Here is a 284087-nt window from a genome sequence, read left to right on the forward strand (position 1 = left end):
TCTATGTTAATGCCTTTCCTTCAGGTGTGCGGGGAATCTCGGGCACAAATCTCCCTGCTCAATAAAACCATCGGGCAAAGAGGAATCCCCGGCTCCCGAGCCCTGCGCATCGCGGAACCCCCTTGTCACCCGCAGCCGCCCCCAAATGAGCGCATCTTTGCTCGCCTCTGCGGGGAAAAGGGGGGTTCTGCGAGGCCGGGGGGCCTGCCGAGGGGCTGGCTCCATGGCCGGATGGAGGCAACGCGCTCTGCCTCCATCCCCGAGGACCCCCAGGGACGCGGGGATCCCCGCCGCAGCGGGCATCCCCGGCGGGGGGGGAGTCCCCGGGCAGGGAAACACCTTTCCGGGGGGGTGCGGGGGTCAGCATCCCGGGGGCAGGGGCAGCTGAGGGAGCATCCCGCCTCCTCCCCGCGCCGCGCCGCGCCGCGCCAGTGCCTGTGCCGGTGCCGCGGCCGCGCCGCGCCAGGCCGTGCCGGTGGCGTGCCCTGCCGTGCCGCTCCGTGCCGGTGCCGTGCCGTGCCGTGCCGTGCCGTGCCGTGCCGTGCCGCCCCGCGTCGCGCCGCTCCGCTCCGCCCCGCCGCGCCCGCCGCGCCGCAGCCCCGCAGCCCGGCCCCGCAGCCCGGCCGCCGCCGCAGGGCCGGCGGGCAGCGAGCGGCAGCCGGCGGCATGAGGCGCGACCCGGCGCCCGGCTTCTCCATGCTGCTCTTCGGCGTCTCCCTCGCCTGCTACTCGCCCAACCTCAAGTCGGTGCAGGACCAGGCGTACACGGCGGCTGTGGTGGTGGAGGGCAAGGTGCAGTCCGTGGGCCCCCCCGCCGGCGGCAATGACAGCCGCGGCGCCGGGCCCGCCGGGGGTGTCCTGGTCAAGGTGCTCGACCTGTGGCCCCTCAACAGCGGGGGGCTGAAGAAGGAGCAGCTCATCAGCGTGGGCTCCAAGGCGCCCTGCTTCAAAGTGAAGCGCAACCACCGCTACATCTTCTTCCTCGAGCCCACCGAGGAGCCGCTCGTCTTCCACACCGCCTTCGCTCCGCTCGACACCAGCGGCAAGAACCACAAGCGGGACGTGGCGCGGATCCTCTGCACCGACTGCGGTACGGGCCGCGCCGCGGCGGCGGGGGGCGGCGGGGGGCGATGGCGGAGCGGCGGCGGGGGGCGATGGCGGAGAGGCGGCGGGGAGCGCTGGCCCGCGTCCCGGGCAGCCGCGGGGCGACAGGTCCGTACCGCTCGGACCTAGGTAGGGGGACAGGTGCCCGGCGATCTTCCCCCCACTTCACTCCCGGTCAGCCCCGGGAGCCGCGCCTGCACCGGGGGAGATGCGATGCGATGCGATGCGATGCGATGCGATGCGAAGCGATGCGATGCGATGCGATGCGATGCGATGCGATGCGATGCGATGCGGTGCGATGAGACAGATACGATGCGCTCCGCGCGGCCCGGCCGCCGCAGCCGCGCTCCCCCCATCCCCCGGCCCCGGGGCTCCCTCGCTCTCCCCGGCTCAAGGTCCCGCAGCCCCGGCCCGGCGCCGCGCCAGCAGCGCAGCCCCGAGCCCGGTGCGGGGAGTGCCCGCAGCCCGCGGCCGCCCGGCCCTCGGCGGTGCCGCGCGGGAGCTCCCGGGCTGAGTGCGGTCCCAGCGCCCCGGAGCCGCTCCCCTCGGGGCCCTCGGCCGTGGCAGCCCCGGCCCGGAGAGCTGGGGCAGCTCCGGTGACTCCGGCCGCGACCCCCGCCCCGGGCGCGTTCGCTGCTGCGGAGGGGGCCGGGCCCTGGATGCGGGGCTGGGACAGGGGCAGCACTCCAGGTGTGCCCTAAGAGCCGGGAAGTTTTGCGTCTTCCAAAATAACGGCCTCGCGGGGGGAAGTTGGTTTTTCTTTTGTTCGTTCCGCGCATTTCGGTGTCTCCCATCACGGCTCTCGTGCGGTGGCTTGTGCTGTTCTTCCAGCACCTCTGGAAACGCGGTTATGAAATGACTTCAGCGGGAAGCGCCCGCCGGAGCGTCCCTGGTTTTGTTCCTGGATTTTCCTTGCTGTCCTCTGGCAGGTGAACACCTGCGAAAGGCTGGGCGGTGGGGACCGGGCGAGGACAATGCCTGCATTTTCCCAGGTTTTGGATCTGAGCTGACAAAAATGCACGGCTGGCCCTTCACCCAGCTGGATACTGTGTCACAAAATCTGAGGAAGGTTGGTGTTAACCTGGAGAGCTCTGAGTGCCACGCCGTGCCCTCAGAAACGCTTTGAACCCCTCACGTTTGGTGTGTTACGAGGATATACAGGCTGTATCTCCAGCGAATCCAGGCTCCCCACTCAATGTCAGTACACTGCATCCTCATCAGGTTAATTGGCCTTTTGCCTCTTTAAAAGCAAGGTACTTTGTCAAGTTATACTTAGCTCTGTAATGACCATATGTGTGCTGCTCTGTGGTGGCTGTTGTGGTATTCACTGGGTGTTTCTGGGACAAATACTCTGCCATTCGGGACTGCTGACCCCACACTGTGAAAGCTGGACCTGTCTCTTTTTTTAGTTATCCAAAAGATAAATTTAGAAGCTCGAGTTTCCTGGGAGAAAGGTGGAACCTTGCATATCATAATATGTTGTTGAGGAAAATGGGCTAGGGCTGCGTGCGAGAAAACTAATTTGGGAGACACTAATTTCATGCGCATCTGTATGTGGGCCACGGTGGACAGAGAGGATTTAGTGAAAGAGCTGTGGGAGAGACTAGAGGAAAGTAAATGGGGGAATTTCTCAGGACTCTGGTCTCATTGTCAGGGGAAAACACAGCAGAAGGTACGTGGCTTTTATAATTTTTTTTTAAATCAAAAAGGATTCTGAACTTGTGCATCTCTGAGCAGCAGGGTTTGACTTTAAGGGGAATGGAGGCTGCTCTGTGGCATCTTGGCTCAGGCCCAAAACGTTAATGTGTGGGCTGATGTAACAACAAGTTAAGGGTTGTCATTCTGTCGTGACACCTCCTCGGAGCTGATGCTTTTGTTTCCGTGTGGCTGTGACGGGCTGACTCGGCTCCCTGGCTGAGGGACGCTGCAGGTTGGTGGGAGCCTCGTCTCAGCAGAGCTCGATGGCAGATTCCAAAGGAGAAATAAAATCTGGTGGTTGGGAAATGTCATAGCTGTGGTTTGGTTTGGTGATGAAGATGAAATGGGGGGCTCAGCTTGCTGAACTGGTGGTTCCCTGAGCACTTCATGCTCTTGGTTCAGCTGGGAGGTTACTTCTGAAGGTGACTTTCCTGGCAGGATCTTCTGATGTGTAGGACCTGAACTGCTGGAAAGGCCACGGTTTGCCTTCCTGCTCTGTGGTTTGTGCTGGGAGGGAAGATCCCAACGGGTGCAGGGGTATTTCCCACTCTTTCTGCTCATGGGCGTGGTGAGAGCTCCAGAGCTGGCAGGGGCTGAATGTCCCAGGCACGATGTGCACTCGGGGGGACAGCAGGGCTGCAGCTGTGTGAGGGATGTTACAGAGCTGGGGGACAGATGCTAGGGTCACTTTTGAGCGGGTACGGAGGACCCTGTGGCTCTGATCACTCCAATGCCCCCACTCCCAAAGATGGAGGCCTCACAGGACCATCTTCTGCCTGCTCTGGCTCTGTGCCTGGCTCTGTTTTCCAGTGATTCATCCCCTTCTCACTGGCTGAGATGCTGTGTGCCTCCTGCTCTCGCTGCTTGCTGAGGCCCGGGATGCAATTCAGGGCTAGACCTGTGATGGGAGCATCCATGTCTCTCTCCAAGGAGCAGTCTCTGCTGTTTGCACATTTCACTTAGAGGAGAGAAAGAGGGTGCTGAGACTCTGCAAGGGACCCAGACCCCTCTGAGCAGAGCCAGGAGGACTGAGGTGAGAGAAGGACAGCCTGGGCTGTGGGGGACAGAGCAGGAATGCCAGTTTGTGCACCTGGTGTGTGTGCGTGTGGGGTCTGAGCTGGGCTGCTCTGTGTGTGCCCCTGAAGAGAGATCCAGGGAGGGGATTCTCACTTTGCCCATCTCACTGCTGGGCAGGCTCTGAAGGCTGGAACTTCCCCACCTGCAAACCTCAGAGGGGTGCAGCCTCTGCAGCTCTGCCCAGCCGTGGTTTTCATCCCCCGGCACACAGGGTCCTGGGGCCTGCCATCCTGCAGGTCTCACCACCCACTTGTCCATCTTGAAACCTCTTCTGCTCTGAGAGTATTATTGTTTTGGTTTCTTTTTTTTTTTATACTGTTATATAACGATTCCTGTTTTTGCTTCTGCTCCTGCCTCTTTTCTCCTTAATTTTGGATGGTCTCATATCTCCTTTGTGCCTACACGCACAGATCAAGGAGGAGGAAATAGGTGCAGGGCATGATGCTGGCTCTCACTGGTGAAGGAGCTGGTGGCATTATCCCCACTGAACAACTCCTGATCTGAATCCAGAAAGGGTTTGTGGTCCTCATCCTCCTGGTCCTTAGGGGTAGCTTCTGTCAGCATCTCCTTCCCACTCTGTATGAGTCCCCTCTTTCTGTGTGAAAGATTAATGTACAGATATTTTGCACACATGAGAGTGGGGATTTAACCTGTCCAGACTCTCATTTCTGCTTTCACAGATGAACAAATGTCTTCCTGCCTCCATATGCAGTGAGTTGCAAAGTAGCTTTAATTAGAGCTTGTACATCTCCTGAAGCACCTCACCGAAAATGCTGCTGAGCTCCAGGACGAGGTCTGCGACTCGCCTGTAGGATTAACTAGCTTAGCCTGGGCAGGTAATCTGGGGGTGGCAGATCTCTGGGAGGATTTGCAGGCAGAGGACCTGTTGTTGTAGCAGGTACTTCTTGTGAGATGAGGTATTTATTTTATTTCCAGTCCGAGGGTGACTTGGTCCCAGTGGCAATCAGGGATGTGCCGGGCTGTGGCATTGGCTGCATCACGGTGGGAGCTGTTTATACTGGAGCCAGGTTGGTTAGAGCTGGCCTGTGAGGGGAGGAGGGAGGCTGGATTTTGAAGTGCCCGCTGGAAAATACAGCCCTCTGGATTACAGTGTAGGTGTTGCTGCCTGAAATAGCACTGGCAACTTTGGACCAGCAGCTCATGCAAAAATATCCCTCCTCACTATCCTGCAGATCATTGGACTCACTGCAAGCCAGGCAGGCACAGGGGAGGGGCGTGGGTGGGCTCCAGCCACTGCTGATGGTCCTCTCCCTTCATCCCAGGACAGCTGTGGAGCACAGAGCAGTAAAGCTGGATTTTCTCACACACCACCTTGCTAATTAGAGCTGTCTGAAACTATTTCTCACCACCTTCAGAAAATCACACTTCCTTGGGTTTGCAGGAGAGCAAAGATTTGCTTCCTTCTTGCCTTGAGTTTCTGCAGATGGGGAATGGTCAGTGTGCTGCAGACAGCTTTGACCTCTCACAAGGGTGGCACAAGGGTGCTCTCTTAAATCCTCTCATACAGGATTTGGTCTGGAGTGGACCTGGGATGGCTGGGTCCTCGTGGCCGGGTCAGCTCCTTGTCTCCCAGACAAGCCATCCAGGAACTGGCAAGTGGAACTTTGCTTGGCTGAAGCTGCAGGTCCAAATGACTTCAGTGGTGCCTGACATAACAGAATTTTTCCCCTCCCAGGCATGTGCCATGCGTGGAGCAAAGCCTGGCTAGTTTCTCAGTCCCTCTTTCAGAAATATTTCACTAAATAAAGCATCTCCCCAAGGACCTCCATGAGTAAGATGAGACTAAAACAGCTCCTGAGTGATCCCAGCAGTGCTGATTTCTCTACCTGGGGCGGCTCCATGCCCAGCCCCTGCCCCAGCTGCTGCTTGGTGGCACTTTGTGCCAGCTGACAGCCCTTAGAGATGGGCCCTGAGGCAGAACGCCCTTTCTAAATCACAGGTGACACCTTGACTTGGGTTTGGATCTGGATCAGAAGCTGGTGCATGCTTGGGAGCACAGAGGCAATAAACTGCATCACCAGGCAAAGAAGGAGCCGTGCTCTGCCGCAGCCGAGCTCCCCGCTTCGTTTGGGCTGTGCAACATGCACCGTGGGCACCAGGGCCTGGAGCCTTCAGGCACTTGGCACACCTCAAAATCTGCTGCAAAGTGCTGCAAGGGATGGGTTTTGGTGCCGTTCTGCTGGGCTGAGGGTGCCTCTCCAGCAGGCTGCTCCCTGCTCGTGTGCCACAGCTCCCACGCAGAGCGGCTGCTGCTCTGCCACGTTTGGGGCGCTGGATGCTGCTGCTGAAGTCGCCTCATCTCCATTCCCCTCCTGAGCCAACGTGTGATGCTGCTGGGTAAATGAGAGCTGTGCTGGCCCTGGCATGGCACCTGGGCTTGCCCAGGTCAGCTGTGCTGGCCCAGGGCAGGTGAGGGTGCAGATGCAGGGAGGAACACAGAGCTGAGTGACGCACTCGGAGCTGCAGGAGACTGATCCGTGGGGGGCAGCTGGTTTGGGAGCCTGCGAGCCCGTGGGCGACTCTGGTCGTCTGAGGAATTCTCACTGCAGAGGAGCCTGAGCGACAAAGTGCTGGGAGGTGAGGAAGTGCCTCCGCTGAGCCGGAGCTGTCTGGCAGCTGCTGGCGGTGCCCGCTCCGTGCCCTGCGCGCAGCCCGGCCAGCACTGCTGGGAGCTGGGCTGGGCGCAGCAGAGCTGTCGGTACATCCTGCTCCTCTCTGCTGCTCAGAGGAGGCTGCCAGGATGCCAGGCCACCCCCTCCCCACGCCCTGTCGTGCCCGAACGGTGCTGCTGGAAGGCGAGGGCTGCGCCCCGCTCCCTGGTGCGGTGTTCTCTGCGCTCTGAGCTGCTGTGTCCGGTGCAGATGGCACAGGACGCCTGTCCTCGGCGGGGGCTCGGGGATGCGTGCGGCGAGGGGAGGCTCTGGAGGAAGCTCATCTCCCTAGAAACTTTGGCAGCCAGGTGTCTGCTTGCCTACTGGATTGGGTGTGAGGCAATCGACCCCCTGACTTGATATCTCCGCCCTGGGGGGAGGTGGAGAGGTCTGCCAACCGCCCAAAATTTTGGGGATGGAGTATCGAGCCTTCAAGGGTAGGCTAGAGATCAAAAGGAAGATGAATCACCGTGCTGCTCTTTCTCTGCTGAATGACCATGCTCCCAGAGCTTGGCTGCTGCAGTTTGGGGCTGGGCTGTGTGCTGTGGCCAGTAAAAACTGCTCTTGTTGAATCCCCATGTTTCAGCTCCACCCCTGACCAGTCTGGAGGATGGAATATATAAAGTACCCCAGAAGGCTGGTCCTAGAGGGGAACACATGATTTGCATCTTGAATGTTGAAGCTCAGGGACAAGGTTTTTCTGCCCACAGCAACTCTCCGTGGCCTGGCCAGTCCTTGAATTCTCTTTGTTGCAGTCGGTGGCCACAGTGGCTCTCTCTGGTCCCCATTGCCTGCAGCAGGGCAGTGCCTTCCTTTCCTGTATTCCTGTCGCTGTTTGCTGGCCCATGGAGGGCAACTGAGTTCATCCCTGCAGGCTGTAGCATGTGTTCTGGTTTTGCAGGAATAATACTTCATTTTTGGTGACCTCCTGGAGCAGAGCTGGCTGCTGTTGTCTCTGGGCACAGCATCTCTCTGGGATGGGACACACATGCCTGATGAGTGGGGATGTGTTACACTTGTGACAGAGCACTCAGCTCCCTCCCTGCTGCCCCCCTCTCTCTCCCTGCCCTGACATGAAGGAGCTGTCCTTTGCCCTCTTGATGAAGGTGAGAACTCTGGGAAAGCCTTCCCAGTGGGCTCAGGAGCTGGAAATGAGCCTGTAGGATCTGCGGGTGAGAGCAGAGCCCCAGGGCTGATGGAAAGCACATCTTGGATGTGATGCTTTTCTAGGGCAGGTCTAGATGGGCAGTGCTGTGCCTGATGGCTTGTGGAAAGGCTGAGGAGGATGGGAATGCTTTGCAGAGCCCGTGGAAGGACACACTGTACTACTTAGTGGGAGAGCTATCAGGTCCTGCCAATTTGGGGTCGGAAGGCAGGTATTTGCATTCATTATAATCAATCACTGCTCATCCACTTTCTGTAATGGCTCGGTAATGAAGAAACGCTGCTCAGGAGCCTCTCGGTGGTCTCAGGGCAGGCAGATGGCTTGGCAGGAGGGTAGGGACTGGAATTAGGTCTCCTCTCTGGGCTGCCTCAAAGCTGGCAGCGATGCACGAGCCCTGGCTGCTGCCCTGGCCGGAGCCTGTCCCCGCTGGACCCTGCTGCACTGCTGCTCTGGCCACTCCTGCTGCTCGGGGTGGGCAGCCTTGGGACAAGGCAAGGGCAGATCAGCATCAGGGACAGCCTTTACTGCCTGTGCCAGTGGGATGTGGCCTTTGCCATCATGCAGAGGTGTGTGGGTGGGTGATTAGCAAAACACTCATTAGCCCTGGGAGTGTGACAGGGAGTGTGAGCCACAGGTCAGGATGCCTTGCTTGGGGATTGGATCTTCCACAGGGGTCTGTGGGATGGTAGGAACAGCAAGAGGAGGAGTGAATGCTCCTGGCCCTTGTCTGGACCTGCTGCTTGAGGTGTTCTCCTCCCACTCCTCCAGTCTTCCTCAGCTGTCCTTCTGTGTGTCTTGGTGCAGAGGAGAAAGGGAGTGTGGACGTGTTTGTCTGGATCTCCCCAGGGCTGCTCTCAGCCCTCAGCCAGGCTGGCACGTGCTGGGAGTCCAGCTGAAGTCACCAGCATCCCTGGGCAGATCCTCTGCCATGTGGGGTCCCAGCCACCTTCTCCCTGTATCTCTGCTGAGAGAAGAATCTGTTTTCCCATCCTGGCTGCCAGGCTGGCTCAGCCCCAGCCCTGAACTCCATGGGGAGCTGGTGGGATCTGGGGAACATCAGGGACTCCTCTCATGGGGTGATGGGACACTCACTGCCTGCCTGGGCTGGAACAAAGCAGAAATTTCTGTCCTTGGGGGACTTGGCATGGACAGCTTTGAGAAGACCTGGGAAACCCTTTCTTACAGCACTGGGGAGCCCAAATCCCACAGATACATCCCCAAATATGCAGAGCTGAGGCAGCAAGGAGCTGGAGGAGTTTCCCTGCCAGGTCCTTCCTGCAGCTCCTGGCTTGTCTTGGCTCTCTCTGTGTGCACACAGGAGGAGCCCATTCCAACAGCCCTGATGAGTGTTCCATCACCCATCAAGTGAGTGTTCCATCACCCAGTGATGCCCTGACCTTGAGCATTCCCAGAAGATTCCTTGGCATCAGTAAATGGGGCTGCAGCTGGGATGAAGGTTGGGGCACACCAGGATTGCTCTCCTCTGGCACTTTCTGCCTAGGTTGGTCATTTAAGCTGGTCCTCCTGGAGTGCAGGACACAAGAGGCTGGATGGCTGTTGGTTTGTAGGATGTCTGTCATTCCTGCTTGGACCTTCAGGCACAAGAGCAACTGCAAGTTCTGGCAAATGCTGCACAACCCACAGGCCAGATGATGCCCAAGCATGATTACAGGGAAGGAGGGGAAAGCCTAGTAGGGGTTCTCTATGCAGTTGGGGGCATCTGAGTTGGTGTTTGGGGTTAGAGGCCACCTGCCTTGCTCCTGAAAGAGCTGTGCAAGAGACCTGCAAAGTATCAGCCAGCAGAGCATTGCCTCTCCTTGCCAAGTGGCCACCTTGTTCCGAGTGTTTGCCAGCCAAGCTCAGCTCCCAGCAGAGGTGTTAGATCCACAAGGACAGAACCTCACGGTGCCCAGCCCTGCCTCTGATCCGCAGCAGCACACTCCATCTGTGTGGGGGAGCTGTGACGTGTGAGGAGACGATTTCTGCCAGTCCATTCCTGGTGACATGCAGGCTGCTGGCATCCAGGCTGTTTTCCCGGTGCTCAGCACTAGCTGGGAGTAGTGGCGGCAAGCACGGATCCCCGAGGGCACTTGATGCTCTGTGATGGTGTGGAGAGAGGATTTCCCAAGCTGTTGGAGGGCTGAACAGCTCTGTGGTGCTCGCTGTGATGAAGGATGCTCGGGTGAGGCAGGCGGAGCAGCTCTGCTGATGCCTGAGAACTTGTGTAGCTGCTGAGAAATTAGGGGTGTGTTTTGGGGCTTGAGATGACCTTTGAGCTGCCACCAGGACCCCATCCCATCAACCACGTGTCAGTTTGTTGCCTGGAAAGGCTGAGCTGGAGCAGGGAGCAGACACAGCAAAAGGAATAAAATCTGTATTTATTGAAAGGATCCACCTTGGGCAGTGCCTGGCCGGGGCTGCACCCAAATCAAATCCCAGATGGATCCTGGGCACGAGTTTTACACTTTTATAAGTTTTGGTTCATGTACACAGTGAGGTCAATTATCCAGCCACAGCCCCAGGCTATGAAGTCTCAGCCCCTGGCTTTGCCCCCTTTCCCTCGCTGTTGTTTCTGATTTTTGGGTACCAGTTGTCCTTGGTTCTCCAGCCAGAAAGGAATTGTTTTGTCACTACCCTGTGAAGAAAACTCACTAACACCTAATATGAAGTTTCAGAGTTACACACTAAGCAGAAGAGATTCTGAAAAATATAAAAGCTAAAACCCAAGGCATCAAGTAATTGTCTCTGGCAGGTGATCCAAACCCATCCAGGCAGGGGTTTTCTTCAGCAGGCTCTTCCCAGTGAGAGGACAGACAACTGCACTGTCTGCCTGTGCTGAGCCAGCGAATCCAGGAGCCCTCCTGCCTTGGGCTGCAGACGGCTCCAGGCCTCTCCTTCCTTCCCAGCACTGCAGGCTGGATCACCTTCTGCTCTGTGTCATCAGGGCAGGGGCAGGGAGTCCAGAGCTGTCCCACCAGGACAGCACAGGTGCGAGGAAGTGGAGGGAATCCTGCCTGTGGTGTGTGCACCTGTAGAGAAAACAGCAGAATTTGCCAAGAACACAAATGACGTCACTGGAACCAGACAGGTACCAGGAATAAAATCACTGCTCCTGCAGAAGGAGGCTCTGGATGTCTCTTTGAGCAAGGAGAGGAAATGCCTTCCTGTGCTGAAGTTTGACACTGGCTGATGGGTGATGAGACCAGATATTAAAGCATCCAGGAGAGGAGCTGGTAACTCCCAAACCATAAATACATGAAGAAGGTTCTGGCTTTAGAAGGGCAGGTGGGCACACTGGAAGGTGCATTGGGAAGCTGTGACCTTTTGAAACCTTCCTGCTGGGATAATGGCTGTGATTTTCCCTCGCTGGCTGATGCTGGCAGTTGCCTGTTGTCCATGTTGGATGTTGGCTGGCTGCAAGGAGCTGGAGGTGGCTGCTCAAGCCATGGTGACTCCTTAAGCTCTGAGCTGGGGAGAGGGGGCTTGTGCTCTCCTCTGCTCTGGATGCCCAGGAGGTGTGTGCTGTGTGTGCTCACATGTAGGGTGGCACCTCTGGGAGAGGTCACTCAGTCCCTGCCCCTGCACAGATGCCTGGTGTCTGGGAAGAAGGATGCTCAGCCCTTGTGGGTAGAGCTGTTCTCCAGCTGGGATGTTTCCTTAAGTTGCACAAGATTTACTGAAAGCCTCGTGTGAACCTGCTGGGAGTGGGTGCATTGAGGAGTTCCTTTTCCCATCATCTCTGCTGCAATTCAGTGCCCTTTCCTGTCATTTGGCCTTCAGGGAATTTCCCACCCCTCAGGCTGTGTCCCAGAGCCAGGAGAGCAGTGCTAGCCCCTTCCTCCACTGGGCAGGCAATCCAATCCCTGCTGCTTCACTTCCTGCACTTCTGGGGTGCAGATTAGAGCTGACCTGGAGCACAGCATGGCTGAGCTCTGCCAAGGCTCTGATTCTGGCCCAAAGAGGCTGCAGAGCCCAAGGTGTCTCACTCCAGGATGAAGTGATCTTTCCAGAGATCCCAGCATGGTCAGAGCCTGGAGCTGCTGCCTGTGTCTCCTCTGGGCTGGGGCAGCAATGTCCCACTCTGCCAGCTCTGCCTGCTGTCACCAGAGGCAAACCCTGGTGCTGTCACAGCTCCAGGCATGGCACAGCTGCAGCCAGGCTGGAGGAGGGACAGTGGTCACAGGGGTGGGCAGTGCCTGAGTGGGGACCACGCACTGGGCATCTGCTAAAACCTGAGCTGTACCAGCTGTGTGCTGCTCCCAGGAGGGTTATCAGATCTCTGGAGGACACATCCGTGTCCCTGGGGCAGAAGCCTGCCCAGCAGTGGGGTTGGAGGTTTGGAGGTGTTTGCTGTAGCAGACACACATCTGCCAGCAAGGTAGATTTTATCTGGAACAGTTTTATGCTGGGCTGAACTCATCTTCTCTTGGAGAGTGGGGCAACAGCAGAAAGGGGTGAGGGGGGGTCATCTTCTGGCTGCTGCACCTGGGGGAACACTCCTCCTTGAATTCTTATTTTCATGGATGATATTTTTCTAAATAATGGGTTTTTACCTCCTTCTCTCTGTAACGGATGACACGGGAAACCCTTCTGCAAGGAAGTAAATTCTGCCTGTCACGGTGGCTTTCATTTGGCAGTGTTGAATTTCCTTCCATGCTGCTGTTGTCTTTCTCTTTTCCCCCTTCTCTCCCGCCCACACACTCTTTTCCATCGTACATCCTCAGCTTTCAGAATGATAATTGCAGCTGAGTGAAGAAAACCCTAACATGTTTTGAAGGATGGCTTCAGTGCCTTTTTCTGCAGTGTGCTCTGAGTCTGTACCCCGTTTGAAAATGTGAAGGTGTTTCAATGACCTTTTTTTCCATTTAGACCTATTTTTTTGAGGATATTTCCTGCAAGTTCCTGGAAAGCTCCTCCTTTCCTTTTCCAAAAGCAAATGAGTGAGCTGTGGGGGGCTCAGCCAAGAGAAAAGGAGGTTCAGGGAGGTCCTTCCTGCTCTCTGCAAATCCCTGACAGGAGAGTGGAGCTGGGGGGGTTTTGTTTTTTCTCTCAGGTAACCAGTGGCCTCAAGGTGTGCCATGGGAGGTTTAAATTGGATATTGGGGAAAATTTCTTCGCTGGGAGGACGGTCAGGCATTGAAACAGGCTGCTCAGGACAGTGGAAGTGTTTAAAAATGTGTAGATGTGGCACCTGGGGACATGGTTTGGTGGTGAACCCAGTGGTGCTGGGTTAGGGGTTGAACATGATGATCTTGGAGCTCTTTTCCAACCTCAGCAATTCTGTGATTCTACTCATGGTGGGACTGACAGCACAGGGATGCTCCTGCCCATGCACCATGTCCTGGGACAAGCAGGACACAGGAGTCCACCAGCCCTGCCTGGGGCTCCTGGCCCAGCCTAAAGCTGCTGCTCAGGCCTCTGTGAGCAGCTGCTGGACCAAGGAGCTTTGTGCAGAGGGGCCCTGCTGGTCACTATTGCCTCCCTGTGAGCTGTTTTGCCAGATGTTCCTTTAGCCCGAGCCCTGGGCCATGAGCTGTGCTTGCCCCAGGCTGTGCTGTGGCCAGAGCAGTCCTGCCCAGCCCAACATGCTGGATGTGCTTTGGAGAGCTGCCAGACCAGCAAACCCGCGCTGGCCACGGCCATCCCGCACTCAGCAGCTGAGTCTGGCCTGGCAAGAGGTGCAGGATGGTTCAGAGAGGAGCTGGAGAGGGAGAACTGGGAGGGGAGAGGCCGTGCCAGGCAGGTGGCTGTGGTGTCTCAGTACCTGAGGGCTGTCCTCCCCTGCCCCTGACCCTTCTGTGCCTCAGCTGCTGCAGTGTGAGCTTCCTGGGGGTGCTGGCAGAACACTGTGCCTGCTGCTTTGGCTTTGCATCCCTCTCAGTGGAGATCAGAGTCCTTGGAGAAGCCTTCAGAGCCTCATCAGTGTCACTCTCCTGGTGGCTGAGACAGCTCTGTGCTTCAGGGTGAGACGCACTCAAAGGAAAAAATACCCTGGGGCAACCTGGGGAACAGAAGCCACCATCAGCTGGAGCTGTACAGGGTCGGGTGACCTTTTTTTCTCCCTTGAGCAGTGTTGCTCTGAGGGAAGTGGAGGACCCTTGATGCTGAGATGCTGCTCTGAGGCACCCAGCAGCGTGTTCTGTGTGTCAGGAGCTGCCTGCAGCGTGCGCGGGTGTTCATGGCCGGGAAATGAGGCAGCTCTGCCACAACCTGTTCCCAAACCATCTCCAGTTCCACCTGGCTGCTTACCCAGCCAGCAGAGGCAAGGGAACCGAGCCTCCTGCCCGTGGATGCAGGGATGTTTCCCTCCCCTCCCCCTGCAATCAGATGCTTGCAGAGCAGAGCTTGCACTCCATCAGACGTGGGTGTCTATAAAAAGCCTCCCTGGGGTTGCGATTGGGTGGGTTGGCTGTGCCACGTGGCTTCTCGTAAGGCCCGTGTTGCTGAGCAAGTGGCATTCCACTTATTTTTGGCATTAATAGTCTTTAGTTAATACATAAATTCAGCTTAAATTCTGGATGGAAAATAAATCCCAAGTGGAGGCTCTGCTAATAAGACGACAGACGCTTCGGGGAGCCTGGGACGCCTGTCAGCGGAGCGGCCGTGCTGCTCACATCCGAGAGCAGCAACAACGCAGGCACCAGGTCCTGAAAAGTTCCCACCAGTTGTCCCTGAATCACAGCAGGTGGCTGAGGTGAGCTCTAGCTTGAACTGCTGGAGCTGAAATCATTACAGCAAATGCCCCAGTGAGATCCCCTGGCATGTGGAGGAAAGGGAGTCCAAGCCTCAGTTCAGGTCTGACCACTGCAGAACTCCCTCGTCTCTGGCAGTCTCCTGACAGCCTGAGGTTCTCTGCTCTGCTTCACTCTTGCTCCCCTCTGTCAGTCCTCCCAGGCCTCCCCACATCCTGCTGCATGCCAGGGGACCCTCACCCCACACCTGGGTGTGTTGAGGGCTGCATCCCAAAGGCTGTGTGCTTCCACAGTCATACATGCCTGTGAGGACCTGCAGGGAAAACTGGCCAAGCCATGGTTTGTGGGACCTCGGAGCTCTGACCTTGGGCTTTGCTCCATGCCTTGCTGCTGTCACTGGAGCAGGGCCTGGAGATCCCAGCAGGCTGTCCCAGGGTTTTGTGGCATTGTGCTCCCCAGGGCTGTGCCACAGGGCTCTGCAAGGGTGGCAGAATGGAGGGTCCCAAGCCTGAATTCACCATGTCCATGATGGTTTTGAGGGTCGAGGTTAGAGCTGACTCGTGTCCCTGCCCCAGCAGGCCCCTCTGAGCAGCACCAGTTCTGGGTGCCTTGCTCACCCTTGTGCTGCCCAGCACACCTACACAGGGGGCTGCTGATGGCTCTGCAGGGGAACAAACCCCTCCTGATGTCCTTCACATGACCATGCTGGAGCTGCTTGTGCCCGTGTGCCAGACTGACAGGCCAAGAGGGATGTGCTCACTCCCATCTCCAGCTGCCTCCTGAGCTCCTCCCCACTTTATCTGACTGCTGTGAGATGAAATCCAGAATATGTTGGATGCTTTTTGAGAAATGCCTTTGGGAAGAAGCAGCTTTCCAGGAAGCTTTCCAGTGGGGTGCTGCACTGATGGTCTGCCAGCCTGACCCACTCCTGCCCTTCCCTGTCCTGTCCTTTCCCTCAGAGCTGGGGTGCAGAGTGTATGCCACTCCTAAGGGGAGGTGTGCAGGTGACTGGGCAGCAAACCCCATGGCTTAGGGGTGGCTTGCCAGCTCCTGACAGGGTCCTCATTGTGTTTTCATGAATTTCCACTATTACCAGAGTTAAAAAGGGAGGTTAGCCAGGGTTTAGATAAACACCAGTTCATCCCAGTCTCTCCTGTCTCACCTTGTGCATGAGGTCAGCCTCCACATGCTCAACACTTTAACCCTTGCAAGGAAGAAAAGAGTCTAAATAAATTTTCAAGCCTCAGGTTTCAGTTGCAGCAAGGACTGATGTTCCAGCACTGGCCTCATAAAGTGGAGAGAGTCTGAGGGAATTCCTTTCCCCATGTTCCTTCCTGTGGATTTCCATCTCACTCTGCTTGTTTCCATCTGAAGGAGTGACAAGGGAAACCTCAGTTGTTTTGTTTTTGTGGATGAGGGCTTGCAGCCACATTGTTTTCCCATATTTTTGGTGCAGGGGAGGTGGGGCTCATTCCAAAGCCTGTGTGTTGCAGCTGGGAAAGCCCTGGCTGCTGGGGCTGGAAACAACACAAGGGAATGAAGTCCCAGCTACAGCCTCTGGGTGAGGTGTAACAACTGGGAGGCTCTGTGCAGAGCTGTGGGTGGATGCAGCTATTCCTCTCCTCTCTTCCCCCACATCTGTGTTCCCATCTGGGACCTGCCTTGGGGACGCATCACGCTGCAGTAGAAGCTGCAGCATGAGATGATGCGGGGGCGGCCCTGGGATGCTCCTCTCCTGGAGCAGGGGCCTCAGGGAAGTAAGAGAGAGTGTGTGTCCCTGTGCTTGTGCCAGAGGCTTCCTTTGGAGCCAGAAATGATCAATGCTGGAGGCTGGGGGGAGGTGGGAGGGAGGAATCCCAGCATCTTCCTACCCAGTAGCCAGCAAATAGACTCTTGGGATTGGCCGTTGCTAGGCAGAGGGACGGCCAATGAGTGCTGAGTGGTCCAGGCACGGCCGGGACATCCTGGCTGGGACTGGTGCCTGTGTCCTGAGAGGACAAACCATGGCAAGGGACAGCAATGCACAGGATGGAGCACTTGGTGTGTGGGGTGAGTCCAGGATGAGTAGAGCTGCGGGGTTTTGTGCTTGGTTTCTTGCCCCTCAGCTGTTCCCCTCCCTGCTGCCCTTCTGGCTCCTTTTAATCCAAATTGCTCCATCACCACCCCATGTATCCTGAGCCCTTGGGAAGGTGAGTGTCCTCCCTGCCCCTCTGTTCTGTCCCAGACAGGGCTGACAGCACGGTGGTTCTCACCTGGAAAAGCCCAACAGAAACTCTCTCAATAAACCAGCACTGAATGAGGCAGAATAAAGAGAGTACCTAGTGAGTAAACAAAACATCCCTCCAGATGCTGGGCACCCACATTTGTGCAGCATCAGTCAGACTCTGGGCAATTTCTCCCATGTCTCAGAGCAGATCCAAGCCAGGGAGGGAAGCTCTCCCTTTTGGTCATTCATTACATAATTTCCTTCCAAGAAAACAACTCTCAAGGATGTTCTCACAAGGACTCCTTGCTGCACTGTTAGAAACAGCCAAGGCCACACAGGTGGTACAACTGCTGTGCTTGAGTGGGAGCTGCCATGGGCTGTGATATCCTGCTGAGCTTTTCCCATGGGCAAGGGATGTGTGTGGCACAGCCCAGCCTGGAATGTGCTCAGTACATCCAGCATAGCCCAGGCATGGGTGTAATCATAACTCCTCAGGGCACAGTGGTCTCCTGCTCAGGATCAATACACTCTGCTGCTGAAATGTGAGATCCCTTCTGACAAATGCTGGAGAGAAACCTTGGACAAGGGCATGGAGTAACAGGATAAAGGGGAATGGCAGTTGGGATGGGGTAGAAAACAAGCAAAGGATGGGAAAACAGCTGATGGCTTTGGGAGAGAGCAGCCTCTGTGGCAGCCCCACTCCCAGCTTGTGATGGGTTTTGGATTAGCTGTGGAATCAGGGCAGGGGATGTGGGGAGACGCCTGTGCACAAGCAGGGCCAGCCAGTGCTGCTCTGCCTTGGCTCTGTCACTGTCCCTGCTCCATGGGGTTGCACTAATCCCCGCCAGGAAAAGCAGGGAGGGAGCTGTGCTTTGATGGAGACAAGGAACGGTTTAGAGGGAATTAGAAGGGATTTATGTTGGTGGAAGAAAACACAGTAAGCGTGGCTGGCCTGGCCTGGGTCAGGGCACTGGGCTGTGCAGGGGGCTGGCTCGCCTGGGCAGGGATCTGAAGAGTTGCTGTGATGGCAAGGGGGGCTGCTCACCAGTTTTCCTTAAAGCCACTGTTCCCAGAGGTGTACGACTGCACATGAATATTAATTATCTTGTAGAAGTTTTATGGTGATGGGAAGACACTTGAGAGAATGAACAAGCAAAACTCATCTCATCTGGAGATGAGTGAAAGTGCCCCGGCATTTATTTAGTGTGCTTGAAATTCACCTGCCAGCTTTAGGTTGCCTATCTCTCAGTTCTGCACTGTTTTGAGCTAGCTACGAGAACTCAAAAATATCTGTTTGCAGGTTTCTCCCAGTTAAAGCTTGGTTCCAGTGAGGCCATGCCATGGTTGCTTTGGGTACCAGCATCCATTGGCAGCTCACAGTCTGCTGTCCCAAGGCTCCCCCGTGCAGCCTTGTCCCTCCTGGCTGGCAGCTGCCTCTGCTGCGTGACAGGAGGCAGGATGTGGGATGGACAGGCTGCAATCCACCGTTCTGGGAGCCTCACAGACATCATCAGTTCCTCTTGACTTGCCTGGACAGGAGGCAGAGGTGGTGCTGATCCCGACCGCTCCGGTTGCTAATGGTTATGGAAAACATCCCGCTGGCCTGGCAGGTCCTGGCTGTCAGCCCCAGCTGGGTCTCTGCACCAGCAGCTGGGCTCAGTTGTTGGAGCAGTTTCGCTTCACAGCTCCGAGAATGCCAGGACGTGGCAGGGTGTGGAAAAACACAGGCAGGCTTCTCCAAAGGATCCAGGGACCTGGCAGGTGGGCAGGAGGCTGACAGCATCTCACTGCCCTCTGCCCATCTCTGCTGCAGAGAGCACTGGCACCTTCCAGGGCACAGAACTCCCAGCCTGTCAGTGAGACGTGTCTGAGCTCCCCGTGGTGTCTGGCAGGACTCTGTCACTCAGGAACCACAGGGCTTGTTGGTGCTGGCAGGCAGGGATTTGGGATGCAGCTGGAGCGTCCTCTGGGCTTGCACCCCGGTTTTGAGGTGCAGGGGCAGAGTCTGGGGGGTGCCCCATGTCCCAGCTGATGGGCAGGGCTGCACTGCAGAGTTTTCCTCATGCATTGTAAAGGATAGAGAGGGGAAGGGCAGGAACCTGCCCCATCAGGGGCAAGATCTGCTGTCCCCAGGGAGGAGTGCAGTGAAAGCTCTGACAAGGTGCTTGGAGCCCTGTGCTCTGCCCTGAGCTCGGGGAGTGTCCCTGCTCTGCTCCCTTGCTGCTCTTCAGGCAGCATCTTTGGGAAGAGATGGCAGGACAGCAAGGAAGAGGATAAGGGACAGCACATGTGAGGAGGCAGCAGAGAGAGGGGTGCAGGAAAGCTGGAGATGTGGTGGGGTAACACATGGGAACCCATTATTATTTTGGTCATGAAAATGATTTCCCCTGATTCCACAGAAGGGTCAGCCAGGCAGTCAGAATCTCAGAATCCCAGAGTGGCTCTCCTCAAGGTCATGAAGCCAAAGCTCCTTTGGAGGAAGTGCAGTCCTGGGACGGTGCTGGGCATAATATTTGGCTGAGCCCAATGCAGAGAGGCCTCTGCTTCCCTGTGCAGCCTCCTGCAAACATTTGTGTCCAGCACAGAGCCTCTGACAGAGCTCCAAGGTGACAGAGCAATTTGTCAGTGGCCATGTCAGATGCTGAGGAAGGATTTTAGGCTGTGACATGCACTCAGATACCCATTTAGCTGCCAGCTCCAGCTGCCTGTTGTTTTCCTGCTGTTGGAGAGTAGGGTGAGGGATGGACTGACCTGTGTTTTATTGGATCTACCTAATTTTTTAATGATTTATTTGCTGGAGAGAAAACAAACTGGGGCAGGAATTAGGCTGCTCAGATAAACACTTCTTGTTTTTATTGCAGACTGAGCCTGCTGGGGTTCCCCATGCCTCAGGATGATGGGGAAAACTGTGGAATGATGGGGAAAACCTGGCTCTCCTGTCCCACTGGGTACTGGGCATGTCTTGCCGTGCCTTATCTCAAAATTGCGCAGCTGCATTGCTGTGGGATTGCTCTCTGGCACAGACACCAACACACGGCTGTGGAACAGAACCACTGAAACAGGGCTACCTGCAGAGAAGGGTTCTCAGTCCTGTCAGCTCTTGAACTGTGACCAGGAGTTTTTTCAGCCCAGATAAAACAGTGTCAAGGCATCTGCAACACTGTGAGAATGCAGATGCTCTTATTCCCATGCAGTTTAATTTCCTGGTGTGCCTTGGTGTCTGGCTTTCAGAGATCACAGCTAAGAGCAGCAGCAAGACTGGCCTGGGAGATGATGGGCACTGGGAAGGAGCAGCACAGTCTCCTGGGCTTCCCTTCTGTGGGAAGTCTGTGAAAACCCCAGGCTGGATCTTCTCTTGCCCTCACAGGGCTGCAGGAGGGTGGGAAGCTGTGGCAGACCAAGGTGCATGGAAGGGTTTTCATAGAATGGCTTCTCCATGGTGAGGACTTCAGAGCCCTTCCCTTCCACAGGGTCTGATGGAGGAAAAACACCCCTGGGAGGGATTCTGCCAACAGGAGTGGTTTGCTGTGGCCAAGACAGAGCAGGAGCTTAAAGCTGACTTTGGGGGTGCTCCAAGCTGTGCCCAAGGAGGAGCTGGATCTCCATCACGTTCAGGATGCTCTGAGGAGCTCACAGCTGGAACACGCTGTCCTAGAAAACAGCACACGTTAGTCCCAGAGTCTCCAAGGCTTCACTCCCGTGTAGTGACATCCAGCCACAGTAAAGTGGGACAGGAGAGACCTGGTGACAGCTCTGACGTGGTGCCAGCTCGGCTGGGAGGAAATGATGGCTCTGCCAGCTCCTGTTGTCTTGCTGGTCTGAGCCTGACGTGGGCTTTCCCCACGGACTTGGAAAAACAAGGAGGGGAAACCAAGGTAGAGAGAATGAAGGCCAGGCTCTCAAGCTTGGCCACACAGTTTATTTTTCTATGCTTAAAAGTTTTTCAGATCCTAATTAAGGACCAATTAAGTGATTAGTGTCACTGTGTCTTAATTAAGGTTAAATAGCTGTGACCGTTGCTAGTGCTGGGCCTTCTACAGTGACCTGCACCTCCTCTCACCTGCCTGGGTGCTGTGGAGGAATAATCTGCCTGAGATGGGATGTTCAGCTGTCACACAACTGCCACTTGGTGTGGGAGGGGACTCTTGGATTAAAAGCATACCTGGCAGTAATGACACATTGCTTTGCACTTGGTTCAAAGATCTCAGGGGCTGGAGTGAAGATGGGGCTTCCCCTGTCCTTGCTCTTATCCCACCCCATGGTGCTCCCTGCTCCCTTGGGAGTCCCTAGGGAACAAATCTCCCAGGTTTGCTCTCTGACATATCCTGCTCTTGTTCTGCAAACCAAACCCACCAGGATGCCTTTCAGTTGGGGTAAAACTATGCACCCCTAACACTTTTTGTCATTAAAGCACTGTTTGAGTTTTACAAATGTGTGGGAAATTGAAGCAGCCCTTCTGCTATTTCAGGAGTTTGTGCACAGCACAGTTCATTCCATCACTGTTAGCCCAGCTCTGCTTTGGCAGCGCTGACACCAAGAATCTAATGCTGGATTTTTGGTTTGCCACAGGAAAGGGCTGGACACAGGACACACAGCTACCTGCTCTGTGGTCATGCCAGTGCAGACCCCATAAATCTGTGTATTTTAATTATCATAAACAATACCTTCAGGGAATGCTGCTGACACTTTTCCTTCTAAAACTACATTTTTTGCTCCCTGCGTGGTTCCAAGGAATTTCCCATGGGTTTGTTTTCCAGGAGAGGGAAAGCCAATGATGGGCAGCTAATGTGTTCTCAAGAGCTTGCTGCAGTGTCCAGCTGATTTCCCATTCCCCTGCTGTACAAAGTGGCCTTTGCTTGTCTTGATCTTCAGAGATATCCCATGCAGGGATGCTGAGGAGTGTCTTGGAAGAAAACAGTGCTCAAATCAGTTATACCAGAGGGTCTGGAGGCCTGAGCAGAGCAGGGCTGCAGCCCTCCTGATCCCCACTTTCACCCGGATCCATGGAGGCTCCTTAGGCTGTAAGCTGCTACAAGATGAGGAACCCAGCTCAAAGCCAGCTGTATCCTCTTACACAAACACCAGTGCTGGCAATTGCAAGGGATCTTGGAGGATTGGGAGTGGCCATTGAGGGGAGCAGTGAGCTGGGACAGGGACTTGTAGGGACAAGGGGCTGGGGGCTGGGAAGGCAGCATGTGCTGCAAGGGACCTCCCTGGATGCAGTGCTGGGAGATTTGGGATGGAATTCCAGAACAGCATGTGTGGAAGTGTTGAAAAGGCATGTGGATGTGGCACTTGGAGATGTGGTTTAGTAATGAACAGAGTGGTGCTGGGTTAGCAGTTGGACTTGATGATCTTAGAGGCATTTTCCTTTAATGGTTCTAGGATTCTATCTCCTAGCAGGCAAGACACATTTCTCCTAAATTCAAATTCAGTGGGAAATAATCTGCAAAACAGGTGTCAAAAGGGACCTGGAGGGCTCCAACCCAGCCTCCCATCCATAGGTGACAGTGCAAGGTGCAGCATCAGATGTATCCCAGGAGAAGTTAGTGTGAAAACATTAGTTCACATTGCCAGCCACAGCTGTAGGGTTTGTGCAAAGCCATTTTTACAGCCTGAGGATTTGGTCTGATAAGTCAGGGGAGACTTTGGGCATGGAGAACAGCAACTTCTGACCTGGGTGAAGCATTTTCCTGACCTCTGGCATCAGGGGGAAGGTGCCAGGTAGGCTGGAAATGTCTTGAAGTGTGGGGAGGTGATGATGCTGTTGCCTTGAACATCCTTCTCTTCTGTGCTGGGGTGGAAGAAGGTTTGGAGCTAGGATTGTTGGGGCCCACATGCCTCATTTCTGCCCATCACAGCAGCTTTAACACCCAAGCTGGGGAAGGCTGCAGGACCCCTGCACAGTCTGTGTGGGAAGGCAAACTGCTCAGCTCCAACACCCTGATGTGAGGTAAATCCAGAGCCTTAAACTTCCACCCTTTGGAGGCACAATCCCTCACCAGTGCCTCTTGTGGAGCATCTGCTGAGTCTTTCAGAGGTCTTGAAGAAGTTGGATCAAAAGGTTTCAGCTCTCTGGAGCTGCTTGGGCTGATCCTGGTGCCGTGTTCCAGCCCTGTCCTGGCACTTGGGCTCCATCCACCCTCCCTGCTGGCAGTGCCCCTGGCCAGCGCTGCCCTGCTCTGGCTGCTCTCAGGCTGGCCATGGCAGCCAGCCCTGCCCTTTGCCTGCCTGGAGCTGCCAGACACGGAGCAGATGGTTCCATCCACACCCAGACAAGGCTCTGTCTCCGGGGCTGACATGGGAGACAGGAGGGATGTGTGAACAGCTCCACATTCCCTCTGCTGCTGCTGCATTCCCACTGTGCTGTGCCCAGGTAGGACTCTGAGGGATGAAGGGAGAGGATGGCTGAGCAGCAGAGCCCTTTGGGAGCAGTCCAGGCTCGTGGAGAGGAGCACTCAGAGGTTGTGTTTAGCAGGGGCTCTGTTTGCAGGGGTTGCTGGTGCACACTGGCCAGCTCCCGAGGGAGGGAGCAATCTGTGTCATCTCGCAGCGGGCTCCCTTAAATCTCAGCCTGATTAAGCAGTGGCAATATGGGCCTGATATGAAAGAGCCTTCCCTGAAAAGGGCCGATTGTGTGGGCAGAAATAGCCTGTTTAATTGTTCACAGGGCCCTGCAGTTGGAGGCACACAAAATCCCTGGATCCTGCCTCCAGCTGAGCAGGAATCTGGAGATGAATAGTGTCCATCAGTGGCTGGTGCTGTTTTGGGTACACACCGACCCTGTTGGCCATTCACCTGAGAAAGCTGTGTTTGAACACTCAGGGTTTTGTTTTCCACCTCAAGATGTCTGAGGGATTTGGGGAATATCCACTCAGCTTTTGACCTTCTGTTTGTCCTTGAAAAGGCAGTGTGTGGCTTTCCACAGGGAGGCTATGGACCAAAACTTCTGTGGGGCACAGGAGCCTGCAGGCTGGCACTGCTGTGGGAAGAGCAGGTGGTGTTGATTGGTCTTGGGAACAGCTCCTCCTGGATTCCTGTGCTAGATTTTAGACCCACTTGTGAACGTGGCCAGTGGTTTTCCATCGACACATTTGCTGAGAGCTGTGTCAGAGCAGGTCTGGAAGGAGTTTGGTACTGAGACGTCTGATGAAAAACTGCTGTGTGTAGTTACGTCAGAGTTATTTATTCATTGCATAGAGATAAAAGCTTTTTTGATGGAGTGCAGTCATCTTAGCTTGTGGCTGTTGTTTTTCTTAGTTTCTTGTGTATTTTAGGAATCTAATTAATTATAGGGAGTGATTGATGCTCAGAAAAAATACACTTCAAGCTGAGCTGCGGTTTTCTTCATGATTTCTTTGACTTGATACTCAGAAAGCAATGAGGCAGGACCTACCTTGGCAGCAGGTCTTCAGTATTCAACAGGCAAGAATAAAACATTGCAAGTAGAGCAAGAGAGGGAGCAAAGCCGTTGGGTAGTGCAAGCATACCCAGAGAGAGCTCAGCAATGCCTCAGAACATGTCAGGGGGGTTGTCTGAGCCCCTCTTAGCTCATACTCCTGCCTCCCTGAGGAGCATTGCCCTGGACTGCTGGGGCATGTAGGTCTGAGGAGCCCCCAGTGTCCGTGGAGGAGTCTGGTTTGAGATCCCAAATTTATTTTGGTGCAGGGACAAGGATCTGTTGTCTGCAGGGGGGAAGCTCCTTCCTCCTTTTGAGTTCTGTTGGCCTCACCTGCTTCATTCCCCAAGACCCTTAAAGCCTCTCTGGATGCAGATGGACAATTCTGATACCTTTTTGGGATTTAGGTGGTGATGTGCCACGCTAATGGACCCCTGCATTCTGTGCAGATGCCGGCTGTCACATGCCTGGAGGTCCTGCAAAGCCACTCTGGCCTCACAGATTTCTCTTGATTCCCTCTGCCCTGCAGAGAGGCTGTGCACCAGCAGGGTGTGATTGCTGCGGCCATTTGGGCTGCTCAGCATCTGGTGGGTCTCACAATCCCTGGGTGTTTCTCGGACCTGGTAATCCCACCCCAAACACACTTTTCTGTTGTGGTCACATCTTCCCAGTCTCCTCTGTTCTTCCCCACATATCCTGACCACCCTCACCTGCACTGAGCCTACCTGCCCAAATCTCTCTGCAGCTCATCCCAACCAGCACCTCCTGACAGGCTGGCAAAATCTGCAAAAGGAAAATATCTTCTACCACACTTTTCAGTTTGGCCACCAAATTTTGACAGAGCCAAGAGCCTGGAGCTGCTTCTGCTGCCCCGTGTGTGCTTGGTGACCTGGAGGGGACCTAGCCAAGTGTCTCCTTGGCAGCTCCCAAGCTGTTCATTCTCTCGTGTAAGTGCTCTCACAAAAATGACCTGGTCCTGAGCAGCTGGAGGAGCTCAGCTCTGAGATTGGTGTCTGCCCCCATCTCTCTCCTTCCTTTCAGACTGTGCTGCTCTGGGAGGAGAGGGCAGCTCTTGGAGCACACTAGTCCTGAGGAAGCCTGGATAACCACAGCTCATTGGACAGCCCCAATCCCAAATCCTCCTGTTTGTAAAACAGGCAGCAGGCTGGCAGCTGTGTGAGAGGGAGGAGGACAGCCAGCAGCTCGAGGGCCTGGGAACCAGCTGGTGTTTCCTTTTTCCTGTGGGGTTTTGCCCCAGGGAGCAGGGGTTCAGGGTGCTGTGACTCCATAAATCTGTGGGATTATCATTTGCATATCTGGACTATACCTGAGCTGCTCATCTGGTGTCTCAGCTTTGCACTGGGCTCATGTTTGGAGGGATGTACCAATGACAAGAGGTTTTGGTAGCCCCTTCCCGTTTCTCTAAACTCAGTGCCTATCACTTTGTGCATTTATTTCCTCTCCCCATTTCTAGACTTATCTCATGTATGACTGCCTAGCTGAGATCACCACCATGATGGGCCTTTGCCTTGATTTCAGAGTGGATAATAGAGCATCCAGTATTTGATTTAATTTTTGCAGGGATTTGAGTTTCCTGGGAAAACTCCCTGGAGAGATGCTCAGCTTAATCATGATTAAGGCCAACAAAAATCTGGTGGCTGATCCTCTGAGAAAAGAGGGGCTGTGCTTGATCAATAGGTGAACCTGGGGCATCAGCTGGAAACTAATAAGTTTTGGGAGCCTTACTTGGTCTGCTTCCACCAGCTGGGCTGTCCTACACTGGGATACCTGCTGGAAATGCTGGTGTTCATGAGAGAGCATCGATCTGCAGAAGGCTCCATCTATTCCACAAGGTGTCATGGTTTTCTCTTTAATATCCTAGGGATTGTTTTCAGGCTGGGATGTGTGTGGAAGGAAGAGCCTGAGGATGCAGATGGAATGGAAGAAAATCTAAGTGATTAAACGGCTGTAGATGAGTGGAGATATGGCTTAAGAGATTGATGGCCGCCCGCTGGGTGGAGAGATGGAAGGAAAGATTGGATTCACGTGCAGCAGGATTGCAAATCTGCCCCTCCTTCCCATGTTAAATTGCATTTGTTACTGGCTTTTAGCCTTCCCCTGGGTAAACTTCCACAGGCTCTGTACCACACCTTTATGGCCACATCTGCTGTTTCCACCTCCCAGACTCTCTGCTCTGTTCTGGGGGGAAAAGCCTATAAAAGAAACCTCGTGCAGCCACACAAGCTGTTTGCTGTGCTGGTGTTTTCTTTGGCTGACGTGAGTGCAGTGTGTTCTGGTACGTGCATGGCTCCCTGTGTCAGCCAATGTGCACAGAGGAGGGAAAGTTGCAGGTAAAAAATGCACCGAGCATCGGCGTGCACCCCAGCAGATGCGACACTTCTGACTTTCTTCAGTGGATTTGGAGGCTGCAGCTCACGGCAGAGCCGCGGCTCTCTGACCAGCTCTCACCCTGCACAGGGTGAACACCCAGTGACTCGACAGGACTGGACTTGATGTGATTAACGAGCTGTACCTGGGGTAAATTCCTCCGTCCCTGCCTTGGTGGTGCTTTACACAATCTCCAGGGATGAGCGAGCGTGGGAGGGGAGCTGGCAGGAGGAGCCGGGCTGCTGCAGGGATCGGTGGGGAAGGGGATGGAGGGAGGGCTGGCCAGGCTGGGGAGGTTTGGGGGACGAGCGGCCCCCGAGCGCTGGTTGTCCCCCACTAGGTGGCACTGGGAGCCCTGCGATGGTGTCCCTGTCCCCTGGCTGCCCCTGCCCCTCTCCGGGAGCGGAGCACAGACAGAGACCCGTGCATCCATCCCGCTCCCACTGGGAGCTGGGTGTCCTCTGGGTGACACGGTGCTTGTCATCCCAGGAACGAGTGATTCCCACGTGTCCTGAGCTTCACAGGCAGACCTGGCCACTCCAGGAGTTATCTCAGGGCGTGTGTCTCCCGTGGAATTGGTGCTTTCAAAATCCTGGTGGCAGCCACAGCTTGGCATGTGCAGGAGCCAGGGCATCACTGGTAGCTGGTGAGTGCCACACGGGGAGCCACTGCTGGGTGTCACTGCATTCCTGTGTCCTGCTGGGGTTTGGAGTGCCACGTGTACTGCACTGGGTGTCACTGCACCCCCAGTGCCATGTGCACTGCCCTGGGTGTCACTGCATCCCCGTGTCCTGCTGGGAGCTGGGATGTCACTGGCAGGTCCTGTTCTTCTGGGAGCTGGTGTGTCCTGATGGGACACCACGCACCCTCTGCTCTGCCTTGCTGGGGTCAGTGCCTTTTGCACGTGTTCTGCTGGCATGTGGGATGTCACACACTGGTCCTGCCCTGCTAGGAGTGGTTGGGTGGGAGCTGGGGTGTCACTGAGAGCATTGACACTGAGTGTATTCTGCTGGGAATCAGTTGGTGCCTTGTGTTTTACTGAGTGCATCCTGTTGGCAGTCAGGGCATCAGCTGGGAGCTGTTCCATGCCACATCAGCCCTGGCTGGCTGGGAGTCAGCATGGCACATGCTGGCCATGTTCACATGCTGGCCATGTCACATTGTCCCCTGCTGTCCCTGCCAGGCTGTCACACAGAGCCCGTTCCACCCAGCCCAGCCCTCCTGCTCCTGGGATAAGGATCAGGGACATCCAGCCACAGCTTGCTCTGCTGAAGGTCCCTGTCTGCAGCAGGCATTGGGATCGTGGCAGTGTGATTATTTTAATTAATGTATTTTAAATGTCTGTAGTGCTGAGAATGAAATGGCATTAAACGAGCACATCCCACATCCCCACATCCTCTGCTGCAGTTCCCAGGGGCAGCACCAGCACTGCAGCTCTCTCCCCTCCTGACCCAGTGCCCGTGTCTGTCTGTCCCTCTGCCACCCACCCAGCATGTCCTGTCTCTGGATGCTGCCCTGACAGCTTTGCTGTGGCCGGGGCTCCCCCAGCCTTAGGGGATCCTCTTTGTCTCACTCCCTGCAGTGTGGGTGGGAGGGGAGGCTGAGCTTGTCACTGCTTCTCACACAGGGAAGGTTGAGTGCTCCACGTTGGTGTTTGCAAGGACGTGGCCTGGGGCTGATGAGAGGGGCTGGCAGGACGTGCAGGCAGCTCTGTGAGATGCATGTGTGAGCTCCAGACAGCTCTGGAAGGGGCTGCCAGGCGTTGCTCTTCCACACATGGCTGAGCTCTGGGCCAGCAGAGTCTGGTACCTTGGCAGGTTAATTGTTTGCAGTGGGAGAGACAGGAAAAACAGGGAGAGACAGGGATCTGGGTCCTCAGTACTGACAGCTGCTGGATGACTCCCCACAGTGGAATGGGGGGAGAATTGAAGGTAAAAGTGTGATAACTTGAGAGCTGAGATAAAGGCTGCAGTAACCACATGTGAGCAAAGTAAAGTGAGGAATTCATTCACTGCTCCCCATTGCTGGCAGGTGTTCAGCCATGCCCAGGAGAGCAGGGCTCCATCACACCTGACGGTGCCTTAGCAAAACAAACGCTGTAACTGTGAACATCACCCTCTCCCTTCTTCTTCACCCTGCTCCATATGCTGAGCATGGTGCTCTGTGGTCTGGGATATTCCTTGTGCCAGTTGGGATTGCCTGTCCTGGCTGTGTCCTCTCCCAAACTCCTGTGCACCCTCATCTGCTCACTGGATGAGAAATGCCTGCACACTGTGCCAGCACTGCTCAGCAGTACCCAAACCAGCCCAGCACAGAACTGTTCCCAGCACAAATCCAAAGCACAGCCCTATACCAGCTACTGTGAAGAAAATTAAAGCTACCCCAGCCAAGACTGGGGAATATCAAGAAATAAATGACCTCCCTCATCCTCAGCCATCTCTTATGTTTCTTCTTCATTGGCAAACAGTCATGAAGCCCTGTGCAGAGCTGTCATGCACCAGGGTCTGTAAGATGTGAGGTGGTTGGAGTCTTTCTGCTCAGCTGGAGCCCTGGGTAACCTGTGCCACCTGATGGTCTAGAGTGAATAGAAAAGGGATGGTTATGCTAACTTTGCCCAGTGAATCTGCTTTTTTCCCCATGAAGCTGTACTATCCATTTTTGTTTCTGGCTCATGCTGGCTAGACCTGAGTGTAACAATCTTCTGCCATCCCTGGAATGAATGCTGGAGCTGGAATGCTGGTTTGAGCTCAGTTTTCTGTTGCATAGCTGCTTTCAATTCTCCAATGTGCTTTTATTTGCTAAACGAGCACCAGTTGCAGGGTGCACACGTGATGACCCCGCTCAGGTGACCGCAGTGCTTTTACCTTGAGGTCACTCTCAGCTCAGACTAGATTTTCAGTGGTGACTGGTGAAGCTCTGCAGATCCTATTAGCAGCCTCCTGAGCTTGGAGAGACCTGTGTGTGCAGAGCAGCAGCCTCTGAGACAGCAGCTCAGGTAGGTTCTGGTGTGCCCGAGGCATAAGAGGAAGATTTAGGTGATACAGAGTGGGTCCTGTGAAAATGCTGCCTGTTGTGCCCAAAACCAGCTCTTGCAGTGATGTTGCAAGTCACTGCCGGGCTGCTCAAACGTGCTCAGGCTGTCACTAGAGGGAGCAGCGTGTGATTTTTTTTTTTCTTCCCTAAATCTTGAAAAAGTGACAGGATGCAGAGACTCAGCTGGTGGAGCGGTGTGGTAGGAGGGATGTGGGAGAGACGCTGCAGCACCTTTGGCTTAATAAACATATGTGTTTCTGTAATGCAAGGGGATCTCCTGTGCCACTCAGCCAGAGGGGTCTGGGGGAGAGGAAGGAGTGAAGCATTTCATAAAGCTCAGTTTGCTGAGTGGGAATGACTTCTTGACCCTTTTTTTGGCTCTTGGAAGTGCCAAGTCTTGAAGGTGGGCAGGGCCATGCCAAGTGCAGGCACTGTGTGCCCTGCAGGGGAGAGGGCTGGAGTGGCAGGGCTGTGAGATTTAGCTGGGTTTGCTGTATTTGTGAGGAGCCTGGTCTGATGCATGCAGCTGCTGGAGATCTCCTTCAGGAGCTCTCAGTTCCCAGATCCTGGTGCCACTGCATGGCAGAGCAGGGCTGAGCTGTGTCTGTGCCCATCAGAGGTACCCCCCAGGCCCAGGGTCTAAATACAAGATGAGGAGCGAGGGATTAAGAGACAAAGCAAGGAAACAAAGAGCCCATAATGGTATCCTGCCTTGCCTTGAATTGGACAATTCCCTTATGACTAGTTGGTGGGCAGTGGATTACTCAGTGGGTGGAAAGGGGTCTGGAGTCAGTCCTGTGGACTTCATTCCCTCATTTGTAAAATGATGTTGTGAACATCTGGCTCACACATGGAGCGTGACACTTGGCTCACAGAGGCATATAAATGTTTTCAGATCCTTGAATGGCTGTTGCTGAAATGCGAAGGATCATCGCTAATGAAGTCTGCAATAACACTGACGGAGCGTTTGTGTTTGCTGCAATTTGTAACCATGTTCTAACACTTGTTAACGAATGCTATTGTGGGCTAGGAACACTTGAGGATAAACATGACCAAGTGGTTGTTCCTGGTTTGTGCCACTATTTGTCACTGCAGGTGTTGAAACATGTCATGTTGTGCAGCAGGGCTTTAAATGGGTGAGCACGGTGAGAGGGGACGCTCAGCTACCGTGACTTCCTCCGTGGTTTTTCCATCTGCTCCACTCACCCAGGCAAATGCCCCCATTGCCTGGTGCAAGTGGAGTGGTGAGGAGCTGAATGTCCACATGGCATCAGGAAAACCCAGCTGGTGGACTGGAGGTCTGTTTTAGATAACATAGCTTGGAGTAGTGACACCCTCAGGGATGTGCTGTGATTGTTGGGCTTGCCCTGTGCAGGACCAGGAGAGCTTGGTGATCCTTGTGGCTCCCTTCCAATGCAGGATATTCCATAATTGTGTGCATGCAGTCTCTCCATCAAGACACCTCCCCTAGGTGAGGACATGAAGAAGCAGCAAATGTGCAAAGTCAAAGGCATAGAACTGAGATTAATCAAAGGCCTGCATGGCTGAGCAGTTTGTAGCTGAACTGAACGTATAAAGGCAGCACACAAGAGGTGGAAGCAGAGGCAGATGGTCTAGGAGGAGTACAGGGCTGCTGTCTGATTTTGCAGGGATAAGATGACCTGGACTTGAATCTGGTGAGGAGTGTGAAGGGTGGCAGAAATGGTTCTGCAAGGACCTAAACAGCAAAGGGCAGAGCAGGCTCAGTGTGAGGTGGCTGCTGCACATTGCCAGGGAGGTGACAACAGATGTGGAAAAGCTCAGGGATTTAGTCCCTTCTTTGCTTTTGTTAAGATCAGACTTCAATCACAAACCCCTGAGTCCAGGGGAAATCTCTGGAGCAAGGACTAACCCTCAGGCTCAGACCACTTAGGAAAACTGCTCCTAAGTGTTTAGATTGAAGCACCTCCCCTATGGACAAAAGCTGAGAAGCTGGGACTGGAGGAGAGAAGGCTCAGGGGTATCTTATCCCTGCTGTAAGTACCTGATGGGAGGCAATGAAGAGGAAGGAGCTGGACTCTTCTCAGCAATGCCCAGTGACAAGACCAGAGGCAATGGGCACACAGGAGGCTCCATCTGAACAGAATAAAAACCTTTTCTGTTGTGAGAGTGATCAAACTCTGGCATCACTTCCCTGGAGAGAATGTGGAGTCTCCATCTGTGGAGTTATTTAAAACCCATGGGGACTCCTGCCCCTCCTCCCCTGTGTCCATCAGAGGATCCTGTGCAGGCTGTGACCCACAATTTCCTCCAGACCCTTTTTGTCCCTTCTCTGCCCATGGGCATGACTGCCCTGACTTTATTTCTTATTTCTTATTTTCTTATTTCTTATTTTCTTATTTCTTATTTTCTTGTTTCTTATTTCTTATTTATTTCTTATTATTTCTTATTTTTTTTCCTGACTGCATCTCCCAAGTCCTTGAGATTGGTCTGAATCCAGCACCTGTCCTGTGATATTCTGGTAGTTTCTTCTGTGCTGCCATCATCTGTGTGGTGAATCAACCTGCCTCCTTGTCTGTTATGTGGCTGGGAGGAGAAAGGCTACTTAGGATTGACCCAAACATCATCCTGTGATCTCTCCCTTGATTCATCTTCCATCAGACAGCAAGCCCTTTATGTCTGCTCTTTGAACATGTCTTTTCTAGATGTCTTCCCATCATATGGACATTGAAGCTCCCTTAAATACCCTAGGAGACTGTCACCAGCTAAATGTCATAAGTCTTACTAACATCAAAAAGTGATAAACATGTTTTTTTCTTCATCTACAAAATTGTTTACCCTGGCTGTCCAGAGCACTGGGTTGTCTGAAGGAGTTGTGTTTGTTCCTGCATCATTCCTTGTCTGCATCTCATGCTTATGGGAATGAAAGCTAATCTAATGGGTCTGTATTTTATTTTCTTTAATTTTCTTCCTATTTTCTACCTGATTTTCCCTCTCTGTGACCTTCTAAGCCTACTTGGTTTTCTGTGGAGCCCAAACCCCAGAAATCTGCATCAGTGCCTTGAGACAGGCTTGCCATGCACATCTCACTGGAAACCCTTCCTACAGAAGGGTGCTCCTTACTCTACTCTTGCTGTGGCTGAGGTTGAATCTCATCTTCTCGTAGGCACTAATCAATAACTGTGCTGCCCCAGCTGTGGCTGTTGTCTCACAATGATGTTTGTGATATTCTTCATGTGTCCAGCACAGCTGACCTGAGCTTTCCAGCTCTGACAGGTGGACATGTCACATCTCTCTCTCTCAACTGATGGACTAAGAACAGTTTCCCACCCTCACTGTTCCTCCAGAGCTCAGTGTTTTGCCCTTTCAGTTTTGTCCTTTTGTGCTGGTGAGATTGCTTTTAGCTCTTGGTGGATTCAGTCCAGCCTGGTGTTGATTCCTCCTTCTGCACTCCACAAGGATCTCATGGTTCAGATTATTGGTCCCTTGCTTTTCTTCCTGCCTTGCCCTGGCAGCCAGAGAGCTTCTTCAAGGCCAAGCTTTGTTCTTTACCAAACTAGCAGATCTGTTGCTGCTCTTTGTTCCTGTAGTTCAGCCTTCCAAGACACTCATAACAAAGCTCAGGTTGTTTGTCTTTCTGAAATCAGCATTTTTACCTTCCTGGTGCCCCTCTGCAGGCTCCCCAATCCTTTTGGCTCAGTCACCCTCACTCATGTTACTTCTCATGTTTGTGTTCTCCCCAGCCCTCCACACTGATCACTGCAGTGTTCCTGTCCCAGCAGATCCTCCTCAGCGTGTTCCAGATTGTCCTTTAGTCCCCAGAGCTGCCTCTTTGCACTGCTGGGACTTTCTGTAGGTCTGAGTTTTCTGTTCTCCCTGCAGCCCGTGCCTGTGTCCTCACAGCAGACAAACAGCATCTCCTCCTTCTCCCAGAACAGGCTGATCCTTTCCTGGGTTCAGTTTGAGTTCTCCCAGACAATCTGTTGCCCCTAGTAAATCATAATTCTGATCACTTCTAAAGCTCTCCTGTTTATTTTTAGCTGGCATCTCCAGGGCATTTGGCAAAGTGATGCAAGGTTCCTTCTGCTCCTTCTGTGGCATGTGGGACTCCTCCATCAGCCTTTTCCTGTTGTCTGGACCTGTTGTACTACTGCCACAGCCACCCTGCAAAATTCCCAGGCTGTTTTTTAGCAAGAAAACTCTTCTTTTAAATCCTACTGTCCTTTGTATTATGAATACTTGAAAGTTCTCCCTTCCTGGTTTACCCTGTGGAATGCAGTGACTGCTGCAGAGCTGACACAATCACTCCACCAAACCAGGGCCCTCCCACTGTGCTGGCCAGATGACCTGCAGGATATTCAGGCTCCTTGTAGACATCTTCTCAGTGCTCAAGAGGATGCTGACATCAGGCTTGTGGCACTGAATGATCCATGGACCCTGGCTGGCATGGGAGGGCTGTGGTGAAACCTTTTATCCAATAAACCCATAAAAGACAACTGGAGGGGTTTTTTCCTTGCATTGGTGCTCCTGTTTTTAGTTCAGTATAGTGGATAAGAGGCTGGAATGAAGGGGTGTTCAGCTCTGTGGGATTAGCAAAGATGTGAGCTGCTGTGCTGGTGTTAGGGGATCAGAAATGCTGCTCCATTGGATGTGGAGGGAGTAGAGATAATAAAAATCCTTCTTTTTTTCCTGTCTGCACTTTGTCTTTGGAAACCTGCTGGGCCAGGCTGTGAGAGGACATCCAGACCAGTGTCCTAGAGAGTGGTGATTACCTTGGATACAGTGGGGACCCTTGTGCTGCCAGGATGCTCCTATGTGCAGTTCTTGTGTGCCAGTAGCTGGGTTTAGAAGTCCAATCTGTGTCACCATAGCAAAAGACTCACAGGAGATGGAGCTGCCTGTCCCAGGGATGTCCATCTTCGTGCCACTGCCTTGCTTTTGCCAGAAGGATTTCCTTCCTTTGAAGTCATTCATCTCTTGAAGCAGAACTTGTCTACTTGCTTTGAGTTTCCTCTTATTTCATGAGCACTTAATACATTCTCCTTCCAGGATGCCAAACAAATTTAAAGAATGCCCATTTGGCTTGCTAGGATGACTCTATCCAATAGATTTTCTCTTATTCCATTAGACCATTTCACCCTCTGCCTTTTTCCTTTTCCTTGATTGAAAACTTCTGAACCCTTCTTGCAGTTTTCAGTCCATCACTTTCTTTGTCTCTGTGTGACATGCTGTTCTCTGTGAAGCTGTAAGCACTGGGAATGCCATCCCTCAGATCCATGGACTCCAGGCTGGTGAATCTGACCCTGACCTGACTCCCCATAAAGAGAATTTCTGCCCTTGTGTTGGTTGCTCTCCCTCTAAGGGACCCAGTTGCTTTCAGCACCATTTTGGCTGCACACATCACTAAGCTCCTGGGTAGGAGATCATCTAATGATGACAATAAATGTGTAAAAGAGGATTGGTATTTTAATGTAGGTGGAAGTGATGAACTTTTGTTTGGCTCTTCAGGTGGTTGGAGATGTGGCTCATGTTCCACCACAAACCATGGAAGTCCAGAGAAACCTGCCCAGGCCAGGGAGGAGGATGAAGCTGCAGAGGAGATTCTGTGATGAAGAGAGACCCCTGGGCTGTAACTCCCAGGCTGGGGTGGTGACAGAACAGGCCCTTCCCAGCATCTCCACAGCTCCTCACTGCACACTGCAGGGCTGATCTCTTTGCAGTGTGAGCTGGAGGGGTTAACACAATACCCTGAGCTACTCAAAGCACTGTGAGTGATAATGCAGTTCTCCTGACATCCTTAACCATAGACCTGAGATCAGGGCACCTTCCCTTCAGTCAGACCTGGGGATTGCTGGTACCAGCCACAGGTTATAAACTAATTCTGGCAGTTGGCCATAAAACTGCTCCTTCCCGTGAGACACGGAGGCGTCTGGTGTCAGCCTGACACAAACCATTTGACCAGGGAAAGGCCTCTCTCCTGGTGGGATTGCAGAAGGGCTGATGCTCTTAGTGAAGCCAGAAGTGGAGAGAGAGGGGCTCATAACCCCGTGCTAATAAATATTAAATGCCTGTTATCAGGCCTGGCATTTGCTTTGTGGCTCCAGCCTTTTTGCCTGCTTTGGAGGTTATCCACTGAAGGCAACAGGTTTATCTGCAAGTTCAAGCATGTTTGGACTGCAAGGTCTCCCCTGGTGTCTGGCACGTGAAATTATCCTAATCTGCCTTTAATATCCCAGCCTGTACTCTGGGTGCCATGACACACAATCTGCACCTCTGGTTTGGATTACTGCTGCTCACAGAGGGCTTTAATCCTCTCTCCATCTCTGTAAACACTGCAGTGTGCTCAGTTTCCCCCATCAGAGCAGGGTGCCCCAGCCTGGGGCTCACATGGCAGCAGAGACTGGGGAGCAGTGGGGGCTGTGCCTGCAGGGTGAATGGCAGCCCAGAAATGAATGTGGTGGTGTTTCACCCCTGTGCTGGTGGCACAGAGCTGTGGAGTTGTGTCCTTGCAGCCTGAAGGCTCCTTCTTCCCCAGGAGGGTGGGATGGGGGTCAGCAAGGGCTCCAGGGATGTGGGGATCTCCATCTCTGGGGTGCAGGAATGCAGGAACATGATGAATCTGAAATTCAATGAGCAGTTGTTGTAGAATCCTCTCTGGAACGCCCCTCCTGGGCCCTGAATCACCCTGTGCTCGTGGATAACAACAGGAGCTTTGCCAGAATAGAAAGTGAAGGATCAGCCTCCTTCTGACCTCTTGGCTCTGAGATGTTGAGCAGCACCCTGCTCAGGCAGTTCCCTTACCTGCCTGCTCCCAGGGAATGCAGCTTCACCTCTCATCTCCAAACCAGGGACTGAGACCAGTGTGGTGGCTGCTGTTGGTCCCCCTTGTTTCAGCAGCTTTAAAAAAGGAAACCAGGGGGGAAAGATCATATTTTGATAAGATTTTCTTATTTGGGTTTGGGGTTTCTTTTCCCCCTGGCTTACTGGCACAAGAAGGCAAAACAAAGCAGGCAGGAGAGTGGCAAGGTGACTTAGGAAAACCCAAACAAAGTCACAGAACCCCACCAAGGCTAACAGGTCACCAGTGCAGCTTCCTGTCTGAACGTGACTGTGCCTGTCTGTGGCAGGGCACCTGGAAAGGATTTTCATTGTTTTTGCTTCTATCTGCTGTCAAGGAAGATGGTGTTCTTGTTTCTCTCCAGTTCAGGGTGAAGCTCTAGGAATGCTTGGGAGAGCTCTCCCCTCACTGCCAAGGCAGCACTGGTGGTTCCCATCTCAGCCCAGAGCTGCTGGATGCTCTGTTGAGAAGATCAGTGGCTCCTAGGACACCCCACCAGCAGAAAATGCTCCCAGATAGGGCCAGTAGCCCACTGGGAACAGACAGAGCCAGTTCAGAAATGACTCTGTCTCTGCCAGAGGAGTTCAGTTGGGATAATTGCACCAGGTCATTAGCGAACAATAGGAGTGGAAGGTACAGATTAAACCACCACTACTTCTACTGTGTGTGTTATGCACAGGAGGGAGATAACAGGGTCAGAGGGACTCTCCTAGAAATGCTTTCCAGACTGGCTGTGGGCAGCAGAATATTTGGACAGAACTGCTCAGAGATGCAGACTGGTTTGAGCCCCTCAAGGGGCTGTTTGGAGCTGGGGAGGTGGGGAGGGGCTTCATCCTTTTCTCCCAAGACTGACACTTGGCTGTTTATTCCAGGAGGAGAACAACTCAAACTTGAGTTGTTTGAAGCACTCAGGATCTGGTTTCTTGTTTGTTTGCCAGATGTCCCCTCCCTGGTAGAACAGAGTGAGCTGTCTCCAGCTGTTTGTCAAGGTGCTCTCAGAATTTGCTTTAGTCCCTCCCCATGAGCTCCTCCTCCCCAGCACGGTCAGGGACCTACACTGTGAGTGTGAGGATGTGAGGAAGGACTTTGGGTCCTGTGTCCCTCATTAGGGAAGAACCTTCACTCTGTGGAACAAAGGAGGATCTTTGAAAATGCAGGACCTGCATTAAGCACTTTACAGTCCTGCAAGGAAGCCTGGATGGATCTCAAGCTCAAGCACAGCTCATTGCATTACAAACCAGAACCAGGAGAGGCCTGAAGAACACATTTATGTGTGCTTTGGTTGGAGGGACATGGCACCTAGGGTGACACCTGTGTTTCACCCCTACAGCTCCCCTTATTCCCATGCACCTGCAATGGTGAAAAACACTTTGGCTGTCCTCAGTCCCTGTTTGCAGCCTGTCTCTGCTCCTGGCTTCTCCCCATACCCAGGAGCAGCAGCTTAGAGCAGAACACATCTCTGCTTGGTGTGCTTGGAGAGCTCAGGTTCCTGCCTGCTCCCTGGGGCTCCTGCAACATTCACAGCCCAGCCACCATCTCCTTGCAAAGCCTTTTCAGCCTTCTCTGCTGCCCAGGACTTCCTGAGCCCTGGTGGCACCTCCTGGGCATTGCTGGCAGACCACAGTGCTCAGATTTCCTCTTCCCATCAGATTTCCTGGGCATTCTGCATAAACCTGTGCACAGGATGGGTCTCAGTCCATTCCCAGGGATACAAAGAAAATCCTGTGCACATCCTGCTGAGCTGGGAGATGTCTCAGGGCTCTGTGTGCTGAGCTGTGTCTACTCATTGGGTACAGTGCAAGGGAGACAGTGACAAGTTTTACTGTGGGATGTGTCCCTTCAGGCCACTCTGAAGGGCACTAGGAGTTCCAGAAGCCCCCAGGGAATCTGTACTCCTGAGGGCTGGATAAATAATTTCTGCTTCAGCTCAGCTGAGAATTTTTTTGCTCAAACCCAAAGAAGATGTTGTGTCCCATACAAATAGGCCTTGACCAATCTCTTATTTCAAGGCAAAGCTGGGAATATCTGGTGATCTGGAATTCAGTATGGCATGGGCCATGAGGCCTGGCTAGCCAGGAAGAAGCAGCAGAGGGAAAACCAGCCCCAGCTTTCCAGGGCCAAATGCAATGGAGTGACAGTGTGACAGCAGAGAGGACACAAACTCTTCCCCATTGACTCCTTGCTCCATGTGCTCCTGAGATTTTTAGCTACATTCAGTTGGCCTGTGAGCACAAAAATTATGTCATGGTAAAGGAATTGCTAGAGCAGAACTGCCGCCTCATGTGAAGTTATTTAAGCGTATCTTATGATATATTTTTATGCGCTGGTAATTATCATCTATACCCAGATTGCCCTACTTATGCTTTCCTCTTGTGTCCTTACTTGTTCATGCAGGAGTGTTTTCCCTGGGGGGTGTCATCAAATACATTATAAAAGCAGAAAACACTGAATTGTCTTATAGAGAACATTTTGCTTTTTTTTTTTAATAACTCGCTTGTATGCAATTAGCGTAAAGTACTTTATAATCAGAGGTTTCCTGGTGGAAGAGATCAAGTGGATTTGAACAGGCAGAAGTTCCACCAGGGGAGATCACACCAAACAGCCCCATTCTGACAAACCTGGCATGATACAAGTGCCAGGCTCTGGAAAGTGCTCCCTGAACTGGGTAGAAGATGCAGAAGGTGTCAGAAGAGATAATCCCATTGGGAATGGAACCAGAAGGAAGCAGAAGACACCACGGGGCAGGAGATGGCCTGCTCTGGGGACTGCAGGTCCCTTAGGATCAAGGAGAGGCTGTTCCCTGTCTGGCAGCCCCACAGAGGCTCTCAGCAGACAGATGTGCTTTGTACAGAGGTGTTGTTATTCTGTAGGTTCAGGATGCAGGTCTGAAAACCCATTCCCCAGGCACCAGCCTGGCTGGAGAGGGTGTGGAGCATCTGAGGACTCTGCAGAGGCCAGTCCTGAGGCAAACAACACAGCTGGGAGCTGTCCCAGGAGTGGCAGAGTGGACAACCTCATTTTGTGGCATTTCTGGGCTGACAGGGTTGGCAACACATTAATGTCTCTGTCACCCAAGATCTCCGTGGCATCCTCTCTGTTCCTGGCCTCAGCATCCCCCTCCCCATGTCTGCAGGTCTGTCCATGGGAGAGAGACTTTTCACAAGGGCTTGGAGTGACAGGACAAGGGGGAACGGCTTCACAGTGACAGAGGGCTGGTTTGGATTAGAGATTGGGAAGAAATTCTTCCCTGTGAGGGTGAGGAGGACCTGCCACAGGTTGCCCAGAGAAGCTGTGGCTGCCCCATCCTTGGAAGCGTCCAAGGCCAGGTTGGACAGGGCTTGGAGTTACCTGGGATAGTGGAAGGTGTCCCTGCCCATGACTGGGGGTGGGACTGCATGAGTTTTAAGGTCTCTTCCAATCCAAACCACTCTGGGACCCTGTGACCTCCCAGATGGCTGCAAAGGGCTGCAATGGGTACACCAGCAGCTGAGAAATTGTTCTGTAGGGCTGGGCACAAGGCCCTCTTTCAGAGGCACTATTGACTTTGGTGTGTTGTGTGGGTGCTGGGTGTGGGAAGAAAGTCACTTAGAAATCTGTCCTAGAAGAAAGCCTGGCTTGCTTCAGGCAGGTCTCATCTGGGGTGAGACTGCAATTGGTCCTCAAGGAAGTTTCCCCATTAGGTGGAGAGTTTATTGGCCTTACTGGACAGTGGTGTCACAGTGAACCCCTGCAGCACCCTCTATGTCTCCCTTGCTCTTCTCCAGAATGCTCTATAAGCTCCTTTTGGATCAGTGAATTCCATGGGCTGGGTGCAGGTTTTTGGCTGAAGTGGGGTCAGGAAGCTGGAGATGAGCATGGATGAGGGTGTGGCACCTCTGGGTGCTCATCACTGACAGCAGACCCTGCAGTGAACACCACTGGAAGAGCTGGAAAATCTCCTCTGATTGTTTTTTCTTGGTCCAGTTCAGGTGTTAACTAGGAGCCCCCAGAGATGGGAGCAGGGTGTTCACCACTGGCTCTCCTGTAATGGTTTTTTACTCCACTTTGGGAGTTCTTTGTACCTGTGGGAGGCACAGAGGGAAGAGAACAGCACTCCTTGGCTTCCTACACCAGCTTAGGAGGGCAAGGCTGGCAGGAAGGCACTTGCTCAGCTTTCTGACTGGGTGGGATCATTCAAGTTGCCCTAACCCATGTGGGCTGGTGAATGCCAGACCCCCACCCCACAGCACTGGGACTGTTTGGGGAGGCTCTGAAGAGCTGCAGAGGGTGGTGGGACCACAGGCTGCTCCTCTGAATGGGATTGGCTTGTTTGACAGCCCTGTGGGTGACCTCTGAGGGCCCTCAGAGGGGGAAGGCACGAGTGGAAAAGACAGGAGAGGTGCCAGAAGAGATTCTGGAGTGAACTGGCTGGCACAGAGGGAAGATCATGATGTGTAGAAAGGGATGTGACTGCACTTTTCTCGGGTTTATGGACAGCAAATGGAGTGAACTGAAGGGAGAAAGCTTAGAGCTTGACTGCACAGTGTAAAGAGAAATCAAAGTCCTGGGTGGAGAAGGGTCTTGGGAAAGAGCCTTCTAGGAGGAGGGGGAGAAACTTCTCACAGGGTCAGCTGTATAGTGGATGAGAGCCAAGGTTTTGAGCAGATGTTTAACTTGTTTCCCATTTGATAATTCAAAATATTTTTCTCCAAATTTAAAATTTTAGATTGTTCACGTTTAAGTATCCAAGCCTTGGATAATCTCTTTCCTTAGTTTTTGCAAGTACCACGGCCTGTGTTGTTTTGATCAAATCTCCCTTTCAGGCTACCACCTGGAAACTTTCCTTCCCAAATCCCTTGCTGGAGACTCCTCCAAAGAGTCTAAATGTGTAACCATGGCTCTCCTCAGAGCAGACCCACATCTTGGGGCTCTGGGGTCTCAGCTCAGGTGGGTTTTGGGCTCACATTTAAGGATGCCAAGCAGAGCTGAGATCTGATGCAGGGCCATGAGATGTCATCCTGCCATGCAGGAACAGGACCTCATCCCTACAGCTGCTGACCTGAAGGAAAAAGATTTGCTGCTGCCTGCAGTTAGCACTGACAAGGCTTTTTAAGGCACCTGTTAAACAGGGGCTCTAATGCTTTATGAATCCCTTTAGTTCATAAATCTCTTCTAAAAGAACCCATGAGAAAAAGGGAAAAACTCCATGAAAAAAAGGGAAAAACTACCAACAGGTACTTAGTGCTGAGGAGAGAGCTGTAAAACAGGGAAAAGTCTAAGCTAAAAGGCATATTCTCTTCTTACCATAACAGAATTTTCTGCCACCAGCCTCTGAAAGTCTAGTACAAACTTCTATAGGTCCCAAAGCTCTGCAGGAGCATCTTAATGGATATAAGTACACAGGAATGCATTGAGCTATTTTTATTGGATGATTGGGAAAATCCAGTCCTGAGCCATTTGAGGGCTAGGAAGGGATCTTGCTTCTGTGGTCTGTGAGTGGGTAACTGGGGTGGAAGCAGTGGGACAAAATCCAGTGGGAACCTGGCAGAGCAAAGTGAGGTCTCGATGACCAGTGGGTGCATCACAGTGCTAAGGGTTGTGTCTGATGTCTCTGCACACCTGGACCGTGTTCAGCAGCATATTTGGAGAGCAGAAAATGTATCCTGGCAACTTGCTTTATTTAGCTGCAGTGTGCAAACGTGAGGCTGCTCCTGCCTTTCACTCCTCGTGTGTCAGTGTGACTTTGAAGTGACAGATCTCTCCAAGATATGGAAGTGTGCCACAAGCAGCAGCCCAGAGCTCAGATGAAGCTGTGGGTGGTGTTTTTTCTCAGCATGGATTTATCTCACTGCAGGGAAACATTTCTTACCCTGCTCAACACATGCTTTTTGAAACAAGAGGCTGAGCATGATGTTGTGGGAAATCCCCTCACAGACCTCTCCAATGCAGGTAATACTCTCTTCTCCTTTGTTTTTAAATCTCCCGTGCCAGATGTTTTTTTTTCTGTCTTCCAGTGTCTCCTAACACCACTGAACACTCAAAGGTTGCAAATTCTGTGCTTGGGGGTCCTTGCTATCCGAGTTTACAAATTCTGTGCTTGGGGGTCCTTGCTATCCGAGTTTACAAATTCTGTGCTTGGGGGTCCTTGCTGATGGAGACAAAAAGATTTTTAGAACTTTTAGCTTCGCTGCTTCAGCCAGAGGTGGCAAAGAGCCAGACCTCCCCGAGGTGCAGCTTCGGGGAGGCTTCTCCCCCAGGGCAGGATGTGATGCTCACCCATCCCTTGGATTCTGCTGCTGTGTGAGAGCCCCAGGCGCTGCTCTCAAGGCAGGCTGGACGGGACACGCGCTTCCAGGCACAAGCTCCTGCTTGCTTCGAGGCACGGGAATGTTGCTCTGCGTGGCAATGGCCCTTCTTTGATTCGCCAGCCCTCCCCTGGCGCTGTCACAGTGGTTGCCAGCCCGGAGGAGGCAGCCCGGGCAGCCTGGCTGGCACTCGCTGTGCCAAGAAGCGCTTTTGTCTCCATGGCTCGGGGAGGTGCTGTGATTTGTGCTCTCGGTCACTGACAGGTCTCAGCTGACAGCTCCCTCCTCCTTTTGTAAAAATTACTTGCAGAGCAGCTAGTTGAGACATGACAAAGTTTTGAAAGAGGGAATTTCGTTTCCCATACGGTTCCATGGGAAAGGTCACTGTTCCACCCCCAGTGCCACTCTGGGTGAGCTAAACACACACAGCTGTGCTCGCTGCACAGGGCAGGGGATGCAGGGCTGGGACACAGGACAGGGGACACAGGGTGCAGGGATTGGGCTGGGGACACAGGGCAGGGGACACAGGACAGGGGACACAGGGTGCAGGGATTGGGCTGGGGACACAGGACAGGGGGCACAGGATCCAGGGAGGGAGCTGGGGACACAGGACAGGGGGCACAGGGTCGAGGGACTGGGCTGGGGACACAGGGCAGGGGACACAGGACAGGGGACACAGGGTCCAGGGCAGGGGGTTCAGGGCTGGGACACAGGGTCCAGGGATTGGGCTGGGGACACAGGACAGGGGACACAGGGTCCAGGGCAGGGGATTCAGGGCTGGGGACACAGAACAGGGGACACAGGGTCCAGGGATGGAGCTGGGGGAACAACTGGGCTGAGGCTGCTGCATGTCAGGGTATGGCAGCCCTGGGCAGGGCTCCAGCAGCACATCAGCCCTGTATGGCATTGTGCACCTCTGGAAAGGCTCTGGGCTGAATGGCACCAGATCCTTGTGGTGCCCTGGCTGTGTGCAATGAAGAATTTACCTGTACAGTATCTGAGTACCAACAAAGAGCCTCGAAGCTTCTCTCATCTGGCTCAGCATCCCCATAAAAGCATGGCTGCTTTGAATTGTAACCAGAGAGGGGAAATGGTCTCTGATGGCTTTTGTCCCCTGTACCTGGCTTGTTCCCTGAGGCTGTACCTGAGCAGAAGTCTGTCAGTGTAAATCACAAAGAGATTTATACTCGTAAGAGGTTCCTCTTCTGGGGCAGCTGGTCCTGCTGTCACCACTGTGTCTCACAGAGAGCAGATCCTCGCCTTTCATGGCTGAACTGGCTCCCAGAGATAGGTTGGACATCAGGAGTTGTTAGCACAAGGACTCAGTCTGGCATGGAGTGAGCGATGGCTGCAGCCCTGGGCTCAGTGGGAGGATTCCCCTCCTCCAGCAGAGGTGGTCCCAGCAGCTCTCCAGACACATCTCTGGATGCAACAAGGGCATCCTCCCAAGGCAGCAGAGAGGCTTTGAGCCAAGGGGCTTTCTGGCCACAAGGCCATTGCTTGAAACCCTGCTTGAGCAGGGAGCTTGGACCTGATGGCCACTGTGGTCCCTTACAACCTTCCCCATTGTGTGATGGCAGAATCTGTGATGGTGTCACCCTTGAGTCTGGGGAAAGCTTGCTTGCTTTGCTGGCCTGCTAGGGGGAGGACAGCTTTTTTTATAGTTGCTGCCTCCATGGAAAACCTACAGTGGCCACAGTGGCTCTTGCTGGTTTTAAACTTGCTTTTTTTTCTGGTGGTGGCACCAAGAAAACCACATTAACTCCAAAATGTGTCTGTCTGCCAAGCCCCATCCTCTAATACTCTGCTACAAGCCTGTAGTCTCAGGGATGGTGTGGTTTGGGCCCTGTGGTGCCTCTGTGCTCATTGTACTCAGAAGCCTTTAGATTCTGTTTGGCTGGAACATGGGGGATAACATCAGAGACTCTGCTTGCAATTTTGGTTCAAATGGTTCTCAGATGCTCATGTGCTCACCACTGCCAGCTGTCTCTTGCTTCCAGTTGCTTTAGTTGCCCTCAAAGGCAGCAGAAAATCCTCAGTGCTTTCCCAATGGCACATTTTCCAGGTAAAGTGTGACTGGAGAGCTATTAGCCTCCTGTCAATGGAAGCAAAGGGACCTGCTCCAATAGGAAGCAGATGTTCTGGGAAGCCCCACTGATTCAGGGGAGGCTGATGTGAGACCCAGCCCCTGCTGTGTTTGTGCATGTGTGTGCCCTTTGCATGGCTCACTCTGTCCTCAAGGAGCAGAAGCTGAGATGGGCACCAAGGCTTCAGCACACCGAGCCTTGGCCATGCTCCACAGCAGAATGTGAGGAGAAATCCCTTCCTCTTGTGTGCCTTGAGGATGCACAGCCAAGTGAAGACAGCTGTGTCCTGTTGGCTGATCCCAGCCCAGGTCACCCCAGGTGATTTCTGCCTTTTGGTGTGGAGCAGCTCAGCTTTCCTTCTGGGGGAATTCTTGCAAGGAGGTGAAATGTGAACGGAGCTCCTTCAGCGAGACTGGAGCAAAGGGATCGCGGCGCTTGGAGAGTGCAAAGGGGATGTGGGTGAATCAGAGAGCTCTGCCCCGGATGTCAGGATTAGAAGTGACTTTTATGCAAAGGAGAGGATGACTCAGATATATTTGAATGATCAGTTAAAAATTGTTTTTTTTCTTCCTGATCGAGTACTGATGTTAAAAGATAGCAGGGCTTTGATGCTGTCACTCCTTTGTGAGCTGTTCAAGTATGCAACCCATTAGAGTGTTTTTTGTCCTTCTCACTGGAAAAACCTCTCAGTTTATTGGTCTTAGGGCCCAGGGTTGTTAGAATTCAAAAGAAACCAGGTCTGAGACTGACATTGGCTTCCTCCAGGAGAAAAAGGCTTTGTTAAGGCTTCTGAGCCAGAGAGGTGCAACTGTGGTGTCCTGGTTTGGAGGGACAACTCCCAGTGTGGAGAGGCTGCCCAGCAGCATCTCTGGGCATCCTGGGCTGTGAAAATGCTCTTGTCATCGTTAGGCCTGGACAAATGAGATCAAAACATGGGTATGTGACTCCAAGCATCCTCTCTCATTGAAACTTAGCACTGCTGAGTAAAGGATGTCTGCTTTGGACAGTGAAGAGAGGTAGAACCACAGAATCATGGAGTCATATAATCACAGGCTGGTTGGGCTGGGAGGGACCTCAAAGCTCATCTCATCTCATCTCATTCCAATCCCCCTGCCCAGGCAGGGACACCTTCCACAGTCCCAACTGGCCCTGAACATTTCCAGGGATGGGACAGCCACAGCTTTTCTGGGCAACCTGTGTCAGAGCCTCAGCACCTCACAGGGAAGAATTTCTTCTCGATGTTTAATCCAGATGCCCTTGTTCATCCGGCTGGAATGATCCAGCTGAGCTCTGCAGTGCTGGGGGAGCTGGAGGAGCCATGCCCACTGGACTGGAGCAGGGCTTGGGGCTCTGAGCTGCTTTGCCCCTGGTCACCCCTGCCCACACAAAGCTGGGAGCAGAGGCAATGGTCCATGCTCCACTGCCAGCCAAGCGGGAGCAGGATGGGAGGCGGCTGAGCAGAGCTGTGGGGATTGTCACTCAGGTGTAACGTTCAAAGAATTGTGTGGGCATCCTCACATCCCGCTGGGCATGTTTAGGCAGATGGAAAATTCATCCAAAGACAAATGAAATTCCAAAAGAACGTGTAAATTGCAGCATGATCCTCATAAAATGAGCTCAGCAGCGCTCGTCAGAAATGCCCCAAACCCAGCTGCACACGGCTGGTTACGTTTGGGTTTTGTGTTTGGTTTTGTGTTGGGTTTGTTTGCAGAGGACGTTGTGGTGGAGGAGTCAGTGATTTTGAACGTGCCATGAGTGCTCTACTGGGAAACCTGTATGTTATTAACATAATCTGTAACTTATCATTCCTTTGGACAGGAAAACTGCCTGTGGATCAAGGGGTGAATGCAGTGATCCTGATCCAGTGTGGAGTCAGTGATCCACGACAGAGTGACCCGTGCTGGGCTCTGTGGGGTGGCCAGCACGGCCCTGGGCTGGGCTGGGCTGGGCTGAGCCACACTGACCCTGTGGGTGCAGGACAGCCCCCTCCCCGTGGGCAGCTCCCATGGGGAACCTGTGATCACAGCCTGTGTGGTAGTGAACATCCCTTCTGTTTGGCAATACACGTGGTGAATGGTTTTATTGTAAGAAAATGTAGCTCAGATGGCCGAAAAGGAGATTTCCTCCAGGGACAGGATCTGTGCAGCCTTGTAGGAACATCTTCCTGGGTTCTGTTGGATGATGCAGGGATGAAGGGATGTCAGATTTACCCACTATCAATATTTCTGTTTAATTTTATCTTATTAAAGCAGCTGTTTAATTAAGGGATTTACTGTTGGGCTTCTCTTATTGAGTCCTGCATCAGCTCTCCTTCTCCCACCTCACCTGGTGCAGAACAGGTTTTATAAGCCCCAAACGCAGCTTTGCTATCAAGCCTAGAGGGTCAGCATGCACTGAGGGCTTGGGGGTGGCTCAGCTCTGGCCCTGCAAAGTTTGTGTTTCAGAGGATTTGGCCATGAAAAGAGTGGAAAGGAAAATGAGACAAGTTTGAGTGAACTTGGGCCTGGCTTTGAAGTTTGCATAAAGTGAAGGTCAGCTGGCTGGGGGAGACATAGGATTGAGAGTGTTTGTCAGCCCAGGTGAGGGAGGGCCAAGTTATGATCCCTGCAGAATGGAGAAGGAATGCTCTCCTGGTTGTCTGCTGAAGTGAGTGGGAGTTTCCAAACCCGATGGCAGGACAGATGGGACCCTTGCTAGCTTAGGAAGTCCTCAGTGGCACGAGGAAGGTGCTCAGAAAGGGGCTGTTCTCAGGATCTGTTCACTGCTTGTAGCCCATGGTCCTGTCTGGACCACACAGCCTGCCCACCCTCGTGTCTGTGCAAATCCCTTGGGCTCCTGTGGTACCCAGCAATTCCTCTGCCACTTCAGCTGGGCCCTGCTTCAGTGAGCTGGGGTTTCACACTCAGTTCCTGAAACAGCTGAGAGCCTGTAACCAGCAGAGAGATGGAGTGAGGGTTCTGGGAGAGGTCTGGTCACCAAACTGCAGCCTCTCCTCGCTCTGTCACTCACACACTCCCCTCTGTGTGCCTGGGGCAGTGACACAGCTGCTGAGAAGCAATTTAAAGCAACCCCTAGACAACCAACCAACCAACCAACCAGCCAACCAACCAACCAACCAACCAACCAACCCCCAGGTGCCCCAGACTTGTGAGGGTCACACCTGCAGCTCACAGCATGAATGAGAGTGTCTGGAACAGGCACCCAGGTCCTTTCAGGCTTTAGAGGAATCAGCCAACAGAACCACTTGAGCCAGCACTGCCAACTCAGCCCATACTTAGCTGGGAAATGTGAATCCTGCTAGAGAAAGGCTTTGGTCATACCCCAGTTGCCTGGGTAATGTGCTCTCAGTGTTGAGCTGAGGCTGAAAACGTCCTGGGACTCCTGGTGTGAGCATCCATCCAGTGCTGCTGGTGCTTGTTAATTAGAGTTTGACTGGCTGGCTGCTCTCAGGGTGACTCTCCTGTTCTTTAGTAATTCCTTCTCTGTGGTGGTTGGGCTTCTTTTTGTGCTTGTGGGCTGCCCTACTGAGAGAAGATGCTGGCAGCACTGTAAGTGAAGCTTGAGATGATTTACAAAATGTTCCATGAGGATTGAAAACGGATTGTACTTCTGTGCTAAACACAGTCTCTCTCAGCCAGACTTCCTAATTCTTCCCTTGACTGCCCTTGGGCACTGTCTGCCTGTCCACCTCTGAGTGTGGGGTGTGGACACAACTCCCAGCAGAGCCCTTGCACTGCCAGGCCAGCACACCCTGCTTCCCCTCCTGCCCTCCAGAGCTCAGGCTGAGCTCTTTGCAGAATCCCAGAGTGGTTTGGATTGCAATGGACTTTAGAGTTCACCTCATGCCACCCCCTGCCATGGCAGGGACACCTTCCACTAGCCCAGGTTGCTCCAAGCCCTGTCCAACCTGGCCTTGGACACTTCCAGGGATGGGGCAGCCACAGCTTCTCTGGGCACCCTGTGCCAGGGCCTCACCACCTTCCCAGGGAAGAATTTCCAATCTAAAAGTCCTTCTTTAACCTGCCTTATCTGTGCTGTAAACACACTGGATCTGCACAGCCTCACTGGAAATCAGAGCTCCCTTGGAGCTCTGAGATATTCCCAGAATAAACCTGTACCCTGGTAACAGCACAGTTCTCCCCAGAAATTATTGCTGTTTCTCCAAGCTCTTTCCAGAGGGTGTATCTCCAACCCCAATGACTGACTGATTTAAAGCTTTTTTTTAAGTCCAGGTTCTGGAGTTCATCTTGTGCTGGAGTCAGAAGGAAGTCCAGGAGAGTCCTTTACTCATTCCTGAGGTGCTTTGGGGTGTGTGCAGCTCTGAGACCTGCACAGGTCATGAACCAGTGTGTGAATAGACCCAGGGCAGATAAAAGGGTTTTTGACTCTTGTGCTCTCAGTGGATGCAGCTCTCAAAATCTTACCCCCTCTGCCATGTCCTCTTCCAGAATGTGTTATCAACATCACCCATTGTCATAACACAGGGTTTGATAAGGGGGAACTTTGCAATGACTTGTAGGATCTGAGATTCATTAGAAAATCTCACTTGTTTGGGTAATGAAGTAACTTTGATAGGAAAGTGCTACAAAATCCTGAAGACTTCTGAACATCGTAGATTCCTTCATTGCCAGTGTTTTCAGGGAGCTGCAAACCCTGCAGGACAAAGGAAGGAGCTGGCAAATTCCCAGTGCCACTCAAAAATCAGCTGTTCAAACATTCCTTCTGCCCTTTGCCTGCCAGTGCTGAGCAATCCAGGGGCTCTGCAGCCCTTTGGCTTCACAGAGGGTGGTGAGAGGGTGGCAGAAAGGCTGCCTCCTTTTTAGTTGGGATTTAGGTCATAACTGAATTGGGTTTCCCACCTTTTGCCCAAGGAAGTTCATACTCAGAGAACAAGTGTGAACGTGCATAACCTCTAGGAAGATGCTTTGGAAGACTTCACACTCTTATAGGGTTGCCTGCATTGGGGAGCAATTAGATATCCTCTTTATCGGTCTTTATTTCATAACCTCCCCTGACTGGTTCTGCAGTCTTGTCCTTTTTGCATCCTCCAGCTGCTGTTGCAGCAAAGAATTGTGGTGTGACTGGCAAGTAGCACTTTTTCTCATGGTTTTTCCCTGCTCCTGGGGTTGATGAGTTTGTGGAAAGATTGAGCTTAGATCCTCATCCTCAGTGAATTCCCAGAGTGCTGGTTGAAAGGTGAAACCAAGTTGCATGAATTTTCCTGGCAGAAACCTGGGTAGAGTTTGTTCCTAACCTTGGTCAGAGCTGATCTTCGGCTTTGTAGGCTCAAAGCAGGAGCTCAGCTTTCCAAAAGTGTTTCTAAAGTACAAAATGAGTCCCTGTGGGCTTTGCCCTGCACCAGCCTTCCAGAATTACCTCTGCCTCCTCATAGGGATTAATGGAGATGATTCAGTGACACTCTCAGTAATGGTTCCAGCAGGACAATCTGGCTTAGCACCATCTGTGAAGATGCAAAGATGAAACTTTGTGGATGCTTTTGCTAAAAGACAAATAAATCAGCCTCTTGAAGCCAGCATATGCACTTGCTGTCTTGGTTTTGTAATGCTCTGTGCTTCTTTCTGTCCCCTGTTTGCTGTCACCAAGAGTCTAACTCAGCTTTCAGCTTGGAAAACTGTCTTGTTCTCTTTCCCAGTGACTAAACACAGAATGTTTGTTGTCAATATTTTAAAATATTTATCTACACAAATTGAAGTGGCCTGGCTGCTGAAGGCTGGCAGTGCTGGTTACAGCTGCTGTAGCTCAACACCTTTGAAATCTGGGCTGTGCTGACTTGTGTTAAAGTGACATTGGCTTTGGGTGCTCGTTCTGATGGCCACCAAATCCCACTGTGAAGTTGTTTGGGAAGGTCTGGCAGAACTGGGAGGTGAGTGCAATGGCTCTGGTCCTCTCCTGAGGCTCTGCTGTGCATTGCAGCACTGGGGACAAGAGGCAATGTTTACCCACGTTTGTATCTGCAGAACCCGTACAATTTTACGTAAGAATAAAATAAATATTGCTTGTTTGAACAACGCAGAATGTCTGTTATTCTGAGAATTTGGGGGGGGGAGAGGGTGGGCAGTGAAAAGTGCTGTGGTCAGTTTAAGTGGCTGGAGCTGTGTCTGGTCTATTTATTGTTGGATTGAATCTCCTGGATACATTTTGGGATTATTTGTTTACCTGAGTGAATTCCTGTAATTTGATTGTACTTTCTGATAGGGGCAGATTTGCAGGTCCTCATCCTATCAGATCCTGTGGCGTGTTTTAGTGCTGGGCTGCTCATCTCAGCCTTATCTCAGCCTCTGGCCAGATGAAAGCCTTGAGAAAGCAGCTGATCAGTTCATCCTTTGAGATCCATTTGTCACTGCTTCCCTTTGTTTTGTGTGAGGGGGAATTTCCAATACATTTTCCTCATAAAAGAAGATGAGGGAGATATAAACCAGCAATGATCAAAATCTTCCCCATAAAATGAAACAGCAAGGAAAGCCAAATTGGCTGGGAGAAAATATGAAGTAGCTGGGCTGTGCAAGAGTCAAGACACAAGGAGCAATTTTCACTGTGCCACTTCACATGGCATTTTCTCAAGTCCAGGTTTTCTTACTGGGATTCTTTCAGGATTTGCATTTTTTATTGGAAATGGGTTTGGGTTTGTGGCCGTTTCTGGTTTTGCAAAGATTTCTAAGGTAATGTGCAATGACAAAGGTATTGAAAAGGGGCTAGTGGGCTTTGGGTTGTCTTTCTCCTGCTTCTACAGGAATCCAGTTTTTCTCTATGCTGGTGGGCTTGGAGCAGATCTCCTCCCAGAGCAGAGTGGCAGGATGATGCATCTCTTTGGAAACCCCAGCTCCAACACAGAGCACAGCAAGGATGTCACTTGGACAAACACCTCCTCTTCTCATCCTGGAGCTGGCAGAAGTGCTTGGGATGATGAGAAAACATCCCTCGCCCGTCTGGTGGACGATCTCTGCCAGAGAGATCTCTGCACATGGTCTGCAGTGGATCTCATCCCACGGGCAGAGCAGCTGCTCAGCAAGGGGCTGAGGGATGCAGGGTGTGGAAGGGACAGATGAGAGGGTGCCACTGGCAGCACACTCTGGCTCACCTGCAGCTGCAAAGGCAGAGGTAAAGTGTGGGCAGAGAGGCAGAGAAGGGAGATGGCTCTGGTTTTGTTCTGAGCTCGCTGCAGGGAAAGGGAACCAGCAGTGCTTGCACACACGAGTGTCTGCTCTCTATGGAACCACTGGGGAGCCCAGCAGGGCTGGGAGGCCAGAGACAAGTGCTTTACCCAGCACATGGATCTGCAGAGCTCCTGTTGTGTGGGTAGCTCTGAGGAGCAATCAGGAGACAGCATTTGGCCATCAACATTGTGTTCAGTCTCCGTGGGCTCCTCCTTTGCTGATCAGTTTAGTGGCCCATGGGGTAAATGCCTCATTTCATGCTGTTGAAAGACTTTTTGCCTCCACAAATGGCTCCCCAGGCCAAACTCTTCTCCTTGCTCTTCTGCTGCTGCTGCACCATGGCAGTGACAGCTGTTTTCAGGCTTACAGAGAGGAAGCCAGTGCACATGGAGTGCATCCTAGCATTCATCTCTGCCCAAGGCACAGCTGCAAGCAATGGCAGAGAAGGGCCAGGTGCATTTGTGGAGAAGTGGGGCAAGAATTAGAACTGCTTCAGTCAAGAGACCAGACCAGAAGGCAAACTTTAATTGACAGGCCTACTGAAAAGAGATGTGAGCCCAGTCTTTCAATTCAGGCATGGGTGGATTGGGAATTCTGATATGTGGAGGAGCCAGAGAGCTCTAAACCCAAGAGATGAAAGCCATTGCAGAGATGCCAACAAAGATCCAAGCCTTGTCTTGGTGTAAACTTGAGTGAATGCTAATTGGGTTAGGGAGTAAATTTGATTTAGAGGCTGGGATAGTGGGATGGAAAGGGGCCCACTCGTCTCAGGAAAGACAGATTTTATGCAGACACCAGCTTTTTCCTTCAGTGCCCTCCCACACACTGAAGGACGGGGTGTCCTGAAGAGCTTGGTGCAGCAGCAGGGTGGGAGGGTGCTGCCCAGGAGGGCACTGGGGCATAGGAAATGCCCATTTTGCCTCAGGGGCTGGGCTGTTTACAAGCTGCCGGTGCTGGTGGATTGTTTCTTTAGGTCATGGCGTGCCAAGTATTGTTTAGTTTAATAGCCCTGTTAATAGGATTATATTTGCCTGCACTATTACGTGAAGGAAAATGATTCCTACTTTGAAAGGAAAAGACACTTCAGTAGCGATGTTGCAAGACACACATCTGTCGTCAGATGCTGCTACTGAGCTCAGATGTCTCTGGGCTACAGCCGAGGCTCCTTCTCATGCCGCAGTGCCTGGCTGGGGTGGGACACACGCACAGCACGGACCAGCCTGGGGCTCTGCACGCAGGGCTGGAGCTCTGCGCTCCCCATGGAGTGTCTGCCAGGGATGGCAGCTGCCCAAGGAGGGCACACAGCTGGGCTGGCACTGGTTGCCCAGGTGAAGCTGAGCCATTCCATACTGGTGACTTTGTGGTTGGTGCAGCTCCTCCAGGGCACGGATTTGGTTGTTCTGGAGCACAGCTGGGACCTTGGTGCAGCGCACAGCTCTCTGCCCGAAGGCTGCCAGTCTTGTGCTCTCTGCCCGAGTCTGCCACGAGCATCCCTGCTCATTTAAACCCTTGGCTCCACGTTTCTGCTGCTTTACTCCTGCCACCACCCAGGCAGGGTCAGGCAGCTGCTGGCAAGTGAGAACTGTGACAACTTGACATATGGGGTAGAAAGTGCAGCGAGCAGAATAAGAGCCTGGGAGAAGTGGTTTTCATTTGTGGAGCTCTAGAAATGTTTTCCCAGTAGACTCCTGAGCAGCTCAGCTGCTCATTGATGGATTCTGGCTTTCTGGGCTATCTGCAGCAGGAATCAAACATGGACAATTCCCCAGGCAGCAGCTAGAGGAACAATGCACGCTGGGGTTTAGTCATTGATTTATGTCTGACCTTTGGAGCCGGGGAATGTGCACAAGTCATTGCCAGGTCTTCAGCAGAGGTGAGCCACTGAGCAGCGTGTCTTCTCAGCATGAGGTTGACCTGTTACTGCCTTTGTCCAGGAAGGCAAGAACCCCAGCTAGGAGCTACAAAAAACCCCCAACCAACAAATCCCACTGTGTGTCACACCAGCCAGCCTGACCCCATAAAAAGGAACTAACAAGCAGCACCCTGAGGGCTGGCAAGCAGCTGGTATTTCTAGATGGGTGAGGGTCTGCCAGTTCCCAGAGAAGGGAAGGGCATGCAATTAAAGAGTGGAAAAAATATCCATGCCACTTTTTTCAAAGGGTTTTTCTTCCTGGGAGTTGGAGAAGGGCAACAGGCAGAGATGCTTTTAAACCCAAGCCCCTTTATCCTTCACAGATACCCTGAACAGCCTCAGATGGGATCTTCACTGGGGCAAGTGGTCAAACAGCAGTGGTGGAAGGGCACCAGGTCCCTGGGTGTGGCCACTCAGAATTGGCCTCCACTTTTGAAAACACTGAAACTGGGCTGTAGGCAAATTCAGATCTGTGCATAAATCTTCCATCTAGGCTAATGTGTGTGATTTTAATCTCTTCCCCACTGTCTTCTACCCAGTACCCGAGTTTTTCTCAGCCCAGAAGTCCCTGTGGTTCCTTCTGTCCCTTCCAGTTACTCTGCTTGAGCCAGGAATCATAAGTGCTACATGGCTTGTGTTCCTTGTGCCTTCCAAGGAGTTCTCCTTCCCTTCCTGGCCCTTCACCTGCTAAACTTGGTGTGGGAGAACGTCATCTTTGTCATTTTTCTCCTGGTGTTGCCTCGTTTCCCTTTCCCTGGACTGTGAAATGGATGGCTTTGATAAAAAGCTGGGTGAGCACTGCCTGCAAAGTGTCACAAGCAGAGTGACACCATGCCTTGTGTCACAGACACCGTGCCTTGTGTCACAGACACCATGCCTAGCACTTCATTTCACTTCATCCAAGCAGCCTGTGCCCTGGCCCCTTCCTGCAGGAAGGGACAAGCGTGGCTGGAGGATGATGTGAACCTAGAGTGGGCTCACCAGCCCTTTGGTGTATCCAGCATGGACTTTGCATCACCTGGGCTGTCTGGGATGACTCAGGGCTCAGTGCTCCTGAGGACACCCATCATGCTGGTCCCCAGCTGGCAGGCTGTGTCTGGTGGCTTTGTGTGGCACTGGCTGCTGTGGCTCAAGGTGCAGAGTGACTGCCACACAGACATCCTGTGAGAAGAATTCAGCCAGGGAGTCCTGGACGTGGCAGATGTTGTGAGGGGGCTTTGAGGTCTGTCCCCAGTGGCCCTGCCACTCTGTCCCAGATGCTGGGACAAGGATATGAGAGGCAGGAAGGGCTGCTGAGGAGGGAGATGGATTGGAGGAGCACCAAAGGTCTGGGAGAGGCAGGGAGCAGGGAATGGTCTGTCTGGCTCCATCTCTGCCCTGTTCTGTTTGACTGAAAAACCAAGAAGGACAGAGACTGCTCTGAGCTGTGTCCTGTCCCCCTGTGCCTCTGAGCTGTGGGAATCATGGATTGGGACACTGAGGGGACATGTGGGAGTCTGTGTTTCTCTGTGCTACGTGTGATGTCTCAGAGCAGGACGGGTTATTTACATTGCCAGCTTAGTAATCTGAATTTGCCTTTAAAACTGCCAGTGTACCTTTGGGGAACTCAGAGGACAGGGCTGGCTGGTGGGATCACTCCAAGTTTTATGCCTTAGCCAAGGAGAGAAGCAAAACACCTTGGCCATGCTCTAAACAGAGGCAGATGGGACAGGCATCTCCACTGCTCATGGACCAAATTGTTCAGGGTCAAATGATGGCCAGAGAAGGTTGTAACTGTTTTGTGATGGTGCAAGAGGCAGAAAAAAACACTCAATGGTGTTAGACTAAAGAATTGCAGAGTCTTAAAACAGACTCTGACTGGGAATGGTGGAGAGGGGAAAGCAGAGAATTTTTTGCCATTTGTGCTTGTGTGCTTTACAGAGGAGAGTACTAATTCCTGTGTCCACTCACCTAACAGAAATATCTGAGATGAAGCAGAGCCTCTTGCATCAGGACAGTGGGTATTTAACACCACAGAAAGGTGCAAACACTGCCCTGTACCCTCTGAATCCCTGGTGTGGCAGTCTATTCATCACTAGTCCTTTTGCAATATTTTTTCACTACATGGGCACTTGAATCACGAATTTGGTGCATCATAGGCTTTCACTTGAGACCCTGGTCTTCTCCCTAGGGTTCCCTCCTGCTTCCTCCAGTTTTATTTATGCTCAAGGAGGTGTCCTGCAAAGGGCTGCATCATGAAACTGCCCTTGGGGCTGACTGAGGCCACTAGGGATGGGACAGCCTCACCAACCAGCTTGTTTTTCGTCAGTGCTACCAAAGGCAGCTCGTCAGCAAGGGCTGAACGAGGTTGGCCAGCCTTTTTGGTGCCTCCTACAATTTCGAATTCTGCCTTTGCCAGATCTGTAGGCTGTCATTAACGGGGCTGTTTGGTGCTTAGGGAACTGCTGGGACTTGTGACCTTGCCTTGCCCAGCGCACGGGCACCTGGAGCAGGAGGGATGCCAAAGTGCTCTGTTATATAATGCCAGTTTATATCTATATAAAAATGATAGCTGCAGGGAGCTGCTGCGAGTCTCCTGGTGGGAGTGCAAGAGCAGACACATGATGTGTGCTCAGGTTTCTGTCTCCTCACCAGTGGCCTCACCTGTGCTGTTCTGGCCAGCCCCGTGTGCGTGAGCGTGGCCATCGCATCTGGGATTGCCGTGGGACAGAATCTGATCCTAACGCATGACCTGCGTCAGAGCCTGACCTTTCCTCCTGTAAACTCTTCAGCAGATGTTTATAAATGTATTTGTAATCTTTAGCTGGTAAGATCAGTTAAGGAAAATGTCACAAACAGGAAGGGATATCTGGATCTTCAGTGTATTTATTTGCACCGTATGGTTTGTCCAGGTGTATCTGTGAATGGTCTCCTGGCCCGAGAGCCCCAGGACAGGTCTGCCTGCAGATGAGTCCTGAGAAGTTAATTGACACAGCATTCCAGAAGAAATCTCCTTTCTTTTTTGTGGTTTGCTATGAGAAGGATTTTTCTCAGCTTTAATATCTGCAGGGGGTAGTTACAAAAGCAGCTGTTCTGTCATTAAAGGAGGAGGAAGGAGTCCTGTCTGACTGAGCAGCTTCTCATTCTCCTCCATTAACTCTCTGCTGAGATCTGCAGCTGGGCTGACCAAATGGTGTCCAAGTGGGGTGGTTTTGGGTGTATTCTCCTCTTCCCTTTTTGCAAAGTCTTATCAGGTCTTGGCTTCCAATGAAGAGGACAGAATACTAAAAGAGGAGACTGCTTTATGAAATGTCTAGACTTAATGAAAGCAGAGAGCACCAGGCCTCTCGTGGGAGAACCCCTTTCAGAAATATCTAGAGAAAGATGGTTAGAATTAAATTTTATGGGGACATTTAAATTCTCTTGTGGAATACTAGGCCAGAGATAAACCCATGTGAAGCTAAATAACACATTTGGTCTATTACCATGCTCAACAGTTGTAACAGCCCTTATTGCACTGTCTGTGGCCCAAGTCAACCCAGCCAAAAGCTGTACTGGAAATTCAAAATGGAAATTAAGCCTGACACAAGCTTCCTCTGGAGATCACCATTGGTCAGGCTGCCCATAGCATCCAGCTTTAAACTCCAGTGTATTCTTGCAGGCCTTTGGGGATCTCACAGCTTCCTTTGAGGGATGAGCTATTTCAGGGATATGCTGGCACAAAGTGCTGCTGCTCAGCAGTGCTGTTTCCAGTCCCATCCAGAAAACAGCAGCTGGCTCTGGGGCTCTCCCCCCTTCCTGTGGTGCTCCTGACAAAGCAAGGCTCTGAGTTTTGAAGAAGTCATATGGTGGCTGCCCTGGTGTTCCTCTAATTGCTCCTGTCTGCAGAGAGGGAAATTCCCTGAAATCCCACTTCTCAGGCCAGGGAGATCTCCTGCCATGTGCCTTGGGCAAAGCTGCCTCCAGCCCCGTTTCTGAGTCACACCAGAGTGGCCTGGCCTTCCACAGCCATCACCCACCTCCAGCACAGCCCTGGAGGAGCCACCAGCCCAGGGACCTTTGTGGTGGGTCCAGACCCTCCCCAGCCTGCCCCAAATCCCCATGCAGCAGTGCCTCACGTCAGCTGTGCCACCTTGAACCATCTGGCCAGCAAGTTTGTGACCCATTAGCCTTTCTCTAGCTCAGAGGGTCCAGACTGGGGAGGTCTGGTGCTGACCCTGGGCACTGCAGTGTGAGGAAGATATTAAACTCTTGGATGTAAAGGCAGTATTATCACCACTTAATTAGTGGCTTGTTTGCAGTTTTTTTTTTGTTGGTTTATTTTGTTTTTGTTTTTACTCAGAGTTAGGATTAAAAACATGCAGGAGATGAATTTTCTCATGTTTGGGCTTGGTTGTTTATTAAATTTTATTTAAAGTACAGAGAGTTTAGCAACACTTTTAGCCACCAGCTAAAAGTGAGCAAAATGGGGGTGAACTTAGTTAGTTACAATATTTCTTAAAGCTAAACAATCCAATAGAGAATTAACACCTGTATTATTTATACTTTCAACCCAATAACCAAACTCCTGTGACCCTCACTGCAGCACTAACTGTGCAACCAAAAGCTACCTGAAATCATGAAGAAGGAAGAAGACAGAAAGGAGACAACAGCCAAAATCTTCCATCTTGTCCCATACCTATTACTGTATCATAAAAACCTCAAATTTAAAACCCTTCCCCATGTGAAATCACACGCTTCTATTTAACTACACACCCGTGATTCTAACTTCATCATTCAAATTTGGAGCCTTCTCCAAGGCTCAGGTCCAAAGCAGTGTTCTCCTGGGGGTCAGTGCCAGAAAGCACAGAAAGCTCAAAATTCCCAGGTTTGGGGGGATCCAACAATTGGAGAGCGTCCAAAGGAGGGTGGTGAGGATGGGGAAGGGTTTGGAGCTGTTTGAGATGTGGCTGAGCAGGGCACTTGATCTGTTCAGCCTGGGAAGGAGGAGACTGAGGGGACCCCTTGTTGCAGTCTACAATTTCCTTGTGAGGGGAAGAGGAGAAACCTTTGGACACTCTCCAATTGTTGGATCCCACAAACCCGGGAGTTTTGAGCTTTCTGTGCTTTCTGGCACTGACCCCCAGGAGAACACTGCTTGTGACCTGAGGCCTTGGAGAAGGCTCCAAAATTGAGTGATGGAGTTAAAATCACGGGTGTGTAGTTAAATAGAAGTGTGTGCTTTCACATGGGGAAGGGTTTGGAATTTGGGGTTTTTATAATACAGTAATAGGTATGGTGACCAGTGACAGGACCCGAGGCTGGAGCTGTGTCAGGACAGTTTTATGTTGGATATCAGGGAAAAGTTCTTCCCCAGGGGATTGCTGAGCAGGCTCCCCAGGGAATGGTCACAGCCCCAAGGCTGCCAGGCAGCACTCCCAGGCACAGGGTGGGATTGTTGAGGAGTCCTGTGCAGGGCCAGGAGTTGAATTTATTGACCCTTGTGGGCCCCTTCCAACCCAGGATGTTCCAGAACCGCGTGGATGTCGCTCCCCACAGCAGGCAGGGCGTGGTGGGGGCACCCATGGTGCAGGCTCCTTTTCTCTGGAGGGGGCTGCTCTGAGTCCAGACCCATGGCATGCCTGTGGCAGGAAGCTGAGCCTGAAGCACAGGCTGTAGCTGGTGTGTAATTGCTCAGCCAGCTGAGCCTGGCACCCGGCAGAGCTCGGGATGAGCACAGAGCCCGCCTGGCTCCTTGCGGGATGGGCAGAGCCAGCACGTCCCCATGGCACAGGGTGAGGTGTGTGACCCCCAGGCACCCAGCCTGGCACAGCTCCCTGCCCTCTGCTCCCTTCCTGGGCTCCCCACAGCCCCAGCTGGCCATGGGCACAGGGCAGGGACAGGCTCTGGAGCAAAGGCACCTTCCCTGACCTGAGCCAGCCCGGAGACACAGCTCGATCTGCTCCTGGCCAGAAAGGAGGGAGCAGTTGAGAAAATGAATTCAGTATTTGCAAGGACTTCAGGAATTGTTCCCTTGTTAATAGAACTGCAATTTGTGGAAATATGATGGAGGGTGAAGGTCTGCAAATACTTAGAGGAATAATGAGCATTGTAAGCAACAAGCACCACAGGGGACTATGAGAAATAGATTGTACCAGACAGGCCATTTCTGCATAATTACACAATTAGTGGACTGGGGAAGACAGCGGATAACCCTTCGCAGTGTGCTGTGGTGCGGCGCAGACCGTGCTGGAGACTGGAGCACCAATTAGCTGGGATAGCTCACAAAATGTGGAAAGGCTTGATGGAGGGAGGAGCAGCCGTGCAGAGCGCTCGGAGCGAGGGGAGAGCTGCCTGGGAACGGGCACTGCCCCCGCTGGGGAATGGGGTGGTGATAACAGGAGAGGTGTGGAATCCCCCACGCTGGGCTCTCAAAAGGTGTGATGGAAACAGGAGGAGAGAGCTGGGAATAAAGGTTGGCAGGGAGGGGTTTGACAGCGAGCAGGAAGGGATGATTTTGGTAATAGTCTGCAAGAAACACAGCTCATACCTTTGGGCAACAACAATTATAGGCAGAATTATGTAATGAGAAGGCGCTGTTTGGGAAGCAGTAATTTGGAGAGAGCCATGGCTGTGTGAGCACATCTCAAGAGCTCCGTGGTGCTGAGATCTCCACTCCAGGCACCCCTGGCCAGCATCTCCCTGGGCCAGCATGTCCCTGGGCCAGCTGTGGCCGTGGCTGTGCCACAGTGAACAAGGCAGAGGTGAACTGGCAGCACCCCACAAAGACAATGGTGAGGGGGGGAGGCCTCCCTTCAGCCTGGAGGAGACAAATCCATGGGGTGGCAGTGAGAAGAGGGAGGGAATCAAAGCCTGGAGATGGCTCCTCTTGTGCTCCGTGCCCTCACACCTGCACAAGAGGCAGCATGTTGGGGAGGACAATAATGATGATAATAATAATAATAATGATAATGATGAAGATGCAGATTTGGTGCTGCTTCTTCTCTGCTGCAAAGTCAGAATCATTCCCCTGGGCTCTTCTGTCCCTGGATTAGAAGAGTTATGCAAAGAAAGTGCTCTCTGCACTGCCCTGATCCCAAGGCAGCCTGGAGCATGACACAGGTTTGTCCCCACTCCTGGTGGGACAGGGGGCTGCTGGGATCCATGCAGAGTGATCTCACCTGCCTGAGGAGCTGGTGCTGTCAACTCAGGCTTTTTCATACTGAATTATTTCTGGGAATCACCAGGGACTCCCCTGTCCACGTCCTTCCCCACACATCCTGGAGGAATTCCCTGTGCAGTTTGTTTTCTGTGCTGACATCACCTGGCTTCCCTGGTTCCTGCCCAGGGAGAGAATGTCGCTGTTCTCACGGCTGCCTGAGCTCCCCCTTTCCCTTCTCCCACGGGCAGAGACAGCAGCAGAGGATTTTCCCTGCCCATCACTCTCCCTGGAGCACGAGGAGCAGAGCTGGCAGCTGTGGCCCTGCTCTGTGGCTGTCCCCTGGCCACCCAAATACAGAATGTCACAGACATCTGGGGTGTCAGTGCCAGCAGAGCCTGCCCAGGGGGAGCACAGTCCCCAGTGCTGGATGGGGAGGGGATGGGAACACCTTCCCTGAACAGAGCCTTGGGTGTCTGGGTCTGGGCCTGGAAAGGATAAAGTTAATTTTCTTCACAAAGAAAATTGCCATGTTTCAATCAAAACAACACCAGTAACACACTAAGACTCTAACTTTTGTTAGAGTAGATTTGGGGCCATGCAGATGACCTGGCCACAGAGATACTCCTCACGATTCAAATCCTGCTTGGCAGTAAATGGGTTAACCATCTGCTGGGAGCTGGCTGGGCATCCTGTGCTCATGGAAGGGGATGAGTGATTGCCTTTGCATCACTTTTTTGTTTTGTTTTGTTTTCTTCTCTTCTAGTCATCCTTCATTTATAAAACTGTTGTTATTATTGTTATTTTTATCCTGACCCCCAATTTTCTTGCTTTTATTCTTCCTTTTCTCTTAGCTCATCCCACTGGGGGTGGGAAGGAGTGAGCCAGCATCTCTGTGATGCTTAGCTGCCCACCGGGGTTAACCCACAGCATCTCCTCCATGGACTCAAATGCAGCACATCCAATTTCTCTGCTGCTTCAGGCACATTTTCACCAGGCAAATACAACACAGAGCAACACGTGCCCTGCATAATGTACTTGTCCATCTGATCGTGCTCTCCACCCACCACATTGCAGTGAGTGATGCTGTATCTGCTTTTCTTGGCCTTTTAAGGTCCTGGAAGAGGTTTCTGGGAAAGAACCTTCATGTGGGGAGAGATACAATCTCTAATTGTTTTTTTAAGCATTTCTCTGAGGCAGAGCTCAGGTGTTCTGGTTGATATCCTTGCAGAGGCTTCCCAGGATGCTGGTGTGTCACTGGTAGGACCTTGCAGCTGCACTCTCTGGGCTTGCACAGAACCAGGAGCAAGCTGGACCCATGATGAGGTGAGCCCTTCTTTATGGACCCTCATGAGCTCTTACACATCTGGGATCCCCTACATGCAGCCTCTTGCCCAAGTTCAGATCTCTGGACACTCCAAGAACAGCTTCTGAACATTTTTGCTCTGTGTGGTCTCAGTTCCTCCTGTCCAACCTTTTTCCTGTCCAAATTATTTTCTGAACAGGGAAGCTAACACAAAAGATGTGTCTTTTCTGTCCTTGGCCTTGTGGCTGTGGTTTTGGGTGCATTTTGTCTTGCAGACATCCTGTGGGGCTGGGCAGCAGCCTGTGGGCGTGAGGAACTGATGGATGTGTGGGGCAGGGAGGGGTGATGCTGACTCAGAGTGGATGCAGGGAAGCAGAATCTCCACAGACCTCTCCAGGCTGTGCATGGATCTGGCACAGTGCTCAGCCAGGGATCACTCCTTGGTGCACTCAGACAAGCGCTGAGGTGTCACAGTGCCCCTCACACGGGCTCAGCCTCCACTTCCACTCCTCCAGCTCCAGACTGACGCTGTGAGCAGGCAAAGGGCTGAGCTGGAGAGGCTCCATGCTATCCCTGAAATATAAACATTCCTAAAAGCAGCTTTCCCATTTCTTTGTGGGAGGCTATAACCTGCTGGGGCCTTCAGCATTTTAGCAGAGTTGCCTCTGAAGAAGAAGAGAACGTAAGAATTCATGGAATTTCCCACAAAACTTCCTAGTCTTTTCTGGCCAGACCTAGCTGAGGGGCTTACGATGGAGGTGTGAATGGAGGATGCCCTGTTCATTGATTTCATGTGGAAATTGCTGTTGTTTGCAGGGGCAGCAGGAGGAAATAAAGAGGAATTGTTAAAGGAAATGGCAGGGATGATAAACACCCAGGAGGATTTCAGAGGTGCTGAAAGCTGTGGTGGAGGGGTCAGCAAGGAGCTGAATTCTGCTTCTGAGGTGTCTGGGCTGGCTCATGGGCACAGACACACTAACTGAACTGGAGCTGTCCCAGAGTGATGAGTGAGTTTGTGCCACTTCACAGCAGGGCTCTTCTCAGCAGCCTCAGAAGCTGAGTTTGTGAGGTGGAAAGGGCAGACCTGTGATGTAAAGCCCATCAGCTGAGCCTGCTCACACACAAGCCCTACCAAAGCAAGGATGGAGCTCAGCATGGACTGTGTGTCACAGCTGTGATGGGCCAGGAGCACCCACGGCCACGAGGAGTCCCTGACCTGGCAGCTGTGGGAGGGCACCCAGCCATCAAAGGGCACCTGTGGGACAAAAGGGCACCCACAGAGATACCCCACAGTGCCCACCTTCTCCAGCAGTGGTGTAGCCCCAGTTTCAAACCAGGGGTTCAAACTGAGATTTCTCTAAGCTGACATCAGAGTGCAAGAGATGGGCTTGCCAAATGTGTCAGCAGTGGGTTGAGGACACCTTCAGGAGGTGCTTCCCTGTCTCTCTGCCTGCTTTCAGAATTAAATTCAGCTGCACTTCAATAAGATTTGGTAAAAGATGTTTACTTTTGTGAGCAAAACTGTGTATGGTTGTAAGACATAACTGCTGTGTGATAAATCCTGTCAGGATGAGGATTTGATTCCTTAAGGATGAAAAGGAAAGGGAGATGCTGTGTGAAATATCCTACTTGGGCTGGCTGTGTCAGGTCTCTCTCAAGCATCCACAAGATTTGTCCCCTTTCAGAGCTGTGTGTGCACGTGCAGTGGGTGTGAGACTGGATTTGGGAAAATGTAGATGGGAAACTGAGAGCGGCAAAAATGCTGTTTGTGCAAGGCAGGGATATCAGGTGATGCTCGAGTGGAGCTTAATTGTTCTTCTTGGACAGATAAATAGCTGTACTTGCTAAGTGTTTTTTCTCTTTTCCTTCATGGCAATAAAAGATGTGGCAGCAAGAGCTGCAAAAAGAAGGATGGTATTTTTAGCTTAGAAATACCTTTCCCAGCTTGTCAGTGCCAGCAGACAAAGCTGCTGCACAGCTTGTGCTGAGCTGGTGGTCCAGCAAGTGCCAGCATCTCGTCTTCTGGCAGGAGATACTTGTGAGGGGATAACCCCCAGGGTCTCAAGCAATGGAAGAGAGCTTTGCAATGGGTTTGCTTCACAAAACTGCAGGTGGGACTCTGCTTGTCAGGAGCCTCAGCTTTGCTGCTTTCACGATGCCTTTTGGCCAAGCTGTGCCTTGTAGGAGCAGGGTCATAGAGAAATGGTGTCCAGCAGACTGCATTGATAAGCCAAAGGCATGCTGACAGGTACAGTCCTGCTGTGCCTTCCTTTATTCCACATCTCCAGAAATAATGTGCAAGCATTTCTGGCCACCTCCAATTCTGGGTGGACTCCATTCAGCAGGAGCTGGCAGTTCCAGAACAGCCCATGGAATGTGACACAGAGGTTGCCCAGAAGCTGATGGCCACCTCCTGGTGATGCCAGTGAAGGCAGAGTTAAGCCAACAGTGGGAGATTGTGAGAATGCCACGATTTGAAGCGGGTCATTGTGCTCCAAGATTGCTGCTGTGGTGCAGCCTCAGACGTGTGTGGAGCGTGCGCGCCCGACTTCGCTCCGGAAATTCGGAGTCTGCAGGAGCTGCAGCGGGCTTGCTATCTGCCTTTCAGCCAACATCGAGGAGCAGTGATGGCTCAGAGTTTTTTATTGATCCCCATCAGGCCGGGAGGTGTTGCATTAATTTCTTTCCAGATGCAAAGCTCGCTGTTTTTCCCTGGAGAGCACACTGCTGCTCTGCACGGGAGCAGCGCCTTTTCCTCCCAGAAATGAAACCAAAGCGCAGAGCAGCACTTCTCCACGGACTCCATTCTCCACTGAGCTGAGCTGGGATCTTTGTTTGAAGAAGCAATTCCATGTGGCAATGGATACTCTGTAGGGAATGAGGTAGGGAGGTTCTCTTTTGCCTGATCTCTGCTCTGATTTCCAGGGGATTATAAAGGATCCCAACTTGTTGGGTTTGCATATAGGCAAATCCTAACGAGGGTAAGGATTCTGTGCCTCGTAAACTCGCCCTGCTGCTCACAATGCTGGATTTGGTGCAAGAATTATCTGTGCTTAAGGTATGGCTCAGCCTCTTACATAATTACATCCCTCCTCTCCTTCAAGCCTAAAGCTGTACAGGAATTGTAAGGACTGAAAAACCCATGTGTTGATGGTGGTTTAGGTTATAACTCTCCACGAGGCTGTTTAAAGCCATAAACATTAAAAGCTGTTTTAGAATGAAATATTAAGTGACTTGTGAGAGCACAGCCGTTAAAACACGCTCCAACCACCAGATGAGACACCTGGGACACCAAGCTGGAACCCACTTGCCATTGGAAGGTTTAATTGTGTCAGTGCAGCCAAGGAGGACTGAAGTGCTGAATGTGGCTCCTGTGAGTGGGTGGGTGTTGGGACTGTTCAGGAGAGAGCCTATTCCATACAATCCATGATAAATCTGGATCTGGAGGGGTGGGTCCCTGCTCTGGGACAGGGGCCAGCCCTCCGGGTAAGGTATCAAGATGTACAAGATGTACACCTGCCAAGGTAACAATTAATCTGCATGTAATATTCCTCACCTGTCACAGGTGAGACTGGGATTGAGCCAAGGTACAAAAATAGCTGCTGTGGGTGTTACTGGTGCTGTTTCTTCCCATCACAAATCCCATGCTGCTCAGGATGGTGGGGCCAAGCCACACATTGCCACTTCTTCTTAGACTTTGAATTTAATTTTCTGATGCTGCACCCTCTGAGCACTGTTCAGCAGTAGGAAATCTTTGATTTTTCATTCATTTGGAAAAAAGGGGGGAAGAAAAGGTAGAGCATCATATTAGATGCACTTGTTACTTTTAAAAACCTCTGCTAAACACAAGGACTTTGGAAGTGTGATCCCAAGAACACACAGACTTTGTGTCTTTAACAGGAATGGAGGCAAATTTGTTGGAGTGGAGGAAGAGCTATAGTTTATCTTCAGAAATGGTGGGGAGCAGCTTAAAAATACGGTCCTGTGAAGAAATGTGTGGGAAAAGCTATTTCAGAAGAAAATATATTTGCAAAAAAAAAATAGAAATGAAGGAGGAAAATGTGGTTTTTATGACACATATCCATTCAGGACACACATACTGGCAAGGCAGATATCCCTAGGAGTAAAACAAACAAGTGCCTCAAAACTCAGCAGATTTAACACCAAAACCAAGAGTACTGGGTTTGCCAAGAGTACTGGGTTTGGGGCTCGTTATGCCTGGTAAATGCTGTTCTATGGATTTAGGTGGCTCTGTTAATCCCTCATGGCTGGCCTGGGGACAGTGCCATGGTGGGTTTCCATTCATACAAGATATGAGATGGGAGCTCTGGTCATACAGGTATAAAACACTCCTGAGGATTCTAAGGAACTGTTTTCCCAAGGCTGAGGAAAAATGGGTGGAATTGTTTGGGTGTTAAAACATTCTCAAGGAAATGAGTAAAACTTGGAGCTCTTTGAGGAGAGGCCAAGGAAGCTGAGATTTCAGAGTCACAAATATGGACAAGGTTTAGCCATAGATTCCTATTTTGGTAGCACTGAAAGCCAAAACTGGAAGCAGTTAGAAGAGCAACAAATTTAGTAAAGAGAAAAATAGATAGCAATCCATGTACATCTGGAATTATGATGTGTAGACAACAAGCTTCAAGACATCTGGAGCGAAATCGCCAATCAAGTAGTGCTCAAGTCCAGAATTACAGGACTTTACAAACATAGTAGCTAAGAGAAATATGGTAATGAGCCAAAGAGTGGAGTAATCATGTGGGAATCACCATTCAAAATGACCCAGAAGACTCCAACTGGTCAGTAACCACTATTACCTTGTTTTGGAAAAGAAACAGTATAATGAACTACTGCTGTCCTGTGCCAAGGAAAGATGGAGGCTCTGGAGAAGAGGAGGCTTTAGAGAGATCTTATAGCAGCTTTCAGGCATCTAAAGGTGTTTACAGGAGACTGGAGTGGGACTTTTCACAAGGGAATAGAGTGAGAGGATAAGGGGAATGGCCTTAAGCTGAAACAGGGTTGGTTTAGATTAGACATTAGGAGGAAATTCTTCCCTGTGAGGGTGGGGAGGCACAAGTTTCCCAGAGAAGCTGTGGCTGCCCCATCCCTGGAAGTGTTCAAGACCAGGTTGGAGCAACCTGGAATAGTGGACGATCCCTGCCATGGCAGGGGTGGAGTGACAAGAGCTTCAAGGTCCTTTCCATCCACAACCATTCCATGGTTAAAACCGTGTGCATCAGGCTCCAACTCCAAATGAGCCAACCTGGGAGCTTTTATGGCACAGTGCAGAGCAGTTTGCTCAGGGGCTGCCTGGTGTCCACATCTCAGCTCCTCATTAGGCTGTGCCCCAGTGCTCAGTGCGATGATGTCCTCTGCTCTAACTGCAAGGGCAGCGTGGCAAGGTCTCCTTTGTCCCTCACATGCAGGTGAAGGAGAGTTTGACTGACACACACCAGAGAGGCAGTGCTGGCAGGAGGTCACTGCTCCATGAGGTTTTTCTGTGAGATCATCATCAGCAGCAACCTGGAGGTGAAAATGCTCATAAAATCAGCAAGAGACAGAGACTGGTGGGGTTTCAAGGGTCACTGGGAAGAAGCTGGAGAGGGTACTCAGTGTGGCTTGGCACACTGGCCCCTTGAAAACAAAATGAAGCTTCACCACAGAGACTGAGGCTGTGAAAAAGCAAAATAATTCCTCTTGGTGACTCCATCTGGCAGAGCAGGGACTTGATAGGATCTGCAGTAGAAACACAGAGGGACAGATTTTCCATGTGAAGCCCAGTGCCTGGGAGAGCACTTGGGAGTTAAAAGGCTGGGAATGGGTGGCAGTAGGGATTTTGCCTCTGTATTTTCCTCTGTCCACAAGAGACAATGGAATAGCGCCTGGTTTTTGTGTTCTTAGCTTAAGTAGGATATTGCAAAATGGGATAGCCACAGATATGATCCTGAGCTGGAGAAAATGCCATACAGCAAGGAATGGAGAAAAAAACACAAAAACAAAACAACAAAACTTGATCTGTTTAGCTTATCAAAAAACAAAATTGAGGGATAACTTGATTACAGAGTGTAAGTACTTCCATGGGAGAAAATACCAGTTGCTGAAGGGCTTTTTAATCTAGAGGAGAAAACAAGAGTACGAAACAATGGCTGGACAGTGAAGGCAGATATTTCACTTCAGAGCAGGCAGACATTGTTAACAATGAGGGTGATTAACCACTGGGAGAGGATCCCAAGGGGGCTGATACCTCCTTCGTTTCTTGATGTCCACACACCCGGCGGGAGCGCGTCTCTGGAGGACACGCTTTGCTCACCAGTGCGGAGCTGGGCTGGATTCATGGATAACTGCATCAAATGTGCTACCCAGTGCCCTACAGCTTCTGGCCCCTTTGGCCCTTTGAAGCCCTTAGCTGCTGCTGGGAGTGATTTGGCAGTTCTCTGGGGCTTTCCAGCTGGGGATCCTGATGGATTTGTGAGGCGGTGTCAGCCCTGCAGAAGGGGGCTGGGCTGAGTCACTCATCACATGTTGGATGTGGAAAGGGCTTGATAACCCCCAGGCACGTGACGTGGGCTTGACCAAGCACCTAGAGATGGAGGACTGAGACAAGAAGTGCAGGTAAGGGCTCCAGCTATTCCTAACTTTTGGTAAGACTTCCTGGGACAGCAAAGAGCAAGTGGAAGAGCAGGTGAAGTCACTCTATCAGAGAAAGGCCAACTGAAACCCTCTGCAGGATCAAAGCAATTGCTTTTCTCTTTAGACTTCATTGCCTCTCTCATATAGCTGTCTGAACCTCAGCAACTCCCCCAACACTCCTTTCTGTGATGCCCCAGGAGCTGTTCAGAACTTGCTTTCACTCAGAGACAGAAGTGGAAAAGCACCTCTGGACTTCATGTGTCCAAGACTCCCGGTGAGCTTCTGTCCTGCAGCCCTGCTTCCCTCCCACTGTAACCCAGGGCATCTCCAACCAACTCAGGGAGCAAACGGTTAAGTTTGCTTCTCCACCCAGTGGTGGGTGTTGTCTGTCAGAAACAATATAAGAACAGTCGGAAGTTGCAGCTGGCAAGTAACATTTGGAGTAGCAGTCGTGGGGCATATAGATCTGGTGTGGACTGTCTTTTCCTGAGACTGTAAACACTTGTGCAGAATGTCCGAGAGCAAGAAAAAAGGGAAAGGAAAGAGCAAAAAGAACAAAGAAGGGAAAAAAGGGGAAAGAGAACCTGACCCAGGAAAAGGTACTTCCCATTTTTAACAAATTTTACTTAAAGGAAGAAGAGACAAGCCAGCAGGAAAGTACTTGTGGGTTGCATGAGGGTGCAAATGCCAGGGACTGTTTGCCAGGCGAGTGTGCAAATCTCTGCACCTCATTCATATTTCATGCTGTTGTAGGTCTGCTTTTGTTACAGGTCTGCTTTCTTCTTCATCTTCTCTCTTTTTTTCTTTTCTTTCCTTTTTTTTTCTTTTTTTTTTTTTTTTTTTTTTTTTTTGTTTAAATACCCAAAGCCCCAAGACCTCAGGGCGATGTGCTCTTTCATGAGCAGCAGTACTCAGCTCCTGTCATGGTGATAGGGGAATTGAGGGGGTTTGTGCTGATTCTCTGGGGGTTCTGCTGTGTGGTGATTTGCTGTTTAGTTGATTGTTTTATTGCTTCTTCCTGAGGTAAATATCAAAAGCCATAATTTTGGAGGATCACAGGTACTGCTCCTTGAGACAGACCAACTCTCAGAGATCAGATTTTAGTTATAGCCTCGGTTTTGGAGGTAACTGCAATGAACTGTAGTGAAAGACACGTGGGCTCTTTGCTGATATGCTGATATTCCTGAAATCAGGCTGTTCTTCAGAGATCTGACTGCTCCTGGCTGACTAAGTAAGGCAATATTTATGATATTGCCAGGATTAAACGTTTTAATGGACACAGTTCGATTCCTGAGTACGTGGGTAGTGCAAGAACTGTCTTGGAAAGATACAGAAGATTTGGTGGTAATGCAGCCCAGTGTAATTCCTTTTTCTCTCATGGTATCAGGGAGGGATTATCCTGGGCTCTTTCTTATCTGTGGTTTATCTGGCAATGCATTTGGAGAGAGCAGCAACTGTGTCAGGCTTTGTGTTTTACAAGTGTTAAAAGAGGCTGCAAGCTGGACTGGGTCCTGTCCTGAGCCTGTCACTTCAGCTCCTGGTCCTGCTGCAGTGACAGGAGTGACCACTCTTGACCTGACCAGGTTTGTTCTGGCTTCTCACTGGCATCACTGGTGGCAGGATTTGCCCTTTCCCTTTTTCATCCCTTTTCCCTGAGCATGGAGAGCCTGCTGTGCCCAGAGCAGGGGCTCCTCCACCAGCCCTGCCCCGAGCTGCTGGGGTGGCAGTGGCTGCTGGTGCCGTGGCAGGCTGGTGACATCAGAACAGAGCTGATGCTGCTGTGGGATCTGGGAGGAGGCTGTTGGGAAAGCTTCAAGTCAGGGAGCTTGGAATCACCAGGCAAAAGCAACAGCTGCTTGGAGATGACAGGCTCTGCCCTGGGGGCTCAGGAGGGTGAAGGGGGCTTCAGGATCTGCCCTGGGGGCTGTCTCAAGTCATCACCAGCACCACCCTGCCCCTGGCTCCAAAATGTGCAGAGGGCACAGGGCAGTGCCTGCATTGTGGACATCTCCTTTGCTGGGAGCAGGAGGGGCTGGCTCAGGCACAGAGGGGACATGAGGCACGCTGGGACTGCTCAGGGAGCAGCCACCTGCTTGGAGAAGGGGCAGGTGTGAGCTGAGGCTCAGTTCTGTAGTGCCACATCAAAGCCCTGCAGTAGTTCACTGCCCTGGAGAGAAAAAGGAAAGACCCTCTGTGTGTTGTTACTCCCCCTGACAACCAAGTCTTCTCCTGAGATGCATTGTCAGGCTGTTTTATCTCATATAAATCTCACAACTGGCACCTTGGCTGGAGTGCAAACCCTCTTTCTGCCTCCTAATGGATCCAGAGAAGAACTGGGGATGATTGCATTCATCACTGGGGATGATTGCATTGGTCAGGTGGTGGAGTCCCTGTTCCTGGAGGTGTTCAGGAAATTACTGGATGTGGCACTCAGTGCTCTGGTCTGGTTGAAAAGGTGGTGATTGGTCAAAGGTTGGACTTGTTGATCTTAGAGCTCCTTACAACCTAAATGATTCTATGAGTCTGTGATTCTATCATCCTGTCTGTACCTCAACCAGAGAACTGGAAGGTTCTGTGTTTGGCTTGCACAGCATCCTTTTGTTTGCATTCCTTGTTACCTGGATTGTTTAGCTCCAGGTTGCTCGTTTGCCCTGCATTGCTACAGAGGTTGCCTTCTCTTTGCTCTGTGGTCCTTTAGAAGAAGACACTTGGTTGTCTGTGGTGTCCCTGAATCAAACCCTACTTTGGGTTGGGCTGGTTGGGTCCAGTGGAACCTGAGAACACCTTGTCACGTCATGCTGTGTGGTCTGAGGGACACCATAGCAATGGTTCCCCAAAAGAACCTTTTAGAGGTGAGGAGTTCCTCCTCCAACACTTCTGAGAGGATGCTCCAGTCCAGGCACACAGACCCCCACTCTGGACATCAGATCATCCTGCGGGCCATTTCTCCAGCTTGAGGCTGGACCTCAGGCTGCTCTCCAGCATGGCCAGGCAGACACAAAAACCCAGCCCTGGCCACTGGCTGGGCACTGTCAGGGGGATCTGTGTTCCCTGTTTTCCCAGGCTGTAGAATTTCCTTTCAAATGGGATATGCAGAAGAGGAATCTCATGCAGTCTCTCCAGATAGCAGAACTCATTTGGTTGTCTGTGCAGGGAATGATGGCAGTGTGCAAAGCCTTCATGCTTGACACTGCATCCCTGAGCAGCCTTTGCTGAGGGCCAAACTTTGATCCCTTTGACATTCTGACAGCCTCGATCTACCCTTGTGCTCCCAGGTGTCTGCACAGAAAATGACACTCAGAGACCCCTTGGGGTGTGCTCTGTACAGCCCCAGGCCAGCTCTGGCATGGCCAAGACTCTCCTGGACTTCCAGAGGTGATGTCCCAGCCCTGCCAGCTGCTCTGGGGGAATTGCCCCAGGTAAAGCTCTTCATTGCCAGTGAGCCAGAGCAGCAGAATCGCCTCTGGAAGGAAGAGAGGGCTGAAACAGTAGTTTCAGGAAAGAGCATCCATGTGCCACGGGGTGTGCTAGATTTCCCCTGAGGTCTCTAAAACTCAGGGGAGGAGAGGATTTGTCTTCCCCTGTGACTTTTAACACAATTGTTTTGGCTGCTGTGAATGTGTAAAAGAGGATTGCTGATCTCATGAGAAGTGCTAGCTTTGTTCTGAGGACAAGGACTGTCTTTAACCTAAACTCACATCTCCGTGCCTCCAGTGATGCAGCTGTCCTAAAGTGAGTGCCTTGGCTACAGCTTTAGCCAAGTGGAAGAGCCTGTGAAGGCCTCCAGAGGGAGATGGTGTCCACCTATGAAAACAAACCATCCCTCTTTTAGTCCTTGGTGACAGGCATTGAAAAATAGACAGCCTGTGTCCCACCCAGCACACGTGGGAGGCACACCCTGCAGGGACTACGTGAGCTGTGGGATGTAGGAACAGACCCACAAATTAATGTGAAATGCTCCCACAAAGTTCAGGTCTGGGAGAGAACTTCCCCTCTCAAGGGAAGATGTATTTTATCATGTACTGTGCATGAAATGAATGAAAGTCATGACACTGAGACAAGACTGTGAGGGTAAAAGCAGCTGCCCTGGCACACACTGAAAGATTTGGGGTAAACTTTGGGGGAAGTGGGGCAAACGGATCAAGACCAATGTCAGCATTCACAGCAGAGCTGAGCAGAGCCAGAGCTGTGGCAGGGGATTGGGATGAGAAGAAAAAAGGGCTGGAGGAAGCTTTGCTAGGGATAGGTAAGGAGCAAGTTGAAAAGGGTCTTCATCTGTATTTTCGTGAGGTCACCTGGGGAGAAAAGACCAGAGAAATGTAAAGCATTTGGTTGGTTAAATTCCCCAGCAATTCCAGGCATTCTCTCTTATTTTTATTTGATGTTGAGGAAAACATTGCATGTGCTTCGGCTTTTTGTTGTTTGTCAGCGCTAATAAGCTGGCAGCACAAGCACTGTGCTTTCTCTTGAACTGCCCATGGCAATTGCTAATGCTGGAAAACTACTCAGAGAGCAGGTGAAGAGTCTCTGCAGAGAGTATCTCATGTTTCAGTAGGAACTGGCTTGACCTCAGCTCCCAGATGAGTCAGGAATGGGAAGAAAGGTTGTGCAGAAGGGTACTGCAATTGAAACTCCCACAGCTTGCAGGGGAAGGTGCAAGGGCACGAGCCAGCCGTGGGACTGCAGCAGGAGCAGGTGCACAGTGCCCAGGTCTGTGAGCCTGGGCTGCTTTGGAGTGCTGCCACGTTACCACAGGGTTTGGGGAGGGATGTGGAGCTCCTTGCAGCTGCTGAGTGCAGGCTGTGTGGTGGAAGCCTCACAGATACTCAACCAGAGCAGCACAACCACAGCAGCTCCTTCCCTGCCAGCCAAGGCACCTCTGTGTCCACACTGCAGGGTGAACACGCTCCTGATTTGTTCTCAGGAAGGACTCCAGTTCTAAGAAGCTCGTAGAAATATTAGCCAGAAAGGTTTGTTTACAAGAGGAATAACCCACAGCGGATATCCTACAGTAGCAGCTCTGTTTTCTATAAACACCCAGGCACACAAGGTACCAGATGTCAGCTGTGCTCCAGGATCTGGCCACATGCATGTTTCCACTGGCTCAACCCATGGCTGGTGTTCCATGTGGCTCTGAGCACACATGGGGACAGCTACCACGCACTGGGGAACGTGCAGGGACTTGCTCAGCTTTGGGAATGCAGGGGGTCTGACTCACAATCTCCAGTGATTCATGCTGGGGTACAGGAAGAGGTAAATCCCAGCTCCTTTCTGGTCTTCCCTGGAGCTCTGCTGAAGGAGGGATTGAGCACAGCATGCAGCTCTGTTCCTTCACTGTCCATGGCTCATAGTCTCAGGTGTTAATACAAGCAGAAATTAGGGCAGAGGGACCCAGCAGGGTTGAGGAATAACCCATCTCTCCACTCAGGCAGACTGCAGGGCTAGGAACGCCTGGCAGAGGGGCAGGACGCAGCAGAACAGTACATTAGCAATAATCCCACTATGGATCCAAAAGCTGGTGAGTCAGAGCCCTGGGCATTCCATTTTCAATCCCTTTTTGGAGGTGTGAGTAACCTGGGAAAGGCAGTCTCTGGAAAGAGGAGGAACATCTGGAGAGGGGCTGAGCACAGCCTGGCTGCCGACCTTGCAGGTCATGTGCTCAGCTCATTCTCCTGCCTCATTAATGTGATGGGCTCCAGCTGCAACCTGGCTGGAGGAAAGCTGTGCTGCCATGAGCAGCCTGGCTCTGACATCCTTCCTGCTGCCTCTGGACTGCCAGAGTCCTGCTCTGAGTGCTGCCCTGAGCCCTAGGACCAGCTCAGTGCTGAGCTTTAATGGAGCTGCAGCTAAAAACTGCTTGGAGAAGGTGGGATGAGGCTGTGACATAACCCCTGAGACAGTGAAATGGGGGAGAGGAGCCTCCTGTTCCTCTGACCCCTTCTCCTTTTCCCTCAGATTGCAATGAGTGCTTTCAGGTGCATGAGGGGGGATGTTCTGCACGGGGGTTGTATGGCCCTGTGCCTTATCCAAGAGCTCTGTGACAGCTCTGGGAATATGCAACGAGTGGAGCTTAGGGTAACACCCCTCCTGCTTAGGTGTGCTTCTTTTCTTCTGGCAGCAAAGCTCCAAAAAAATCCCTCAGTATATCTTGAAGAAATCAAGTTCAAGAGGAGCTTGAAAGATGCAGCTCATGCCCAGGATTCTAAATCCAGGCTGTTTCCTTTGGCTGAGAAGTCACAAGAGTGTGAAATCCCAGTGCTGTGGATGTCTGTGCCAGAGCAGGGGCTGGGAGATACCCTGGGGCTTTCCTTTGGGAAAGCTGCACCTGTGCCACTGAGGATGAGGCTGTGGAAAGCTGGCTAGGAGGCTGCCAGCAGTCCAGGCTCACCCAGAGCTCCCTGCCCTGGCTCCTGTCAGCCTGTCCTGGGCTGGTCAGGGACATGCTGCCAGGGAGGGCACGTTGGGAGGGCACTTTGGGAGGGCGAAGGCCTCTCCAGCAGGGCTGGAGCTCGGACATGCATCACCAGCTGTGCTGACCTCCTGTCTGGGGCAGGACAGCAAAATCACATGGCTGGGAAAGGGGACTCTGCCCAAGGGGAAGCTCTCACTGCACCCACAGGGGGCTGATGGGGCAGAAATGCCACTTCCCTCCACATCCCACAGAGTGTCCAGAGCAGGGAGAGACCTCCAGGCTGAGTCCTGGTCCTGGTGTGCCCAGCAATAAATGGTGTTTGGACCCATGTGACCTTGGGATGGTCTCCTCTCCAACAAGGGCAGCGGTCCCTTGTTGCATTTTTGAGATGTTTCAAATTGTAACAACAAATACAAGAGATAATGGTAAAAATTAAACATTTTAGGTAATTAATAACTCTGGTAATTAGGCTGGGCAGACTCAGTCATCAGTTCTTACAATGGATTTAATTCAGGCGTGTCTGGGAGGCAAGAGCTCCTCAATACGAGGGAGAAGTGCTTTGCAGAGGAGATCAATAAATCCACACAGTGGTGCAGCAATGGTGTGATTGAACTTCTGAGGAGTTCCTGGAGCTCCTTTACAGCTTCTATCCCCTTAGATTTTTGTCTACAAATAGAAGTCAGAGCCCAGTTTTTATTGCTAGATTTCCATCCATGGTGAAGATGAGGAAGGGAAGGGAACCACATTTACTCTCCAAGTCTGATATTTGGTGGCTGGCACATGAGAAAAAGAAAGACAGCCACAAATGTGTGAGATGGACAGAAAAAGTGTTCTTTAAGCAAGCAGTGAAACTTTAATTTACCTTAAAACTCCACTAAAGTCAGGTGTTTCAGTGTTTAGTTGGTTTGTTTTTAAAAATAGACACCCCAAAAATTTGAACCAGATTTCCTACATCATTGACCGATGTCTGGAAGCCCTTCAGAGAAACCTCTTTTTGGTGTCAGAATTTGCACATTCCCTTAATTTGAGGGTAAAATCAGGTAGAAATCCATCCAGCAGGTTCTCAGCAGATGTTTCTCTGACCTGTCTCCTCTGGCTTTGTTGGTGGATGTGTGATGTAGCAGCTGAGCATCCAACCCTCTGCCTTTCAACAGTTTTGATTTGAAGGCTGGGACTTTAATCCCCTCCCAAACTCTGTGTGTGTGTGCATGTGTACATATGTTTGTGCTCACATGAGGTTTTTTCTTCCACTTTGAAGTCCATAGGGCTTTGCAAGAATTCCCTGGTTCCTGATGTGCTCCAGCCCTCTGGGGGTGTGGAGATGCAATTTTGGCTAGCACACAGTGGTGTGTTAGCCCTGTACTGACCCTGATGCTCCTTCTATGTCTCTTGTACATCTCCTCCTCCAGTCAAATCACTGACAAAACTCCCATGCCCAGCATCTCCATTGTGTCCCAGCTCCTTCTCACCCCTTGGCTTGACCCAAGTGCTCCTGGAGAGAAATCTCCTTGTTCTGGGGGCAGGCTGGTCTTTTCCAGTAGTGCAGATGTGGTTGTTGTGGTGTTGGCCAATTCCTGATGTGACAGGGCAGATCAGCCAAGGAGCTGGGTGCCAGCAGGGAGCTGGGTATGGATGCTCCTGGGCCAGGGAACTGAGGCAGAGGTGCTCCCCTGGACCTGCCTGCACTGCATGGCTGCTCAGGTGCCTGTCTCCATCTCCCAGCTCCAAGGAGTGGGGCAGGGCTGGCAGAGAGGAATGTGGAGTTTGGGCTGGGTGGAAGGAGGGAAGGAGGATCTTTCAGCTGCCAGCACAGTCCTTGTGCACACAGGGTCACCAGCTTCAGCTGTGCCCGTGCAAACCTGCTGCTCCCTGCAGGAGAGAAACCTCAGCTGCACTGCAAAGCCAAAAAACAAAACAAAACAACAAAAACCCCTCCACCTGCCTGACTTCCATTGCAGAGCTTGGAGGCAAGAGGAATACTGGTGGGAAAGGCTTGGGGGACAGCCCAGTGCCCACACTGGGGGCACATGGCTCCGTTTTGGGTAACCAGCTGTGCCTGCTCTGTGATGCCATCACAATGGGCATGGCAGCACCAGCTCCACATCACACCAGACCCCAGCACTGCTTCTGCCACGAGCAGAACCAGCTGCAGGTTTTGTGCCATGAATTTGATGCCTGAAAAGGGCTGAGTGTGAAAGTGCTTCGTGTCCAGAGCCTCGCTCACAGGATGCAGGGCTGGAGGTGCTGGAGCAGGGCAGGATGTCTTTCAAAGGCCAGGAGTCTCCCTGATCACTGCCCCAGGCACAGTTCCTTTCCCTTGCAGAGATCTTTCCTGTTTCATCTGCTCATTCAGGCATTTGCCTGAAGGGCAAGGACAAAGAATGCAATGAACTTCTTGGCATGGAAGTATATTTTGCTTCACATTTGTCAATAAATGAGATTAGGTTTCTGCATTTGTGCTGAGAGGCTGCGTGAGAGGCACGTTTAATGAATGCAAAGATAAACTCTCTGGATAGCTGTGGGGTAACAAACACAGCTAAAACTTGCATCTCAGGAGAGATCCTGACATTGCAGAGATGCCAGTTATATGACCAAGCAAAAACGAGTCAGCCCACACCTAAAATTACCCTGGATCTTTCATGGAATGATGACTCGGTACCAAAAGCAGTGTGTGTATGATAATGACCATGCTGCTTCTCTGCTTGAAAGAACATTTCCAACCCAGTCCTGAGTTACTCCCCCAGTTCTTCCAGGTATGAATACTCTTTGTCCAGAATCTGAACCTTTTATCCTAAAAAGATAACCTCAGGAAGATGGGATGCAGCATGAATTGCCTGTTTCTGGGTGTCCTTCCCACTGCCCACCCTGATCAGTCCTGACTCCCCCCTTTTTGTCCAGCAGGGCCAGTGGGACCATGGAATAAGGTCCTTATTCCTTTCCCAGGAATAAGGGACCCTCTCTGCTGTCAGAAGCAGACACGTGGATCAAGGGAGAGTCCTGGGAATCAAGGTTTAAAATCCTTGAAGAAACATGAATGGGTCACCTTGAATCACAGAACCTTAGAATTGCAGACTGGTTTGGCTTGGAAGGGACCTTAAAACTCATCTCATTCCACCCCCTGCCATGAGCAGGGACATCTTCCACCATCCCAGGGTGCTCCAAGCCCTGTCCAACCTGGCCTTGGACACTTCCAGGGATGGGGCAGCCACAGCTTCTCTGAGCAATCCATGCCAGGGCCTCCCCACCCTCACAGGGATGATTTTCTTCTTCCCTAACATTCAATCTAAACCTAATTCCTTTCAGTTTAAATCCATTTTCCCTTCTTCTATCAAATATCTTGGCAAATATGGCGGTGGCTGGGGGAGAAAATGCTAAAATTCTGTAGGAATGGTCGCAGATGATGGTGAAATGAGCAGTGGGATTTCCTGTGGGAGGCTGGGGGGGAAGCCACCAATGCTGTGGTGACACCCAGGCAGTGCTGCAGCAGCCAGATCCTCACCCCCGAGGCTCAGGGGCTGACTCAGCTCTCCTCATTCACGGCTGTGCACTTTCAGGCACGAGGGTGAAAAGGTTTGTTGGTGAGCAAAAAAAAACTGTCAAGTGAAAAATGTTGTGGGCAGAGCATCCTGGCTGTGTGTTGTGGGAAACAGGGGAAGGGGCACTGCTGCAGGAACGTGTCCTGAGGGGTTTTTTTGGATACCAGCACTGGCAGTAAAGGCACAGCACAATTTGGGGCTGTGTAGCCCCAGCACAGAACCCTTCAGTGCTCCTCTCCCAGCTCATTTCTTGAGGAGGGTGCAGAGCTGCCCTGCTGCTGATGGTGTAGGGGCTGCAGACCCTGCCCATGCCAAGGGACCTTGGCTTCCACACACCTCCCAGGCTTTCATTCTTTTCAAGAATACTTCCAGCACTTCTCCTGGCACGCTCCCAGACTCCCCTCCTGAATCTGCAGACGAGAAGTTGCGATGCTGCTCTTGTTGCTTGGGACTTTCCTAAGCTGCAGTTGAGGGAATTATTCCTTTTTGTGGTCAGTTTGTCCATCCTACCTGCAACTGCTGGAGAGAAGAGAAAGCAGGAGTGGCAGAAATTGTAGTGCAATGGAAATATGTTGATAACAGCTTTCCAAACCCCCTCTTGTCCACGTAGCATGTATTTGGTTGGTTTTTTGGATTATTAGGACTTCTGGAGAGGTTTCCTTGTCTATCCTATATTTAGAAAATGTGGGCAGGCCATGCAATTTTAAGAAGCAGCCTTGTGTTGGCAGGGCCATTGCTCATTTAGTGTGTTGTAACATTTTTTGTGTTGGTAATGTTTTGAGGGAGATTCTGTGAGTCACAGCTCTGGTTTTCTTGTGGGGTTAGGTAGGTGTCTTGTTCATTTTGGGGGCTCAGAAGGGAAGAAAGAAGCAGTTGTAATCTGAAGCACTGCCAGCAGTTTTGGTTTTATTGCCAGAGCTGTGATAATTTGGTATTTCCCGTAAAGCCCCAGGTGCTGAACTTGCTTTATTTTCTGGGACTCTCCAATTTCTCTTACCCTTTGTCATCACAGGGAAGAGACAGGCAGTGTGTCCTATCTGGGCCCTAAACATTCACAACATCAAAGGTAACAGCAAGCCCCAAACACATCTCTAGGTGCAAATCTCCTGTTCAGTTCAATATCACCATTTCCAAGAAGGAGAAGAGGCCCAGCTCATGATTTCCAAATGAGCAGAGCTGTGTGTGTGGTGTCTGTCCCCTCCTCTCCTCCTTTCCCTTTATTTTCTCCCCTGCAGGTCAGAAGAGACACTGAGTGTCTTGCCTGGTGATGGAGAGCCCATTTCTCTGGGCTGTCCTGTCTCTTCTGCCCCATGCAGGCTCAGCAGCTGCCTCTGCAATTCTGGGGCCCTGCCTCAGAAGGGTTTGGGTGCTTCCCCAGCAGCAGTGTTTTTCTGCACTGGAGCCTCAGGGCTTGTCTGCACAGGGAGACTCTTGCAAAACTTGCTTGGCCTAGGGTGTGAATTTAAAGGGAAAGAACTGTTCTGCACCAGAGTCCTGCCTTAAACCCTCTTATTCTGCAGAAAAACTCTGTCTGGGCTTGGTGGAATGGCTACACCCGACCTGTGGCAGCTCTGTTCTGAGCTGGTCTTGGCTTAGAACTGCACAGTAGGGCTTGGGTACCCAGAACAGGGGCAGCACCTTGGAGCAGAGCCTGCCTTAGGGCTGCTGGTACCTTCTGGAGAAGCCAGGCTGAACAGAGGCTGAGCTGACAGTCCCCCTTCCTCAGCTTGGGCTTGGATTAGCTGGTCAAGTCCAAACCTGTCCCAGCAGCCTGGGGCTCAGCTGGATGAGCTGTCCTGAAGGAGCAGCCCTTCAGAGCTGGCTGAGTGCTGGAGGTGCCTCTGGAGGGTGTTTTGCTGTTGGACTGGTACCCAGCTGTCATCTGTGTCCCACCCATGCCAGAGCATGAAGCTCCCTGAAGCCTCCTCCTCAAATCCAGCACTGTGTCAGTCCCACCATGCCAAACCTGAGATGCCCCCGGGAAATGAAGCTTTGGGGAGCCAAAGATGATCTGTGGTAGACTGTACCTAAGGTCTCACATCCCAACTGCTGGCTGTGAATTAAAGTCCTTTGCCTTTGGGAGAGCAGGAAAGAACCCTGAAACACCTTGCACCCCACAGGATCGAAACCTCTGAAAGGAGAAGGGACACTGACAGTCCAAAAGTAAATGTAGCATTCCCTATGTCTCTCTGAGGCCAAAGGTAGGAGCCCAGACATCCCTGGCTGCTCCTGGCTGGTTTCACTGGCATCCCCTGGAATTGTCACTGCAGCCACTGAAGGCAAGAGCCTAGCAGGGCTGGCAGAAAGGCAGGCATTTACATGAGGCACAGGCACGCTGTCATCTGGATAAACTCGGGAAAAACACATGCAGGGGTTTTGTGCCTCTGGGCATCAGGGCAGGAAACCAACCCTGTCCATGAGAGAATGCAGAAGACTTCCCCACTGGGAAGAATGCAGAAGCAGTAAGTGATACTTGCTGCATTGAGTGGGGTTCTGTCTAGCAAGGAGCATGGTCAGACCCAGCATCTCAGCCTGGTGGTCCTCCCTGGCTGCGTTCTGTGCCTGTCACGAGCCCCCATGTGTCACTGGAGCCTGCCCCTGTTCCTCACTGCTGGAGTTGCCCTGCTAACAGAGCTGGCTGCTTGAGGACTCATCAGGGCTGAAATGATTTGTTTCTCAGCCATTTATTGCAAACGAACCATTGGAAGGCTTTCAAAAGCCATCTTCTCTTGACCTAAGTTCAGCTGAATGTTTTAGCAGCATCAGCTTTACATAACATGCCAGTAGAGGGGAATTCTGGGGGAATAAAGTTTATGTTGATAAACAATCCTTGCTGACCAGGATCTCCCTCCCAAAGTTATTCAGAGGATCACTGGGAATTACAAGCCAGCTGCCCCAGAAAAATGTGATGACTTGTGTGTTTACTCTGAATGTCTGATAAAATCCCAAAATATCTCATGACAGCAGGTAATCCTTTGCCAACATTTAGATCTCAGTGAAATGTCTTGATAGAACCCTAGCACCCCAAATTAATTCCAGTTGGTGAGGACAGGAGAGCATCACATGGGCTGAGAACTGGGTGGGGAGGACCATGAACAATGGATTAGGATAAACAGCAGTGTGTCGAATTGTCAGGGGAGCGAAGGAGAGCACAGCCCTGGGAGCTCCAGCCGTGCCAGCTGCTGCCCTCCGTGGTGACTGCACAGAGTTAACCTCTGAGAAGTCTCCTTGGGACCCTGCAGCAAATCCAGGCACTCCCTGAGGGTTCTTGTGAAGTGGGATCTATTCGTTGTCGGTTACCTGGGAATGTTTTTTCAGAATATCCTTCATGGGTGTGATCCCTCTGAGGTGTCCATTCAGCTTTTGTTCGTGCTCGAAGACGCTCCCAGTTAATTAGCTGATATTTTGTCCAGGCATTTATTTACCACCAAATTACAAAGGGAGGGGCACAAGTTGAAAAATGAGGTGAGAAGCATAATAGGGTAGGCTGTGCTGGATGTGATGTTCCATCTTCATGATCCCCTGGCTTAGGGTGAGAGTTGGGTAATTGCTGCTGTGGGTCCTTGCTGAAAAGCACCATTAGAAAAGCACATCTGGGATGGATCCTTCCTCTATGTGTGCAGGGGTCCTGCAACTACAAACAGCAGTGTCTAGGTGAGCAGAAAGAATTTCTTCTCATGGTGTTTCAGGCTTGACCATTAGGCAGAGGGGCTGTGACCCCAAAACTGCACTGAAGTGTCTCTGAGCTGTGTGTGGCAGTGGAGCTCCCGATGCTCCATCCCAAACAGGCAGAAAATCAGAAAAGCAGCACCAGTGTTCAGGTGTCTGCCTGAGAGGGTGGTCCAGCCCTCTGGATTTCACGGAGACAAGGCTGCTGGGAGCTCTTCAGAGAGATGTGGGAGGTAGTCAGCATCTCCAGAAGTGAAAGGAGGATGAGACTAGGGCTTAGGAGTGATATTCAAGGTTTTCAAGAGAATGGATTTTGCAAAGGAAAAGAAAAATAATCATCAACCTCACAGCCAAGGAAGAACAGAGAGGAGTGGTTTTGGTTATCTATGGTTAGTGGCAGCTGGCATGGGCAAGGAGAAGGGAACAGAAAGAAGGGGTAGTGTAAAGGACAGGACAAAAGGAGAGACGGATTCCTTCTTTGGAATGATGGAACATCTATTTTGCACCTGGGGACCAGAAGAGCCTCACAGCTCTCAGTAGCTGCCAGAGTGACCGGGTTCTCCATCTCCTGCTTAGCAGGGCCCTGGACTCACCTTTCTGCCAGGGACCCTGGGGTGTTTCCAGAGGGAATCCACTGCTGCCCATTGTTGGGACTGTGAGGTAGGGCTCAGCTGTGTCCTAGAGGCCATCCAGGTCCTGGGGCACCCTGTGGGATGTAGTGTGGATGTACAGCTTGGTTGTGTCTGGATCCTGGATGTTGCAGATCCTGCCTTGGGGCAGGGATGTGATCTGCTCAGTTTCTGAGCAGTTCTTCCAAGTTTATTCTTATAATCCTGTGATTTGTTATCATCCTGAACCCTGTCCTTGGGCCTTTCCAGGTTAGTTCTGTAGATCCTGCTTTTCCAGGGCAGCCCCTCAGCACCTGTGGACCTTCTACAGATCCATCAGAAACAGTCACATACATGGGGCACTTAGACTGAGCATTTCCTACAAAAAATGTTCTCCAGAAGAGAAGACCCCACTCTTTCCATCAGGTTTTCATCATGTTCTCAGGCCCCTGTAAATCCCTTTTTTGTTTCTTGGTGGTTGCATTCCTCTGCCTGGAGGTGCTCAAGGTTGGCTTGGGGAGATGGTGAAGAGGGAGCAGTGGGAGTGCAGAAGTGAAGGAGCAGCTCTGCAGGAATTTCGCTTTAGCAAAGGATCGGGGTGGAGACCCTTCCTACCTGCCCAGCTCCACTGCCCCCTCACTTTTCCTCTGTCCCTTTGTCATGGAGATGAGAACCAGCCATGCCTACAGCACAGTCTGAAACCTGCATTGTGCCCTGTCTTCCCAGGTCTTCCTTGGATCCCGAACTCCTTGTGCTTGCTGTCACTGCTGCTCAGAGCTGGCATTTGTGGTGGCATCCAGAGGTGCTGGCTGCAGCATTGTTCCCCTTGTGCTATTCACAGCACAGAGTCATAACAAGAGCCAGTCCCTGCCCCAAATATATTGAGTGGGATCTTGGAGAGAGGAAATGGAAGCACAGAGAAGGGATGTGAATTGTCCCACTTTACGCAACATTTCTGGGATAAAACCCAGCACTATTAATAGCTTTTTGCTCAACAACCATCTTTTGTTTAGAACTCTGGTTTTCACCTTAAGTTGTTTGTGTTGTGCAGGATTTGCTGCCCAGTTTGGTGAAATTTCCCATTTTGTGACCTAAAGCTAGACATGAAGCAGATTAATAAACCCATGTCCAGTTAGAACTCAGAATAATTTACCTGCTTGGGCCATCACCATGGTGCCCATTGTCTCCTTTTTGCTCACATTTTGCTGCTGCATCGTTGTCTTTGTTTTTAGTCACTTGTGTTCTGCAACATCTCCTAGAAAATTACACCTTCCTGTGCTGCTCTTCCCTAAATCCCTCCGTGAAGAAGCTGGACAGTCGGCATCACAAAGTCAAATTTGCTTTACCTTCCTTCTCATTTGTTGCCTATGAATATTCTATAAAGTCATCTTTCTGCCAGAGAAATGTTTGTGGAAACAGAAACTGTTGATTAAATTTTAACGAAGAGTCACAGGAAGCAAATTTTAAAATTGCAACTGTATGTTTGTGATAATAAGAGCTCTGTCATTGCTGTCAGGGACTAGAATTGATGCAGGCCACAAAATCTCTTCATCCAACCAAAATGAGCTAGATTTTCTTGATTTCTTTCTTTTTTTTTTTTTTTTTTAAACACAAGCCGCAAACTGCTCATGAGCAATTTACAAGCCAAAAATTAGCCAGGATGGCTTTCCAGAGAATAGTTCTGAAGAATATCGCAATAAGCAATATTCAAATATAAAACGAGGGAAAATAAGGATAAAAAAATTAATCAGGAAGAGCTGACATCCTGGAGACTCCTGGCAGCTGTAAATCAGCTTGGTTGGGGGACATTTCAGTGGAAGCCACCCATCGCTGTGCTCCAGTGGGGGTCTGGAGCGCTCAGAACAATGCTGGGAAGCCGCACTCTGGACAAGGCAGGAGACACGCTGTGTTAGTGTCTCCACTGGGCAGTGCCCAGAGTCCCAGTCGGAATTTACAGCTCCTTTTGCTGCTTCCCTGCAGCCCAGGGACGAGGGTGGCTCTTCTCCCTGGGCTGGGCTGGGGGATCTCTGCCTGCACAGGGCTCGGATGCAGTGGCACAAACCCAGGGTGAGCAAGGCACTGGGACAATGTTGTAGTGCAGGGTGGTAATTCCATCCACGCTCGGTGGGGTTTGGGCTCGTCTCAGGGATGATCTTTAGTTTCTTTCCTGTGTTTGGATGAAAACCAGACCTGCGGTCACTTCTGGTACCAGGGCTTTAAAGCCTTTCTTCAACCAACAGCAAAACTTTTAATCTTTCTAATATAACATTACAGAGAACAAACAAGTCTCTAATGCAAGCCCTGGGGTCTCTTGTGGGGAGATCCCGATAAAAACAGGGCTCTCTGTTTTGGAAATACCCTCTGGTGGATTTGTCTCTCACCAGAGACAATGGTGAACTTTCAAAGTAGGCAGAGACATGGGAAAAAAATATTGTAATTAAGACTGCAAATAGTTGGATTTTGTCATGGAATTCTAGAGAATATTATTTTATAGGTTAAAAATTAAACATCTCCACCTCAGTATTGGAGGTGAATTTATTTATTTATTTATTTATTTATTTATTTATTTAAGTGCTTTCTTCTGTGAATCCCTGCTTTGTGTGGTGTTTCACCTGGTTGTGTGTGAAACATCAGAGTGTTCTCTGGTCCAAAACTTCCTAGGAAGTTGAAATGCAAAAAAAAAAAATTGCCAGCTGGGCTGTCGCATCTGACCTTCACTTGACCTCTGCCTGCCCTGGATTAACATCTCCTAACTGATCCTAAGTTTCTCTTGTTTTTCCCTGCTGGCTGAAGTCAAGCATGTTTAAAAACACTCCTTAAAGCTGCCTCTGACAGGGAATTCTGCTGGGGCAGGGGAGGAGGGGGATGCTCTGCTGGGATGGGGCTGGGGCTGGACTGACAGGTTCCTCTGCCCTGTTCTGTGGTTCCTGCTCCTCCTGACCTCAGATCTCACACCTCGTTAGTTAACCCCTCTGGGTCCTCATTCTGTTTGAATAGGATGTGTTGAGAGAGGAGGAAGGGCTCTCCACAGGTGCTGTGCTGCCTGAGTGCAGCCCTGGCCCCTCAGCTGTACCCCTGGCTGTGATGGGCACAGGGCTGGGCAGGGAGGGACAGGTTTGTGTGGCAGAGATTTGGGCACGTTCACCTGTCTGCCCTGGCCCATGTCCTGATTTACCTGAAGGACTTGGTGTATTTGGGGCTGTGCTGTACCCACACATTGCAAAAAACCTGGTTTTTGCAGCTTTTCCTGAGTCATAGAATCATCACAGAACCCAGAATGGTTTGGGTTGGGAGGGACCTTGGACCATCTCACTGCAACCCCCAGCCATGGCAGGGACACTTTCCACTGCCCCAGGTGCTCCAGCCTGGCCTTGGACACTTCCAGGGATCCAGGGGCAGCCACAGCTCCTCTGGGCACCTGTTCCAGGGCCTCCCACCCTCCCAGGGATGAATTTCTCCCTGCAATGCTCCACCAGTCCATGCTGGTCTGTGTGCTGTCCTCCCACCCTTGGCAGAGCCCAGGTGGCACAGCCAGTCCCTGTTAGAGGAATTTCAGCTCCCCTCTCACTGAGCTCTTCTCCCCTATTATTTTAAAGCAACAGCCCTGTGATTCATAAAGCTGTAAAACACCCAGTAGGGTTTGTTTTTTTTTCCTCATCCCTTTCTAGAACCAATGACATTCCACTAATGGTCATTTGCATCTGCAAATTCTTCCCTGTGATCTGAAAGCTTTTAGCCTTTAGCTTTGCCATGACGTAAGGGGTCTATAGATAGTTTCATGTACAGATTTCATAATAAACATTTAATGAAATGAGGGTTTTTTTCTGCAAACCTAGATTGTTTTGTCTCCTGGGGTGAGTTTTTCAATCACTTTCCTTTGGTGATTGAAAGATGATGGATGCCACCCGGGTCTCTACCAGGGTTCTGGGGCAAGTAATTTGTGCTTAGTGCTCAGTGACTGGAACAAAGGATTAATGTATTTTAAAGTTTTGGATGCTTGGGGTAATTTCTTTGTTGGCTGGGTCTGGACTGGCAGTCCACAGAGCATGGGTGGGCAGTTTTTCTAGCTGATTGTGAAGATAGAGATAAAGCTATATTTTATGAATTGCTGTTTCCAAGGTCATCTGGAAATTGAGCAGTTCATAAAACATATCTTTGTTCAAAGATATATTTGATTATATAAAATATGATCCCAGAATCAATTGGGTACAAACAAGATGTTGCCTTTAGGGTTGAAAACACATTGTTAGAGGCATGAAGAGCAGAAATTGTCGCTGCTGTCTTTGTGTGGCTATTGTTTTTGGTCTTAATAGGAACAGAATGAATGACATTTTTCCACCAGACCACTTATGCTCAACTATACCTCCAGGACAACTTCCTGGCCAAAAATATTCAAAACAAACAAACACAATAGCAATTCTACTCCAATTACATTGTTTGCAAACCAGCTAGTGTTCATAGAGTACTAGGTTTGGCAAATCCAAGCACTTCAGCCCCTGGATTTTAATATTGGATGTTTGCATGTGCATTTCTTGGAGCTGTTGTGCTCTTCAGGTGAGTGTGTGCTTTGGCACCTCCAGCATTGTGACAAAAGCACAGCCAAATTGTCTTAAACAGTTTGGGTATTGGGAAAACATCCTTGCCCAGGATGATTTCAATGGAGCTGAGATTTCGGCCTCGGGCTCTGGACCAAATCATACACCAATTTCAAAACTTTCACTGGAAAGAAGAATAACGGGATTTTTAAGTGTGGGAAAGACAGAGGAGGAGGAATTTATCAGTTGCTCTTAAATATAAGTGGAGCCAGGATTTGTAAGAGGAGGGTGAAATTTCTGGCTTTGTGGGACTTTTTCATAGAATCATAGAAGCATTAAGGTTGGAAAAGACCTCTAAGATCCCATGGTTTGAGTTGCCAGAGGGATCCTATAGAGAGCAAACCTAAATCAACAAACCTGCTTTTAACTTCCCAGTCAATTTTCTTTGGTGAGGAGAGTGGTCATGAAAATAGAAATTGTTGTAACTCACAGTTTTAATAGATTAAAAAAAATTAAATAGTGCTGTAGACTGGTGTTGCAGTCACTTCTCCCTGAGACAGAAAGCTACAGGAACTTAGTTAATGGAAAAGAAACTTGTGTTAGGGAAGGTATGGGACATGTAGGGAGGATTAATGCATTTATTCTGGCTTCAGCAAAGTGCTTTCCATGCTTCATTCCAACCCCACATCCACAGATCTCAGACTTTTCAGCATCTCCACACATCAGTGTCCTTCCCATCTGTTCTGGGGGGTGTCCTCAGCAGACCCTCCAGGACCTGCAGGAAGGAGCAGCTCCTGCCTTGGCACACCTGGGTGCCCAGCTGCCAGAGTGGGACTCCCCCAGGAACAGAGATGAGCCTCTGACTCCTGCTGCCCTACCTGTGGGAGAGGCAGCAAGGACATCTCCATGGCCCTGGAGAGTTTTGGGTTATTAACCCTTGCTGTTCTCTGCAGTCACTGCACAGGCAGCCCTTGGGCAGTGCAGGTGAGGTGCAAATGTCCCCAGTGAACCACATGGTCCAGTGCTGGCTCCTACACTGGAGTCCCTGCCCTCTGAGGGTGCTGAGGCCCTGGCACAGGCTGTCCAGAGAAGCTGTGGCTGCTCCATCCCTGGAAGAGTCCAAGGCCAGGTTGGATGGGGCTTGGAGCAGCCTGGGACAGTGAAAGGTGAGAATCAGATGGGCTTTAAGGTCCTTCCCAACCCAACCCATTCTATGGTTCCATGGCTCCATGATCACTGCCGGTGGAGAAACATGGCTATTTGTTAATTAAGGGGTCAAACAGTGGTTCCAGCAAAATTCTGTCCCTTGGAAATTTTATTTTGTCCCTGTAGTTTACCTGTCACGTACCCTGCCCAGCACACCAAGATCTGAGACAGTGGCCACAAAGACTGTCATGAGAATGTCTGACCATGCTTTGGCACAAACTGAAACATAAGTTGCCTGGAGTATAAAGCATATTAAAGATATTATATGATGTTTAATACCCTGGGTTTGGTTTTAGTACCCACTGGGGTGTGGGTGACGTGTCAGTGTCACACCAAGGTTCTCTCCCGCAGGCTCTGGGCTATGTGTGGTCTGTGGACGTTGTGTCCACCCAGGCAATAAAGCCAGGATTGTTCCACAGCTTCACTCCAATCCAGCCCTGTTACCTCCAGGGGTGTTGGAGGGTCACAGGCTCCGAGGAGTCCTGACTCTGCCACCAAGGAGCTGACTCCCCTCAGCACTCCCCAGCCTGCCTGGGTGCACAGCAGGGACTGCCCTTGGCCCTCTCCAGAAAAGCTAGAAGAAAGAAGGACAAACACCGAGTGTGTTGGGAGGTTTTTCTCCAGCAGATCCCACGTTTCCATTCCTTCTGGCAGGAGGGAGATCTCCTCAGAGTAGGTCCCCTTCTCTGACAGGCTGGCATTTGAAGCCAGTATTGAAACAAAGTCCAGGGGATCAGGAGCTGCTGCTGCTGAGCTTCAGGTTTTTCTTCTTGTCAAATATAGGCCAAATTAAACCCAAGGCAAAGGAGCATCATCTCTGATTAAAACAGTGGAGCCTGTGGGACTGCATCAGGCAAGAAGTGAGATGGATCACAGGGGGAGTGTGCTGACCCCCAAGATGTGTCTGGTGTCCCATCCTGCATGGGGATGTGCCAGGAACACATGTTCTTACTTTGCAGTAGAGATGACAGAAATGGGAACAATTCCTTTCAGTTAGGAGCTGCTACCTTGGCAAATGCTTGTGATTGAGTTTGGAGCAAGATGAGGCTGCAAAACAATTCCTACGGAAAGATGAATTCTGTAATTTCCCATGCTAGAGAATGTTGAAATACTCCCATCTGAGGCACCCTGTGTAAGAGGGATGGCCTGTGAGGCAGTGGGATTTTGACCAGCAGAGTGGTGGGACTCTCCAGAAGGGGCTTAGGGCACAGCAGCCTTTGAGACCTGGCTTGGGCAGATGTCATGCCTGCAGATCTTTCCTTCAGTGAGGAAGCCTCCAGGACTGTGCCTGGAACATCCTGTGGGTGTCTGGGGAGAGCTGGGAGCTCAGAGCCACGGACACATTGCTGGATCTGCAGCTTCTCCACCCCAGCACAACCAGGGGAAGCCCTGGCACCAGCGTGGAAGGGCTGTCCTGGCACCAATGGCTTGGGCAGGCTGAGAATCACAGCTCCTTCCCAAGAGATCACCTGTGCACCTTCCCTCCCTCCCCTGTGGCACAGCAGGGGTGTCCTGACCTGAGGACATTCGGGTGGGGGTCTTGTGTGGAAAGCATCACTTGGATGTGTCAAGGATCACCTGTGGGTTTGCAGCTCTTAACTCTCCTTGCATCTCTTCCATTCCTGCGAGAAAGCATTTTTCAGATTCCGCTTTCCATGCCCAAGGGAATTCAAGCTCAGTTGCCTTCTTCCTCAGCTGCTCAGAGAGCCAGAAGGATCCTGTCCTCCCAGGTCTCCAGATGCACCTCCGTGTGCCAGGCAGTGTGGGGGGGAGGCTCCAGTGGCTCCCCTGGGAGCCCTTGGAGGAGGCCAGGATGAGAAATCCCATCTCCTGATGCCATCAGCTGTCTGAGATCCCAGATGTGTCTGTGTGGAGCATCCCCCAGCTTGGACAGCAGAGCCTGTGGCTGGTATTGCTGGCTGTTCCAGAGCCATGGAACACCTTTCCCAGGGTGACTGCTCCTGCTTTTTGCAGCCCAGGGGTTGTTTATGTAGGATGCTCTGTGGGTGGGATGTGGTTTTGTCACCACTCCATTGTTGGACTGTGTTTGGGCACTCTGCCCAAGGATGATTAATGATGTTTTGAGTTGAGGCTCTGAGGTGCTTGCAGGCATACTGCAGGTACCAGAAGAAAAAGAGGTGTTGTTATCATCAAGGTACTTCAGTGTTATATCAAGTGTAATCAGAAGTGAATTAATTAAAGCAGTGTGTACATGTAAGTCCTTTTATGGAGGATGTTCAAACAACTCAGATCGTGTAGTTTAGAGCTCAGTGTTTCAGACTTTTGTAACCCTCTCCTCTCTGGGAGAAGGCAGCAGATGCCAGGACTGCTGTCAGAGGACAAACCTCTCCTGCAAAGCTCTTTTTGTCAAACATGGCTCTTAAAACAAGTTAGGAAATTGTGCATTTGTCGATCCTGGCTCTGGCATGTTTCAAGGTTAATTTTTACAGCTCACACAACGAGTGTAGGATGGGATCTAATGGTTGCTTGGGTTTCATCTGACCTTGGAGTGAACAAAAATCTGTAGAAAATTTGTATTTATTGTTGCTCTCTCCTGTACCAGGATTAAACTTCCTTTTTGCAGCATGACATACCCTTGACGTGCTTGTCACTTAGAAAAATTGCCTGGAAATACATCTGGCTCTTCTGTCCATCACCTCAGGCATTGTGAGGCTGGTTGATGCTTCACCCCACCGAGAGGAGACTCAGATTTGGAGGGAGGAGGGGTTGACAGAACTGCAAGGTGACCAGTGACACAGATCCCAAGCAGAGCCAAAACTCTTTGTGCTTTGGTGAACTTGGCTGCAGTGGGGGCTGAGCTGGGGGTGTTGCCAGTCCAGATGTGGAGGAGAGCACAGCTGGCAGGGCTGCTCCATGGGAACCAGATGGAGCTGAAAGTGCAGCTTCAGCTCAGCCTGGTGATGGGTGATGGGTCACTTGTGTGACTTGGGTGACCCTGAGCCCTGCTCTGGCTCTGACAGAAGCTGTACTGGCCCCACCTGTGTGGAGGAGGCTGGGACTTGATGGAAACACAATGAATTAGACCTGGACCCTGCTGGGTACACATCTAAAGCTATTTGCCCAGCTATTTTGATATGTGTGAAGCTAGTGAATTTGTTTTTCCAGCATGCTGGAAAAAGTATCAAACAAGGAGGAGATTGAAATGACCCCAAATGCCCAGAGCACTAAGAAAGGCGGCACTTAAAATCAATCCTCTGATCATTTTGAACTAAACTCATGGTTTTCTGAGCTGCAGTGCTGTGACTTGGACAGGGCAGAGATGGGAAATGGGTCAAAAGCTGAAAATGCACCTAAATGTAAAACTTTGACATATTCCAGTATTAGCACTCTGTGTGCTGCTCTGGTCTCTCAAGCTACTTTAGTTTACTGCTGGAGAAGGTTGAAAGGTGATTCAGTCATAGTTTACAAGTACCTAAAAAGGGAAGGGGTTTCTGGTTGCTAGATGGGATTCAGATTTACCAGAGAGAGGCAGAGATCTCCTGGCTGGGAGCCAAAGTTAGAGACGTTCAGACTGTGAATAAGAGCTGCAGTTTAAACTTTTTATGAGTAAAAACCAGAGGAAAGTCTTTGTCTGGAATTAAGCAGAGTCATCAGCAGTGAATGGCTCTAAATGAAGATTTCTGTGTTTTTCTGAAAGCTGCAGGAATTATGAAGTGAGGCTTTCCAGCCCAGAGCAGCCCTTCCCAGAGACCAAGGCCAGGCTTCTCTTTTGCCCAGAGCAAGGCTCTGGATGTTGTTTCCCAGGCTTGGGGCTCTGCCTGCTCTTCCCACGCTGCTGTCCAAGCACAAGCCCTGCTGCAGTGCAGCAGAAAGGGCACAGATGTGTCAGGGAGCACAGCTCTGCCTCTTTGTGCACAGCCCTGTTCCCAGACACAATCCAGAATATTTTGGGATTGGATTCCCTTTCACTGCCCTGATTCAGCTGGGGAGTTGCAGTCCATGGAGCCCATGAAGTGTGGCCTGGAGCTGAATCCACTGTCTCTTTCCCTCCTGTAGTGAGACACCAAAACCATCTAGACTGGGGTGGAAAGATGTTCTCCTCCCTTTTTCTCTGCTGGAGGGGTGGGATGCTGTGTGTGTGTGTGTCAGCTCTTTGGGTTTTTTGGATCTGCCTGCGTAGTCCTGTAATCATCACTGGTGCCATGTGCAGAGTTTTAGGTGAGACATGATTCATGTTGGTGGGGAGATCATGGAAGGTTCCTTGCTTGTCCTTGGCCCTCTTCCTCCACAGGCTGCAGTTTCTGGGGTTTGCTCTGCTCTTGCTGCATTTTGGTGGACAGGGGCAGGGCTGACACCCCTTTCTCCCAGCAGTTTGCAGTTTCTCTCCCACTCAGGGTGATGGCAGTACATAGAACTATGGAAGGGAGACAAGAAGAGAATATTCTTTCACCCCCCAGGACTCAGCTGTTGTATCAGCTTTAACACCAGTTGAACCACTTCACATTTTACTACTGGTTCTAGCTTATAAAATATGGGAATTCTTCACACCTGTGGCTTCTCTGAAATGAGACACGAGTTGTTCCTTCAGTGACAGGTATCTCAGTCCACATTAGCCCATATTCTGCCTGCTTCATAATTCTGCAGAGCACCAGGCTGGAAATGAAATGAAGCAGATGCAGCCATGCCAAGGTCAGGACCTTCCCTGTATTTAAGGTGTAGGGATGATGTTGGCATGGGACAGGGTGACCTCGGGGTACAATAGGAGCTAACTGACACACATCCAGACAGAATAAATATTTGAGAGACTATTTCTCTATTCCCCAAAATGACCCCTATAAAAGCAAGGTCCTGTTTACTTTCCTGGCTCTCCCTGCAGTGTTCTGAGAAGAGACCAGCTCTCTCCTCCCTTCACTGCCTTCCCGCTCTTCTGGGCAACCCATTTCCAGGCAAGGATCAGGGACCTGGGCTTCAAAAAACCCATGACACCTCGGATTTTCACAGAAGTCCTACAATTTGGTGAAAGCTGAGCTCATTTCTGAACAGAAGTCTCTGTTTGTGCCAAAGCACAGTGACCTGGGGCAGCCTGCAATGCCTGCCTGCAGCTGTCCCAATGCTTTTGTGCTGTCCCAGTCCCTTTAGAATAATGGAATGGTTTGGGTTGAATCAACCTTAAAAATCCTTAAAACTCATTTCATTCCAACCCCCTGCCATGGTAGGGACACCTTCCACCATCCCAGGGTGCTCCAAGCCCCGTCCAACCTGGCCTTGGACACTTCCAGGGATCCAGCGGCAGCCACAGCTGCTCTGGGCAAGCTTTGCAGGGTCTGATGTGCCTGGGACCAGCCCTGCCACGTTACCCCCACAGCCCTGGGCTTGCTTTCAGTCACTGTGAGCTTTGCTTGGCTAATTCCTGTCACCCTGAACTGCCCCATTTCTATCCATGCTGGGATCCTTTTGATTAAGGACAATTTACCTTCTCGTTCCCATGAGGAATATGGGAGTCCTGAGAGTTTTCCACCACAGGAGCATATTCCTGATGATTGCTGTTCTTTTTATTATTTCATGTAAGATCCTTCTGGTGAGAGCAGTCTTTAAATACTATCAACCTACACTAACTCAGCTTAGCATGAAGAGCTAGAGGAGACATACAAAGGTCTGTAAAACAGTGATGAAACCCATCCAGCCCCCCTGCCTTTGAGTGCTCTGCCATTTCACAAGATCAGAATGCACAAGGCAATTAGAAGGTGGTTTGTGCATATCAGAAAGAGGAAATTCCCTATTTGTAACACATCTCAGACAAGGGGAAACCATTGGTACCAATATTCTTAAGGCAAAACCAGCAAATTGCTGTTTCCTTTTTTAAGGTTAACACTGAGAAATAAAGAGGGAGCCAGAAGAGTGCAGAGCTGTCAGCTGAAAGAAAAATTGCAAGCCTGCTAATCCTTTCTTGTCAGGTTTAATATGAAGCCTGGCAGAGATTGATAAGAAGTGTCTCCCTCTCTGTCTGATGTTCCAGGTGCATGGTAAAAATCACCTCTCTGAAACACCCACATGCAGAGCCAGGCTCCAGGCTGGAAAGGCTGCTGGCCAGCCTGACACTGCAGGCATGAAACCATTTAAAATACCAATTCTTTCACTTCTTGCAGCCTGAAGAAGGGCTGTCCCTCCCCTTCTCATCCCTTCCACACTCAGGTTTTTCTTGCAGCCCCTCTCAGTGGCGATTGCTCTGCTGGTGTTGAGCTGAACAAGGTCTGTGCAGCAGAGATGGAGCATCTGGGGCACAGGGGGCTGCTCCTGTGACCTGCCTGTGCTCCATCTGCAGTAAAACATTCTGCCTGGGGCTGCTGGGGCTGTGGGATTGGCAGCACGCCCGTGGCAGCCACAGAGGTCGTGTAGGTGTTGGTAATCTGCACAGCCATGGCAAGGAGGAGGGGAAAATAGTGTCTGAGGAGACTGAGCTGGTGTGTGGTGGGAGAGCCTGGAGAGCTCAGCAAACCTCTGCAGGGACAGGAGACACAGGGTAGGGCTGGGTGGAACCATCAGATCTGGTCATGTGGAGCCTCCAGAGCCAGGGGCTCCCTCTCTTCCCCTTGTGGAGGTTTCTGCCTCCATGCTCCTTCCCTGTGTGCTGTTTCCCCTCTCCATCACCTCATGGCAGTGGAGCAGGTCTGAGAGCAGGAGCTTGGCCCAGGGGAGGGGGCTCAGGGGGCTCCTGTTGTGCCTGTACAGCTCTGAAAGGGGCAGGTGTCACAGCTTTCACAGTGTCCCCTTTCTCTTCCCATAGCTGTTCCTCCCAAACTGAAGAAACTGAAAAGCCCAAATGTTCACGTGGGTGAGAAGATCTCCCTGAAATGTGAGGCGACTGCTGGAAACCCTCAGCCATCCTACAAATGGTTTAAAGATGGGAAAGAGCTGAAGAAGAGCAAAGACATCCGGATCAAGTATGGGAATGGGAAGTAAGTACCACATGGGGCTGCTGTGCCTCTGCTCCCTCAGGGATGGGGATGGCTGGCTGCAGGTGCTGCTGTGCCCCCCAAATCCCTGCTGAGCCCTGAGGGCTCCCCAAGAGCCACAGCAGCATGCTGAGCCCAGCTGGCATGCCCAGGAGAGCAAACAAGGTCCCCAGTGTCCTCAGAGAGGAGCAGGGCGTGCACAGGGAGGATGTTGGGGCTGTAGATGGGCTGTCCTGGGGTCAGGGAGGTGTTGGATACCTGAGACAGGTGTGTGGGATGTGGGCTTTCCCTGGTGGGCAGCTCAGGTTTCCTGGGGTGGCTCCTGCTCTGTGATTAGGGGGTGGATGCAGAAGGTTCCCAAACCCAGCTGTGAGCCCATCACTCACCAGCAGAGATGTGGGAGGAATTGGTTTGTTCTCTCCTGAATTTGGGTGGACACAGAAGCATCTAAGGCTGCTGAAAAATCACAGAATGACAAATTAGGGCTGGAAGGGACCTCTGGAGATCATCCAGTCCAACCCCCCTGCCAAGGCAGGGTCACCTGGAGCAGGAACCTGTCCAGGTGGGGTTGGAACGTCTGCAGACTCCAGACTTCACAGCCTCTCTGTTGCAGTGTTCTGCCACCCTCAGCATAAAGAAGTTCTTCCTCTTGTTGAGATGGAACTTTTCATGGTTTAGTTATGGCCATTGCTCCTTGTCCTGTCACTGAAAAGAGTCTGGCACCATCCTCTGACACCTCTTGGAGATATTTATGCATTAATGAAATCCCTTCTCAGTCTTCTGTTCTCTACATGGAGCAGGGCTGAGATGCAGGAGTACCTCACAACACTGATCAAGACACCTTGTCCTGTGCAAATCCTTCCATCTGTGCACCCAGGACAAGTTCCCTCTCATCTGCCCCCAAATCCCTACCCAGCAAAGCTCTCAGGTGGCTCTCAGTGACTGTCACCTCAGACCACCTCGTCCAGGCAGTGCTAAAACCCCTGGAGAAAAGCCCCAGTGGCCAAGCTAAGGGGTCCTCACTGGAATGAATTTAAATAAATCCATGTTGGTATTTCTCAAGGCCAAATATTTACATATGATGTATCTTTAAATTATTCCATAATAATGACTCTGCTTCCATTCACACACCCTGACCTAGGCAGAAACAGTCAGCTTGCAACTGCCTGACCCCTTGGAAAATTTGATACTAATTCTTTGCTAACATGTGCTCTGGTTGTATGAATAAAAGCTCATTATGGACTTGATAAAGTAGCAGTTTTTAAAATTAAAAGCCACCACAAATCAGTTAGAAAAATCAGTCAGTGCTTGAATGGGGCGTTGCCAATTGCTCTAATTTAATTTCAGTCCTGTTGGGTTTGGTTCCAGAGTCACACCCAGGATGGCTGACCTCCTTTGTAATAATTGCAGGACTTGTGGCTGTTTGGGGATGAGGCAGTGAGGTGGTCAATGGGTCCAGGATAACTGGGTGCTCAGGAAGGGCAATGTGGGCTCCCAGGGGACAGGGCAGAGCTCTCCTGCCTCACTCTTCTGCTGCTGTTGTTGTTTTTGTGGCCCTTGTCAGTCTGGTGGCCTTGGTTCTTTAGGTGGGTGCTGGGATGCCCTGGAGGAATGTGTGCAGCAGCTCTGCAGCCAGGCAGATCCTGGCAATCCTGGCAATCCTGCCTGTCCAGCCCTGATGGGGATGTTGGGGAGCAAATTCCCTCAGACAGCAACCAGCCCCAGAGCAGACATCCAGCTTGGGATCCTCTCACAGTGCTCCCAGTTATCCCAGTCCTTCCTCAGCTCCAGGCTGTGACAGGATGGCCTCCCAGCCCCAGCCATGCAGTCCCTGGGCCAGAGACAAACAAATGGGAGGATGTTGGTCCCCTTTCCTCAGGACACTGCTGTCAAGTCAGAATTTTGCATCTCCCAGTTTCCATGGCAACTCTCCAGTGAGAGGCCAAAGATGTGTGCTGCTGGAAGGGCTTCCTGCTGGCAAAACAGGATAAACATTTTCAGGACAGCTTAAGGAGCCCCTGCCTCCTCCAGTGTCTGAGACTCCCTCAGCAGCAAAGGTGTGAGCCCAGAGCATCCCCAGAATCGTTTCCCATCCTTCTGCTCCCTGCTGCCACTAAGATGTGCCTGCCTTGTGCTGGCACCAGGCTCTGGAGGCTGGACTCAAGCAGCTGTTGAGCAGGAACAAAAGGAAGTGTCCTCAAGCTGTGCCAAGGGGGTTTTGGATATTAGGGAAGACATCTTCACTGAAATGGTGGTCAGGCATTGGAACAGGCTAGGCAGGGAAGTGTTCCAAAAATGTGTAGATGTGTCATTTGGGGACAAGGTTATTGGTGGCCTTGGCAGTGCTGGGTTGGACTCAGTGATCTCAGAGGGCTTTCCCAACCTAAATGCTTCTGTCATTCTGTGGGGCAGTGCTGAGGTAATCACCCCTCAGTGAGCATTTGCCCCTGGTTTAGCAGTGCAGGAGCACTGCTCTGAGAGGAGCTGGGTGTTTCTGTGCACACCCACTCTGCCATTCCCACTCTGTCCCCTGCACTGGGTTTGCTGTCCCCCAGAGCTGGCAGCCTCGAGGCAGAGCATCCACTGGCACTGGACCTGCCTCTTTCTGGTCTTGACTGCATGGAACAAACACTAAAAAACTGCTCAGAGCAGGCTGAGGGTTGAGGGAGCCCTCCCAACTTTGATGTCTTCATTGTGCAGCTGGTGGGGCCAAGTTTAGTGGAGGGACATGTGATATGGGTGTAGAACATCACTTCCAGCGTGTTGGGAGGGGACTCCAGGGAAGGATAAGCATCCCAAACTGTAAATCTCTGAAAAGAGATCTTACTCTATAATGATTATTTTAAGAATAATGGGATTTATACATCTGGCTCCACTTAGAGATAACACTGGTCTCCAGATAATCCTCTGTGCTTCTTTGAGTTCAGAGTGAGGATTTCAGAAATGGAGCATGGGGAGGGACCTTCACAGGGAAAATACACAAGGCAAAAACCTCTCAGGCTGTGCAGGACCTGGCCAGGTGCACAGGATCATTTCTTCAGAAATGTAATCCAAAGACCTGATGGAGTTCTCTGCTGGAGCCAGGCAAAAGGAGCCCTCCAGCAAAGGGGTGTCCGTAGTGTTTCCCCTCGCCCTGGGAGGCTCTGGCAGGGCTGGGCACAGTTGAAATCTCTCAGCTCTGAGATCTTTACCATGCAGAGGCTTAGGGTGGGAGACAAGAACCTGATTCCCCTTTGTGATTCATTCCTGGCTTTCCTCCCTGTGTGTTTAAAGAGCTTTGAGGTCTCTAACTAGAAAGTATGACTGAAGCACTTTTTTTTTGTGATCAGGTTTTTGTCTGATCTCTAGAACAGGGGAATCTCTTTCAAAATAAGGGATGTATATGTTGTAAGAAGGAGAGGAGCACTTAACTGCGTGTCAGCTCCTCAGCTTTGCCATCAATCATTTTCCCTCTTCTTTTTAAACTTACTGGCAAAACTTCTGGTGGTGCCATCAGGCAAAGCAGTCAGGTTTTTTTCAATGGATATTTGCTGGAGGGAGGGGAACAATTCTGATTCCTCCTTTCTGAACTTCATGTTCCATCTCTAATTAGTGACAGGCTGGGGCAAGCCTGGCTTGCACGAAGGGGAAACCTCTTTAAGGTGGAAGAACTTATTGGCTGGAATTTTATCTCCATCTCCATTTAAATAAAATGCAGTTGATGGGGAACCCAGAGAAATTACCCAGGGGGAATTGCCTGTGGTAGTGGAAGTACAGCCTAGAGAATGGCTCTCCCCCCAAGCTGCCAAAGTGATGCCATTTTTGGCTGAGTGTGTCTGAGGTCTGATTGAAGCTGCTGGCTCCCAAGAACTTCAGGTTGGGTTTTGACTTTCTGACTATCCTGGCAAACTGTCAAATGCCAGCTGTGGAGGAAGCCAAGGGAGATTTTGCGTGTGGAGGTGTAGAGAACCTTCCCCTGTTGGAGTCATGCTCAAGGCTCAGCCTGGGATGTGCAGATGTTCAGCTGGAGCCCAGGAGCCTGGCAGTCCCTGAGCTGTGCCTGTCCTTACAGCCCTTTGTGTGCTCTGCCACCAAGGGACACTGCTGGGGTGATGAAGGAGGCGTATCATTAGATTGGAGAGGGCTGGCAGTTCAGTTTGGGACAGGCTGACCATATGACATCCCCTGGGAGTAGTGTCCTACTTTCAGTATCACCAGGAATCCCTATTGTTAGCCTGTAAGTGGAGCCAGGGGATACCCTCCTCTCCTGGTTCTGTACAGTAGTCCCTCAGGCGGTGCCACTTGAGCAGATTCATTGCTGGGGTCTTCCTTGTAGGGCTCCCAGTTGTAGATTATTCCCCACCCACAATGAATGGGGCTGTGGTCTTCCCTGTACAGCTCACTGCACTGGAATGAAGGCAGAAAAAAAAAATAATGCCAAAGCAGCAGGGGAAAGAGAGTGCCAATAAAGATAAATGATTTCCTAATTAAGCCTGGAGACAAGGAGGGGCAAAGAGGACTGTTGAAGCCTTGTGGGAGCCAGAGTGAACTCAAGCAGGCTATACCACCACTCTGGCAGGAGTCTTCGGGCTGACATTTTTAAACAAAGGAAAAAGCTCATTTGACAATGGATCTTGCAAGAGCAATTCCAGATGCCTTGAAGCAAAGACTCTTCTCAAGCACCGGTGTTGTTATAATCACCAGGGGAGCTGCTGCCTTGCTAACTCTCACGATGTCATTATAACTCTGCGATATTTGGGATTTGGTTTGAGCTGCTGAAGGCACTTTATTGGAGGGGGGTGTGAAGGAGAGCATCTCCTTTGTTTGTTTGCTTGTTGTTTTAGAGGAGATGATGGACATCATCTTGGCCAATGCACCTGGGACTGAACCAGGGAATTTGAGAACTGAAAGGAGAAGCAGTTGGGTCTTGAGCTCAAACAATCCACAAACTTTGCAAGTTGGGGCTCCTGAGAGAGCCAGGGAATGGACATTTAATCAAACTTGACTGCATGATAGTTGCTAACAAGTCATGGTCAGTGGCTGGGCTGCTTCAGCTGATGGGCTCTGCAAACTTAGAGGTGGAAGGAGCTTTAAGTGCCTGAAATTTTGTGTGGCTTTCCCAGCCATGTTGGCTGCTGTCAAAAACAAAATAAAAATCTCTCTCTACAGACCTTCGCCCACTGCAGTTGCAAAATGTCACAGATTAGGTCGAGGTCCTCACTGAGACCTGAGCTGAAATCCCACTCATCCTGTTTAAGTTAAAATGTTTTACCTTCGGGGAGGAGGGCTGGGGTGAGGGCTGAGGCTGCTGGCAGCTCACCCAGCACAGCACATCACAGACCTGCAGGCATGAATTTACCATGGAGCAGACACTGCTGAGGGTCTGTGACGTGTACCAACTGCAGAAAAACAGCCTGGGGAGAAAAGAATGACATGAGGAGACCCAAAGCTTTATCTAGATCTCTTGCACACCCTGTGTATGACCACAGTGGTGTTCCACAGAGGTTTTGAGCAGTAGTTCCCTGCCCATGTGAAGGTGCCATCCCTTTCCCACAATCTCTGTTCCCCAAAATGCTTTTTCCTGGTATCAGTATTTGATACTCCATCCCCATGACAGCTGCTCTTGCTATGGCACCTCCCTCTCCTCCTTGGTTCTTTATAATTAATGTGCTTTGCTTTAAAGGTCCCCTCAGGCCTTCCTCCCCACTTCTGGGGAGTCCCTGAAGTTTTGGTCCTACCTCTGCCCAGCATATCACCTCCACATGATACACTTCCAAACCAGGACCTCTGTGCCTTCTCCTCAGCAGCACTGGGCTCTTTTCCCTCCCTGCCACAGAACCAGCTCAGGGTTTGGTTGCTGAGACCTGGGCACCTTGAGGGGCCTTATTGAGGTCACACACTCTTTGGGATAGACAGGTATCTGTTCCACATTTGGTGCTGGGAAGTCCCTGGCTCTTGGGACACTGCTCCTGTATGAGATCACAGGAAGCAGGGAAAGAACCTGCTGGGAGCTGGCCTCAGAGTACTGCTACATTTTCTCACAGAAATTAAAACCCTGGCATTAGGGCTGGAAGAAACATTCATAGGATGGATCAGTGCCTTGAATTCCAGGAGAGGTGATACAAAGGACCCTGCAATGACGCCGTGTCTGTGCATCAGCCAGAGCCCAAAACTAAACTTTTACTCATTTATTGACGTCACACCCTGACAGGTGCCACAGCCTGGCCTGGCACAGAGGGCAGCAGTAGCACACAGGGATTTGCCTCTCAGCACAGCAGCCACAAAGTCCACTCCAGGCCCTGGTGTGGCTGTGTGTCACTGCCTCTGCTGCCCCACACCTCTCCCCATTGCCAGAAAAGCCTGGCTGCATCTGAGCCTGCAGGGGGTTGCACAAGTGACCCTGCTCTTTGGAGTGTACTTATTGATCTTCTCCCTTTTTGTTGACACTGTCCAACCCAGAAGTAACTGGCCCTCACCAGTGTCAGTGTCAGCTCTGCAGAGTGAGGACTGGGCGAGTCTTCCTCTTAAAATCAGCCTGTCCCAAGCCTGGGCACAGAGAGACCACAGCACTGCTGAGCAGAGAAGGGGCAAATCTGCTTTTCAGGTTAGAACAGCGCTTTAATGTTGGGGAACAGGGGTAGGAGAGAGCAGGTAGAGTGGGTCAGGGGATGGCTGGTCCTGTCTGGGCACTGCAAGGACATTGCCTGGCTGCCACCATCCCAGCAGGTCAAGCACAGAGCGGGTCAGATGATGGTGTGAGGGGAGGAAGGGAGATAGAGAAGGCATGATGGCCAAGCTGAAAACTCCAAACCTTCCTGTCCTTACCCCTCTTATTTGATTGCTTTGCTTGAGGGCATTTCTGTCCCTTCTCCCATTTGTTTTTTCTGTAGCTGGTACTGAGCTGGCCAGATGATGCTCTGGAGAGCAGAGCAGCCAGCACAGGACACTTGTTTTCCTCAAGCACTGCAAGCATAGCCGTCCTGCCCAGCTCTGCTGTGCTCTGCTGAGCACAGCTGGAAGGCAGGGAAGAGATCAGGGGGGCTGTGCAAAGCAGAGGCTGCTCCTGCCCTGCCAGACAAAGGGGCTTTGCCATGGCCATCCCCACACTGCCCTTGCATTGCAGTGATTCCCTCTCCTTGAATTTATCCCACCGAGTACTGGGGATGATGCACGTGTCCCCCCAGAGCCCCTACCCCAGCCAGTGGGGCTGCCCAGTGTTTGATGGCTGCTGGACAACACTTGTGGTTTGCAAGCTGGAGATTCTGAATCTTCTTGCCAATCATTAACCTGCTCTTTCAGGGCAAAAGCAGCTCGGTGAGAGTGCCAGGGCAGCAGGTAGGCACCAATTAAATCTCTGGCAGGATGCAAGGCACATTACAGCAATTGCTGGCACTCCTGCTCTCAGCAGTGCCAGTGTGCTTCCTGCAAACAGAGGGGAAGGGAGTTAATGGGTGACCACAGCAGGGCATCCAGGGTGTCCTTGGCAAGGGTCATGTTTGGGAATTTCCTTTTTCCTAGGATTTCAGGTGTGTTTACTATGTGCAGTGCTCATCATTGACAGTTTCGGGGCCACATATGGGGGTAGTCTCCAAATTCTCTTTGTCAGCTTATTCCTTGACTTCTTTGTTACTTATGTGTTAGCTACCCTATTTTTAGAAGACTAATAAACCACTACAACAGTAGTAATCATAGAGCTATTCTTGTCCAGAACGATGCAGAAGTGTCTGAACTCACACAGGGAACACGGAATCCTCACTGTAGGTGTCCCAGAGGCAGCTCATGGCAGCTGCTCTCCTGACCCCATGCTCTGACATGAATGGCCTGGTGAGGAGATGACCTGGGAAGATGGCCCCATTTCCACTTGGCAGTAGGTAAGAGGGGGGAAAATGATTCAAGCTTGACCAAAGTGCTGGTGGGAACACGAGTGCTGTCATGAGAAGTTCCTGCTTGGCTCGGATGCAGGGCCTGTTTCTTCTCCTCTCACTGCACTGGAGGCCTCAGGGCCTGAGCTCACATTTAGATGTCTAAATTACAGCTGATGAGGACACCCTTCCCAGCCAGAATTTGCCAGGATCTTTGTGTAGGTCCTGGCCAAGGGCTGATCTCCCTGTTTCCCATTGTAGTCTGGAGATTGGCACTGAAGAGGGTGATTTACTCATCCCTCCAAACTGCCCTCTGGGGGACTCTTTTCTCTTGGCCAGAAAGGTATTTTGGGGGATCTTCTTTTGGCCAGGCTGAAGGTCTCCTTGTGAATCCTATCCCTCAGAGCTTGCAGACAGCATATTCCCCGTGGCTCATCCCTCCACTGGCACTACAGGAGATAATTAGTGCGTGGCTAAGTCATATGTGCTGAGGGTCAGGGAAGACAATGAGGCAGATTTCCCCCGGAGTAAAGAGATGTCAACAGAGTTGCACTGCAGCGAAATGATGGGATCTGTCAGTGACCCTGGCCCTTTCACTGAGCAAACAGCCCGGGGCAGAGCCTTCCTCCAGAAGAATGGCATGGTCTGGCAGCCAGGCACCCTTGTAGGGCTCTCCCAGCGCCTGCTGTCCCCAGGAGACACTGCCCAGGAGCCTCCATCCCCAACTCCTGTGCTCTGTGGAGCTCCTTGGAGGCCACTCCTTGGTGTGCCTGTAAAATCAGCCCACAGGAGAGCAAAGTACCTGTCCTTGGGGACAGCAGGGGGAAGAGCACAGCTTTGGAAAGTTGATTTGCAAAAGAGTTTTGTGATATTTCAGGAGATGGTAAAATAGAGCAGAACCAGACTGGTCACCTTTGGCACACGCAGATCAGGTGAGGACTTGTCCCTTTGACATCCTTCAGCTTTCTTTCAGTTCACAGTCACTGTCCATGTTAAGTAAAAGGCCCATGGTTAATGCTATGAAGCAAGGCATCTCTTTGGCTCTTCCAGTGCTTCCTGGAATAGGGAAATTCTCTTCACATTTATGCCCCACATGAAAGCTGGTCCATATCTCCAACCTTCATCTCCTTTCCTCTGAGTCTGTCACCAGCAGTTTATACAGCACAGACCAAGAGGGAGCACACCATTGGCCTGGGCTATGAAAAGCAAGAAAAAGCTCATGATTTTTCAAGGGGATCTTGCAGTCCAGGATAATTTCAACAAATTGTGATGGCAAAAATTAGCTCTTTTGACAGTACAAGTCTTGTGCATTAAAACAAAGTAATCCCCTTTGGTTTCACCTTGATGCTGCTATGCTCCAAATGCCAATATCACTCTTTGTTCTGCTCACATTCCCTCCAGTTGCAGGTAAAAGACCAAATGTTTCTCACCCTGTTGTTGGAGCTGAGTGAAGTGTGTCCCCTTTTGCACCACTGTAACTCCCTAACTCATATCTTTGGGACTTACACCCCCTTATCTGTAAAAGATCACATACCTAGGTGATATCCTAATGCAGTAGTGGATTTTTCCAGTTGCTCCACCTGGTGAAATGTGCTGTGAGATTGAGATTGCCCTGCAGCCAATTGTCATTAGAACATCTGTGCTGTGGCAGCTGAAGGCAGCGTGTCCATTGATGCTCTCAGCTCTGCCCTGGCAGAGAGCCCCAGCATGCTGATGTGCCAATGTGGTGTTTTCTATGGACTCTGGGTTACAGCCTCGCTCTTCCAAGCTGCTTTCAGCATGTGCTGCCTCAATGCAGCCTGTCCAAGAGCTGCTTTGTAAAACAAATGCTGTATTCTGGCAGAGGGGCTTGAGACAGCTGGGAGAAAGTAATGGCTGGGCTGGGAGCAATCTTGGAGGTGCATTCTGGAGCCGTTTCACCCTTTTAATGAACATTTCCACACCTTCCTCTACAGAGGGAGTGGGGAACATCCTCCTGAACAAGGTGCTGCAGCCCAGCAGAGCCCACCCCCCATCAGGCACCCATTGTCCCTCCCAGAAGGGTGTAGGAACCAACAGCCACAGGCACTGGGTGCCCTTAAATGTCCTTAAATGCCCCTCTCTTGTGCATTACCTGAGGCAGCACAGCAGTGAGGACCACCATGCCCAGGGCTGCCACAGGCTGTGCTGGGAGACTTGAGAACATTCAGAGAAGGGGAGTCAAGGCAGAACCAGCCCTCTATTTAGGCTCCCATGCTGGAATGTGTTGGCCCAAGCCATTGCACAAATGGGTTAGGGGAGACCTACAGTTAGAGGGATTCAAGAGGTCTTTGCATACTGTCAACATTCATTTAAAAATTGCTCCACATGTGGCCCCAGCTCATGCAATTGAGCACTTGACCGCATCCTGTAAAACAGGGCAGCGCCTGTTTCCTGGGAGCTCTACCAAGTCGTCTCCAAGTGCTTTTAATTTACTAATATAACTAGTGAGATGTTCCTGCTGCGTCCTTGCGCCGTGCCTCCCAGGAGAACAGCTTGTCAGGGTGTTAAAAAGATGCCAGTGTGCTTCTGTGAAGGGCTTCCTATGGACAATGATTTGCACAGCCCAAAGTCCTTCTCGGATGACACGTGTAGCATTGCAACTATGTCCAAGGCTAATGATTATTTTCCACATAAATGGAATTATATTTGCCTTCGGCAACATCGGCCACTGGGACCTCTTTGTAAAGCTGGCAGTGCTTCCAAGTCTCTAAATAACGTGACACAGACCTGAGGTAAAACTTTTGGGGTAGAAAGCAGATGGAGATGTCCTCGTGGGTTTTGGTAAGATGGCTGAAATGGAATAAAATGTAGGAAACCAGAGGCTCTCATGTGGGAGTCCCACTGCGGTCTCATGAGTGGCACTCAGTGTGTGTTGAAGGCTCCTATAGATCCCTGCTAAACTGGGCAACAAAAGGTTTTGCCTGTTAGTCAGAGCCATCCCAGAGAATGAGTCATAGCCAGTGGGAAAGGCGATGCTCCTTCCCGCAGCGCTGCAGAGCTCTGCCGCAGAGCTGCTGCCTCTCCCGTGGAGGAGCAGCACAGCTGGGAGGTGGCACAGCTGGGAGGTGGCACAGCTGGGAGGTGACACAGGCTGGGAGGTGGCACAGGCTATGAGGTGGCACAGGCTGGGAGGTGACACAGGCTATGAGATGACAGGGGCAGTCATCTCCCCCAGCCTCTCCTGCTCTTTTGAGGCACCTCTGGGTGTGAGATGGGTGTGTGCAGCTCAGCCACACGTCTGTAGTCCATTGGAGTGTGTATTTGGGGGACACAAGGGGCTTGCCCATTTTTGGGTGCAGATGAAGGTGACAGTGATTTACCCCAGGGGTTGGATGTGCAGGCTGCAGAGGGGTGAGTCCCCCTGGGTGTTTGTGCTGAGTGTGCACAGGGCAGCACTGACTGCTCAGCATCCCTGCTGAGGAAGGTGCAGAGCAGGCATCTCCTCTCCACTTCTCCATCTGGCAGGCAGATCCAGCAGAAAAGTGGCTTTTTTTCATTGTGGAAAGCCTGTGCTGGGGTGCTGGGCCTCAACCCCTCATGAGACTTTCTGTGTGAATGAGAGCAGGTATCAGACCAAACCACACAACATGCTCAGAGCAGTGGGTTCAGGGAGATGTTCACTTAGCAAATCCTGGGAAGGGACTTGTCCAAATCCTATCCAGGCTCGAGTATCTATACAGCAAAATCAGGCAGCCCATCCTTTAAGCAGGGGTGACCCTCCAGGCAGCATCCCAAAACGGGCCAGGAATGGTTGGCACTTCACGAGGTCAGTCAGCAATTGAGTAAGAAATGTCTGCTGTACTTTCCAACAGAAAGATTTCCAGACTGCAGTTCAACAAGGTGAAGCTTGAAGATGCTGGGGAGTACAGCTGCGAAGCGGAGAACGTTTTAGGGAAAGACACCGTAAAGGGCAGCCTGAATGTGAAAAGTGGTAAGTGAAGAAGCCAGCAAATGTCTCGAGCTGTCTGCCATTCCACAGAAAGGTTCTGCACATGGTCTGTCTTGTATTTTGTTTCATGCTTTCAGGATATCGAGTAAAACAATCTTGGGAGATAAGAAAAATGCAGCTTAGCATAAATGTTTATCTTTGTTATCTGTCACTGGCAATGTGGTTAATTTACATTTTAAATAAACTTACAGTCTATGTATTTTTTTTAAAGGGGGTAAGGAGGAAAGAAAGCTGGTGGGCTCGATGTTTTCATTTTTTAAAGAATTTCTGAGAAGCAAAACTCACCAGAAGACAAGTAATTAGACCATAGCCTTGTGATGAGTGAAGTTGCTTCTGGTTTTCATCCTAGAATGTGTGCTCCATCTCTTAGAGCTCAGCGGATGGAGTCTGAGGTTAGGTGGTTTTATTATTATCTTGGTCATAATAATTATATTGCTTAACACGATGGTTTGGATGCACCCTCCGGCTCAGAAAGTCCCTACAGTGGCTGCCAGAAGCTGGGAGGGCACATCTAGGGAGGGGTGAATGTATTTCCTAAGCTCTTCCTCCTGCCATTCACATCGGGCACTGTGGCAGCCTGGGCTTGGAGCGCTGTGCTCTGGCTCTGGGCTTTGCTGGGATGCAGTTTTTGTTCTCTCAGCAGCCTTATCCCAGTGTGAGGGAAGGTAGCTTTCTCCTGCTGCTTTCTGGCAGTATTTTCTCTCTTAACCTCAGCGTGTTTGCCACGCTGAATCTTTTGTTCTGTGAAGCTGCAGCGTCACACAGCCTCCCCCTTGGTTCTCCTGCCTGTTCAATCCCAGGGCTGGCAGAGCTGGAGGAAGGCCACCCATGCTCACCCCTCCCTGCCTTCATCCTCCTGTCTGTGGACTCAGCCCTGCTGCTCTGCTGGGTTTATTTCCAGTGTGATAGGAGAGGTGTCCTGAGTGAGAAGCTGAGGCAGTGCTGTCTTTTTATTTCCCCTGGCTCACACTCTGGCTGTCCCACATAAACTGCTCCTGTTTGGTGGGAGCTGCATGTGCACCCTCCCTCCCCTGTGTGCAGAGCCCTGTGTGCCTCCCCTGCTGCCCCTTCCCCATCAGGAACACCCCTCTGGCCAGAGGAGGAGTGTGGCTGGGCAGTGCCTGCGAGGCTCTGACCTGCCCACCCCGATTGCCAAACAATTGGGTTTTTAAATCCACCAACACAAAGTGTGCAGCGTGAACAGGCTGACACTTAAAACTGTTGATTTAATTCTTTCCTGCTAGATTTTCATCTTCTTCTTGTAGCTCAAGTTCTCAGACATTATTAATTGCAGTAACTTTTCATAGTCAGTGCTACACCTTGCAACTCCATTAACCCTTTAATTCCCAATGAGTTTTGGTGTCAAATCATAACAATGGGAAATATTATCAAAAAAAGGCAGGAAATGGAGAGAAAGGAGACTAGGTATTGGCCAAGTAAATACACAACTGGGGGACTGCAACCTGTGGAAGTCACACTGTGTAGCAAGGACCACTCCCAGCAGGGATGAGCTCACACCTGAGCTGCCCAGAAATGTGCTAAGACCCAAAAAACCATGAAAGACACACAAAGATCCTGCTGTGCATCTGGTGGATCCCCTGCCTGGCTGAATCCATGTTCTCAGCTGCCTTGCCCCCTGTCCTTGGCTGGCTGCTCAGCTGCAGGCACACCTTGCTGCTGTTTGCAGAGCACCTGCCAGGACAGCAGGGCCAGCTGTACCCCTGCAAGGGCAGCGAGCTCATGGTGATCCCTGGGGGCTCTCCTGGCCCTGTTACCCCTTTCCACTCTTTTTTCCTCTTTCCCCTGGAGCTGCCCAGAGTTAAGCAGCCTTCCCCAGTATGCAGGAGCTGTCCTGGAGGATTCCTCTCCCCTTACTGCTGGGCCTTGGGGTGTTGTGAGCTTTCCTCACTTCTGCAAGCTCTCTTCCTCTGTGATATGAGAAAACTCCTCAGGGCATCCGAATCCACACGTGTTGTCCTCTGTTTCTTGTCCCCCAGGCTCCTTAGCACTGATCCTCTTGTGGCTTCCATTGCAAAGTGCTCTTTGCTCTATTCCAGCACCACTTTTCAGTTGCAGAAAAGCAGCTTTTCAGCCATACAGATCTGTTGCAAGTCACCAAAACCACCACGTCTTTAGAGAGGGAGAGAGTGGCTGCAGAGCAGAGACAGGCATTAGAAAATTCCCATCAGCCAAACCCCCACCTCATCCCTCCTCTACAATTCCAGTGTTTCCACAAAATTCCCAGCTCAGAAATAAATGCTTTTGCATTGAGAAACTTTGTGAGGGTGTTTATTTCTGAGGAAATGCTTCTGGACTTAGTCAAAATATACTGTGCTTTGGCTGCATTGCAGATTTATGACTTTGAAGTAAATTACAGTAATTTCACGACTATAAGGCGCACCCTTTTGACTAAAATTTTCCCTGGAACCCGGAAGCGCGCCTTATAGTCCGGTGCGCCTTATCTGATGGACAAAGTTCAAAAAAATTGCCTACCCGGAAGTGCGAGCTGCGAGCCACGGGGGGAGCCGGCAGGGCCATGGCTGCCAGGTGGAGGTGGGGCGGAGCAGGGGCGGGCACGCCCCGGCCCTGTGCAGGCGGAGCCGCCCCTCCAGAGGCACGCCCCGGCCCTGTGGAGGCGGAGCCGCCCCTCCAGAGGCACGCCCCGGCCCCGTGCAAGCGGGATGGCCCCTCTAGAAGCACCCCCCGGCCCCGTGCAGGCGAAGCCACCCGTCCAGAGGCACCCCCCGGCCCCGTGCAAGCGGAGCCGCCCCTCCAAAGGCACCCCCCGGCCCCGTGGAGGTGGAGCCGCCCCTCCACAGGCACCCCCCCGGCCCCGTGGAGGCAGAGCCGCCCCTCCACAGGCACCCTCCAGCCCCGTGGAGGCGGAGCCGCCCCTCCAGAGGCATCCCCCGGCCCCGTGCAAGCGGGACGGCCCCTCCAGAGGCACCCCCCGGCCCCGTGCAGGCAGCACGGAGGGGCGGCGGCCATAGCCCGGCCCCGGAGAGGCGGCACGGAGGGGTGGCGGCCATGCCCCGGCCCCGCCGGATGCAGGCGGGCCTGGGGCCCCGCAGCACCGCCCCTGCCAGGTACAGGCGGGCCCGGGGGCCAATGACTGCCGGGTTGAGGCGGGGCCTCGGCCAGCAACTGCGCGGAGGGAGCTGGGGGCGGAGCCTCGCTGCAAAAAAGAAGTGCGCCCTATAGTCCGGTGCGCCTTATCTGATCTACAAAGTTGCGAATTTTGCCAACTCCCGGCGGGTGCGCCTTATAGTCCGGTGCGCCTTATGGTTGTGAAATTACTGTAGATGCTTTCTTAGAAAAATGTGCCATTTCCCAGTTCTCATTATTGAATAGTCTAATGTTGAAATCACATGGCCATGAGGGCACAGGTGAGATGTGACTGTTTCAGATTCTTTTTTTTCCTTCAGAAGATTTCTAGGCATCTCCTCAACTGCCTGACCCCTTTAACACTGCAGAAAAAAAAAATCAAGTCAAAAAAATAAAAAAATTCTTTCTGCTTCTAGCTTTTTGTGGTGGTCCCACCCCTGTGTCTGGCAGGCAGGCTCCTGGGGTTTTCTCCTTTGTGCATCCAGAGGTGTGAGGGACTTCTCCAAAGGTGCTGGTGCTGCCAGTGGGGTTGAGTAGAGCTGGTGGCCATTGGGGTTCCCAGTATCCTGGTTCAGAAAGGGGAAATCACTGCCTGTGCTTGTCTCCCCTATTGCCTTCATCTGTTTCATGTTCCTCCACCTCTTGTGCATTAATTTGTGCTGCAGAACTTCAGGTACCCATGGGATGGAGGCTCTTCAGAAAATCCCACCGTTTCTTAAACTCCACATTTCCCCCCCTTATCATGTCCTGCCATCCCATCTCAGCACTCTTGTGGCCATCAGGGCTCAGAAAACCTCCCCCAGTTCTGCTCATCTCCTGCCAGGTGACCCCTGAGCCATTTCTGCCTCTCTGTGGTGACACGAGGCCCTTGACAGCGAGGGGACACGGTGCCCTGTGCCATCCCCTGCAGGGACACTCCTTGTCCTGCTGGCACCCCAGTGCCCTGCCCTAAGCCAGCCCTGACACCCTGACAGCCCCCAGCCTGTGCCCCCAGCAGCGCCTGCCCCTCTGCTCCTCCCCACAGTAGCTAAGCCCACCCTGCTCTGCTCAAAAGAGATATTTTGTTCACTACTTTCTTACCTTAATTTCCCCAGGAACAACGAAAGCACCACAAGTCTTACCAGCCTCAGAAACTAAAATAGTTGTTATGGAAGAAGAGTGTAAGTACCTCTCCCCCACTCCCCCCATACAGCTGCTTTCCCCTGATTTGTTTGTTATTATGAGACATTTTGCATAAATGCTTTATTGCCTCCTGGAATCTTCTTTAATTACTCCTTCTGTCTGATTTTTCCCAAAGCCACTGATCTTTCTTTCCCTAGATCTTTAAAAGAAATCTGATTTATATTGCTGATGTCTATCTTGGAGAGGAGGGAGAATTTGATAACTATTGCAATGGCAGCTTGAAGAACATGCTACTTAAAATTGCAATTGGAGTTTAAGCATTCCCGGCTCTTTCAGTACATGGAATTATTGATACTTGCAAGATGTGCTTGTTATGGCCTTTGATTTAACAGGGTTTTCTTTTATTGCTTTGTTTTTGTGTTTGTGTTTGGGGTTTTTTTTGAGGATAGTTGATAAAACCAAAACAGGATGTAAGAAGTACAAGAAAAAAGGCATGAGTCTTCTAAGCATTGTAATAAGTAAGAAAATTGCAGAAAATCCATCCATGCCCTGCCATCCCATTTTTTCTGAGTCTCCAGAAAGCAAGAACAGATTTCCCCAAATGCCTAATTTGATTTAATGTGGCTGAAATTCTTTTTAGCATTCCCTCCTATTCAGTTGTCCCTAAAGCAGTAGAAAATGGGCACAGAGCAATAAAAATCAAGGAAGGGATACAAGTGTAGATTAGAATCCTGGTGCCAGGATGTTGGCTCAGCAATCTGTGGCAGAGGGGGTTATGTCTGTGGCAGGGGGTCTCTCCCCAGTGGGAGCCCACCAGGATCCTGGCAGAATCCCTGGGAAGCCAGGAGCAGGCAGGGATTTGGGGATCTGAGCTGTTTCCATCCAGCAGATGCCCAGAGCTGAGAGCACAGCTGGCAGTGCCTCACTGTTGGCAATTCTGCTCTGCAGATTTTATGGGGATGTTTCCTCCTTTGAAAGCTCAGTCTTTTATGTTTTTAAAAGAAATCTGATTGCAGCCACAGCAGGCACTGGCCAGGTATTCTTTAAAAGCTTTTCTGATTAGAAAACTGCACTTAAAATGTGCTCCTGTGTAGTGCTTAGCTTTGCACTGCTCTAGAGACACCAAGCTGAGATACAGCATCATTAATGCCATGGCCACACCATCCTTCCCCAGGATTTCCCCTTTGTTTTCACCAGAAGAGATCCAGGCTACTTATTTGCATCACATTATTCTTAAAAGCCAAATCTCAGAAAGGAAACTCAGAAATTTCCCCTTTTGGAAAACTTCTTTCCTCTGTGGGTCGTCACTGTTTTGTTCTTTTTCTCTAATGATGGGAAGAGATGCCAAAGTCTCCAGAGTTAAAGTTGTAACTCACTTTTTCCATCACATTCCTTTTTTGTGATATCTCCCAAGTGTTATCTGAATAACTCAGAATCTCTGTGATTTTTTTGGTGATTGATGTTGTATCAGAGAATTGTGTGCAGCATATGGGGAGGTGATGAAGATGTTGTGAGGTGGGATGATCTGGAGAGCAGACAAGTATCTCATTCTTGTAAAAGTCTTGCATTTCTTTTCAATGTCTGCACTCAGAGTCACCTGTAGATTGTCCCACTCTCGTTGTTTCACTGAAATCTTGTCAATCACTTGCTGGATTTTAAACACTGATACCTGGCATGTGAATTGTGTGCGGGTCCACGTGGTGCAGTAGCCTCATTCATGGTGAAAATATGTTGAATAAGACACTTTGTTTTGTGCTTGTCACGGGCTAAGGTTGTGCAGTTGGGTGGTCACAGTGGCTCAGCTCACAGGCAAGAACTTGCAGAGATGTGGTAACTTGATCGTGTGCCCTTTATGCTCATTTCAACATCCAGAAAATCAGAATGGTAAAGTGATCCTGTCACAGTGCAGTGTGAGGAACTAAACAAGGTTCAGGAGTTTGTGGCTGTGGACATGCTGGGTAAACAGGATAGGAACCATGTCAGCATTTAGAAGAATTCTGGTGGAGGCAGAAATGGAAGAAGCAATCTGGAGAGCATTCTGAGATGGAAGGTTTATGTCAGAAAAAAATAGCAAAACCCTCTCAGAGTTTAATTTTAAAAAGGTAAGATCATGTTTGAAGTCTCTGAGAAGGTCAGGTAATCCCTGGTTCCTGTTTTCTGCTGTTGAGTTCTCCTCCAGTTCCTTTCCTTGACTTCAACAAGCAGGTGAAGCCCTGGGGGCAAGGAGAGGACACAGGCCAGGTGGGGGAAGCATGGTTTGGATACTGTCAGGACATGGGAGGATGTTCCAGCAGTGGGCAGGTGCTCCAAACCAACATGTGGAGCACTGCAGCTGCTCCCCTGGACTCTGCTTGTGCTCCTTGCTCTCTCTGTAGCTGGGGGAGTGCCTGGGTGGGTGTTCTGTGAGCCTCTGTGGGCTGCCAGTGCCCTTGGCTGAGGGTGCTCTGCAGCAGAGAGAGGTCACAGGAGAAGGTGAAAACAGGAGAAAGAGCAGAACAGGCAGTGCTGAGTCCTGCTGGGAGGATTGGGGGGTAATATGCAGCACCCGAATGAAAGCTGGGCTCTCTGGGTTTAGTTTTGGGGCCTTTATTTCATCTGCTGGGGATCACAAGCCCTCCCCAGAGTCCCTCTGGAGACCCCTGTGGGAAGGGTAGCTGAAACAGTCTTTTTTTCTCCAGTTAAGTCTAACTCTCCACACATCAGTTTGGGTCACAGATTTCATAGCTGTCATCTTGGTGTTGCTGTTTGTAGCCTCACTGGTGTAGGCTCATTGAGGCAATCCCTCTCCAGTTTAATCCTTTCCCTGATGCCTACCATGGCTGGGTGTTGGAAATGTTCTCCTCACTTTGCCTCTGCCAGCTGAGCTCAGCCTGATGGACTTGCAGAATTGCAATGGCTGTGCTGTGGTTTTGGGTTACACAGGAACATGTTCCACATGGGTTCTGCTGCCTGGAAAGGCTGAGCTGGAACAGAGAGCAGACACAGCAAAAGGAATAAAATTGGGGTTTATTGAAAAGATCCACCTTGGGCAGTGCAGAGCCCGGCCGGGGCTGCACCCAAATCAAATCCCAGATGGATCCTGGCACGAGTTTTACACTTTTAGAAGTTTGGGTTCATCTCCACATCAGGGTCAATTCTCCAAGCATAGCTCCAGGCTATGAAGTCTCAGCCCCTGGCTTTGCCCCCTTTCCCTTGCTGTTGTTTCTGATTTTTGGGTACCAGTTGTCCTTGATTCTCCAGCTGGGAAGGAATTGTTTTGTCACTACCCTGTAAAGAGAATTTACTAACACTTAATATGAAGTTTCAGATTTACACACTAAACATCAGAGATTCTGAAAAATATAAAAGCTAAACCCCAAGGCATTACTTCAACCAACCCCCCAAACTGCTCTCAAATGCAGTCTGGCATGGCCTTTGCTGGGTGACCTGCCTGTGAGTTGGCTGGTCAGTCCCTGACCCCTCCAGCCTGAGACCACTGAGCTCTCCTGGAGCTACCAGAGCTGCAGACGTGAGCACAGTGCTCTGGGTTTGGAGCTGAAGGGTGTCCAGCCAGCCCAGAGCACGGGCAGACAGAAAACCAGCCCTGTGAACAGAGCATTTTCAATATTAGACTAAAAATAATTCCTGGTGTGGTCTCTGCTCAGATAATTGAAACCCCATTGCTGGAGGTGTGGTTGTAATTGAGCGGAACCTGCACGCACGCAGGCACGGAACCCTGAGGTGAACGTGCTGCTCTCACTGCCAGGCTGCAGAGAGCTCTGTGTGTGTGCCTGGCAGCTGCCACATCCTGCCCCTTGCTCCTTTTGCACACTGAGTATTTTTTCAGTAGTCACACAGCTGCCACTCGAGGTGTGCTGTAGAGACAGGCAGTGACTCTAAAGGCAAAGAGGGGCAGGGTGAAGTGTGGGGTGGGAGCTGATGTACCCTGGGAGCACTGAGACTGAGCCCAGCCTTCAGAACTGGGCTCTGGACCAGGGGATCTGCTCTTCTGGCTCCATCCTGGGATCCTGGTGTGTTGCTTCACTTCTTGGGCTTCAGCTGCCCTGCCCGCGAAGCTTTCACGCTGGCATTGGCTCTGTGAAAGGATTTTTAGGTTGCTGAACAAATCCCCTCATTGAAGTATCATGTTGCTGCTATTACAATTGATGATGGGGATTTGGGAAAATGAAATGCTGCACTGCTGTCATGTGCATTTTCAGACCCCTGTGGTAGAGAGGAGCATAGGAAGGGCTCCCTCGTAAAGCTGCAGAGATCATTCCAGGGGAGCAACCAGAAGCTTGGCAATAACACAGGACTTTGCCCCTGCAATAACTGCCTGGCCCATGGAAACAGGCAGCGCCTGAGTGCTCAGAAACCTTTAAACTTGTTTCTTAGTGAAGCCCCTGAGCAGTGCAGATGGGAGAGGTGGGGAATGCAACCTGTGCTGTTTTGATCAGCAGCATCTGATGCTCCAAGATGAGTGCCTTGCAGTCTGGTATTTGTACCTTGGGATGAATTCCTGGTCTGCAGCTATTGATCCTAATGATCCCCTCGGGAACTGGAAACATGATTCCAGCAGGATCTATTTCAATAAAATGAGGGGGGTAAATATTTGGTCATTTCCAAATGAATAAACACACAGGAACAGAATTTTTATGAGCTCCAGAGTCCCCAGCCTGCCATCAGGCAAGCCCCAGTGTGCACAGACCCTTCTGATTTTATATACAGATACCAGTGGGGAGCATCCAGACTCTGCTCAGGTTTGTTGTGAGAGGAGGTGTCATATCAGACACACAGAAATCTGCCACAGAGGGAATGGTGAGGATCACCAGCCCCTCCATCAGTGTAAATCATGGATTTAGTGTGGCCCACACCAGGATTGCAGCGCTCCAACCAAGGAATATCCTGGCCAGACACCTTCTCATCCATGTTCTTCTAACAAGCAGTTGGATGAACTCTGTTGAGAGGAACTTCAGCCATTCTGTGTTTTATCAGTAAGTACATGAGGCATATACAGAGCAGGCAATCTGTATACACTCCCCAACCAGCTGAGTTCATCTGTCTAACTGAATGTCTAAATATTGAGAGAATAAAGTGTCTGTACTCTATGAACCCACCAGCCAAAGTTATTTATAAAGAAGAAAAGGAGCCGTGAAACCATCGCTGTCTCCCTGCTCTCCTCGACAGTAGCTGTAGATTGTGAAAAATTAACTATAATTTATAGTCCAAGCTGCATTAATTAACTCTTTGCAGGGGGAGTATTTCACCAGACTTCTGAGAACAGGCTGGTGAGCTGCCTGCAAAGGTTAAATGACGTGCATGGCAGGAATTGTGTAAGAATCCCTGCACAATCATTAATGGCCTTTCTGTGTACATGGGTTGTGTGAAGGGAAGTCCACCTGGCACAGCCACTGCCCCTGGCTCTCTTCTCTGTTGCCCTGTCATTGATGATAGTCCAGAATAACTGAGGCATGTGGTGGAAAACAGACTCTGAATGACTCCAGTGCTCTGAATCTCTGCTGTGTTTATGCTGCTCTGTCCTCACTGGCTGGGGCAGCAACAATAAAATGTGGCTGCAGATCATTCACAAACACATCACCAAGAAGCAGCCCTCTTCTCCCTGTCCTCACCTCCTTACTCCCCTCTCTTTGTCCTCCTCCCTCCCTCCTGCTTTTAATTTAAGTACCTGGAGAGGTTCTTGGTACATGCCTGGTGTTACTGCACAACCCCCTCATCACATCCCACTGCCTTCATGAATCCTGTTCCATTCTGCTACCACCCAAAACTGCTCCCTTGCTTATTCAGTTCTGCACTCATCTCAGCAATTTTACAACTTTCCAAGTCATTTGGGATAGATGGAGTTGTGTTGGAGGCTGAATGAAGGACTTACTCTGCCACACCAGCCAATGGGGGGTAAAATCTGCCTGGTGTTGTACAGCAGTTAATGTGAAATAGCTGTGGGAAGTCATTTCTGGATCACCAGGCACAGCTGTGTCGTGTTTGGCACAGAGGTGAAAGTACCTGCAGGGCTGTAAATAAACTGTGTGTGAGGTTCACTTTACCAATGTCCAACATCCCAGATGACTCTGGACCAGGCATGCAGTTGTTGAAGCATTTGCAGTGACCCAGGCTGATGGGGAATAGAGATAAACACAAAGTAACTTGTGAATCTGGGAATTATCCCACTAATGTGGTGGAAACTCACTGAAATCTCCCTTGGCATCATGCTTTGAGGTGCTCATGTGTGATCTGCAGCCACGTGGTGTCAGAGGCCACGCTGCAGCCCAGGCACAATTAACATTTTCTAAGTGAGATATTTTGCTTCCCTTTGTCCTCCCACTAGAGCTTGGCAGGTCTCTCCATCCTTGATCCCTAAATAGTTGCTCTCATGATTGTGAAGCCCCAGCTGCAGCAACATCCCAGGATGATCAGGCACACAGCAGTGAGATTTCAGGGTTATAAGAGAGAAAGATCTGCATTCAGTACATCAAACCTCATAAAAGAAAAATTAGGAATTCCTATGACTGGAATAAATATCCCATAAATACCATGTGTGCAGTATGGTCTCACTATTTCAAAAGATAAAAACAGAACCAGAGATGACCCAGAAGAGAATAAAAAGAGATTATTGCTTCCCAGCTAGGGAAGGAGATGCTGTGCCTGTAATGGGGGGGTAATGACCAGTTTTTTCTAATACAAGAGCCAGGAAAGGACAGGTGAAAAGAATCAAAATGGAGATGTGGCCTTACACGCTGTGTGCATGGCACTGGAGCTCTTGTCACAAATATTGTGGATGCTACAAGATTAGATTTATTCAAACAGCAGCTAAACACGTTGGTGGGAGAGTCCAACAAAAGCCACTAAATGTGACATCACTGTGGCTACCTTGGGTTGGCTCTGAGCTGCCCATCCTGGAGGTCTAAGGAAGATTATCACTGTGTGCTCCTTCTGATCTTCATTTTTAAGCTTTGCCACTGTTGGGGCCAAGGCAGGGCTTTGGCTTGACCAGTCTTACAGTCTAGAACTAGTCTAGTCATTTCCTGATGCTCTCTGTCATCAGGGAACTGCCTCTCTCTGTGGCCTTTGCCACATCTCTGTGCTGACAAATGGGCTGGAGTTATGTGATTCCATGGTTCAGATTTAAAACACTGTGCTTCTTTGGGATAAAAGGCAAGGTACTTTGGGCTAAAAGGTACTTGCAGGAAACAGGGTTTAAATGATGATGATTTTAGCAAGATGCTTCTAGTTCAAGTGATCAGCGACGTATTCTCCTGACAGGCACAGCTCCACTGACAGCTCTCCCCTAGAAGTGCCCAACATGCCCAAGCCTCAACCATGTCAGGCTCTTTTTAACCTGTTTAAAAGGGACAAATATGTTTTTGTGGGATGAAGATCCCATGCAATCTCTGGCTGATGAGCACTGCAGTCCTCCCTGGTATCACATCACACAGCACTGCATCTTCCCACCTTTCTTGGTGGGTTGGGTATCTTCTTATCTGGGATGTTTTCTACAGGGAGGTTTCTGGGCTCTGCTCTCAGTTCTCCCTCTCTGCCCCTCTCTTGATGTGTGCTTCAGAATCATTCCCTGTAGTGTTTATTATGTGAGACTCTGCCAGATGGATTGTTTTGCCTTCTACCAAGTGGTGTATTTGATGGTTGCAGGGGTGACAGCTCCCTGCAGCCTGTGCTTGTTCTTCATCCATGTGCCTTTCAATTTGCACCAGCTCTTTGGCTGATGAAGTTTCAGTGCTCCCTGATCTGGCACACTTACAGAGACCCACACTTATCAGAGACCCACAGCTCTCCTCTCCTCAGCAGAAATGTGCTACTATCTTGTAAAGGTATAAATTATAAAGTCTTGTCTGTATAAAGAGTCTGCATTCCCCAGATAAATTACACAGACTCATAATGGCTTTGGCTTTTAGTTACCATTAATCCTAACTGGGAGGGAGTGCTGAATTTCCTACAGAAGTGTGGAATTCAGATTTTTGGAAGAGTTTCACTGGAGGCTTGGTCAAGCCATCCTCTGCTCCAACTGCTGTCCACATTTGGCTCCCAGCTGGCTGGCAGGATGTGCCCTCAGGGAGCAGCTGCTGTCCCAGGGCTTTGAGCATTTTGGGTCTCTGCTGGAGTGTTTTCCATGTTAGCAGAGCACTTTGGGACAGCTTGCTGTGCCCTGGATAAGTGTGAAAAGACAGAGCCAGAGGCAGTGGTTATTCAAGGCAAAGCATGGAAATAGCTCTGTGCACAGCCCCAGCCTGTCAGTGGGAGGCATCCACTTCCTTATGGGAATGGAGGACAATGGGTGGGACAGCACAAACTGAGCACTGAGCTTGGCCCTGCCCTGAGCCATGCACAGGTAACAGGGTGGGCTGCTCCAGTTGGGCACAGCCCAGTGGGAATCTCCTTCAGAGAGTCCCAAAAGAGTGACAGCCAGAGCAGACTTGTGTTGGTTGCTCGTGTGCCAAGCATCACCCATGAGTGAGAGGATTCACCAGGTGCAGGGAGCCCTCCTTGGCCTGGGAGAGCCCAGATGTGCCCAGCAGTGCTGGGCTGGAGCTGGAGCTGGGAATGCAGCCCTTGGTCTGTCTGCAGGCAGAGGCAGCCTCAGAGCCCCTGTGGTTTGGGATGAGCTCAGGGGCTGCCCAGGAGTGGGGAGCAGCCCTGGCTCCCTCTGGGACTGGCCATGGATTGCCCTGCTGCTCCTCCTGTGGCTCTGACTGGCTCCTGCCTGCCTCTGGTTCAAGCTTTCTTCCTCAAATCCTGTGTCAGTGAGGAGTTTCAGTCTCAGTGATGGTGTCAGTAACCTCTCCTCCTGTTCATGCTTTGGAAAACAGGATGGAGGAGAGCATCTCCTCAGAAGCTCGACTGCAGCGTAAAAGGTGATGTAAAGTAGGCAGTAACCACACTGCTGGAGGTGTTACTGTGATAGGGTCTGAGCAAGGTGGGTAGTTCAGGAAAGGGAACTATTTTTAATGAAGTATTCCGTTGTAAAAAATCCATGCTTTTTAGTGCCCAACACTTCTTAGACTTATGTGAAGATGTGTCTGCATTTCCCAGAGCTGCTCACCTTCTGTAACCTGTATCAGTGCTCTAACAACTGATTCTTTCCTTCCTGGAAGCCTTTGTTTTACCTTTGGAGACTGCTTATCAGAGTCTCTCAGAGACAGGAATTACAGTGAAATTCTGTCTTCAGCTTTTCTTGTTGCTTACAGGACTGGAAAGCTTTTCTCTAGAGAGAAGTTTAGATTTGAAAAGCACCTGTATCCCAGGAGACTTGAGTCATGCTGGCTGCCTCCCTCGAAGCAAGAGCTGGGGCTGGCTGACTTCACTTCTGCTGGGTCTGCTGGGCCAGCCCAGCTGTGGCAGGACAGAGGGATGCTCAGGAAAGGGGAGGCACAGATGGAGCTGCTCTTGCTTGTGCCAGACCTGCTCTGAAAACTGAGCTGGCAGAGGTGTGGAGCAATGCAAAGTCGCCTTCAGCATCTCTGGGGCTCATCCTGGTGCCCTCAGGACTCAGCCACATCCCTGTGGCTCTGCAGCTCCTGCCTGACCTCCTGCTTGCCTGCTGGCACAGCGTTCTGAGCATGAGGGAGGGGCAAGGACAGTGGCAAAGGGGCACTTCCCTACAGCCTGCCAAAAAAATGATCTTGTACCACATACTGGCTGCTTAGAGGAAGAGGAGTCTTCCACTCCTCACTCACTTGGCCCCTTTTGCTGGGGAAGGAAGGGTCAAGCTGCAGCCCTGGGACCTGAAGGTGGGTCTGAAGGCACAGGCTGAGGTTTGTAGCTCTGGGCTTTTTACTTTGGCAGATGAACTCGTAGAAAATCATCTAAGGATGCAGAATTGCCCAACAAAGGAAATAACAATATATCCTTTTTGTGTGTGTTTTTGTTTCCCCCTGCAGTAACCACAACTCTCTCCTCCTGGTCCGGGCATGCCAGAAAATGCAACGAAACAGCCAAGTCCTATTGTGTCAATGGAGGGGTGTGCTACTACATCGAGGGGATTAATCAGCTGTCGTGCAAGTAAGTGAGTGGAGTTCTTGTGTCAATATGGAAATTTCTTGGCTGAGGGAGAGGAGACCTTTGTGCAACTGCCAGAGTTGGGGAGAGCTCTGAAATTCTCCTGGCAATTGCAGTTTGAGCTGTGCAGGTTCAGAAAGGGGCACTCGAGGGGCAGGAGTGGGGGGAGCAAGGATTCGTATTTTCCTTTTTTGTGTGAGTGTCAGTGTTCACTTTTCCTGGCTTTTCTCCCTCTAAGAATGTGTTTGTCCTGGCTGTTTCTTTTCCCTTTCTCCCCTTTCCCCTCTGCAGCTTCAGGGAAATTTGGGTTCCTTTTGCTGTCCCTGAGCTGACAGGTCCTGTCCTCCAGTCAGGGGCACTTTCAGGGGCACAGCTCCTCCCTCTGCCTTGTCTGGAGGGGTCCCTCACTGAGACCTGCCCTGACCTCTGCTGTACCTCATGGGCCCAGGGTTAACCCCCAGCTGTGCAGCTCTGTGGCCATGTAGGATGTTTGTTCCCCCCTTCAAACCTGCAAGAAAAACCAGAGATGTGTACTAAGTTATCCTTAAAATGAGCTTTGAAGAGTTTGAAGTGGGGCTGCACAGCCTCAGGGATGTGGAATGGGATGTGAGACTTTTTCACTCCTGGTTCAGGGCCAAAAAGGCCAACAGCACCTCACACCTCACCTCCCCAAGTTTAATAGTGCCTGTGGATAACTGTGCAGTCTGATTGCCAGTGCTGGAGATCCAGGTACCCAGAGCTCACCTGGACCTGCCCCTGGGCTCCTGCCCTGGGAGTGCATTCACTGAGCAGATGGAATCTGAGCTCACCTGGTGACCCAGGCATCACTGCCCAGCTTGGAGAAGCCCAGAGCTGACAATTTTCTCCCTTTGGAACCCAGAGAGCTCCCAGTGGAGACACAGAGCCAAAGGTGTTGACATCAGTGGATGTCAGCCCAGCAGCACTGCAGGATGTGATGCTCACCAGGTACCTCAGCTCCTCAGCCTTGGAGGACCCACCTGAACCCCTTGTGGAAAGCCTGTGGGCTGGATCACACTGAGCACAGCTCCTCCCTTCTCCCAGCACTCCTTTGTTTCAGCAGAGAGCAGCAGAAAAGGCCATGTGGAAAAGTGGAAACGCATCCTGCTGAGCTCTTGTGCTCTCACTTTGCGGTGCAGGGTGGAAGGAGCATCTCCCAGCTCTCCCAGCCTTGCCCCTTAGACACAGAAAGAGCTGGGTAGGACAGAAACCAGAAGCTGTGTCCCATGTGTGGAGTGGGAGCAGCCCCTGGCCACCACAGCCCTGTGCTTCAGTGGAGTTGTCACTGCCATTGGCTTCTCGATGGGCTCATCTTGTCAGTGTTTCCCACAGGAACAGGGGGAAGCCTCACGTGATGGTTAAAGTCACCGCCACCATTCTGGGGTAGCTGTAGCCCAGGAAGCCCCAGAAATTCCAGTCTTTCCATTCTGGGAAGGGCTGCACCCTTGACATCTGGAGGAGTGTATGAAACAATATCTGTAAGCAATGTGGTCATGGCAGAGACACAGATTTCAAGGTTATTTGTTTTGGGAAGAACCTAAATCCAGATCAAGATTCAAATAGGATCAATTACTAATTACAAGAAGAATTACCTAAGCTCCTAGCATACATAAGAATCATTTTTTCCTAATGAAGGATACTGTGGTAGTTGCCAAACATCTTCAGCAGACTGTTTTAACCAAAGTAATTCCAGCCTCATGAGGAAACAGCCAGGCTGCTCTGACAGCTGATGAACAGAGGGAACGCTCAGTGATGGATTCCATTAAGATTTTATGTGCCACACCAAACAGACCTAATTATTTCATACCATTTGAAAGCCTGGATTCCTCACTTTGCAGATGGTAAAATATTGTCCTTTTCTGATGAGTTCCAAGGTGCCAATTGCTAAAAGCAGATGGGAACTGAAGAGGAGTGTGTGGAAGGGCAGGGAAGTGTTACCCTGGGAAGGTCTGCACTGTCACTGCTCCTCTGCCAGAAAAGGTGGCTCCATGTTCACAGAAACCCAGGGGACCTGAATGCCTTTCACCAGCACAACCACTTCTGATCTTATGCTTGAGGACATCTCTGGATGTTCATTCTCCTTGGGTGTTTTTATCATTAAATCTCAGACTGAAGATAAGAAAACCTGGCTTTTGAAGTGGTGTAATTTTAGAGTTTCTGGATTCTGGAGGATAATAGTTACTGAGGAATGCAGAAGCATTTGAACTGAAGAGTGTCTCCCATGAATTGCTGTCCCAATGACAAGGGTGATTTTTTGGGAAGATGCTGATGAATAAACAGACTTCACCTTTGCCTGCAAACAAAGAGCTGATATGTTCCACTTTGCACCAAGACAGGAGATCTGCTGTGATTTGTGAAAGATGCAGGAGGAGAAAGGAGAAGAGGCAAAGACACAAGCATCAAAGTTCATTTCTGACCTCTGCAGCAGCAGCCTTGGCCCTGCAGCTCCACTGTGCCTCAGAGCCAGGAGCATGAAGAGATCACTGGCTTCTGCTCACAGCCTCTCCAATGTGCTGTTTCCATGTCACTCTTCCAATCTGAGCCAGCAGGGCCTTGGGGGGATCACCCTGTGCCAGCTTGCACCCCTCCCTGTCTGAATTCTCAGGGGATTTTATCCCCCCAGCACCCATGTGGAGTTACCAGCCTTTTCAATACCAGGTACCAGAATTTTAGGGTGTTCTTGTTCACTGCCTACCACCATCCTGTGATCAGCTTCTTGGAGTGGGTTCCATTCCTGCAGCTGTCCAGAAGCACAGAAATCCTTCCTGTAGATGTTCTGGACCAAAACCAGCAGATGAGTTCTCAAATAATTTTTTCTCCTGATGTGGTTCATGCTTGATTTGCAACAAATATCGCCTAAATTGGCAGCTGGCCTTTTATTATTATTTTATAACAGGCTTCCCAGAAACATGTTCCTCCTGGTCTTTTAAATCCTGAGGAACAAAGTATTTGCTTGTAATCCCACTTCCTCCCTCCCATTTTAATACACTTCAGATAGACCTTGGACAAAGCATTTTCTTCACTGAGGAAGAGCCCAGAATGGATTTGGATCTGCTCCAGAAATTGTGTCTTTCTGGATTGTGTTCTTCCATAATTTTGTCCTTAATTTGAAGTCAATTCTACACATACTGGTGTCAAAGGAAACCTGAACATAAAGCAATCTGTGCTGTTATCCTGACTCTGCAAAGAGACCACCTGGTTCTGCTTAGATGGGAGAAGTGGGACCTGCCTCAAATATTCTGCAAATTTTCCGCATAAACCTGGGAAATGACAGAGCCACACACAGACAGAACTGACTCAGCCAGCCCTTGTAAATTAAAAAGCCCCAGGCTCTTGACAGGAAGAATTTCTCGACCCTTCCTCAGATCATTTTGCTCAGAGAGGCCTTGGGGCTGGAGCCCAGGGCAGTGCCAGATTTGAGTAGAGCACACTGAGGTGCCACCAAGGGGATGCACACCAGCAGGGCTCCAGGCCTTCAGCTGGGCTGGGACACACAACAGGGGTGCCTGGTTTGTTGTGTCCAGTCAAACAGAGTGTTGGGATCACTGGCAGCCTCTGCTCTTGGATCTGCCTCCATCCTGGAGCCCAGTGAGTCCTGGCACCACTCAGAGCGCTTGGAGGCTGCTCTAATCTTTTATTGCTGGGTGCCCCACTGGGTTGTGCTACCCAAAGAGCAGAAATGCTCTTTTCCCCAATTAGATCTTGGCACACATTAGGTACAGTTGGGGTCTTCTCAGCCAAAGAATGCAAGCAAGTCAGGTCTCATCACTGCAGAGCCTTCTCTGCCCACTAAAACGCTCTTCACATCTCTTTTGTGTGGTCAGTGGAACAAAGTGATGTGCCCTGGGCCAGGAGCTTGTGTGGGATCAGCACCCCTGAAGAGTTTTACAGAACAACACCCCCACATCATGCTGGACCAGTTGTGCTTGCCAGAATCAGGCTGGAGGATTTGCAAATGCTGGCAGATAAACAGACTCTGGGTTTGGGGTGACAGCTCTGCCTTACCTGGGGGAGGCAGGTCAGAGGCAAAAAGTGAAAGTCAAGGAGAGAATAAAAACCAAAACAAAGCGAAATGAGAAAAGATCAGATTGTTTTAAAATTAATTGATGAGTCCAAGCCGCCAATTCTCAAAATCACATCTTCACCTCCTCCAAGTGCATTGCTCCCCGCAGATATTCCCAGGAAAGAGAAAGATGGTTCTGCAGGGTTGGCCACACTGCCAGCCCCCCTGTGCTGCACCCTGCAGAGGTGTGGCTGTCCCAGGGATGCTGGATGGCCCTGCTCCTCCTGGCAGCACTGTTTGCTCAGCTGCCCTGTGCCATCCGGAGCTGTTCCATCCTCCCCGTGGCATTTGCGCAGCACCAGCTGCTCGTTTCACAGCCACAAGGACGTCACTGTGCCACAGATGTACAAACTCTCCTGTGGGGAGGTGTTGCAACGTCCTTGGAAGCGAAGAACCAGGGGTGAAAATCTCCACATCCTGTTCCAAATCCCCCTTGCCAGCCAGGACTCGCTCCCTGGGGTTTGCGTGCTGTTTATCTTGGGTGATGACACCAGGTACCTTTCCAGGTTCAAGTGCTCGATGCACTGGGACTGCAGCAGACCCCTGGGGCCCAGCAGAGTGTGGGAGCTGCTCCTCCAGCAGCACAGGCTCAGTGGAGGCAGCAGTGCAGGTCCTGCAGCCAGAGCTGCACCCTGCTGTCACTGAGCCCGGCAGTGGATGTCCCTGAGCTTTGGACTCCACTCTGCAGCAAACATGCCTTGATTAGCTGCTCTGGAGAAGGCCTTTGAGTTTATTCTGGTTGCTCTCTTTTCTTCCCATCAGTGATTTTGTGGAGTCCAGCCTTTTGTGGCTCTCCAGAGCCTGATCATCTGGGACTGGTCAGGGGACAATGACAGAACTGTCTTCTTTTTCAGCCCTTCCCACAAACAAGCAATGTGCTTGAAACATTTTTTTTTTCCATTTGCTTACTTCAGTGCATTGTGTCCTTCTGCTACAGCTTGTCTTTATCATTTTGAAGCACCTGCTCATTCACTTTTTTCTGTAGCACTGTAGGATTGCTTTATGAATTTGGCATATTTTAATTAAGGTCTGGGGGTGCAAAGGAAATGTGCCTACCCTTGCAAGATTTAGAGCAACAGCTGGACAGAAAAAGCTTTGCCTCCAGCAGGAAGACTAGGACAATGAATTAAAGGTAGCAAATAATAATTAACAATAATTATTGCCCTGCCCTGATACAGGGCAAAATGTTGAAGTTCCTCAATTTTCAGAAACAAGTACGCAGCAAACATCATAGAAATGAGTCATTCAAACTATTTTGGTTTGCACTTTCTGAGATGCTTTATTTGACTGATCATCTTACTGCATTTTTGTTACCATGTAAATATCTCACTGCAATTCATCCTGAACCCAAGAGCAGAATTTCAAAATGGGGTTATTTAAAAAAAAAAAAAAAAAGATCTTAAGGTCAAAACTAAAATAATGGGATATTTTCCAGCAATAATAGAAAACAGAATCTGGACAGAAAAATCTATGAGCAGTTTTATCAATGGCATTTGCAAGCAATTTTCAGAGGTAGCCATTAGTCACAGAGGGATGGAATTATGCAAGGGCAGTTTTGGGAATCTCTACTCAGGTTAGAGAGGGGACAAGGTGCTGTCTGCAAGAGGTTGCTGCACCCTTGTCCTTCCCCATTCCTATTCTTGTCCCTTCCCTTGGCCTTTGGGGACAGACCTCCTGTGCTTCTGTGAGTGCACCATAAAGTCCAAAAAGGAAAGTTCACCATCTGTGAAGTCCCTGCAAGAGTCTTCCAAAGAAGGAGGGGCTTGGTTTTGCTGGGACAGCCATCCAGAACCCCTTGAGTCAAATCCATGAGCAAAGACCAGCTCACAGCTCTCAGTTTCAGTGAGCCTTGACTTTCAGGTAAATCCCTGGCTGCAGAAGAGCTGTCCTCACCACAGGCAGCAGGTTTTAATGCAGGAGGGATGATCTGCACTGCCCTTCCTCTCCAGGCTGGGACACCCATGTGCCAAGCACACTGGAAATTTCTTTCCTTGAAGTCACATCTGGGGCCACAGTAATAAATAATAAATCATCTTCAGCAGCCTAGAAGTTAGAGACAGATTTTTTTAAAAAGGAACCAAAAGCACTGCCTGCTCTCAAAGGTCTCCTGGTCACTGCTTCTGCCTGCAGCCTTGCTTGTGAGGAGCCAGGACCCAGGTATGCAGGGGTGGAACATTGTCTTGACAGCTTGTACACAAGTTTGAGAGGTGACAGAAGGTGCTCTTGTTCAGGGGGGCTTTTTTTTTTTTCTGTCACTTCTCCCAGAACTGAATCATGGAGTAACTAAAGATGAAAAGCCTGAGCTGTCCTAGACACAGAGAAGGAAGTTGTCTACTGCCTTCTGTCTTGAGAGCTCCTCTCCCCACCCACGCTTGCCTGACTGCAGAGATCTGAAGATGGGCTGTATGGCAGCTGTCATGGCATCAAAGCTTCCTTTATACCTTTTTGTTTTGCTTTTTCACTTCTTACCAATTTCTTTCTCTGGGCTTTTATTTATTACTTCTCCCATTATTTCCAGTCTTTCCTGAATGGCATGCAGCCTCAGTCACACTGGAGTTCCTGCCTTGGCTGACCTCTTGCAGATGTGCACCTGAGATAGTTTTAGCTCCTTTCTGACAAAACACCCCTTTTTTGGGGTGGGTGGGACAATTGCTTCATTCAGCAGCTCCCTTGAGGCCCTTTGGTGTGCTCACAACATCCAGGAAATCTCAGATCCCAGACAGATCACGTTGCAAGCTAAACTGGATTCCCTTGACGACTCTGTGAATGAGTTCCTGACTCTATCAGAGGTGCTGAATAAACTTCAAAAAAGATTGGGAAGACACCTTCTCTTTTGGATTCCTTGCTCAAACCCCGGAGCAATCTCTGAAGGATTTCTCCAGTCCTGCTTCCCTGGGGCCCTTTGTGAGTCTGTGCCACCCAGTGCCTCAGGTTTGTGTTTTTTGATTGACAATGGGGCATTTTCTTCACTTCCCAGCAGCAGCTTTCTCTGCTTCATTGCAGGGAAGGTCAACAGGCCCCATGTGTGATGGTCACCTCTTGGGCTGAGCTTTCCTTGGGAGCTGGCTTGGTGTGGCTGGTACCTCTCCCTTTCCTGTGCCCCAAGATGAATGTCCAAGAATGACAGAAAACCACCAATTTTTCAAAGATATTTGCCTGACCAGGGAGTTCAATGTTCAGTTTCAGAAGTGATTTGGATGCTGAGAAACTGAAGTGTATGACTGGAGAGCTCAGTGCAACCTCATGCAGAGCCATGCCCTAAAGTTCTCCATGAGCAGTTTGGGCTGCACAAAGAGCCCAGCACAATCCCACTCAGAGGTGTGAGCCCAGGTCCCAAAACCCCAGATGCTGACCCACATTTGGTCATGGGCAGTGAGGGTGCAGCAGGTTTTTTTGCACAGCCCAGGCACACCCGAACTGAAATCCAGCAAGAAAGCCAGGTCAGTGTATGTCCATGAGGAAGAGCAACTGCTAAAAATCAAGGTTTTCTGCATGGAGCCTGAGCCTGGACCTGGACCTGGACCTGGACCTGGACCTGGACCTGCCTCTGGACCTGCCTCACCAGATGCACAGGCTGGGAGCAGTTTCCTGACACTGCACTGTGGCTGCTCCAAACTCTTGCTGTCCTTTGCAGTGGCCTGACCAGGATCTGAGCCACTGACATCAGACTTGGCCTCTGATTCATCTGTGTTCTACTGAGGTGTCTCTTAGTCCCTTCCTTGTTGACCACTTGCAGATCACTGTGGGACAGTGAGATCTTGTGGGTGGCATCTGAGAGTGAGGAAGGTTTGATGTGTACCAGGTGCAGAGCCTGCAGCTCTGCTCACAAAAAGTTGGAAAACAGATGTTAAAATGCTATAAAGACAAAGCCCTCTTAAGCTCAGAGGAAAGGGAGGTCTACTGAGAAGGGAGGGAGTTGTAGGACAGGGAGGTGAGAGCTGAGACTTCAAGAAAACTAAGGATGCTGTGCAGGACTATCCAGGGAATATCCAGAAGAAAAGATGTGAGGTGAGGGAGGGAGGAGAAGTGTTTGAGCACGGCAGGCTGGGCTCCATCACTCCCCAGGCTCACCTGCAGCTGCAGTGCAGAGGCTGCAGTGCTGCTCACCCTGGGGTTCTGCAGCTCCTGCTGCTCCCCTGCCCATGGCCCTGTGCTCCCCATGCCTGGCTCAGCTGGGGGTGCTCTGGGGAGCAGAGCATGGGCTGGTGGCAATGCCTGGTGGCCCTTGACTGCAGGGCACCTTCCCTGCCACCTGGGCATTGTGAAAATGGCAGCTGTGCCCATGAGCTGGCACATCTCAGCCCAACAGGTGACCTAGCTAGGACAGCCTGAGAGAGCCTCACACCGGACAGCATGTGAGACCCCTTCAGCTCAGCCTTCTTCTGTCCCTTCCTCTGTTAACACAGAGATTCTGCACGTGCTTTCTCTCTAACCACCCCATGAACACCCCGTGGCTACTTCTGGGGTCATAATGGGGAGATCCTTCCCACCCCCAGTGCTTGCTGTCGCCTGAGCAGCTGCTCACTGCTTTTGGTGCCTCTTGCCAGTCTCCAGAGCAGCTCCTCAGTCTCTGAAAGTAGCATCCAGCCCATCTCAGTCTTCCTGCCAGCTGGTGCTTCTAGCAGGTGAGAAGGAAGGAGGCAGGCAGAGCAGGACAGAGCAGGAGGGGTTTGGCTGCCTGCTTGAAGACCCAGGCCTAAACCAGAGCTGGAACACTGATGTTGCAGGTGCCTGGTTAAAGCAGAGAGTAAATACGCATGTAAAGCCTTTATTTTTTCCATTCATCACAATGCACTTTTTATTTCTGACCTTAGCCTCAAAAACTGTGCCAGACATGTTCTGTGATTTCTCCCCTTTTCCCCTCCAGATGTCCAAATGGATTCTTCGGACAGAGATGTTTGGAGAAACTGCCTTTGCGATTGTACATGCCAGATCCTAAGCAAAGTATGTTTGAAGACAAAAAAATGCACCACACTACTTAAAACCTCCCGGGCACAGCGGTGGATGTAGAGTGGTCTAGTCAGGGATGGCTCTTGGTGTCAGCTTTGGGTAGGGCTTAGGGCTGCAGGTAAGGGTGAAGGCTGAAAGCAGACAGCTAGAAAGGGATCAGAAGGGGCCTCACTTCAGCCTGTCTGGGTGTCATTTTGCTATCTTGTTTCTCTCTTTCTGGTTTTCTCTCTTCCGGTAGGTGTCCGATCGAATTCACAGGAGACCGGTGTCAGCATTTCGCAATGGTCAGCTTCTCCAGTATGTCTCTTTCTACTTCTCTCTCTCCTTGTTGTTGTAGCTCTGTGTCATGTCCTTAAAGCAGGTTCTTCTGTTCTCCAAGAGCCCTCTCCCTGTCTTGTGCACTCCCAGCTCTGCTTGGTCCTAAGAGGAGCTGTGATGTGTCCAAGAGGAGAACTGGGGCTCCCCATCTCCCCGTTTGTCAGAATGGGCTCTGCTTTCATTTCTGACTGAGCTCGATGCTGCTTGCTCTTCTCAGACCAAAGGCAAATGAGGCCCGAGTTGATGTGGTGGGTGTGCTGTGTGAGATGAGTTTGTGCTGTGTGTGGGGCTGGGGCTGCCAGCATTGCTGTCCTGACATGGACTGTGCCGGGCAGGGCAATTTGGTCATTTCCCCTGGGCAGGGCAGGATTTGGGCATTTTCCCTGTGCAGGGCAGGATTTGGGCATTTTCCCTGTGCTGTGCAGGGCAATTTGGGCATTTTCCCTGTGCTGTGGAAGGCAGGATTTGGGCATTTCCCCTGTGCAGGGCAGGATTTTGGCATTTTCCCTGTACTGTGCAGTGCAATTTGGGCATTTTCCCTGTGCTGTGCAGGGTAGGATTTTGGCATTTTCCCAGCGTGGATTTGGGCATTTTCCCTGTACGGAGCAGGAGATGTCCATCTTCTCTGTACTGTACAGGGCAGGATTTGAGCATTTTCCCACCACTCCTGCCAGGGAGGTGTGAGTCTCCTTGAACCAAAGGTGGAAATCACAGCCAGGGTGTGCCTGTAATGAAATCACTTTACAGTGTGGCACAGAGGTCATGCTGGTGGCTGCCACTGCCTCAGGGCTTCCAAACCTCCCTGCCATGCAGGATGCAGGATAAATCTGCCAGATGGGCACCTCCTGGACACAGAGGTGTTTCTGTTTCTCCAAGGTGGTTGGACAGCCTTGCATTTGGGATTGAGCCTACAGTGACCCATCCTTTAAAGCATTCAGTGGGTGTAAATACCCTAAAGCCTTGCACTTAGTGCTTCCCAATTTTTGGTTTCCAGTTCCCACAAATCTCATTTATAGACAGAATTAGTTCATTGTGGTCAAGGTGGATAATTTTTCTGGGTCATTATTCAGTTGGTCCCAGCATCAGTGGGATCCTGGGTAAGGACTGACCTGAAAGGAGATGCAGGAAGCCTGTGACCCTCGCTGTGACCCTTCTGTGACTGTCCCTGAAACCCATCCTGCCTCCAGGCTGGCTGCTTGGACCCACCACAAATAGTGGGTTTAAAAAAGAGGCTTTAAACAGAGCCAAGAGAGAGGCTCTAATTAGTGCTAACCAGAGGAGAAATGCCTCTTCAGGATGGCTCCTTGATTGCCAGAACCCTTCTCCCAGTGCTCTGGGAGGAATCCTGCAGTCCTCATCCTGAGCTGGCAAGTGCAGGAGTCTCATTAGCACGTGCTAATAGCTGGAATTAGGCTGCCTTGCACGGAGCATACAGACAAGATGCAAATGGACTTTGTGGGGCCCTTGGGACAGCTCAGTGTTTTTACATTGCCTTTTGTTCCAAATTGGCTTCTCAAGTTGAAACCTCCATTGATTTATCCTGCCACTCCAACATCCAAGCAAGCTCTTTTTAAAAATGACAACCCAAAATGTTCTGTTTGGATCTTTCACCTGAAGGGTTTCCTTCCCCCTTGGAAGCCCTGGGTGTCAGGGCCCTGGCTGCAGCCAGCAGTGGGGTGCTCACCCCATGGAGCTGATTTGAAGAATTCTTCGGAGATGGTGTCCAACAGGCTGAAACATTATTGCTGCCGTGCTGCAAAACCAAAACAGGGGTGAAAATGAGTTTTATATCAGGAAAATGCCTTTTTGAGAGCATTAATTACAGGAGTAAACAACATGTGGTTTTTTTTCCCCCAGCTTGCAGAATCCAGCTTTTTATGGGACTGAGATTTGTTTAAATTTTATTCACGTGTTAGAGGAACAATGCCAGCTTTAAAACTGACACATGCACATTTCCTTACCTCGAGTCTGCTTTAACCACAGCACAGTGAGGTAAAAACAGCTCAACAATCCAGGCTACCTGTCTGAACTTGGATAAAATTCATATTAGAAGATGATTCATACATGTTTTCACTTTCAGGTCACAGTTGGGTAATGTAGATAGCAGCAGCACTGAAGAAAAACTTGCCCTGAACTTGCTGTTTTTCTGAGTAGGAAAAGCATTTCACTCAAGTGTGGACTCTGCAAATGCTTGCCTTCTACTTTGATCAATAATTAGGGTACAGTAGAAGTTGCTGATGTTCCATAATTCACTCAATGCTTCATCCCATATGGGCTCTGACAGGTCAAAAGCTGAAACAGATTAAAAATGAGGTTCAGGCATTTCCACTGGAAATAAAATAGCTCTGTCCTGATTCATGTTTTGAGAGCACTGCCAGCATTTGACAGATACTTAAATAAGGACACCTATATGGGTGTTGTTTTGAATGTGTTTGGGGTATTTCAGGTTTTCAGGCCTAGATTGGATCCTCATGATTCTTTAATCTGAATATTAAATATGACAATGAGTTTTGATAGGTATATCCCAGGGCTGAGTGAGACTCTCTTGCAGAGTGAGCTAAATTGAAGGTGCTGTTCTGAAAAGATATGGCAGATATTTTGCTGAATTTGGGCCACAGCTGGAGATGGTCCAGCATCCCAGCATCTGCCAGATGTTGTGTGTCCTTTTGGGAGCAGCTTCCTACCTCTCTGGTTTAAACCCTTATTCACATTTTGCTCAGGTTCTCCAGGAGTTCAGGCTATCTTTGTCTCTTTGACAAAGATTTGTTTTTCTCTAATTGCCCAAAAACACCTGCTAGACCACTGCAGCCATTAAGATGAAAATTAGGTGTATTTAGATAGGTTTTCTCACATGTGATGTTTCTTTATGTTGCTTTTCCAACCACATGAGCAGTTGTCTACTGCCAGCCCTTCTGGATACATGCACCACTGCTTGAAAATGAAGAGAAAATGTTGAAGATGTTTTTTCCCCATGTCACACTCACGCTGTTGCTGTTTTCTATCAGATTGGTGCAGAAAAACTCACTAGGAATTGTATTAGTGGGGCAGCTCAGAGATCCCACAGTCTGTCCCAACTCCATCCACACTTAAGATGGATCAAGGTCAGGAGATCATTTTGTTTAGGCTTCAGCTAACCTAAGAGAGGAAAACCTTTTGGAGGGACAGTAAAGCAACATTGAAATCAGTTGAAATGGAAACTGCAGAGAATTGGTGGCAGTGAACAGAGGGGACAGTGATTGTCTGCAATTGCTGTGTGAAACTGAGGAATGCCCTGCAGATGAGAACAGAGTTATTTCCATGGCTGATGAGTCATGAAATCCTCTTACTGAAACATTTTTCACATCAAGGTCCTCCTGGCTCTGTGTCTCCACTCATGGGGGTGGCTGCCAGGTGGCTCCTGTGGCACAGCTGCCTGCAGAGCCACAGGTCACAGGTGTCTCTGTCCCTGCATGAGTGAGAATGGAGCACCTCCAACCCTGGCTCCAGAGCCAGAATGAATCCCCAGCAGTGGTACCCATGGACCATTTAGCCTTAATCTGCAGCCAGATTTTCCTCTCTGGTGGCACACCAGGGTCAGGAGTGCAGCAATATCCAGGAGGGTCAGGAATTCTTTCTGAGAGTTTCTGCTGGGTGCTGGAGGCTCACCCAGTGTGGAGCTGCTGGGTCCAGCTCCACAGGCACAGCTGTGGCTTGCAGCTCTTCCAGAAGACAGAACCATGTCCAAAATCATCCTTCCTGCTGAGAAACTCTTTTTTCAAAGCTGTGCTGGCACCTGTACTTCGTAGCTGCCCGTTCTACATCAGATCAAGATCTACCTCTGTCTTCTCTCTTCTACAAGCAACTTTTCAGGTCTTTGGTAAATCTTCCTGGAGGTTTACTAATAACTTGCCAGGCTTTGGGCTGGCTGGTTGTAAAGGTTTTGTAAAACATGTTGGCAGCTGTTTCAGTCCTGGTGCAGCTGAGATGCTGGAAGTTAAACGTGGTCAGCAGGAACATTTATGTATTTCCTAAGTCTGCACATTTGGATTCTTTCCACTTGTGATTTATGGAACAGTTTAGAAAATCGGGATAAAGTTTTGTATTTATGCTTCCCTCTTGCCTGTGGAAACTGAAACTTCATCTTAACTTTGCTGTTTATTCATCTCCACAAATAATCATCATCAATCTGGAGGACAAATGTCATACCATTCATCTTGGTTAGTGAAACATTTTCATTTTCTACTTTGTGATCCAATTAAAATTGCAGGCTGCAAGGCTGCCTGTAAACACCCTAGAACAGAGCTGACATTCATATGCAATGTCATCTAGCATATTCTCCATTTTTGCCCCGTATTTAATTCTTGGTTTCTTTACAAATTGAATTTTAATTGGCAGTTGGAGCCTTGCTGCTGGAAAGACAGAGCAGGATTTTCAGGTGTCCCTTGGGAGAGCAGCTTTGTCTTCAGCCTGTCCCCACAGCCACCGTGCAGCAGTGTGAGTTTGTTGGGTGAGAGGCTTCTTGTTTTTCTGGAGGATGGTCCAGGCTGTGGTCAGGGGTGTGCTGGTCACCACCTGACAGGGACAAGTGACCCTTGTGGTGGGTGGCCTCTGGAGCCTGGCTCCTGTGCTGAGGTGAAGTTTAGTCGTGATCAGAGGGATGAATGTTCCACTTCAAGCTCTTCTGGGAAGGTCTAGATTGAATTTTAGCTTCTCTGTTCACCTCACTTATTCAGCAGTGGCTTCCTACCTGCTGTGACTCCAAATAAAAGTGATAAGTGAAAGATCACTTCTTCATTTTATGTAAATGTCTGCTTCCTCCTCCACCTCTCACTCATCTGACCCCCAAACCAATATTTAGCAGCGTTTGAAATTCCACAGGCATTCTGCAGCTTCCATTCAGTGACAGGGTAACTGCTGACCACTGAATTACAGGGTGATGCCTGTGCTCTGCTGTGGCTGGGTAATTACAGGCTGTTTGTGGTTTAGCCTGGCAGGGTTATCCCTCTCCCCAGGACACAGCACAGGTTACCCTTGGGATCTCCTAAAATTAATTGCATGCTCATCCACAGCAGATTTTGAATACTCTGTTGTTGTGTGCTTGGACTCTTGATGCCAAACAAATTTGTTTTATTGCTGCAGTGCTGGAGAAGGTGAATGGCTGTGGAGTTTGTGGAACATTTGCAGACTTTGTGTTCTTGGAGGTGTCACCCAGCTCTTAACACAGGCACAGTGTCCTCTGTCCCCATGGTGACCCTGCCTCACATTGCCCTGGGAAAAGCCTGAATCAGATCCTGCAAGGGCTGCTCTTGTCAATACAATTGATTTGTGACAAAATTATCATCAATTTATTATCTTGCTAGTCCTCAGATGTCAATTCTCCACTCGGTTTCTTGCCTTGGAGCATGCTCTGTGTCCCAGAGAGCGTATTTTGAGGGAATAATGTGCAGTAACTAAACATCTTATCGACGTTCTTGGGCAATCTGAAGACCAAGAGAGCACAGCCACAGTTTTCACAGCTGTTTGCTAAGGCTTTTATCCTTTTTAATCATCCTATAAATCTACAGTGCAGCGAGAGTCATCGTGCTTGAGGTGTTAGTCCTACAGGAATATTTTAAATCCAATGTTTTTGTCTGTTCATCTTTTAAAATAACTGCAATACACAAAGTCACTGCAGATGAAATTAATGCAGGACTTCGTCTTTTGTCTGATGCTGAGGAAAAAACATTTTCAGAAAGATTCAGGAGGCATATTTGGAATGAGATTTTCCCAAAAAAATACCTGATTTCCTCAGTTCAGGAGTGCCACAGCAGTTCAGGGTTGCCCCTTGCCCTGACCAGGGAGGATGTGTGGAGTGCAGACAGAAGGATGATGATGATGATGATGATGATGATGATGATGATGATGATGATGATGATGATGATGAGAAAAATGCTGTGCCCATTTCCTCAGCCTGCAGCTGCCATCTCAGGGCTGTCTCACTGATGTTTATTTGTGTGGTAGCCTCTGCATAAATTGCTTCCAGTGGAGCTTGTGCTGTTGAGGCTGGAGAGAACAAGAAATATGGAGAGATTTAGAGGGCTTGGATTGACAGAACAAAGGGGAATGGCTCCAAACTGAGAGAGAACAGGTTTAGATTGGATGTTAGGAAGGAATTCTTCCCTGAGATGGTAATGAGACACTGGCACAGATTTCCCCTGCTCTCCCTGAGGCTGGACAGCCAAAAAACCCACCAGCTCTGACATGGCAGGGACACAGTGGGAAGGCTGAAACTCCTCAGGTCCTGCCCACCACCTCTGTCCTCACAGGCATCTCTGAGTTTGCAAAAAATCATGAAAATGTTCTGAATTGCATCCATTTGTAGCTGCAGATGTTGCAGGAAACCCTGGAACAGGGAGAAAAGTGTGTATGAAGATGGACAAAAGCTTAGATTTATATTTATGGGTGAAATTTGAGGTATCCCTACATACATTTGTCAGTGGCAGGGGAAGCAGGTGTGTGCAGTGAAGACAGGAATAGGTCAGGGCTGGATGTGATAACCAAATGGTTTAGGATGAATATATATCTGAATATATTCTGGCTAGTTCTCTGCTGCCCACCACATGCTGTCCATGTCCCTGCCACGTGTACAAAATGACTGAGAAATGCTCTGTAGAATTTGCTATTCCTTTTACACAAATGTGAGAAGTGAAGCAGAGAGCAGCCAGGTTTTGTGGCCTTTCAATTACAGAAAATCTTCAAAAACCCCAACTTCACCCTACAAACCTCCCCAAACATCAGGATTGGTTTGAAGAGAAGAACCTGCTTTAGAACACGTGTTTCCATGTTCTGTAATTAGTGCTAATTCCCCCCTAAATTTTGAACAGCACTGCAAAAGAAAGCCAATCTTTCTGTGCAGCAAAAAGCAGTTCCTATGGAAAATATAGTAAATAAATCTGGACATCTCCAAGCTGCAAATAATCTTGTGTGTGTGGTGATTGGGAGCAGCAGAGCTCACTTTTGTGTATGGTGGTAAGTATGGAGAACTTTCATGTTTATGTAAGAAAAGGTGTCTTTAGGTCAGGAAAATGACTGAAATTCAGGATACACTGTTGATTCATCAGATAAACTCCTGTGCTTAGCCCTGTCTCTGCAAGGTTGTCCTAGTTTGGAGGACAGGTGTCTGCTAAGAAAGGCAGGAGCCTCTCTTTGAAATGGAGAATGTAAACCCCCTCCCTCCAGATTATTATAATTATGAAATCAAGGGGCTCTCAGGTGAAGATATGGGAATAGGAATAACAGTTCTTTACTAGGGAAATTAAAATAGAAATACAGTACTACAAAGAAACAAACCCCAAACCCTGACACAGTCAGAGTACAACCTGACACCCCGTCAGGCAGGGTGGTGGCAGCAGTCCCATTCCATGGTGGCTGCATCCTCCTGCAGTGACAGATGTGGCTCAGTTGGAGCAGTGCTCCTGTACAAGGTGCAGTTTCCCTCTGGAGCTGCAGTGGTGATGTGGAGAAATCTGGTTTTTTTCTGGAGTCCAGTGGAGAAAGGGACTGCCTTAGTGTCCCAAAACCTCTGTTTTTATCTTGGTAAGAAATGTTGGGCTCTTCCCCCTGGCTGGAGCAACTCCCAATGGGATGCAGTAATTTTATCAGTCCCACAGTGGGACTCAATGGCCATTAGCAGAAAATGACTGGCTGGAGGAAGGATGGGTTGTGAAAAGATAAAGAACAATGCCCCACCTGGTTTATAAAATATGGTCCTTTAACAGGAGATATCCCATGGAGATAAAGAACAATGCCCCACCTGGTTTCAATGGATGGGCCATTAGCAGAATATCTCCCAAGGAGATAAGGATCACTGTCCCCACCCTCAACAGATGGTGATAGAACAGATACCTTTGATCACACCCTCTATTGTAATCCAAGACACCCCCACACCCCTGTGCCCAGCACTCCTCTCTGGAGCACAACCAGGGCGTGGGGAGCAGCCAGGGCAGGTTTGCCCTGAGCTAAGGGGATGGATGGTTTTTACCAGGCTCATGCAGTCTCTATGTGTTTTGACCTGTCAGGAGTTGTTGCAGAACAAGTGTACCTTTCCTATTTTTTTTTTCTCCCCTGCCTAAACAGTGAATTCCATATCAGGTACTAACAAACATGGCTCATCTCAAAAGAATTCATAATTAACTGAAAGAATTCATAATTAACTTCCACTGCAATTTGTTTGGGTCTTTCTTTGCATAACGTGTGAGCTGTGGTGGGGGTTTGAAATGCTCTGAAGCGTACAGTGTCTGTGTGAGTGCTGCTGAGCCTACCAAAAGCTAACCTGCTGTAACTGCACAGTGTGTGTGTTTGTATTTTAGAGTTCTCTGACAGACCTGTTTTTCTTTTTCTCTTTCTCTTCCTTGTCTTCTTTCTGCATTGGCAGAGCATCTTGGATTTGAATTAAAGGGTATGGAACAACCATTCATTTATTAATCAGAAGCCATTAAGAGCTTCCAACATTATATTTATGGCTTTAATGGGATGATTAAAAAATCAGCTGTTCTGTTCTCTTCCCTGGCACCAAGATAGATGTTTGGATTGAAAAAAAAAAAAAATAAAAAAAAACCAAAAAACAAAACAACAACCAAAACCAAACCAAAACAAATCACCAAATTCTAAACATAAACCTAGAAAAATGCACGTGTATTTTTAGCAGCACTTTTTTCTTTGTTCCAAGCAGCAGTGTGGTGTGTGTGGCATGACTGGGGTGTCACAATTGCCATACATCTCCATTCAGCATGCTTTTGTGTATGTAGCTGAAAACCTGGAGTTTTGTGTCCATCCTAAAGGTTGCCAGCAGGCACCACTTGGGAATGGGCAGGGATTCCAGGAGTGGGAAGACAAGTTCTAGAAATACCAGGGCAGTTGTAGAAATTGCCATCCCAGACACACTGAGCTCCACCAGACCCTGAAAAGGGTCAGGATGAGCTTTGCCATTCCTCCTCCCAAAATTTAGCAGCTCATTTTGGTTCTTGAGCAGGATGAAATTGTTCCAAGGAAGATGGCACAAGACAAGTTGGTCTAAAATACTATCCCAGGGAAGTCAGTAGTTGCCCATGGGAGTGGAGGGTGTAATGCTGAGCACCAGTGGCAAGCTTGGGAAAACACTGCAGTAAGTTAAATATAAAATATCCCCCTTGGGCATTTACCTGCTCCTGCCCAGTTGCTCATAATCATATTATTTTCTTTCCATTCTCCTCAGTCTGGTTTTAGATATATATCAAGTTATCCCTTGAAAAAGCAGTTGGGAAATCAAATCCTTGAGGCAAGTTTTCCTGGGAGGGCTGATCAGGAGGGAGCAGAGAGATTGGGCAGTTCAGGACAGTGGAAGGTGCCCCTGCCCATGGCAGGGGGGATGGAAAGATTCCACCCCAAACCATTCAAGGATCCTGTGATGATTTCGTGACTGATCACTTAACATAAAAGCATTGGCCTGGCAGTGTCAGCCAGAGCAGATCTTCACATGAAGATACTGCAGTTCCCTTTGCTGGAGGTGTGGGGACACCAGTCTGTCAGCTGTGGATCCTAAATTGCCTCCTGAGGTCCCTGAGATGGGGGGACACTCACTAACTGAAGCTGGAGAAATGCATCTCCTCTAGTTTTTGCATACCTGATCCCCCAGGACTGGTGTGCATCCCCCTGATGCAGAAAATGTATGAATTTGAATAGATTAATTTATTTATAAAATTCATTTTAATTTTAATAGGGTGCTTCAGAGAAAGCGGTGCTGCTAATGTGAATACACTTGAGCAAACTTTAAAATTGAGGATTTTTGACATCCCTTTTTTGTTGACCTTTTGTCCTTTCCTCATCCATTCTCAGTGTCATCACAGAACCACACACACCCTGTTCCCAGTCTGTCTCTCCTCTGTCATTTGTCTGTCCCTGTCATGCGTTGCTGTGACACCATGGCTGGACTGTGGCTCTGTGTGGCACCACGTGGTTTGTTCATGGTGTTTGCTGCTGTAAAAGTGATGCTGCTGATGAAGATGTGGTGTTTGTAGAGCATAGAGACACAAGTGGGCCAACCCTGCTCTGGGATTTACCTGCTCAAATACAGCACTGCAGCGTGCACGCTCTTATTTCCTTTTTGTTGTTGTTGTTGAGATGGTTTTGTGCAACGTGAGGATGTTACTGAGCATCAGTTTTAATGAGATGTGGGAGCCAAGCTAAATTACTATCAGCAGATCATTCAGTTTTTAGTTTGCAGCGGTGATGCACGGCCTCACACTTCACTGCTTCGTTTAGCAGAGCTGTCAGCTCGAGACAGAGAGGGCAAATCTGCATTTCTGATGAGCTGAAACATCCCCTGTGCAGTTCAGGTGAAGGTTCAGGACAGTCAGACACGCCACAGTCAGGGTCCCATACTGACATGATCCCCAGAGCAAAGGCTGGGATTTGAGCCTTGGCCAAAGAATTTTGTCTTGTTATAGGTAAAGAAACCCCAGCCAAAGAAACAAACAAAACACCCCAAACAAACAAAAAAACCCCAAACAAAAAACCTCCATAGTTTTAATGTCTTCACTCTTTCTTCCTCCTTCATGATTCCAATGATTTATGCTTAAGGAAGAAAAGTAGGAAAAAGCATTGCTATTGAAGAATTTTTGGAAAATTGGCTTGATGAATGAGTCCATGCTGAAAATTATCTCCCTCCCAGATTATTTTTTTTTTTAAGTAGTTTTTGCTGGATGGTAGCAAAATTCATGCCCAGTGCCGTCCATAAGCAGGATGTGATCCCAGCTGGTTTTTCCTAATTTATAAAATGTCTGAAACTCCTGTCTGAAGGAGAGAGCTGTACAACTGTAATCCAGGTCCCAGAGATGTGCAAGAGCAAGAAAACCTGTGTGCCATGGTTGCTGATGCCTGGATTAAGACACCCATACAAAAGAAACGTCATTGGAGGAGGAGTTTCACCCCAGATTGGGCTCTTCTTCCATTCCAGCTCCACCTGGTTCCTTGTGGGGAAAAAAAAAAAAAAACAAAAAGGCTTTGTTCAATATATTGTGCATCTTCATGCCAGGGTTGGCTTCTTGCCAACCCTTGTTTACCAAAACTTTCTCCATTCCCATTCTGAGAGTTTTTAAATAGGTAACCATTTTTCCTAGCATCTTGTTTTAGATTTTTTTTTCCCCCCTCCAAAAATGCTTTTTTCAGCCTAGAATGGCAAGCTGAAATTGTTCTAAATATCCAATTGTCTGGAATTTTTAATTCCCAGGGGTTTCTTGCACCTGATCTGTTTCTCTTCTGATTTTTATTTGAGTGTTTGGTGGCACAGGAGGTATCACACAGTCTGTTCAAGGTATTTTGAGTGGTGTGATGAAGCACACTGAGCATGGCATGACTTTTATTGCCTAACCTTGATGGAAAAATAAATTCAATGAATATTAAAGAAGGCACAAACCCCAAAAACTTTAACACATAGTGTGGGGACATGAGGACTTTGTTCATAGCTGCTGAACTGAACCACTCATGGCAGCTCTGCACTGAATTTTTATCTCAGTCATGCAGCTGGAGAACCAAATTGCCTCTCAGTGGAGGTTGCTGGATGCCACATCTGCAGAGGATGTGGTGGCACATCACAGAGGCAGAGGTGTCCTTGCCATGGTGTTGCTGCCTGGGTGCAGTGCAAACGAGATCCAGGCATTTCCTGGGAGCTTTGGTTGATGGCAGTCAGTCACCTCACTTCCAGCACGGTCTGGGTTTTGATACAAGTGACTGGCTCTTCTGTTCTGAAAGGCAGCCCGTGACACTTGGTGGTATTTGAGAGAAGCTGCTTGCATTTGGTGTGTGCCTCTGAGCTACCTGATGCAATGGAATGAATCCTAGGGCTTCATTAAAAATCCATAGCTGATTGCTGTATTTCAGCCACTCCACTCCCTTTTCTTTGCCTGACACGCTGTCACTTCTCCATCCTCATGCTGCTTTTTGACTGTTCCAGGATGTCCCTTTCAGCACCTACATGCTCTGAGGCTTGTTGCTGGGTGGTTCCCCCACAGCACCGTGCTCCAGGGCATGCAGGGGATGGCAGAGGCATCCTGAGCCGGGCAGAGCAGAGCCTGGGATCAGGGATACAGGGCGTGTGTGCTCGTGGGGAGTGGGGCATGCTCCAGTGCTAGGTGATTTAGGCACCAGGAAGGGAGCATCTGCTGGAAGGGAGAGGAGAGCTGTGGGGCATTTTGAGATTAGTCACTGTGGGAAAAGAAGGGAAGGTGAGAAGTGTGAGTGCAGAAGGGGTGAGCTATGGAGTGAGAAGAGTCTTTTGAGGGGTGAGGAAGGTTGGGCCAGCTGGGCTCAGGTGTGGGGCAGCATTAGGCAGGCAGAGCATTGGTAGGAGGTCTGCCCGAGCCCTGTCCTCTGTCTCACCCCCATACAGAGCTGGTTCCTGTGCAGCCAGACACAGCCCTGGTGCTGGAGCCCATCAGTAACTGATTCCTTTCTCTCCATTTGCAGAAGCAGAGGAGCTCTACCAGAAGAGGGTTTTAACCATCACGGGAATCTGTGTTGCCTTGCTCGTGGTGGGCATCGTCTGTGTGGTAGCTTACTGTAAAACCAAGTGAGTATGGGGGGCTGGCAGGCAAGAACTGGCCACAGGTTAGTGAGTGGCAGTGCTCACATTCCACACTTCCATGCTTTTCACCCAAATGCTATTTTTGGGAGATGATGAGCTGTGATAAAGTCCCAGGAAGGTCTCCTGCAGTGAAGCTGTCTACCAGACTGTGAATAAGATGTTTTCCTGGTACCATTTGCTTGTCCTCTGGAACAGCATTGTTTTGCCCAGCCAGGTGATGCTGTGCTACAGGGAAAAGCTGGCCCCCAAGGCACAGCTCAGCTTCTGCCACAGAAGCACACTGGGCTGCTGTGCAGGAGCTGTGGGCTCAGCTATGTGCTCTGCAGGGACTTTCAGAGCAGCCCTAGCGGAACAGGAGACTTGGGAACCTCTTTTGTGGTCAACCTTCCCTGCCTGGACAGCACTTCCCTCCCTACTCAGCCTGCACCTCAATTCAGGGTGCCTCTGGGACTCAGTGGGTCTTGTGGAGCACATCCCACCATGGCTTTGCCACTTGATCCTTCGTGCAGGACAGGTCAAGGGCTTTGTCACCAAGGCCAAGTCAGGACTCGCTTCCCCTTTTCTTTCTCCCCACTTTTCTCTTTCTCTGCCAGCTGGCTCTGGTACATTGTGCTGGGCCTTGTTTTGGAAAGGGGACCCTGGACCCAGCTTCCCAAATTGTCCATGAGAGGAAAAGTTGACCTTTTATTTGGAAAACCAGTAGGAGTGTTAAGTGTTGGATGCCTTGTTTGGTGAACATGCACATGTCCAAGTCTTGTCTTCTCTTTCATCTCTGGGGGCAGAGAGAAGTGTTCCTAATAGTTTTTTTCTGTTCTAAAGGAAACAAAGAAAACAAATGCATAACCACTTGCGGCAGAACATGTGTCCTGCTCATCAGAACCGGAGCCTTGCGAACGGGCCAAGCCATCCACGTTTGGATCCTGAGGAAATCCAAATGGCTGATGTAAGACCCTTTGCCTCCATCTCCCTGCATGCTGCTGAGGGGCTGTTTTCTGCCAGGGGTTTGATGTGGATGTGCATCCTTACACACCCGTGTGCTTGTGTGTGAGGAGCAAAGCCCAAACAAACTTGAGCAGAAAGAAAGATCCTGCATAGAAACATTTCCAAAACCAGCATCTGAAGGGAAATGTGATTTTTCTTTGAAGTGCAGGATGATATTCAGGCATTTGAAATAGTCAATTTGTTTTGATTAATCAAATATGACCCTGATTTCCACTAGGAGAGATGTTCCCAATGTTTCCTGTTTATTATCTATCCTGTCAGGTCCCACTTTGTGGGATGACAAACGGGATCGGTGCAGCAGTGGCCATGGTGAGGCACATCATGGTGATGTGGTCAGCTGTCCATCAGCCCACCTGCCCATGCCTGGGCTTCTGTCCTGGGCCAGGTGGCAAGTCCTGGGGGGATGCCACTGTCACACCAATGAGAACATTCTAAGTGTCTTTAGGACAGGATCCAGAGGGCAGTTCAGCCACTCTTGTGACTTCAGTCATCCAAGATTCCCATCAAACCCCTGAACTCAACAGGGCCATCAATGGGCTTAAGTGCCTTGGTGGACCAAGGCCTTGAAAAGGGTCAGAAAAAGGGAAGGGGGAGGCAGAGCCAGACAACAAATACTGATAGAAATGTGTCCAATGAATCAGCTGCAAGCTCTGTTGGGTCAGCCTTAGGATATTAAAATCTAGCTAGGTTGGATCCCAGCCATGAAGAAGGGGGAAAGGGAATTCTAAGAACCACAGCACCTACCCCATAGTACTGACTCTCTCAGAGAACTCAGTGCCCTGTGAGAAGCAAGGCTGGTTGTTAGATGAAGGAATATCTCAGCATAAATATTTGGATCACATCTGGTGTTTCTGTAGGACTCCCATCTCTGACAGATTTCCCTTTTTGCTGGTACTTGGTTGGGTGTAACCAGCTGTGGGCAGAGATGTGTCTCTGCTCAGCAGCTACACATGGTACCACTGTCCTCTGAGGAATCCCTTGGCTCGCCAAACTCTTCTGCAATCCCTGTGAAGGGGCAGAGAAAAACCTCCACCCTCCTTGTCCCTTCCCTTGGGGTGAGAAGCTTCTGAGTTCAGAAATAATCAGGCCAGCTGAATTTTTCTTTGGCAGCATTCACCAGACTGGTGCTGACCTGTGTGGTTCTTCCTGTCTTGCAGTATATCTCTAAGAATGTTTCTATCACCGAGCACGTGATCCGAAGGGAAACAGAGACAACCTTTTCGGGAAGTCACTCCTGCTCCCCATCTCATCACTGCTCCACAGCCACTCCAACGTCCAGCCAGAGGTGATGTATACCATTTTCTCTGCACTCTTCTCCTGCCATTTGCCATAGGATGCTGTGAGATTCTAGGATTTTCCTTTCACCTCCCTTTCTGTTTTCACTTGATGCTTGGCTCTGCGGTGGCACACAGGCCATGTCTACGCTGCAGGACTTTGCAGGCACAGCTGGTTAGTGAGAGGTGTGGAAAAGTGTGTTCCCTGACCTGCAGGGAGGTGCCAACAGGATCCTGCAGCTCTGACACAGCTGGAAAACAGGAGGAAATGAACCTGTTCTTCCATGTTTTGCACAGACCCAGGCGGCAGGATGTGTGTAGGAGAGGTTTTGTTTGCAGCCACACTGGACATCTGAAATACTTCATTAAGCACACACAGGTTGTGTGTTTCATATTTAGAATGTATTTGCTTTGTGGAAGACAAAGTAGATAAAATATCACCAAATGTTTTGACTGGTTCCTCAGAGTCAAGGTCTGACTTGGAAGATGCGGGTTTTGGCCAAAAGGAAAATGCTCCTGTGAAATCTATCAACTTCAGCCTCAGGTGGTGGCACCTCTTTCACTGGAAGTCATTCTAAAGCATTTTGGAAAAGTTACTCTAGCAGGAAAGTACCAATAATGCTTTGTGACAAAGGATGAGGCATACTTTTTGTTTTAATTTCAAAATAACCATTGAGGGAAGAACACCATGGCTTGGAACCTGAATCTTCTCAAGGATTTTTAGAACATTTGAATTGCAGATGGACCTCCTATTTTTATGATGTCCAGAAAGGTCTTTCAAATGCTCTAAAGAAAATCCTGTGCTGTTTTGAGTTCGAGTTCCACTTTCTCCTCTTAGAAGCTCTTGTGCTTCTTCCAGTAAGTGACAGGGGTTTTCCTTGGAAATCACTTGCCCTTGATACGTGCCTGGCTCATGTCCTTCATTAGTCTGATGGGGTTGTCTCCATTCACCCAGGAATGCAGCTGGATTTCAGCTGAAGCTCCCAGATGGCTCCAGGCAGGTTTCCTTAGGGTCCAGGCATTCCTCAGGGTTGAGCAAGTACTCTCAGTTACACTGGGCAAGATCAACTTCAGATGTTGAACTTGGATTTTCAGGTGAATTCCTCCCCAGATTTCTCTGGCTATACCTCCAGCAAGTAGAGAAGGAGCCAGAAATGACTTGATGGGCTGGGAATGACTCCATTTTCCAGGGAAATCCCACTCCTCATGAGCTAGACAGTACATTTGCCAGTTTGGTTTTTTTTTTTGCATTCATACTCTTCAGCCCAGCCCTGTCTAGGTGTGTGCAAGCTTGAGCCAGGTGCGCAGTGGCTCCTGTGCCTGCAGAGCTGCACCTTGCTGGCCTTCCATGCTCACTTCAAAGGCCTGGGCCAACCCTGGGCACCTTCTGAAGACACAAAGGTGTGTCTGGAGGGCAGCATTAGCTCCTGACAGCTGTAGGGAGGAACCTACCTTGGGTAGCCTCTGGTCCTGGCTACCTGCCACCTCATTTTCCTGAGTCAAGTGTAGCAAGCAGGTGCTTCTTGAAGTCATGCCAGAGGCAAACTACTGGCATAATCAGGCTCCATTTTACTCCATCAGTGCCTCTAATGAGGACACTGTTTGAAGTTATAAATGAGCATGTGCCTGGAGCCATCAATAATTAACAAGTTCTTGGGAAATCTTAATGAGGGCTGCTCTCCTCTGTAAACTCCCACCCAAAATCCTCCACCCACACAGCTCCATCTGGTGCAGTTTGGGAGTTCAGAGGGGTTGCTCTCATGGATTTCTGCATGGTGGGGTCAGCATGTGAATGGTGGGACCCCAGTGTGCAGGTGGCTCTGTGCATCCCCAGTAAATCCTTGTGGGATCTCTCCTTGCACCAAGACTGGGGCTGGTGGGGCTCCAGCTGCTCAGCACATCGTGGTCTTTGTCTAGCACCTTCAAAGGGTTTTGCTGCCAAAATCTTTGGTAGACTTTGCTCTGCTAATTTTGAGTGGCTCCTCTCTGGTAGCGATTCCAAAGGGGCTGTCACTTGGCAGTGCAGGTGGCACATTTGAAGGAACTTGGCTGACTTGCCTTGGCATAACCAATGTGTTGTTCCACACCCAGAACACTTTGCAAGCACAAAGCAGAATTGCCCTGGCCTCCCTCCAGAGGCTGTCCCATCCTGCTCCCAACCATTTATTCTGCGATAAATACCTGCGCTGGTTTGCTTTCTTTGTCCTCTCATGGCATCTCCAAGAAGGAGCAAAGAAAGGCAAATCAAAGGTAGGGTCAGGAATCTGAACATCCCAGATGTATCCTAATGAGAGAGAGAGAGAAGGGGGACACCAGTGCAGAGGTGCAGAGCCCAGCATGAGCAGTGCCTGTGTCTTTGGAGAAGAGCTGGGTGGGGATTCCTTGCTCACTGTCCGCATGGGTTTTGCTCCACAGACATGAAAGCCACACCTGGAGCTTGGAGCGAACGGAGAGCCTGACTTCAGATTCCCAGTCTGGGATAATGCTGTCCTCGGTGGGAACCAGTAAATGCAACAGTCCTGCGTGCGTGGAGGCGCGGGCTCGCCGCGGGGCCACCTTCTGCATCGAGGACCAGCGGCGGCCCACGACGCAGTACCGCGACTCCGTGGATTCCCTGCGGGACTCGCCCCACAGCGAGAGGTCAGACCCCGCTGCTTGGTGCCACCACAGCACAGCAGAGGCAAGCCATGCCTCTATGCCAAGCCCAAAACCATTTGCCTTTGCCATGGTGGAATTGGCAATTGCTACTCTGGTCGGGGCAGCAGCCAGCTCTGCACCCTGGTGGCAATGTAGGTTTGGAGCACAGGGATGACAGGAGCAGAATGTGCCTGCCTGCAGTCAGCAAGTGGTAGAGAAAAACTGGCTGGGAGAACACCCTGGGCAACTTGGTGGGCTGCCAAGTAGGGTGTGGCCCTCAGGTGCTTGGGGAAAAGGTGTCCGTGCTCAGCACAGTCCTAGATGGCCAGGTGAGAGGGTACTGCGTGTGGGCACAGCCTTGGGACAGGACTCGGTGTGACCCAGCCTTCGAGGAACACAACTGCAGAGCTGAGACACCAGCAGCAGCACTAACAGTTGTCTTCTTCCCAGCCTGGTTCCTCATGGAGCAGAAGCACATCTCCACCCTTGCTCCAGCCCTTTGCAGGTAGCCATGAGTGACTCTTGGTGGCCACATGGTCCCTTTTGGGCCATTACCCTTCAAGACAGTGGAAATTGTCCATGGGGCAGAGGAGAAAGGCAGCATCTCCTGCTCTCATTCCTGTCTCTGGTCCATTCAGGCAGACTGACTCAGCTCCTATGGAGATCTCATACATCACAAAACACATGGGTAAAAAGGCCCTGCATATGTGAGAGAGCCTGGGCAGGCGGAATTGGACAGAGACACCACTGGGAATACCAAGAGTAAATAAGATCTGCTCCTTAGAAAGAGGTGGTGCTGAAGGTGTTTGGAGACAGGCTAGACCAGACCTGAGTGACCACACTGATGTTGTCACTTGAGTAGATGGAAGTGGTAGATGGCTTTTTGAGACACAAGATTTGTGCTAAGTCAGAGAAAGCAACGCCCAGGGTTTCCCCATCTTCGGCCTGAGCAGGGGGAGGGAATTCCAGGGACCTTCCTCAGAGACAAGCCTGGCAGCCCTGGAGGGAACAGAAAGCAGCTGTCAGGCAGATGACAGGCAGGGAAGCCGTGACTCAGCCTGCTGGGAGATGCTGCAGGGCTTGCAGCGACACAGAGCGGGAATTGTGCACCGAGTTCCTCGGGAGAAGCAATTTGGGGGATGCTCGGCACATGCTGCCCATTGGAGCCAGCAGCTCATCCTCCCTTGGCAAGATCCCTCCAGCTGATTCCTCAGGAGAACCTCCACGAGCAGGTTCACTGGAGGCCTCATGGGTCCCTGGGTGTTCAGCAAAGCGCGGGCTCTGCAGGTGGTTTTCGGGGTTGCTCGGTGTCCAAACAGAGCTGTTGCTTTTGCAGGTACGTGTCGGCCCTGACCACACCAGCACGCCTGTCGCCCGTAGACTTCCACTACTCGATGACCACGCAGGTGCCCACCTTCGAGATCACCTCCCCGAACTCGGCGCACGCCGTGTCCCTGCCGCCGGCGGCCCCCATCAGCTTCCGCGTGGAGGAGCAGCAGCCCCTCCTGCGGCGGTACCAGCTCCCCTTCCAGGACACGCAGAGGTACGACAGCTACTACCAAAGGAAGACCTACCTAAACGACAGCATGGGGAGCCTGCCCTCCAGCCCCTTCCGCATCACGGAGGATGACGAGTACGAGACGACGCAGGAGTACGTCACAGCGCTAGAGCAGCCAAAGAAAACAGCCAGCAGCAACAGGCGGTGGAAAAAATCCAAACTGAACGGGCACATCCCTCACAGAGCCAGAGCCGTGCGGGACTCCTTCTCCTTGAGCAGCGCCTCTTACAGCGAGTCTGACGAGGAGCTGGTGGCCGAGAGCACCCCGTTCCTAAGCACTCAGAACAATGAGGCGGCGCACGCGGAGTCGCCGCCGCTGCACCGGCCGGGCGACAGCCGGACTCACTACTCGTGCCGCGGGCACGGCGCGCACGGCGATGGCGGCCGCGGCAGCCTGGCGCACGTGGCGCCCAAAGCGGACCCCGACCCTCTCTAGGCGCCTCCCGCGCTCCTGCGCGCGCAGCCGTGACCCGCATGGAGGAGGCCGAGGTGGAAAAATAAAACCACCACAAAACCAACGGAACGAAATGGAAAAAAACAAAAAACACAGAAAAGAAAAAAAAATAAATATTTTTATTTTATATAAAAGAGGGGGAAAAAAAAGAAAAAAAAACAAACCAAAAAATATAACGAATAAAAAATGTTTTATTTTCATTTTAGCGAAGTTGTCTTATAATAGCTAACGACAATGAGTTTTTTATAGGGAATCTCTATTTATATGTAATGTCTTGATTTACAGCTTCCGAGAAAAAAATAGTAAAAAAAAGAAAAAAAAAAAAGACGAAGAAAAGAAAACAAACAATAAAGTTAAAAAAAAAAAGTGGGCCAATTTTTGACTACTTAAAAATAGAAAACAAAACTATCGTGGTGCCTTTTGCTGTATGCTAGTGCTGGGATTCATGCCGAGGATTCTGTTTCAGTAGCATTTTTAAGGTCATAGATTTTTGTTTGGGAGAAAACCTGTCACAAGGGCGCTCTTCTATTGGAAGAAATCAGCCTTGCCACTTTGTCCCGTACCCTGCTATTACTGATCTTATTCTTTAAAGTATTGTTTAAACACACATTGAGGACATGACTGGGAGCATTTCCATTATCATGTCTAACGAGGATCTGTCTTGCCCTGTAAACTACTTGTATTTTCGCTTAAATCAGGAGGAAAAGAAACCCAACAGCACTGTGCTGAAATGCAGAAATAACGTTTCTTTTGCCACACAGGTAGGAAGAGAAAATTAAATCACGCAGCAGCAGCAGCAGCCCTTACAATATAGCTCTCAACCTTTGGCCATCTCACCGGTGGGTCTGGAGTGGGGTTGGCACAGGTTTGTAGTGAAGGCAGACCACGGTGGGTCACACCTGTCACGTACCCTTGAATCCGGCTCGCTGAGCCAGCCCTGTGTGGGGTGGTCCCGGTGCGTGGCTCCGTTCAGCCGCGGTGCCCGTGGCCACATGGCCGCCCCACTGCCGTGCTGGCCGCGGCGTCCCCTCGGCCACGTGGCATTGGCCACGGCGCTGTGGGGCTGCCGGAGCTGTGGTGTCCTGCGTGACACCCTTGGCCGGGGTGCTGGGGGTCACCCACAGGGTGGTCCCGTGGCGCACATGGCCGCGTGTCACCCTGGACGCGGAGCCAGGCCAGCAGCCCAGGGGCCAGTTGGACCCCCAGCGCCTTGGGCTCCGCTCATCGCTCCCGCCTTGGGTGGGCAGGGCCAGCCCAGCGAGCGGATTCTCCCGTACGGCCGTGCCACGTATTGTAAAAGTTGTCACCGTCATGTCCTGCCGTTGATGACGGACGTCGCGTCCCCAAACTCGGAGCAGCTCTGGCCATCGGCTCTGTGGCGCAAAGAGACAGTCCTGCGTGTCCAGGCGGCACAGCATCCCCCGTGGAAGTGCCCCCCTCTCCTCAGTTCTCTGCAGCAAACCTGTTTACATTGTAGCCTGACTTTTTTCTTTTTATATTTTTACTTCTGCATGTCCTTTGCATTTCAGATACTGTAGATTGGATGCATGGTGAAGCTGTGACTGAGAAGATAATACAACAATTGACAGTGTATTATTTCATTTAACTTTTAGCAATAAAGTAACTAAACCCTCTATTCCTCACCCATGATGGGGTCAGATAGAAACTCTGCTAATTTGTCATAAGATGATTGTCAAAGTTTGCTCTGGATTATCTGAATGTCAGAACTCTTGACTGTTTAACACTTGAACATTTTTTATATTATAAATAAAATAAGAAATAACAATCTGTGGGCTGCATTAATCTCAGGCCCTTTTTGGGGCAAATGGGGAGCTGTGACAGGCACCACACACAGAATCACAGACTGGTTGAGGCTGGAAGAGACTTCTTCCACATTTCCTGCTCCACCAGCTCACCCAGAGTCAGCTGCCCAGGCCTGTGTGCAGTCAGGGTTTGAGCATCTTCAGGAATGTCAGTACCACAACTTCTTTGGGTAACCTCTGCCAGTGTTTGATCCCTCTCAAAGCAAAAATTTGTCTTCTTGTATTGACTGGATTTACTAATTTTTAATTTGGGTCCTTTACCTTATTTACTATTTTAGGCCCCTTGCCTCATGTACTGAACACTGAGAAGAGTCCAGCTCCCTCTTTTTCACTGCCTTCCATTGAGTATTTATACACATGGATAAGGCCCCCCTGAGCCTTCTCCTCTCCAGGCTGGACAGTTCCAGCTCCCTCATCCTTTCCTCATATGGGAGATGCTTTGGTTCAGTAAAGATCTTTATCACAAAGACCCATAGGTGAGTGTTTTTCTACCTGGCATGGAGATTTGACCTTCCCTGCAGGGCTCAGGACTGGAGGCTCCCTGAGGTGAGTGAATGCTACCCACACATCTCTGGGGAATTCCATTCCTCCTCCTACTGCAGATCAGGAGATCCCCATTCACTTGAACCATGGAAGTTTTCAGCTGTGCCAGGAGAGTTTAGGATGTTTGGCATGTGCTATGACTGGCACCTATTTCAGTGACTTCTGGAGAGTGGAGATGCGTTGGGTCCAGCCCTGCCAGCGCTGTGCTGCCATGCAGCACTGACCCACCCACAGAACAGGTCCTTCATTCAGCTCCTCCATAGGAAATCTGTGTCTGGCTGTCCCCATGTAGGGCTGAGTGACAGTGTGGTGTGGTCACAGTACCTGAGGTGACACCCAGGGCTCCATCCAGCTCAGAACTCACTGCTCTGTTCCTGTTCAGTGACATGAACAGGTATCCAAAAGTCCCAGCTGAGCTCACTTAACAGGAGAGGGATCTGCTTTCAGTGAGTCGACCCTATTGAAACAGACAGGTTTGAACTAGATGATTTTTAATGTCCCTTCCAGCCCAAATCGTTCTATGAGTCTGTGAATGCCCAGAGCTGTGAGAGAACTCCCCAGTGAGAGAGAACTCACAGTGCTGTCTAAGTACACTCTCAGCCTGGGCTTCTTCTGCCCCAACTCCCCCAGGATGCCCATTGCCCTGGAGCTGGGTCACAGACCACCCCAAACATTCATTGCATGTCCTCCAGACAAACCAGAGGGCTCAGCACTCCATCCCCCTGGATGAAGACATCTCAACATCGATTTCCCGGAAGGTTAAAGGCTGAAGGATCCTGCCCTCCTGCCACAGGGCCCATGTCACCCAAGAGCAATGTTAGGCGAGTAGACCTGGGGATAAAGGCAGGTTCAAGTCCTGATTTGGGTGACATTGCCTTTGGACACATCGTGTCCCACTCTGTGCAGCCCCAAACCTCGCTGGATGAAGGCAGCAGTGCAGGTCTCCTCTCTCCTCTTACCCTCTTGGGACATGCCCCAGCTCCCGTTGCCTTTGATCCATCTCAGCTCCTCCAGTGGCTCCCAGAGCAAGGTGAGATGGGCAGGAATGGGCAGAGAACACCTGACCCCCTTCCCCAAGGCTGATCCCTGGGGAAACCAGACACATGGAAGAGAGAGATCAGGTGCCTTTGGCTTCCCAAAGCTGCCCCATCTCCCTGCCTGACTCTGCTCAGGATCTGTGAGCTCCACTCATAGAGAAGTCCCCCCCAGCATCTGCATTACAAGAAGCTCTTGGTTCTCCCTGGCATGCAGGAGAGCCATGTGGCCACACCTCAGGGTGTGCTCAATGCAGCTGACCCCCACCAGGAATCTCTCTGGGTCCCTTGGAGAGGAGCTGTGGGTTTGCCCTGCACAGGGGGATATTTCCCTGCTCCATGGTTTGCAGGGATCTCTGATGTTCTGCAGCTGCTGAGACTCCACCAGCTCTGAGCCGTGGCAGCCTCAGGATACTTTGAGATGATTTTTTTGAGCGTCTTGATTCCCATAATTGTGTTCTATATTTAGAGGCAGTTACGCTACTTCAATTTTCTTTCCAATTGCCTCTGAAGGAAGCCTGTATCTCTCTTTTTTCCCTGGTTGGTTTATTTTTAGACTCCTCATTTCCAGCCGTGTGTGTTCCTAGGGTTTTGCCGTAAATATTTTACAGCAATTTTCACAGGTGGGGGAGCCACCAAAGCCTCCTGACAGCTCTGCTCTGCATGTTTGGTGCCTTTAATGCCCTTCCCAGAGGGGAAGGAGTTGCTCTGCTGACACAGATTGGTGACACAAGCAGGAGAGGAGAGCTGGACCCTGGCTTTGGGGTCACAAAGTCTCCCCCACAAAGAAGTCCCTCTAAAATGAATGTGGTTGTGCCCAGCACAAGTGGCCTGGCAGGGAGGTCAGGTTGAACCAGCACTGCCAGGTGAGGTTGTGTGAGACCTGAAGCAGTCGTGGTGCCTGCTGGAGGGGCTGGCACAGGCTGGGGATGTGCAGAAAGTGCATCTGAGTAACTCCTGGAGGAGAAAAGGATGTGGCTGCCTAATTCCTCTGAAATGCTGCTCCTCTGTCTTACTGGTGGGTGGCTGAGTCCTTGACCTCCAGGGAGGGAGAAAAGGGATGAAAAAACCATTTTCTTCCAAGTCACAAGCTGAGGCTGTGGATTGGTCAAACAAGGCATTTTTGGCTCTGCCCTCACGTGGGTAAGATGCTGTCAACACATTTTCACATGGTTGTGCACCTGGATCAGGACTTGTGCAGTTGGATCAGGACTTGTGCGCCTGGATCAGGGCTTGTGCACCTGGATCAGCACTTTTGCACGAGGCAGGTACTCAGTAACAGCAAGTTTGATGCTCCGAGCTATCTTGGCAAGTGTTGTCTGGCATCAGCTGCCACCTCTTCCCACATCCACTGGGAGTTCAGTCTCACGGCTCTGAGTCTCTTTCCTGCTGCCCAGAGGAGACTTTGTAGGATCTTGCTTGCCTCTGCCAGTTACTCCCAGCTGAGGATGGCAGACTGGCACCTTCAATCAGCTGCCCTTGGTGGCAGCTCAGACACTGGAGATGTCACTGCTCGCTGGAAGGGATGCTCAGAAAGGGAAGACTGAGGTACAGAATATTACCTGGGATTTTGGAGACAAGGTCCAGCTTTCCCCTGGACTTCCACTGTGAGAGTCTCAGCACCAGACACTTCATTGTCACAACTTGGAGGTGTTCAGTGCAAGAAATGTCTGTACAACACCTGACATGGAAGTGATGATGCCTTGGAGAAACAGCAACAGACTCTTCTGGGAACTGCTGTGAGAACATCTCCAGCCACCAATGCAGGGCTTGGTACTTTCTGCTCCCATAAATCTCTAGACTGAATGTGGACAGACACATATGGGGTGCACCAGACGGAGGGAAGAGTTACTTGAATGTGTTCCCAAAGCAGCCCATCTATCCACACCTGCTCCAGAACCAGCCAAGAGGATGAGTGGGCTGGTACCCACTTGTGGAAAGGAATTGATGTTTTTGGTGCTGTCTGTCCACAGGATCCTGGCTTTTCTGCATCAGCCTGGACTTCTGGTGCTGTGAAATCTGGGATCAATGCAGCACATGGTGGAACGATGCTTCAGACCAATTCTCTTTACCAACAGATTCAGTTTTATTGTTATTCTTTTTTTACATGATTCTTAGTGCATCATTTCAAATAAACTATCAAACTGTACAAAGGAACAGAGATAAAAGAAGAGGTGATAAGGTTGGGAAGAGGTTTTTAGTGTCATGAACTGTCATGGAAAACAGTAGTCCATAGGCTCTCAAACATTGAAGGTCCAAATAAATCTTATTTTGTTTGTTTAAAAAGTGCTGCAAAATATAAACAATAAATGACTGTAATTAGCAGCTACAAGATCCTTCAAAACTGGAACTTGATTACTGTGAACGCACCTAGGGGAAAGAAAAGCAATCTGAGATACAGGATCAAACAGAACAGTGAAATAAATAAAGTGTGGGAGGACAGTCGTGGCATTGAAATGCAGAGGAATCACTTCAGCACAACAGTAAATCATTGGACCACAGACAGCAGAAAGGAACAGAAACACAGTTCCCACTTAAAAGAGTACAGCATGTGCATCACAGGATGGAGGAATACAGCAGGGACGGGCAGGTGGGATCACTCCTGCACACAAAGGTTCCTCTGGAGCTCGCACACAGCTCCAGTTGTGCCTCGAGCCCAGAGTGGTGGATGCTGTGGTTGCCAGACTAGCAGCCACTCGGGCAGTTTGTCTGAGTAAGCAGGAATGGGAGAGCGATGTTTCACAGCAAAGCCAGGTGGGATTTCCATTCGAGTAAAAAAAGGAGAAAAAAGAAAAAAAGAAAAAAAAGATACACAGTTACTGCGTTTTTTCAGAACATCCTGGTGGGCTGGTCAGACCCTCCACATCCCTGGTGTCTTCCCCAGGCAGCTTGCCTTCACTTGCACACTGAGGTTAAAAACCCACGTTAAAGTTTCCTTATATATATATATTTATTTATATATATTCATATGTATATATATATATATATAAAAAGGATAAGGAGACTGAGGGCCCTTCAGGCTTCTCCTGCTGTGGGCAGGTGATGTTCCCACGCTGCTGTGACCAGCTCAGCCCCTGTCCTGTCACACCGTGCTCCTCCTGGGGCAGGGACGTGCCCCTGCCACCCTGTGCCCTTCTCTGGGAGCGCTGCTGGTGCCACAGACGTGGTCTCAGCTCAGTTTCCTGCACTGCCAGGGACTGTGACCATGAACTGCTGGGGACTCCGGGGAGGGAAGGAGGAGAGACAGGGCTGGTGGAAGGAAGAGCAATCCAGCCCTTGAAGAACCAGCATATCCCTTTGTTGTGCAGGCTGCAGCAGGAGGGAAAGAAAAGCCACTGGTGCAGTTGGGAATGGAGAAGAGATGATGCTGAAATGCCAGAGCATTGTCAGAGAGTGTCAACTAAAGCTTCTTTGATTTCTTTCACTAGAGCAATCCCCATGTCATACATGTCTAGTTTTGCTCATGTAATTTCCTAAGGAAAATTGTGCTCATCAATCTAAGTCCAGGAGCGCAGAGCATGGTCGGTTCATCCCCCTGTGCACGTGTTCCTTGTTAAGTGTTCTGCTCTAAAATGTCCTTTTCTGCCTTACAGCTGATGGACATGTGCCCTTGGCTCAAGGAAGGGCTGGAATGAGTCTTCCTCAAAGCCATGTCCTCGGCTTCCACCTTGAAGAAGCTGGTCTCAATCCTCTCCAGGTCATCTGTCCCCACTTTTATCTTCATGCACAGCAGGTTGATGTACGTTTCATAGCGGCTCTTCTGCAGGGAAAGAGGGAATAGAGAGCCTGGGAACAGGGGCAGGCCATGGTGTGTGCAGCATGCAGGAACAACTCCATCAGCTACTGCAGGAAAACCATCCTATACCATCAGCATCCCACCAGACCCACCCAACAAATTTAACCCCACCCCACAAATTTAACCCCAGCACAATGCCTGGTCTGTGCAAAGGCTGATTGTTCAAAGATCTGAGGAGAAAAATGTGTATGGGTGTGTGTGTAGGACTCTCCAGTTGCTTCTACAGGTCTTGGTTGCCACTGTGATTGTATAAGGAGGATACTGGGGGCAAAAGGAGATCAACAGACCTGCTGCTCCCTGGTTTAGCAGCTCACCTTCATTAGTTTAAAACACTTCTGCTTGTCATTGTTTCCATCCAGTGGTTCAATTATTGCTGCTGAGTTGTGCCCAATGCTCCTCACAGAGCACAGCATAAAGGGAGGCATCCTCTCTGCCTGGATCCTTTGTTCCAGTGCTAGATGGGATCTTTTTGAGGACTTGTGTAATACCCATCCTTTCTCTTAACATCTCAGAGGCAGCCTGTGCTGGCTTCTTTGTCAGCACAAAGAAACAAGCATTTCTGGAGCACATCTCATAAGACAGAGATGAATTATGCCCTAGAAGTGCCAGCTTCTCCTTGAAGACTGAAAAGGCAGTCCAGAGAAAAGCTCAGATAGAGACTTCTCTGCAGGCATCCCAAACAGATGCTGGAAAAAAGGAGGCAACTGTTTGGAAGGCTGGTACAAAGACAAGGAACCAGCAGCTGGGAGCTGTGGCTTTGGAGAATCAGGCTGAGTGTTACACAAAAGGATGGTGCAGCTCTGGCATGAGGGAGGTGGGATACTTCCATCCTCCATGTGATTTTTGAGGCACTATATGGCACACTCAGTCTGGGCTAAGATTAGGAATAATCCAAGTTCCTGCTGGAAGCAAGACTAGAGGCCTCCACAGTCCCTTCCCACTGAACCTATGTGGCAGGAAGCACACCTTCTGCTCATTTCTCACTGGAACAAAATACCCCATTTCTCCCACAATTAAATGCTTCTTAGACTTTACAGGGAGTTAAAATTTATTTACATGCATCCTCAAAGGGTCTGTAATCAGCTCTAACACTGGGTTTGGATTTATTTACAAAAATGGTTGCAGCAAAATAGGATTAGTTCTCCCAGGGATTCCCTTTGCTTTTTAATAATGTTGCTGAAGAAGACTGAGTCACACTGAGAACTGAACCATTCTCTTACTTGGGACCTGAGGAAATGTCAAAATTTGGCACAGCAAAGGAAGACTTTTTTTTTCTTGTCAGTTTTCCCCTCCTCTGCTTAGAAATCACACAGGGAAGGAAATGGCTCTCATTTCTTTTTTCAGCTTCAGTGCAAAACAGTGAGGCTTTTGCTGCCCCAAGACACCCATCCAGCTCGGAAGCCCTTGTCCTTCCCTCTCCCTTCCCTCTCTCCCAGTCTCACAGCACCCACTCTGGAGTTCTGTTCTCCTCAATCAGCCAAGGTACCATTTATCACAGAAAAGATGAAAGCTCCTTTACCTCAAATATTAGGTAATGTTCTTTGAGTCTGTATTCCTCAGCCTCTTTTGACTTGAGGCTCTTCTCTACAGGATGTAATTTATGCTCTGCTAATTCGTCTGCAATCTGCTTCATTTTATTTTCATGAGACCTCAGCTGTTCCTCCTGCCGAGAGAAGCGTGTCAGGTATTAAAGCGCGGCAGAGCAGCACCCAAGTGCTCCGCCTGCCTGTGGCTGGGGGAACTCTCTGCCAGGGCTTCAACTCAGCTGCTGTGCTGGAGCCAAAGGTGTGTGGTGCACTTGTAAATTCATCTGATAAGGAGCAGCTCAAACACAGGTATTGAAGTAAGCAAAACTCAGGTATCTCAAGTGCCAAGAGTGGATTTCTTTGGCACCGAGGCATCTTTGGCATCATAAGCACAAAATGCTCCTGTAACATGCATCCTGTAACAGCCAGGCAGAAGCAGTGCTGTCCCAAGGGCTGCTCCTCTGCTCTTTTTGAAGACAGAAGCACCCTCCCCATCTGGGCTCTGACAAAGGTGACCACTGGCCACATCTGTCTCAGCAGACAGGAGCTCTGTCCCTGTCCTGACATTTCAGGCTGTCCTCCCCTTTGCTGGGGGGCAGTGACAGAGTGTCCCTACATGTTGGGCTTTTCCAGGGAAACAAAAGCCACTCTTTGGATGGCAGTAGCTCTTGGGTAGCTGAGCCCAGTGCACTGTGCCCCCTTGTTTCCAGAAACCCTTCCCTACTGACTGGAACTCAGCCATCCCTTTTGTCTGTGGTTTCTGAGCTCCAGAAACAAGAGAGTGCCATGATACACACCAAACCTGGGCTGTTGGGCTCTGTGGCATCAACTCTGGAGCTGTTTTCACTCTGGCAACAGGAAGGTGATGGGCAAAGAGCAATGAACAAGCCAGAGCCAACAGGCAGGTGTGTGCACAGGGCTGTTTACAGCCATGGCAAAAGGAGCACTGGCCAGATGCCAGGATTTTCCACATCTGTCCAAGCTGCCCACTCCCCTCCCCTGTTCCTGCACTGAGCACCTGAGTGTGACCAGCAGGCAGGGACAGGGGGACCTGCAGATGGGCTCACCCTGAGCTGAAGGGCCTGCAGAGCACTGGGCACCCCTCCACCACTGCTCCTCTCACTTTACCTGGCACAGCTTGGTCATGGATGAAGGCAGGAGCGGGCGGCAGAACTTCTTCATGGAGCAGATTGCAGCTGGGAAGGCTGGAGCAGAGAAAATGGCAGCAACCAGGTTGATTCTCAGGATCCAGGAGAGCATTTCTTCCTTACTTCTGTTATGGAGGAGGGGAGAAGAGAGAGGGAGTCTGTAAAGTCCTGAGCCAGGACCAGACAACAGCTGAGAGCAGCCCCAGAGCCACCCAGCTCAGGAAGGCCATCGGTGGCCTCACTTTGGTGCCACTTCTGTGCCAGGCTATGAACAGAGGGAAACACTAACTGGCTCCTCTGCAGTGCCCTGATGATTTCAGGGCTGCTGTCTGCCTCTCAAAGCCTGGCCACTCCTGCCTTCCTCATCAGCTCTGCTTGTGTTCCTGAGGACTGTGGAGATGCCAAGGATGTGCTGCTCTAGGAGAGTGAGAGCCACACAGAGCAAGACATCATTTCTGTCATTTATGAGACACTGCCCAGGGTCCTTCATCAAATCTGTCCAGACATTGCTCCCCCAAGCCTTCAAGTGGGTGTTTGCTGCACAAATTCAGATGTCAGGCTTTAGCTTGACCTTAGCACCCCAGCCCAACCTACAGAGATCACCTCTCTCAGCAGAAGGCGAGACAGAAGATGACTTCATCACACATGACACTTACTAACACCACAACATTCCTCAGCAATGGACTTAAACATCTGCCCTGGCTGGGGAGACTGCTTTAAGGAGGATTTCACAGTTTCCCCATCAAAAGGTGACAAGGGGAATGATCACCTGCAGCACACAGATGTCCTCCCCTCCAGAATATGCCAACAGAAGTTAGCAAGAGCAGCCCTTTCACTCAGCCCTCACATCCGAGCTTGGTGACAGCTGGGAAGGACCTCAAGGACTGCCACAAAGCCACCAAGAAACTCCAACCTGTGACCAGCTCCTTTTGCACAGCCCTGCAGAAATGACCCTGAGCCCCTTCCTCCCCCCAGGTGTGCCCCCAGTGATCTGGCCAGGGCAGAGGGACTGGCTGGGGGTCAGGCTGCCCAGCAGGCACTGCAGGGAGGGCTGGCACTCACGGGGCCTGGAAGAGGAAGACTCTCCAGTCAGCTGTCTTCAGCTTGAGCACGTTGGACTTCTTGCTGTAGTCAGAGGCTTTTGTGGCTAAGGCGTGGTGCACACGGATGGCGTTTTTCAGATCCACTTCAGAGAGGTCTTTGTCAGGTTTATATTCATCCTGTGAAGAGGAACGTTAATTGGATAATGACAACACTAACATTTGCGGGCTGCTTTAATGAACCTGCCTTTCTATAATCACAGAGTGCCGGGACCAGGAAAAGCACTGCTTTGTGCAGTAAATGCTAGGAGCTGATAATGATAATAATTAACATCTGGCAACTGCTTCCATCATTAAGTTCACTGGGAAGATGTAAAGAAGGAGATGAAAGTTTTAAACGTAATTATCAATAGTTATTTCTAACACAGCACATGCCTGAGGCTTTGTGGGGAGGCACAAGGCAGGGCCAGGTTTCTGCAGAGCTTCCCCCACAGTGCAGAGCTCAAACCAGGATGCAAATCCCAATCAACAGAGGGTATCAATGGGCACCTGCCCTGGTGCTGCAACTTCATGCACTCATAGAATGCTTTGGGCTGGAAAGGACCTCAAAGCTCATCTCATTCCCACCCCGTGCCATGGGCAGGGACATCTTCCACTATCCCAGGTCACTCCAAGTGTCCAACCTGGCCTTGGGCACTTCCTGGGATGGGGCAGCCACAGCTTCTCTGGGCAACCTTTGCCAGGGCCTGTCCACCCTCAAAGGGAAGAATTTTTTCCTTATATCTCCCTAGATTTCCCCTCTTTCAGTTTAACCCCATTGCTCCTTGTCCTGTCACTACAGCTTTGTGTGGAGGAAGGCAGCCCTGGACCAGCAGCATCCCTGCAGCCAGTGCATCTCTGTACAGGTGTGAGGCCTGTGGGCAGTTCCAGTCTGAGTGTGGTCCCCCTGAACCAGGTTTGGTCTCCCTTCAGTACACATACTCCTTTGGCATGGTGTCCCCAGGAATTCATTAGACTGGCACTTGCAGATTGCAGCAGCATTCCCTCTATTCCTGCTTTGCTTCCTCCACTGAAGGACAACTTCACATGAGAAGGGAATGTAGCAGTAACTGTATGTGTTTATATTTCACAAAAAGGTGGGAAATACCAAACATGGGATTCTGAATGATGATCTTGGCACGGCACTTTTTAGGAAAAAAAGTTCAGTCAATCCTGTGTTTGCCCTTTTGCTTTACAGTGACTTAACACAATATCCTGCCTGCCACTCTGCACCTTGCCAGCTCAACCAGTCAGATGCTGGGATGGACAGATGGATGCATGGATAGGTGAAAAAAGACCCTGGTGGAAAGAACCTGACCCTGGCTAAAGCAAACCACCACCCCAGCCACGTTAGGGGCCATGCCAGGACAGGGTGTCCCCAGCAGGCCCTGCCCTGGTGATTACAGTGACAGGATTAATGTGCTCTATATTTTACTTTCCTTGCCTGCCCTTGGCTGTCAGCACCAGGGCACCTGTCTGGTGATGATGGTTTATACATGCTGAGCCTTCCTCAGCTTCCAGGCAGAATTGTTCTGTGGATTTGCAGAAAGATTGTTTTTGTTTCCCATGTCCCAGTGGCACAAATGCAGCTCCTCAGGGAAAAGCTGTGCTGCAGCCCCTGGGAGGGTAACCCCAGTCAGAGAAGCTGTTCTCTGGTGTAGGGTCACAAAAGTTTCCCCTCTGCTGCTCTTCAGAGCACTGAGGGCCAGCACTCCCCAGCCCATGGATGTGGCTCACCCAGGTCTTGCTCCTGATGGGAAATGAGCTTCTGAACTCTTTCTTCCCTCATTTTTTGAATCAATCATCCCATCAGGAGAGTGGTTGCCATACTGTGCTTATCATCACAGGAAACTTGGCCTGGCACAAAAAAAAGCCAAAAATGCCCAAAAGGCCACAAATGTCTGGCACAGGTTCCTGGGGATGGTAACCCCAAAGAAAAGCCCAGCAGAGGAAGGCTGGGTGCTGCAGGCATCCCGTGTTCAGGCAGTACAGATGACTTTACCATCCTGGTGATTTCAGTAGCCACAGGTGATTTCAGGGATGGGCCATCAGCCTTTTGTGCTTTGCCTTGCCAAGACCTATTGTGCTACCCCACCTGAAGAGAAATACTTCCTTGAGGAAAATATTGCTGCTGGGGCCTTATATATTGGAGAGAGAGTTCAATTTGTGATATTTTTCCAAGGCTGAAGCTCTCTGGATTTGAATAAATCTGACTGTGCTGCCCATGATCTCTTATTTCAAAATAAGCTTTCTGAAAATACAGTGCAAAATAGCCCAGCTTAATGGTGTGTGACAAGAGCAAACTGCCACAGCTGCTGAGTGCTTTGACTAATGCAGATCCTCATCTTGAATGGAATCATCAAGTATTGCCTCCATGGATTTCAGGCTCTCAGGCATCAATGCTGAGGTGTAAGAAAAAATCCAATCTTCTTTTTCTAATGCTGGAAATCAATGTGAGATTGAACAAAGCAGGTTCTCTCTACTTCTGCCCTTTTAGGAGTGAATGGTGCTGGAGGCTCCTGCTTGGGATGGCTCCTCCAGGAGGCTCATCCCAGTGCCAGGTGGTCACAGGGGCACGTTTGGGAGATCCTGGTGCCTTTGGGTCACTGTCCCCTGCTGCCTACCCCTGTGAGCAGATCTAGAACTAATCTCAGAGCTTGTTTTGCCAAGAAAAGGCATCCAGCTCTCCTGCCTGCCTTTGCAGGGTGCCTGCATGGGGTGCCCAGTTCTGCTGCCCTCTCCTCATGCCTCAGAACCAGCCCTGGGCAATGCTAGAATATTGGACATGGACCAACATGTCTTTGTTTTCTTCACCTCACATCTACCATCCTAAACATCCATTCAATTAGGAAAATGAATTCCTGTGCCTTTTTCAGTCTAGGCCCTCCCCAGAGCTCTTGGCAAGGGTCTGCCTGCATGGGACAACACCTGTGGCCAGGGCTGTGCTGGGAACCCCTTCCTGCTTGGGGACAGAAGCTGTGGGAAGACCTGCACCCTTTCCAGCACTTCTGTATAAAAGCACCTCGTGCTTTATAGCTCTCCATCATTTTTCTTAACCCCCTCTATGTGTGGTGATTAAGGGTTATTATCCCATTTCACAGAGGTGAAGTAAGTTGCCAAAGGCCATGCAGTGAGTCAGTGCCCAGAGCAGATTAGTGCACAGAGAGGTGTGCCCTGCTCCCAAGCCTGCATTTCTTCCTCCAGACTCTGGTGCATCCCTTTAGGGGATCAAGCAATTGCTTCAGCAGACTGTGCTGGAACATGCTGATCCAGCAATTAGCACCAGCGAGTCAATGACATGTGACATCTCCTCTCCAGCAGGTTTATGGCTGCTGCCTGAATTGTTTCTGTCACACTGTCCACCCACCCTTCTGCCTGTGTTATGTCCACCTCTCTCTGTCTGGCCATTTCTCCTTTCCACACAGCCACCTACCCAGTCCCTGCTTCCTCCCACCTTCCCTCTACCTCTCAGTCTTATTTGTACTCATCTTGCTCCTCAAAACCAAACCCCATTCAACTTCTGTGAATTTACTATTAAAGCCTAGATCCTTAATTTGATCTGAACAGAAAAGTGGAGAGGCTGAACCTGTGCTCCATGGCATCAGGTGGATCTTTCATCAGAAAATCTTTCCCCAGTGATTTAGGCTCAGCCAGGGTTCTACCTTATGTTTATCTGCAGTTTGTCTTCTGCTGAGAGCTTGGGAGGCTGGCACACCACTTCCTTCCTGTATTGTGCAATTCCTCTGCTCTGCAAACCACCCCACAGGCAAGAAGTGACACCAAGGATCCACAGGGCAGGTGGATGTTTATCCACTCTCTGCTGTGCTGCTGGGAATGTTTGCAAATGACAGGGCAAGGACTTTGTTCTCATCCTCCTGTCCTGTCTCTGCAAGCCTGATAGACACTGTCTACAGCCAAGCCCAAGGAATTCCCTGGAGAGAACTGTAACACAGCCTGGCAGCTGTAAGAAACCCCTGTTTCCCCAAATCCTTTGCCCAAACATTCCTTCAGTTTATTTTTGTTGTTGTTCCAAACGCTGCTTCCTTGGGGCACCCTTGGCAGTTCTGGTCTCTCCTGCTAATTACACATCAGTCATGGCTCTTATTTATCAGACTTTCATAATGCTGCCACATCTTGGGTGCTTTGCTCCTTTATCCTTGTCCTTAAAGAAAGCCCTCAGTCTCTGAACCATTTGATCCTGAAGGTCATTGAGATAAGAGCATTGATCTCCTCACTGCCACACCAGCCTTGCTCTCTCTTTAAATCCTGAACACCTCAGACAAACATAATGAACTTTGTTAATGAGTGGTTATTGCTGAAGCCTTGCACAGCCCCTCTGGCCCAGCAGCAACGACACTCAGTGTTGGCTTCACAGCTCCTTCTGCTGCCAGGGAAGAAAATCCCATCCTGAAGGTGTATTTCATTCTCAATATACACCCTCTCTTCACACCCATCCCAAGAGAAGTCCTTGGTGGAAAATTAATTTAGATCCAAATGGTCCTGCCATAGTTGAAATGTCTTTTTTTTTGTCTCCCCCACACAAGAAGCTGACGGTATAATTGAATGTTGATGGTAACTCTGCACAAGTTAAATCCTGATGTGCAACCCATGGGTCAGCATGAGGACTCCACGTGAAGATGTGTTAATGAGACAAGGACTGAGGGGTCAGGAGAGTGCTGCTGGCTTGAAGAACACCACACTTAGAGGGCTGGAGGAGATCTGGGCTCCTCTGTGTGCTGCAGGAGAGAGTGGAACAGCTGTGAAAACACCACTGGGCTAAGAGCAACCCACACTGGGAGTTAGGATCCACTGCTGCCAGAATTCTGCTGGCTTTTGACATGTGCCATAGGAGAGAGCCACGGGGGTGTGCTATGAGCTCTGAGTCACAACTCCCTGCTGCCCTGAGGATCTTTCTGCCTCTCTTATATAATCCAATGTTTGTTTACTCTCATTGCTGTGGAGATAATGCTCAGGAGCATCTACCCAGGGGAGTGCTGCTCCAGCAAGGTGAGTTCAATGGGTTACTGCGCAGAATGTGCTGCTCAGGTAGTTCAGACCCAGTTCAGTGGGTTATGTTGGTGATGGACAGGCATTTGCATCCTGGGCTGGCTCACACTGACACTCAAGTGAGCCCCTGTCCAGTCTCCTTGGATTTTCCCTCAGAAAAGAGTTTCCAGCCAATCTTCCAAGTGTCCAAGCGCCAGAGAGCTGAATGCTAGAGCATTCAGGGAAGCTGTTCCACGGCGACTTTGTGTCCCATGAGGACCTGGGAATTACATTGTGTTCACTGGAGGTGGCCACACAATGAACAGAAATGAAGAGAGGCACAAAGTGTCACTTGGCAGTCCATGGAAGGACCCAGGTCATCGAGGTTCTGAAGAATAGAAATTTTCAGCAGAGAACCATGAAACCACAGAATTATCTGAGCTGGAATGGACCCACAAAGACCATCAACTCCAACTCCTGGCCCTGCACAGGACACCCCAACAATCCCTGTGTCTGAGAGCCTTATCCAAATGCTGGCCTGATGTCCCCAGGGCACAGATGTCCCTCCTGGCTGCCAGGGCACTGCTGACTCTCATTCAACCAGGACTCCCAGGTCCCCTTCCACAGCCTTTCACTCCCCCTGTCTCTGTATCCAGGATTGCCTATCCCAGGTGCAGAATCCAGCACTGTCTTTGTTAAACTCCATACAGCTGATGACTGCCCAGACCTCTCATTTGTCAGGTCAGGGCCTCTGCCTTTGAGGGAGTCAGCAGCTCCTCTCAGTTTAGTGCAGTATTCCCTTCAGTCCTGTGTCCAAGTCATTTATGAAGACGTTGAAGAGCACAGGGTGGAGGATGGAGCCCTGTGGAACCCCACCAGTGACAGGTCACCAGCCTGATGTCACCCCAGCCACTGTCACCCTTTGTGCCCCACCCAAGCCCAGTGCTCACCCACCACATGATGTGTTTATCCAGCTGTGTGCTGGACATTCTGCCCACAAGGATCCTGTGAGAGACAGTGTCAAAGCTTGAGTGAAACCCAAAAAGATCACATCAGCTGGCTTCCTACACCAGACTCAATAAAGCTGTGCATAATCAGATCTATGCCAGCAAATAAAACCATAGGCAGGACAAGACTGGTCAGATGTTCCACCTCTTCACCTTCCCATTTCATTTCTCAACATCCTATTTCACCCATTCCATATCATCTGCCCATTCATCCTCCCCAATAGCTCCTACTTGCTGGGATCCTCCTGCAGAAATCTGTGTTCCTCTTTCATGTTTGCTCCTTTGGGGCTGTGAATAGTGCCCTCAGCATGAACACCCCAGCAAAGGTGAGAGCAGCCTCCAGCTCTGGTCTCTGGAGGAGCTCTGCCAATGTCCATGCCTGAGTTAGGACATGGATTCACCTCTGCTTGGGTATGTGACAGCTTTGGAGACAGCAGGAGACAGCAAAGGGGAGAGTCCCCCATGGTTACCTTTTGTAAATAAAGGACAGTCCCTTTAAGCACAGCATAAAATTTCTTCCAACCTCTTCTTCCTCTGGGAGCTGAAAAACAAAGAATATTTAATTGTACATGTCTGCCAGTGCTGCTTGACCTTCCCCTGACCCACCAGAGGCACTCACTGATGCCCAGAGCTCCCACACCTCCAGGCCACTGCTCCCCAGTGGTCTGGGAGCAGGGACAGGTGGCTCTGCAGCCTCCCAGCAGGAACACAAGCAGGTCAGAGACAGACATGAGCTGTGCAGGGGCACCAGGGGACACCTGCAGGAAGTCTCTGCTCCTCCAAAACCAGGTTTGTGTTCCTTGCACCTAATGCTTGGAGGGCAGAGACATTTCTTGAGCTCCTCTGCTTGGGATTGAGCAGCTGGATGAGGCAGCTTCTGCTCCCCAGAGGAGGGAGCATTTCCACCTCAAAATGAGGACAGAGAGCTTGGCAGAAGCTGGAGGTGAGGGGGGCCATCCACATCACCACCAGACAGCTGATCCTCCAAGCATTAGGCTTTTAGGAAGGTGCTGGAAGTGAGGGAGGCCTTTGGTGGTAATCTCTACTCAAGACTCTTTAATCAGCTGCAGTGACTGGGCCAATCATATCAATTAGCAAAAGGAATTATGCAAGGTTTAATTAATCTCTGCTCGTTAACAGTTCCCAAATACCTTTACCTTTCCTGTAATGCCATATGCTGGTGGCAGAGCTATGGGGTGTTCTGCTGCCCAGCCAGCACATGGCAGGATATGGGCAGGAGCACGGCTTGGCAGGCCAGACTGTCCCCAGGGTCAGGGCTGGAGTGGGCAACTGCTGAGGAACCAGCCTTCCCCCAGTGCTCAGAGCCTGGGATTTGGGATTACTGCCATGAACAGCATGGAAGGCCAGGTCTGTCTGTGTTAGATTCCTTGGCAGCAAGCCTGAGGCTTCCTGAAAACACCCATATCTACAATCACCTCCAAACACCCTCCTTCTCCTCTGTCCTAGCACTCATGGGGATCTCTCCTGTGCTGTTTGGGATGTGGTGAGAAAATGCCTTCATCAGGAGAGCCAAGGCAAGGCTCTGGGGCTGCCTGGGGCACCTCCCCTGTCCCTGTCCCTGTCCCTGTCCCTGTCCCTGAGCACGTACTTCTCTTCCCATCCATGTCTGCGTGGGTTTTGCGGGTGAGCACGCCGTGCTTGTAGGTGACAGCGTTCAGTGCTTGGGGGATGTCCAGGAAGGGGTTGCTGCTGTCCACAATCCTTGTCACTTTTTTCCCACTGGCTCCGAATTTGTCGTCCACCAGCTCCGAGAGAGATTTCCTCAACTCGTCCTCGTCACTTGGAAACAAAAATGAGAGAAGAGACTCGGTGGAGGAGATGTGGGTTGGTCGCAGTGCAAAGCAGCCCTGTTTGCTTTGGGTTTAGAGTTTTTATTACAGAACTGGTCAGAGAAAGAAAAAGGAAGAAGATGTTGGGACCATTACAGAGAGAGTGCCAGTGGTGGTCTGAGCTGGGAGGAGTGTGGGTGGCAGGTCCCAGTGGTCCCACTGTGAGGTCACTCAATACAGGTGAGAGATTGGTGCTTGTCTGAACACCAGGAAACTGCAGACATCCCATGCTGAGGACTAGAAGCATTTTACAGGAAAGGTGAAACAGGACTTTTGCTGAAGACCAAGGTATTACCAGCATTTCTCAGCTGTTGAGAGGCAATGCCTGGAATTTCTTGGACAGTGAAGCACCTTTAGGAATGTCCTCTGCATCTCTGAGGAACAGAAGATCTGCAGATATTCGGGAGATGAACCTACCCTGGTACAAAGGAAGTAGAACTTGGATGGGAAGTGATGGTTCCCAGGGTCCCTGGGACACGAAGGAGAAAGAGCAAACAGGGATTTTCTGCCCTGTCTGATACATGCCAATGTCTAAGTGGAATGAGTGGTCACCTCAGGTTGCAGATCAGGCTGTGAGCAAAGCTCAGCTGAGGACTGCCCCTGAATGAATCCACTGCCTGGGATGTGAGCAGTAAAACACAATTCTTCACCTGCTGTAAGCAATGGCCAAAGCATCACCACCTCTTGGTAGAGAAGGATGATTCCTCAGCACCACAGGAGTGCAGGGGCTGAGGCACAGCCCAGGTTCTGCTCCTGGGTGGGGAGTTAGTGGTGTTTGGGCTGCACCCCTCTGAGCTCCCTGCTGTGGTCTCACAGCTGCCTCTCTGGTGGGATCTGTGGGCATCTCCTTCCCTGGGATGGACAAGGACACAGGCCAGAGGCAAGCAGAGAGAAGAAGGTCCTGGCTGTGCAGGTTATCACTAAATGCCAGAAAGAATGAAAGAAAAGCAGGTGCCCTGTGCCAGGGAGTCCCCCTGCCAGGAACATCCATCCTCCTGCAGAGGAGCTGGGGGCTCTGAGCCTCAGGACACCCTGCAGACCCCAGGCCGGCTGGGAGGAGAGAAGGGATGCAGGGACACCTCGGGCTGGGTGGAGAAAGGTGGGAGGGATGTGCTGGTTGGAGCCACCCCGGCAGGGTAGTGACATCTCGGGATGTGCCCGAGCGCGGAGCTGTGCTGGCTGTGAGCACAGCCCAAATCCCGAGGGAGATGTGCTCCTGCTGAGCTGCCCTGCCACAAACCAGCCTGCAGCTCCCTCTCCTGACACAGCCACGCCGGCACCGGGCTCCATCCCGGGGTCACGGAGGGAGGGAGGGAGGAACACACCGCTCCTGATGCTGCTTTTGGTAATATGGGGAAGGGAGCAGTGATGGGGCTGATGGCACAGAGGGTCCTGCTCTGTCCGGAGAGGGAGAGGGAGAGGAGCATCCCCTGGGCCAGCTTAAGACCTCAGGTCTGTCCCCCTCGACTGGGGGACCTCGCTGATGATCCTGGGCTGTGCCCTGAGTGACAAAGCAGGGGAAGAAGGACTGAGGAAGGTGCTGTGTGAATCTGTGATGGAGCCCACCCTGCCAGTTGTTTCCAGACTCATTTCAGCATAACAAATGATGATCTCATCGATCTTGTGGATGACATAAAGAAGAAGGGTACAAAGACACCACTGGGAGGGCCGGGAGCAGCTGAGTGCTGTGATGGGTGATGAGCAGGATGAGCAGGGGAGGACACACTCAGTGCCCTGGCAGGATGAGCAGGAGCAGGGCACACTCAGTGTCCTGGTAGGATGAGCAGAGGGCAGGACACACTCAGTGTGTTCTGGTAGGATGAGCAGAGGGCAGGACACACTCAGTGTGCCCTGGCAGGATGAGCAGGAGCAGGACACACTCAGTGTGTTCTGGTAGGATGAGCAGAGGGCAGGACACACTCAGTGTCCTGACAGGATGAGCAGGAGCAGGACACACTCAGTGTGCCCTGGCAGGATGAGCAGGGACAGGACACACTCAGTGTCCTGACAGGATGAGCAGGGACAGGACACACTCAGTGTCCTGACAGGATGAGGCAGGAGCAGGACACACTCAGTGTCCTGACAGGATGAGCAGGGGCAGGGCACACTCAGTGTCCTGGCAGGATGAGCAGAGGGCAGGACACACTCAGTGTGTTCTGGTAGGATGAGCAGAGGGCAGGACACACTCAGTGTCCTGACAGGATGAGCAGGAGCAGGACACACTCAGTGTGCCCTGGCAGGATGAGCAGGGACAGGACACACTCAGTGTCCTGACAGGATGAGCAGGGACAGGACACACTCAGTGTCCTGACAGGATGAGGCAGGAGCAGGACACACTCAGTGTCCTGACAGGATGAGCAGGGGCAGGGCACACTCAGTGTCCTGGCAGGATGAGCAGAGGGCAGGGCACACTCAGTGTCCCCTGGCAGGATAAGCAGAGGGCAGGGCACACTCAGTGTCCCCTGGCAGGATGAGCAGGAGCAGGACACACTCAGTGTCCCCTGGCAGGATGAGCAGGAGCAGGACACACTCAGTGTCCTGGCAGGATGAGCTGGACACACTCAGTGCCCTGGCAGGATGAGCAGGGGAGGACACACTCAGTGTCCTGACAGGATGATCAGAGGGCAGGAGCATCCTGGGCTGTGTAACAGCGGCACAGTGAGGAGGCGAGGAGAAGTGATCGTCTGTCCTGCACTCCCTGCATCATATCGTGACACAGCAAACAGTGCCCCCAGCACAGGAAAGGGCATCAGCAAGATGAGAGACTTCAGCTGGGGCCAGGAAACCTGGGGGCTGCAGCGCTTGCCATGTAAGACAGCTGAGAGAACTGGATTTGTTCAACCTGCAGAAGAGGTGGCTTTGGGGGACCTCATGCAGCCTGGTGTGAGGGGATTATGAGAGGAGAAAGCTGGGCTCCTCACTGTGGTGCATGGCACAAGGACAAGAGAGTGGACAGGAGTCTAAACAATGGAGACAAGAGAAAATGGCACTCTCATAATAATAAAATATTGGTTTGTGGATCCAGAGGGGATGTGGGTTCCCCGTCCTTGGAGGGTTTCAGGATCAAATTGAACAAAGCCCTGAACATCCTGGTCTGAATTCAGTGTTGACCATACTTTTAGGAGGAAGCTGAACCAGAGATATCCCAAAATCTCTTCCTTCTTAGGTGATTCTCTGATACTATTTCCAGAAAAAAAACAAACACCACCACATAGGAGACATGGAAAGTCTCAGTGACTAAAATAACCCCAGATCTTAGCTGTGGAAAGGCTTCTGAAGAACCTGGAGAAGAACCAGCATTTTACAAGTGTAATATTAAAAAAAAGGGCATTCCCTTCCTTTAGGTCATGGATCCACAGCCTGCCTCCAACCTTCCCAAGTGCCTTTGTGTCTAAGCCATAAATAAACTCCATTTGTCTGCAGAGGGACTTCAGCACTTAAGGGCTTGGCAGGAAATATTCTGGGATTGAAAACATGACTTAGGACCTGCCAGCCACTTGGAAAAACACACTATCCCTTTAATGCTTAATATACTTACATAGCCCACTCCAGCTTCTCATTCTTGATGGAGTTGTAGAGAGTCTGAAAAAAAAGAACATGGGATTAGCTGTGTCGCTCATGGAAGTCCTGTCTGCTTGTGGAGACACCTCCTCCTCCACACCCTGTCTGTGTTTTTGGAGATGCTTTCCCTGCTGAGCTGTCCTGCAGAGGCATTTCCTGGTGAGCAGGGTGGCTGCTGTCCTGCTGGACCTCTCCTTTCTGTGTGCCATGCTGGTATTGGACAGGAGCAGCAGCAGCAGAGGGCTCTGGCAGCCAGCCCTGCTCAGGAGCCTGAATATGATGTTTTTGACTCATTCTGGGTGCTGTACCCAGCTCTGAGTGAATCCTGCCCTACACACAGTGGTAGAAGAGTCAGGATTATGCCATGACACCTTCAATGTCTTAACTTGGGGAAATGACAGAGCTTGAACTGAGCAGCAGAGGAGGGATGAATGACCTTGGAATCAGCTTTTCCAGTTCCTTCTGTGCAAAATTCCAGTGGCTTCCCTGGGGCACTGGAAAAGAAGCAGGAATGGGCTAGCAGAGCAGAGTGTGGAGGTGCCCCTGACCATACAGAGGAGTGGGATAGGGTGAGGCCTGCTGGGAGATGGGGATGTCACCCCAAACACGATGTGACACCCCTGATGTGGCACCTCTCCTTCCAACCTCCTTCCACACAGTGGAATTCAGGTCAGGCTGGACCTGCAGCAGGTGCAGAGAGCAGTGGTGCTGCACGTGGTGATGTGGCAGGAGGAAATACTCCCTTTGGGATGTTTAATCATACACCATGGCACTGAACTGGGTGTGCTGGAACATTGCATTTCATCACGTGCTAGTGGAGGCAGAGAAAAGTTTTGGTGCTGATTGTGTTTTGGGGTGGGGATAATGCCCCTTGCTTTGGGCATTATCTGAGCTGCTGGGGGAAAAGAGCCCCTGGTGTGCTCTGAGGGCAGATACGCCTCAAATCTGGACAAAACACCACCAGGGAACAGACCTGTTCGGGCTCACTGCAAGCACAGACACTCACGGGGGTGACAATTCTCCTGAAACAACTGGAAAATGCTGATTGAAGGGCTCAGAGTGTCCCAGCAGGACTAGGTGGCACTGCAATACCAATGACAGTATCCCACTGTCTATTTATACCACATTACCTTCAGCAAATCCTTTGCAAAGTCCTTGCCATCGTTCAGCCCATCCAGGTTTGCTATGAACTGTTGGCATGACATCTTTTTGCCAATGTTCTGTAAAGGCAAAGAAGCAGCTCATTAAACTCGTGGAGAGCTTTGACTGTAATCAGTGTCTTTCAAAGAACAATTTTATATGTAATGCTGAAGCCTGGGCTTGTCCCAAGAGCTCAAAGGGCTTCTGATCTGATTTGCTGTTGGGCTCTCTGCTTTATTTGCTCATGCCAGCATCCAAATGGTTCAAATTACCTCTTTTTAATGGTGGAAATAAGACACCTGAAAATAACCTCTCCAGCTCTCTCAGGCTGTGCCTCAACACTCCAGACAAACACTCTGCCTGGTGAAATGACAATGTTTGGATGGGGCTCCAAGCCTGCTCTGAGTGAAATTGTGTGAGTTTGCAGTGCCAGCACCTGGAACAGCCAGCACTGGGTGGGGGGATGCTGGTCCTTGATGAAAGCTGTTGGTTTTGATTGCCATTACAAAAAGAAATGGTCCAGCTACTGCTGTGGAGAGGGCAACACATGTTCCCTGGGAGAATCTCAGCCTGGAGCACACTCAGCACCAGCTAATGCCAACAATAGTTGGTACTGATGCTTCCAGGCCACCTGGCATCCCTGATATCATGGCTCCATCATCTGTGGTGTCTTCCCAAACTCTCTACCCTTCACTTCCTCAGCCTGCAAGGGTCCAGCCAGGCAGCCCCTTCCCAAGCCTCCCCTGCAATCCTACTCTGCAAAGGGATGGAGCAGAGGTGGGCAGGAGTCAGTGGCAATTATAGGGCTCAGAAAAAGGAGTTTGATGTCACAAAGGAGAGATGGATGTCTCCAGTGCCATGCTGTATCCTTCACACACTCAGTGTGTGGGGCAGACCCCAGTGGCATCACTTGGAGAGGGCAGTGGGGACGGTGGGGACAGCATGAGCTGCCACTGGTGGTCCTGAGGATCCCAACAGCACCCTGACCTTGCTGGGCTTCACATCAAGGGATGGGCAGGGTGACCATCCAGGAGGATGTGGGAGGATGGCCCAGAACAGCAGAGTCTGAGCCCTGCTCAGGGCTCAGTGAGGAAGAGGAGGGGCCTCAGTGGGTCTGGTAGGGGATGAAGCTGCAGCAGGAGATGCCCTGCAGGGAGAGATGTGTCCTCTGTGCAAGGAAATAACCTCCTGAAAGAGATGACAGCAGAAACCTCTGCATGTCAGATGACCTGGGGGCTTTCCCCAGATGAAAGCATCAGGAAGAAGCGAGGCTTTGGGATTAGCTCCCCGTGCCCCCCTGCACCCCCTGCCTTCTGTGTGTGCAAACTCTGCAAGGGAGCCAGCACTGCCTTTGAGCAGCTCTGCCTGATACTCTTAATTATGCCTCCTGCTGGTGCCAGCTCCAGATGAGCCGGCTCCCTTGAGAGATCAAGAAAAAGAGGAGCAAAGCAGTGTTACAAATCTGCAGTGCCTGGGGATGTGGTGTGGCACAGCACAGCTCAGCCCCCGTGGCTTTCTCCCCAAGACCCCCATCAGCCAGAGCTGCCAGCCAGTGCTCAGTGGGCACACAGGCTGCAGAAGGGCTCAGGGAACGAGCAGAATGCAGGGATTTCAGCACAGAGGAGAGATCTGTGGGCTTGCTGGCCAGCGAATTTCGGACACCAAAGGGAAAGGAAGAGAGAGGAAAAGGAACGAGGGCAAGGAGCATCCAGAAGGGACTTTGGAGGTGAGGCAGGTGCTGCCTGAGACTTGCAGGCACAGAATTGGTGCCTGTTCCCAGCCCTGCCCTGAGACAGGGATGCAGAGCACACAGCACTGGCCTCTGTGCCCACAGAGTGATTCAGCACTGGATGCAGAGGCCAAGGCACTTTTGGAAGCAGTGGATGCAGTGAGGTAACACAAATCACCACTCTCACAGGCCCTTGTGTTTCTCCTGTTTGTCTGAGGCTCACATTCATCCCAAGGGACGCCTTCCTTTTTGTTGTGTGATCTCTCTCTCTCTGAGACCTCTGAGCTCACCTGGGGCAGAGCAGCCACACTGTGGAAAAGCAGCTAATTGCTGCTGAGTAATTGCTCTGTGGATGTGTTCTGGGCTGCAGGAACAAAATCACGCCCTGCAAGGAGCCAACCTGCAAATCCTGGGTACCAGTGAGCCCTGGGCCACACAGACCTGCTGTGGCAGGCTGGTGTCACTGCAGGTGTGACCTCAGAGCTCCCCAGCCCTGCCTGTGCTGCTCACACAGCACTGCTGCTGACCCTGAGCCCTGAGCTCGGCTTAAGGACACTACCACAGTGATGCCTTGGGTTTCAGCTTGTAAGTTTTTCAGAATCTCTGCTGCTTAGTGTGTAATTCTGAAACTTCTTGTTAGGTGTTAGTGAGTTCTCTTCACAGGAGAGTGACAAAACAATTCCATCCCAGCTGGAGAACCAAGGACAACTGGTACCCCAAAATCAGAAACAACAGCGAGGGAAAGGGGGCAAAGCCAGGGGCTGAGACTTCATAGCCTGGGGCTGTGCTTGGAGAATTGACCCCAAGATGAACCAAAACTTCTTAAAGTGTAAAACTCGTGCCCAGGATCCATCTGGGATTTGATTTGGGTGCAGCCCTGGCCAGGCTCTTGCACTACCCAGGTGGATCCTTTCAATAAATACAAATTTTTATCCCTTTTTCTCTGTCTGCTCTCTGTTCCAGCTCAGCTTTTCCAGGCAACACAGGATTTGTAAGGTTAATAGTGATGGACAAACGGAGTTAGGACCTGCCCAGGATCCCATTTCAAGCTTTGTTTGGTGCTCTGCTTTTTGAACAAACCCCATTATTACTGCAGAAAGTGGCTTTTCCTGAAGGACCAAAATGCACCCCTGAGTGCTGGTGAGGCAGGTGTTGATCTGTCACTGTCCTCCCATGGCCAGGAGGGTAACAGGGACATCCCTAAGCCTTGTCTGCCAGGGCAGAGCTGGAGCAGGGCAGTGCTTGCTTTGCCCTAAGATCTCCTGGAGCCCAAACAGCCTCAGCAGAGCAAGGCAGAAAGCTGCAACACCTTGGATTATCCTACATGTACAGCCCTGATGCCTTAAGATTTTAGCTTTTATACTTTTCAGATCCTGTACTGCTTTAGTAACTCTGAAACTCCACAGCCTGTCAGCTCCTGTTCTCCCATTTTATTGAGGTAAAACAATTCTTCTCTAGGCCTGAAACTCAAGGACACCTCACTGTCCCAGGCCCTGAGAGATGTAAACAACAGTGAATTGGGGGGGGCAAACTTGGAGTAAATTACTTCATTTCCTAAAACTGTAATTGGAGGATTAACCCCTGATATGTAAATGAACCAAACTTTTAATTGTGTGAAAAACTCGTGACCGTCTTGGCTGTAGCCCCTCAGAGGCTTTTGACTGCCCAAGGTCACCTATGGAAGGCCTTCACTAAACACCTGCTTTTATTCTCTTAAGTTTATGTAGCCTCTGTTCCAGGTAGCCACTCCAAGGCATCAGTCTTGGAAAGCCTGTGATATTTGGAATGTTTGTTGGTGACCACTGGCTTTTAACCAACTCCAGGTGCTTCCATGAATAGGGAATGTCTCGTTTTGAAGTTTTCTGGGTGGTTTGGAAACGGGGTCTGAGTGCACTTGAGTAGAAAATCAGCAGTGCTAAGGCCAGGTGCAAATCCCCTGCTCCACACCTCGGTGTCAGGTCTTTGCTGGGATGGTGAACTAGACCCTGCCAGAGGCTCTGCTGGGAGGAGCTGCCCCGTCACAGACACAAATCCACCCCCCTTGTCTCACCCAGGGCATTTCCCACTCCAGCAATGCACAGTGAAACACTGCAACACACACACACATGACACCAAAAAGGAAAAGAAAATCAAAAGTGACATGGAATATCATGGCAGCATCTCTGACAAGGAGGGCCACACATTCCCAGGTACACCACAGCTCATGGAGGCTCCTTTACACCAGGAGAATTTCATGGGATGGTATCAGCTGCTAATGGCTTGCTAAGGAGGGAAGAACACTGCACAATCACTTAGGATTCCAGACAAACAAAATTCCTTACTGTTTTTAACACAATCAAAACAAATGCCAGTGCTTTAAAGCAAAACACCAGAAGGACTGCACTTACCACCTGGTAAAGGGTTAAAGAGCAGAAAGAGAGGTTCCAGGAGCAGAAGGAAATTAAAAAAAAAAAAAAATAAAAAAAGGAGGAAAAGGAGAAGGAGAAATTAATGTTACACATGCAGAAAAAATAAAGAGAAGATTTTTCAAAGAAAAGCTCAGGCATTTGCACACTTGGTCAAAAGAAAGCTATTTTTTCTGTGTCTAGATATCATGAGAACATTTTTTCTTACCAGGCCTCTTAGCCAGCTTGTCCATGAAGAATAGAAATGGTAAGGTTTTTGAGGTTTAGGTTGGGGTTTTTTTTGTCTCTTCAATTATGTCTCTCTTCCCAGAGGCATAATTTGGATTTTTCTTTTAATTTTACTTAAAACAACTAGACAAAATAAGACTATTTTGGATTGAAGTCACATAGTTTGCCTTTTGCCACAACACTGCTTTTGCTGCTGCAGGAAATGATTTGATGGAAATAATTCCTTGGCTCCAACCATTCTGGCTGGGGATGGATGCTCTGTGAGCCTGATCCCACCAGTGTCCCACTGTGTGCAGAGACAGGTTACTGGGAGCCTCTCAGAGGTGGTGAGAGATCTTCCCACAGCTTCTGCCTTTTTCCAGCCACTCTTGGGCTCTGAGCTCTGCTCACTCTGCTCTTTGTGCAGAGGCATCTCTGCTATGAAACTCCCCAGTGGCTGAGTGGTACATCTTGGGGACAAGGAACAGCTGGAAGTCACTTCATATTTTGGGAAGGTAAGACCAAATCTAGACCTGTGTAACCCCACTGGCCCCTTTGCAGCAGTTTTTGGAGAGCAAGAAGGAGCAGCCCCACAGGGACTGGCAGGGAAGGCCTGATGGGAGCTCCTGGGACAGCAGAGGAAGCAGCACTGCCTGTCCCTGGCCAGGATAGCTGATGTGCAGTGACACTCAGGTGTGGGCCTGGCACCCAAAATTCCACCTGGAGCAGGTCAGAGAACTCTCTGCCAACCCATCTCAATTGTCCAGCAACAAACTCAGGGAATGGAGCTCTGCCCTGGGAAGGAACAAAGGGTGGGTGCTCCTCCAAGGGTTACTCACATGGCCATGGAGGTCTGTGTTCAGCAGCATCAGGGCACAGGTGAGTGTGTGAATCCCATCTGAAACACAAACAGTCACACAGCTGTGGCTCATTACTCCCCTTCTCATGCAGTTCTGGTGTTTGTTGTCTTGGCAGCCCAGCTATTGCAAAACCAAGGCTGGTTGCTGTGTCTGGGGATCTTAAAGAGTATCTGCTCCCTTCAGCTGTGTAGGACTTAACAAAAAACCAAAACAAACAACACAAAACCCCCACCAAAGACTCCTCTTTTCCCTCAAACTTTACCTTTTCCTAAAACAACCACCATAAAATTGGCCTCAAAGCAGTTTTCCTTTAAAAGACCAAACTTCCCACTTCCAAACCCAAAGCAGCTGCTTGTGAAAATAACATTCCAGTCCCTGCCTCCTCCCTGGTGCTCTCCAGCCCTCTTGTGAGGTCCTTCAAGGAGCAGTGCATGCACCAGAATGTGTTTGCATCTCAGTGCTGTGAGCTGGGCTGCTCTGGCTGTTTTTGGGGGGCTCTGTCAGCACCCACATCCTCCCAGGGCAGGGATAACAACCAGGGCAGGATCCCTGGGAAAGGGAGAAGTCACAGCCGTGTCTGCCTGGCTGTGGGTGGGTTCTGCACTCCAGCTCTGTGCACAGGTGCCCTGAGGAGTGGCCAGGAGGCAGAGGAATGGAGGCAGTACCTTCAGAGGTGCTCTCCTCGGGGTTGCACTGGCAGTAGCGCCGGGAGAAATGGATCAGCACCCGCTCCCGCTCCTGCGTCTCTCCCATCAGAGGGAACGCCTTCAAGAACGTCCTGCACGGAGAAAGGGGTGCTCTGAGATGTGCTGCTGCTTAGCCTGGCTGGGGTGGGATATGGAAAGGGGTCATTTATCCTCCCCCCAGCCCCATGGAGCCATGCAGGGGAATGTGCTGCCAGCTGGGATCTGATCCACCCTGGGTGTGATGGCACCAGGATGGGTTGCCCATGCTAAGGAAAAAAAAAAATGCTCCCACTTGCTCTGATTCTGTATGGGATGGGATTGCTGGGAGAGCTGCTCTCCACCCTGCCCCTCCTGTTGAAGCCCACTTTTGGAGGCCTTGTGCCAAATATGACACCAAAGGTTGAGTGACAGCCTGGATCTCCTGCAGTCCCTGCTCCTGTCACATGGATGGAACACACAGTGCTGGCAAGCCTGGAGGAAACCCCAAAATCCCACCACTCTATCCCAGAGCTCACCTGAGTGCTTTGTCAAGGGTCAGGCCAGTGAAGTCAAAGAAGCTGAGATACTCCTCTGCTACCAGCTTGCTGAATTCATTACTGTAATTAAAGAGGGAATGGTCAGCCCCTTAGTCAGGGAAGAAGACACTGTCCACAAGAGGAACAGCAGAATGCTGCCCCTTGGCCAGCCCAATCCCAGCAAGACATGATCTCAGACACTGGGAGACTTGCTCCTGGCCTGGAATGCTGCTGAAAAACCCTGATGTGCCCACAGCCAGCCCCAGCCACCTGAGAATGGGAGACACAGACCCTGCTGCAGCCCTGTGCTGTGCTGTGCTGCTGGCCAGGCAGAGCCCCCTCCCAAACCAGCCAGGGGAGCCCACAGGGACAGCCTGTGCTCCTCCAACACCTGGCTCTCTCCCACTGCTGGATGTGCCTCCTCCTCCCACTGAACCATCCCCATCCCACCCTCTCACCAGAGCCCCTTGCTCCTGTGGCACATGGGTGCTGCTGGAGACTGGAGCAGGAGAGCTCAGTGAGTTCCAGGCAGGGGAACTGGACAGGGTCACAAAGCATCAGAGGGCAGCCAGACCCCTGCAAACAATAAACTCCTGTGTCTCCAGGGACTCAGTGACATGGATGGGACTCTTCTCCCTGAGATCCAGAGCCAGGGATAACAACAGTGGCCAGGGTAGGATGGTGTCCCACCCTAAAATAGGCTTTTGTGTTTGCTCTGGTTTCCTCACTCAGGAATTACCCTCCTCTGTGTCTGTGCCAGTGCCAGCCCTTCCTGCAGGAATGGGTGACACTTCTACCATGACGACAGAGACATTCCTACAAGGAGAGCAAGGCATTTCCCATGGGGACATTCCTGCCATGCTCTGGCTGGTGGCCCTGCAAGGCATTTCCTGTGGGGACATGCCTGGCATCCTCTGGCTGCTGCCCTTTCAGCCTCTGCAGAGCTCCTCTCACCTTACAGCCCAGTTTGATGCTCCCTCCCTCTGCCTACTTGGGGAGGGTGCAGTCACCAAGAGTTCTGACTGACCTGCTGGGTCACAAGCCACCCCAGGGGGACACTGGAGCCCTGGCCTTTGCTCCCAGTCCATTCCCATGTGCCTAGACATGGAAAGATTTGTTGTTTCACAGCCTGAATCCCACTGCCCTGCAGAGCAGGGCTCCTTTTTGTATCACCTGGGCCACTTCAGGTCCATAAGAAGCTTGTGTGAGCAAAAGCTCATTTCAGGGGGATTGTGTTGAGTTGCAATGCAGGATGTGACCAGGAGTGTATGTATTGTATCACCAGCTGTTAAACCAGGTGGGGCAGTGTTCTTTATCTTTCCTCAACCCATCCTTCCTCCAGGAGATCTCTCCTGTTAATGGCCATTGACTCCCACTGCATGGCTGATAAAATTCCATCATCCCATGGGGAGATGCTCCATCCAGGGGGAGGAGCCAAGTCTCTGTACCAAGAGAAAAACTGAGATTTGGAACACCAAAGCAGCCTTTTCCACTGGACTCCAGAGGAAAACCAGACCCTTCCACATCATCACTGCACCTTGGGAGGAAAACTGCACCTTGTACAGGAGCACTGCTCCAACTGAGCCACATCTGTCACTGCAGGAGGATGCAGCCACCATGGAATGGCACTGCTGCCAACACCCTGCCTGATGGAGTGTCATCTCGGATTCTGACTCTGTCAGTGTTTTGGGTTGGGTTTTTTTTTCTTTTTTCTTTTTTTTTGTATTTTTGTAGTACTGTATTTCTATTTTAATTTTCCTAGTAAAGAACGGTTATTCCTATTCCCATATCTTTGCCTGAGAGCTCCTTAATTTCAAAATTATAATAATTTGAAGGGAAGGGGTTTACATTCTCCATTTCAAGTGAGGCTCCTGTCCTAGCAAACACCTCTCTTTCAAACCAAGACAGGGACAAAACAGGCCTTGTGCCCACATCATGCTGCCCATGACTGGGACCCTGACAGACCCCACACCCCAGGGCACTGGGGTGGAACTGTCCTGGGCTGATGCCACAGGGATTTGGTGGCCACAATTCTGGGAAACACTACAAGGAAGTGCCTGGCACTGCCACCTTCACAGCCTGGGACAGCTCAATGTCCACCCAGCACAGGCTGTGACTGTGGGCACTGATGGAGCTGAGAGATCAATGCTGGAACAAGAGTCTTCCATGGAGAGTTCAGTTGCCCTTCAGTGGGAAAATGGTAATTTCTGGGGTTTAGATTGACTTCACAGAATTGAGGCAGATGGAAACAAACTGTGGGGAGATAACCAATCTGCATTTCCTTGTCTGTCAAGCCTTTTCTGCCTGTTTGACAATGATTAATAGTTTTGGCTTTGGTTTACTACTTTTTTTTTTAATTGCCAATTATCACAAAGAAAAAAAAAAGTGGTAAAGTGAGATTTCACTTTTTGTACAGCCCTCCTACATAAAGCTGGCCTGAAAGCATCACTTAAACTTAGTCTGCTCCCAGCACTAGAGATCAGTCTTACATTGTCTCAAGTGAGCAAGACTGACTTAACAGCTATATTAATACCTATAAATACCTATCTTCACCCCATTTCCTTTTCTGCTCTGCCAATCCACCTGCATGATCCAAGAGTCTGCAGCTCTATTTAGGTCTCATGCCAGGAAATGGTTCAGATGTCAAAACCCAGATGATCAAAACAAAACTTTTATTTCAAAGGCTGTGTGAATTCCCAGATGTGGGTCACCAAACAGCCTCCCAAGGTGTGAGGACTGCAGGAAATAGCAAAGGGACAGACTCAGAAACACAAGGCTTGAAACTTCCCCCCTCAGTGAGCTGCCATGGCAAATTTGAAAGAATGGAGAAGGATGCTACACACCTGAGCAACCAGCAATGCACCTGCTACAAGAACCTCAGCAAAGGAGGAGAGTGAGGATGTTGCCAGGTGATGCAAAGAGCCTCTCTGGGAGACAATTCCTGGGCTCCTTCTGTCCCAGCACTAGGCTGGGACTCACAGACAAGCCTTGGTACTGAAAGTGTGGGTATTTGCTGAGAACAGGTGTGTTCTGCTGGTCTGGACAGGGGGAGACAGTCCAAGGACAAAAAATAAAATAAAAAAATAAATCCCAGCAACACAGGTTATATCTGATCCAGGCAAAGGATGATGGGGATTGGTGCCTTCACACCCACTGGCATCCTAAAATAATCTGTTACTGCTACACTTTTTACTGTTACTCTGTCTCTTAGAAATCTCTGTAACTCTCCCACTTTTGAATATTTTTTGATTTCCCTTCTCCCTTACCCAGGCAAATCTACCAGCTGAAGAGCCTGGACTTCCCTGTGTGTCCCTGGCTCTCCAACAAACCCTTCCCACCCTCGCACAGACTGGGCTGGGAGGCTCTTGCAGCGAGGACATTTTGGGGTGCAGACATGAAAAAGCCAGGGAGTGGCAGGGAGCCCAGTGCAGAGGCAGGTCTGGCTCCCAAACCCTTCAGCCTGGGGATTGCTTTAGTCTTGCTGGGCTCTCCCAAAGGCAGGAAGCTCAGGGTTCTGGTGCGCAGCAGCTTGTGACATTTACTGCCCAATTGTTGGAGCCCAGGAACCTGGGATTTTTGAGCTTTCTGTGCTTTCTGGCATTGACCCCCTGGAGAACACTGCTTTTCACCTGGGGCCTTGGAGAAGGCTTCCAAATATAAAATCACTGGTGTGTAGTTAAATAGAAGTGTGTGATTTCACATGGTGAGGGGTTTTAAATGTAAGGGTTTTATAATATAGTAATAGGTATGGGACAAGATGGAGGATTTGGGGTGTTTTTTTATTTCTGCCTTCTTCCTTCTTCTTCATGATTTCAGGCAGTAGTTTCTGGTTGGACAGTCAGTGCTGCACTGCTGGTCATGGGAATTTGGTTATTAGGCCAAAAGTATAAATAATATAGGTGTTATTTCTCTATTGGACTGTTTAGCTTTAAAAGCCCTTGTAACTAGCTGGATTCAGCTCCATTTTGCTCACTTTTAGCTGGCAGCTAGAAGTGTTGCAAAACTCTCTTTACTTTAGGTAAGATTTAATAAACAACCAAATCTGAATAAAAAAAATTTGTGTCCTTCATGTTTTTAATCCTGACTCTGAGTGAAGACAGAAGGAATTTAAGACAAGCCACTAATTAAGTGGAGCAGATACCATGCTTACACCCAACAAATACTACAGGCAGCTTGTAGGACCCATATTTTAAGGTCATTGGGCTTCCAGCTTCAACTGGAAGGATCTCCAGCATCCCTGACTCCCCCCAGCACACAGGCTTGCCCCTTCCTGCCTTTTCCTGCCCTCCCAGCTCTCCCCACCCCCATGTCTCTGTCCCCCATCCCAGGGCTGGCTCCCACGTACTTTTTCCCGAGCTGCCTGGCCACGTCGCAGCGCTTGAAGCCCTCGAGGTTGTAGAGGCGCTTGGCCAACCTCTTGGCAGCCTCGCTGTCCGCCCTGCAGCCGTTGGCCAGCGTGTCCGTGCTGCCCTGGTCCAGCTGCTCCGTGCTGCCCATGTCTGAGTCCGAGTCTGACAGGGTGTCCTTCAGGCTGGCATCGCTGTGCAGAGACAAGAAACGCTCAGGGAGCCGCAGCGCGGCTCGGGGAAACCCGCGGAAAATGCCACATTTGAGTTTCTTCTCGCCCTCACCAAAAAACTTATGGAAAAAACTCGATATGGCTGTGGACTGGACATTGGACAAACCCTCCTGCACTTCAGCTCGAATTAAATAGTGCAGTGTAATTCCAAATTGGTGGAAAGGGTCAGAGAGAGGGCAGCTTCCCCTGAGAAATGAGGATGTATCAAAGCGTAGTAGTTTGTAAAAGTTTCATAAAATTTTACAAACTGCTTTGCTTACTTGCTACACAAAGTAACAGCCTCAACACCTTTTAAACTTCCTCTCTCCCCACTGGGGACCCCAAGCTCTTTCCAAGCCATGGACATCCTGGAAATCATAGACGCTACGCTTTTCAGTTCAGGTTATTTCAGGATGAGAAACTGCACTTGTCAATGGGACTGGCAGCACACCAGCTTTTACTGGTGCCCTGCTCCCCTGTAGCTGCCTGCTGGCCTTGTTCCTATGGACAATGCTCCGAGCAGCCCTGCTGGCACCACCTAGGTGCAGATACAGCCCTTTATTTTCCTGCCCAAGGCCACCAGTTCATGCATTTTTGAGCAGTGTGACTCACTGCTGCCTGATAGCTGGACACAGGACCTTGCTCCAGCTCTCCCCTGACCTGGTTGCTCATCACCCGCCTTCCTCATGCAGGGAAGTGCCCTATGGCTGAGCTGCTGCCTCCCAGGGGTGACGGTTTGGGTCTGAGCTGGTGCAGAGGATGAAGTCTCTGCTGATGCCCTCATTGCCTGCAGAAGAACCTTTGGGGAGGCTTCTGCAGGGGTACCCTGTCCCAAGTGAAATCTTGAGGTCTCCCTGCACCTCAGAGGCATTTGGGAGGACACCTGACCATCCCCAACCTGCCAAGAGCTTTGCAGGGGGAGGTGAAAGTTTTCCTGCTGGTGTTTGGTCTGTCTACCACAAAGGCACATGAGAGGAAGCACAAGGGGTGAAAGAGCAGTTCCAACTCAATCCTGTCCTCTGAGCCTTGCTCCTGGACTGGGATCTCATAAGAAGTCCAAAAACACTCCCTGCCTTACCTGATGGAGTTAATGATCTTGGTGGCATCTTCCTCTGACCCTTCCACGTGGAACCCATTTGGGATACTCTTCAAGGACAGCCGGCTCAGCACATTCTCTGACCTGCTGCTGGTGATTGAGTGTCTGAGAGGGCTCCCAAAATCGCCCTCCGCTGGCTTGGCTGCTGCCAGCTCTTGTTTATCAGCAGCCATGTGGTGAAGGGCTTCTCTCTGCTGGGCTGCCAGTTTCTGCTCCAGGAGCTCGGGGCTCTCCTTGGCCCTTTGCTGGATCAGTGGGGTGAGTGGTGCCTCAAAACTGACACAGCTGTCTGTCTCGTCCGTGAGGGACAGCACGTCCAAAGAGTCCAGGCTGCTGTAGTAGGTGCCCTTCATAAGGTCAGACTCAACAATCTTCTCGAAGGTCGAGCTGAAGCCATCCCTGATGTCTTTGAATTGGAAATGCTCCCTGTCATCATCACTGCAGCTCAGCTTGGCATCTCCAGAAGCAAACCTGGACAGAAAGGAGAAATGTAGAAAATACTGTCAAGGCAGTTCTTGCCCTGTTCCACTTGGAGCTGGGAGGGAAGAGAAGAAACGGCTGCTGTGACAATGGCCCTTGGGATCTCTCTGTGGTATAACCTGCTTGATTCCCAATTTTGTTACAAGATTCTAGAGCTGCAAAAAAACCAGGTTTGTGATGAGCAATCCCAGAGGCCCAGCCAGCATTAATTTGGTCATGTCCCAATAAAAAGCCAGACCTCTGAACTGGAAACTTTGCATATGACACTGCTACTGGATCCAGTGCCAGAATAACTCCTGGTTATTACTTAGCAGGTGCCACATTGCCATAATCCCAAGCAAGTCAGCCCTGCTCTTTCAATACACTGTACAGAATAATTTCTATTAACTGCTCACACCACAGACCTTGTTCCAGTCTTCTGCATGTCCCCTGATGGCCCTTCACCATCCCCATGTCCCTCCTTTGGACACTCCCTCACTGCTTTAGATCTTTGTCATATTGCAGTGCCCAGAACGGCCCCAGGGCTCAAGGTGAGGCCACCCCAGCCCAGAACAGAGTAGGACAATGCCCTTCATGGCCAGAATGATGCCCCCCAGGACATGGTTGTGTCTCCCAGCTTCCAGGGCACTGCTGACCCATGTTCAACTTGCCATCACAAGTTTGCTGTGCTGGTAGAGCAAGGATCCTGCCAGAGAAGGACATGATGGGAACCAGGACTTTCTTGCCTCTGCACTGCAGTCTTTCTGCAAAGTTTTTCTGCAAAGTTTAATTTGATGGAATGTGAATTTTGTGACAGCTATTTGTTGCCATGGGAGGAAATGTGTGGGCAAAAGCCGCAGTCCCAAAACTGCAGGTGCTGAGTGCGTCTACAAGCAAAAGGTGAGGATTTCTCTGCTAAAAATTTTGTTCTTTCTCTATGAGTTCATGGGGCTGAAAGTAGAGGGTACCATTCCCTGGTGGATCTTGCAGTTGGGCTGCAGAGCTGTGACCTCCCTGAGATCCAGCAGGGCCAGTGTTGGGGGTTTCTGAGAAGGTGAAAGATCTCTAGGCAGCACAGCCACAAGGAAAGGAAAATGGGGCTTTGACAAACAATAGATGCCATGGGATTAACCACAAAGGTTTTAAAGGGGATTCAGTTAATGCAAACTGCAACACAAACACTCAATCTTTGGTTCTATTTCCTTATTTTTTTTTACCAACCATTTCCCACACAGATGCACTAACCTACCTTCAGGAGGACAATCATGGGTTCTTTCTCCAGCTCTACCATGGAGTCATGACCTTGGATGACTTCCTGTCTTGGTTTGGAGGACAAGTGCCTGCTAAGAAAGGCAGGAGCCTCTCTTTGAAATGGAGAATATAAACCCCCTCCTTCTAAATTTGAAATTATGGGGTTCTCAGGCAAAGATATGGGAACTAGGAATAACAGTTCTTTACTAGGGAAATTAAAATAGAAATACAGTACTACAAAGAAACAAACCCCAAGCCCTGACAAAGTCAGAGTACAACCTGACACCCCATCAGGCAGGGTGTTGGCAGCAGTTTGCTTAAATGGTGGCTGGAGTCCTCTTACAGTGACAGATGTGATTCAGTTGGAGCAGTGCTCCTGTACAAGGTGCAGTTTCCCTCTGGAGGTTTAGTGGTGATGTGGAGAAATCTGGTTTTTTTTCTGGAGTCCAGTGGAAAAAGGGCTCCCTTAGTGTCCCAAAACCTCTGTTTTTATCTTGGTAAGAAATGTTGGGCTCTTCCCCCTGGCTGGAGCATTTCTCAATGGGATGCAGTAATTTTATCAGTCACACAGTGGGACTCAATGGCCATTAGCAGAAAATAACTCTTGGAGGAAGAGTGAGTTGAGAAAAGATAAAGAACAATGCCCCGCCTTGTTTCAATGGATGGGCCATTAGCAGAATATCTGCTGTTAAGATAAGGATCACTGCCCCCACCCTCAACAGAAGGTGATAGAACAGATACCTTTTATCACACCCTGTATTGTAACTCAAGACACTTCCCCCTTTAATTCTCCATTCCAGTGGGAAGAGCAAGACTCAACACCTTCTTGTAAAGTACTTTAAAATTCAGGGAGAAAATGCATCATACAAGCAGCAATGTGCAGATGATGACAAACGATTTGTCATCAGGAACAAACAGTCGACTGCTCATTAGCAAAACATTGGACCAGGTTCTCCTATACCCAGAATGGGTCATTACAGCAATTCCCCAAAGGGGAGTAAAGAAAAAAATGGGGAAACTCGGAGGTGATGCAGCAACTTGCTGGTGCCTTGGTCCATCTGTCAGTTCTTCCTGACCCACGCTGACCCAGGAGAGCTGGACAGCCCATGCGGTCAGAGCAGAGCAGCTCCATGCTGTGCTTGGCCCAGCCACGCATTCCTGCCATTTTCCCTAAAGATAGGTGGTCAAAGCACTGATGAGCTCCAGCACAGTGAGCTAACCCGATCTTCAGATTCCCCAGACTTCAGCTGTGTCCCAGAAGTTTTCCAGCTGCCCTTCTGCTTTGAATATAGCGTGTGACTTGTCCCTTGTGCATTCAGCCTCCCAAAAGACTCATTTGCTATCCAAGTGAATATGTTTAGAGCACGAGATCACGGACTCTGCAGGCAGACCCCAGTCAGGTTGCATCATCTCCAAATCCTCAGCCTGCCACTTCTACCAATTCATGCCCTAGTACCTTAAAATAATTGCACTTCCAGTGATTGCAGCAGCATTCTCTGACCAGCCTTAGATTCCTCTTGAACTTGCAGCCTCTGCCAGGGATCCACCTACCAAGCAAATATGATTCCTCTGAAACCTGAGAGACTTGCAGCTGTCCAGGATCTGACTGCACAGCTCACAGGGCTCGTGGGACCTGCCTGGGGACAGACTCCCCGAGCTCTCCAGACAGCAGCAGCCTGCCCTGGACACTGCCTCTGCAACACCTTCAGCTGTGCTTTTTGAAGCAGTGCTGCTGCTGCTTGCTGGGGCTCTTGAGTGGAACAAACCACCAGATTTTTATAAAGAAGCCTGCTCAACAGCAGAGAAACACAGCAGGAGGGATGCCTGCTGTCAGCCCTGCGTGGCTCCCCAGCTCTGCCCACAGCACCCACTCTGCTCCAGACAGTGCTCGGAATGTGCAGCTCAGCACAGAGCCTGCACGGGGCCAGGGTTAGGAGGTGACCCCCAGGCCACCTTGGCCACCCTGTCCCTTCACAGCTCCTGTTCAGAAAGCCATGCTCCTCTGGGACAGCCCCTGCTGCTCTTCTTCAGCCCCTCCTGCTTGCAGCATCTCTCCTGCCCCGGGGTAGGTGCACAGGCAGGGCTGTAAAATTCACAGCAGGCATCAGCCCCGGGTGGCTCCAACACAGAGCCCTGGCTGATTTCTAATGGCAAAGGGAAGCATCCATACCCCTCCTGCAGGAATGGCATGGGAAGAACCTCTCCTCATCCCTGTCACTCCCCCTATGCCCCCAGCCTGCAGAATCCCATGGAGGTCTAGAAACCTGCACAGGCATAAAATCAGCTGTGGACACCACAGCAGTGTGAGTGCTGCCCAGCCTGGAGAGCTCTCCTGTGAGCCAGGCTGCCAGAAGAGAGGACTCGGGGACATTATACATGTGCAGGTTTGTCTCAGGCACTTGAGAATTGGATGACATTTGTACCTTTTGTCTCACACTGCTGTTCCTGTCACCCAGGCGCTGGTAACACCTGCCACAGGTGCAGAGGAGAGAAACTCAGTGCCGTGCCCACTTTCAGATACACAGCTGCCACCTGCTAGCCCAGGACTGCCAGAGCTAGCCATGCTGCCAGGGGCTTCCAGGGCACACCAGCCTCTTGGACAAGCCTGGCTCTCCAGCATCCCCAGGCTGTTGTACTTGCCCTAAGCTAACCTCAGGAAACTCTGCCGTAAGTGCTGCAGTTCAATCTCCAACTTGCAAGCGGGACACCCCCAAAGTGAGCACAACCAGCTCCTCTCGAGATCCCAAAAGCTTCCCCTTCACTTTAGTGACTCTGAGAGCAGACACTGGATGTAATCACAGCTTTCTGCGTTTGTAACGGGGAAAAAAACTGTGCGAGAATCCCAGAGAGCAAAAAGAGTAAAACGTTACAAACAGGGAAAAAATGCGCGAGAAACCCAAGAGAAACAAGAGCGGAAAGCCACAGTCAGCCATGAGAGCAGCTGCAGCTCCTCAAAGCGACGGAGTGGAGTAACCCGAAGCGAGGAGCCTCGAAAACAACCCTGACAAACCAGCCCCGAGCCCAGCTCACTCACCCGAACTGCTCCTCCGCCTCGTCCGCGCTCAGCGCCTCGGAGGAGCCCAGCGCGCTGTGCCAGTGCTCCTTGCGGAGAGCCCCGCTCGCTGTCCCCAGCCCGGGGGAGCCCCTGTCCCCCAGCTCGGGGCTGCGGGGGCCGGCGGTGTCCCCGTCCTGCTCCCGCCCCGTGTCCAGCGCAGTGTCCAGCGCAGTGTCCACCCCGTTGGTCAGCACGGCCCCGTCGCTGGCAGCGCCCGTCCCCTGTCCCTGCTCGCCGAGCCTCTCGCCCGGCTCTGTCACCGCTTCCAGATGTTGTTCCCGCTGCTCCCCCTCCGCTCGGGAGGGCTGAGCATCGCGCCGGGGGCTGGCTCTCCCGCTGGCAGGCTCCGCAGGCTGGCTCTGCTGCTCGTCCCCATCGCTGCTGGCCGGCGGGGACGGCTGCGAGCCCAGGGAATGCGGCTGGCACTGCTGCGGCGAGGGGCTGCGATCGCTCATGGTCCGCTCGCCGCGCTCAGCTCCGCCTCGGGGCTACCTGCAAGGGCAAAGAAAGGAAAAAAGGTAAAAGAGAGAGGAAAGAAAACACACCGGGAAGGGCTGGCAGAAACGCAGGTTGAACCCTCCACCACACCCCTCATCCTCAGTGTAAAAGCAGGGAAGGGCTATTCTGGTGTTTGGTTGTGGTGCTGAGCCACTGGGGCACAGGCACCCACCTTTGCTGCTGCTCCATCACCCCAGAGCACCCCAGAACAGGGGACGTGTCCCACACAGGCTGTCAGTGCTGGGCTGGGGACAGGAACGTGGTGAGGCTGCATTTCCCAGACTCGCTGGGATGCTGTTCCCTGCCCTCCAGAAATAGGAGAAATAGGTGAAACAGGCCATAAGCGTGATTTATTCTTTTCTAACCATTCTAAGCAGCTGTGCTGTGCCAACCTGTGTGATCCTCCCTGCTGACTGAGCATTTCTGCAGAGCATCTCGCTGCCAGAGCACCACTTCTCCCTTCCCAACACACAAGTACTGCTGAAGGGTGTCACGGGCTGCCAGCTAAAACTCCGGCAAAAGTGTCCTGATTGAATATTCCCTGGGATGCTCTCTCTGTAGGGCGAGGGAAGGACAATGTTTTGCACTGATAGAAGTAGGTTTTTTTGACAAAAAGGCATTTTATTGGCAAATAGACCCACTGACGCAAAGTCTGCAAGGTCTTACAAGAACCATCAGTGCTGTGCAAGCTTTACTCCATCATAAACCCCCCACAGCTGCAGACAAGTGCCACCAGAAATGATTCCTTCTGGAAGCAGGAGTATTCTGCATGGCACCCAGGCTGAGCCATTAGTAACAGCTGATTTTGCTTTTAAGCAATATGTGTCTTCACAGATACTTTAAAAATACTATCTGTCTTCATAGGGCTGTTCAGCCTGGAGAAGAGAAATCTCCAGGGAGACTTCAGAGCCCATTCCAGAAACTAAAGGAACTCCAAGGGAGTTGGAGAGGGACTTTGATTAAGTGACAGGACAAGGGCAAATGGCTTCACACTGACAGAGGCTGCATTAGAGATTGGGAAGAAATTCTTCCCTGTGAGGGTGGTGAGGCCCTGGAACAGCTTGACCAGAGAAACTGTGGTTTTTCCATCCCTGGAAGTGTCCAAGGCCGGGTTGGACAGGGCTTGGAGTAGCCTGGGCTAGTGGAAGGTGTCCCTGCCCATGGCAGGGGGTAGGAGGATAATCTCTGAGGTCCCCTCCAACCCAAACCATTTGGTGATGTGACTGTGGTTCACCTGCACAGGAAGCCTGGCTAACCAGTGCCAACAGGCAGACAGGACTCTGGGGCTCTCCTCTAACTCACATCTGAAGCAGACCATTCAAATTCCCTGCCTTAGTTTCCCTCTCAGCCACCTTTGAGCAGCCTGGAGGGTGCCCAGGTTCAGCAACAGACTCTGGGTGCTCTCACTTGCTGAGCTGAAGCTCTCATCATCAGTAAAATCACTAATTGCTTGGCCAGGCCAGGGCTCTGCCAGTTCTTGTTAACAAGGGGTGCAGAACTGCAGCTGCCTCTGCTCTGACAGAGCACCTCAGCCCATGGAGGTGTCAGCAGCTTCCTCTGCACCTGAGCAAGGGAGGGGAGGGATTTGGGCCCAAACACCCCTCTGTGGCCTGGCTAAGGGCAGATGCACATAGGTACATGCTGAGTGGCTGCAGAGCAGGACAGATCCCAAGGGGAACTCAATTCCTGCCTGGCTTTGCTCCCGTCCCACAGCCCAGGCAATCCTGGACCTCAGACCCTGCTCTCCATGTCCTGCTCCCCAAGGCTGGGAGCTGTGATGGGCTGGCGAGTTCAGAGCACGGGGTGAGGCACTCCTTGAGGGCTGCACGGTGCTGAGGTGGGGCAGGTCCCTCCTGGAGGCAGTGCTGGCAGTTTTACCTGTTCTCCACGCACATCCGTGAGCATCCCTCGCAGTCACAGCGCGCGCGGCACCGCCGCCCCTATCGCAGCCGACCCCGGCATGGCCCCTGCCTGCAACAAGGGAGCACAGAAAGTCACACCCAGGTCAGAGAGACAACCCTGCTGTTTCCTGCTGCTCCCCATCAGGCTGTTTCCCAGACCCCTTGGCAGGGCACTGCAAGTGCTTTTTCCTCAGCGTGCTCTGGTTCTCTGGGGTTTTCCGACACAGCAGTGCAGGAGTATTCCTCACACTTCTGACAGCTTTCCTTACAAAGCTCCCCTCAACCAGCTAAAGTGGAGCAAAGGCACTCTGTGGTTGCAGGTTTCAGGAGAAACTTGTCGATGTAAGCCCACAGAGTGTCCAGATTTCACCCATCAGATTCATAGAGTGAGGTACCTGAGTTTTGGACTGATCCCCCCAAACCCCTCCTCAGCCCCACCAACAAGCACAAACCACATTAAAGGTCTTTGAGCGAAATGCAAGCAAATCTGAGCTATCAAAGTGATTGATGTAGCAGCATTCCTCTTGCAGAGTGTTTTGCACAAGGCAGGGATGGACAGTGATGAGCCCCCTGAGGTGACCCCAGGCTGGGGGAGCATGTCAGGTCACCACAGATGGTGTGTCCCCTGCAGACACCTGCCTGAGCTCACACTGACACCTGCACAGAGTTAACAGAGACAGAAAGACAGGACACCACTGCCTGTGTGCTGCTGGAGGTGATGGTGGGTCAGGGTCCAGATGTGCCACCTGCTTTCCAGTGGCTGCAAAGAGCCCATGGAGCAGCTTGGCAGCAGATGGCTGTGCCGAGTCCCTGCAGAGGGATCTGCTTATTTCCTCTCTTGGGCTTGCCCTTGTAGGCCTTCAGCTTCATTCTCCACCAGCCTGACAAGAGAAGGGCCAGCCTAGACTTCCCAGGTCACCAGCACATCATCCTCCTGCAGCCCAGAATCCCACCTGCAGGAGCTGAGCCCTCCCAAAACAAGCCCCGGGGACAGTCCTCATGTTCACACATGTGGGCCAAGTCTCCTCTAGCATGTTCATCTGCCATCCCAAATTAAGAGGGAAAAACTGTAAATCTCTTGGCCACCAAATCCAGGAGAGAAAATCAGTCCCAGGCACTTGGAGTTCCCATGCACTGACAGCAGGGCCAAGCCAATGCAGCATCTTCCAGGAATTTACTTACAAAACTACCCACACTGTCCTGAGCAGAACCACACTGTGATCCCAAAATAGACTGAAAACACAACATGGGCCAAATTTTGACTTTCTCAAAGTGAAGGTATAACACAGACATGTGAGACATGTGACACCAAGCCACTGCCCAAATCTTTGGAGGAATCTTTCCAGCAAAACTTTGCTGGCCTTTTTCTTAGTATGAGATGAATAATGTGGGGGTTTTGAGAGAAATTTTGTAAAAACAGCCAAAAGGCTTTGAACTGAAATTCTCCATCTCCCTGCCATCCATCCAAAAACTCCAGTAGGAGCCACCCAAGCTGAATTCCAGTCCAGCAGTTCAAGCTTGGCACAGCTGTATGCAACCAGAAAACAGGAAACTAAAAGCAGTTAGGAGATGAGCCTGAGTAAGAAATGTTGGCAAACCTCAGTAAGTGTGGTGTCCCAGCCATGCCTCCTAACTTTAAGCAACTTACATTATTTATATTAAAAGGAAAAAACCCCACCATTTTTAAAATTACATACAAACTACTACAGTTGTTAAGCATTACACTACTGTTTCACCCTCTGTGAAGTCTCACTGGAATGTTTGTGGTCTGGAAGGAGTGCTGAGGAATCAATAGTTAAAGCCTTAGTCATGTTCCTCCTTGGCCTGTGTTCCTGCTGGAGAAGAGGCACCAGGGAAGGCCTGGCAGGCTGTTGCTGAGCTGGGAACACCATCACCTTCCAGTGCAGCAAAACTGGGAGCTGAGCACAGCCAGGAGGAGAAATCCAGGCCTCCTGCAGCCTCCTGACCCTTGAGGTTTGTTTATGTGTCTCTGTTGGAATCCAGAAGCCTGGGAGCTCTGAGCTTTCTGTGCTTTCTGACACTGACCTCCAAAAGATCACTGCTTTTTACCTGAGGCCTTGGAGAAGGCTTCCAAATTTGAGTGATGGAGTTAGAATCACGGGTATATAGTTAGAAAAGAAGTGTGTGCTTTCATATGGTGAAGGGTTTTGAATTTGGAGTTTTAGAATATAGTAATAGGTATGAGACAAGATGGATTTTGAGTGTTGTCTCCTTTCTGTCTTCTTCCTTCTTCATGATTTCAGGCAGTAGTTTTTGGTTGGACAATTAGTGCTGCACTGAGGGTCACAGGTGTTCAGTTATTGGATCAAAAGTATAAATAATACAGGTGTTAGTTCTTTATTGGACTGTTTCGCTTTAAAAGACCTTGTAACTAGCTGGATTCATCTCCATTTTGCTCACTTTTAGCTGGTAGCTGGAGGTGTTGCAGAACTTAAGATTTATTAAACAACCAAGTCCAAACACAAAACATTAATCTCCCTCATGTTTTTAATCCTAACTCTAAGTAAAGACCAAAAAAATGAAAACAAGCCACTAATTAGGTAGTACAGCTAACCCCTTTACAAGTCTCCCATTGGCACACACCTGCTTGGCACACACCTGCTGTGTGCACCCAAAGTTTGCAGACAAGCTGAGGGTGTAGGAATCCATGACAAACTCCCAGACAAGTCACCAACTACTCGACTTTTGCTTGCAGTGGCAGTCACTTGAAGCACACACGGGTTATGAGAGGCTGAGGCTTCCCAGAATCTCCAGAGGAGCTGCAAGATGGGATTGTGACAGGCTGTGGCTCTGATCACAGCTCTCCATGGTGGTGACCTGTACTGGAGTATGCAGCCAGCTCCTGCCACACTCCCAGCTCATCCCCCAGCAGCTGCAGAGGGTCTCTCCACCTTACAGCTCATCCATGACCTGCTGCCTCCCCAGCAGTGTGGGGAGGGCAGATGAGCAAAGGGAGGAGCAGACAGGCTGTGATGCCACAGCTTGGAAAACCTGAAGACAAATGATGGTGGAACAGCTGGCTGCAACTGTCCACATCTGCCTGCAGCAGAAAGGTCAGCAGCTCTGGACAAAGGCCAAACCCAGACTCTCAACACTGCTCTGTTTGCTCTGGAAAGCACCAAAGTGCAGCTCAGCCTCTGAAGCTGCCACAGAGAGGACACACTGCAGCACTGGGGTGTTCAGAGGTCACTTTGGGGCTCCTCTGACTGTCCCAAAGCTGCTCAGCCTGGCTGCCTCGGACTGCAGGCTGACATTCCCCAAGTCCCTCCTCACTTCCTTCTGTTTCTGCTTTGCAAAGTGCTCACTGAAGCAGGTAAGGATTGAAAAGTGGAGTGTGGGTCCCATCAGTGGATTTTCACTGGTCTTGCCCCTTCTGCAGGCTCAGGTACCCTCCCAAGTGACTGCTCTTCCCCAGGTCCTGGGAATAGGGTGGGCACCCCTTGCATGCCCTGGGCTCCCAAACTTGACTGGGGTTAGCATTCAAAAACGGGTCTGGTAAGAAAAGGGGGTGACCTGGCACACATCCCAGCCAGGACTGGTCACCAGAGCAGACAGAGTGGCCCTGCTGGGCTGTAGACAGTTGGTAAGCAAGAGCTCCATGATTTGGAGCAGACAAATCTGTAGGGCCCATGCAAGCAGAAGAACATGGATTCATGCTAGAAAGAGCACATTATTGCTGTAGGAGAGGCTAAGGGAAGTCATGACCATGGCTAACCATGGCCTTCCATCTCCTTCCCAGAGCTGGGGCTTGGTGGGAGACATGGGACAGAGGCTAAAGGTGCTGGGGACCCCATCCCTGAGGCCATCTCATGCTGCCCTGGTGTGCAGGCCAGACTCAGCAAGCCAACAGCTATCACCTTCATTTATCAGAATTCCAGCAGCACCAGCTCTTCACTGTGAGGTCCCAGTGCCACAGGATAACAATTCAGGACAGCCACTCACTCCCTGCTCCAGCCCCACTCTGCCCAGGGTCCTGCACAGCCCCTGGACCAGGAGGAGACAGGGCAGGGCTGGCTGGGAGGGAAGGAGACCAGAAATATCCCATCACCTGCTTTGGGATGATGCTGGATTTGCAGTGGGGTCATCAAAGCTGGGCTGGCATCCACTGCAGGGAAGCACTGGTCCCCAAGAGGCTGGGCAGAGATGCAGCAAAGTTTGCCCTGGTTTTGTGAAAGGTTGGAAACCACACAGCAGCTCTTTCAGGGACTGGCTCTGGAAGTGTCCCAGCTTTTGTTGAAGCTGAATGGCTGGTGGGAAATGATTTATTTTTAATTTTCTTCCCTGCGTTAGGAACTGGAAAGGCTCCCACTTCAGTTTTGTGTAACCACTTGGCTGCTGGGACACAGGAAAGCTTGGAGAAGAATCCAGCTGCTTAGTCAAGCATGAGCTTTTCCTCAAGTTCATGCTGATCTAGGCTGCTTCCTGCAGCAGCCTCACTTTTCCTTGCTGCTCTGCATCCCCTTCCCTCCAGCTTAGCAAAGACAGAATCATGGAATGGTTTGGGTTGGAAGACATGTTGATCTTTTTAGGCTAAAATGCCTATAAGTGACATCATTTGCTGTGAGGGACCATGTGCTCTGAGTTCTGTCCCTTGTGAGCAGGAATGGAACGTGCCCAGCTGCCATTTGAAATCCAGGCTGTAGAGCCCATCCATTTGATCCCATCCATTTGATCCCATCCATTTGATATCCAGGCTGTAGATCCCATCCATTTGATCCCATCCATTTGATATCCAGGCTGTAGATCCCATCCATTTGATATCCAGGCTGTAGATCCCATCCATTTGATATCCAGGCTGTAGATCCCATCCATTTGATCCCATCCATTTGATGTGCAGGCTGTAGAGCCCACCCCCAGCGTGGCTGCAGCACAGGGATGGATGTGCTTTTATGCCCTGACTTACCAGTGAATTTACAAAAGGCAGGTGTCACACATTACCCTGCACATGGGCACGGTCAGGGCTCTTTGAGGAGACAATCCTGGAGAGACATGGAGAGATCACAGCCATGGTTCTTCTTTTTGAAGCACATTTCTTCCTTCTTATGTCTCTGCTTTGACCTCTGCCCTTTCAACATGGCTGAAAATAAAAACCTTCTACCATTCTCATTGTGAAAATCCCCATTTATTCCTCCCATGGGCTTGTTTTTGATATGATTTGAAGACCTCAGTCATATCATTCTCAGCCTCTCCTCTCCAGATTGTAGGCCCTGCCTTCTTAGCCTGTTCTCAGAAAACAGCTTCTCCACCCCCCTGAGTATTTTGGCTACCCTTTTCTGGATTTTATCTAATTTTTTGGTTTTTTTTTTCACTTCTACTGCTCTGTTACAGTCTGAACACAGGGGAGGCAGCACTGCATAGTGAACTCGAGATTCAAAGACTGATGCAGCACTCCCTGCTCTGTGCAGGTCCCTCCCTGATGACACCAAGTTTAAGTCACCTGCAGCATTGCAGGCTATGAGAGCAGGGCTGGGCTGGGCCCCCAGGCACTCACTGATGCCAGAATTACACTTTGCAGAGCTCCTGGAGTACTGATGGTCATTGCTCATGGACAATATGCTGTCCCAGTGGTTCCCATCCATCTCTGCCAGTGCAAACTGGTCCTACATCCTTCACTTCCAATGTGGAAAAGAGGCTGTGGATAAAACATATCCCAGAGACTAAAATAAACCAGCTACATGCTAAAAAAAGAGCCTATGGGTAATCAGAAATCACTGTGCATGGAACATACTTTTTCTTAAAGCAAATCCTACAGCTCCTTATTTTGAATTTTTATTAGAGTCCCCAGAGCAATTAGGACACATTGAGATCCAAATGATTCCTGCTAAACTTCATCCTGGGGAAACAACAGCAGATTTTTGCCTATAGAAAACAATAAAGCTGAGTCTTAAAATCCTTAACAGCTTTCCTGTTTGCAGTTATTAAAACAGGGGGTGGGGAAAGAATATATGTAGTATTTTTTGCATGTTTCTTTCCTTGTACTGACACCTTGGCTGGGCAGCACTTTGTGCACTGAGCCTTCCTGCCCTGGGTGTGCACCATGCAAACCTGACTGCCCCCTTCACAGGGCAAACAGAACCATGACCTCAAGCCTGTGAAAAGGGGTGAAAGCCTGGACTGTGTCCAGCTCTGGGCTTTTCAGGACAGGAGGAACCTGGAGCTCCTGGAGCAGGTCCAGTGGAGCTGAAAAAGCACCTGGAGCATCTCAGTGCCCAGGAAAGGCTGAAGGAGCTGGGGCTGCCCAGCCTGGAGAGGAAACCCAGCTGAAAGGGGCCTCAGCCCTGGGTGTCCCTGAGTGTCCCCGGGTGTCCCTGAGTGTCCCTGGGTGTCCCCGGGTGTCCCTGTGTGCAGGTTCTGCTCCAGGACCCAGCAATGGCACCAGAGGAAGAGGCAGGGACTGATCCCAGCAATTTCCCCTGCACAGGAGGCAGAAATTTTGCCGTGGGCAGTGCCCAGCCCTGAGCAGAGACCTGTGGAGTTTTCTCATTGGAGATATTCCAGAGCTGTGGTCACACACACACTCCTGTGCCCTGAGCTCTGGAATGGCCCTGCTGGGGCAGGGAGGGTGGACCAGATGAGCAACTGTGTGCCCTTCCAACCTTCCCTGCCTCTGGCTCTGTGGCTCTGGCTCTGTGGCTCTGTGGCTCTGTGGTTCTGTAGCTCCGTGGTTCTGTGGCTGTGTTTCTGTGGCTCTGTGACTCTGTGGCTCTGTGGTTCTGTGGCTCTGTGACTGTGGCTCTGTGGTTCTGTGGCTCTGTGTTTCTCTGGCTCTGTGGCTCTTTGGATCTCTGGTTCTGTAGCTTTGTGGTTCTGTGGCTCTGTGACTGCGGCTCTGTGATTCTGTGGCTCTGTGTTTCTCTGGCTGTCTTTCTCTGGCTCTGTGGCTCTTTGGATCTCTGGTTCTGTAGCTTTGTGGTTCTGTGGCTCTGTGGTTCTGTGGCTCTGGCTCTGTGGCTCTGTGATTCTGTGGCTCTGTGATTCTGTGGCTCTGTGATTCTGTGGCTCTGTGATTCTGTGGCTCTGTGATTCTGTGGCTCTGTCTTTCTCTGGTTCTATGGCTCTTTGGATCTCTGGTTCTGTAGCTCTGTGGTTCTGTAGCTCTGTGGTTCTGTAGCTCTGTGGTTCTGTGGATCTGTGGCTCCGGTTCTGTGGCTCTGTGACTTTGTGGCTCCGGTTCTGTGGCTCTATGACTCTGTGACTCTGTGGTTCTGTGGTTCTGTGGCTGTGGTTCTGTGGCTCTGTGGTTCTGTGCTCTGTGGCTCTGTGACTGCACGCTCACTTTACATCTTGGTGACATGATAGGAGTCACTTAACCTCCACAAAAAATAGCCCAAAGCACAGGGATGATGAGTTCATGGGTCTGCCAGGAGAAGGGTGAGCTTGAGGCAGAAGGGGCAGGATGTGGATGAACATGGACCTGAATGTCCTTGTGCCCCAGACAGCGTGTCAGGTCTGTAATCTTCCTGGAACAGGTCTGTAATCTTCCTCCTTGCAAACCCCATCCCAGCCTGACTGCGGGAGGACAAAGATCCTGCTGCACTCAGTGAGGTCTGATCCTCAGATCCCCCCTCCTGCAAAGCAAACCCTGACCCCTTGGACACCTTGCAGGGCTCCCTGTGGACTGCTCCTGCAGAAACTCCCTACAATTCAGGAATCCTCCTGTGGCTCAGGCAGAACCAGGAGCCTCCAGAGAGGGAACAGCAAAGGAGGGCAAATTTTCACTGTGTCCTGGGGCAAGGAGGAGAAGGGCAGCTCCCAAAGGATGTTGTTCCTCCCTCTCCAGCACAATGCTCCCCACTAAGTGGGTCTGGCCAAGGTCCTTGTCTGCTGCAGGAGCCCAAGGCACAGATCTCAAGCCTGCAGCTGTAAGGGGATCACAGGGACATCAAAGGATCCCAGCCAGCTCTTTCCTGGCATGGCAGAAAAGGTGGAGAGAAGGGGTAGAGCCTTTCATGCCCTGGCACCTCCCCTCCAGGCAGCTCCCAGAGCTCAGAGAAAACTTTGGGAGCAGGATGCCTGTTCTGGGTAACAGAAGAGTCCCAGTGGCTCCAGCCTTGCCTCAGTGCAGTACAAACAGCCCATGTTGTAATCAGCACATGCTGGGTTGAGTCCAACTCAGGACAGGAGTTTTGGGCTCATCTCAGAGCTGGCTCCATCCTCACCTGTGCCTCTGTGCTCTGGTGCTCACCTTCTCTGGAGGGGGAGTTTATAGTCTGATTGTTTATAGGGTTGGGGGTTTTTTATACAAAACCAGGCTGTTTGTGGGGCCTTTCCACTCAGTTCTGTGCAGCATCGTAATTGAATTCATTAAAACCCAGCCTTCCCCACAGCCAGAGTTACCTTCCATAAAAATCCACAACATTGCAACTGCTTCTCATAACCCATAAATGGAAACAGCTTCTTCCCCTCTCTTTCCCTCCCTTTCCTTGATCCTCCTTCCCCACATTCTCCCAGTACCCAAAATAATAAGACAAGGCTGGCAGCTGACTCAGACCCCAGAAAAGGAAATTCCTGCCATGCTGTCTGTCTACACTAAACCCATGCAACGCCTCGCTGCAAGATTCCAGGAGGCAGCAGGCGAGCCCATCCTGCTTGTCCCCTGGAAAAAAACATCCAGAGGGATGGAGACCAGTACTGCAGAATGAAATTGAGCTTTGGAAGGGAGGAAAACTCCCTTCATGCTCCAAACCATCCATAAAGCTCAGAGATGAGGACCAGGGGCACATCAGAAATGTACAGAGATCCTCTGAGCACAGAAGCTGCTGGACAATGTGCAGACAGATCCAGCCCAAGGGGTGTGGGGACCAGCAGCACTGTGAGTCCAGATGCCCAGAATGCCCAGAGATGGCTTTGGGCTCCTTGGGAGCTCAGGGTGACCCAGAGAGCAGGGAGCAAGGTGTTCCTGAGCATCTCCCAAAGCTGTCAGGAGAGAGGGACGACAGCAAACAGACTGTGGTGGGTGCTGACATCAGAGAAAGCTGCTTTGGAGCCAGCTGGTGGTGTGCAAAACTGATGCGCAGCAACCTGCAACACCAGATGACTCCTCACTCGTCAGTGGGAGTGTGAAATCTCCCATTGTCTCCACACAGCACTCCTTCATCCCCAGGGAACCACCAGGAACAACCTGCTGGCGTTGCTGGGAGCGAGACAGGAGGGTAAAAGAGGGGATCCTCCTTGAGAAAGAGAGAGCAAGCACTGTGGATGTCATTATACACATCTACAAACTTATCAAAGATCTTCATTTCCACCCTGGACTATCTCAGGGTGAATAAAGGAGAAACTTGTGAGGAGGGTGACCCCTGGCAGAGAGGAATGATCCTTGTTTTGCCCAGCAGAGACTCAGCCCTGCTCTCCAAAGGGCTCTCCCTGCCATCACTGCAGCATGATTTCTGCTTGCCAGCACAGCTCTGTGCACATCCCCACATCCTCCAGGCTCGAGACAAACCCCTGCAGTTAGATCCCACAAACCTGGGGGATTTTGAGCTTTCTGTGCTTTCTGGCACTGACCCCCTGGAGAACACTGCTTTTGACCTGAGGCCTTGGAGAAGGCTTCAAAATTTGAGTAATGAAGTTAAAATCATGGGTGTGTAGTTAAATAAAAGTGTGTGCTTTGTAATTTTTGTAAATTTGAAGTTTTTGCAATATAGTAATAGGTATGGGACAACATGAAAAATTTTAAGTAGTCTCTTTCAGTGTTCATCTTCATGAATTTCAAGTAGTAGTTTCTTGTTAGTCAATTAGTGTCACACTAAGAGTTACAAAAAGTTAATTATTAGGTTAAAAAATAAATAAGTGTTAATTCTCTATTGAACTATTTAACTTAAAGAGACCTTGTAGCAACTAAATTTTCCTCCATTTTACCCCCTTCTGACAAGTAACTAAAAGTGTTGCTGAATGTTCTGTACTTTTAAATAAAATTTAACAAACAACCAAGCCCAAACACAAAAAAATCCATTCCCTTTGTGTATTTTTTAATCCTAACTCTAAGAAAAAACAAAAAAAATCTAAGACAAACCACTAATTAAGTGGTGCCAACTTTCCACCACTGTTAGAACCTGCTTCAAGGCTCCTGGATGCTGCTGTCACCGTGTCAGCCTTGCAATTCCAGCTCAAAGAGCAGCACTGCTGCAAGGCACCCACGGATGGGCAGCAGAAACCCTGACTGCTCAAGATGTTTGAGTCCAGAAAAGGCTGTTGGGGAGCCCAGATAGGACTGATTGCTCTGAGTGATTTCAGCAAGCAAAGCAGAACACAGGATCAACCAGTGTCCACTCTGGAGCCAAGGCAAGCCATCCATCTGTGAGGGGAGCAGCTGGGCAGCTGTCACCAGTGGGGACTTTCTATTTTCATCTCAGTGAAGGGAAGCAAGAACAGCTTCCCTCACCCAAATCACACTGAGATGCACTTATTTGGCTTGAAAACACAGACTCAGACAAGATTTGCTGACAGCCAACAGGGCTGAAACTTCCCTGCCTGGAATTAGAGGGTGTTAGGGCACGAAATGTGGCAATTCCACTAAAGTCAGCAGCTCCACTTGGGCATAAAGCTGTCTGCCCAGAGGAACGGCCTGAGAACACGAGATCTAACATGAAGGGACTTTAATACATCACCAGGACCAAATCAAGGTATTTGAGAGGCAAAGTGGACAGAGGAAGCCTTGCAGGGGAACAGGCAGGACAATGCTGTAGGAAAATCACCCCCTCTCAGACCAGGCTGTGAACATCAGCCCTTTTCCTAGTGAACACTCTGCCCATAAGCTCATTTCAGCAAGCCATTCTTAATGTGGTTTAGCCCAAAATTTCCACTTTTCCTTTCAAAACTGCAGAAAACATTCCTACAAAAGAAGTGTGGGCTATGTAAATCTTTCAAAGGCAAACAGATGATCACTGACCTTCTGAAAACTGCCTGTTTTCAGAAGCTGTAGAAAACCAAGGAGGCACCAACAGTTCATCATTCTTCCATGCTGGAGGAGTCACACTCATTGTGTTCTCTGGAAAGGGTGTCTGGTTTGCAGGCAGCATGACCACTCTCTCCTTTCTCCAGCATCTTGCACTCAAGGAAAGATGGTGTGGGGCACACCTGCATTTTTGGTGGGTCCATCACACCTGTGTACTGATGTGCTGCCTGCTCAGGCTGCACTCAGCAGGGTGCAGAAATGGCAGAAAATCTAGTTGCATATTTATACTCAGAACTTACAGTCCAGGATGGAACCACTAAAGGAAAAGCAGGATTTTGCTGCTCTGTTAGGATTGTTGAGTTATCATTATCTGTAACACAGCAGAACTTGGATATAGCAGAACTGGCTTGAATACATGGAAAAGCACTTTGAGTGAGACTCAGCTCACCCAAATGCAGACATCTCCAGCTGAGCTCAGCCCCCAGGGTTCAGAGCCAGCAGAAAGGCTGGGTCTGATCTGCATTAGAACTTTGTGTTAAACAGAAGAATTCAGTCTGCTGCTCTCTGCCTCCCAGCCTGGGACAGCAGCCCCAGCCCTGATGCTTCTGCTGCAAACACCCACATGAAAACCACAGAGCTCCTGCCCAGCCCTGCTGAGTATATTTGGGCTGCAAACGCTTCCACATCTCACTGTGACATGGCCAGATCTGGCCCCTCCAAGCACGAATGCCTCTGAGCAGCCTGAAACGTTGAAGCTGACTTGTTTGGAAAACAGAGCAAGTTGTCCAGAAAGTGCAAGTGAAACCCTGGTGGAGCCATTTTGCAGTTCCTGTGCAGAGGCTGGAGCTGCCCTTAATGGATGTGCTGGATAACCACGGTGAGAGGAGAGGATTTCCCTGAGGAGGGACTCTAACAGGCACACTCCTAAACTGATGGGAAGCTGCTTTATGGGGACAAGGATGCAGCTTCTCCTCAGGGGAATTACAAAAAGAACAAAAAGCTCATCAGGATGATGTAATTGCACCAGGACAGTGTTTTAACCACACCTGCTCTGGCACCAAAAGGCTCCCCCGACCTCCAAGATGCCCTGCATCAGATTTTGGGGCAAGGTTAGAGTAGAGCTGCTGCACCAGGCTGCAATCTGCCTCTTTTTAGGTGTTCTCAGGGCTTTTCTCCAGCTCCTTAGACATCATTACATTTGGGCATCAGACAATGACTTTGTGAACAGATGCATTACGTGCTGGACTGAGGCTTCACTGAAGCACAGAGAGGCCAGAGGGGCCTGCCAGAACTCAGTGTGCTGTGAGGATGGAAGAGGCTCAGGAGATGAGCAGGGCTCAGCCTGGTTCAGCAGTGACCCAATGACACAGTGGCACATGAGGAGGGGCAGCTGGGTTTGCTGCAGGGGACAAAGTGTGCAAGCTGCAGCCCTGAGCCTGACCCTGGCAATCTCTGTGTAAAATTAAAAGCACAGTGTCCCCAAGGCCCCCGAGGTGCACTCCTTGCAGTTTGCTCTTATCTGCAGAGCAGTGGATTTCCTGCTCTCCTGCTTTCAGAAAATATCCAGCTCCTAAAGCACAGGCTTCTGCTACAGGACCATTCCCTACATCTACCAGGAGCTGCTGGAATTTTGTGGCCACTTCTCTGCTCTGATGGCAGCCACAGTGACACATCTGCACTTTAGGTGCTGCTATCAAGCTGTGATCTTGCTGTGATGCTGCACATCCAAACCTCCTGCCTTTCACCTGGGCCCCAGGTAGCTCTGGATCAACATTCCCAGCAGGCATTTTGGAATCACCTCCTCTTGGATTTATCCCAGCTCTCACAGCGGGGGCACTCAGGAAATCCTGAAGCCACCTCTGCACACTGAACTCTCCCCATTCTTGCAGGCAAGAATGAAAAGACTCTGGAGGAAGCCTGTAGGGGCTAAAGGAAGTAGGTCCAAAAGTCTGGATAAAAAATCTCTTGCTCTTTCCAGACAGTCCTATGGGTTGGGATGAGGGATAATGCCCTCCCTGGAGTCCTGTGGCTCCTGCAGGGGCAGGTCCCAGCTGTGCATGCACCAAGCACCCTTTCACCGTGCTCAGGTGCTGAGCTTTAAGGAGAGACACCTCCCCAGGCAGGGTGGCACAGGCTGGCTCCAGTGCCACACACCTGTGCCACCATCCCCAAGGAGGGAGCCACCAAACTGCCTCAGCTGCTGCAGCAAATTAATTCTTTGTACTGTGAGGAAAAACAGCTCTGTGATTATCTGCTGCCTCAGTTTCCACAGCCATGCCTGGAGAAAGCTGCCTGTGGGCTCTGGGGAAGAGGGAGGGTTTTCATGTTGAGAGAATACCAAGAGACCTGGATAAGCTGCCTTGAAAGGACACATGATGTCCCTTCCTGGGAAGGCAGGTTAACACTCCCACCTGCAGCAGGCAGCTCCTGTTCCCAAGCTCAGGACTCTGGTGAGGGGTGGCTTGAATAGCTGCCCTTGCCTGGTGCTGCTAACTTAGGAGGCAAAACCTAAATACTCATTAAGGCAGCACTTGGCAGAAACCCCATCCTCAATTACAAAAATCAATTCATTTTTTTATGAGTCTGAAGCCTTTGGGGCCTTATAATCTAATTAAATAAAGCTTTCTCACTTTCCTCTTGCCTGCTCCCCTAGCTTCTGTTGTACCAGTAAAGACAAATATATATTTTTAATTTAGCAGAATCCTCCTGCATCGTGTATTCCCTTCTGGCCAGAAACTCCTCCTGCTCCCCCCATGCCTGTGTCCTGCTTGGGCAGGCTGCATCCACAGCCTGCCTGCTTTAGTTCCTGGGAAGTGCCAGAGCTCCAGGGTCCCAGCTCACCTCCATCCACTGCCACAGTCTGGGTGCCAGGGGCTGTTTGAGGAGCAAAGATGCAGAATGTGGGAAGGAGCAGAGCCCCACACAAGGTGAGCTCAGCACTGGTGCCTCGTGTCACACTGAGGGCAGGACTCATCCAAGTCTTCCATGAAATACCCTGAGTTGGAAGGGGCTCACAGGGATCATCTGGTCCAACTCCTGGCCCTGCACAGGACAGCCCAGCAATCTCACCCTGTGGGATTGGACAAAACCCCAGCCTGAGAGCGTTGTCCAAATGCTCCTTGAACTCCCAGGAGCTGCAGTGAGGAGATGCTGGTTTAGGACATGCAATGGGGAGAGGCTCTGGGTGAACTGAGAAGGTGCCACAGGATCCCCAAATGGTTTGGTTGGAAAGGACCTTAAAGATCACCTCATTCCAAACCCCTGCCATGGGCAGAGTCATCTCATTCCAAACCCTTGTCATGGGCAGAGTCACCTTCCACCAGACCAGGGCCATCCTCTCCTCCTGTGTGCAGCACCAGCCGTGCACACAGTGGGCAGGGATCTCTGGGAGTGTGCCCAGCCCTGCTGTGGATGCAGTCAGCAGGTCCTGCTCTGTGTATGGCAGCACCTGGATGGTTCCCTGAGCCAGCCTCAGACCACCCAGCTCTGGATCAGGTGCTGGAAGGTACCACAGGGAACTCCTTCTCCACCTCCATGAGGCTTTCATCCAGAACTGTGTGAAATTTTTTGGAAAAATTGTTCACTTGCTGAAAATTGCAATTACAGGTCAGCCAAACCTTACCTAGAGTTATGATGCACTTGTGCTGAAACCACTGAAGAGCTGGATTAAAAAAAAAACAAATAGTTGCAAGAACTGAGCTTTACGCCTTGACTTTGGAGCATGCAAACAAATACAGAAAACAAAAAAAAATATTCAACCCTTCAATTTACTTTGGTATCACAGCATTTCCCTACTAGCTTACAATTTTTTAAAGATTTAAAAGAGAAAGATATTTAGGTCAAATTTGTTTTTCCATATCAAGCAAATAATAGAGAGAGAAGTGGACGTGGGGGAGGAGAAGCCAGAGAGGAGGCTGAGCTCACATCATTCTCCCTGGGCTTTTCAGGATGGTTGGTGAAGTGTAAGTGGATCAGTCACTGGGGTCTGATGTCAGTTTTCCTGCCTGATGTTGATCAGGAGAGCTCAGAGGCACATGCTCTAACCTCCAGAAAGGAGGCATCCCTGGGATTTGCTCTCCTAGTTTTGTCTATTGAGGGGGAATTCAGCTCACCCCAGAGGCACAGAGAGGCCACAGGGACATGGGGAGCTCAGCTGCATCGCCTGCAGGGAGAGAAGGATGGGCAGTGACCCCACAAGGCACCAAATCCAGCCCAGAAAACACTTCACCCAGAGGGTGACAGAGCAGCCCTGTCCCCAGCATGGGCCCTGCACAGTCACAACACCTGGACAGCTCCCACAGACACTGGGGGCCTCTGCAGTGTGGAGGTGGCAGGGCTGGAGAATGGGAAGTGCAAAACCAGAGCACAAAGATTTTGCCAAACTGGGGCTTTGGGAGATTATCCCTGGAACCAGACCATGCCCCATGCTGTAGAGGAAGGGAGAAAATCCTGGCATGGATCCTGGCTCATCCTGCTTGGAAGGAAGCATTGCCCCTTCCCTGCCCCTGATGAGGGGTCACAGCAGCCACCAATGCCACCTTTGCTGGGAGCCATCCAGGATGCTCACAGAAGAAGAGGACACAGCAGAAGATGAGGCAAGGCTGGTGGCACCCCAGAGGTGACACCCTGAGCAGCTCCCATGGCACCCCTCAGGGTGGTGCTGGGAAGGTCCCTTCAGGTGTGCTCTCCTCTTTTGGGACCCAGGGTGAGCACAGCTCCTGGCCAGGACATGGGGACGTGGGGACATGGGGACAGCTCCTTCAAACAACCTGACAGCAGATCTGAGCCACCTGTCAGCCCTGCCTCTTCCAAAGCCACAGTCAGGCCCTTCAAAACCTCAGAGCTGAGAAACCATGAGGGGAGCATGGGAAGGAGGCAGAGGAAGGAGTGAAGGAAATGTCAGCAGTGGTGCTGCAGAGGCAGGTGACAAACTGTGTGCCCAGTGCCAGGCTGAGGCCCAGAGCCCAGGAAAAGCATGGAGACCACAAGAAGAGGCTTGGGCTCAGTGTAGAATCTCTGCTGAGGCTGCCTGCAGCTCCTTCCTCTGCCTGGCCCAAGTGAGGGAGCGCTGGGCCTGACCCAGTGATGGAAGGATTCTCTAAAGGAATCACCAGGGTCCCCACCTGGGAGCTGAGCAGAGCTGGCTCTGCCCAGGGTCAGGAAAGCTGGGCTGTGGACTGCAGGGAAGAACCTCCCTGAGCATCTCAGCCCCTCCTGGAGCTCCTGCAGGAGCACAAAGGGACAGTGAGGATGAAGGAGAGGGGGTCACTGTCCAGGCTGCACAGGGGCCTCTCCCCCGTGAGCCCAGCCTGCCCAGGGTCACAGCAAACAGGGAGGGAGCCAGAGCTGACCCTGTCCCTCTCACACCATAACCCCCACAGGGAAGCATCAGAGCCTGCACAATCCTGCCCTGCACCACTCCTGTGGCTCCATGCACTGAGCCTCCCATGGATCCTGTCCCATCACATCCCTGCCAAAGGCATTTTCCTGCCAAAAGGGCGAGGAGGATGTTTTCACCTCCAGCAAACCTGGCAAAGAGGTGTGTCCACAGCAGAGACTGGCAGGTAGCAGGGCAAGCAGCCCCCACCAGGGATGTGGCCACTTGCACCAGGAAATCACCCATTGCAGGGAATGCTCACACACAACCTCCAAGGAAGCTTTTCCCTCAGCAGGAACCGCTCTGCCCATAGCCAGCACTTAGCCACAGCTCCCTCCCAGCCCAGGGAACATCCTTCTGGCACCTCCACCGACCTGTGTGAGTCAGCAGGGCCACACACAGGTGCCTGTGTGTGAACTGAACAGGGAATTCCATCTCCTTCAGGCAGCAAGAACCAGCTCCAGCTTTGTGCAGAACCATGGACACCACATGGGGCGACTTCAGATTTCAAAGGAGACTTGTCACTTCAGCTGCTTTGACATGGTGATATGAGATACCCAGCACTGTGTGCCTCAGAACAGCACAGAACACACAAACCCATGGCAGGGAAGCCTGTGGCACTGCTGGATACAGGGAACTTCATTGGTGGGAAAACCCATGGAGGAAGAGGACAAAAAGGTGTTGGGTGGTGGGATGGAGAGGAGCAGAGAAATGATGGTACAGGACAAAAAGGTGTTGGGTGGTGGGATGGAGAGCAGAGAAGTGATGGTACAGGACAAAAAGGAGTTGGGTGGTGGGATGGAGAGCAGAGAAATGATGATACAGGACAAAAAGGTGTTGGGTGGTGGGATGGAGAGCAGAGAAGTGATGGTACTGTGGGTTGAAGTCCAGAAGAGCAATTCAGGGTATTTCAGCAGGGAGATAAGGGGTGAGCAGCACCAGTGGGGAGAGCAGAAAGCCAAGACACCTGTGAGTGCTGCATGTGAAGAGCCACGAGCTGGGCCACACAAGGAGGACACCCTGAAGTCACAAAAGCAAGTCCTCATCTTGGGCACCTCAAAAAGTGGTCTGAAACTGCTTGACTCCCTCTTACCACCCTCTGTGGAGCTCTCATGAGCAGCCTCAGCAAACACACCCCCACCCACCCCCCTGGTCTCCATGAACTGGAGTTACTGCTTCCCATCAGCACCTCCCAGGGCAAGCAGCACTCTGAGCAGCCCTGGTGGTCACACAGAGCTCCTGTGTCCCCTGCCCAACGCTACCATTGTCACCTTGGTGAAGTCACTCAGCCATGCCAAGCCTCAGTTTCCCCAGAGAATAATCCAGCCACGTCCTAGGGTGGGCTGAAGAGTGACAAGGTGCTGGGATGGGGGGAACTCAGTTTTCATGCAGAACTACTTGGCTTCCAGCCTCACACACCCAAGGGGAACTCCAGGGAAAGCTGCCCACCTCAACTCCACTTGTGCCTAACTTTCAGGGGGAAAAGAGGCACAAAGTGAGGACCATCCATTTTGTGAATCAGCCATCTCTCCAGCTTCCCCTCTGGACTCGGCCGCCCACTTTCAGACTTTATCCATTGTTTGCTTGGACTTGTACGGGAAAAATCACATTAAGGAAAATCCTAGTTGAATCACAGACTTTGGAACAGTTGCAATGGACAATTTGACAAGGACATGGGGATTTAACACATTTTTAATGCAAAAATATCTAATGATAATATGCTCCACTCGTGGCTAAAGACATTATCTACTGGCATGGGGGGAATTTAAGCCATAATGCCAGCTACGATAATGCAGGCCTGGAACTCCATGCAAATATTATCCTGATCCAAGAGCTACAAAGCTCTGTTTATCCTAGTAATTAATTCTGTCTTATGTTTAGTGATACAATTAGAGAAACACTGCCATTCTGATGGGCTTGCTTCCACCAGTGCCTTCTACTATATTTACATGCCCACAATAGGCTTGGTCTCACAGAGAAGGGTGAAATTGCATTTATGGAGACAATGCCACATGCATTCCCAAAGCATTTTAGAGATGTAAAGTTAGGCTCCAAATTGCACGTTTATTGTGTGAGCACACAATGAGCTTAGATTAAATATTGACTAAAGCCAGCCTAACACCCAAAATAATGAAGATGAGCACAATAGTGTGATTTACTCCCAGCCACTAGAGAAATACACATCTGTAACATATAACATGCCCTTCCCACAGATATACTCTTTGTATTCTAGCTAGCCTTAGGCAGGAAAATTTCATTCTCATAAATTATGGATTTTCTTTCCCAACTGCCAACACATCCATGTTACCAGTTGCAAAGCAAACAAATATAATAATCAAAATATGAATTTAAAATGTCATGACATGGTGACGAGCAGGTGATGGGCTCCTTGAATCCTCAAAGTTAAAGGCAGCAAAATGGAAGATAAACACGGCTAAAATCAGAGCATCCTTTCCCTTTTGTCCCCCAAGGTGTGGGAGCCAGCAGGGAGGTGTGGGCATGGCAGGTATCCTTTTGGAAAGTACTCCCAGCCCTAGCTGTGTGCAGAAAACTATCCGTCCTTCTCACGCCTTCCTCCTTCCCAGACTTGTGGAAGAAATTCAGGGAGACGCAGCCGTTAATAGAACAATTATGATAATAAGCCAGTGCTGAGTGGGGGTAACACACACCCTTCCCAGCAGCTCGACCTCTAAATCCTCTAACACGGCACCGCTTCATTCAAGATTAAAAGAAATTGTAACCCAGCAGAGACAAAAAGACACAGGAGGCAAGGCAGGATCTCACTCGGCAGCGAAGCCCCACTCCAGTCCAGATGCAGTCATATCACTTCAGCTTCTCTGTACCATCTCCATGACAACCATGTAATTCGGATGCAACAACCACTGCCGAATTGATCTTTAAATGTAGCTTCGCTATAAAACATAATACTGAACGTGACAGGCTCGGGATAAAGAGAGGCAGCCCCCTACCACTGAGGACTGTGATTTAAGAGCCCCCCCTCCCCATTAATTTTCAGCTTCAATAATTGCAGGAGTGAGTGGATTTTAAAGGCAGGAGCAGCGAGCACCATTTGTGTGTGTGTGTAAGGCACGCTTTGGGTAACACTGCGAACGAGACACCGCACTGAGAGCTGGAAAAATGTGTCAATGTACATCCAGAGAATGGGCATCTTCCCACACACACACACACACACAGAGGAACCGGGAGGCTCAGCCTCCAGCAGCTGAAGCATACAGCTGATGCATCAAATAATCCCAATAAGAATCAAACCCAGCATAACTAAGCTAAATAGGAGCGGGGATCCATGTACAGCATGACAATGAGAGCCGGCGAGCTCGCCTTGGCACTTACCCGAGCAATGAGCTGTTTATTTTTTGGTCCCTTCACAAATGCAGCTCCCTTTTCTCTTCAACAATCCATGCAAAATAATCTGCAGTCCCACCGATGGAGGAGTGGCCCCGTCCCTCCCCCTCCGCCACCTTCCTAGACCTCCCTGTTATTGGCTTCCTTCTCCCTCCTCGCCTCTCTCCTGCTCGCCGGCGATGCTTGCACCTCCCAGCCCTCCCCAAGGTGTCAAGAGGCTGCCGGGGATCCGGCAGGCAGGGTGGGAGGGACGGGCAGAGGGGGAGGAGGCAGGAGGCACGCTGAATGGACCAGGGAAGGATGGAATAAAGCTCTGGCTGGAGAAGCCCCCGGCTGGAGCAGCCCCGCAGGAGCTGTCAGGGATGTCCCCGGAGTGCTGGGGCTTGTCCCCCCACGGGCACCTGCAGAGCGCTGAGGGATTGCTCTGCTTCCTGCCAGCAAATCGCCACCCTGCCAACTGACACTGGCTTCAAGTTTTGGGCTGAAATCCTGCCAAATGCTCTCAGTGTCTTTAAAAACAGATACACTTCCAAAAGCAGGCGTGCAGCACTGGAAATGCCTCAAGGACCCACCTTGGTGCAGACCCCAGCACTGCAGGTTGGGTTGTTCTGTGCTTCTGGACACTCCCACCTGCTGCAGCTCCATCCCATCCCATGATCCCATCCCATTATCCCATCCCATCCCATTATCCCATGATCCCATCCCATCATCCCATTATCCCATCCCAGGCTGGCTCCAGAGCCTTCCCCACCACCGTGGGCTGGACCTGGTGCTCACCCCCACTGACACATCTCACCCTGAGAGCTCTTCATGCCAAGAAGGCTTTGTCCACTGCTCACCCAGGAACCTGGCTCACCAGCAGGGCTGGGGATGCAGTGTGGGGTGGAGAGGCACAGGGACACAAGGCTTGTGCTGCTTTAGGCCCCTTTACCAGACTAACAGAGCAGTGTTTTAGGGCAAGCACTGTCCCTTGGCCTCTTGGTGGCTGTAATGCAATGGGACTTTCTGTGGGTGCATAGGTGAGGGGGGTGGGTGCTCTCTGGGTCAGGCTGCCCAGCTGGAGCACAGGTCAGTGGTCCCTCAGCCTGACCAGCTGGGATAGTGGCAGCTACAAGGATCCTTCACCCAGAGCTGGCACACCTCTGTACTGCCATCACCCATGTCCTGGTGACACACAGGAGCCAGGATTGCACCCTGGCTGCTGTGCAGGGATGTGGGGTCACACAGTCACGGAAGGGTTGGAAGGCCTGAAATCCACCTTGTTCCAGCCCAGGCCATGGGCAGGGCCACTTTCCACTAGACCAGGTTGCTCCAAGCCCCACCAAACCTCTGGGTGAGGAAGAAGGGTTTGGTGTGTGCCCCAGATGCATGTTCCTGATTCCAAGGAGAAACCTCTCCCTAGATCTCTGTCTCTTGGAGAACTCATTCCAGGGGACACACATCACTGAATGAGCAGACAAATCCCCAACATCCCAAATTAAAACCACCATTAAATGTACAGCCATACATCCCAACACTGCAGTCAGCTCCAGGTGAGATGATGTCCTGGAGCAGCTCACAGAACATGGCCAGAGAAGTTTCCAGCAGGGACACCCCCAGCACAGCACACGGGGTTGTGTGCCAGGGATAGCATTGCTAATGAACCATGTAATGAGCCACCCTGCAGCTACACTCAGGACTTTTCCAACCAATGCAAGTGTGAATGAAGGGTACTGTGTTGGAGAGACACAAAAATGGATCTTGTGGCCACAGTCAAGGTGCTGGGCAAATCCAGGTGTGGGGCTTTTAATCTCCCACAGAGTCCCTTCACCAAAGAGGTTCGATTAACACCATCATAAAAGTCTGTCCTGCTGCTCTTTCTGACCCACTCTAATGTATCTGTAATCAAACAATTATCAGGTTAGGGTGCTTTAATAAAAAAAATTAAAATACAAAAGCACAATCAATATTTATCAGTGTGTTGTGCTGTTCAGTTCTGAAGGCAAGGAACAAAATCCAATTTCTGTGCAGCCAGTCCTAGGAAATGACATTTTGCAGCATGAGAAAACGAGGTTCTAGTTTCTAATAATATATCCACTTGTGGGTTCCAAAAAACCATGTTATCAATCATTCTGCTCCTGGGAACGAGTGTATCAACAGCTGGATTCAGGGAGAAACCTCCTCTCCTCCTCTGGCAGGGGAGTGAGCCTGTCCCTGCCATTGATTGGGCATTCCTCACAGCAACAGGGTACAGAGATTTCTCCTGCTACATCTCTGTCAGGTGCCTCTAACATGTCATAATATTTTCTTCCAGTAAAGAAAACTCCTCAACTCCAGCGATTCTGTGTGTGCTGCTGAACTGTCTGGATTTTTTTTTTGCCACCTGTGACATGAATTCTCTGAGGAAGAGGGAGCATTCTGAGGCAAGGACACCTTCCCTCCACACCAGATCAGGGGAGACACATCTCAAGCCCCCAAACAAGTCAAAGCACCCCCTGTGAGCCTGCCAGGCAGCAGGAGCTGCAGGCACCACAAGTTAACACTGCAAACACCTGCACCAGCCCATGGGAGTGCTCCAGATAGGCTGAGGGCAGAGGGGGACACCTGGAAAAAAGATGGGAGCATGTGGTCCTGAGGGGGTTCATGTTCCTGTAGCCCCATGGGATCCACCAAACCCAAAGACAGAACCCACCCACCCTGCAGCTCCACAGGGTTTATTGACTTCCCATTTAAACAGTGCCCTAACAGCAGCTTAATGCCTTTGCCTGAGGTGCTGAATCTCCCTTACAAAGAGTTTTCCAGCCATGCCCTGCTCTTGATGCTCAGTGTGGCACACAAGGACACTCCTGGGTGCTGCTCAGCCTTCTCAGTTTGATTATGAAACCATGGCTAGTGTTCTTTTGTACCCAGGAAGGAGCATGCTTCCATGTCCTCACACAGCTGTTTTTGTCAGGAAATCCCTTGGATTTCCCAGCTGGGAATCATTAAGTTTGAGTACAAGGCACTTTGATGGAAGCCATAATTAGGAGAAATCTGTATGAGGGCCTTGCTGCATGCAGGAGGTGTGGACAGGGGGATGTGGAAGGGATAACAGCCCCTCTGAAGAATAAAGCCAGGCCTTGAGAGCCTTTGTCTGCATTTCTCTTACACTGAAGATCAATTCTTTGTCCTGAGTGATGTTTGTCCTTGGAGGTGAGGTGTGGTCAGAAAGTTCCACACCTGGAATTTCTGCATCCAGCTGGGCTGTCACAGGTGAAGGCAGAGAGCTACACCAAACACCTCACCCTGAGACAGTGTCCAACAGCAAATAACTCACAGGTGAAACAACTCCAATCCCAGGTCCTGCACCTGAATACTGGGTCTGGGGTCACCCTGCAACCCTACACAGAAAAACCCAGTGACTTCAAGAATGACCCCCTGAGAGTTTTTCTTTCCCCCCAGGCTGTGACTACTTTCCCTTGTACCCTCCTTGTGAATATACATTCAAGAGAAAATTGTTTAGGGCTCCATAGGGGTCTGGTTTTCTACAGCACAGCTCATTCTCTGAGCTCCTCAATAACTTTGTGGGCCAGGAGTCAGAGCTGAGCACCAGCCTGGCCAGCAGAGCCACCAGAGCCCTCTGGAAGTCCCAAGAGGACACTGTGCAGGGGATTAGTCAGCTCTCTCACTCACACTAAAGAACTCTCCATGTGCCATGGAGGGTTTTGATTCCCTGCCTGGGAAATCCCAGCCTGGAATATGGGAGTCGTCATTCCTGGCATTTCAGGTTTTGGCAGAAGGTAAGATTGATAGTGCTGGGTGAGCACTCTGCTCACCCTCCATCTTCCTTCATGGGAACTTTCAAATGAGTCACTGTCCTCCAAAACAGCATCTTTGCTCTGCCCACGGGGGTTTCTGAGTGTATGAATTTGCACTTGTCCTCCTGAGAGCCCATTGCTGACACAAAATCAGCTCTCCAAGCAGACCTGACCACTCACAGCATCTGACTTGTCCTAATTTCAGTAACATTCAGTGTATGAAAACTGTATCCTCAGCAGCTGATGTGAGTGAGCAGGTTCTTGGAGGTCCCACAGGGTTTTTTTTTTGCCTGGTGTTTTTCTGAGTACAAGGGGTCTGCAGCATCTGTCCCATCTTTTATTATACCCCAGTGCTGGGAGTCTCCCCCTCTCTGCCATCCATCATCTCATTTAAACAAATGCCATCCTATTTTGTTGGCTAATTACACAGAATCATAGATGGCCTGGGTTGGAAAGGACTTTAAAGCCCATCCAGTTCCACTCCCTGACATGGGTAGGGACACTTTCCACTGTCCCAGGTTGCTCTAAGTGTCCAACTTGGCCTTGGACACTTCCAGGGATGGGCCACCCCATTCTCTGGGTACACCCTACCCCAACACCCAGCTACTGGCATACATGAAACCATTCAATGTAGTTTTTCCAGTCCTAGACATGTACAAACATTTCAATTTACCAGCTGCCATTTAATGTGCTGCCTGGTTACTGCTGGAGCATATTTTCATCCCCTCAGTAGGACAGGCACCCATCAGGCTGCTTTTCTCCACGCCTATGAATCTTTGACTGGACACTATTTTTTGTTGGATTTTTGGCAGTGTCAGAGCAGAGTCTTTAACAGCTTCATCTAAAACCAACATGCAGCATTTATTTTCTTCCTGACATACATGCATATAAACACACACACATGCACACTCCCTAATAGTCCTTAATGCCACCAAACAAAATTTTCATTGACTGCTCTTCCAGATTAGCCTTCCAGGTCTCTGCATTATGTAACGATTAATTCATTGCTTTTGTTACCAAATCCCTTCTTTTCCTGTTGGGGTTTTTATTACTGTTATTATTTCTGATTTTCTCTTCCTTAACAATGATAGATTCTTGTCTAAGAATATCTTCAATGACTGCAGAACTGTGTGCATGCTGTGGAGGAGACAGCATCTATCAAAGTTTTCTTAAGCAACCCTCATTTAGAACACACATTATTTTTTCTCATTTTTTCCTCCAATCATTTCTTGTTTGTAATTGTTCCCAACTTAGGAAAATTGACCACTTTCAAGTGCCTTGCATACATATTATCAATTTAGGATCACATTCTGCTCAGAACTAATGCAATTATGGCATTTAAGCAACCATTAATTCTGAGTTCAGTAATCAATTCACCTTTATCTGTCCAACTGAGGCTGATCCAGAATCACACCAAATTCACTGCAATACTTTTGGTAACAGAAAATGATCATCTGTCATTTTCAGAAACTGTGGGGCTGTGCATTGGCAGCAGCAACAGTCCTTCAGCATCCATCCCTGAGGCTGAAAAGCTGTTCTGGGAACATGGATTTTCTCTCACTTTGTCATGAAGCTGTTTAGGGAAGCTATTTGTCCATCCCCCTGGTTCCATCCAGTCTGCAGGGATCCATCTTGGTGGAATACTGGGACATGTTCTGCCTCCAGCTCCGGGGTCCCAGCACAGGAAGGATGTGGAGCTGTTGGAGCCCCAACAGAGGAGGCACCAAGATGATCAAAGGGATGGAACACCTCTGCTATGAGCAAAGGTTGGGTTTGTTCAGCCTGGAGAAGAGAAGGTTTTGGGGTGATCTCATTGTGGAGCCCCTGAAGCACCTCCAAGAAAGCTGGAGAGGGATTTTAGAGGGTGTGAGGACTAATTCTGCTGGCTGTGAGCAGGTTCTGGAGCACTGATGTGAAGGGGCAGAGAGCAAAGGAAGGAAAATTTGCTGTTACCTGAGACAATCCAAGATGCCTCAGCTGTGGGAAGAGAAGCCCTGGATCTTCCTGTAGGATTAGGTACAGTGACCAAGGGCAGCAGAAAACTCAGGCCAAGGTAAACCACACTGCCCACATGTTGGGGAGCACTGACTCTGACTGCAGCTGTTGGCCCATCTGCCCTCTCCTTTAAGGCTCATTGCCAGTCTGAGCCCAACCTGGTGGCCAAGCCCTCTGGTTCTGATTTTTGAAAGATTTGGGATAGGGAAAGGGGGATTAGAAACAATTTTTGAAGTTATTGTCTTGGCTTGCAATACAGGATGTGACCAGGAGTATGTACTGTATCACCAGGTGGGGCAGTGATCCTGATCTCTGTGGGATATCTCCTGTTAATGGACCATTTGTTAAACCAGGTGGGGCAGTGTTCTTTATCCTTCCCACATCCCATCCTCCCTCCAGGAGATCTCTCCTGTTCATGGCCACTGAGTCCCAGTGCATGGCTGATAAAATTCCATCATCCCATGGGGAGATGCTCCAGCCAGGGGGAGGAGCCAAGCATTTCCTACCCAGATAAAATCTGAGATTTGGAACATCAGAGAAGCCTTTTCCACCTGATTCCAGAGGAAAACCAGACCCTTCACATCATCACTGGACCTTTAGAGGGAAACTGTACCTTGTACAGGAGCACTGCTCCAACTGAGCCACATCTGTCACTGCAGGAGGATGCAGCCACCATGGAATGGGATTGCTGCCACCATCCTGACTGACTGATGGGTGTCAGCTTGGATTCTGACTCTGGCAGGGTTTTGTGTTTGGGTTTTTTTTTGGATTACTGTATTTTTTAAATTTTTTTTTTCCCTAGTAAAGAACTGTTATTCCTATATCTTTGCCTGAGCGCTTCTTAATTTCAAAATGATAATAATTTAGAGGGAGGGGGTTTACAGTCTCCATTTCAAGAGAGGCTGCTGCCTTTCTTAACAAACAAACCAAGACAGTTGTAAACCTGATTTTTATTATATTCATAGAAACACTGGATGGTTTGTGTTGCTAGGGATCTTAAAGCTTTTCGTGTTCCACTCCCTGCAATGGCAGGGGCACCTTCCACTAGACCAGGCTGCTCAAAGCTCTGTCCAACCTGGCCTTGAACACTTCCAGGGATGGAGTGTCAACAACTTGTCCATAAAACAATAAAAAAAATTATAAACAGACATTTTCAGATGATGGAAAAGGGAATTAAAATGATCTGATGTTTCATTTAAGCTCAGCAGGCAGCTCCTGGCTGGGAGAAATGTGGGACAGAAACACTGGGGCTCCTGCACCTGGGCTGCAGGGGGACAATTAGCAATGAGGAGGTTTTACATGGGCAGAATCCCAGCACCTTCCCTGCTCTGAGTGCTCCTGAGCTGCCAGAAGGGTTCAATAAGAGGGACATTTTGGGATGTTGATGGAGAGGTGACACAGATGCTGATGAGTTACCATTAGCTCTGTGTGCCCTGAGGACTGTTGCAGCATTTAGTCTTGTGGAAATGACCACTGGAACTGGGACAGGAGCACAAAGGGCGAGGCTGAAGCTGTTACAGACACCCAACAGCACTAATGGCACTGGAAGGGGCAAAGAGCAAATTATTCAGTGGTTGGGCTGAGAGAACAAACCAAAACTATTTCAGTTACAGCAATTAGTTACAGCCCAGTGTTTCACCTCTTTTGAGCTGGGGGTCAGGGTGAGACAGTGATCTTCTGTGAGTAGGGAGATGAAAAGCAGTCCGACAATTTAGGAAAAAATCAATTTCAGCAAACTATCAGAAGACCATTCACAATGAAGAACTGCAACTGCAACTTTTATAACATGATTTTTTTTCCCTATATGGAACTCCAGCAGGAACCTATGAATTTGTTGAGCCAACAAAATATGTTTAATTTGAAAAAAAAAACTTCTAATTTTTTTTTTTCCATTCATTTCACTTCCAGATATTTTTCTTCTGTTCTAGCTGAGCTGAATTTCTCTGAGGCACCAGGAAGGGAGAGTTTACTGCATGAGGACTGGGCAGGAAGATGAGGCTGGTCTGGAAAAGCTGCATGGGCACATCTGCTGTTGCCATCACTGATGGCATCAAGAGCACAGCCATTTCTCCATCCTTCCAGCCATTTACAGCTGATCTCAGCAGAGCTCAAGTTTTCCCAGCCTCTGGATCACGGGATGTGTTCCCAAGGAGCTGCTGCCCCTGGGGCTGCTCCTCACCATGGCACGTGCCTGCAGCACAGAGGATGGAGCCATTTCCAGCAGAGTTTATCCCTCCTCAGCCCCAGGAAGGGAGGGACTGAGATGCAGTTAAGCAGTTCCCCAGCCTGCACTACTTTTTAGCTCAATTTCCATTTCCTAAACCACTGCTGACGTCTGTCTAAATAATCATTATCTCCACAACCATGCTGAGTTTTAGCATTGCTGAGCATCTCACAGCAGATTTGGAGCTTTGGAAAGGATGCTGAGCTTAAGAAGCTGCTGCTCTGTGTGTGTGTCCCATCTCACTGGCTGTTTTTCCCAATGCACACACAAACACACACCCTACGTGCCTGTGTGCTCTCTTTCATGTGAGCTGCCTAAGTGAATACTTGCTGTCAGATCTTCCAAGCCACAGCACATTTTTAATCAGTCAGATAATTCAATCATTCATTTCAGACCTGCTCTGCACAGCTGTCATTTGCAAGCATCAAAGCTTCTCTGTCAAAAAACCACGCAGGCTGGGGGCTCATTCAGGCATCGCTGTTTCAAAGTGCTGGGGGGGTGCAAAGGAAAAGAACTAACAGGATGGATTAAATGAACTTATTAGAAACACTTCTGAAGCTACCACCCAACCATCCTCAGCAGACAACAATGGCATGGCACAAGGGCAACTCAGGCATCTGCAGGATTTGTGAGGTATTTGCAAATCTCACTCTGAAATTGCAGAGTGGGGAGAATGGAGGAGGGGGTGTCGCATGAAGCTTCCTGCCTGAGATGCTCAAAGCCACAGAGTGGGATTTGGATGTCTGGTTCTCATTAAAATTAATGGAAATTGGGTGCCCAGACCTACAGGCAGCTTTCAAAAGCTGTGTCTCCATTTATAATTAATGTTCCCAACAGAGTGACTAAATATTTATACAATAGTTCACATTATATGCAAAGTGGGGAAGGTGTCTCTTGGAAGATCAGGGACCCAGAGAAGGAGAATCCGATGGGGTGTCAGCCTTAATCCGTGCTGTCTCTTGTCTAAAGCTCTTCTACTTGCAAATCTCCAGCAGTTCCCATTGGATGAGCACCTGGGTGGTAGCTCAGCAACGATGATGTTCTCAGGGTACAAAGCAGCAAATTAAAATGGCAGATTAACAGCTTTCCTGGGTTCTTTTTCCCTCCCTCCCCACGGCTCTGACTTCCTTCATCAACTCACATCATCTCTGCAAGTCCCAATTTCCAGGATGGAAACTGTTCAGTGTTGCTGTAGGAGTGCAGTGGAGCTCAGGCCACGAGCACTGCCCTGGCCAGGGGTGCTGTGGGTGGCAGATGCCAAGGAAAAGTGACACTGATGTGCCTCCAGGCATTAGCAGAGCCATGGCTGGGTCTGCCCCACTGCATTTGCTCTGCAGGGATGGAGTAATTCAGGGTACACAGCTGGGATGGACCCTGAGGGTGTTTGGGGGATCTGGGGTAAGAGCTTGGCACTCCTGCAGGAAGAGTTCAAAGGAAACAAGTCCTGTGCTGGTTTGTCTGTCCCTGGAGCCATCTTCAGCTGCACCATCTCTAAACTCTGCCCCAGCTGATCCACTGAAGCTGGGTCCATGGAAGCTTGGTCTTCATGTACCCAGCAGCCTCAGGTCCCCACTCAGAAGAGGTCCTGGGCTTGGCCCAAGACAAGGCTTGATGATCACAGTGTTTTACAGTGCCTTAACTGAGGAGATCCAACTCCTCCAACCTTTGAAAATCAGCCTTTAAAATTTCTTCTTCTTTGTCCTACCTAAAGCCAGCAGATGGAGAAGCTCTGCTGACTCAGGGAATAGGGAGACAGCTCCAGCCTGCTCCCCTGTTTGGCATCTCTGGGTTTGTCAAGCCCTGACAAATGTACTGAGAGCTCACATCTGTAGGTCCCAGCTTCTAGGGTGTGAGTTGTAGCTCCAGCTTCTCTGAAAGGACACAAAGCTCAGCCAAAGGAGAGGCCATGTGCTCTGTGTCCATGGACAAACACCCTCTGTTACAAAGGGTTTACTCCCACACTTTAGCTTCTGGTCAGCTGGCTCTCCTCTGCTGCCCTGGAAATCATCAGCAGCTCATGCTGCCTTTCCTCGTGACCTTGGGTGTCCTACACAGATCTTTCCCAGGTTCTCCTGTCCATATTTCACAGCACAATGTGGGCTATGTTTGGTGTTGAGACTGGCTTAGCACAGCTACACAAAGCTGTGACATGGAATCATGGAATATCTGAGTTGGAAGAGACCCATGAGGATCATCCAGTTCAACCCCTGGCCCTCCCAACAATCCCACCCTGTGCCTGGGAGCATTGTTCAAACACTCCTGGAGCTCTGGCAGCCTTGGGGCTGTGCCCATTCCCTGGTGAGGGAAGAACCTTTCCCTGATATCCAACCCAACCCTGCCCTGACACAGCCCCAGCCATTCCCTAGGTCCTGTCACTGTCACTGGTGCTGCCCCTCTGCTATCCCCATGAGGAAACTGCAGGCTGCCCTGAGATCTCCCCTCAGCCTGCTCTGCTCCAGGATGAAGAAGCCAAATGCCCTCAGCACTCACCCACGACATGGAACTGAACACAAGCTGCAGCCACATCCCTGAACCCCACAGCCCAAAGGGGAGCCAAGGCACCATTCCTCTCTGACACATGGCACACTCACTGTTCCATGGGTTTGTTCCCTATTAAAACAGCCAGCTTTGCAAAGCAAAAATAATACAAATTCCAGGCTTAGAGCTGTTGCCCCCAGATAAGATGCCAGGAGAGCCTCAAGGACACATAAAGAACAAAACAGCTTAATTTTCCCAGTGAATACCTGTCTGCTTATTTTTTAATTGGGTGAGACAGCACAGGGATCCCAAGGCAGGGCAGATTAGGTGATCTGCACATGAGGATGTAAACCCTTCCTACAACAGAGAGCTTGGCAGAACCTGCTCCATCACTGAACCCTTCCCTGCAACAAGCTTCTTAAGGCTACCTTATTTTTGAACACTTGAACCCAGAAGCAATTACACACTCTGAATCCCAGCCAGCCCTCCATCCTGTAAAACAGACAAAGGTCACGGGCAGGCATTTCAAGAGCAGGTTGGAGAAGCCTCTGCTGGCAGTGACCTGCAAAAAGACTGCTCCCATCTTCAGGCACAAACATGGACTAGGCCACCTCTGAAAGTTCCTGCCAGCCCCCTGCAGGTCTGTCACTTGTTGATAGATGTGCAGGTAAAATCTGTATTTTCTTGTCACACAGACTCAGGAGCAGATTTCCAGGATGTCCCAAGGAGCCAAGCCTGCATCCCTCTGGCACATGAGTGTTTACAGAGAAGAGAATGGCACCAAGGGTTTAAAATGTCTCAGACTCCAAAGATCCAACCACCATCCTAAGTCACAGACAGGAATCACAAAATTAGAGAAGGGTTTGTGCTGGGAGGGACCTTAAAGATCAACCAGTCCAACCCTGCCATGGCAGGGACACCTCCCACTGTCCCAGGCTGCTCCAAGCTCTGTCCAACCTGGCCTTGGACACTTCCAGGGATGGGGCAGCCACAGCTGCTCTGGGCACTTCTCTTCACAGGGAAGAATTTCTCCCCAACATCCCATCTAACCCTAATCTCTGTCAGTGGGAAGCCTTTCCCCACTGTTTTATCCCTTGTCCCCAGTCCCTCTCCAGCTCTTCTGGAGTCCTTTTGGGCACTGGAAGGGCTCTGAGCTCTGCCTGGATCCTTCTCCTCTCCAGGTGAGCATCCCCAGCTCTCCCAGCCCGGCTCCAGAGCAGAGGAGCTGCAGCCCTGGGAGCACAGGGAGTGTGCAGGAGCTGTGCAGGAGCTGTGCTGCCAAACTGCCCTAGATTGGAGTGGGTAAGCTCCTTTCTGAAGGAAGATAATTGCTCTATTTTAAAACTAAGTGGTTCAAGGAGAAAAATGCAGGTAAGAGGGCCCGATGCTCTGGGCTCGGGGTGGGAAACAGGAGGTGTGCAGGGCAGAGCAGCTGCACAGCTGGTGCTCAGAGTGATGCATGCAAAGCACCAGTCAGGCTGGCTGTGTCCCCAGCCCACCAAACTGGTGCTGCTGGAGACACCAGACACCAAGGTGGGAGAAGTTGGTGCCCCTACGTGGACTGAGCTGCGAGGCTGAACACCCTTAAAATCCAGAAGGGAAAAGTCCCAGATGGAACAAAGATCCTCCCCTCACCTGTCCCTCCTCCACCTCCAGGTTTTGTGGCCATAAAGGAGGTTCCCAAAACACTCTGGCCAGGTCTGAGAGCTGGTGTTGGGCAGCCTGGCCATGGAGAGGGACAGCTCCAACAATGGGGACAGCCCCAACAATGGGGACAGCCCCCACCATGGGGACAATGGGATGTTGGGGACAGCCCCCACCACGGGGCAGCTCCAACAATGGGGACAGCACCCACCACGGGGACAGCTCCAACAATGGGGACAGCACCCACCACGGGGACAGACCCCACCAGGGGGAGAGCCTCCACAATGGGGAGAGCTCCCTCAATAGGGACAACTCCCACCATGGGGACAGCCCCCTCAATGGGGACAGTTCCCACCATGGGGACAGTGGGGACAGCCCCCAACATGGGGACAGCTCCCATGGAAGCTGCTCCAGGAAAAAAGCTGCCGCTTTGGCAAACCGTCTCCCAGAGCAAAGAACAACAAACTGGAGCAGACAACAACAGAGCCATTAATAAGGGCAAGCCTGGCATGTCCCTGGATCCCCACCACTGCCATCAGAGACTTCAGCAGGCAAGCACAGAAGAGGCCTCTTCAGCAGAGTTTTGTCTTTGCTGCTTAAAATTCCATAGCTCCCCTTTCCAAGTGGGCAGGAAAGAAACAGTTTTTGTACGTCCACAGCCCGCCCCCCTCGTCCCCATTTGTATGGGGGAAACTCTCTGGCTTGGAGCTGGCAGGCTCTGGGCTGCATGGGAAGGACACCAAGAGGCTTGAGGGATGTGTCAGCTGACTCCCAGGGCTAGCACTGGCCCTGGCAGGGATGGGTCCTGTCTGAAGGTGCCTTGGATGGAGGTCACAGAGACATTTTGCTGCTCCAGCAGTCTGTTTTTGCACCCAGCTCCCAGCTTCCCCCAGGTGAGCATCCTTGGTGATCCTCCCCTCCTCTCTGCACAGGGGCAGAGCCACGTGGCGGCAGGGCTGCTCATCCATCCTCACACAAAGGAAATGTGCACTTGCTGAGCAAAGCCATGGCTTGCCTTCAGGCTAGACAATGATGTAAAACCCATTTTTGGGGGACCCTGTGACCTGGAAACAATGGTGGAAGCACTCAGCTGGCCCCTCATACAGGACCTGAATATTATTTGTGCAAAATTTTGCTTTCAAGCCAAGGCTGCCTGCCCTGTCTCTGCCCTGTCTGAGAGCTATTTGCTGTCATGTCTGCTCAGAGTTAAGGTTACTAAGAACATTAGTGACACATTTTCTCTTGCAGACAGCCAAGGCCCCTCTTCTGCACAATGAGAACCCAGAAGAAGCAGAAGGATGCAATAAGTGGCCTGCAAAGCTTTGTTCCCCTTAAATTAGTTTTGCAGTTGGGAATGCACAGCTGTAAGTGTCTGGAAAAGAGAAGTCCTCAGGCCTGCCTGTGCAGCCCCACCTCGTGTCTGTGCTCCTGCAGCTGCTCCTTCCAGCTGCCAACCTCAGCTGGCCAAGCTGCAGAACCAGATCTGAGGAATCACAGAAAGGTTTGAGTTGGAAGGGACCTCAAAGATCATCCTGTTCTACCCCATTCCATGGCAGGGACACCTCCCACCATCCCAGGTCACTCCAAGTGCCCAACCTGGCCTTGGACACTTCCAGGGATGGAGCAGTCACAGCTCCTCTGGGCACCCTGTGCCAGGGCCTGCCCACGCTCACAGGGATGATTTTCTTCCTAATACCTAATTCAAACCTACTCTGTCAGTTTGAAGCCATTTCCCCTTGTCCTGGCCCTCCAGCCCCTTGTCCAAAGTCCCTCTCCAGCTCTCTGCAGGTGGCAGAAAGGCCACAAGGTCATGCTGGAGCCTTCTCTTTTCCAGTCTGAACGATCCCAATTGTCTCAGCCGTTCCTCACAAGGGAGGTGTTTCCTCTGAGACACAAGGGACTCTGCTGTCAAGCCCAATTCCCTCCCTGGGGCTGCAGCCCCTCTCCTGCAGCAGCTCATCTTGTGAGCCTTATCTGTGCAGCCCCAGCCCTTTGTCTCTCAGGACAGGGCTTAGAGAACTCTCCAAAGCAAACGAAGCGGGTCCATCCCCTCATTAACTCCCAGGGCCTGTCTCCCTTGATTAGATTGTGCTGACTCTGCTTGCACATCACACTTGCTGCTCTAGATGCAGGGACACTGGGGCATTTCCAGCTGGGACACAGACAAAAGGAGGAGATAGCACAGCCTTGGTTACCACCAGAGCAATTCAGGACAAATAATTAGAGGCTTTCATGGCTAATTGGATCTGTACTGTCAATCCAGGACAGGAGATGCCTTAACCCACACTGCCTGCCTGAGATTGCTAAGCAGGCCATAAATAAACTGCAGCACTGGTCCTAAGATCACCAACCTTCAGCTTGCACCCTGATACAGCACAGCCTGTCCATAGGGCACTCCAGCTCCCCTGCCCTTTTCCACGGCCCCACAGCCATGCCAGCACACCTGGAGTCCACCTGGGGCAGCTGAGAGGCCTCTGACCTCAGCATCTCATGGCTGGCTTGAACAAGAAGTGCAGCTTTCAAACTGAAGTCAAAGGGTAAGTGAAGAAGAGGTTGGGAAGAGTCAAGTCAGAGATCAGGGCTAGCAAGGACTGGGAGTGTTTCCCAGGAAAGGTTTGTGAGCTGGCAGTCCCCAGCTTTGCAGTTACAGGACAAGGCTTCATTCCCATTTCCCAACTCACTCTCAACCTGAGAATGAGCTCAGCCCTTTCCTCCTCTGCCCAAACCTTCCTTCCAGATCCTGGGAGAGCTGGTGCTCGCAGATAAGGTATCCAGACAAGAACAAACATCTTCACCTGCACCAGGCACCCAGGCCCTTAGAGCAGGCTGGAACCCTGACCCTTCCCTGAGCACCTTCAGCAGCTGATCTTCAGGGATGAGAGCGCCTGATCTTCACTGGGTGCAAGGCTGGGGGCTGTGCAAGGTCCCCAGGAAACACAGCAAAGAGGAATTGCCTGTGCTGCTTGGGACCACAACCTGCAGAACTTCTGCCTCTGCCGGGGAAAGCCGGGCACGGGACACGTAGGAAGCAAAGTCACAGAAAGGACAGGGCCAGGCAAAAATAGACTAACCTACTTGAAAGTAGGACAACATCACTGAGGAGTAGGACATCTGGTCACTGCAGCAGGAGGAGCAGTGCAGAGCAGGCACACATCTCACCTGATGGAGACAGCCCAAGTGCAGATGTGTGGTGTGCTCAGGCAAACAGCTGGAATGCAGTCCCTGGCCAAGCAGAGCAGCTCTCAGTCTCTCTGAGACAACTTCTGGACTTGCTGCTGCCCCTCAGCCTACCTGTCCTGCCCAGAGCAGTATCCCACCCCCAGAGCCTGTGGGATGTGTGCCCAAACTAACAGCTCATCCCTTCCCCCTGATCTGCTAAACACAGGGCTGTGCAAGAAATCACAAAAAAAACCAAACCAGAAGGAGATTCCCCATGTGCCAGAGCTCTGACATGCCAAAACACATTTAATGCTCCCTGCTCCAAGGCCATCCCTCCCCTGGCTCCAGCCCACCTACCTCTGCTGGACTCCTGATCCCAGCTCCTTCCCCCAGCCAGGCTGACAGCTCCCTAGCAGAGCACAGCTCAGGAAGGACATGGTTAAGAAGTGATTAAAGCTCATCACTGAGCTTGTTTTAGCACCTCCACAAAGCTCCACAGCTCAGGCTGCAGCTAAGCCAGGCAGGGTCTCGTGGAAGGGAACAAGAAAGTGAATTCTGCAGATAGTGAGCTCATCCAAGGAGCCTCAGTGCTCCTTGCAGAGAGGAGTTAACACCACATCCCTGCTCCAGGCCCAGTTCCTGCCCAGCCTTGGCAGGACAGGCAGTTTTCTTGGCTTAGGACCCTGTGCTGGAACGGAAACTCAGAGCATCAGGTCTCAGGACACCATTCAAAGCCCTGTTCCTTGTTCCTGCTCTCAAAGGAGGCTGTAGGAAACCATCCAGGTCCCTTTCCAGAAAGCTTTAAGCCCCTCCAGAGGGAGGTCTCCCTGCCAGGTGTGGAAATCTCAGACTTGCCAAAAGCAATCTGAGGCAGCCGTGAGGTGAGGAGTGACCCAGAGCATCCCCTCAGCTGAGGTGAGTGTTTCTGGACTAACCTGAGGGCTGAGCCCACCCTGAGAAAAGCCAGAGAGATCACTTGGCCACTATCCCTGTCAGATCCCTTTTAATCTGTCCCCACAGTGATCTTTAGCCAGCCCAGCACTGAGTTCAGGAGCTCAGCCCCTCACTCTGAGTCTGCACACCAGCCTGGAACAGAGCTGAGAGGTGAAGAAAGGTTCCTCTAGTCTTTGATACAGAGGCTTTCAGAGAAGAAAAGGCTCTTGGGGTAGAAGGAGGGGTGAGGCAGAGCAGGTAAAGCAGGAGGATGATCTGCCTTGCCCTGTGCTGGAGCAGATGTCAGGGTCCTTCCCCAGGGAGAGCAGTGTGGGACAGGGAGAGATGGTGCTGGGTGAAGCCCAGGGCTGACAGAAAACAGGGACAAACACAGAAGGGACCACAACCTCCAGCCCAGGGCTGCCTGGGTCCCATTTGTGGGGTCAGGGATGGGGTCAGGATGATGCCTTTGGGCTCCCAGCAGTGGAATTAAGTTTGGTGCAATTCAGTGGAATTCAGTTTGGTGGAATTCAGCAGGGTGCATGCACAGCTGGCTCTGAGCGCTCTGTAGGGGCACAGCCTGGCTGTTCACAGCCACTCAGCACCTCAGCCAGCCCAGGAAGCCACTCACAAGTACCAGCACCTCCCTCACACTCAACCCAGTACCCATTTTCCTGCCAACTGCTGCCAGGAAGAAAGAAGCAAAAGTCCTCACCCTGGGACAATGATTTTTAATTCAGATTGTCTTTCATCCCATGCAAAGGTATTTCAACTGAGGAATCACCTCAAACCCACAGAGAAGAACTTAATTCTGATGTGACTAATATTTTCATTTAATTAAAAAAGAAAAGCAGAAAAGCAACCTCATTTATCAAACATTCTAATTCACAGCCTGCCCTCTATCTCCCCCAAGGTATATCTGCAAGGGTGGGAGCAGATGAGCTCCACTCTGATCAAAACTACCCAGAGGGACTGGCAGTGGACTTGGGGCTGAAGACAGCACCAAAACACTGCTTCTCACAGCAAGAGCTTCCCATCCCACAGACACAGCACAGCTGTAAAAATCTGCCAGGATTCTGCTAACTTTGCTTGCCTAGAAAGGCCTCACACCTTCCCAGGGCAATTGCTGTCCTTCAGCCCAAGATGTCCTGCAAGTCAGCTTCAATGGGGCTGTGCACATCACAACTTTCTGTTTCTGCTCCCCAGCCTTCCTTTGACACCAGGGAGCTGCAGCAAATCTGAGCAGAGGAATGGCCATGGCAGGGGTGCTGCTCCTCTGGCTCGTGTCTGACACAGCCCTGGTTGAAAGGGGAAGGAAGCAGCTGACCAGGAACCTGAGTGCACAAAAATCCTTGTAACAAACTGTCAGGCCTCAAATCCTCCCAAACCCCTGCACCAAGCCCTTCCCTGAACAGCCTGGGAAGAATTGCAGCTTTGAGATAGCATGAGACCACTTGAGGACAAGTTTAATCCCACAGTACTGCATCCTGGAAGCTCTCAGGGAAGAACAGCCACCTTCCAGCTCAGCTCCTGTCACCCGTAAGAGGATGGTGTTCCCAGAGGTGATCACTCCAGCCTCAGGCACTGCTGGGCTTGCAGAGAGGTGGGCACAAAGCAACCTGAGCAGCCTGTCCTGCACCCTGCTGCTGATCCAGGGAATGGCACAGCCCCAGGAGCATCCCTGTCCATCCAGCACGGGGTGACACAGCCCCAGGAGCACCCCCATCCCTTCAGCATGGAGTGACACATCCCAGGACCATCCCCATCCATCCTGCAATGAGGTAACGCAGCCCCAGGAGCACCCCCATCCCTCCTGCAGGGATAACGGAGCCCTAGGATCATCCCCATCCGTCCTGCACGGGGTAACACAGCCTGGGAGCATCCCCATCCTTCCTGCATGGGAGTGACACAGCCCCAGGAGCATCCCTATCTATCCAGCACGGGGTGGCACAGCCCCAGGAGCACCCTCATCCCTTTAGCACAGGGTAACACAGCCTGAGAGCACTCCCATCCCTCCTGCAGGGATAACACAGTCCCAGGAGCACCCTCATCCTTCCTGCAAGGGGTGACACAGCCCCAGGAGCATCCCCATCCCTTCAGCACAGGATAACAGAGTCCCAGGATCATCCTCATCCGTCCTGCACGGGGTAATACAGCCTGGGAGCATCCCCATCCTTCCTGCATGGGGGTGACATAGCCCCAGGAGCACCCGAATCCCTCCTGCACAGGGCAACACAGCCCCAGGAGCATCCCTATCTATCCAGCACGGGGTGACACAGCCCCAGGAGCACCCCCATCCCTTCAGCACAGGGTGACATAGCCTGAGAGCACCCCCATCCCTCCTGCAGGGATAACACAGCCCCAGGATCATCCCCATCCCTTCAGCATGAGGGTGACACAGCCTGGGAGCACCCCCATCCCTCCTGCACAGGGTGACATAGCCTGAGAGCACCCCCATCCTTCCCGCATAGGGTGGCACATCCCAGGAGCACCCCCATCCCTTCAGCATGGAGTGACACATCCCAGGAGCATCCCCATCCGTTCTGCAATGAGGTAACAGCCCCAGGAGCATCCCCATCCCTCGAACACGGGGATAGCACAGCCCGGGGTCACCCTTATCCCTCTGGCAGCAGGACAACACAATTTCGGGGTCACTCCCATCCCATTACACAATCCAGGGGTACCCCTATGCCCCCGGCATGAAGATAACACAGCTTGGAGGCACCTCCAGCAGGGGGGATAACACAGCCCCAGGAGCATCCCCATCCCTCCGGCAGCAGGGACAGCACAGCCCGGGTATCCCCCCCACCTCTCCACCACCGGAGCAGCACCTCCATCCCCCCGACATGGAAACCGGGAGCTGAACCCCCCTCCCGACCCCACCGCTCCCCCCAGGCTGGGATGCTTCCCCCAGCGGGAGGGGACGCTCACTCACCCCGCAGCTCCCGGCCGTGCCCGCCTCCTCCTCCGCGTGCCTGGCAGGGTGGGATGCGGCCCGCGGGAGCCGCGCACGGCCATGGGGAAGCGGCTCCGGGAATGTTCCGGGAAAGCCCCGGGAATGCCCCGGGATCGCCCGGGAATGCCCCGGGATCGCCCGGGACAGCGGCGCCGGCCCGGCCGTGCCTGCAGTGCCCGCAGTGCCCGCGGGGCGGCGGCAGAGAGCAGAATCGGCCCCGTGCTGCCCCCTGGCGGCCAGAGCGGGGAATGCGCCTCCAGCCACGCGGCTCGTTTGGGGCTGTTTTGAGGTAGTTTCGGGGCAGTTTTGGGGCAGTCTGGGGCAGTTTGGGGCTGTTTTGGGGCTCATTGGGGCTGTTTTGGGGCAGTTTCGGGTCAGTTTTGGGGCTGTTTTGGGGCATTTTTGGTCAGTTTTGGGGCATTTTTGGTCAGTTTTGGGGCATTTTGGGGCAGTTTTGGGGCAGTTTTGGGGCAGTTTTGGGACAGTCCGAACTCTGAGCACCTTCTGAGGGTCTTGCTGGTGGAGGGGGAGAAGACAGGAAGGGTGGGGGGAGTTTTGCAGGTGGCTGGTGTTGGGAGGAGCTCTGGGAAGCTCCGTGATGGGCTGGAGAGCAGGGCTGGGTACCAGGCTGAGGTGAGCCCAGTGCTCAGCATCCTGAACCTGAGCTGCTTCCCAGGGTCAGAGGAGGAGGAGGAGGAGGAGGAGGAGGAGGAGGAGGAGGAGGAGTGTGCGGGAAGCCGCATCCCCCCAGGCAGCCGCTGCCCTCTGCCCGTGCACGGAGCCTCCGCCGGACCAGACGGGAGATGCGCTCAGCATCGCCCCTCGCGTTGCTAAGAGACGGGATCCCGCGGGATGCTGCGGTGCCAGCGCCGAGCACAGCGGCACGGGAACCTCCGGGTGAGGGCAGCGTGATGGGGAGATGGCACAAAAGGCACCGCGAGAGAGAGAGAGAGCCCCGCAGCTGCCAGGGAAACCTCTGCAGTGGGGACAGAAGGGTCAAGGCCAGCAGGAGGGAGCTCGGCATCGGCAGGGTGATGATAATCTGGAGAGAGTCTCTGGAGGGTTTCAGGTCAGGAGATCAGTCTGAAGTGAGGTATTTCTGTTAGCAGCCCGTTCCCCTTCCTGGGGCCGTGGAGGGTTTGGCTGAGAAGTGCAAGAGGGGGCACCTGGCAGAGGGGAGGGCAGGGGGACACTGAGGGCAGGGATGGGTGCTCTGGGAGCTGGGCACTGCAGGGCTGCCCTGCCTGGGCCATTCACATCAGGTTGGGAAATACTCACTTGGCCCCTGTGGTCTCCTCTCCTTGACAGGGCAAGGAATTCATGAGGGGTCTGAAAGCCAGGGAGAAAAACAGACTGAGCTGATACAGGAGACAGATTTCAGGATTTCCCTGGTGCAAGTTAGGTGGAAAACTGTCCCAGAGGCTGGGCTGGGGCAATGGAGTATCCCTGCCTGACACACGCTGTGATTCTGCAGAGCAGCTGCCCCTCAGTACCACAATAAACATTTCTGTGCAAGCCCTTTTAATGTTTTCCACAGTAACTCACACAAGCTAAAACCTTTCTTTGCTTTTTAGGTGCCCAGCCTTTCTATCATGCAATCTAAGATTTTAAAAACATCAGATATTGTGATGCTGGCAGCACCAAGGAGGCCCCAGGAGAGAGCAGAAGGAAGCACAAAACAAGACAGTCTGTCCATGCTGCTCTGCATCCTTTGGCATTCTCTGGCTGAGCACCCCATGCAGGTGCAAACATCAGGTTTAAAGCCCTGGGCTGCACTGTCAAAGCAAATTAGGGGATGGCTGCTCCAGGCAGGCAGCTCAGCAGGCTCTCCCAGCCTTTACATCCCCACTGGGCTCCCCAAGCATCCCCTGGTGATGCTGCTGGTTGGTGCCACAGTGTGGGCTGGGTTCAGCCTGGAGCTGGGCAGGACTGTGGTGGTGGCTGGTGAAGGGATGCACCCCTCTCTGTCACCAAACACAGGAGTTCTTCCATAGTTTGTTGAACCTTCACCCCAAATGTTGACATTTTTGATGTGGTATTACTGGTCATTTAAATCTATGGTCTGGTGTCCTGGTAGAAGACAAAGCCTTTGTCATTCTTCCCAGCTGGCAGCTCCTTCCCCCCTCATTACCCTTCTGTGCCCCCACCCACATGGGCCATGGTTTTTTTTCTCTGGGAGCCCCTCTCCCTGTTGCCCTGGGAATTGAGCATTTTGCAGGGCAGAGCTTCTGGAAACACAGGGACTTTGTCCAGAGATCCCATCACCTTGAACTGAGGCCCAGCTGGGTTAACACTTGGGTTCCAAAGTTGCTTCTGGTCAGGGGGATCATCTGAGAGACAAAAGGCTCCTGCTGGCGAAGTGAAGCTGCTAGATCAGCACAGGAGCAGCTCCTGGTTTTGGTTAGATGGGAAGCTGTAAAGCCTCCCAGCTCTCTGCCTTCAGCCACCTCCTGCCACCCAGGTGTCCTGAGAGTGGCACTTCCTGGGCTGGACACTCGGGCAAGGGGGCCTGGCTTTCCCAGGATCCAAACCCAGGCTCCCCAGGGCGTGTGCTACAGGCTGCAAGGTGCTGTGTGAAGGCTGCTCCTCCCTTCACAGCCCTGCTGTGAGCTCCAGTGTGGGCAGGTGCCAGCCTGTCCTGAGCTGGGCACACCTGTGCCAGCCCCTGGCACAGTGCTGGCCCCTGGCTCTGCTCCAGCTGCCCAGCTCTGGCTCATGTTCTCAGTGCCAGCTTCCCCACAGCTCCCAGCCCTCCTTTCTTGGAGCTCGGGATCCAGAGGGGAGGAGCTGATGGCAGGTGTCGCTGGGGAAGGCACAGCCCTACCGAAACCCACGGGCACAGGCAGCCCCAGCACACCCTGCACGCTCCATCCCTGCTGGGATTGGACACTAACACATCCAAGGGGCTGATGGTCTGGCTTTCTCTGGATAAGTCCCCCTGAACACCAGCCAGAGGACCAAAGAGCTCCTGTCCTGGCTGGGCAGGTGGGATGCTCCATCCCCCAAACCGTGCTGCACAACAATCCCACCCTGCTGTCCCCATCACCCCCAGACTCATCTACGGAAGCTGGACATCCCAGTTCTGCCCATTTGGAGAAGGATGCTTCAAATCTCTCCCAAAAGTGCCTTTTTTCTTCCCAGAAGCACACTGTGAGCTGCACACCGAGGACTCCCAGTCCCTGCCAGAGCCCTCCCTGCTCCGGGGTGCCTCCCTCCCTGCCGTGACTCTCAGTGCATGGCACACGGGGCCATTTGCCAATGTTTGTGTCTCGACAAACAGTCTGTCAGCATTTTGGTGTGTGGCTTCAGCTGGGAGCAGCTCTGCCTTCTCTCCCCATTAAATGGCAGAGCTGTGTGCAAACAGCCTGGCACCAAACCATCTGGGGCACGCTCGGGGCCAACTGCAGAGCTCCGGGTGCCATGTGTCACACACCCCCCGAAGGACGGCTGCAGGATCGGCATTCCCACATCCCAGCACCACGGCAGGCACAGGGAACCACCCCTGCTCTGCCCACAGGGCTCTCCTCTCCCACCAGCACTGCCCACCTGGGCCCTTTGCTCCAGCCTGGCTCTCAGGGCACAGAGCAGCCCTGAATGGGACAGCTATGGAAGAGCAGCAGAGATCAGAGTCACAGATCCATGGAATATCCTGGGCTGGAAGGGACCCACAGGGATCACCAAGTTCAGCTGCTGGCCCTGCACAAGGATTGTTGAGTCTGGCTCTTGGTCCTGCACAGGACAGCCCCAAGCTGTTGGTGGAAACAACTTCTCACTGCTGATAGTGCATGAATCCTCCCTCTCACTCCAAGCTTCCCTGGCCTTCACTCCTGGAGCTGCTGAGCACTCCCCTCCCTCCCTGGCTCACTGGGAAGCTGTGCCTGGGAGATGAGAGCAGGACACTCTGTCTGCCAAGGTAGCACCCTGGTATAGCCCAGCCTTGCACAGAGGCTGTTTGAGCCCGAGGTAAGACCATGGGCTAGGTTCTGTCCAGGCTGAAAGGCTCTGGAATTGGTTTCTGACCCAAAAACCTGGAATTCAGGTGCCTTTATCTCCAGCCTGACCTCTGCTCTGTCCCCCAGCCTCAGCAGCCTGCACCAAGAGCAGATTTTGGCTTCTCCCCAGGGTCACATCCTGCCTTGCTGAAGCTGTTGCAGGAGAAGAGCAGACTGGAAGAGGAGATGTGTGAGGTGTGGTACATCCTCCTGTCACTGCTGGAGGAGACAGCAGAGCCTTGCAGCAGCCAGCTTGGTGCTCCCACAGTGCATCCATGCTCCCCAGAGCTGTGTTTGCTCCCAGGAAGCTGCTGGAAGCTTCTCCTGCCTTTCCTCATTTCTGATTTGTGAAGACCTTAAATGGTGCCTTGGAGAGGATTTCCACATTCCTGCTGGGCACAGGTGGGATGTGGGTTCCCCCAGGCTTAGGCTGAGGCTCAAGGTTCCCCTCAACACCTGCACAGTGAAAGCCTTGTCCCTCTTGGCTCAAAATCAGGATTCCAGCTGAGGCCAACAATAGAGGTGATGATTTATTTTACGTATCTGAACCTCCTCTTGCTGGGAGAAGGCCAACTCTGGGTCACCGTGGAGTGGAGCAACTCAAAGCTGCAAGGACAGGTGACACTCCAAGTGTCACTGGTGGAAGAAGGGGCCCAGCCCCTTGCTGGACAGCCCACGGGCTCAGGGTTTGTGCTGTGGGGCACAATCCCAGTTTTGAGGTTTCATTTTGGTGGTGTTGCTGGTGATGTGTTCATTTACAAGTGCTATTTCCTTCCAAAACAACACACTGGTGTTTCCTGAGGCTACAAACACGGGGCAAGAGAGGCCATGAAACATATAACTGATCTAAGACCAGCTTACAGCAATTATTTCCCAATTCTGCCACTGACAGAAATGTGTGTCTCACCTATGATTACCATTAAACTGCAATAAAAAAAACCCCATGATCAAATCAAGATTACAAACTGAGCCAGGGCAAACACAGAGCACCCATGGCCATTGCCCCATCACAGGAGCCTGATCCCCTTGCCATGCCTCCCCCAGCCCTGAGCAGGGAGGGCAGAGCTGGGAAGTTGGGGCCTGACTCCAAAGGAAGCTTTTCCCAAAATCGCACAGCTTGCTCTGTGATCTGACCAAGAACACCCATAAACATCCAGCTCCTGGGGCTGGCCAGGAACAGCAGCCAGAGCATGGCCAGCACATGCTGGGACCCCTGTGGATGCACAGAGGCCAATCTGGGATTGGGATGTGCAGGGTGTCTGTCTGTCTGTCTGTCTGTCTGTCCCCCAGTGTGGGCTGGCTGGGACACACCACAGGTGACATCCAGGTGTCCCCCTGTGGCAGTGCCCACCTGGGAACGGGCTGAATTGGGTCTCAGCAATGTGTGGGGGCTGCTCAAATGTTCATCAACACGAGTTTGGTCACTGCCATGCTCAGGGGAGAATCATCACGGGGGTGGGATGTGCTCCTGGGGGAGATGCAGGCAATCATGCTTTTCTATCCTTGCACAGGGAAGGAGGGGCAGGAATAGGGTCAGGAGTGGGGGTGTAGGCAGAGCAGGGGAGCTGGAAGAGGATAAATCAGTTTGGGATTAGAAGGTGGCACTGGCAACCTGCCATGTGACAGGCAGGCTTGCACAGCCAGGAGCCCAGCTGTCAGCCTGGTGGCAGCAATTAAATGAGGTATCGATTGAGGAATTGTTGTCTGCAGGGTTTAAAGATAAGATCGATGGAGACCAAAAGGTTTAGGCTCCGTTTACTAATTAGTCAGGCACGCTTGGGAGAGAAGCCTTTGGAGACACGGAGAGCTGAGCTGTGTGCAGGCAGCACTGCTGGGGTGCTGGGTGCCCTCCTCATCCTCACCTCGCCTGATTCTCCACTGCCAGGGCAGGAACTGGGGCTTGTGCCAGGGATTTAAATCAGCTGTGAGCTGAGGGAGTGGATGGGCTCAGGATTTGGGGGTAGAGAGCTGCTCTGCTCTCAGGGCAGGCTGTGGAAATTGGGGCTGTGCATGTGCTCGGTCATGGGGAGGAGCAAACCAAGAGGGGAGCTGCTCCTTTTGCATTGCAAATTGTCGGGAGGTGAATTGATCCTTTTCTTAGGCTCTGGCATTAGCTGCAGCCTGAACACATTTCTCTTCCCACTGCTCCTTGTGCAGGGACAGAAAGGAGACAAATGTGGCACAGACTTGTGGCTTCTGTGCTGACTCTGCCAGTGCTCCCCAGAGCCAGGCTGGGGGAGAGCGGGGCGATGGCTTTGTGCCCTCTGTGCTTTGTTCCCTCACTGCCAGACGATGCCCAGGACATGGTCAAATGGGGACAGGCAGGAACTGGATGTGGTTTGGGTGGCCTTTGAGGCCGTCTCGTTGCTCGTTCATGTGGGAGAGGCCGTCTGTGGCTTCAGAACAGAGCAGCCTTTAAAGCAGCCGGGGAGCCGGGCTGGCCCGTGGCTCTGGGGATGAATCGGTGTCCGCTGGGCACCGGGAACAGTGCTCGGCATGGCTCCCCCTTCCTTCCTGGGGCTGCTGGAGAATTCCTCCCTTCATCTCCGCTTACCAGGAAAATTAAAAAAAACCAGAGGAGGGTCAGGAGCTGGCCCTGTGACCCACAGCCGGCCTGGCCAGCACAGTCACGGGTCACCCACGGCTCGGAGCCGTGACGGGCGCTGTGACCCCACAGCAGCCCCGGGGCTGCATTCCCTGCTCGGGCCGCTCCTGCTGCTGCCTTGTCGGGCCTTGTCCCGCCTTGTCCGGCTTTGTCCCGCCTTGTCCTGCCGCAAGCCTCGTCCTTCAGCCGGGATTGCCATGGGCGATGCGACCTGAGCCTGCCCTAAAGCAGCAGCGGGACGGGAGAGCCGGGGTCACCCCCAATCGGAATCACCCCCAGCCGGAGTCACCCCGAGCCAGGACGTGCCCCGGGGGTGGCGGGGATGAAAGGGAGGGATGGGAGAGCAAACCGAGATCAAGGACACTGTGACGCCGTGTGGCTGGTGCAGGGTGTCTCACGCTTTCGCAGCAGGGCTGGGCAGATTTATAGCTGTGTCTTGAGGGTCTGGAGCCAGCCTGTGCTTATTTCACATTGAGGAGGCAGTTTTCTTTGCTCTTCCTCTTTCTCTGGGTTGTAAAGCTGCATGTCCCCAGTGCTGGAGCAGACCCACGTCCTTGTCCTCGGCATAAGGAATCAGTGCCTGGGACTGATCCTGTGTTCCTGCCAGTGCCTGGGACAGATCCTGTGTCTCTGCTGTGCCTGGGACAGATCCTGTGTCCCTGCCAGTGCCAGGCAGAACCGAACAGGGTCTAAGGGATCATTGTTTTCCTGCTCTTGCCATGCAGCTCTGTGCCACTGCAGTGTCCAGAAACTGAATTTAACAATCCTTCTCTATGGGAGACACGAACCAGGCAGCTGGCACAGGGCTGCCAAAGCTGTGATGTTCTTCCAGTGCGGATTTTCCTTTTTCTATTCTCCCCCAACACTGGGGCTGACCACCCTGCCTGTGGCCACCTGTCCAGCTAAGGGGGAACAGGATCTCCTGTGGTTTCTGTGGGGTTTAGAGCCAGCAAATGTCCTTTAGGCTCTCTGCTCCAGAAGCCATTTCAGCCCATGCCACCTTCTCCACATGGCTGTGATGGATGAGAAACACAGGACTGACACAGTTCAGACAGCATACCCAGGGTTCTGGCTCGTGATGTGACTCTCTGTGTTGAGCATGAGATCAGAGCACTCTCTTCTTTTTCCTGGAGAGGTTGAAGGAGCCACCCAAGCTGACCCACTTGTCTCCCTGGTTTCCTGCTTTCCAGCATCTGTCCCTGCCAGGAGAAAGGTTGGGGGTGGCTGATGATGGGTCCCCCAGTGCCACCCTGACCTCCAAAACAGTTCTGGGGACCCTTAGCTGTTTTCCAGGTCTGGTGCTATGATAGAGCACTTGAAGAGATGCAGATAAGGACAGACTCATCTGCAGAGAGACAGAAAAAGCTCCAAAAATCAGCCAAGGTTTCCAGCAGATGCAACAAGCCTCCTCCATAACGGATCCTTTCACATTTCCAGGCAGTCAGAGCATGCAGGAGGCACTGCTGCCTCCACAGGCCACCAGGACAGAGGGGACAGCAGAGCTATTCCCACCTCTCCTCTGCCTTCCCCGTGTGGCCGGCTGTGATCCAGCAGCAGAGAGAACAAAGAGCAGGCGTTGGGAAAGCTGTCACTGCTCCCCACTGGGGTTGCTGTGAAGCAATGGGGAGCAGGGGCAGAACTGAACCACAGCCTTTCCAAGAGAACCAGTGGAAGCACAGCAGCTTTCTGGGCCTCCCCATACCCTCAATGTGATTATTTCTCTTTAGCACAGGCACTCACATGTCGGCAGACAAACAACCCCAGCAGCAGGCAGGAGGTTTCTCGTCTGTGCACATGAAATCTCCATCTTTTAGGCTCAAGGCAGACATCATCCATGTGTATAAAAACCTAAAGAGAGGGTGCAGAGAAGATGGGGCCAGGCTCTTCTCACTGGTGCCCAGTGACAGAACAAGAGGTGATGGGCACAAATGGAAACACAGGAAGATCCCTCTGAACACCAGGAAACATTTTTCCCTTTGAGGTTGACCAAGCACTGGCACAGGTTGCACAGGGAGTTGTGGAGTCTCCATCCTCAGAGGTATTTCAAAGCTGTTTGGACATGGAACTGGGCAACTGGCTCTGGGTGGTCCTGCCTGAGCAGGGGGCTGGGCCAGGTGACCTTCAGAGCTCCCTGCCAACCTCAGCCAGTCTGTGATGCTGAGATCTTGCTGGAGGCAATTTTCCCTTGTTTTTCTTTCCAAGTCAAAGCTTTAGATCTTCTCTGTCCTTCCTACTAATTTGCCTGGGTTGTTGGCTGTCACAAATGCCAAGCTGGCCTGTGTGGGGCCAGGTGGAGGTGGATGGCTCTCCCAGGCAAAGGAAGTTGTTTGTCTGCTCAGCCACAGCTCTGGGAACTCAGCAGAATCTGTGTATGGGCCAGAGCCACCACATGCAGGAACCTTCATTGAGTCCTTCCATGCCAGGAGGGACAGGCAGGCTGGGAACTCCCACACGACCTGGCCTTGGTCCCTCCAACACCGGGACTGACGTGGACTCAGCCAAGGACATATTAGAGATGGACTGTGCACAGAAAGCAGGGCTGCCCCTGGGAGCACATACCAACCAGCCTGTTCCTGCTGCCCAGGCTTCCTCCCACCCAGACTTCCCTTCCTCAGATCCAGGTCACTGCCTGCTGCCCTCCCACCATCAGAGATGGTGAATAATTCACTCCATTGCTGTCATTACCTTGCAGGTATTTATAGTGCATGATTGGTGCCCACAGAGAATTCCCTCTCCTGAGCTCCATAAATTGTGTTGTCTCTCTCTCTCCTCCCCACTGCCTGTGCTAATTGCTGCATGGTGTTTGCTGACCTCTTGAATTTCTTTTGGTTTCTTGCATCTTTGGACCGTGGGGGCAAAGGCTCTTCCCATGTCTCCCCAGGCTCTCCACTGGGGTCCCAAGGAAGAGGACAAACAGATGCAGAGGTAACAGGGGCAGGGTGGGTGCTGAGACTGCAGGGTCATCTCTCTGCTTGCTGGGCATTCCTTATGATCCCACTCGTGGGCACATCCCACAGGGAGCTCAGCCAGAGTATGTTTCTTTGCAAAGCAAGGGCAGCTGGAGCATGTGGTGAGCTCCTGCTGCTCATGCAATGCCTGGGTGGGTCATTGCTAACTCCAGCTCTGCCTCTGCAGGTTTTGGGGCCAGGAGGGAGCTGTGGTGAGGTATGGCTTAGTGTCCAAGGCCAGGTTGTATGGGGTTCTGAGCAACCTGGTCTGGTGGGTTCTATCCCTGCCCGTGGCAGAGGGTTGGAGCTTTAAGGTCCCTTCAAACCCATACCATACTCTGATTATATGGGGACAGATTTCTCCCAGTAGTTTTTGGGTTGGGCCATGCTGTACTTTAGAGCTGTCTCCTCCATGAGGAACCATCCATTTCTCATGCCCATGGCAGGACTCCGTGTCACTCATGGTGTCTGAAACTCTCAGGGTCTGCCACCAGAGTTTCTCCAGAGGAATGTGTGGCTTTGAGCTGTCCCCCACGGCTCAGGAAACACCACAGCTCTGCACAGCACAGAAAGCTTGTGCTCAGTGATGCTTCACTGGCCTGGAGACAAGCACAGAACCATGGAACCATTAGGGTTGGAATATCCTTCTGATATCATCAGGTCCAGCCTTTAACCCAGCACTGCCAGGTTCACCCCTAACCTATGTCCCTAGGCACTGCAATCCGAGCTTCAGTGCTCACTGGTCAGTGCTGGACAGCCCAAAGGGCATCCTGTGACAAGAACCAAGGGATAAAGGCAGCAGGCACGTAGCAGCACTGTGCCTGTTTCCTCGGGGATGCAGTGAGTTCTCGGCAGTTGTATTAAATCTTTAATTCTGTATCCTTGGCTCCCAGCACCAGCAGTCCCTCATGGCAGGGAGTCCCATGGATTAGAGTTTCGGGAAGCAGCCTGCTCCTCCCCAGCTCAATGTTAATGTGGTTACTTCCAGAGTTGCTCAAGGTCGCTCTGTCCCTCCCATCTGAGGGAGGATCGTGAGCTGAGCTGTGCCAAGTCTGGCAGGTCTGAGCTCTGGTGGGGCAGGATGCAGAGCTGGGGCACAGGGTCTGGGGCAGCTCTGGGGTCCCAAGGGAGGGCACCAGTGCCCCCAGTGCTGCTGAAACTGGAGCAGATCTGTCCCACAGGGTGGGTTCTGGCGCTGCACTGCCCAAGGGACAGAGCACAGAGGGAGGACAGAGCTGGAGCAGGTCAGGGAGGACAGGGCTGCCCAGACCCTCAGCTGAGCTTCATCCCCCTCTGCTCACACCAGCGGGATGGACATCCCCGGACACTGCTCTGCTGGCACAAGGGCTGCTGGTTTGGCTCTTTCTCACCCATCACCGCCTGTCCCCCCGCAGGGAATGGGGGCATCGCCACCCCCGCAGCCCCCCGGGCATAGGGCAGGCGATGCCCGGCTCTGCTCGGGAGCGCAGCGATCGCGGCAGGCAGCACTGCTGTGCAGATGCTAAGCTAGGCCAGCAAATGGTGCTGTAGGTCCATGGTATAGCTTGTCAGACAGCACGGTGGCTCCGGGAATTGCTAGAAGTCATCCCAGTAGCACTGGGGAAGCTTGTGGAGGCTGTTTCCTATTTTGCTCGAGGTTTTTTTGGGGAGGGCAGGTGTTTAAATCCTGAAAGGACCTGGTCCCGAACCCGACAACACAGAGGATGATGTGTGGCTGGTGTGTTTCTGAAGTGATGCTGCTGTGCTCGGGACCCCATCCTGGCTACGGGTACTGGGCTCCATGGGGCTGGCATTGAGGAGCCAGCACACCCAGCCTGTGCCTGAGCGGTGGGAGATGCTATGGGCATCTCCAGCGGGAGAGGAGATGGGTGCAGTGAGAAATCCCACTTCCCAGGAGCTGCTGTGCAGCATTTCCTGCCTGTTTCCAGTTTTAGAGGATTTCTTCCCAAGGAGAACAAGGAGGAGTCCCACTTTCCCAGGGACAGCATGCACTGTTTGCCTCATCCCACGAGTCTACTGAAAAAGAGTTTTGGAGAGCAGCTTTCAGTCAGTCACGTGCAGAGGACCACTGTACCCCCCTGCCATGGGGACACCCCACTGCCTGCCCCCACTTCAGGCACAGGCAAATTCTCACCACCACTGCCATTGACATTCTTATCTCACAGGTGCAGGTTTTTACAAAATGGTCACCTGACCCCCATCAGTGTCCCCTCTGCTTTCCCGGCTGCCCAAGGACACAGCGTTGTGCTGCCTGGAGCATGCCCTGGGGATGCAGTGGTTCCGAGGTGGCTGAGGAGATGCACCAGCTGCTGGAGCAGCCAGCTCCACACCCCCAGCTCCATGGCCAGGGGATGCCAAGAAGTGGAGCCCTGCCCCGCACTGGCTTGGCACTGGGTCTGAGAGCTCTCCTGGGCAGGGGGCTGCTGTGCCTGCCAGAGCCACCCTCGCCGTGCTGGGTGAGGTCACAGCCTGGGCACAGACCCCAGGCCAAGGCACTGCATCAGCACAGCACAGGGCCACCCAAACCACCCCTCCCTCCCTTCCTTCCTCCCTCCTTCCTCCCTCCCACGGTCTGCTGGCTCCCCAGCTCACAGCCCTTCCTCCCAGCATCCGAGGGGCACTGATGTGACATTAACCCTGTGCTCTCCACAGCCTCCCTGTCCTTACAGCCCTCCCGGGGGGAGCAGTGTGTGGCTGTTGTGTGGGGATCAGCCTCTCCAAGGGGTGCAGCACTGAGGTGTCACCCCAAGCTGCTGGGACAGCTCCAGACCCTCTGCTCCCTGCTGTCCCCTCCAGCAGCCCTCTCCTCAATGCTCCTGGGCTGAAGCAGTGGGAAAAGCTGCTCCCTGCCCCTCAGAAGGTGGGTGCACCCTCTCAGCTCAGCTCTTTTGGGTGCCCTGCGCCACACAGGGATTTAAGGCTGTGGCTGGAGCCTTCAGCATTTCCACATTTAATGTTGTCCTTTGTGTTTCTCAGGCAGGGAGAGCCGTGTGTACAAATAATTAAAGGGAAGAATCAGAGTGATTAGGGCAGATGATTATTGTCAAATTATGATTTATCTCAGAGGGAAATTAGTATCTCCCCCTCCCCCAAAGGGCTCAGCCTAGCACACTGAATGGGCACTGGTTTTTTGATTAATAGATGCCTTTAGAAGGTCACCTACATCCATTGCAGATTAACTCAGTGGGAAAAGTTCTTTCAGTAATTCAAGCTGTTGTTCTCACAAGCTGTCAGCTCGCTGCGAATCGGGAAGGTCCATCCGTTACAGGGCTGCTGGGTTGGAGGGGATCTTTCTTTCCTCCGGACACATAGGCGTGATATATGATGCACAGAGACATGGATGACCGAGAAAACGAGCTGTGGAAGGAAAACAAAAACAGCAGTAAAGGGAAGTGAGGGAGCTGAGAGAGCTGGAGGGGCAGAGCTCAGCCTGAGGCTGGTGCTGGAGCGCTGGTCCCAGAGCTGCTCTGCTCTTTGTGGTGAAGGGTTGTGCCCCCACCATGAGCTCCTCCTGCTGTGGAGACAGGAACTCAGCTCATGTTGGTTCCACTCAAGCCTGTGTTTAGACATGTCCAGGGAGGTGTTGGGAAGGCTGGAGCCAGTGTCCCATGGGATTTGATTCTGGCAAAGATCCCACAGTGTCAAAGCTTGACTCTTCCACACCATGGACCCCCAGCTGGCCCAGAAGGAATGACCACACCAGGGTCGAACAGCAGCTGGGGAAGGCAGGAACCAGTGATGGCAGAGTGGAAACAAGATCAGCATGAGTGAGGGTGAGGAGGAGTTGGGACTTACACCACTTTTGGATGCTGTTGGTTCAGCACCCATCCACAAACCTACGAGCAGTGCCAGAGGTGTTCACGCTGGTGCATGCTGTTCTCCCTGCTGACCTTCTCTTGATGTTCTGTTCCAGTTCCTTTGAGCTTCATAACCCCTGTGCTTCCCCAAGTCTACAGAAGGGACTTTTCCCCTCCTCATGTGTCCATCCCCGCATGGAGACACTCAGGAGATGTCACTGAGGTGACATCCTACATGGTGACTTTGTGCCATCAGGCTCTGAACACCCACCAAGGCCCAGCATCTCTGTTGTGTTGGGAATGATGTGATGATGGTGCAGCTCCTGCCACGATGCTCATCTTTAACTTGTGTGCATTTAAGACAAAAAGAGAGACGGGAGAATCCTGCAGGTATCCTGAATTTCAAGGTGGAAACTAAGAGATGAAGATGACTCTGTTCCTTGATAAATAACCATGATGATTGTATTTAGATTTCTGATCACAAATGAATGATATTTCAGCACAGTCATCAAAAAATTCCCACTAACAAACATTTCCTTTGCATCCATCTAGCCTTCATGATAAATCTATGTGCCAGGCATTAATAATATTTTCAGCAACAGATTGATTGACTAGAACATAGCTTGGTTTTCTCCAAACACAAAGGGGTTCTCAACTGATTTATTGCTTACTGAAGTCTGCACATGTGTATGTGCACCACATTCCTTGTTATATATGTACCCCTGCTTCAGCCAAGCTTTCTTCAGCAGATCCATCGTGGATCTGGGCATCTTGCTGCCAAATCTATAGCAGAGGCTTTGCTGGCCCAGTACAGAGTCGGTGGGGTTTTGATAAATGACTTTTAGGGCCAGAAGAAACAATTAGATCATTTTGAGTGGCATCGTCCAGAGGCTCTTATCAACTCACCCCTGCTCAATATCCAGTAATTTGAAGAGACCCAAGGTTTCCCTTCCAGAAAAGCTTTCTGTTTTGGGGCATCAAGAGATTGCTGGTTAGGCTTTAATGTAAGGCTTTGGATATTGCAAGGTTTGGGGGCGTATCTGCGATTCTTGCTTTGATATATTTTAGTTAGTTTGTGTCTTGCTGAGAAGAGCTTAAGCCTGTGGGCGACACTTTTCGAGGGCTTCAGGCTGAAGAAGAAATAAAAACATTTCCTGATGCAGTTTCTAAAGCTGTCCTCATCTAGATTGTGAGGGATTGGCCATGGAGAGCATCTTCTCTGGAGCCAAGAGGTGACTCTGGAGTTGCTTCCTGTATCCACCAAAATGGAAGAGGAGAGAGCAGCAGGACAGCACTGAGGAGCAGTTTGCCCTGTACAGCCAGGCTCCTGGGCTAGATCTCAGCATCAGGCATCACAGGGCTTAGGAAGGCCAAGGGCAGGGACAGGGACAGAGATTCCTGCTTTCAGCATGCCCTGCAGTCTCATTTTGGCTTCCTGGGGCTGGTGATCCGAGGAGAGGAGAGATTTTAGACATCCCAGAAAGCTGAGCCCCAGCTGGAGGGGCCCTCTCTGACATGGCCACAGCATCCTCAGGACACTGCATCTGTACCAGCAGGAGGAGGCAGATGGAGAGGAGATCAGGTTGAGAATTTTATTTTCACCCCTTTAATATCCTTTGATGCCCTGGTAGAACTGGGGGGACTGGCAGGTGCCCTGCTGTGCCCAGCTCTGGTGGGGCGGTGCCTGCTGGTGCGCAGTGATCACTGGTGTGATTGACTGGCTGTCTAATGGGTTGTTACAGCACTGCAGAGCCTGTCTTGCTCTACAGGTGAACTGTGAGGAGCTGGGGAGATGAAGCAACACTCCTCTAAATTGGGCTGTGCATTGGGAGCAGCAAGGAGGGTCTCAAAAATTACACCACCCTACCCACTGCAAAATTTTCTTTTATCGTCTTTCACAAGGGAGGCCACAAAAAAATGGAGGAGATGCCAGGAGTCAAAAGGGAGTTTTCAGGTGGATTTATGGGGTTTTTTTTTTCCTTCTTTAAAAAGCCTGAGTTGTTCAAGGCAGGTTCACTGCTCCTGGAGATTTTGTAAGTGCAGAGATGCTCAATTTCTGCTTTGCTGTGCTTAGCTTGGTGCAAGGATGCCGATGACTTTGCAGCCCTGTACATGAAGGTAGGGGTGAGGTATTTAAACTCCAAATGTTCCTGACCAGGCACACAAATCTGCTGCCCCAGATTTGTTTGATATGAATGTCAAACACTTACTGTCCATTTCTAATGTGCTCACATGTCCTACACTGACACATTGTGGATGTGACACAAGCGCCTCTGCTCTGCGTCCTTGGCTACAAAATCATCTCCCAACAGGAGTACTGTCACCTGGTTCATGGTGACAGTGGCTGTGCTAACCCACAGCTCCATGTCCCAACAGGGCAAGGGGCAGGTGGCCCCAGCAGTGGGGACCTTTCCTTCCCTTCTCAGGTCTTCACACAAGTCCCACCACGCAAAGCCAACCTGCGAGCCACAAGCTGTGGGTTTGGGTGACCAAGCCCCAAAAACCACGATGGGTGAGGAAAGGATGACTTCCCTCCCTTGTGAAGGGAAGGACCTGGATGCCAGAACACAGAGGAGTTTTGGCTGCAGGGTTGCTTTGGAAGAGCAGACCCCTGAGTTCTCCCCAGCAGTGTGTGACCAAGGGAAGGGGGAAGGCAGCAGAGAGGATGGAGGATCCTGTGCTGAGCCTGGAAGCAGCCTGGCTCCTGGAGGGACACAGAGAACCCCTCAGCTCCTGCTGTCAATGCCATGTGTGGCAGCAGCTCACTTGCTGTTTGTTCTGTTCACAACAGCAGGCCTTTGATTCCCTTGGTGGAGCTCATCTGCGCTTCTCTCTGGCCTCCTCCTTTCTCTGTGCCAACCACGTGCCCCCAGCCCGTGGGCTGTGCTGTCATTGTTGGCTGCTGGTCCCACTGGCCGCAGCTTATTGCATCTGTTTTGATTTGCTGGGCCCTGCATTCAGCCATCCTTTCAGCTTTTATTGTGGTTTCTAAGCGTCAGCTCCGGGTGGTCATCGGCGGCTCCTTTCTCCCAGCCCTGCACCAGCTGCATTTTAATCGCTCCCCTTTCTCCCCTCCCTCGCTCCCTCCCCATCTCCTGCGTGGTATTTGCGGTTTGCAAACTTTGTGGGAATGTTTTGTGATCGAAGCCCGGCTCTGCCCTGGGTGAAGGTGTGAGGAGGGCTTGGCTCTCGCAGGGAGGCTGGGGGTTACACCAGAGGCAAAGCTGGCGCCTGTCCTGCAGCTCTGTGCTGGGAAAGCTTTCCTCTGATTGCTCTGTCCATCTGCTGGCCATTCCTCACCATTGGCTACTGCCCAATGCTTTGTCCAGTCTAACTTCAGTATCCTGAGCACTGGGGCTCTGGCATTTTCTCTGGCTAATCAGTGGCATGCCAAGAAAATTCCAATTTCTTCATAGCTGTCCTCGAACATGGAATCAAAGTACCATAGAACCATAGAACCAGAGAATCACAGAATCACAGAGTCATAGAATCATAGGATCATAGAGTCATGGAATCACAGAATCACAGAGTCATGGAATCACAGAATCACAGAATTACAGAGTCATAGAATCACAGAATCATAGAATAATAGAATCACAGAATCACAGAGTCATAGAATCATAGAATCATAGAATCACAGAATCACAGTCATAGAATCACAGAATCACAGTCATAGAATCACAGAATAATAGAATCACAGAATCATAGAATCATAGAATCATGGAATCATAGAATAATAGAATCATAGTATCATAGAATCATAAAGTCACAGAGTCACAGAATCACACAATAATAGAATCACAGAATCATAGAGTCATGAAATCGTAGAATCATAGAACCAGAGAGCCACTGAAGTTGGAAAAGACCTCCAGGATCATCAAGTCCTGATGCTAGGAGGTTCTCTTTCCTGGTGCCCCTGTGGTACTGCCTAGTGCCAAACAGAATTTCACTTCACACTGTGAGATGTTGCATTGACAGAAAAAATTAAAATAAATGCTCATGCTCACAAGCCTGAGCAGGCTCCTCCTGCCTGGCCTTGTGCTGCTCCTCTGGGCTACAGCACTTTGGAGACTGGGCTGCCTTGAATCATGAGCCTGCCCTGGCTCTGAAGTGTTGTGTTGCTTAATGACTGATGATAATGTCTCTGTATGTAGGCTTGCAGCCTGGCTATCCATCTTTAAATTTCAAAATCTTTCCTCCTCAGCCATTACCTCCACCCCCATAATCATTCCTGTTGCTCTTCTCTGAATTCTGCCTCATTTGTCCTTGTTTGAACATAGAGCACAATCAAACCAGCCAGTCTGGGAGCCTGGGTGGGGGCTGAGTCCCAGAGGGGCTGGGACTGAGTTTTGAGAGGGGCTGAGGCCTCAGAGGGGTGTGGGATGAGGTCCTAGAGGGTTCTACCTTCACTCCTTGGCCCTGAGCTGCCCAGAGGTCCAGAAGGTTCATCACCAGCCCATCCAGCTGTGTCCACATCAGCTAACCTGGGAAGAAAGGTATTTGTATTTCTCCAAAGCTTTATGAGGACAGAGGCTGTATTCTGGAAATGCTCCCAATATTTAAGCTGCCTGTACCTGTATGTGCTCACCTCCCCACAAAAAATCATTGCACAGAGATGGCTCTGTGATTTTAGCAAGGTCTGCCTGCCCACAGGAGCTCTTTGCAGAGGATGCTACACCTGAGCTCAGGGAACAGATAATGGCACAGCCTGCCAGACTGGGACATGAAATGAAACATGGAGAGTCCATCTCTTGGGGGTCTCTGGGCCATCCTGCTGCTCGGAGCAGGACTGCTGGAATCAGATGTGGCTTTATTTGGCCAAGTGTTGAGAATCCCACTCCTCTGTGACACAACCTGGGGCTGCACCACCCACCAGTCTCTGGGCTGGCTGTTTTTCTAATACCCCACCTGAAGATTCCACCTGCAGCCATCACCTCTCTTATCCCATCCACCACTGCTGAGCCCTCACAGGTTAATGACACTGGGCTGTGCTCTAGAGGGAAAACTTCCTGTTTTAAGGTGAAAGGAAGCCAGAGTGACTCCCAAGTGTGCCTCCTCCCCCCCATGTCCAGCTCACATCACCCACCCAAGCCTGCTGCCACCATGGCATTGCTCCTGTGCAAAGATAGGGCCTGGCAGCTCTGCTGAGCCCCCAATTTTTTCTGCCTGGAGTAAGACTGGCACTTTTTCATCCTAGCAGGAGAGCCGTGGTATCCAAATTAAGCACAAGCTGTAGTGTTTGAAGTCTGAGCAATGAGCTTTCCTTGGCAATGGGTGGGTTTCTGTCATGGGGGTAGGGAATTCCTCGTCTGCCCTTGATTTCACTCCCAAGCAATTTCTGTTCTGTGTCCTCACCTCTGTTCGTTTGATGGGCCCCAGTGGGATAAGTGGATCACAATTAAAGCCACGCTTAGGGGAGCTGGCCAAAATATTTGATAGGAACTTACTTAAATGGAAAGATTGTCCCTTTTTAATAAATAAGTGGAGTTGGCATTAATTCAATTTGACATTTGCCGTATTCTGCAGAATTATGAGCATTCACTTTTCTCAGAAACTGTACTTAAACAGAATACTTTTGGTCGATGACAAATTTTGAACAGTTTTGGAGAAGATTTCAGTAAAAATAGACAATGTGTTAGCAAACAAAAAAATCAGGGGGCTTGTAATTTCCAGGAAGACCTTGAGTGGGTTCACAGGCAGCCATCCCAATCATTTTTCAACTCAGGAAAGCTGATTTGAAGAAGCTGCTGAACTCCTTTTGACCATTATTGTTTGGACAAAGAAGAACTGCTTCAAACTGAGAGTAGGTTTAAATTAGATATTGGGAAGAAATTTTTCCCTGTGAGGGTGGTGAGGCCCTGGCAAAGCTTCCAGAGAAACTGTGGCTGCCACTGGATCCCTGAAAGTGTTCAAGGCCAGGCTGGATGGAGCTGGGAGCAACCTGGGGTAGTGGAAGGTGTCCCTGCCCTTGGCAGGGGTGGAATGCGATGATCTTTAAGGTCCCAACACAAACCATTCTGTGATTCCATCATTCTCTGATTCCTCTGATTCCTCCACTTCAACCCAGTGCAGAGATGATCTTGGTCCTGCCAAAGGTAAGGAGTGTTTGCATTTCCTCAGTGTCCCCAGCTCCAGATAACAACCCCCTGCACATGGCTTCAGATACCCTGCACAAAGCAGCTCCTTGCCAGCCCCTGCCCTGGGCAGGGAGGCCCAGCAGGATGGGGGACGCTGATGTGTTGTGCTGTAAGCAGAGAGCACATGTCTGGAGTCACTTCTTTGCTCTGTGCATGCACACCTGGCCCTGGAGGGTGGAAGAAAGTTCTGAAGAAAGGACTGAATGTTCTGAAGAAAGGACTTGGGCCATCTCCAGCCCCAGGAAGTGGGGTATCTTAATCTCTCAATTAAAAAAAAAACCAAACTAATTAGCTGTATCCACCGATACAAAACCTCCTGAGTTCAGTCCCAGCAGCACCAAAACTCTTCCAGCTGCAGGTAACTTGGAGACCTTGTCTAGTAGCTACACCTGGTTTTAACAATTTCTTCCCAGGTAGAGGCAAACTGGGCTCAAGTGGCCCTGCCACATGGTCAGGTCCTGCCAGGAACAACCTGCTTACACTGCCTGATGGAGCCTCTCCCAGTCAGTATTTGAGCATTTCTGATGTCTGCACTCAGGACACAGCTCCCAGCTGCCTGAGGGGTGAGGCTGGCAGTGCAGGCTTTTTTCTGAGAGCTTCCTGAAGACCTCACTGCAGCCCTTCTCTGTGTTCAGGCTGATGGGGACACACCCAGTGACACCTTCAGCAGCACCTTCCTTCCCATCCCTGTGTGATGGAGAAGATGAACAGTCAGTCACAAGTGAAAAAAAAAGAACCATGGCCACAAGTTGGGCTTGAGAAATTCTGGTTAAAAAATGTTTTATCTGTGTGGGTGTTTCTTCCCTGGTCAGGTCACCAGGGAAGTGGGGCTCTCAAGAAGCAGTAAGGACAAGCCACAGCTGATCTGGCAGAGCACTGGCCAGCTCTGAGCAGATTGGGCTAGAAATCTTCAGAGGTCACTCCCCATCAGCATTTCCTTGTGTCCTTGATGGATGTGGATGGAGAAGCCATTGGTTTCCCTTTTGTTCAGTAACAAGGCTTGGGTACATCCTTTTCCTTTATTGTCTCCTTGCCTTGGTCCTCTCTTGGATTTCAGTCCTTTTAGAGACCTTGTTTGTGCAAAATATAGAAATTATATACATAGATCACAGGGTAACTGGTTTACCCTGGTTTAGGCATTTTCTCAGTCAGCTGGAAAGTGTGTGAGAATCTCTAACATTGGGCCCAAAACATGGGCTGGCCCTCAACTTCCACCACCAAACAAAGAGTGAAACCCTTTAAGAAGCTGTAGGAGACTGGATTTTCTCAGCTGATTCTCCTTTCCCCTTCCCCCTTGAGTGAAGTATGGCCAAGCAGCTGGGTCAGGGACAGACATGGCTGGGGCAAAGGGGGACTGATCTGCTCCCTGCTCCACAAAACTGTGAGTTATCCCAGCTGGTATCACACCCCAGAGCTCCTCACCTAAATCCCAGCTTGGAGTCTGAGCTCTGTTTACAGGCAGAGAAGGAGCTGTCCAGTTCTTCTGCTGGGACAAACTGGTCTCTGAGGAGAGATCCCCCTTCCTTACTGAGATCAGATCACTGAGTGTTATCACTAGACAACAAACCTGTAGTTTCACAAGCTCAGAAGGGAGATCCACATGGTCAGGGCAGCAGAACAATGCCCCAGCTGTTGGGTAAGGGTGGGATCCCCCTTTTGCCATGCTGTTTTCTGCTGATTTGGACAAGAAGTGGTGGATACTTCTCCCAGCTTCCTTGGGAGCTCTGGTTGTGTCTTATCAAAGGCTGGTGGTCGTGCACAGCTTTCCAAATCCACCTCCATCCAGTCCCTTTGTGCTGTCCCACCTCCTCTGCTGACAGTTCAAGGGCTCCTCCTGCTCCCTGCTGACTTGTGTGTCTTTCTGGAGACCTCTTCAGTGAGACATGTCAGTGCTGAGGTGCAGCTTTCCATGGGGGATAGCAGGAGATAAGAGAATGCAGTGACTGCTGTACATCCCCCTCATTGATATGCAGCATGTCCTGACCCTCTCTGCTCAGAGTTGTATTTGCTGAGACACTGTAAAAAAATACTGTGAGAAAAGTCCAGCTACTGTAAAAAAACACTGTGAGAGAAGTCCTGCCCCTGCCTGGAGAGCGACTGTGTAAAAATGGCACCTCCTTACTCAGCCCAGCAGCCCCCCTGTGCAGCAGCCTGAGCTGATGTGGTAATGACAGCAATGAAATCGTGCTGCCTGGCGTGACTCAGAGCTCTGCAGAGCTGGGCTGCCTACAGAGGAGGGAGCTAGCAGGATGCATTCTCTGCAGAATCGTCAAAAAGTGCATCCTACCCCTAACACACATGCAGAGCCTGGCACAGCCCATGGAGCAGCCATGCTCCAATGGGCACAGGAAAGAGAGGCTCTGTTCCCATCTACACCCATCCTTTCCATCCTGGAAATGGAGGAATGGTGGCAGGGGTGGGAAGCAAGGACTAGCAATCCATGCAGTGAGGATGTGGGCTGGGACACCCCGGGAAGGACTGGCCCTGCCTGGATAAATGATGTACACGGGTGACAAAGGCAGGGTGTAGAGAAAGAGGAAGGTTTTTCAGCCCTGGAGCTGCACACAGCCGGGTCCTTCCTTTGTGCAGCCAGGAAAGACTCTCTCTGTGCTTCACTTTCTCTCCTATGGCCAGTAAGGGATAATCACCATGGATTGGTCTCACCACAGAACTCAGGCTCCCCTCTGGGAAAATAACAGTGGTTCTTTGTGAGCGTGACTGTTCCTTCCAGCTGTCTGAGCTAAGGTATAAAGAGGAACTCCAGCTTTCAGTAAACTGTGGGGAAGCATGGCCAGGTAACCCATTCTCAGTGGGAAACATCTCCAAGAGACCTGGGGAAGGTCTCAGGAGTCCTGTAATCAGACAAATTTGTGATAGCTGGGATTGTTGAGGTTACTGATTTTCAAACCTGCATCTTAAGACAGCATCTGCAGGAAAATGGCATGACTAGACCTTTACAGAAGGACTCACAGGGCAGCAAAGGGCTGAGCAGATGTTCAGTGAAGTCAGCTTTTATCCCAGAGAACCTTGTACGGGTGGTACAAGGAATGGAAAAAAATCAGAATCTCAATTTCTTAGTGAGCTGATGGGATGGCAAAACATCTGTTAGCTTCAGGCTGCATGGATGTGATGTAGGATCCTTGCAAACTGGAAGTGGGAGGCACCTTGGGTGAGAGCAGCTGTGAGAGTTCACAGCTCTGGGTGGCAGAGAAAGGCAGTGGGCTTGGGAGGCATCTATGGCCTTGGAGAACCAGGAGGGGACATCCCAGGGGTTCAGGGGGACAGGGATGAGGGCTGCTGACAGCTCCTTACAGAAATGATCTGAAGCATACAGGTACACAGGAAGGCATGGAAACAGCAAACAACCTAAAAACAGCTGATTCCTGAACTACTCACTGCACTGAAACTTGGGAAGGGAAAAACAAACTGCATAACTACAGCCAAGGAAGGGATAAAGAAGAATATGGAAACTCAGAAAGGCTGAGGCTCAGGGAGAGGCACAGGACAGGGGACAGGACAGCAAAGTCCCTCCTGCCTGCCTGGGCACGCGGCTGCTCCCCACCCTGAGAAGCCCTCAGGGGTGAGTTCATGATCCAGTTCTGTATTCCAGACTATTGGATGGACACGGTGGGGTTTGTTGCCCACCTCTGCTGGCACAAGGTCAGTGGTCACTCACTGCAGAGCTCTTTCAGGTCCCTGAGGCCAAGAAGGGACCCTGCAGACCTCGGTGACAGTGTCACCCAGCACAGTGCGAGGCAGTGTCTGCCCAGGTGCACCACCTGGAAGTGGTTCAGCTAAAACCTGACTCAGTCCCCATCTGGATGCTTGGAAAGGAGCTTTGGTGGGTGAGAGAGGCTGAGTGCTGAGATGTGTGTAAGTCAGTGCCGACCCAGAAAACTGGCAGGAGAGTGGCAGTGATGCTCCCTTCTGGCTCTGCTCGCAGCTCTTTCTGTTTAGTTCAGGATTACGAAGCGAAGTCCCATTTTATATGAAATAAGGAGATCTGAGCCATATGTTGTGCAGGTTCAGATCACATCTTGTGGCACAGATCTGCTGGGAAACTTCCATGAGTCTTGAACCAAATCGGTGGTATCCAGGTGGAGGTTACATCTTGTGCAAGAGGCAGCTCGAAGATAAACAAGGTCAGAGAAAGGGTGACAAAAATCTCTGTACAACAGAGCCAGCACCAGGTATTTTACACAGCCCATCAGCCTCCCTGATGCCCCTGCAACATCACCAATCCCTGGGACACAAGTGCTGCCAGCTCTGCCCTGGGCACTGGGAAAATGAGGCACAGGGAAGGTAAATGACTCAGCCCTTCTTCAGGACATCTAAGTGAAGCAAACGTCTCCTGGTACCTGTCCCACACTGAAGGGGAGCATTCTCCAGCCCCCTTGCTCTTCCTTCCACCCTCAGGCTGTCTCTCCCTTTGGATCAAAAGATCTTTTTGAGGAAGATGATCCTGCTGGACCTATTTCTGTATGTGGCATTTTGGAGCCCTGAGAAGCTTTCAGCAATGGCAGACACAAAGTGCTGCCCCAGGCACAGGGAGGCTTTGTGGGCTGCAGCTTTGTGGGTGTACTGGGTCTGGCTGGGATGAAGCTCACGTTCCTCCCAGCAGCCCGTATGGTGCCTTGTTTTGGATTGGTGACTAAAACAGTGTTGATAACACACTGGTGTTCTGGTTAGTGCAGAGCAGGGTTTGCATTGTGCTGAGGATTTCTCTGCTTCCCATTCCACCCCCAGGCATGAGATTGGGAAGGTACAGAGCCAGGACAGCTGATCCCAGCTGACCAGAGGGATATTCCAGAGCATATGATGGCAGCAATAAAAGCTCAGGGAAAGGAGGATGAAGGGCTGTTCGTGGTTATGATGTTTGTCTCTCCAAGTAACCATCATGTGTACTGAAGCTCTGAAATGCAGGAAGCAGCTGGACATGTGCCTGCTGATGGGAAGGAGTGAATGAATTCCTTATTTCCCTCAGCAGGCACACAGCTTTGTTTCTTTACGTCGACCCACGAGTTTTCTCACTTTTGCTCTTCTGATTCTCTTCCCCATCCTGCAGTGGGGAGGAAGCAAATGAGCAGCTCTGGGTGCTCAGCTGCTGGCCAGGGTCAGCCCACCACAACAGGCCTAAAACATGCAGCCTTCAGGCCAGAAAATCAGACTGATGTGCCAGAGCACAGCAAGCTGCCATCCCTCTTTTAGGGAAGGTGGAATCTGAGCTGGGGCACACAGACCAAGCTCCTCAGTTTTGTGCTGGACTCTTGAACCTCAGGTGCCCACCACGTTCCAGCTGTCCATGAAGGGATCATTTGCACCAATGCCATGTGTTTATCTATCTTCCCTCATTCTCAGGAGCCTGAGAACTATTGAGCTGTGGCACTGGGGACGGGTGACACTTGTGGTGTGCATTTCTCCAAGCTGGGCCTGGGGGCTGCTTTGACATGAGGACACAGATCAGCTCTGTTGTCCCCACATCAAAAATCACCCTGGGCCTTCTTTACCCTCCTCCCCACAGAACAATGCTGATGAAAACCAAAAGCAAGTGGTGTGTTTCACCTGAGAACTCAGCTTGCTCAAAGTCATCAATGCATGGACTTTTGGGTTATGGATTTTCACATGCAAAGTGCCACCGATTTCCTATGGATCAACGGGAAGAAGCCAAGCAAAGAGGAAAACGTCCAGAGAATGATTTATCAGCCTTTGTCACTCAAACAATATCTCCCTATTCTCTCTGGAGTATTTGTTTAGCTTTAATACAGTGACAGTGCTTTACCTGTTCAGGGGACCTGCGGGTCCCTCGCAGGGGGCAGGAATCTGAGGATTCCAAGTACCTCAAGAACTGCTCTGGGAATCAGAAAGGATTTTGTTTTCCAGCTCTTGTGATGTGTTGCAGCTGCCCACTGACTTTTTTGTTTCCATCCTTGGCACGCAGGAGAATTTCATCACCACACTCTTTATCATGGAAACATGTCATTCAGTGGCATTCGTACATACTGTTCACATCAAATCAGAAGGTTGGCTCGAACCCCTGCAGAGATGGGACCTTTCCAATGGAACCTGCCTCCATAGGTTTGGTGCCGGGCTGAACGCAAAGCCAGAAGGAGACCGATTTCTTTCAGACAGGTTTTCAGAGACGACAGAAGATGCATGGAAGCCTCCCAAGAACCGCCTACCCCATGAGATGTTCACCATTCAGGATGTTGGCAAACTTGTCAGATCAGAAGGTTGTGCAAGATGCCAGCCGCTCAGGGCCAGAAGTGTTCGTGAAGTTTTGGGGACTGTCAGATTTTCGCTGAAGAGCTACCTGAGGCAGCCGTATGGCCCAACACCAAGAGCTGAATTGAATCTAGGTCTTCCTCAGGATCTGACGCCCGCTGCTCTCTTTCCCTGCTTGGGATTTGGAAAGCCAGACCTGGAACAGGATGTGATTTGTTCATGTTGGTCTGCGTGATGCCAGCTGAGGCTACTGGCAAATCCTGCTCGCTGAAAAATTATCTCATGTAGATGAGGGTCAGATGATTAACTTTGATGAATCTTGCCACAGCTGAAATTACTGCCAGTGCTAGGTATGAGAAGGAAACATTGGCAGAGCTGTCTCCCTGTCATGGGAAGGATCTCTTTTTCTCCTGGAAAGTAAAGCAGGGGTGCTGTAGCTGCTTTAGCTGGACTCCTCAGCCTTGATGAGAGAGAAGGGTTTAGTTTCAGACCTGCTTCAGAGTCTTTCCTTCTGAAGTACTTCCACAAATGAAGAATTTGTCCTGGGGAAAGAATCCCTGGAGAAGAGATTTTCATCTGGAATAAACAGGACAGCGGATGGAATTTCACAACAAATTCGCCAGCTGCCATGTATGAGGCAAGGGGATGGGTGGGGATTGCTGCATTTGATCACGGGGTTTTCATCTGTTCTGCCACCCAAAAAGTGCCCTGGCACAGGAACTCCCTCTGGGCTGATACCAGCAGTGAGGGATTGATAAACCTGGGGGATGTGCTTTGTCTGCCAGAGCCCAAAGCCCACAGACCACCAGCTCTGTGGAGGCACTGGGGGTGCTTTGGGGGGTCAGCACAAGGGCAGGTGTGGGGCACTTCTGGGTTAAGGTGGCAGCCCTATGCAGTTACCATCAAATCATGGAATATCCTGAGCTGGAATGACCCACAAGGACCATCCAGTCCAACTCCTGGCCCTGCAGACACCCCGACAATCCCTCCTTGTGCCTGAGAGCTCTGTCCAAACACTCCTGGAGCTCTGGAAGCCTTGGGGGCCATGATCATTCCCTGGGGAGCCTGTTCAGTGCCTGACCACCCTCTGGGGGAAGAACCTTTTCCTGATATCCAGACTAAATCCCCCTGACACAGCTCCAGCCATTCCCTGGGGTCCTGTCCCTGGTTCCAGGGAGCAGAGATCAGAGCTGCCCCTCAGGAGGAGCTGCAGCCCCTGGGGAGATCTGACCTCAGTCTCCTCTGCTCCAGCTGGACAGGCCAAGTGCCCTCAGCTGCTCCTCTGGGCCCTTCACCATCCTCATATCCCACCTTTAGACACTGTAAAAGCTTTCATTATTCCCAGCGAGGTTTGAGGAGGGTGAAGAACCCTCCCTGACTGCCATCAAGTCATGTTTGAAAGATGCAACCAAATGAGGCAAAGACAAAGATGTGCAAGACAGCCAGCACAGCACCCAGCAGGCTGCAATCCCCACAGTGCTCCCACCAGCCTGTGCTGGTGGCTGGGGCTTGAACTGCAGTCCCACTGAGGCTGCTGCTTGTCCTGCAGCTCCTTGTGACAGTCAGGAGAGCCACCCCAAAGGGCTTCAGCTGACAGGAGGGCTCTGTGGGGTGTCCCAAAGCATTGGAAGCTTGGCCTGCCTGTGGGACCACGAAAAGAGCAGGGCCATGGGCCAGGGGGGCAGAGAAAGGCAGCATGCACTGGCTGCAGCCAAATGCAGATTTTTGTTAAACCTCAACCACTTTTTGTGATGACACCGATCAAATTCCCATCCAGTTGCCTCACCAGGGGCACCCAAGGCAAGAGCAGAGAGACAGATGAATCAGCCACAGGGTTGCTTGCTGTAGCATGCCCGTTGCCAGTAGATTTCCATGCTTCCAAGAGCAAGCTCAGAGCTTAGTTCATTTTCTGAATAGAGGGATGCTCTACCAGATGTTCTGCAATTGGAAATAGATTCATCCGAAATTTCCAGGCTGGGCATCTTTTGGCAAACCAGGCTTCAGCTCAACTACAAGTTCACTGAGCATCACCTATGAAAGTTGGGGTGAGATCATGTCCCCTGTTCTGCAAGAAATCTGATGAGACAAGGACAACAAGCTCCCCAAGATGTGCATAGCCCCTCTCACAGAAATTGTGGCTGAATGAATGGGTGTTCTGCAAATCAAAATGGAAAATGTGAAACATGAAAGCAGAAATCCCAACTACAACATGTGCTACACCTATTACAAGCAAAGCTAGATGAGGGGAGAAATTCATGGAGCAGCCACCCATCTCCAAATTCACTTGCCAGAAATGCACTGATATTGAAAGGGATAGGGACACTGCTGCACAAACCTGTCAGGGGACAGAGAGCAACCACTGGAATCCTGTCAGAGACAGGCAGAGACACAGCACTGATTGTGTCACCGTCACTGACAGGAGACAGTTGCCCAGAAATAACAGCCCTGCTTAACTGGGGAGAAAGGCACACAGAGGACTCAGAGGAAGCTGAAGAGAAGGTGGTGAGTAATGCACAACTTGTAACTCCAAAAGTCATTTAGAGAGGGTAAAGAAAGAACAGGGAACAAAAAATCTCTGAGGTCTCCAGTGGTGCTCAGTCATTAAAACACCTGATAGAGGTGTTTACATCAGCACTGAGATGTGAATGAACATCCCAAGTGAGTGAGATCTCATGGCTGCAGTTCTTGTCCCTCTCTAGCTTTCCTCCCATGTCTGATCTCCACTCATTAGAGCATGGCAGCCATAAGCACTGATGGATCAGGAATTGTTTTTTCCCTTAGTTTTGGGAGGAATCTGTCCTTCCCCAGCATGCACTAGTGAACATTAATGCATGTGCTTGCTCTGTCCCAAGTTCTGTCCTTGCTCCATTCAGGGCAAGGAAACACAGGTACTTGGGCTTGTGGAGAAAGAGGGAAGGAAGAGAGAGAAACCAGGCTGTGTGGATTTCAACCATCTTTGAACTACCCTGGTTTCTGTTTGACAGCTGGGGTCAGTCCTGGTGTGCCTGAAAGGGCTCTGTCTGAATGTGCAGGATGGATGGCAGAGACATCTGACAGCCAGGAGGTGAGAGGAATGTTCCCAGTGATGGCTTGAGAATGAACAAGGCACCAAGCACCAGAGAGCTGTCACTTCCCCAACATCCCACCCTGCCAGGGCCATGCACAAGAGAAATGTTCAACCAACATCTCACATTGTCTGGACACCCACTACGGAGACAACACAACTAATGACCAGGCACATCTCCCTGACTCATTCATCAGGGTGGAACTCTGATCATTCCACTGCTGGCTTTCTGCTCTCACACTGCCTTTAGTCCCTCCTCTGCTTGCAGGGACCATTCCCAAGGGAAAGGAGCAGATCATTCAGCCCACACCATCTCCTGAGCTCTCACTGTCAGTGCTGAAGCTCCCCTGGGGCTCCCCACATCACACATGCCAACTGCACTGCTGACAGACCTGCTCACTCATTTTGTAGAGGTGTTGTTTTTTGTCAGAGTCCAGTCTAGATCTCAGTCATGGCCTTAGTGTGACACTAAAAGCAATAATGGAACAAATATTGGACAAGAAAACAATGCAGAATGAGAGAAAATGCTGTGCAAAGTGAGAGCTGGTGGGAATGATCCTGAAGGAACCTTCTACAAGAAACTGAAGCATTGCCACTGGGGAGGCAGCATCTCTCATCAGCTTCCTGGGGCAGGGGCAATACATCTGTCCCAGCCTGCTATTGGCTTGGTGGAGATGCAGAGTCATTAATAACGACGGGTAACGAGGAATCTGGAGAGGCTGCTCCTGCCCAGCTGTGCCTGCAGCACTCTCACAGCAGCACTGCCTCAGACAGGAGCAGCAGAGCAGCACAGCCTGCAGCACCAGCAGCTCTTTAATCACTCGGGTGGGAAATGGGGAAGGGATGTGCTGGAGCACACCACAAACACAGACACACACCATCCACCACCTCTGCCTGTGCAGGAGAGGACAAGCCCCTGCTGGCAGCAGGCAAACCCCCACAGCTCGACAGGAGGGAAGAGCAGGGAGGAGTCCATCGGTCAGAGCAGCAAGGACAGCAGAGGATGAGGAAGCTGTGGCCACACAAAAGCCTGGCACAAAGTCCCAGCATCCAGGAGGAGAAATTCTACTGCACCTCGTGCTTGAGCTGACCCATGGCTCTCCCACTGGGGCAGGACCCTGCTGAGGAATATGCTGATGCCAAAGGATGGGACACACTGAGAAGGTGTGACACATGGGAAGGTCAAAGCCAGCGTGTTTGGGATTAATTAACACCTCTTCACCTCTTTGGCCAGCAGAAGGTGGTCCTGCTGCCGTGGCAGGAGGACACCAGCAGTGGTGAATGCTCTGGTGCAGTGCCTGTAGGAGCCCATGGCCCCATGGCTGCTGAGTCCACACTCACCCCATGAGGGTCCAGTGCCCTGCAGTGCTGACAGGGCCACAAGCCCAGGGCTGTGCTGGTGGAGAACAAACTTGCATAGAAGCACTGGAGAGAGTGACAGAGGTGGCTGAGTCACCCACCCGGGCTGGCCACAGCCATGGCTGGAGGTCGCCTCTCACAGACTGCAGCTTTGTCACTCTCCATTATTTAACTGATAATTTATCATGCCATTCCAGACAGAGACGAGCTCCCGTTCGTGCCACTGTTTGTTCCCTGTCACATAGTCAATTCCCCAATCCAATACACCAGTTGTACTCTTATTTTATGAACCATACCTTAGGGCCTAATTAATGCAATTAATCAAACTTTTACTTAGGCAGGCATATCTTCATTTCTCCACTGACTGTCTGCTTGGACAGCTGGGTGTGTTGTCTGCATAGTATTCATCATCTCAAGCCATTACAATGCTCTGGAGCTCACTGAAGAGTACGGGGAGGGGATTGCTGGTGACTGAGCATTTCTGATCAGGTTTCAGATACAGACACCAAGGGCAGATCCTGCTCTGTCTGAAGCCAGGCTCCATGAGGGGGAAATCCAGCAGCTCAGCACCAGGGAGCTGGGGTAATGCAGGAGTTGGTCATAGAAGTGGCTTCATTAATGTTACTGAGGAACATCTGTGGGTTTGCAGGTCACTCGCCACAGCAGAAGAAAATGTAATGTTAATTGGAGGCATTAGGCAGAAACATGATGGTGATTTTGTGACTAAAAGGCTCATGAAATGGAGTAAACTGATAAACTGGACAATTTCCTAAGAAGCCATTTCACATCAGATATCCCAAAAGATCACTCACACAAGACCCAAGTAACATTTCCTATAAAAACAAACAGCTTTATGCTCTCTAATTATCTGTAAGAATCTAGAAAGTGTCTATAAGAAACCAAAACACTGTTATCCTCCAGCCCATCTTAAAAATAATAAATAGATGGAGCTGTGAGGATAATCTTTTAAAGTGTTTTGGAAATGAAGTGAACACTTGGCTGAGTTGTGACTCACTGGTAACAATGGGCCTTGATGGAGTCGTGGCTATCAATAAACTCTGTCCAGCCCTCAACCTGGCATCCAGAGATGATGGGACAAGGTTATCTGCCACATCTGTGAACACTTAAAAATGTGTCAGGACTCACCATTGTGTTGAGTGCTTATCAATCAGATACTCTTGAAAGCACTGCCAGGAAATACTAACACCAGAGATCACAGACTCGGGGATATTTATAGTGTTTCCCCAAAACTGGCATCAATTCCACTGTCAAAACAAGAGTAAAAAGAGCTCTTTCCATAGCTGGCAAGTTGTAAGGGAGAACTTTAGAGAGCCAAGCAAAGCAGAGTCATAGCTAAAAACCAGTCAAAGTGTGTCATGTCACCACAACATCTCAGGGATTGTGCCCTGTAACGTGGCAAAACTGACACTGGGACATTTAGTACAGAAGTGACAGCTCCAGGCCCAGGACATCTGCTGTGACAGCATCTGGACCCAGACTAGCAGTGTGACACTTCTTGACACTTCAGATTAAAACTAGAAAATTAAGACCTGCTATCTAGATATGGAAAGGGCCAAACTGGTGTCCACTGGTCATGAAAAAAACACATTAATTTGTTGTTGCATGGTTTTGTTCTTTGCAAAACAGGGTAGGCATGCAGAGTGTGTTTGACAACATCACTGCTGCCTCAATAAACCTAATGAGCCATTGATGGAAATCCTTCAAAGACTAAAAACACACCTCTCAGATTTTTTCCTGTAACACCACAATGGTCCCTGTGGGCTGGACCAGCTCTGTTTTTGATGGGCAGGAACATTCACCTGCTCCTGCAATGTAATTTGTGTTCACCAAGCAGCCCTGCCCATGTCTGTGTTCATGAACATCTCTGAAATACAAGTATTAGACAGTCAGAACTGGGCAGAGAAGGAGAAGTGGAAGATTTGTAACAGACCACACATTAAGAAGAGCAGGATCTTAAAAATGTCACTTTTCAGGAGCAGTTCCAGATTTTAAAGGTGACTTTCCAACTCTCAGTCCTTTGTGGCAAAATATCACTAAATGCAACCACATTGTCCAGCACAAGAACCATCTGCAAGCTTCCAGAGCCTTGGACTGTGTGACACCATGAATTTCTGGGATAAACTGCAAATATCTAGTTAGGCCAGAGGGAGCTGTGGGACACAGGTGAAAAAGCAGGAGCTGAAAGGTAAAGCCACACATGCACACAAAGTTGTACCAAGTTCATGAGAAGCTGAAGCAATTACTGCTTGTATTCAGTGTTACTAAACCTGCAATGACAAGCATTTAGCTAAGCCTAACTTTAAAAGATATACTGCTCTCTGGGAATTCAGTTTCTGCTCAGACTAAGCCCAAGCAGTGTGATATAATGGTGATATCATATTCCCTCATTCTAAAGGAGCTTAAATCAGTCAGCACACAGGCTCTGCCCATGGCAGTGCCAGACTCCGTGTGACCAGACACCCACAATGCTGTCAGAGCACTGAAACACCAGGATGGAGAATGACATTTTGGGGAATTGCAGCGCTTTTCACCATGCAGGAAAAAGGGTGGCACTAGCCAGCAGTTATGAAAGATGTTCAGGCTGGTTTTGGACAAGGAGGTTTTATCCTTTGCTTAGAACACAGAGAGGAGCAACCACAACGAGATGTGGGCATTGCTGAGCCCACTGCCTGGCATTTAGTGACAACAGGAGCTGGACAGAAACACTCTGTGTGGCCAAGTACTGCCCCATGCAGATGCCTTAAAGACAACCAAGCTGCTCTCTTGTTGTGTTTGAGGCTACACTATTTCTGCCTCTTCTTGTTCTTGTCCTTCACCTCCCCCTTTAAGCCGGACCTGAAACTTGGTGGAAAACAGTGGGTTTTCCCTAAAGACAACAAATCTGAAAGTAAAAGGTGAAATTCCCCCTGTAGTGTTTTCACTGGTGAAAAGTGAGGTTTCAGGGTAGTTCTAAGTCTGACAGGTACCTCCTTGAAGGCAGACACCCACTGTGAGACAACACCAGGAGTCTTTGGAAGCAGATATTCCCTGCAGGGCTGTAGCAATGATGTACAGGGTGTGTGGGAGTCTCTGGAATAACCAACATCACCCAACTCATGAGGCAGAGGGGGAAATCTCCAGGAGTGGAGCTGGACTGAGAGGTAGCTTTGACTTTTCCTTGCTACTGCCAGTAAAGGATCTGTCTTTTCAGCTGCTAATTACCAGGCACACAGGAAATATCTACATAGCATGTGTAGCAAAATGATAGCAAAAGCCCAGCCCCACCTTGGGAAAGCCTTGCCATGGGTGCTGCTTACAAAGGATGGCTCGGGATATTTCCAGCTCATATTTTCAAATGCTCTGAAAGAAATGAGCTTTCCTTACTGGAAACCACCTTGTGGCAGACTCAGGGAGCCACACAGCTGCCCTGCAGCTCCCCAGCTTCCCCTCCCAGGGGTTTATAAATCAGAATCTGGCAAGAGACGGGTGCCAAGGATGGCACATGTTGGGGCCAGGGTTGGATCTCACCTCAGTGCCATGGGAGCTGAACTCCTCACCAAGGAGGCAGCATCACTGCTGGTGGCTCGGGGGTGCAGGAGAGGCAGAGCTGCTGTGGCAGCACCCCAGGTGCTCCCCACAAAGCTGATCCCAGCCCTGCTCCTCCCACCACATGCTGCCCCCACCGTGAGGGCTGCAGCAGCACTGGAGCTCAGAGTGGTCCCAAAGGCCCTGGTGGTCTTTCCATCAGTTTGGCCAGCTCTGGCTCAGCCCCAGAGGGCCCAGGTTTCCAATGACTCACAGCTCTGGCCAGGGTGAGATCATAGGAAAAGTGGCCAGCGTGGCCCTTTCCATGACGGAGCACACGCAGGCAGGCGGGGCAGGAGCTGGGTGCAGGCAGGGGCTGCCAAGGTGTCTCCAGGCTGGGCACTGCTGCCTCTCCTGCAGCTCCCCTGCAGCATGGAAATGGCTCCCTTGGAGCGTGGAGGCAAAGCTGCATGCAGGGAGGAGCGAGCTGGGAGAGTGCTGCCAACGCTGCTCCAGCTGAGCTGAGAACTCACCGAGAGGCTGCCCTTGGCAAAGGTGTTCTGAGATCCAGGGGATCCTGCCACACCACCCCAAACTCCTGATTCCCTGGTCAGGAAGGAGTCCATCTCTTTCAGAAGGGCTCCTGCTGCATCTCACCTGACTGGGGACAGCCACGGCAAGCATGGCACATCCCTGTCACAGCTTCTAAAGGGACAGCAGCATGTGCCACAGGGGCCTGGGCTACCCCTGGCTGTTCCCCTGTGCCCCGAGTGCTGACAGCAGAGCCACCACATCAGCCTGGGATGCAGTGCATGTTTTTAGCCCACATTTCCAGGAATTGGATGCCTGATTGCCTCAGAGGGCTTTGGCCAAGGAGTGTGCTGCTCTCTGTGGAGCAGAGCTCAGTGGCTGTGTGCAGGAGCACACATGATTTATGGACGAGCCTGACCAGACTCCTCCCTGTAGGACACCTCCCTGGTTCTGCTGTTATTTTCTATTTCTTCCCCTCTCATTTTGCCCACTAACCTCCCAGTCTGGGCTCCCAGACAGCCGGAGATGCCTGAGGAGCACACAAAGCACAGCTCGTGGGATGGAGCTGCAGAACCATGAGCTCACCCTGCCTGGGGGCCGAGATCCCCCTCTCCAGCAGCCCTGGCGAGGCTGCGGTGCGGGAACATCTGTGCTGCACAGCCAGCAAGGGCTCAGCTCTCACAGGGTCCCTCTGAATGACAATTTTGGCACTGCCCCACGGAGCTGGGCGGGTGCCAGGGGCTGGCCAGGGCTCCGGGCAGGGCTGCAGGGTGGGGGTCACCCTCTCCCTGCGGATCCAGCGGGGTCGGGGGCTTGGCCCCGAGGAAATTGCGTGCCAAGGACTGCGGAGGGCAGCCGCCGCTCGCTCTGCATTAGCATTCCGCGGCGAAGGAGAAAGCCACCCTCGTAAACACAAGGAGAGGAGATAAAAGCACTTAGCGCAGGCTGGTGAGCAGACAGAGGCACTTCGGCTCAGGTGGCTGGCTCCTGCTCGGGCTTTTGTAGTCTGGCTGCAGCTTTCCAGCGCGGCAGGTCCGCGCCCCATCGCTCGGCACGCCTGAGCGCCGCTGGCACAAGTTCCCCAAAGGTTAATTGATGCTGCAGTGCTGCAGCCGCCCTGGAGACAGCTGCCTGCCAGCAGCTTCGCCCTGTCAGCGCTGTGCCGGAGCTGCTCTCCCTCCGCAGCATCCTTGCCCGAGGTGGAATTCCTCCCGGCTCTCCCACCCACGGGTCTGCATCTCCCCCTTGGGCTCCGCGCTGGGATGTCTCCCAGGACCGAGAGCGCTGCCAGCAGCAGGAATCATCCCCATGTCCCTCCTGCTGCTGTCCCCGCGTTCCTGGGCAGCAGGAGGGACACGAAGCCCCGAAGTCTGCGCTAATGCTGTCCCCAGCTGGCTCTGCACCCTCACATCCCCAGTCTCACGGGCAGGGGCAGACCCCTGGATGCTGAGCCCCGCAGCACATCCCCCGGTGATTCCAGCGGCTGCAGAGCACAGCAGCAGCAGTATTTAACCCAAGGGAGGGCAGAGGATGGGATTCAGAATGCTGGTCCCGCTCCTGCAGGCCCTGTGTGCTCCCTGGGTACCCAGTGACGAGGGTGCAGAGATGCTGAGTCCTCAGAAGAGAGGAGCAGGCTGTGCATTTCTACTTGAGCAGCCTGCTTGGAGACACAGCACAAGCCTCTGGCAGGGAAGCCAACCATCCCCAGCAGCCATGAGACCAAACTGGGCAGCCCTGCCTTGGTTTGTACTGGAGCCACCATGTGGGAGGCCTCTCCTCAGCTGTATGCCTAAAATCTCACATGATGTCAGCTTGTTTCCCTGTCTGCAGGCTTTCAAATTGAAAAAGACTCATCGCTGAGATGTCATCCTTGCTCAGTCAATATTTTAATTGTCCTGGACTCTGCTGCCCTGTTTACCTCCTCAGAGCTGTAAAATAAATAGCACTGGCCTTTCCCCCTCAAATCAGGAGGATTTTCCTTTGTTCTTCCCTCAGGGACCAACAACGTTCACTTGTGAGGAGATATCTATGCTACAAAGTCCAGCAGTCCCCTCCCCACAGCAAACAAGGTCCAAATTCAAAGCCCACCAGGATCTACATGATCCTGATCATTTATACAAGCACACACCCTGGATGAGGGTGCTGTGACAGCACTGCCCCTCACCAGGGCTGTCCCCACGCCCAGGAGCTCACAGCCTCACCCCCAGACAAGGGCCAGGCAGAGGATGAGCCATGATCTGTGGCAGCCCAAAGCCAAACACTGCTCAGCCTCAGCACCCCAAAAACATGATGGAAAACTAGTTTTTTGCATCACTGAGGACCAAATCCAGAGCTGAGGAATCTGTGCACAGCCACAGTCATCACTTGTCATGTCCCTTCTCTGGAGAGCTGCCAGGCATGCTGGCATCTGCAGGGGTGGCTGTGGCCATGCCCAAGGGGGCTGTGGGGTGCAGGGGCACAGTCTGGGGTCCCAGACTTCAAGACTTGAAGGCGAGTCACCCTCAGTTTTTACATCCATGACAGGTACAGAGCACAGCACATCTCCCTGCCCCTAGTGCCCCACAGGGCTTCCCAGTGGGCCAGCAAAGATGCATCCCTGGCAGGACAGCCAGATTCCAGCCCAGGGACTCGCTGGGGAGGGTGCTGAGGTGCCAGTGTCCCCATTCTGTGCCAGTGTCCCCATTCTGTGCCAGCTCCTCTCAAGGAGAGACCCTGCTCACCCTCCCTCTGCAGCAGAGCAGTGCTGGGACAGCCCAGCAGCCCTGGCCAACTGGGATCAGAAACCCTGCAAAAGAGGCTTTGTAAACCACACAAACACCAGCCAAGGAGCCAGCTTCTTTCTTCTCCTTTGTACTCTCAGAGCAATCTGGCAGGGAGCGGTGTGTGCATGGACTGAGGGCTGCAGCTGGTGCTGGGAGAGCTTGGGCTCCCACAGCTCCGGGGCAGGACAATGCAGCAAAGTGAGCAGAACACACAAATGTTCTGCAGAAGGGAGCAGAACACGCAAATGTTCTGCAGCAAGTGAACCAACACACCAATGTTCTGCAGCAAGTGAGCAGAACACACCAATGTTCTGCAAAAGTGAACAGAACGCACCAACGTTCTGCAGAAGTGAGCAGAGTACACCAATGTTCTGCAGAAGTGAACAGAACACACCAATGTTCTGTAGCAAGCGAACAGAACACACCAATGTTCTGCAAAAGTGAACAGAACACACCAATGTTCTGCAGAAGTGAACAGAACACACCAATGTTCTGCAGCAGGCAGGCCCAAGCCATTCACCTGGGGAGAACAGCAGTGAGCAACTGGAAAAATCGAAATTCTCCTGTAGAATGAGTCCAGCCTTGCCTCCCTCCAGCCACTGGATGAGTCCAGGGACCTGTTTTCAGGTGTCCTGGGAGTTTGAGCCTCTCACAGGTCTGGCTCTGGAAGACAACTGAAAACTGGGACAACCTCAGCTGGGGGAGCCCTGAGTTTCCTTGAGAGGTGAAACCAGAGAGCTCCCTGGTACAGGAGATCCCAGGTGACATCCCAGATATTCCTGTTCCTACAGTGGGAAAACCACCCCCAGGACCTGAGGGCCTCCTTTGGGTGGGAGAAATCCCCACTTGTTGGCCCTAACACTTTCACTGTGTGCTGGGAAGTGGCTGCCCTTGGCTCCAGCATCTCCAAAGCACTGGAACTCATCCCCAAGGGATCTCCTGCCAGCTGCACTGCTGCAGATCCTGCCTGGGCTTTCCACAGGTGCTGGCTGATACCATGGCTGAGCAGCACAGGCCTGTGAAGCAGGTCAGATGAGTCTGATCCATTTTCAAGGTGGCAATCAGAAACACACTGGGTGGTTCCTTGGTTATGATCAGAGGAGGTTTCATTCCCAGAAGAACTGGAGTAGTGATGAGGGCTCTTGAAAAATCCCAGCCCTCTTAAAGGCCACATTTGGTCTAGAATAGACCCCAGACCTTCAGGCTGCTCATTCCCTTAGGTAATGGGAAGTGATGCTCACTCCTCACTATCCTTTGAACATTGTTGCTGTCCCAATGGGAGTCACAGAATTGATATTCCCTGTTGCATGGGATCTCCTGGAAGGGGAAATTTATATCATAGAACATATTATTTATTTCTAGGCTTTACAGACCCTCCCTGACCCACCCCAGGTCAGTGGAAGGAGCACCTTTGTGCAGCTACAGGAGAAGACATCAGAGCCCTCCATGCACTGTGAGGAACCCACCTAGGAAACTCAGCAGTAAACACAAGGATTATCACATTGTGTCAGGGAAAATTGTCAATGTAAGTGACCAAGAAAAATGGTCAATGGTCAATGGTCTTGCCTCAATAAATGAGGCAAGAAACACCCATTCTGGCCATGGGAAGGAGCTGAGGGTTGCAGTCATTGGGAAGAGACTGAACACATGGGACAGGTTCTGGGAAACACTGGCTCCTAAACTGCATCCTGGATTTTGAGCCTCCACTCAGGAAATAGGATCTTGTATTAGTCATTATAAAATTGATTGACCCAATAGATCCATAAGATGTCCCATTTAAAAAAATAATCTTTTAGAAACCTAAATATTATCTGACTCTTCAGTTCAAAACAGAAAGGACCAGCAGTTCAGACACTAATGAAGGGTTGTCTTTAGTGCTGCCCCTTAGCCTGTATTAAGTAAAAAAATTGCACTTATTTGCTACATGAACACTTCTCTACATGCTCTGCAGATGCTCTGCAGATGCAAAAAAGCCCCACTGCCTTGTGACAGCCTCTTAGGGCTACAAGAAAAAATTAAATCCTGCTTTGTATTGGGGTAACATGAGAAGCTTAGACCAGAATATGATGCTACAAATCATACGTGGCTCAGTTAAGGCAATGTGCCTGGCTCTCTCTTCAGCCAACAGAAATGGTCTGATGTGGCTCAAAGCCATCTTTCCACAGTGAAGGCAAGTTCACCTCCTTGAGGATCTGATTGCCAATTGCCTGTTTTGTCTCAAAAAACTTTTGGAAAGAAGAGTAGTAGAAATAGTAAAAATAGTAGAAAGTAGTATAATCCCTTTTTTTGTGGTTTTTGTTCTGGCTACACACTAAAAGGAATATACTGCTGGGAGGGAGGGAAGAGAAGAGTTGGAGGTTGCCTTTAACGTTTCTTGGGCCAGTGAGAAGAACAGCGGTGAGGATTTTCCTGCAGATATTGGGGTATGAGCTCAGACTCTGTTTCAGAGTTATTACCAGTCTGTCAGGCTGGGAGGGTGAGACAGGGATGGGGAGCTGGCTGTGGAAGCTGCCTTTCCCACCCAGTGACACACGGAACACAGACCCCACAGCACACCTGGCCTGCTGTCCTGCTGCCTCCACGGAATTTCTTCCTGAAGAGGAGGAGAGCAGCAAAAGGTAGCAGCAGATCAGATGGAAGGGGAGAGGCAGCAGCCAGGTCCCTTCTCAGTAATTGTAGGGTAGATTTGGGCTTTGCCTTAACTTGGAGCAGCTGAACCAGACCAACATTCCCACTTGCCCAAGAGGAATTAAAATTTTGCTGAAATGAGGCAAAATCTTCAGTGAATTAGGTGCAGTCGCAGGCCATGGGCAGATCCTCCTGGGCAGAGAGGACAGCACATCTTGAGCACTTTTGGACAGACCTCTTGAAACTGCTCTGCAGATGTGGGAAGTAAAGATTGTGTCCAGCTGGGTGAACTGATGGACTGTGGAGGGAAAGGCTACACTGACAGTGCAAGATGGAGAGCGCTTCTCCACTGCTGGCAGAAAACTTATCCTTGCTTCCTGCACACTCCCAGCTCTCTGTCCCCTCTGCTCCTTGTCTTGTTCTTCACTTCCCAACTTAAGTTCTTGCAGCAGGGACCGAGCCCTGGACAGTTCAGGGCATTTCAGGTCTAAGAGAGAGGCTGCAGTGGTGGGGAAGAGGATGAGCAGCTGGACAGCCAGGTATGGAAATATCAGAAATGATCACTTGAGGAAGTCCAGAGGAAATGCAATTATCTTCTAATGATGGCAACAGACCAGAGGTGTGGACACATGTCATGGTTACAGCACAAGCCATGCAGGGACCCCTGGGGCTGCAGGTCCTCCCTAAAACAGAGCAGCAAGCTAACAGCCAGCTACTGGGCTCAAGCAACTTCTCTTTGTAAACTCCTTTGCCATGACAGAAAGAGGCCCAGAAAAGAGACCTCAATTCTTTGAAGTGAGCACTGAAATTATTGCCAAGGACTCATGGCAAAAGATCGTGGGAAAAGACTTTCTATTGATTTTTTTTTTAATTACTTACTTAAAGCTTCCTCATTTTGGCCAAGGAAATGTAACCATTCACTATTGCCTGCTGTTCAGAATAGCTCCTGCACCCATTCATCATGTACTAGGAGATGTAAGCTCCTTGTTCTAGGGTTGTAACTCCTTTGGGAAAGTTTTCAGTTAAGGCTAAGGCAGCTCTTCAGTTTTGGTTAGATTATATACATCTTTTTAAATACTCTAAAATATCCTTGGGTCTCAATCCCTAATGAGCAGCTGGGGCATTGGAGAAGCAGAGGTGAGAGCCCTGCTGAAAGAACTGTGGGACAGATGTCCCTGCACATCAGCTCCCATCTCAGTCTGCACCTGGCAGGGCTGCAAAGGGGACATCCATTTCCTAAACTCTCTGTTGCCTTGGCTGGGAGGTTCTGGGTAACTGTAGTTATCTACATGAGAGCCCACAAGAGTCAGAAAAAACAGCATCAGGATGATTTAGGAGATCTGCATTGTCAGCCAGCAGGAGTGCTTGGAAGTGCTCACCTCTGCCAGCAAGATCCTAGGGCTGCTCTGGATCCCTGGGAGGGATTTTAGCATCACCAATTCCTGTATGCGTGCTGGAACTCTCCTCCAAGCTGCAGTGGGAGCTGTGGCCCCAGGAACAGTGGGGGCTGTTCCACTTCACCCAGGAAAAGGGTTTGTAGTGATCTTGATCAGCAGGGATCAGTGATGCTGATGGAGGAAATGTGGGAAATTGCGTTCTTCTGTACAGGGAGTATGAAGGGGGTCCATGGATAGGGACAGGCCAGTCTGGGGAAGTAATGGTGGAAGAAAGTGTGGATCCTGTGCCTCCTCAGCCAGTCACCTTGGGGAAGTGACCTTGGCCTTATCTGCACAGAGACAATCAGGAAAATGAATCTGAATTAACCTTTGCAAATTGGATTAGCTAAACTTCATTAAACTGTCTATGTGGACATTCCTGTTCAGAATTCAAGTAGCCTCCACTCATCCTGGTTTACCTCATGTCCACAATAAATGAGAAGAAAAGAAACTCAGCTTTTTTTCTTTTTTTTTTCCATTGCAAGTAGGACTGTCCACACAACTGTTCTAAGTGCAGTTTAACTAAACCACTGTAACATCCAACTTCAGACTAATGATTCCTGGTGTCTCATGTTTCTTTGTCTTCCTACCACACTCTCTATTTGGACAAGGAGCTCTAGAGAAGAAGGAGCAGCTCTGATCGTATGCACAGACCATGCCTACTGCAGGATCAACACAACCTGTAGATGAAATGTAGCCTCAAGCTGTGCCAGGGAGGTTAAGCTGGACATCAGGAGGAATTTCTTCAGAGAAAGGGTTGTCAAGCATTGGGTTGTCACCATCCCTGGGAGCATTCAGGAAAGGACTGCACAGTGGTCGGACTCAGTAATCTCAGAGGTCTTTTCCTACAGAGTGATTTTGTAATTCTGCGACTCTGTGACTCCTTTACAGAAGTAGTACAGATGAAAATGTAAAGCTGTTGACCTGGGTAGGAGAATGTCTGTCAGGGATGGGCTGGTGTCAACCCAGCAAAACCAAGGTCACATCACACTGATGGACCCAACTACTCAGAAAAAGCAAGAAAACTGGCTGTGAGGATACAGGGTGAAAATAAGGGAATATTTAGTGGTTTCCCTGTAGTAAAGCTTTCAATGCTTGCTCTGCCTAGAGCCAGGCTGGGGAGATTTGGGCCCAATAAACAGTAAAGAAGGAATCTGGAGGGGATAGGTTGGGCTGGTTCACTCCCAGGGTGGTGATCAGCAGTGCAGAGCCCACTTGGCAGCTCATTGCTGCTGAGATCCTGCAGGGACTGGCACTGATGGCCTGGATAATCGGGCACACCCTCAGGAAGTTTTCAGATGTCACCAAAGGAAGCAGTGGGCAGGGAAGCACTTGACACCCAAGAGGCTGCAGCTGTTCAGAGGGAGTGGAGAGACGGGCACACAAGTGCACAGTCCTGGTGGAATAACCTCACAGGGGAACAGGACAGCCAGGGGACAGCTGGGCTGGGAAGCAGCTTTGTGGAAAGGGAGATGGGATTGCTGAGGAGTCAGGGATTGAGCAGGGGTCATTGCTGTGTCACAGCAGAGGTGAGCTGCACCCTCAGCTGTGTTAGCAAGGATGGAGACAGCACACCAAGGGAGTCAGAATCCCCTTTGTCTGGCCCTTCTGAGATTGTTTTGGAAATGCTGGGTCCAGTTTGGGGCTTCCTAGGACAAAACCAGCATTGGCAGATTGGAGCAGGTCCAGCAGAGGCCACCAGTGGATGGTTGAGGAACAAGGAAAGGCAAAACCAGCTGGTTTTGTTCATCCTGGAGGAGAGTAGGAGGAGGATCAAACTGCTTCCTACAGCTCCCTGAAAGAAGGGATAGAAAAGACAGAACTCCTGGAGGTGCAGAGCCAGCGTGGGTTGTTCTGTGGTGTAAATCTGAGCTTTGAGACCCCAGACAGAGTGCCAGGCACACCTGCAGTTCCTCAAAGGAAAGGGGCACTCACCATGATGCCAATTTACTTGAGGGTTTGAGGATGCTCTCTATCATCATGTTTGGGCACTGCAGGTGAGGGTTAGAGAAGTAGCTCTTCCATATTCCTATAAACTGGATTAGTGGAGTAGTAAACATTATAAAGTAATAATAAACATTTCTAGAGTGATTGATCTAACTGCTAATTGAGGAATCAGTCTGATCTCACTTCATATGTAAAGGTGTGTTTGCCAAAGCTGCTCCTTTGAACTTGCTCACACCTTTCCATCAGTGGTTCCACATTTTCCTTTAGAGCTCTAGTAAAGCCTGTGAGATGTGGCACTGAATTTATCCTCGCTCACCAGGCAGGAGACTGAGGTTCAGAGAAGCCAAGAAACTTGTTTGGAGTCATAGTGAGCCCTGTATTATGTAGATCATCAAATCATGAATGCACCTGCCTGGTGCTCCTGCCTCAGGTGGTTTTCCCCCTGCTTTTTCAACCTGGACATGGTCCACTCTCTCCATCAGCCCAGCTGATGGATGGTAACTCATTAAGCACGACTAATGCAAGTGGGTCTCAGCCCAGCAAACAATTCCCTAGGAGCACACAGCCTCTCCTCTGTTCACACTGAGAAACTGCTTTTATTTCCCTGACTGTCCCTGAACCTCTGATTGCTCCCCATTTGAAGTCCTTTCCTGGGGCACTTCCAATAGGATGGCTGGAAAAATCAGGCTTATCCATTTTCTTTTTTTTTTTTTTTTTTCAATTTAAGGAGATAATAATTATGGAGATCATTGTGTTGATGCTCCAGTAGACAATCAGAGAGGCTCAGCACCGAACTGCTGGCAGCAGGTGGACTGTGAATCGCTATCTGCTCCAGTCACCTGCCAGGAGTCCCCCACCCCTCCTCAAGCAGATCTGCTGATGGGTGTTGTGTATTTTTTGTTGTTGTTGTTGATTGCTGACATAAAAGAAGCTGAAACGACACCGTTTTAAACTGAGTATCCAAGGCGACCTCATTAACATCTCTGCAGAGGAGCCCTTGAAAAAAACATCAGTCACGGTGGTCCTGAGTGGAACAGAAACTGTTCTGTGTTTTCTTGATCAATTGCTTAAAATTCAAGGTCGGGGTGCAGAGCAGGGAGGGCTCCCCGCCAGTCACTGCGGGGTTGGGCTGAGGGTTTTTTTGGAAAATAGTGATGCTGTCGTACTGGAGAAAATCCATGCGCTCCCTCAGAGGAGCACTATTGGGAATAAATGCTGGAAGCTGTTCCACTTGAGCAGATGGCTGAAAAACTTTGGCTGAGAAATAAATTGAGTATGACGGTCTGAGGGCCAATCACAGATGGATGAAATTCTAGTGATGTCCCAAATGTCCTGAACATAGAAGGTTCTCTTCTTTCCCCTTTTGTGCTGAAAAACCATAGTAGGATTTTTAATACAGACTGAAAAAATGTTGATGGAGTGAGACACAGAGATAACTGTTTAATGTCTTCTGGAGCAACAGCACATTCAGGGGAGCCCTGAGGTTCTGCCACCCTCTGGTCAGTGGTGAGGAAAGTGCTGATCATGCAGGGACCACGATGGAAGGGCTGGAAATGCCCCTGTGCTCCTTCAGACACAGCTTGGTGTCCACGTGCAACACCAGAGGTTCAACTATTCCTGCTGAATCCAAGCCATGCAGAACCCAAAAGCAATTGTTTTTTTTCTTCAGGATCTTTCAACCCAGCCTCAGGGTAGCCTGGAAAAGTGGTGTTAAATGGAGAAGTCACCAGGAACTCCTTCCCTAGGTTTGAGGCCATCTCCATAAACCCAGGGGTGAGCCTCCAGGTGTACAACCTGAACAGCCACTCTCCTTCCAGTGCAGCTCACAAAAGGAGCCACGAGCCCTGGGTTTCAATCACGGGCTCTGGGATCCAGCCCAGTGCAGATCCCAGTCTCAAACTCATCTCTGCTCAGGCTCAGCAGGGAGATGAGCCACATTTCAAGTGGCACATGTCTTGCATGTCCTGAAAACACCCTGAGCCCAGATCCTCCCTTCCCAGCTCCTCAGTTGACAGGATGCCATGAGAGCTGGTGAGGCATCAGCTGGGAGCTGGGTTTGTGCAGCCTGGCTGTCAGCAGCACCCAAGCCCAGTGTGATTCCACAGGGAACCAGTCCCCTGTGGTGTGAGGACCAGGGGACAGAGCTGTGCTTTTTCTAGCAGATAGATGAGGCCACATGCACCCCCTTTTTTTCCTTTCCTTGAACAGCTCCTTCCCATCCATTTTTCTCGTGGTGGGCCAAGCTGATGCACGTGCAGGCTGCTGTAACCCAGCCCCAGCGCTGACCCCCATGGGGCAGCGTCAGCAGCTTCCAGCAGAGAAGATCTTCTGTGGTCAAGTGACCAGCTGGAACGATTATGTGGGATATAATCATTGCTTCAACCATACACCACAACCCCACAGAGCTGCAAAAAGGGTCTGTGCTGCCTGTGTGTGAAATCTTGGTGCCAACTTGCATTTGCTCGGTGATCTATGGCCAGGTCAGTGACAGCTGTGACATGTGAGACCACACGGTGAGGACCTGTCAGGACTCACTGAAAGCTGCATGAGAGGTGGACAGGGTTACAATATTTCCTGGCAGCCCTGTCTGAGAGCTCTGCCTGTGGGACTGGGACAGATATTAAAGGCTGGACTTAGCCTGCATCTGCAGTGCCCAGCAAAGGCTTTATCAAATGAGCTTATCAGCAGTGCTGCTTATTCCTCTCAGCCAGAGGCTGGTATGTGGTGTATTAACCACCCTCAGCCCCATGTGGCAAATGCCCCCTTAAAACCCATTATTTGAAAACAGTCTTTGCATCTCAGGGATGTATTTGGGGGTTTTAACAAACATACATTCACACCCATATAATCTATGTGGATTTGGTAACAGAGGCAAAAAAACGAGAATGTGAAAAATTCCAGAGGGAAGAGAATGTGAAGCCTGAGCAGTCAGTGCAGAGAGCAGGACAACCCCACACCCCTTTGACTTGAGGCAACCTCACTCCACTTTGTGTTTACAGGTTGAGCCTGGCACTCAGGGTGTCCTACTTGGTCCCACACCAAGCTGGCAGAGGAATTTTAAATCCTGGACAAGACTCTCCACAGAAGACAGAGGAGTTTGAACCCTGGGCTGGGCCCTTCTTTTGCACTGTGGTTGAGCAGGAAGGCAGAGTCCAGGTTTGGAGATGCTCCTGCCATCTTCTCCAAGGCCACAGGTGCAGCTCCCACAGGACACAGGACAGTGCAAGCAGAGAGGAGGGGTGGGTGACACACACACCAAGCCTGCTGTTTTACTCCCTGTCTCATGGTGCATGGCAAGGGCCACTCTCTATCTCCACCATCAAAATTTGGTAAATGATGTTGTGGCTGTGGGGTCACACAGTGGTCCAAAGGCTCAGCACTGTCCCAGCACTGACCAATGCACAGGACAGTGAGATCAGGATCAAACACTTGCCCATGACATCCTTCCAGCCTGCAATAGGTTGTGCTTTAGAGACTTCCTGACCCAGAGCTACAGTCCTTGTATTTAGTCATCCTCAATTCCTCAATGGATTTCTTTTCCATGACCTTGTTTGTGAGTTTTCACCCCCCAGTAAAGTCAGAAACACAAGTGCTTCGTTACAAGCATTTTCTTTCCCATTTCCTGATTAATCATCCCCGGCGCTGCGGTCATTACAGCGGCTCCTGCCGCCCCAGCAGCCCTAGGGCTCATTGGCCAGGCAGAGCAGCTCACTGCCCCCACTGGGGAAGCTTCCCAGTGAGTAACTGAGCAGAACCAGCCCTGGGATGAGGGCAAAGTCACTGCCCCAGCAGGGACCCAGCTGGGAGGGCACAAGAGCAGCAAGGGGCTGGAGGGGGTGGGGGAGGATGTTGGGTAAAGCAAGACGAGGGGAACAGAGAGTTGAGGCTGGAGATGCAGGTGGATTAAATAGTTAATCTGCATTATAAACAGCACAGGTGAGAGTCTGCTACTGAATCTCTTAATCCAGTTATTACCATTCAGCGTGGTCATTTACTGCAGCTCTGATGCACCATTCATCCTTCGGGAAAAAACAACAGTAGCATCAACAAAAAGACACAAAAGAACTTTTTGTGTGTTTGTGCAGTTTGAGATTTCTCTCCTGTAAAAACCTACCAACCCTTCTAAGGGGGACCATCTTTGGGAAGAGCAGGGCTGCATCACCCATGTGTTGATGACACAGTTAATGTTCCTGAGTAACTCAGATGTGACAAGGTTGATACTCAGAGGCAAATCTTCTGGGTTCCTGTCAGTCCAGAGCAGATGTGACCTGAGGAGAATTTTTCAGATGCAGATACAGGGTATTTAGTGGTGGTGCTTTTCCCTACAACACACACAGGGACCAGAAAACAAAGGACTCAGCACATGAGGAAATAGGAGGGGATGGATGGGAGGATGGAGGAAACACTCTGAAAGGATGAGGGCAAAGAGGCCTGGACCTGCTGACAAACACTTTGTGACTCAAAAAGAGGAGGAAAAATTCGTGGGCTGTCCCTCCCCAGCTGCTGATGCCTCTCCCCATGCTCAGGCTGACACGAGCCCTTCCTGGTGTGGGAAGTGGCAGCACTGCCAGGGCAGGTGGTGTCCCAGTGCCGTGTCACAGCGAGATGGCAGCGTTACAGTGACAGTGGCTGTGGGAGAACTGACCCAAGTGTGACCTAGCACATCTGAGAGGCAGCAGTGGGAGAACCCAGTGCCTTCCCCAGGGCCGTGTGAAAATCAAATGAAGCCTCTCGGTGTTGGAGAGGGGCTGTTGGCTTGGGAACGTGAATTTATCTGACACAAAAAGCCCTGAGTCCCTCTTCTGTCTCAAGCTCACGGAGCCATAGGTACCTGTGTGGAAAGTGCTGCCCTTGATTTCCCATCCAAGTGCTTTATGTCTCAGTTACATGCCACTGAACATGCTAAGACCCTCATTTCAGAAGAGAGCAAAGCAAAGATGTGGTGATCCTGGAATTTCAAGCAGTTCTGGGGTGTGTTTGAAGGCAGCAGAATTGTCTTCTAGCCCAACACAGAGACAGGGACTTGAGGTCCAAGATGGAGCAGAGCAGATCCATCCAATAAGCTGAATTCAGATAGCACATTTCAGGACTGGATTCAGCCACTTTTTCAGGAGCCACCTGGGATTCCAGCAGGCAGGTTGATTAAATGAGATGGAATTTTCTCCAGTGCATGGAATCATTACACAAGCTGTCCCAAGAGTGCACAGGACAGAGAGGTGCAGGTGGCAGGGGTAGTGACCCTCTGACACTCAGAGCACTGGAAGGGGCTCTAAGGTCTCCTTGGAGCATTCTCTTCTCCAGGTGAGCACCCCCAGCTCTCCCAGCCTGGCTCCAGAGCAGAACTCCAGCCCTGGACCATCTCCATGGCCTCCTCTGCTCCTGCTGGTCCTTCTTGTGCTGTGACTGGATGCAGTCTGAAGATTTCCCTTAGTGCTTCCTCTGGAGGAAAAATGATATAGAGGAGAATACAGTGCTAAGGCAGTGTTGGTCCCATTCCTTTTTCACCTGATTGGAAAATTATGTTCTCTAAAAAAAAAAAAATAAAATAACCCCAACAAAATCCCCTGACAAAATCAACAACAAACCACAGTTATATGGAGGCCTTTTCTCATCCTGCATGGAACATTCCTGATTTAGCAGCAGCCACAACTTCTTGTTTTACCTCCACTTAGCAGCTGATGTGGCTTTATGAGCCCTGCAGAGATTGCACACTCCTCCTGGAGGGGCTAGGACCTTCTGCCTCCAGGATGAGAGTTGAAAGCCCAGACCTCAGGTGACATCTCTGGCTTCTCTCTGTCAGATTTCTGCCTTTGTGTGTAGCATTGGGAAGGGTGTTTTCCTCCTGAAGACCAAGGGATGCTATCTGGGTGTGACTTTTTGAGTGACTCTCTGAAACAGAAGTCACCAGAGGTGCAGAACAAAGAGAAGAGAAAGTCATTCCCAAAAAAGCAGTCCAAGCCAGCCTGATTCCTTCAGAGAAAAGCACCTGCACCAGCAGGCAAACACTGCATGTTGGCATTGCTGCCTGGAGCCCGTGGGCTGTGTCACTGCAGCAGAGCTCCAGCAGCTCAGCAATCCATCTCCTCCCTTTGCTCTGGCACAGCCAGAGATCCCTGGCCATTTCTGCAGTCCCTGCAGGCTCAGGAACCTCTGCTCTGGGTGCTGGCTCTGTGACTGATGCAGCAGGATCACCTCTCCCCTCCTGCTGCCCTGCAGGGTAAAGGAACCACCCAAACCAGAATCAAGCCCAGCACTCACCAGGCTGTTGCTGATCAGCTCAGTGCATGCAAATTGGTGAAAATTTGGCTTGGAAAGACCCTCCAGCACAGGAGGGGAGTGAAGGTACAATACTGCCCCAGGCTCCATTCAAGCCCCAGAGGACTCAATGACTCCAGTTTGAAGATGCTAAAATGTCACAAGCCTGTGGATCTGGGGACACAGCTCTGGGAGCAGTGCACTGAGGGGATGGTGCTCAGGGGAAGAGACCAGGAAGGGCAATGTGGGACTGCACCAGTTCCTGCCTCACCAATGTCATCAAGAAGAAATTCCTCCCTGTAAGGATGGGGAGGCCCTGGCACAGGGTGCCCAGAGAAACTGTGACTGTCCCATCCCTGGAAGTGTCCAAGGCCAGGCTGGATGGGGCTTGGAGCAGCCTGGGATAGAGGAAGGTGTCTGCCCATGGCAGAAGGTGGAATTGAAGCAGCTTTAAGATCCTTCCAACCCAACCCATTCTGGGATTCCACGCTCCTGAGAAAGAAGCAAACATGGACAGCCCATGGCAAACATCACTAAAACCCCCAGTTAAGGTCCCAGTGAGCTTCATCTCAACAACATCCCTCCAGCCAGGGCTGGATTAGCATGTTTAAACTCTCCTTGCAAATCACTTCTAATCAGCAGCTGATTTTTTTGCAGAGCCCAGGCATGCAGGTTGCTCTGGAGGGCTGGATCTGCCTGTAGAAATGTGCAGCCACCTGACTGGGCCTCCTCATCTTCACAGGCTGTTTTGTAAACAGTCATTATAAATAATAAATCAACAGCATGCTAATGAAATGAGCTCTTTTAGGATGCTTTAGAGAAGCCTCTAATTTAATATAGAAGAAACTCTAATCTGCTCTGCCAAGTTACAAAGAGGATTAAACTATCTTCCAATAATGGTGAAATATTCAGGCTCTGTACTTCTAGCACAGGAACTGAGGGGAAGCATTCAGAGGCAGGGAGGGGAAATCAGTTCCCCAATCCTGTTGCATTTGAAGGAGAATTGTTGTACCATGGTGCCTGGAAAACCTATTAAATCACAGATCCCACGTCCATGAAAATCAAACTCTGCTATCAGATTGGTGGGCACTGCCTTCACCCTTCAATGAATTTAAATAAATCTTTCTAAGTCAATGCTGCCATGAGTTGGTCATGGACAAGTGGTGTTTAAATATGTAGGAAGGAATGTGTTGCTCCATTGGACTTGGGGATAGCAAGGACCCAAGAGACACTGAGGTCAGGATGGGAGGGACTGGGAACAAGTAAAATGAGTTGAATTAGTTGGCAATAAAATTTTGGGCCTATTTAACTGTGTACAGAACAGAGCACGGTCTGAGAGCCTCATGTTGCCTTTAGAGAGTCTGTCCTGACAACCAGAAGCTGGTTGAAATTACAACAAAGACCCAGACACACAAACACAACCCTAGAGGGACAAAGCAAGTCCTCAGAAGGAGGGGAAACAGAAGAAAAGAGTGAACATGGAAAGCTGGCTGGGAGAAGGTTGTGTGAGAGGTTCTGAGGTTTTCTCAGTGGGGCTCAGTGGCACATGGAATTGAGAGGATTGAGATGGACTGTTCTGTACCATTCCACTGGTTCTTATGTGGGGAACCACATGAAACAGCCTTTCTTTGAAAGCCATCCATGGATTGATGAAAATTTCTGCAAGCTCAGCACCCTCAGCACCTCCCCACAACTCTCCAACCCATCCTGGAGCTGATTCTGAGTGCCTGAGCTGGGGAGCAGCGAGAAGAGAAAACCTGAGACATTCAGGAGGGTTGGGCAGTGAGGAGTAAGTTGTTTCTAGCCTAAGAGGGCACAGGAGGATCTGCACAGCTACCTCTGGGCATGAAGAACAAGAAATGTCCAGCCAGAGCCTTCACCAGCTCTGCTCCCTTCTCTGGACTCACTCCAGCACCTCAGTGTCTTTCTTGGGGCAGGATCAGCTGGATGCAGAGCATCTGCCAGCCCCCCACCAACAACAGGAGTTTTAGTCAGTGATCAATTCAAGAGTCCAGCAGACACACTGGAGATGATGATATTGCACAGATGATGATATTGCACAGATGATGATATTGCACACTGGGATGCAGTGCTGGAGAGCTGGCCCCACACACAAAAAAGGGAGCTGCAGTTGCATAGGGAGGGGCTGTCCATCCCAGAGCATCCTGTGGGTTGTAGGTGTCCTGTTAATCTTGGTACCCATCACACCACCTGAATAAAGCAAACAGAAACCAGCCCAGAAAGAGAACAGAACCCAACAGAAACCAGCCCAGAAAGAGAACAGAACCCAACAGAAACCAGCCCAGAAAGAGAACAGAACCCAACAGAAACCAGCCCAGAAAGAGAACAGAACCAAACAGAAACTAGTCCAGAAAGAGAACAGAGCCCAAAAGAAACCAGCCCAGAATGCCAGGACAGCCCCAGAGCTGGTGCTGGATGAGAGCTCCCAAGCAGCGCTTCAGCTGCCAGCAGTGACCTGGGGTCAGAGCAGGGCTGGAAGGGGCAGCCAGCACTCAATGCCTGATTATTTTCCCTCATTTCCTATGCAAGTCTCTCATCATCAAGTGATCCCACAGTGACCCACAGCTGCACTGACACACGATGCTGTGTGTGCACTGGCATCCCACAGCACGGACTGCAGCTGTTGGATTTTCTACTCCAGCCTTCCTAGGTGCTGCATGAAACACAAATACAGCCAGCCCCTGTCCCAACAGAGCATGCAGGGACACCAAAATATGCTTCACCTTCATGGAAGGTTTTAATAGATAGAGTACTTCTTGTCTATTCAGTAAGAAACTGTCTCTGGATGG

The 284087-nt window shown here is 51.0% G+C and overlaps 2 protein-coding genes across 5 annotated transcripts; one reads left to right on the forward strand and one right to left on the reverse strand.

Moving 5' to 3' along the window:
* Positions 1-629: 629 nt before the first annotated feature.
* Positions 630-150640, forward strand: NRG2 (neuregulin 2). 4 transcript variants are annotated; one of them, XM_033073052.1, is made up of 11 exons: positions 630-1090; positions 95474-95645; positions 107317-107435; positions 121568-121688; positions 130634-130710; positions 139427-139450; positions 143494-143596; positions 144431-144554; positions 145771-145898; positions 148303-148527; positions 149861-150640. In XM_033073052.1, exons 1-11 carry the CDS (start codon positions 667-669, stop codon positions 150516-150518), a joined length of 2175 nt encoding a protein of 724 aa, XP_032928943.1. In that variant the 5' UTR covers positions 630-666; the 3' UTR covers positions 150519-150640. The 4 variants fall into 4 exon arrangements, with proteins under 4 accessions (XP_032928943.1, XP_032928944.1, XP_032928941.1 ...); XM_033073050.1 differs by lacking the exon at positions 130634-130710 and adding an exon at positions 130955-131013 and having other exon boundaries at positions 631-1090; XM_033073053.1 differs by lacking the exon at positions 139427-139450.
* A 5358-nt stretch (positions 150641-155998) lies between these two features.
* On the reverse strand, positions 155999-213153 carry PSD2 (pleckstrin and Sec7 domain containing 2). The gene is made up of 16 exons (XM_033072914.2): positions 212893-213153; positions 193227-193319; positions 190830-191342; positions 186068-186556; positions 184777-184971; positions 180432-180512; positions 179896-180008; positions 179210-179268; positions 174020-174109; positions 172867-172910; positions 169088-169278; positions 167949-168019; positions 161469-161626; positions 160387-160531; positions 159252-159395; positions 155999-157696 (listed from the first exon to the last, which is right to left on the reverse strand). The coding sequence occupies exons 3-16, from the start codon at positions 191303-191305 to the stop codon at positions 157490-157492; spliced, it is 2463 nt and encodes an 820-aa protein (XP_032928805.1). The 5' UTR covers positions 191306-191342; positions 193227-193319; positions 212893-213153; the 3' UTR covers positions 155999-157489.
* Positions 213154-284087: the final 70934 nt, after the last annotated feature.

This window comes from Catharus ustulatus, chromosome 15 (genome assembly GCF_009819885.2).
Source record: "Catharus ustulatus isolate bCatUst1 chromosome 15, bCatUst1.pri.v2, whole genome shotgun sequence".
In the NCBI taxonomy this organism is placed as follows: Eukaryota; Metazoa; Chordata; class Aves; order Passeriformes; family Turdidae; genus Catharus; species Catharus ustulatus.

What these genes read in the sequence shown, in the direction of transcription:
- NRG2 (XM_033073052.1), top strand. Translation starts at nt 667, where the DNA reads ATGAGGCGCGACCCGGCGCCCGGCTTCTCCATGCTGCTCTTCGGCGTC. An exon ending in AGGAAATCCAAATGGCTGAT is followed by an intron (nt 144,555 to 145,770) that starts GTAAGACCCTTT and finishes CCTGTCTTGCAG; the next exon opens with TATATCTCTAAGAATGTTTC. An exon ending in ACTCCAACGTCCAGCCAGAG is followed by an intron (nt 145,899 to 148,302) that starts GTGATGTATACC and finishes TTTGCTCCACAG; the next exon opens with ACATGAAAGCCACACCTGGA.
- PSD2 (XM_033072914.2), bottom strand. Translation starts at nt 191,305, where the DNA reads ATGAGCGATCGCAGCCCCTCGCCGCAGCAGTGCCAGCCGCATTCCCTG. An exon ending in GCCAGGCAGCTCGGGAAAAA is followed by an intron (nt 180,513 to 184,776) that starts GTACGTGGGAGC and finishes CTTTAATTACAG; the next exon opens with TAATGAATTCAGCAAGCTGG. An exon ending in GAGAAGCTGGAGTGGGCTAT is followed by an intron (nt 169,279 to 172,866) that starts GTAAGTATATTA and finishes TTTGTTTCCAAG; the next exon opens with TGACGAGGACGAGTTGAGGA.